Below are 280,433 nucleotides of genomic sequence, written 5' to 3'. Positions count from 1 at the left end.
CATCCTGCCCATTCCAACGCGGGCTCAGACCTGCCGTGTTCCCCAGGAGGGAACAAGCATCGAAGGCGTTTGGAAAGGGAGGGGAGATGAGTGTGTGCATATCAGTGTATATGTATGTGTGTGTGTATCTAGAGTTCAGCTGGGACAGTGTCCTTCGCCCTGCCAGGCTAAGTAAACAGTCTTCCAGCCAACCCAGGTGGCCTTGCACAGAATGGGAAGGAACAGACTAAACACAGTCGTTATCAGGGAGTTTTTGTTCGGCTCCAGCCTTGAGACCGCAGCTGGCGCTGAAAGGGTATCCGCATGAAGTGATGGTGCTTTTTACTTTAGTGCGAACAACTATGAATTTCAAAGCAGTTCTAACAGTCCAACACTGGTCTCTCAATCTCCCGTTGGAGAGCCGTGAGCTTCTCCATGATGCTATCAAACTTGCGCTCTGTGATGTTGTCATTCTTGTGCTCAAAGAGCCGATTCTGAGAACTCACGACTAGGGATGGGCACCGGTGTGTAAATGAGATTACACAACCGAAAAGCAGCGCACATTTCAGTGCTTTATTTCGGTGCTTTTTTTTCCTGAGATGTCACACACTTTGGATTCCAGCCAATCATTTTACCTTTGCAAGCGTAGTAGGCGGGCCCAGGTACGTAAGTTCTTTTAGAGCAGAGCTACAGATTAAAAATGCCCAAGGTGAAGCGGTCAAAAGTCTGGCTGTACTTCACAGCAAAAGATGCAAACTCAGCAGCCTGCAAGAAGTGCTTTAAGGTGATACTGTGCAAAGGAGGCAACACCTCGAATCTGATGAAACACCTGGTGACGTATAGCGTTTTGTTAAAAGCCGAGAAATGCGCTGTATTTGATAGCTTGCTGCGAGACCTCACACCGTGCACATCTACTGCGCTTGGGTTGCCTGTTATCTGACCCGGACTTAGCAACATCCCCCAAAAACCTGAAGAGTAGAGTTCTGGCCCCTAGCCCTGCCAGTGTAGCAGAAATGATGACGGATGATGATGGCAGCAGCAGCAGCCGTTCTTCTCTGCGTGAGTAGCTTAATGTTGTTCGTGTGTAATTTACGTTGAGTAGGCTAACCACGTTATTAAATTAATGCATGTAAGGTGAACTAGCAAACATCATCATAGCTACATGTGTCTGTCTTCTTGTTTGATGGCAGATACTCCCTTCACCCTGGCCAAAAAAGTTAAAATGACCAAAGAAAAAGTGGAAAACAGTTAAACATGAGAGGCTTTTGGACAAAGTTTGTGTTTTCCATTGTTTAAGTACTGCTTCCAGCCAAGAGTGATGCCATAAATCCCCTATAGCTGCAGAAAAGTCTAACATTGTTATCTTTTTACAAAAAAAACAGCTGAACATGAGAGGTTTTTGGACCAATTTTGTGTTCTCCATTCTTTAAGCACCGGTTCGAGCACCGGTTTGAGCACAGTTTAAGCACCGGCACCGTTTCAAAAGTACCGGTTTGGTACTGGTATTGGATAAAACCTAAACGATACCCATCCCTACTCACGACCACAGTGAGCCTCAAAGAGTGAGTAAGGTCAACAATGACTCAAATGAGATTACACAATCCTGATGTATGCCATGACCACCAAGAGAGACTGGACAGTATAGATGTAAAACAAATATGGCAGCAGTTTATCTCAGTTAACGAGTGTTTGGCTCCTTCACACAGTGGACATTGAGTTGTTGTGTGGGACATGTAGTCCATGTCTGTTGCTGTACGGTAGTTCATGTTTAGAATAAAAAAATCCCAGCTCACTGATTTGATAGGAGCAATAGTGCCTAAAATGTTGCATAATTTTGCTGAGAGATCTTTTTCTTTGTGATAATCTTAGATGAGTAGTTAATGGACAAAAACCACCAGGTCATTCAGTGTTCCCTTAGTGTCAAAGTATAACAGATGTTGGTGTACTATAACTGAACTAATGTTGTTAAGTCCCTAAAGTCATATTCTTTTTATTGTCATGACTGTATTTGAAGCTATTTTTATTTTTGTATGATACCTGATTCATATGGAATATGGCTGAAGTAAACTAAAGCCTAACTTAGTCAGTCATTTGTTTAATAGTAATTTAACATGATATAATTCACATATAAAACTATGAATTGTAATTTTAAATAGTTTAAAAGCATGCAGAATAGGATATGTAGGCAATAGGGGTGCAACGATATTCGTATCGATATTGAACCGTTCGATACAGTGCTTTCGGTTCGGTACGCATATGTATCGAACAATACAACATTTGTAATTTATTTTATCAACTTTCCTTCTGACGATGCTGTCTGTGTTGAGCGCTCAGTGAATCTGCGGTCGACTACTCCGCCTAGGCTGCACTGTCGAGCGCAGATCCACTGAGCGCTCAACACAGACAGCATAGTCAGAAGGAAGAGCGCAGGGCAAGCTAGCAAGACAGAAGTTAAGCTCTCCTTGTAACATGGACCTCCCCCACTCTCATTCAGATCTGGCGTTTGGAATTATTTTGGTTTTCATGTGACTATGACCCTGAAGGTAAGCGAGTCATGGACTAAAGTAAAACAGTATGTTGGATGTGCCGTGCAATGCTCAATTACATGGGTGGGAACTAGTGTGTTAGCGCAGTTAGCTCGTTAACGTGTTGGCCGTCTAGCCCCATGCACGGGGCGATTGGCGGTAGCTCGTTAACAGAGATTTGCCGTGTTGTGGCGTTAACGTTATTTCAACGAGATTAACCTGAAAGCACTAGTGGGAACACAACGAATATGACTGCACATTTACGCCGACATCATCCTAGTGCAAAGACAAAAACAACAAGCATGCTACTAACTTTAGCCGAGTCATTTAGACAGCTGTTAGCACATGATTCTCCTTATGCTGCTGAGAATATAGCCCAGAAGAAGCGGATAGTATAGCTTTTATTTTGGAAAGAGACATTTCTCTGTAATAAACTCTCTTTTCCAAAGATGAGTGATTCCTCAATCAGATACAGGGCTTGCAATATCGCTAGCCCGACGTCCTGGGGCTAGCGATTTTTTCAGTCGGGCTACCAAAATCTATCTATTCCCTGCCCGTCGGGCTATTGTAGGAAGGAAAAATATATGTCAATGCTTTTGCATTCTTTCAGAAATGTAGCTGGGTAATTATGTCATTGGCATCGGTGAGCCACTGTCAATATGTGACATATTGAAGTCGCGTTTGAATTTGCGCTTGTTTTTTTGCTTTCACTTTGAAATCGAGCAACTGTGTATAGAGAGCGACAGCACTGATCTGTGAGTGATGACAATTTGTGCACCAATTCCTCTGACATCGTCTTATTAATCGTTAGCTTACTATGCAAACATGACAAGTGAAATCTCCCGCAGCAAGCTTAAACATGTGAGAGGTTGATCGCGCAGAGAATCGCTGAGCTTATGTGAGTGCGTGTGTAAAAGTAGCAGGATATATATTTTAGTTCTGCTGAGCCAAATAAGACAGGTCAGGGTGAAGAAGTGACAGCCAAAGAAAAGCTTACCACAAAACGGAGAAGTTATGACAAATCAGACTATAAGGCAAAATGAAAGTGCAGCTTTATGGTTTCATGGACAAAAGAATTTCTGTGGCTGCAATATGACGAGCTAAATAACCAGGGCTGCACATAAGTGGTCCGCAGGTGCGCATTTGCTGTCAAAATAAAAAACACACACAAGGGTTAGGGTTAAATTTAAAAACTGTACTTTTGAGTTAAAATATATATTTATAATTTTAATAAATGACAAATTAAAAAGGCATGAACATGTTTTTTGTATCGAAAAAATATCGAACCGTGACACCAAAGTATCGAACCGAACCGAACCGTGAATTTTGTGTATCGTTGCACCCCTAGTAGGCAAGTGTATTTCTCCTTTTTTATCAAGAAGCAAAGACAAGAAGGAGGAAAAAAAAGAAAAAAGAAACAGGGCAGGGTTCGGTGGTTGAATCATCTGTCCCCACCAATGCCAAAACCAAATCTACGCCCTTGGTAGGATGCTTAGGTAATTTACATCTGGGAGATCTTAAAATTTAAAAAATATACAAATTATTATATTATTATTTGTTGACATTATTAGAATTTTGCTCCTCAATTTAGATGATGCAGTAAAACCAAGAGATGTGTGATGAAATGTGTGAGCTGATTTCTTGGCACTACCTTATAAGTGATCAGCCAGAGACCATTCATTAAACCCTTCTTTGCTTCTTCTCCAGTTAAGTTCAGACAGGCTGCACAGACCTTAGAGAAAATGGTGTAGAGCGCCAGGGGTGTCTTTCTGTTCAGACATCCAAACATCAGATCATCAGGTCAAAAAAAATTTATTTTACTGACTTAATCTTCCAAATTAATGAGGTACAAGATCAGGACCTTTTGAAAACAAAACAAAACAAAACAAAAGGCTTCTTAGTCCTAATGAACTGTAACATGTCTCCTGTTTTCATTCTTTTTAAATCACTGGAATTAGAATGTAAGTCATCTAGTCTGGCAACTTTCTGAATAAAGAACAATTGTTAGTTGCATGGGCTTTTTTATGGCAGCTCCTTCCTCCTCATTGATCTAACAGTGCCTCTTTGTTTGGATTCCTTAGACAGTTTCCTTTTGTCTAGGATTCTCACTAACAAGCCTCTTTTTATTTCTTATTTAACCTTTATTTATACAGGTAGTCCCACCTAGACTGGGCTTACTACCATCTAATCCTGCAGATGATCTGCAGGGAGTATGCACAACTCCCTAGTGATCAGGGGTGGCAGGGGTGGCATGGGTTGTAATCTCCTACCACCCCTAGTGGCAACCTGATTTTACAAAAGACAGTGTTGTTTATTAAAATAAGATGGCATTAACACCTTGAGCCTAGCTACACTAAACATTGAATAGAAATTCTAAAACCGCATAATGTATTGCATATGATTGCCCCCCCCCCCCCCCCCCCCCCCAAACAAACAAAAACAAACAAACAAACCAGCACACTGTAAACTATTAAAATTTCCACACAGCCTAACTCAGTGATCAGGGTCACCATAAATCCTGGCATAGTTCATAATTTAAATACAAAAATTAACATTTATATTTAAGAGAGCAAAAAGTCATGGCCCCAGTAAATAAACAAAAATGTCAAATGCAGAGATATTTTTTATTTTTTTGCCTTTTATTGTCTTTGTTGCATCTTTATGTGCGATCCAGTAACCTTGGTTTGCAATACAAGAACTACACAGATAATTATGGAAGGTTATTATTCTCTTGATTATTGTTCCAAGTGTGACCAAAGGTCACCCAGTGTGTCCTTTGTCTTATGTTCTCCATAGCAAGCAAGTACTAAAAACAGAGGCTTAGAAAAGAGAATATATCAGCAGTGTTGGGGAGTAACGGAATACATGTACCGCCGTTACGTATTTAAAATACAAAATATGAGTAACTGTATTCCGTTACAGTTACTGTTTAAAAAGGTGGTATTCAGAATACAGTTACTTTGTTGAAATAAATGGATTACACTGCGGTACTTTCCTGTTTCATATTGTCGCGGGTCAGGACTGTTTGGGTTTTGTTTGACAGCTACGTTCTGTTGTTCCAGGCGGCAGCGTTATGGTTGCCATGGTTACAGGGCGACGCTCTCTCTCTCTCTCTCTCTCTCTGCGACTGTGTGTTTCCTGGGTGAGAGAGCGCCTTTTCGTTGTTGTTGTTGTGCTAAGCTAACAGGCAGAATGCTACAAGCATAGCTCTAAAGAATGTAGCATCGTGGGCAGTGTAGTCCGTGTTGCAGGGAGAATGGACTGCCATACACGTTATGGGTCTGTGAGCGCGAGGAGGGAGAAAAAGGGGAGTGGAAAGGTACGAGTTGTCATCGGGGAAAACGGGAGCTGGAAGCATGTAAATATAATAATAACCACTTCAGCCAAGAAGAGTGCCTGACGAGCCCAGTTGTAAGTAAGCTATTAAGACTCGACTGTACACTGTGTTCGTGTTTTCCTCCGAAAACAATAAGTTCCGTTGGAGCAGCCTTTCAACGCCTCTCTCTGTCTCTCGCAAGAAAAGTTGACCCACACAACAAAGTAAAGCTATTTTTCGGCTACGAGCCGACAGGGACCCCGCCGTATTAGTCAGAGGTCCCTTTACTACAGTTCGGAGTCGCGGACCTTCAGTAATAGTAATAAATCACACAGCAATAGTACATTCACGTTGTTGTAAAAAGCATGATAATATATTAAGTAATCCAAAGTATTCAGAATACGTTACTGTCATTGAGTAACGTAACGGAATACGTTACAGAATACATTTTGGGGCATGTATTCTGTAATCTGTAATGGAATACATTTTAAAAGTAACCTTCCCAACACTGCATATCAGTCACAGCATTTTGTGAGAAGTGAGAATGTAATAACAAGTTCCTCTAACCATTTCTCAGAGCTCAACATGATACTAAAAACAACCCAGTTTCTGAATTTCATACAGGTCCCTGCCTGGGGCTCTTGAAAACAGGAACAAAACACAATAGGAGCTGTGGGAAAAAAATATAAGTAGTATTTGATAATACTGGTGGTACAGATGCTGACTTATATTGAGCCCGTTTTTAGGGCGTACCCATGACAGATTAGCTTAATACAAAACAAGTGATCAGCACAACAATATTATCACAGAACATATGAAAAGCATGTGCAACTTAATTTGATCAGGATGCCTCCGGCACATGTCCCACATGTATGCGGTCCCCGAGGCAGGTCCAGGACATGCTGGCAAGTTTACATCACTCAGATGGCTTTATATGATTGAAAAAGGTTAAATAAGTCGCTGGGATGAGGAAGATCTGGGCATGTCTAAGACTGTAGCTCAAATGGATAAGTGGTAGCAAATGATTGGATGGAAGCAAACAGAAATCTAAATGTAATAATATGGAAACAGGATTTTGGAAGAATTTCTGAAAATGTTTCCCCCAGTATATGGATAGGAGTGCAATACTGTGGACAGTTTCCCTTTAGAATACAAAAGATTTTTAGCAATTGTACTGATAGTGCAGATCTATAGTTTCAGATCACCTACAAAGACACAATGAAGCTTATAAAAAGTTTAGTTAGCCAACTCAACCAGTGGAATTACAGTAAAAATCTCTCTCTCCTCACAGCACGTGAGAGACTGAAGTTCTGTCTCATAAGACTTATAATTATCACGTATTTCCTGTTTTTGTGACAGAAGTCAGTTCCCAACCTCATGATCACATGCTGAGTTATGACATTTTGGTCTGTGTATCAAATTTATCCAAAGTATCCAAATGTGATCCTAAAAACTACCTGAAAAGCCTTCAGTTGATTCAACATGCTGCAGAGTACTGACAGTGACTAGAAAAAGAGAGCATATTTCTCCCATACTGGCTTCTCTTCATTGGTTCCCTGTTAAATCCACAATCATATTTAAAATCCTTCTCCTCATATACAAGGTCTTGAATAATCAGGCCCAGTCTTGTCTCAAAGACCTCATAGGTCTGTACCAACCCAGTAAAGCATTTTGCTCTCAGACTGCTGGTTTACTTGTGGTTCATAGGATATTTAAAGGTATTGTGGGAAGCAGAGCCTTCAGCTTTCAGAAGCCACTGCCTTGGGTGCAACCTCATGAACAAAAATATCACTTTGGGCCAGACTGCTTTAATATTGCAAACCATGCCAGTCCTAAAAATATAACACTGTGCAGACATGGATAAATATTCTACTTAGACAAACAGATTTTTTGATTTTGTGCAAGATTGAGATGTGCAAGCCATTTTTTTACATTATGTTTTCAGTTTTAACATTATTTGATATAAAAATAAAATAGACGTTAACTTTTCTGAAGGAAGGAAGTAAATAAGTAAGCTATCTAATGCTAGGAAAGTCGAGCAGTGGCTTCTATGTGGACGTTATGAGTTTAATTTCTCTTTTCTTGTTAATGGACCATCCTACCCTCTTTCCACTTTGCTGAGCCAAGAGTGCTGGCACCTGAACCAAACCAAATCATGAAATAACGAAAGGAGGAGGGAGGCGGGTTCAGAGGCTGACTGGATTTTGCGCTTTGTTGCTGCCAAAAAACAAAACTAATTCTAGGAAGCAAAAAGGTTTATAATTACCCTGCGAAGGAAACATTTTATGGACAATACGAAAAATGATTTAATACGATGGCAGAGTGTTACAGGCATGGCCCTTTAAGACTGTAGCCTCATGGGCGGTGTAGTCCTTGCTGCAGGGAGAACGTGTGGGACCGCCCCTCCCGCTGTGTGTTTGTGAGCGTGAGGGAGGGAGGAAAACATAAGCCGAAAAGTACTAGGTGTTACCGAGCAGAAACGGGAGATGGAAACATGTAAATATAAAAATAACCACTGCAGCCAAAAAGAGTGCCTGACGAGCCCAGTTGTAAGTAAGCTATTAAGACTCGACTGTACACTGTGTTCATGTTCCCTATATAATCACTGTGCTTTCAAATCCTCTGTAACTTAACAGCTTACATTATCAGGAGGAAAATAGAACAGACAGAACAGCTGCAACTGTGCTGAGCTCCAATCAGCACAGACAGACAGACCAGCTGCAACTGCATTCACACATTGACAAGAACACAAAAGACAAGAACCAACAGACTTAAAAACTCCTTTGTCCCACACGCCATCGGACTGTTTAACGCCTCTCTGGAGGGGAGAGGGAGGGGAAACAGGAGGACAAAGGAGGGGGGAACAACTAAGCTGTAGTGCCTCTTCACTTCACTGTGCAATACTTTTGTTAATAGTCAATGGTGCAATAGACCTCAATACTTTAAATGTGCAATTCACTTGTATTTTTATTTTTATTCCTATTTATTCTATTTATCCCCTTCGTATATTTTATTTATATATGTCTCTGTATTTATATATGTGTGTGTATATATATATAATATTCTGCTCACGCTCTGTAACTTCTGTTGGTGGTCTTATCTTATCTTACATTGGCTGTATACTGTCATGGTGCTTTTCAAATGCATAATGTGCAAAAAAGACAAAATGTGAAAGTCTGAGTGATGTGATATTGTATCCTTATGGGAAAGGTTGTACCAAGCAAGTGGGGAAAAAAACAACAATTAGATAAAATCAAGTAACAAATAATTTAAGTAATTTAATTTAAGTATTTCACTGTATTTCTATCATTAACCATGAATCATTTCACATCACTGTAATTTAACACATGGCATACAGGATAAGAAAGGCAGGCTTGTCAAGTCTAAAAATAAACATAAATGAAAACCTACCAAAGTAAAACATTTTTTCTCCTTTCATCTTGAACAGTGTTACTATAAAGCTCCCCACCTGTCTGAATCCATCCTTTACATTACTGCCATCCTGTGGTAGCTGTTGACAGTGGTTCCCGAAACCTGTGTTTTTTGTTTCAATCTTCCAAAAGATTGCAGCTCTCTGTTTTGCTGCTGTGGTGAAAGAGGGCCCAGGATTGCAGACATGGAGGCAAAACAGAGGAGTTTCAGCCAAAGGAGAGCCTTTTAATGAAAAGGAAGCTAAATACAAACTGTCTAACTAACAGGATCACGATTGGAACATAACGGAACAAGGACAAGGGGAGACGGACGCAATATATACACAGGAGGATGGGAACACAGCTAGAGAAACAGACATGGTGAGATGGGGGAAGCAAAGCAGAACACGAGGCACATGAGATGATGACTACCAAAGTAAACAGGAACACACAAACGCTGAGACACGGACACAGAGATGTGAAGAGAGAGAGAGAGCGAGAGACATGACTGAGGAAACAGATTGGCAAATAAACATGGAGACAAGACTGACTTCACAGCGAGACGCAGAGGACAAGACACAAATGACACAAAGACAAACCTAATATCAAACAAGACACCTTGAACTAGAAATACAGATAAACTCAAGACTAAGAGACTAAAGTCAAGCTCTGTGTATGCTCTATAAACAAAATTGAATTGAACTGAATTGAATTGAGTTTGACTTTCATATAATTCAATCTTAAAACATGCATGTGTCATGGTGGGTCTTCAACCAAGTTTTGAATTTATTATGGTCTTGTGATTCATTCCTTTGGATTTAAGAGATTTTTAGTCGTGACTTTTGTTTTCTTTAACAACTGCCTTTATTTTTTCTACTTCCTGGCTGTTAAGTTATATGAGTTTCCTTTTGTGTCTAGTTTCCCTGTTTTGTTACCCTTTGTTTCCACGGTCATGTGCCTGCGTTTGTCTGACATCCCCGTGCTTTTACGTTAATCTGTCTGTGGTCCAGACCCTGTTGCAGGTTCACGTGTCACGTATGGTGTCCTGTTCAGGCAGGGGCATCTGTTCTTCATCTGTTTATTTACCAGCTGACTTTAAAATGACATGTTGGTGGAGCCTTCAGTCCAAATAATGTTCATCTTTGCTGTCAGAGAGATTCCTGAGGGATCATACGGAGCATTTGTTTAGACCTGTATTTAATTTCAATTGAAAATGCAAATACTTTCAGTGTCAGCAGATTTAACAAAGAACATTTAAACTTCTATAACACTTAACACACACATTAATAAAATGATTTTTTTCTTGTAGCTCAGCTCTTTCAAGTAAGATAGATGTAATAAAATGCCTTGTACACAACTAAAACTATAATTGTGTCTCCAGTAACTGCATAACAGTAGTTAACATTAAAATAAATAATTAATGTACTTTTTTCAGAGACTTATTTAACTGTAGGAGAAACAAAAGTGAGCTACGAAGTATATGAACAAGTTAACGGTTACTGACCTCTTGATCTCTCCGTAGGTCTTCTTCCTCTGGTCCGTGATCTTCGTTTCTCACACTCCGGGGAAGTTTTGTGTCATGCTGCTTGCCACCATGTTGGTTTAAAGACCTCCTACCGTACAAAATAGTGACACAGTATTCACAGAGGCTGCAAATTTGTGGACATTAAATCAACTTTTAAAATTTAGCCTCTGTACACTAGAACAGTAGATTTGAAATAAAACAATAAAGGTACAATTTAAATGCAGACTCAGCTGCAACTGAAGGATTTGAACAAAACTTCTGTATTACCTTCAATCATAAATAAAGTCTGAATACTTTGCAGGCAGTGAGTCTTTTTACTGCATCTGTCTTCAGTTACAATATATTTGTCCAGGGATTCACTTTTATAAAGCCAGGAAACGCCATGTAGGATGTGGTTCATTTGGGGTAGACTAACACAATTGCATTCTTATTGGACCAAAGACCGCTTCTTCAAGACCACTGAGGGTACCACACATGACAGTTTCCCCACTAAGAATAGCAACTACAGCCTCTGAGCTACCTACAGTCTGGTAACCTAGACAATGAGGAGAATGTGCTGGACAGGTGGAGAGAACGTTTTGTATTTCTATTGCACCAAGCTAACTAATGCACTTTGCTTTTCACAGAATGTAACAAAAATGTGACTTGGCCCCTTGTAATACTGGAAAAAAAATCATCTGGATATCTATACTGATACGGACTGGGTAATGTGTAAGGAACAAATGGATGCCACATTGTTTAATAGAAATGAAAATGATCTACCTACAGAGGGCTGAATTCAACGCTACCCTGAAAATCAAAGGGGTTTGGGTGATTAGTACCAATTCTTTCATCTGCCTGCATATTCTCGCCTATTAAGGTCAGGCATTATTGTACAAAAGGAGGAAACCAGGATCAACGGAACCAGCGTAGGGCCTGACAATGTGTTCAAGGATTTCATCCTGATTCCTAATGGCAGCCTGTAGAGGTCTCTAGAGGTACATAAGCTTTAAAATGAGAAGTACTACATATTATTCTAGATATTAGATACATGCAAGTTAATATATGAAATACCTTTGAAAACATCCACGTTTATAAAAGTACCATGCTGCAGCACCAACAACATTCAGGAAAAGCAAAACACCAAATAAGACCCAAGCAGCAGGGCATGCTCCTACAGGGACACAATAATGAAGAACATGAGAATGAGATGATTGTTCTTTCCCACTTTTATGACATTTAGTTTTTTATTACAAACTTAATTCATAAGACTGAGACAATAAGGAAACATAATCCACCCAACAGAAGTCAAGCACGTGGCTTACAAAGAATGAGATTTCCACACTGGATCAGTGGGTGGCTGTGTTTATAATGGGGGTTTACAATGACTTTTGGCTTTTTGGCTTTTGGCCAACAGGATGCTGGTAGAAACTGTGATACTGATGGCCAACCATAAAAGAAGTGGCAAAAGTGGCAAGGGTAGGGGTATTTGAAGTCAGCAAGAGAGAAGCAAAGATAGGGGTATGAAGGTGAGACTTTAAATATAGGGACTATATCCAAACGAAGAGAGCAGTTTAATACAATGTAAAGAGAGAGTAAAGGAGAAAATTGGAGGACAGATGATTCTGGATTCAGTGAAAAGGTGTTGAACACTTATTTTTGGAAGACAGAGGAACACAGGCTGACCTATGAGTGGGGGAAGATCCACACAGGGGGATTATATTTTATGTAGGAGACTGTAAAGTAGTGTCAGGGAGGAGCGCAGCTAGGAATAATAATAATAATAATAATAATAATAATAATAATAATAATAATAATAATAATGGATTGGATTTTATTGGATTTTTATTGGATTGGATTTAATTGGATTATTATAATAATAATATAATATTATTATTATTATAATAATATAATATTATTATTATAATAATAATAACAATAATAATAATGGATTGCATTTACATAGCGCTTTTCAAGGAACCCAAAGCGCTTTTACAATTCCACTATTCATTCACTCTCACATTCACACACACTGACTACCAAGCATTGCATGGTAGTCTGCTGGATGACTCTGGAGGTCAAGTAGAGAAAGTGAGTGAAAACAGAGGCAAGGATCACACGGTGGAAGCTGAAGAAGGAAAAAATGTGCAGAATTCAGGGTGGAATTAAGACAGGCTCTGGGCTCAAGATTCAAAATGTTTATTGTACAAAGAAAAGCATTTCTCTGTACAATGAAATTCAGCAAAGAGAAAGGTGGCAAAAGAAAAAGGATTATAGTTGAGCTAAGTGTGAAGCTGGAGACCAAGAACAGCTAGTGAATCTGGAAGTGCATCGGATTATTGTGAAAAGAACTTAAGTCAGCAGAACATGTGCGTGAATGCAGAGTAACAGTGAATATGCAGGGAGCAGAGATACAGAAGGTAAATTCTTTTAAATACCTGGGGTCAACCATCCAAAGCAACAGACAGTGCACAAGAGAGATGAAGCAGAGAGTGCAGGAAGGGAGGGTTCGAGTGTGTGGAGACGAGCGTCACGGGTGATTTGAAATGAGTACATCAGAGTTGCAGCTCAGATGAAGTGGCGTGCAGACAAAGAGAGGCAAGGCTGAGATAGTTTGAACATGTGCAGAGCAGGAATAGTGGATATACTGGACAAAGGATGCTGAAGATGGAGCTGTCAAGTAGGAGGAAAAGCAGAAGACCACAGAGGTGGTGCACGGATGTAGTGAAGGAGGACATGCAGATGGTTGGTATAACACAGGATGATGCTACAGATTAAAGGAAGCACTTCTTTAAGATAGCTTCTTACTAAAGATTAGTGGAATACATACATAGGTAGAGTCCATCATTTCACTTTTAGCTTAGATGTTCAAGTTTCTAATTATTTTCCTCATAGAAGTGCACAGAAAAGAAAACAGAGTAATATCAGAATGACACAACAGCCACAAAAGCACAAATCCAAAAATCAGAAACAGATATCCAAGCTGACCTTACCTGATGCCACACGCACATAAAGCTGACCGTGTTTACTTCCATATGCGTTAGATGCTTCACACTGATAGAGGCCATTTAGATCAGAGGTCAAGCTCAGCAGTTGTAGCTTTGCACCATCTACTTTGACAGCAGACTGCAGCAATGACTGGCCAGATCTGGAAAAACATGAATGAGACTCAACATGAAATGTACAGAAAGAGCAGAAAAGTGTGAGTTGTGCTAAAAGTCAAACACATTTTGGTTATCTCTTTGCAATAGATCTTTTCTTGCCCACAACAAGATTTTGTATTTTTTTTAATTTTCACCTAAATACAAAAATACATCCCACTTAACATGTTCAATTATTTTTGTGTGAAAACAAGCTTAATTTTAGTAAGATTTCAAACCACACTACTCTGGAGAGCGGCCCAGCTAACTCCCTGTTTAGCATCCTGTACGTCAATTTGTAACTCACAAGATTTTGATGTTTTTTATCATCTTTTATGGAGCATTGATATGAGGATTTAACGGGCCACATCTAAACAGCAGGAAATTCTGACGCCAGATGATAAAACTTCTCAATCCACTGTTAATTTACATTACTAACATGAGCAGAATGGGGTTGCTCTCTCAAGAGGCTCAGAATGAATTAATGCATCTTAAGAGCCACTTAAGATAAAACACCACTTAACTGTTTAAATGCATAAACACTGCATTTACCAGGAATTCCTCACATCTATAATAACAGCGCTTTTTGAGAACCTCAAAGCGCTGTACAATACCACTATTCATTCACTCTCACATTCACACACTGGTGGAGGCAAGCTACAGTTGTAGCCACAGCTGCCCTGGGGCAGACTGACAGAATCTAATGGATAAGCAGTGAACTACAGACAGAGAAGCCAAGAAGGACTGCTGAGTCACACTGTATCATTTTAGGACCCATTATTTCATTTCATTTAAATGTGAACTGTTAATACATCCTATAACCTACTCTAAAGAACAAGTATGACTGGATGACTGCTTATTATTAGTCTAATCTCACATCTCTCCAACGGCGCCATCCATATGGGTCACCAACATTATCACCTTTTGTTTTTTGGATCTGAGAGGAACTCAGATTATCTCTCAGGAGTCTTTTCAGTTTCTGTCTGCTGAGCTGAAACAGGTTTACATAATCCTTCTCTAGAGTTCCCAGACAACCATGGTAACACCACTACAAAGGCAGGTAGTGTTCAGGTCTCCATACAACAGTACATATGCTTCGAGACAGGTTATAACTGGCCTGTTACAATTTTATTATACTAAACTCAACCTGCTTATGTATATATATATATATGTAAAAACACCCAGCACGCCCCTGCGGGCGGTTTATCCTTCAAGCTCGGGTCCTCTACCAGAGGCCTGGGAGCTTGAGGGTCCTGCGCAGTATCTTAGCTGTTCCCAGGACTGCGCTCTTCTGGACAGAGATCTCCGATGTTATTCCCGGGATCTGCTGGAGCCACTCGCCTAGCTTGGGAGTCACCGCACCTAGTGCTCCGATTACCACGGGGACCACCGTTACCTTCACCCTCCACATCCTCTCGAGCTCTTCTCTGAGCCCTTGGTATTTCTCCAGCTTCTCGTGTTCCTTCTTCCTGATATTGCTGTCATTCGGAACCGCTACATCGATCACTACGGCCGTCTTCTTCTGTTTGTCTACCACCACTATGTCCGGTTGGTTAGCCACCACCATTTTGTCCGTCTGTATCTGGAAGTCCCACAGGATCTTAGCTCGGTCATTCTCCACCACCCTTGGGGGCATCTCCCATTTTGACCTCGGGACTTCTAGGTTATACTCGGCACAGATGTTCCTGTACACTATGCCGGCCACTTGGTTATGGCGTTCCATGTATGCCTTGCCTGCTAGCATCTTGCACCCTGCTGTTATGTGCTGGATTGTCTCTGGGGCATCTTTACACAGCCTGCACCTGGGGTCTTGCCTGGTGTGATAGACCCCAGCCTCTATGGATCTTGTACTCAGAGCTTGTTCTTGTGCTGCCATGATTAGTGCCTCTGTGCTGTCTTTCAGTCCAGCTTTGTCCAGCCACTGGTAGGATTTCTGGATATCAGCCACCTCCTCTATCTGCCGGTGGTACATACCGTGCAGGGGCCTGTCCTTCCATGATGGTTCCTCGTCTCCCTCCTCTTTCTTGGGTTTCTGCTGCCTGAGGTATTCACTGAGCACTCGGTCAGTTGGGGCCATCTTCCCAATGTATTCTTGGATGTTCCTTGTCTCATCCTGGACTGTGGTGCTGACACTCACCAGTCCCCGGCCCCCTTCCTTCCGCTTAGCGTACAGCCTCAGGGTGCTGGACTTGGGGTGAAACCCTCCATGCATGGTCAGGAGCTTTCTTGTCTTTATGTCAGTGGCTTCTATCTCCTCCTTTGGCCAGCCTATTACCCCAGCAGGGTACCTGATCACGGGCAGGGCGTATGTGTTGATGGCCCGGATCTTGTTCTTACCATTCAGCTGACTCCTCAGGACTTGCCTGACCCTCTGCAGGTACTTGGTGGTTGCAGCCTTTCTAGCGGCCTCTTCATGGTTCCCATTTGCCTGCGGGATCCCCAGGTACTTGTAACTGTCCTCTATGTCTGCAATGTTGCCTTCTGGTAGTTCAATCCCCTCAGTTCTGACTACCTTCCCTCTCTTTGTTACCATCCGACTACACTTCTCCAGTCCGAACGACATTCCAATGTCATTGCTGTATAGCCTGGTAGTGTGGATCAGTGAATCGATGTCTCGTTCGCTCTTGGCATACAGCTTGATGTCATCCATGTACAGGAGGTGGCTGACAACTGCTCCGTTCCGTAGTCGGTATCCGTAGCCAGTCTTGTTAATGATCTCACTGAGGGGGTTCAGGCCTATGCAGAACAGCAGTGGGGACAGAGCATCTCCTTGGTAGATCCCGCACTTGATGGTAACTTGTGCTATGGGCTTGGAGTTGGCCTCTAGTGTTGTACGCCACATCCCCATTGAGTTCCTAATGAAGGCTCTTAGGGTCCCATTGATCTTGTACAATTCTAGGCATTCCAGTATCCAGCTGTGGGGCATTGAGTCATAGGCCTTCTTGTAATCAATCCAGGCAGTGCACAGGTTGGTCAGTCTGGTCTTGCAGTCTCGGCTGATTGTTCTGTCTACCAGTAGCTGGTGTTTTGCACCTCTGGTATTCTTGCCAATTCCTTTCTGTGTCCCGCTCATGTATTGACCCATGTGCCTGTTCATCTTAGCCGATATGATGCCTGACAGGAGCTTCCATGTAGTACTGAGGCAGGTTATTGGTCGGTAGTTGGAGGGGACCGGTCCCTTCTTGGGGATCAGGACCGTCCGGCCTTCAGTTAGCCATTCCGGGTGTCTCTCGTTAACTAGCAGCTGGTTCATTTGTGCTGCCAGACGCTCGTGGAGTGCAGTCAGCTTCTTCAGCCAGTAGGCGTGAACCATGTCGGGCCCTGGTGCTGTATATATATGTATATATATATATATATATATATATATATATATATATATATATATATATATATATATATATATATTGGGGGGGGGGGGGGGGGGTTGTATTGTTATTTTACTTAGTGTGGATCCACACTTTAACGGCTATGTCCTAATCAATAAACATTTCTTCCACTTCACTTTCCAGTCTTCAGCTGGAGTCCTGAGAACTGGTTTTGCGACATTAATTCTCTGACCATCGTGAACCAAAATGTATCTTTTGGAAGGAGCTCAGTCAGTGAAAATATTTACAGTGCTAGGGGAAAAAAACAGGAGCTACTTTTAGCTGCTCTCTTATTCACATGAGGTCAGAAAAGTAAGTAGCTCAGCATGTTTGATGGAGAAGATTTATACAGCAGATAGCCTTCCTGACACAAACACACCCCAAGGCATTTGTGTCCTCCTGGACAACCAACAACCAGATGCGCTTTTGTAGCCCACAGGTCCAAACTACTCGCCAGCAGCAGCAAAATTCAAACTGCTTCCAAAAACCAGAAACTGTCAAAACACTGGGTCTCTCCATTCTTTGGGTTGTGTTTCACACAAGAAAGCAGAGAAAAGATTAAGAGATAAACAATCAACAACTGTTGCAAGTGACCTTCACATTACTTTTACAGTGTGTGAAGGGTAATTACTGAGTGAGCCTTGTCAGCACCTGAGTAAGCAAATATGCTGTTTGGGGAAATCAAGGAGCAGCAGGGAGGGAGAGAAAGTGTAGGGGAAGGAGAGAGAGAAATTAAGTGCTTTCAGTATCCAGGTGACAGGGTTATAAAGGGAAGGCATTCAAATAATGTGCTCAGCGGCTTTTACCAGGCAACTGAAGAACAATCAAACAGAAACCTGCCACTATGCAACCAGCAAAGATTTATCAGAATCAGAATACTTTATTAATCCCGAAGGAAATTAGGGTTACAGCAGGCAGCACGCTAATGGCGCATGCGCACTTACAAAGGAACCTTCTGACCAACTTTACACAAACATCACATTGGGGAGACATGTCAGAAAGGTAGGCTGATAGGAAAAAAAACAATGAAAATACATAACATGAGGTAAGAGGAGGAGAAAAAAAACTCCACTCAGACTGAGCTCCTAGTGGGAGAACAGTTTAATAACAGAAAAAACACCTCAGCACAAAAAGCACATGACTATCAATACACCATAGAAACACAAGACAAGCAACAGGGGCGGGTAAAGGGTAAGAGAGAGCCGGTGTAGACAGCGCATCCGGTCCTGCAGCATGTCTGTGCTAGTCCAGTTGACTGCCATCTTCCCCGGTAGGGCACAAGCGTCGAAGGCGTTTGGAAAGGGAGGGGGGATCAGTGTGTGCACATCAGTGTATGTGTGTCCAGAGTTCAGCTGAGACAGTGTCCTTCGCCCCGACAGGCTAAGTAAACAGTCTTCCAGCCAACCCAGGTGGCCTTGCATGGAATGGGAAGAACAGCCATAACACAGTCGTTATCAGGGAGTGATTGTTCGGCTCCAGCCTTGGGCCTGCAGCTGGCGCCGTGATGGGGGTCCGCAATTTTGATATTGATTTTGTAAATTTCCATGCGAGCAGCCCAGGAGAATTTTCAGGCTGCTCTTTAACACTCTGACGCTGGTCTCTCAATCTCCCGTTGGAGAGCCGCGAGCCTCCCCATGATGGTATCAAACTTCTGTTCCATGGTGTTGTCATTCTTTTGATTCTGAGACCTCACAACTGCAGTGATCCTGATGTATCCCCCCATACGCTCAATGGTGTTATTTTGAGCCTTCACAGCAGCTGTAAGCGTCTCCAAGGTGTTAACCATATTACGTTCGTTGTGAGAGGTCGCGCCTCGTCCCATCGCTTCGATTCCAGCGGGCAGCCTTGGGGGGGTTTGAACAGCCAGTTCCGCTCTCTTATTTCTCCGATAAACCAGGGCTAAGCCAACTCCGATCAGCAAGAACCCTGTTATCACGGTTCCGAATAGATAGACATCTTCAGCGTCCTCGATCGACAGTCCCGCCAGGCACATGACCCTCCAGTTCTGCCACCCGTCCATCGTGTAACCGGCAGGGAAAGTCCCTCCGGGGCACTCGGGCTCTCCCGAGCATACACAGAGCTCGTTGAGAAAAGGGTGTCAATAGCATTCAGAGACCAGTTGATCAAATCCATAATTCTCTTTAGGTTTTAGAGAATGACAGTGAGAGAGTGTTCCAGGGAAAGTAATGCACACGAGACAAGACAAGGACATAGAGGCTAAGCAGGGAAGATAAGGGTAAGGAGGAGAGGAGAAAAGTGCGACCGCCTTCGCTGAGAGCCAGTGGTAACTGTAACAGTTACCACTGTGTAACAGCAAATACCTTAAAATTAAAGCATTTTAAGAACTGCATGACAGCAGTCATTATTGCCTGTGAAGCTAGGAGTGTACATATTTTTGTTTATGTTGAATAAATAAGTAACAAGTGGATGAAGGGACTGTATAAAAAAACATCAAAAACATTATCATCAATAGTCACGGGACACTGAAATCTTTCCAAATAACTGAATTTGATACTTTATTTACTATGTGGGCTTTTCCATTTGAGTAGGCTACAACATTTCTTTCAGTTTTATTCATTGTTATGTGAGGAACCAACCATGATTTATTATAACATCTACTTAACGAGAGTGTCTGTGATGTAGTAGCTCATCTGGATCATTATCCGTTTGTGTAATGCTGAAGTACAGAAACAAAGTGATAAGTTCTGTTGGCTCTGCTTGGCTTTATTGTAAAAATGAATGACTATTAAAATCCACTGAGAACTGAAAAAGAGTCCCAAACCAGTAGTGATTGTTGTGAACCAACATGTTCTCATCCCAAAGCTTAACATTTTATACTATGTGACAAATTGTCAGTATTTTCCACTTTTGGTCACATATGACCCAGTTTGAGTGAGGAACCATTACATAATAATCATGTGCGTATTTCACTAAAATATGACCAATACTCAAGGAGTAAAAATATTTGAAGTTTAGACATATGATCGATGTCTCACCATGAGTCATCAGTCATTCTTTTGACATATGACTGACTTTACTCAACATCCAACTCTGCTATGGTAGTTCAGATAGGACTACTGGGAATGAAATTTGAGAAATTATATATGAACAAAACCTCACAAACTTTGTTAACCATATAAAAACACTCTATACCGCACTTTTTTTTCATGGCTCAGCACAGGTCACTTACGACAAACAAAAAGAACCAATGAAATGAATGTTTCAGCTGAAACTGTTATTCAAGCTACTTTACCTGCTCCATGTAAAATTTGCACTTGGGTTGGCTTCTGTCACACACTCAAATGAGTCCTCAGATTTTGCTCTGATGTTCACTTCTGTGGGAGAGACTGCAAGAGCAGAAAGACAGCTGTGTTAATCCTGAACTGAGGACACAGTAATAACATGAAAATAATGTTTCGCCAATGTTTCCTACATCTTGAATCCAAACTCGACAAACTTTTGGGACTGAGGCTGATGTTGTGTGGTTCAGGCCATGATTCGGTCTTTAGCAATAACAATGGTCTTTTTTTTAATCAGTCTAGATGTTTTTGTCTTTCAGAAAGAATTTTCCCATCTATTGTGACAACATGCTACAATGTGACAAACAGGAGGCAAAGTCATGAGATTTGGGATGTTTCACTCCCATTCATTTAAAAAAACAAAAGAGCACACACTCGAGAATAAAGAGGAAAAACAAAACAAAGTATCTGGATTGGACTTGATCCTCTTTCCAGTAACAAACATTTAGGTCCACTTTCTTAGTTTTAGTCATTTCCTTGAGGGTTTTGTCAAACATCAAAGTAAAACTGCCTCTGTTTTATTTAATTATGTCGAACCAAAGTTTGGTACATGGAATGTTTTGTCTTTACTACACATAAAGCTTTTAGCGTTTTCAGAATTCAGCAACAGATTATATATATTTGGGCGACCGTGGCTCAGGGGGTTGGGAATCGCATCTGTAACCGGAAGGTCGCCGGTTCGATCCCTGGGCTCTCTGTCCTGGTCGTTGTGTCCTTGGGCAAGACACTTTACCCTACTTGCCTACTGGTGTTGGCCAGAGGGGCCGATGGCGCGATATGACAGCCTCGCTTCTGTCAGCCTGCCCCAGGGCAGCTGTGGCTACAACCGTAGCTTGCCTCCACCAGTGTATGAATGTGAGAGTGAATGAATAGTGGTATTGTAAAGCGCTTTGGGTGCCTAGAAAAGCGCTATATAAATCCAATCCATTATCATTATTATTATCTATCAGTCCCTTAGTAGTGTCGTAGGTATTCTGTCTGTTATAAATAAACTGTACAACTGTTTCACTAACAGAGTCCTGCGCTTGAGTCTGTTCATGCATTGCGACTGATGCGTCCACTGGCTAATTTTCAGAGATTTCCAAGAAAAAATATAACAAATACATCAACCATGGATAAAAAAATAAATAAAATAAAATACATTAACAGATGATACTCACAGTAGACCTGTATAGTGAAGGGCAGACTTTCATCTTTAGACAGGGAGTCACCACTGATGACACACTGGACCTGGTGACCGTTAATCTCTCTCATAGGAACACCAAACAGAGAGCTGACTGTGGTAGTCGTGCCGTTGTCATACTGTGTGGAGTTTGTTGTCGTCCTCACTTTCTCTCCCAAAGCACCAGTGAGCCATCTCACCTCTGCAGGAGGCTTCGAGTCAGCAGCCGTGCAGGTAGCAAATAAAACCTCTTCTGTGCCCAAAGTGGGAAGATTGTCCTTGACGCTTGTGAAAGGAGGCACTAGGAGAGTTACAGCACTAATTTAAATGAACATGCAAGACAGGTGGTGACAATAATTGTTTCTCACATACAAACACAAGAGTAATTTAAAATAAAGATTAAAAAAAAGTTTAGTATACCAAGCAAGTTTAGAGGTATTTCTGTCTTCTGATTTCCACTTGGAAACAAGGTGAAGATGCACGTGTAGCTGCCTTCATCCTTCAGGGCAACATTGGATAACTGGAGAGTTCCATTTTTGTCATTAAAATTCCCGATATATTTAAATCGATCATCACGTTCACTGACAAACTGTGGTCCATCTCTGGGTAAGATAGTTAGAAAATTGTCATTTTGAGGTTTTTCTCTTGTCCTCCTCTGCCAGGTAATCTGTGTCAGGTCATCATTGGTATCCATGACATAACATGATAATATAGCGGTACCTCCTTGAACCACGGTCACATTTCCACCAATCACCCGGAGAGCTGTAAAGAGCATTCACACAAAAATTTAATGAATAATGTATGTGTGTGTGTGTTGGGGGGGGGGGGGGGGGGGGGGGGGGGTTAAGGGTGGTGTCTGAGAGGCAGATGTGCAAGATAAGGACAATCATGTTGCAGCACTAATACCTCCCACCCACTCCATGACATACTGGCTAGTCACAGGAGCACGTTCAGTGAGTGACTGAGATTACCAAAAAGCACCTCTGAATGACACAGGAAATCATTCCTGCCTGTGGCCATCTCCCTGTACAACTCCTCCATCTAATACACTGTAAACACTGCAATAGTTACATGCATTTTACACACGCTCTTTTCCACTCTGTAATATTCTTGTCAATTTTCTTTATATTTATTTATAATCACTTCTGTTAATCCTTGATATTTATAATTGAGTGATCTGCATATATTAGTGCTATTTCTTAATTGTGTAAAATCTGTAATATAATGGATTGTTTGGAGTTTAGTCTGTTACTGTTGCTATTTTTACAATTTCTTCTTGGAGCATCTGTAACCCACATAATTTCCTTAGGGATTAATAAAGTATCCTGATTATGATTCTGATTGTTTCAGGATACATGACCTGCCTTTATCCAATGACACATCTGCTTACCTGTATTGTTTCTCTTCCTCTGCTTTTCTCTTTTTTTCTAAACTGAGCACCTGATGGCTTTGAACTTTTCTTGTCCATCTTCCATTGGTTTTAATTTTGCACTCTAGTATGAACATCCATCCCCCAACCCAAGGAGCACCATAACATAACCTACAACTTAGTTCACAGATTCGCTTTGTCTAGGGTTTATTTCTGGGATTTCACACAACCCAGGAATCAAATCATGAATACATGATGGTCTTGGATTTACAACATTATGAATGAAATGTGCTCTATTTGGAAGCAGCCAGCCCCCTCCCCTGTGGACAGGTTGTGTGTGAAACTTTAAATCATCAAACTGTAAATTATAAATTTTAAATTGTTATTGATCCCTTTACCCTTAGTCCTAAAGTGAATATTTATTTTCTTACTCGTCTTATATTTATTGTTTGTTTATTTGCACTGGTGTAACTGAAGCCTCGTCGTCTCGTCTCTCTATATACTGGACTGTATGTAGCGGAGATGACAATAAAGTTTACTTTGACTTCAGCACAGCAGCAAGAAGGCGCACCGAGGGCTCTCGCGCTCACTTTTCGCGTATAGAATTTCGAAAAAAAACATCGGTGCAAATTATAAGTCTGTATCATAATGTCTAGTGTTTTCGTGTTTGTTGTTTTGTTTATATTTTGTTTTATTTTGCGAGTTGGTTATTAGATGCTGCTCCAGTCAGCCAGAGAATCCCCGTCCTCTCCTCCCTGTGTCGCAAGCAGCGGGCGCGCCTCGCAAACGGAGGGCGCCCGTACTCCCAGCAAATGGCCGTAAGAACACCGATCAGTGTCTATGCCATCCTCAAAATGCGCTGGCATGATGTCGGGGCAGAGTACGAGCAACTTTTTTGCCGATGCCCGTGATGCCGCCCTGGGCAACTGCCCGTCTCGCCCATATCAAAAACAGTTACTGATGAGGTGTACTTAGCCAGGAGTGGGTTATAAAAACAAAACACGACTCTCAATCCTACACTTTTACATTTTTTAAAAACATTTTTAAAACATAATAATTTACAATTGATGTTTAGCGTAGAAACTCGAAGTGATCACCTACAGTGAAGAAATTAAATACCAAAACGAAGGTGATCGCGGGCAGCTCACTAAAAAAACGGGTTTTCTTCTTATTTAAAATAAGAGATGTAAGACATTTTCTATTCTACCTTCGACCAAAGCAACAGCAATAAAGGATAATCCACGTACCTTCAGCGTCTGTACTCATCAGAAGCACTATCATCAGAAGCCTACGTGTCATGGAGTCACATCGTAAAGGGAAACGGTGGCAGTAATTGGCACAAAAGAAGGCAGCTTCATCCATCCGCAAATCTTAAAGTTATAAGAAAGACTTTTTTCCAAAGTCTGGAAAAAAAAACCGTTGTTAGGTCTGTAAACGAAATACATATTCGTGTAAACCCCTGAAAATGACCAGTGAGGTCAGTGGACAAAGGTACAAAGCATTGCTCCAATATGTAAACCATGCAAGTAATGGAAAACAAAGGCCTCAAATATTACATTTAAACCAGCCGTCATGCAATTTACCTGGACTTTGGTATAACTGCAATTGAGAGCAACACCATTGACGTGGTATATGAAGTGAAAAGTGCAGCATGTGACTCACAGAATCATGTGCTTGTTATTTTTGACCATTACAAGATATGAAGTTGTTGTTTGTTTTAAATGGTCTTTATTAATCAATTTAACAGAACCACTTTCAACTCCATGCTCTGATCAGACCCTAATAAAACTACAGAATGGTGTCTGTTTAAAAGTGGATTGTACTCCAAAGATTATCCCCAGTCGAAAGAGAATTTTACATCCAGAGACTGAACTGCAGAAGATGTGACTTATTTTATACACAGGGTGATGGTAAATGAAGGTTAGATGTGGTGCGATTTCTGTGAAAATAAACAACATTTTTTAAAAAAATGGAAGGAATAAAGGTGAATAGAACTGGCTTCAACCATTCTACTTGCTGTGTAAGAATAAATTCTCAACAATTCTCAAATGTACCAAAAGGTGGCACTCCAACAAAAGCACTGAAATAATATTGGGTATTTTTAAACACAATAGGCCAAATCCTTGTTCATCAGAATCAGAATCAGAAATACTTTATTAATCCCGAAGGAAATTGTGGGTTACAGCAGGCAGCCCAGTAAATGGGGCATGTGCACTTACAAAGGAACCATCTGACCAAACATACTTTACAAAAACATCACATTGGGGAGACATGTCAGAGAGGTAGGCTGATAGGGAAAAAACAATGAAAATACACAACATGAGGTGAGAGGAGGAGAAAAAAAAACTCCACTGAGAATGAGCTCCTAATGGGAGAACAGTTTGAGAACAGAAAAAAAACACCCAAGCACAAAAAGCACATGACAGTCAATACACCACAGAAACACAACATAAGCAACAGGTGGGTAAAGTGTAAGAGAGAGCCGGTGTAGACAGCGCATCCGGTCCTGCAGCATGTCTGCGCCAATCCAGTCGACCTGCCATCTGGCCCGGGAGGGGACACGCATCGAAGGCGTTTGGAAAGGGAGGGGGATGAGTGTGTATCAGTGTATGTGTATGTGTATGCGTGTGTGTGTGTCCTGAGTTAGAGTATCCTTCGCCCAGCCAGGCTAAGTAAACAGTCTTCCAGCCGACCCAGGTGGACTTGGACTTATAATAGGAAGGAACAGTCTAAACACCGTCTGTTATCAGGGTGAGCCTTGAGACCACAGCTGGCGCAATATGGTAGCAATGAAATGATGGTAGTATTCCTTTAGTGCGAACAACTGCATGTCAGTTTCACAGCCGATCTAGCAGTCCGTCACTGGTCTCTCAATCTCCTGTTGGAGAGATTGTTCTTGGTGACCCACACAAGAAATACAGGTAGTGCTGTTCACTTAGTTCATCTGATCTGAATGCCCTGCTGCGCCAAACGCATTTGCATTGCCAAGAGAAACTCTTTGTAAGTTCCACTTGTTGAAGGGACTTCCGTTACTGATCTAACCTATCTTTAAATGTAACAGCCAATTGTAAATGAATATTCATACATGCCTCTAAAAGGAAAAGTAGAGTTCTGATGAGCATTTTTAACAGCAGATTTATTTATTTTTTTAGATGAAGCATTATTTCATGACAGCGTTGTTGTTGTTTTTGTTACTCACTAATGACAGGGTAAAATTGCAATTTTGTAGCATGCACTGTGTCACATTTAGTCTTTAGGTGTGAGCAAAATAAAAAATAAAACAAAACAATTGTCTACAAAAGTTTTTATAGACACTATACTGATTAAGTATGCAACATGGTCACAACTGTGAAGTGGGTAAAGGGTGTTAATCTATGCCACCACAGTTTTAAGGCATGTTATTTTATTTTCATTTATAACATGAAGAACAGCCCTTTATTTACTTCATTTATTACAATTTGTTGTTACATTGAAACACTGTATGCAACCTAAGTTCATGTTTCATTCCACATAAGATGAACAACACACAAAGCAGCACTGCTCTTCATTCAGCTTTTAGTGATGTGCCATGTCTTTGCAGGTACAGAGCACACTTGTGTTTGTGAATCATCTTTTTATCCAGATTAAATAGATACCTTGTTTTTAATTTATTTTTTCCATTTAAACTTTAGAGAAGCCTGAAGAAGACCACAGGTCTATCTTGGTGTTCAGAGGAGGCTCAGTGACGTTGACTTGCAACATATCCAACATAAATGCAAAACAAATCTCCTGGAGCAACGGCAGATCTGCTTTCCAATATTCCGTTGTGCTGAATCACACCTCTTCAAATTTTTCATTTTACAAACTGAAAATAAATCACGAGTTACCCAGTGAGATAATTATTTTTAGTGCTCAACCTGAGGATGAAGGACTTTATACATGTATCATAAGTGGCCTAGATGGACTACACAGCATTACATAGAATTTGACTGTGTGAGAACCTCAAACTTGGGTAGAATAAAAAAAACAGTTATAATGACTTCCAGTAAACAATAAGCAATTAAAATTAATTGGCTGCTTGTTTATGCAGAATCCATTTCATCAAAGTATTTTTTATATATACTCCCATCTGCAATTGGATTCCTTCTATGTGGGATCATGCTAGTTTTCTTCCTCTGCAGGGGAGTAAAAACTTTTAACTTTCTAATAAACGCATCAATGTGCTTTTTTTCTATCCTGCTGTTGAACTTTTGTCAGTATTTTTTATCAGTGATCATTTTCTATTGTGTCTGCCTGCATATAAAGTGTTGCTTTACTCTAAACTACAATTATTTTATGTACATAAGGAAATATATGTCTAGGTTTTGAAACATCTTAAAATTGCATCAGATAAAAAAGAATAGTTAAATGCAACTTAGTTTGAGGAGCTCATACCATGCTGCTCACAGACCTGGATATTGGATACTGAAAAAAATTGTGTCTATGATGTCTTTAATACACGATTTAAAAAAATAAAATTCAAATTGCAAGATAATGTTAACAAATAAAATGTGTGGTTTTTTTTCAGGTAACAAAATAAAAGAAATCATACAATTTGTTCACTACTTCTGTCAGTACTGCAAACTAATGCTAACCTACAAGGGCTGAACCAGCCCTTTGTGCTTTTGATGAGGTATGTTTCTTCATGCAGTAGAAAAAACAGTTATCATGTTTGCATAATAGTTTCAAACAGCATTGGCATGTTAACGAGTTACAGCAAACACACCATATGCAAAGATTTTACTGTTGTGCTAAAACACCACAAATTCTCAAAATGTTTTGCATTTCATGTGGTCACTGTACGATTTAAAATCTCTTTATGAACCTACACTGATCTTATAATGTCCCTAAAACACCTCCACAGTACTAAGATGAGGGGTTTTATTACTGGTCACTGCATTTTCTCTGAAGAAAAATTATGATGAAGAAACGGACTCAAGGTCCAGTCTGCAGTGAGATGCCTTCTGAGTCAGAGGAGGGCAGAAGATCTCTGTCATCTCTAAAACTCTCTGTAACACTCTCACATGTCTCTGGTCTAATTTCTCTCATGTTTTGTTTTTGCACTTTCTAGCTTTATAGTTGGAGCTCCATCAACCACAGGGTCGCACTGCTCATTGGAAAAATAACAAGCGGAGGAGTCAGTATATGGAGAACCTGAATTCAATCTATGATCACTTCTAAGCTGATGAACCATGCAGTTACACAGAGACATGGACATGCAGGAACTGCATGAGAACACATCAGAGGAAATGAAAGAGAGCTATTATAGCCTCTTTAGCTCAAGCATGCAGCTGTCTGTGAGCACAGCAGCTCCAGCATTTTTGACACTAAACTACAGTACGGAGTTTTTTCTCTCACATCTCTGATTTATCTGCAGCAGAAATTTTACTTGCATCCTGAATCATGTGTGTGAAATGTTCATAACTTTGTAGTATTCTAGTTTACTGTTCATATTTAAAATCCTCCACTCAGCTTCTGGTGCACCGATCAATGTGACTGTGAATCAGATGTTGCCATTGCCACCACTTTCATGTGAGTACCTAGTTAAGGTAAACCTGGGTTTACTTACCAAGCTGATATTTGATGTTGATCAGCTGATTTTTTTTCCATGAAAAAATAAATCACGAGTTACCTACAATTATTTTTAGCACTCAGCACAACTGATAAAAGTGGTCTACACAACGGTGTGTGCAATTTAACAGTGTCTGAATATCTCAAAAGTAGGTAGTGGCAATAAGCCGGATCAATCACTTCCAGTGAAGGTCAAGATAGAAATTTAAATTAATTTACTACTAATTTTATACAGAAACCTCTTCATAAAAGTATTTTCTATATATATTGAGCTATGACCATTTCATCTGTTACACCTGTGTTGTCTTTTGAGGTAGAGTTAAACAACAACATGTTTTGTTGTTGTTGTTGTTTTTCTTGTTATAAAAGAAATTTGATCATACCTGTGGCTCTCAGTAGCACATAATAATTAAGCACATGATTGACTAATTAAGATGAAGCGCAAGTTTAATTTAAAGTTCAAAGAGAACAAAGAGAACAGCATCTTGAGTTGTGTCCAGTATGACATGGGAGGAGATGTTAGAGGAACTTTGTCTTTACCCACGAAAAGTCCTTCAGTCTTATATATTTATAACCTCATATGAGCTTTCTGTACTTTGATTGGTAGGTGACCATATTTCCATTTCAGTTGTGTCTTCCTCCTTGTCTTATTTTGGTAGCTGTTTTTCTGTCTTGTGCTTAATTTTTGTACATATTGTCTAAATCTTTCTTTGATGGATTGCCTGAGTAAGCAGTATGATTCTTCACCTTATTCCCAGTGCTTCCAATCCGGTTGTTCAGTGATGACGCGACGAATCCTACTTCCGGGTCTAAAGTAGTCTGCGTTTAATATGGCTTTTGTGTTGTTAACATGTTTAATGCTATGTATTTTCTTCTATTTGATCTCAAAAAGCTCCTAAAACAGTCAGTGATCCCTGTTGACCTCCCTCGTCTTTTATTACCACTAATCATTTATTTAAGCTCAGTTTTTAAAACCTTAGGATGTAACTACAGCCCAGCCCATGCAACAGTATATGAATGACTAACCTCGTATTGTGGATGGATTATCTCAGTTGTTCTCCTGGCTGAAGTTTGGTCCTTTTACAGCATCCTGCCATGCGATTACATTTGTTTCTGACCACCGAGAACACTCACGTTAACTTTTATCGAGTGGAAAAAAAGTTAGCTTGTTTATATTATGCTAACATAGCTGTGTCGCTAGCGGTCACGTAGCACATCATTATATACCAGCTAGCCCAACTTCAGTAACCCTACAAGCATCACTGCTGTTTAGTTTTCTGTCTTCATTTATGTTGGAAGTGATAACAGAGCTGTACGTTTTAATTTGTTTCCAAAACCCCGCAGTCAGGACATGCTATATTGTATTTAGATAGAAGCTAGCGAGCTAACTCCCTGCTAACTTCTAACTCCGTTAAATGTCATAAATTCCGTTTTCATGGATGCCTGGATGTTAAACTCAATTGTTACACCTGGTAGAGCAGAACGCTGATCATTTTATTAAAGATGAAAGACTTTAGACAGTTTTTCAACTCTCAGTAATGCCATAATGATCGTTTGATATATGGACCTGCAGCGGAGTTTAGACCCAGACACGGCTAGTGACGTCAGACTGAACAACCGGATAGTATTGCTAGAGTTCTGTGATAGAGTTAATGATAATACTAGTTATTGTAAACTTTACAAACCACCCAGCAGTATGTAAAGTCAAATTATAAAATACAAGTAAATAACAATTGCAGAACAGAATGTCAGTGTAATGAACACACACTTCGTTTTGACAAAGCGCACTGCTTAGGTAAATGATCTGAGTAGTTGTTCATCACTGAGCAATTTGTTAATATGTTTCGAGCCAAATAAATGACAGGGAGAGAGAGAGTGACGTCAGAACACGTCATACTATAACCTCCCGGGAGCGGACGGAGGGGGTCAGTCGTTGGGATGCGCATGCGCAGACAGAGCGTGCGAGCGGCGGGCCTTGACCTTTCGGGAAAAAAAACACTTTCTCACGGCCGGTGTTCCAGATCTACTGGCGTTTAGATCAACTGGCGTTGGTCGAACAGATGCGTGGCAGTCTTGCGTTTCAGGAGCTGCTACCGACAAACCAGCAAAAAAACGCCAAATGCTGGGGCGATCGTGGCTCAAGAGTTGGGAGTTCGCCTTGTAATTGGAAGGTTGCCGGTTCGAGCCCCGGCCTGGACAGTCTCGGTCGTTGTGTCCTTGGGCAAGACACTTCACCCGTTGCCTACTGGTGGTGGTCAGAGGGCCCGGTGGCGCCAGTGTCCGGCAGCCTCGCCTCTGTCAGTGCGCCCCAGGGTGGCTGTGGCTACAATGTAGCTTGCCATCACCAGTGTGTGAATGTGTGTGTGAATGGGTGGATGACTGGATATGTAAAGCGCTTTGGGGTCCTTAGGACCAAGTAAAGCGCTATACAAATACAGACCATTTACAAATGAGAAATCAGACCAACCTGGTGTGGCATTTTGAATTCGTTAAAAGAGTAGGTCGTATATGGGCAATTTGAAAATGCTTTTATGTTTGAAAGCAAAATCAGAATGACTTGATATTGATATGGTAACACCGTGAGGTTGTATACTGTTGACCTAAAGTGAAATTATCCTGTGGAAACAGCAATTTTCATTTTTAGAGCATTTTGAAATCTTTAAAAGAGTAGGTCGTATCTTGGCAATTTGAAAAGTCTTTTATTTTGGAAGGCATAATCAGAATGACTTGATATTGATATGGTATCACTATGGGGTTGTATACTGTTGATCTAAGGTGGAATTACCCTGTGGAAACAGGAATTTTCCATTTTAGAGCACTTTGAAATCACTGAAAGGTAGGTCAATTGTGGACAATTTGAAAAGGCTTTTACTTTGGAAGGCATAATCAGAATGACTTGATATTGATATGTTATCACTGTGGGGCTGTATACTGTTGATCTGGAGTGGAATTACCCTGTGGAAACAGGAATTTGCCATTTTAGAGCATTTTGAAATCACTGAAAGGTAGGTCAATTGTGGACAATTTGAAAAGGCTTTTACTTTGGAAGGCAAAATCAGAATGACTTGATATTGATATGGTATCACTGTGGGGCTGTATACTGTTGATCTGGAGTGGAATTACCCTGTGGAAACAGCAATTTTCATTTTTAGAGCATTTTGAAATCACTGAAAGGTAGGTCCATTGTGGACAATTTAAAAAGTCTTTTATTTTGGAAGGCATAATCAGAATGACTTGATATTAATATGGTATCACTGTGGGGCTGTATACTGTTGATCTGGAGTGGAATTACCCTGTGGAAACAGGAAATTTCCATTTTAGAGCATTTTGAAATCACTGAAAGGTAGGTCAATTATGGACAATTTGAAAAGGCTTTTATTTTTGAGAGCAAAATCAGAATGACTTGATATTGATATGGTATCACTGTGGGGCTGTATACTGTTGATCTAAAGTGGACTTACCCTGTGGAAACAAGAATTTTTCATTTTAGAGCATTTTGAATCGTTAGAAGATTAAGTCAAATATCGGCAATTTCAAAGGGCCATTACTATGAAAGGCAAAATCAGACTGACTTGATATTGATATGGTATCACTGTGAAAAAGACTGTGGTTGGAAAGTGTTGATATAAAGTTCAAATAGTATTTGGAAATACGACTTTTGCTTTTAAGAGCATTATTAAGTCATTGAAAGAGTAGTTCAAAAATGAAGATTCACAGGGCTTTTACTTTGAAATCCAAAATAAGATGGCCTTGATAGTGACAGGGCACAATTAGGGTACAAGGCTGTGTCATATAGATCTAACATTAGAGTTTGTAAAAAAAAAAGAAAATAAAAGCCTAAATTATACATTATTATGTTCTTAACATATCTGTTAATTCACTCGAAATTGGCTTTTATTTTGAAATCCGGTTTCCACATCCATTCCCGTAATACTTTGAATACACAGGGAACGTAAAACAAACTGGAGGCTGGCTTGACTGCAAGTCTCGAATTGGAGGCTGGCTTGACACCAGTGGAAAAAGTCAGAATAGCGAAAATAAACTCCACCTAAACTTGGTTCATATCTGACCCAGAGAGACTGCAGGTCATAACTTCTTACCTGAAGTTCAGTTCACACTTGGACCGGCGGCCGCCTCGGGTCTCTTTTCCTTCTGCGTCCCCTTTCCATCCTCCACCTGCTGGCCTCCACCACTTGCTAATGTTACTGAATCTGTGGAAGCTCCGCGATAGCCACCACACGAAGTAACGAGTAACGACCCTATCTAAATCCCAGTAACGACTAACGCATTCCTGATTTTGGAATAATAACTAGTTACCGTGCTTGTTACCACAATAATAACGTAGTTACTGTAACGCGTTACTTAATAACGCGTTAGTCCCAACACTGATCATTCATAACGTCATAACTTATTTTTATATTTATTTGTTTCTTTGTACTAATGTTGTTTTGTCCTGGATTATGGCTTTGTCACTCACTAATCTGTGTCCTACAGCTCTTTCCCTTGCCTCTATGTTTCAGTGTGCTGAACATTGGATGGAAAGATTGCACAGTGAGGAGTTTGTGTTTTGACATTGGCCAGGATGTTAAAGCTAATATTTGATGTATTTAATGACCTGACCAGTAAAACTTGTTTTAATGTTTACAGTTGGCCACATCCTGTTTTGCATCTCTGAAGAGATAAAAGTCAAGGACTTCTGAACAGAGAAGCAGAGCACAAAAGTGCAAAGATGAAGTCATTTGCAGTCCTCATTCTGGCAATCGGCAGCTGTCTTTGTGATTCTCAGATTAAAAGTGATTGTGACAAAATTTGTGATGTCTGCTCTTTCACTCGTATAACTCAAGACCTGGGAGCTGTGGGAGAGAAAGTCACAAACATTGCGGATAAAATAACGCTTCTAGAGATCAAGCTTCAAAAAACTGAAAAAGAAGTCATGGATCTGCAGAAACGTATTGGAGGTAACATGAGTCAACCTGGTTTGATTAATTGTAAGATTGAAATGTAATTTTGTTCTGGAAATTCTTATTAAATTTGTTGCTTTCAGGCATTCCTCAGGTAGCCTTTTCTGTAGCCCTCCTTGATTCTGGCTTTGGAAATACTGGCCCTTTTGACAGTCCTACTCCACTGCGGTACAAGAACATTTTCTCCAACACAGGCAGTGGCTACAATCCTTCAACAGGTATTATCTCTGTAACAGAGAAAGTGTTGCATGGAGTCATGAAAACCTGTGAAATCTCACCAGCTTTAATTTTTTGACAGGGATTTTCACAGCCATGACCAAAGGAATGTACTTCTTTCGATTCTCAATGTTTAACAACCTCAACTCTGTTCCCAACTCCGTTGTAAGCCTCATGAAGAATGGTAAAAGACTGACATCCGTCTGGGATACCAGTGGAAGTGATGCCAATGACATGGGTAGCAATGCTGTGGTCATCCCTCTCGAAGTGGGAGACAATGTGTATGTGGAGCTCCAGGCGAACAGGATTGTCTATGACGACAGCATGAACTATAATACTTTTAGTGGTTTTCTTCTGTTTACACTGTAATGTAAACAACATGGTTATATGCTTGCATGACTTCTTATGAGGTAAGATAAATATATGCATTTTTCCAAATTTTTTCCAAAGGAGTTCAAAGTTTTCAATGTTTATTATTATTATTATTATTATTATTATTATTATTATTATTATTATTATTATTCCTTATTTTGTTTATTGAGTAGTGGAGAGTTCAGAAACCAGTGGTTTCTTAAGGATCTTTTATGAGCTCCTGGATAAGTTATCAGAGCCATCAAAGTTCACAGAAACTCATTAATAGATAAATCCTCATCCATACCTGTAGGCTGTAAACTATTCAAACAAAATATCAGAATGCTTCTTTTTTTCTGATAAAATTAATATTGCCACTTCTTTGACTAGGTTTAATGGCTTTAATGCCGATAAAAAATAAAGGTGAATTATTTAATTAAAATGTCTTGCAACAGGACTGGTTAAATCATTTCTATTAATCAAACTTCTGGGTTCATTAATTCATTCTTTTAGAGGCCAGGATGTTTCTCTTATATGTTTCTTTTGCATGGGCACTGTGTCATCTAGATTACATTTTTAGTTTTGCAAGTCATAAAACCCTTTATGTCAATGAGCTTGCCACTAATAGGGTGTTTAAATCATTTTAGATTTTTTGTGTATTGACAGTTTATGCAAGACCCACATTTGAGATTATCTTGTAGGTTATGATTTATCAAGGTTATTTCTGGAGTTTTAGGGTCCTGGAAAGCTTTGTCAAGCATATCTCTAATGTCTCTCTCTAATCATTAGTGGTTCTTTAAAAATCCCTGGTAAGTTTGGATCACTTTGAAGGATATGCCAATGTTTTAAAATTATTTCTTTAATGTTCCTGGTGTTTGGTGTAAAGGTTGTGCAAAAGACAAGATTTAATTTAAGTTTTGGTTCTACCAGTCTGAGAAATAACCTCAACATCTGGTTTGGGATTTATGAGGAAGATTGTGTGCGAGAATATTTTGTTTTTGGTATTTAATTTTCTTTTAGATTGTACCTATTTATTAGATAAGATTGAAATGGATGAATTAAGAACTAGACACAGTTTTGGTGATTTGCATTGTAAAATGTCTGAATGGTTATTATGAAATAAACTAATTTTGTCTGAATGGTTTTGTCCACTATCTGTCTAGCTTAAGTGTTTATATTTTTTGGTTACATTTTATGTGGAGTGAATAAATAAAAGTATATTTACAAGTGGCCCCTAGAGACAAAGCACATACAAACTTCAAAACACGTAAAAACTCCAAAGCACGTACAAACCCCGAAGCATGTACAAACTCCAAAACACTAAAAACTCAGACGCACGTAAAAACTCAGAAACACGTAAAAAAATCCAAAACACGTACAAAACACAACAGAAGTGAGTGAGATGACCTGATGTGCAAAAATCATTGTTACTGTTAAAATAGGTCAGCTGTTCAAGAGTCTGATAGCAGTGGGGAAGAAGGAGCTGTTGAGTCGAGATGTTCTGGATTTCACACTTCTAAACCTTCGTCCTGAGGGCAGCAGTGTGATCAGTCGGGTGTGTGTGGGGTCTTTGAGGATGGAGGCAGCTCTCCTCTGGACTCGTCACTGGAAGATGCACAATATAATGTGAATGGAACCCGAGTTAGGCAAAAACTGTTATAGCGGCCATGTAGGTGAAACTCCTCCTGATCAGGACAAGGAATCTGATGCCAGTGCAGAAAATATATTGTCATATTATTATCAGTAGTAGTAGTAAACTACAATCATACAAGAACTTTTGGTACATGTCCCAAGTCCTTAGAAAAAGAAACAGAAAGCAATAATAATAATTAATAATAATAATAATAACATAACTTTTACACATAATGTTATGGTCACACACAATGGTCCAGTTAGGTTTAAGAGAAATTAGTAACACTGTTTTTTCATTGCAAGAATTACAGAAAAAACTATGGAAGCTATGAAAAAGGTGAATGCATGACTGAAAACACTGTGAGAAATGAAAATACAACGTTATTCTAACCTTTCCTCCAAGCTGTTTTTGTAAAGGTCCTTGTTCAGGCACCTGGTCTGGCTTTTTCTGCAAAAGTAAAACTGTGACCAGCGCTTTATTTCACATGTTTTATGAATGACACTAAACTTTGTTCTACAAACTAAGTTCTGATGGGATGCTATTTAAATTGTAAATAAAAACAGGATGCAAAAATTTCCACATCTCATAAACTCAGATTTTATTGACAGTAGAAAATTAAAAATGCAGGAGTGTTTAAATGAATATTTTACTTTTTCATTTAAAAAAACAGTTTAAAAAAACTCATTTTGAATTTGATGGTAGCAACGTATTTTAGAACAACTGGGATAGGGCCACAAGATGTGGCATATCTTCACTGTTGTTTATACTGCAGTATACTATATATGGTACTAACAGGGTCTTGTGACAAAATGAATGTCATATGGCCAGATGGGTCAGTGGTTTGTGTTAATGAGTTTAGGTCTCACTTTAAATTACAAGACATTTTAAAACAATTCCAAGCAATCCGTACTTCAATAACATGATCTAAATAAAAGCTGACTAGATAACATGAATACCCTGATGGGATGTAATGAAGTCTTGGAGGACTGTAGCATTAATCAAGAAATTATAACCATCTGATTTTATACACATTTAAAAGCTAACCTAATCGGAATTATCCATTCTGTGATATTCCCTCACAAAACCTTAGTGGACAAAGCTCCAGGTAAACCATTGATTTAAGAATACTTTCTTGAAATGGCAATAACTTTGTTTGACGTCATAGTGCAGCCAAACAAAAAACAAAATAAACAAAAAAAAACATTCAGTCAAATTCAAGCAAGTGGTAAAGGCACCTACTATTGCTAATTTCCTGCTCCATATAATGGATTGGATTTATATAGCGCTTTTCAAGGCACCCAAAGCGCTTTACAATACCACTATTCATTCACTCTCACATTCATACACTGGTGGAGGCAAGCTACAGTTGTAGCTGTGTACTGACAGAAGCGAGGCTGCCATATCGCGCCATCGGCCCCTCTGGCCAACACCAGTAGGCAAGTAGGGTAAAGTGTCTTGCCCAGGGACACAACGACCAGGACAGAGAGCCCAGGGATCGAACCGGCGACCTTCCGGTTACAGATGCCCAACTCCCTGAGCCACGGTCGCCCGTAATAGTTCTATACTTTGGCTCCACTCCACTAAGTCTGATTTACAGTTTCAGAGACTCTGTATTTTATCTAATACTGGGCGTTGCATTTCATCCTGACCCTGAAACAACATGTTTGTCCCTCTTCCCATCCCATATGGAAAAGATATATATAAATCTTATAAAGTTTGTATCTGTCTTGTGTGAAACTTGTATGAAAAGCATATAAGTGTGAAAACAGATATAAGATCCCTTGAAAAATTATATAATGAAACTTGTATGTTTTGGATACTTACTAAAACAATGTATGAAAGTAATGAGAAAGTGGCCACTTTCATGAGTAAATCATGTAAGCCTTATATGTGATTACTCATGAAAGTGGCCACTTTCATGAGTAATCACATATAAGTTTTTACTATTTCTTTTCCGTATGGGATAATGCAAACTTTCTTCTCATTGCCTGCTTCTTCTAAAAACAGGGATGTGAATGATTGAAACTGCCATGCTCGAAGCCAGAGATGTGCCCTTGAGCTGAAGAGGCTACAGTAGCGATGTCCTCCCTCTGATTGTGTTCCCTTGCAGTTCCTGCTTTGAAACAGAAAAATGTCCAAGTCTCGGTGTAACTGTGTATCTGGATGTCTCGTCAGCTTAGAAGTGACCATAGATTGAATTCTGCAACTCTGTATATTGACTCCTCCATGTGTTATTTTTCAAATGAGCAGTGGTACCCTGTGGTTAAGAGAGACCCACATACAAAGACAAAAAATACAAATAAATATTAGGGGAGATTTTAAGATAGGAATTAAGGCAGAGATGTAAGAATGCTAAAGATACTGTAATAAAGATCTTATGACCTCTTCTGACTGAGGAGGAAATTGATCCTCGACTGGATCCTGATTCAGTGTCCTCATCATAAATTTTCTGTTGAGAAAAAGCAGTGACCATATTATTGCTGTCCAGCAGGTGCTTCAGTACTTTATTCTATGAGAGCTGGTTAGTAAAGGCACTGTACTTATTACAGTGTATAAGAAACACAAGACACCAGTCTCTTTGAAAAGTTGCTAATAGTGATAAGGATAATTATTTATAATTGTATTTTGATATTTAAGTAGAGGAATGAATTATAGATGTAATGTATGAAACCATGGTTTTAATTACACGCACCAACATGAAAATGTGAAAAAAAAATATGCGTGTCTATAATGACAGTGGATTTAAATAGTTGCAAATACAGTATGATTACTGTTTGTCAGTTCTTCTAGTTTGTTTTGTATTTTGGTTACTGCAGTAATAGGGTTTAATTTTGTGATATTCTGAAAGGTCTTGATGCATGCTCAATTATCTAGGTAAGGAAATCCCAGAAAGTTGATCCTGTTCTTCTGGATCTAGTGTTTTCATTGGGACAAACATTTCATCACTCATCCAAATGACTTCTTCAGTCTGAACTGACTGCAGGTTTCCCCTTATAAACAGTACATTTGCACGATGACCAATACTAGCATCACTGGTTAACACTGGTCTGTCAAAAAATAAACAAAATAACTGATGTCTCTCAGTCTGGAACAGTTACAAAGTCATTTCTAAGGCTTTGGACTTCAGTGAACCACTGTGAGAGCCATTACATGCAAATGGAGAACACTTGGAACAGTGGTGAAGTTTCCCAGGAATGACCAACTTACCAAAATTACTCCAAGAGAGTTTTTTTGTTGCATTTTTTTGTTTTGTTTTTTGGTATTTTAAAATATGATGGCCAAAAGTAGTTAGGTTTAAGTATGAAAGTGTTAAGCCTTAAAATACCACATTGGTGTACTTTTGTGGTTGTAGAGTGAAAACAAGCAGGTTACCACAAAATAAAAATGGCTTCAGAGTCAGTGTATTAAAACTGCATCTAACTATTTTTATGCTAGTGCCATTTCCTCTTTGCACCTTCGACCCTATAGAGAAAAAAAGCCATGAACATGCTGGGTACACCTGTCAAACTTAGAACTAGTTTGCAGTACTTACAAAAATACCAACCAAACTATGCAATTACATTTTCTTTCTTTAATGGTCAAAAAAAGCATTTAGGTTTACTCAAACCTTTGATTATTTTGTAAACTAATAACTAATGAAACTAATAATTCAACTGGTTATGAAATAAAAGATTAATTTTAGTAATAAAATAACCTTCTGAGCTCAGTGAATTCTCTGGTGTGAGCATTCGGCCTGTGAAAACTAATGTAATGATTTTGTTATTGAACTGAATTGAAAGATATCAGTTCATTTAGACTTTATGAATCTGGATTAATCTGCAATGCAGCATATATTTTCTTTATTAGCATTACCTTGCAATTTAATATATGCAATTAAATTTAAATCTTCACTGTGATATGAGCCACAGAAATCAATGCTAATTTCCCTCTTTTTTTTTCTTATTTGATGCACCCTTTCGATATTTGAACACCTGGACATAAACAAAATAAAGCTAAATGGTATGGTAAACATAAGAATAATCATCCAAGGAGACACAATAGAAAATGGCATGTCAGTTTTATGATCAAATCAGTCTCCCCAGCTGACAATAAATGTACAGCAGCACAAAGAAGAGCTACATTCTTTTAACCGTTATGAAGTTAAAAAGGTTTTACTCACCTGCAGAGGAAAACAGCCAACATGATGCCGCATAGAAGAAATCCAATTGCAGTTGACAGTATGGATAGAAAATACTTTGAAATGGATTCTGTAAAGCAGCATAGATGTAATTTTCATTGGTTATTGAAGATTTACTAAAAGTGATTGGGAGATGTTTTTGTTCTACCCACCTTTGGGCTTCTCAGACACAGTTAAATTCCACGTAATGCTCTGTAGGCCATCTGCGCCAGTTATGCTACATGTATAAAGTCCTTTATCCTCAGATTGAGCACTAAAAATAATTATCTCTGTAGGTAACTCGTGATTTATTTTCAGTTTATAAAATGAGAAATTTGAAAAGGTGCGATTCAGCACAATGGAATAGTGGAAAACAGATCTGTTGTTGGTCCATGAGATTTGCGTTGCATTTGGCTCAGATATGTTGCAAGTCATTGTCACAGAATCTCCTGTGAACACCATCATATTTCTGTGTCCTTTTTCAACAAACTCTATTGTTTAAAGGAAAAAAAAATTAGAAATGTATTTGTATTTGATCTGGATAAAAAGACATAAATATACTCTGTACCTGCAAAGACATGCCACACCACTAATAGCTGAGTGAAGAGCAGTGCTGCTTGGTTTAATTTCAACATCATGATCATCAGACTGAGACAGAAGCAGACTTGAACTTCACTTTGAGCTTCATTTGTATCTGAGGAGGAGCCACCAAAAAGGAAGTGGTCTGCTGCTGTTTTGCTGACTCAAAAGTCGTGAGTGTGTGTGTTTCATCTTTTGCAGAATAAAACAAGATGTTTTGTGGGAATAATGCATTCATTAGGTTAACAAGAAATTGTCACAATTTAAGTGATTCCCCCACTTGAAATTTAGTCACTCATGTTATAAACGGAAATATCAGATGCACACGATTAAAGGAGAAATTTTCTAGTGCAGTAAAACCACATCTGCATGGTTTATCACACTTTACCCACAAGAGAATTCATAGCTGTACAACATGTTGCATTCTTGATCATGTAACTCAGACCTTCCCAAAGTGTGGGGCCCACCCCCTGGAGGGGGGGACACTGCTAGCACTGGGCGCCCACACAAACGCAAAGCAGGAGATGAAGCATCGCTGAATATGTTTCCAAACCAACTTCATTCTAAGCCAAAGACTAGAAAATATGGTGAAGCATATCTTCCCTTTGGTTTCACCTGCACAAGTGCCGAGGTAGGTCTCCCCTGCAGATTTGGTTTTCCCTTCGTGGGGAGCAGCGCTGGGCTGTTCAAATCACAGACAAACAGTATCCCACATTCTTGATTTTTAGTTCACAAACACTTGTTGTAATGACTAACTACTCCTCACATTTTGGAGATGTTAGCTCTTTATACAGTAAAGTTACAGTGGGATACGAATAACATCAGGCTGATCCTGCCACAATTTGTCCCTCGGTTCTATGGTTCCCTTGAGAGGCATTTTTTGAAAAATGCATTGATAACAATGTTGAATATTATTACACAGGGGAAAAAAAACAACTACACTTAAAATAATCACACCTTTACGCCTCTGCTTTTTCAAAATGGAGGGACAGTAACTGCATCTGTATATGTAAACGTGTAAAACCTGAAGATCTGACTATCTGCCATTCTGCAATTCATCTCATGTAAACAATAACGTGGTGCACCGCATGACGTGAAAAAAGGCACATACCTTTAACGTTGCGTGACGAACTCTGTATTCCTTGTCCACACGTAAATGCAAAAATCTCAGTTTTCGGTGATTTGAAACGCCGTTTACGTGTGGACGAAACAGCTGCGTTTTCAAAAATAACCATGTAGGTGCAGACCTAGCATACAAGAGTTAGTAGTTTATTTTATAATTTATTGCAGTTTACTTGTATTTGCTTAAATGTTTGAGGTGTGAAATAATGCAAACATCTGGACAAAGAGAGCAACTGTACTGGAGGAGGTAAACCCAAGATCATATAATGTGAAAACTGAAGTTTACTGTACACTCAAAAGACAATGGGATCATCGGAAGGACAGTGTGATGACAACAACACACCACTTGAACCAACAACACCTGTGATCAGCACGCTCTATCAAGCCACCTGATAGACTAAACCTTTAAGCATATATATATATATATATATATATATATATATATATATATATATATATATATATATATATAACTTTCTGCATTATTGTGTGTTCAGTAGTTTACACTGTCACAAATGTTTGTGATGTAATTCAAGCTATGCAATGTTAGGTATGTTTCCACAGTGTTGTTCAGCAGTTAACATCTAAAGAAAAGGGGATGTGTTGATAGGAGTTATGTGGGTTAGTTCAGCTTCACCACTAGGGGGGTGTCTAAACCAAATTGTGATATATACTGTGTCGATGAAGCAGCGGCGGGTTATGTTTACATGCATGGATGTGAGCCACGTTAAAATAAAGAAGCTTGCTCACTACTACTGATGTTTTATTAAAAACACGACAGGGGGGTCGGAGGGGCGCGAATATTTTTCTTGTAAAACAAAGGGGGGCCTAGCAATAAAAGTTTGGGAACCACTGATGTAACTGAACTTGTTATACCTGCCCTATCCTAATTTGGAATAAACATGGAATGGTGAAATAAAGACTTTCTTTACAAAGTTCTGATGTTTCACTGAAAAGCGTGATAACTTGCCCTCACTTAAGTATGAACAATGACTCAACAGTTTTAAAGAGAGGTTTATTCATTTATCATTCAGAACCTCATTGATAGACTATCCATCCATCCATCCATTTTCATCCGCTTTGTCCGGGGCCGGGTCGCGGGGGCAGCAGCCTAAGCAAAGAGGCCCAGACCTCCCTCTCCCCAGCCACCTCCTCCAGCTTATCCGGGGGAATACCAAGGCGTTCCCAGGCCAGCCGAGAGATATAATCTCTCCAGCGTGTCCTGGGTCTGCCCCGGGGCCTCCTCCCGGTGGGACATGCCTGGAACACCTCACCCAGGAGGCGCCCAGGGGGCATCCTTGTCAGATGCCCGAACCACCTCAGCTGGCTCCTTTCGATGTGGAGCAGCAGCTGCTCTACTCTGAGCCCCTCCCGGATGGCCGAACTTCTCACCCTATCTCTAAGGGAGAGGCCAGCCACCCTTCGGAGGAAGCTCATTTCTGCCGCTTGTATCCGCGATCTCGTTCTTTCGGTCACTACCCACAGCTCGTGGCCATAGGTGAGGGTAGGGACGTAGATCGACCGGTAAATTGAGAGCTTCGCTTTTGCACTCAGCTCCCTCTTCACCACGACGGACCGGTGCAGCGTCCGCATTACTGCAGCTGCAGCCCCAATCCGTCTGTCGATCTCCGGCTCCCTTTTCCCATCACTCGCGAACAAGACCCCGAGATACTTGAACTCCTCCACTTGGGGCAGGAACTCATCCCCGACCCGGAGTGGGCACTCCACCCTTTTCCGGCTGAGAACCATGGCCTCAGATTTGGAGGTGCTGATCCTCATTCCCGCTGCTTCACACTCGGCTGCGAACCGCTCCAGTGCGAGCTGGAGGCCCTCACCTGATGAAGCCAACAGAACCACATCATCTGCAAAAATCAGAGATGAGATTCTGAGGCCACCAAAGCGAAAGCCCTCCGCCACTTGGCTGCGCCTAGAAATCCTGTCCATAAAAATTATGAACAGAACCGGAGACAAAGGGCAGCCCTGGCGGAGCCCATCACCCACCGGGAACGAGTCCGACTTATTGCCGGCAATGCGAACCAAGCTCTTGCAACGGTTGTATAGGGATCGAATGGCCCGTAGCAATGGGCCAGACACCCCATATTCCCGCAACACCTCCCACAGGACACCCCGAGGGACACGGTCGAATGCCTTCTCCAAGTCCACAAAACACATGTAGACTGGTTGGGCAAACTCCCATGCACCCTCAAGTATCCTGGAGAGGATAAAGAGCTGGTCCAGTGTTCCGCGACCAGGACGAAAACCGCATTGTTCCTCCTGTATCCGAGGTTCGACTAACGGACGAACTCTCCTTTCCAGCACCCTGGCATAGACTTTCCCAGGGAGGCTGAGGAGTGTGATCCCCCCGTAGTTGGAACACACCCTCCGGTCCCCTTTCTTGAAGATGGGGACCACCACCCCGGTCTGCCAGTCCACAGGTACTGCCCCTGATCTCCACGCAACATTGCAGAGGCGTGTCAACCAGGACAGCCCTACAACGTCCAGAGCCTTCAGGAACTCGGGGCGGACCTCATCAACACCAGGGGCTCTGCCACCAAGGAGTTGTTTAACTGCCTCAGTGACCTCGCCCCCGGAAATTGGCGGGTCATTCCCCTCATCCCCAGACTCTGCTTCCTCCTCGGAAGACGTGTCAGTGGGATTAAGGAGGTCCTCGAAGTATTCCTTCCACCGCCTGACAATTTTCTCAGTCGACGTCAGCAGCGCTCCGCCAGCACTATACACAGTGCAGGTAGAGCACCGCTTTCCCCTCCTGAGACGTCTGACGGTTTGCCAGAATCTCTTCGAGGCAGCCCGAAAGTCTTTTTCCATGGCCTCTCCGAACTCCTCCCACACCCGAGTTTTTGCTTCAGCCACTGCCCGAGCCGCATTCCGCTTGGCCTGTCGATACCTGTCGGCTGCCTCCGGAGTCCCACAGGCTAACCAAGCCCGATAGGACTCCTTCTTCAGCCTGGTGGCTCCCTTCACCTCTGGTGTCCACCATTTGGTTCGGGGATTACCACCACGGCAGGCACCAACCACCTTGCGGCCGCAGCTCAATGCAGCAGCTTCGGCAATGGAGACGCTGAACATGGTCCATTCGGACTCAATGTCCCCAGTCTCCCTCGGAATGCTGTTGAAGCTCTGCCGGAGGTGTGCGTTGAAGATCTCGCGGACTGGGGCCTCTGCTAGACGTTCCCAGCACACCCTCACTACGCGTTTAGGTGCACCAGGTCTGTCCAGCGTCTTCCCCCGCCACCTGATCCAACTCACCACCAGGTGGTGATCAGTTGACAGCTCAGCCCCTCTCTTTACCCGAGTGTCCAGAACATATGATCGCAGGTCTGCTGATACGATTACAAAATCGATCATCGACCTACGGCCTAGAGCATCCTGGTGCCACGTGCACTTATGGACACTCTTATGTTCGAACAGGGTGTTCGTTATGGCCAAACTGTGATTAGCACAGAAGTCCAATAACAGAGCACCACTCGGGTTCAGATCAGGGAGGCCGTTCCTCCCAATCACGCCCCTCCAGGTCTCGCTGTCGTTACCCACGTGAGCATTGAAGTCTCCCAGCAGGACAACAGAGTCTCCAGGTGGAGCACCCTCCAGCACCCCCCCCCCCCCCCCCCCAGGGACTCTAAGAAGGCTGGGTACTCTGAACTGCCACTCGGCGCATAAGCGCAGATGACAGTCAGGACCCATTCCCCGACCCTAAGGCGCAGGGAACAAACCCTCTCGTCCACTGGGAAAAACCCCAACGTACCGGCAGCAAGCTATTAGATATTAAGATATTAGGATACCCACCCCAGCCCGCCGCCTCTCACCAGGGGCAACTCCAGACTGAGACAGAGTCCAGCCCCTCTCCAGGAGACTGGTTCCAGAGCCCAAGCCATGTGTAGAGGTGAGCCTGACTATATCTAGTCGGTACCTCTCAACCTCACGCACTAACTCAGGCTCCTTCCCCACCAGAGAGGTGACATTCCATGTCCCTATTGCCAGTCTTGGCAGCCGGGGGTCAGTCCGCCAGGGCCTCCGCTCCTGGCCGCCACCCGGCACACAATGCACCCGACCCCTATGGCGCCTCCTGCGGGTGGTGGGCCTGCGGGAGGATGGGCCCATGTCTCCTCTTCGGGCTGTGCCCGGCCGGGCCCCATGGACTAAGGCCTGGCCACCAGACGCTCGCCCTCGGGCACCCTCCCCGGGCCTGGCTCCAGGGCGGGGCCCCGGTAACCCTATCCCGGGCAGGGTAAACTGTTCCCTCGATGTCCTTTTCATAAGGGTCTTATGAATCGCTCTTTGTCTGGTCCCTCACCCAGGGCCAATTTGCCATGGGAGACCCTACCAGGGGGCAAAAGCCCCCAGACAACATAGCCCCTGGGATCCCTGTGACACACAAACCCCTCCACCACGATAAGGTAGCGATTCAAGGAGGGGTGATAGACTATTAAAATAAATAAAATAATAAAAACCACAGTGAAATGCAATATTTCTCATTCTGTTTTTTTTTCTTTTCTTTTTTTTAATAAACTAATGTACTCATGAATGCTTCATCCTGGATTATGTTTGCTTTTTGATCCTCATTGTACTGGACTTGAAATGTTTGCACTTTGAGGAGTTGCATGCAGTATTTTTTTATTTCCATATCAGGGATCAATTACATGGGCAGGTTTTAATGTTTACAGTTGGTGAGTCCTGTTTTGTATCTCTGAGTGCAAAGAGGAAGTCATTTGTGGTCCTCATTCTCACAATAGGCTGTTGCCTTGGCGATTATCAAAGTAAAATTGATTGCGACAAAATCTCATTGCTAAGGATCAGCCTCAGTGCTGTGATGTTTCCTCTCTCTGGGAGCGACAAATCTGGGAGCAGTGGGTGAGAAAGTTACAAACATTATGGTTAAAATAAGACTCGGAGAGACCAAGCTGAAAATATATCTTTTATATCAGTGGCATAGCTCAGAAAGGGACTTCTCTGATACACTCATGATCAAGCTTAATTAATTATATATTGTGAATCAATGGAAAATAAGCTAATTATAGACACAAACATATACACTATGCTTAAGATGCCATACTAATCACCACCAAAATATCTGAATGAATGAATGAATAAAGTGGCCATTTGTATAATATTGATAAAGAAGATTGTAGGACTGTATTATCCATTCATCCATCCATTCCACTTATTCTTATGAGAGTCGTGGGTGTATACTAAATAAGAATGTAGTATCAGGGATGGGACAAAAAATCAGCCCGGGCATTTTGACTAGTGACCGGCCCACCATGGTATTATGGGAAAAGCCATAAAGCCTTTATAATAAACTTAAACCTACACCATCCTTCCTATTCTGGTATTCTAAACAGTACTTAGCAAAAATATAAAACAAACTAATTTATAATTACATATACTAACTAATAGGGTTGCCAAAAAAATAGGGAACCATCCCCCCCCCCCCCCTGCCTCAAGATGCTTAACTGACAAAACCGATTTTAATTTAATGCATGTATAAAACAAATGCACAGAAATCTATTATTTTTCTCCAGTAATTGAATAGATTCAACATCTTTCTTCAACAGAATTGCAGACTGCACAGATACCTTCCCAAAGGAAAGAATACTATAACTTACAATAATGCATTTCTATACATTTTACATCAGATGAAAACTTTGGTTGTAAGATAATTATTTATTAAAAGCTAAAGACTTTAAATGAGAATAAGAAAGAAAAGTATTTCTTTGTGCAGCCATATGGCCTTTGGTTGCCTGCTCATCCCAGCTGGTTAAACCAGTGCCCTACTTTTAAACACCTTTAAACTAATATTTTCTTGGATTTAGTCCAAAAGGGTCCAAAGTTCTGTTGTTTTATTTTATTTCTGTTTTGTTTTCTAAAATAACATAAATTTACTCCAGCAGCATGTACACAGGCAGATGAGTGACAGAGCGGTGGTTGTAAGCAAACTCCCCTGTGGAGGTTATTATTTATTCGGGTGTGTAACTTAGGAGTTAACCCACTGAAAGACAAACTGTCATTGTATGATATGTTGAAACCTCCCTTTGTAAATGAAAGATAATCCTCAGAGTTTACACAAGACAATTTGTTGTGCGTGCTTCGCTTTCTTATTGGCAGGATTTAATCAGGAGCCACTAATGATGCAGTTCTCTTTGAATACATGTCAATGAAGCTAAACAGTTTCTAATACACTTTTTATTATGTTTCTAATTTCTAGCTGTAAATGACCCAGATTATTTGTTTATTTGATATTTTTCAAACAGTTAAATCCCTGAACGAATTATACCTTATAATATAGATTAGACTCTTATTTTGAAATTCGGAACGGGCAACTTCCGGGAAGGAAGATCGTACCGCAACTGCTTGCCGCAGAAAGGATTAATGAGAAGGTTATCGTTTTCCATCCATCTTAAAATTAGCATCTAGCTGGAAGGCGAACAGGTATGTTTGTGTGTTGTACTTGTTGTTTACATTTCGGACAATTTGTAAATGTATTACTTGATTGTTAATAAGTTTATGAGCGATCTAGCAGGCTGATGCTAGCACCTCCTGTGCCTTTTCTGTGAATTGATTAGCATAACAGAAACGTGGTTATATCAAGTGAATGTTTATTTGTTTTATGTTATGATTACAGCTCTTACGATGTGTCTATGGCAATTTGTGAATAAATGGGTTGGAATACCCCACCATGGTCCATCCGTAATGATCATTGAGTGCATCGTCTGAATAAAGTCCGGCTGGAATGCTACAGTAAGAGCTGATCCCCCGCATCATCCTGCTGCCATCCTGCACCACAGAACCACGAGGACGAGTCACGGAGCTGTGTTGCTATTCGTCTGGGATTGACAAGACATTTCACGGAGCAACTCAGTGCCATTCTATGGGTCTTCTAGACAGAGACTTTATAATCATCATGCAGCTGGCTTAATGGTTTGATGTGACGGTCAGAAAAGGTATGGAACATTTCATTCTAATCGACAAGGAAAGGACATTCATTCTCATCAGTGGTGGTTAAAGGGAGAGAGAAGGTCGTCAACTACTGTGGACATCTGCTGCATTAAGACACAATGGACATGAAGTAATTTTGTTTATTGGTATTTACCACCACTACTGTATATTTATCATTCTTTCTACTGACCCAAAAGGGGGTGAAAGAGGGGCATCTAGTTCAATTTGCAACTGTACAATAGTAATGGTGTGTTGATCTGTGTTTAGCATAAGAGGTTTACTTTACCACATCAGTTTGCAACAGCTAGCAGGTTGCATTCATTATTTTATACATTTCTTCTCAATGTTGTGTTGGTTATCTGCTTCTATTTCAACTTGGTTTAAAGTGCAAAGATTCTCCTCCCTTCTGTTAATGCAGCCTGTAAGTTATAGTAACCACAAGCAGCTCATTAACTAAAGCCTGCAAATTAGATAAGTAAATAACATAAACATTAAGGAAATGGAGACTCCCTCCTCACAAACAGAACTAGAGCATCAGATAGTCGACCTGCAGAATAAAATCAAAGGGCTTAAGGCGTCTCTTGAAGACACATCAGAAACTACGGAAATAGAACTTTTGGAGAAGGAAATTCAACGCAGAGAAGAAACGTTGAACAACTTACAAGGTGAGCTTAAGGAAGGCCTCCGACGTTCCACTCGAACAAAAATCCCAACTCCAAAGGCGCTCGAAATGCAACAGGAGGAAGCAAGAAAAAGGGAAAGAAAGTTCATCTCAACGTACGAAAGATGGAAGATTCGAGCCCGAGAGTCAAGAGAGCAGCTCAAGTCAGACATTAGTAAAGGCGAGCTGGCATCTTTGATGGATGCTTTGGCGAAAGAGAAAGAAACTGTGTTAAACACTTACCTTGAAATACGAAGTCACATTACACCTTCTCCAGAATTAAGACGTCACGTTGACAGTTGTGAGGCAGTTACAGCCGAAATTATGAAAGTTACCTACGAGAGAATGTCAGATCTCGATGGTGATTATGATGCAGAACAAGTACATTGCCGTCTCAGGGAGCTGCTTAAGAACAGCTACGCACGCTCCATCTATGGATCCACTGCATCTAGAGTGACAAAGTCAATTCGTAGTCACAAAAGCACTACTCTAACACTCAAACAGGCAGATGCAGCAGCAGAGCTAGCTGCTAAGGAAGTCGAATTTGAAGGGTTGCTGGAAGAAGAGAGACAAATGGAGAAGATAGAGGAACAGCAGAGAAAAATGGAAGTAGAAAAGCGCAGACTTGAACGCCTTCAAGCAGAAAAGAATTTGAGGGCTGCTCGGGCCAAACTGCAAGTCTACAGCCAGGTAGCCTCGCAGGAAGGCAGTCTCCATTCCTCTAATAGTTCAGTGGGAAATCATCATGTTCCCCCTGCTATCAACCCTCCAACTCCCACCGTCACAGCATCGCCACCCGACCTAAACGTGTCATCCCTTGCCCAAGCCCTACAAGACAGTATGGCTCTAAATAGACTTCCAGTCCCAGAGCCGTCTGTATTTAGTGGGGACCCCATTCAGTTCATCGAGTGGAAGACTTCATTCATGTCACTTATTGACAAAAAGGCCATCTCCCCAGCAGACAAACTTTATTACTTGAGGAAGTATGTAGGCGGCCCAGCTCGTAAAACATTAGAAGGAACTTTCTATAGGAATGACAGCGACGCTTATAAGGATGCGTGGAACAAACTGGATAACAGATATGGCCAAACCTTTATTATACAGAAAGCCTTCAGAGATAAGCTCACAGATTGGCCAAAGATCCAACCAAGAGATGCAGAAGGATTAAGAGACTTCTCAGATTTCTTAAACGCTTGCCAAGATGCAATGACACATGTGAAGAGCCTCGAAATACTGAACGACTGTGAAGAGAATAAGAAGCTAATCCTTAAACTACCAGAGTGGATAGCATCTCACTGGAACAGGAAGGTTACTGAAGCCTTAAAGGGCAATAAGGAATTCCCCAGTTTTAAGGACTTCGCCGCATTTATGGCGACAGAGGCAGAGATTGCTTGTAATCCAATCACCTCAGCTTATGCCCTCCGCAGCTCTGAGTCGAGCACTGCAAAACAAGGCAGCAGAGACCCTAAGAGGAACAAGGCAAGCGTTCTAAACACACAGACTGAGGCTGACACCGAGAGGCTCAAGCCAGTTAAAGGAAAGGAAAGGTCTCCTTGTGCCTTCTGTCAAAATAATCAACACAGACTACATGGATGTCCCAAGTTTATTGCTAAAACTCTGGAGGAGCGTCGAGATTTTGTCAGAGAACATAAGCTCTGCTATGGCTGCACCAAACCTGGACATAGTGCAAAAGACTGTCGACATCGACACTCATGCAACACGTGCAAGGGTAAACATCCCACTTGTTTACACGATGACAACTATTTAAAGAAGGAAAGAGTTCTGCCACAGGAAACCACTATCCTGAGCAATGCCGGCCAAACGGAGGCTGCTGCAACTTCAATGTCAGTGATTACTGGACAGCCAACTAACACATCAATGATTGTGCCTGTGTGGGTGTCAAAAAAGGATACAGGAACTGAGAAACTGGTTTACGCCTTGCTGGACACGCAAAGCGACACGACGTTTGTTGACCAGGAACTGAGTGATGTATTAAAGGCAGATTCCTGTCCAGTTAAGCTGAAGTTAACTACTATGATTGGACGCGACGTGATCGTAAAGAGCCAAAGAGTCTCAGGGCTTTGTGTTCGGGGTTATCGCTCTTCCCTCCTCATCGACCTTCCTCCTGCTTATACCAAGGATTGCATACCAGTAAACAGAGCCCATATCCCAACATGCGAGACAGCTAAAAGGTGGAATCATCTCTCCAAGGTCATAGAAGAGATTCCACCTCTACAGGACTGTGAGGTTGGTTTATTGATAGGCTATAACTGCGCACGAGCAATGGCACCAAGAGACGTCATATCAGGAGGAGACGATGAGCCTTATGCAATTCGTACCGACTTAGGATGGAGCATAGTTGGTGGTACGTCGACATGCCCCGACACCTCAAGTACGGCGGGACAGTGCTTCCGAGTTGCAGTCAGGGAGCTCCCACCAGTCACTCCGGCAGATGCCATTCGCATTCTAGAGTCTGACTTTAAGGATGCTAAGGAAGACGGCAAACCAGTGTCTCAGGAGGACATCCTGTTCCTGGACAAACTCAAGAACCACATCGAAAAGAACAGTCTAGGTCACTACGAGATGCCGTTGCCCTTTAAGGAGAGACCTACCTTACCTGACAACAAACAGCTTGCAGTCATACGTCTGAGCCATCTAAAGAGGAAGCTGTTAAAGGATGAAGGGTACAAAGAACAGTATATCAAGTTCATGGAGGAGGTCATAGAAAGGGGTGATGCAGAGGAAGTCCACGATGATGGGAAAGAGGGCGAAAAATGGTACATACCTCATCACGGTGTATTCCACGACAAGAAGCCAGGCAAACTGCGCGTGGTGTTCGACTGCTCTGCCAAGTACCAGGGAACCAGTTTGAATGATCATCTGCTCACTGGTCCTGACCTGATGAACAATCTCAACGGTGTACTTCTTCGCTTCCGGTTGCACTCTACTGCATTGATGTGCGACATAGAGAAAATGTTTCACCAATTTCATGTGAAGAAGTCAGACCAGGATTACCTGCGCTTCCTTTGGTGGAAGAAAGGAGATCTCGGTGCACAGCCCCAAGAATACCGTATGAGGGTGCATATCTTTGGCGCAGCCTCATCGCCTGGCTGTGCGAACTACGGATTGAAGCATTTGGCTACAGAAAATAAAGACCGATACCCATTAGGCTCTCAGTTCATTCTGAGAAATTTCTATGTCGACGATGGAGTCACAAGTACAGACAGCTCAGAGAAGGCTATCAAGTTAGCAGAAGAAGCCAGAAAACTTTGTGCCCTGGGTGGTCTTAGGCTCCACAAGTTTGTGTCCAATGACAAAGCTGTCCTGGTAAGCATACCAGCAACTGAACGTGCATCAGACATTAAAGACCTCAACCTTGCCTTTGATAACTTACCTTCAGAGAGAGCGTTGGGTATCCAATGGCACGTCGAATCAGACTGCCTGAAGATCAGCACCAACCTTAAGGAACAGCCTGCAACACGTCGAGGCATATTGTCCATTGTTGCATCCCTGTACGATCCCTTGGGTTTCATAGCCCCCTTTTTGCTCATTGGAAAGGAAGTGCTGCAGCAGATGTGCTGCCATGGAACAGGTTGGGACGACCCTCTAACCAACGAACTTCGTCCACGGTGGGAGAAATGGAAAAACGACCTCAACAACTTGGAGAGGATAAATATACCCCGAAGTTATGCCCCGGCAGATTTCGGAAGGGTTATTAAACGTGAGTTACATCACTTCTCCGACGCAAGCACTACTGGCTATGGACAGTGTTCATATCTGAGGCTTAGCAATGAAGAAGGAGACATCCACTGTGCTTTAGTCATGGCCAAATCTCGCGTCGCCCCAACAAAGGTCACCACGATCCCAAGATTAGAGTTGACGGCTGCAGTCATCTCTGTGAAAACCAGCAATGTTTTGAAGGAAGAACTTGGATATGCGGACATTGAAGAGCATTTTTGGACCGATTCCAAGGTTGTACTAGGGTACATCAATAATGAGGCTCGACGTTTTCATACATTCGTAGCCAACCGTATCCAGAAGATACATCTCTACACGAATCAAAGGCAATGGAGATACGTCCCTACTGACCAGAATCCTGCGGATCGTGCTTCTAGAGGTTGTTTTGTCCATGAGCTAATATCATCGGACTGGTTTACCGGCCCTGCATTTCTATGGGAAAAGGGAGTTGACCTCTCAGAAGAGGTGGCTCCGGAACTGTCAGTCGGAGATCCAGAAGTTAAGGAAACACGGACTCTAAACACGGAAACTGTAGAACAAGATTCTCTTACTTATCGGCTGGCAAAGTTCTCATCCTGGACTCGCGCCATCTGTGCAGTGGCTCGCATTCTTCGAAGGATCAACAAGGATAAGTCAATCGGCCTCTCTACAGTGCAGGAAAGAGATGGCGCCACGTACAATATTTGGCCGAGCAGTTCTGGAGCCGTTGGCAGAAAGAGTACTTAGCCAACATTGCCTTTAGACAACGCTGGCACACCCCAAAGAGAAACCTGCAGATCGGGGATATAGTCATAATGAAGGATGAAGACTTGCCCAGAAATGAATGGAGGTTGGGAAGAGTCGTAGAGACTACAATGGACAGAGATGGACTGGTTAGGAGAGTGAAGCTCTGTCTAGGTGACAGGAAACTTGGCAAAAATGGTGAACGTCTTACTAAGCGGTCAGTGCTCGAACGGCCAGTTCAAAAACTAGTCTTATTGTTGGAAGGTGACTAGTCCATTCCTTGCATACTATGCTTCTGTTGTTTGGTCATTATTTGTATTATGAAATTATTGTGTTCTTTCTTCCTATGTTTATGGAGTTATGTTTTTGAACACTAATGATTTGGTGGGAGTGTAAATGACCCAGATTATTTGTTTATTTGATATTTTTCAAACAGTTAAATCCCTGAACGAATTATACCTTATAATATAGATTAGACTCTTATTTTGAAATTCGGAACGGGCAACTTCCGGGAAGGAAGATCGTACCGCAACTGCTTGCCGCAGAAAGGATTAATGAGAAGGTTATCGTTTTCCATCCATCTTAAAATTAGCATCTAGCTGGAAGGCGAACAGGTATGTTTGTGTGTTGTACTTGTTGTTTACATTTCGGACAATTTGTAAATGTATTACTTGATTGTTAATAAGTTTATGAGCGATCTAGCAGGCTGATGCTAGCACCTCCTGTGCCTTTTCTGTGAATTGATTAGCATAACAGAAACGTGGTTATATCAAGTGAATGTTTATTTGTTTTATGTTATGATTACAGCTCTTACGATGTGTCTATGGCAATTTGTGAATAAATGGGTTGGAATACCCCACCATGGTCCATCCGTAATGATCATTGAGTGCATCGTCTGAATAAAGTCCGGCTGGAATGCTACACTAGCTATCAGTTGGAAATTACTTACAGTCATGGAGATTATTGTGTAGAATACCATCAGTATTATGTTTATGTTTTAGGAGATAAATCAGCTTTAGTGTAAGAAAAACGAAATACTTTTTTAAAGCTCATTTACATTGTTTAGTGTTTTTTGGTGTTTGTTTTAAACAACAACAACAAAAAGATTTATTCCAAGCAGTTCATGTTAACATCACATTAAAAAGTGTGCTTTTTTGTTTCGAATCAGATAAACATCTGACAAAAATAGCTGGTTTAGTTAAACTGTTTGGTATTAAACGCTAGTAAAGTAATCCAATGAATGTGTCTGAATTTGCAATTTTGAAAAAAGTTAGATCACCCCTCTTACTTTTCAAATTGACGTTCAGCTTTTGTTCAAAATATTTTTAAAGTGCATGAAGATTCCTAAAGTGACTGATAATAAAACATATTTTAAAATGTCTGTTTTGCCTTTTCTTGTATTAGAAAATGTAACTGCAACTGCAACACCTAAGAAAGCATTGAAAATCATTACCTCAAAAGAATGAAGCACCCTCAAGTAAATAACTTTGTTAATTAATAATTGATTTGTTAATTTTTTTGACTTCATGTTTAAGGAAATAATAACCTGTTAAATTAAATACATAAATGAAAATTATTTTTTGTGATCTTTCATTATGCAATCAAAGCAATATCATCAACATCATATGACCACCTTAACCTGAATGTAGGAAATAAACCACGCAAAATTTGTGGGAAAGTGTCTGAATCCTAAAAAAAAGAATACATAAATAAACACATTATAAACAGTAGTTTTAATAATATTTGATGAATGAATGGATTTTGTCCTTTAATAATATTATTATAATCACAGATTTATCTCATTTTAAGATTACTGTTGAAATACCGTTTTGTTTTGTTTTTTTAATTATATCTTATTTGGAATGGACAAGAAAAATCCATCAACCTAGCAATATATGAATAACATGAAAACAGAGTCCCTCCAGGTTTTTAGAGTTAAGTCCAGGACAGCAAATGATATGATATTCAATGACTCATATAACATAAGGATAGAACACATTATATGGAGAAAAGTCTGCAAACTTTGTGTCATCATATTGAAATTATAACATAGTTTAACTTAAAAGTATTCAGAAGTAATTTCAGCTTGGTGGAATGATGTTGTTATGTCCGCTCAGTCATAGAAACAGGTTTCAGCGCAGAGTTGCATTCATGACTGCGACATCAGAATATCTCTCCTTTTATCTTGGGGTGACTGTGTGAGCATGTACTCGTCTCCTTGAAACAAATTGTCAGTTTCAAAAGAAACAACAAAAAATGAAAATCAAGTAGGAAAACCCTACATTTATAAAATTCACACAGTCAGAGGCGGAGCCAGACATTTGAAACACCCGGGGCTTAGCCCTAAAGGGTAGTATGCATGTGGGATTTTTTTTTTTTTGGGGGGGTGGGGTTAGAAATGACTGAAAGATTAATTGGCTCTGTTTTGAGTTTTGTTCAAAAAAGAATGACTTCATATAGGGAAATATATATATCACACATGCAGGACACCTTAAACTAGTTTTTTAATTAAGCAGCAAGACAGAACGAAGTCGGGGCTGTATCAAGACACAGGGACTAAACCCCAATTCAACCAGACCCAGAACTGATCCAGAATTAAAACAGGACTACAACAGTTCAAAATCAGGACTACTGAGGACTTAACCAAGACAGAACCAGAATCAGAACTAGATGATAGTAGCACTAAAAATCATCATAGACCTGCACTACACTTATTTTTTTAAATCTACCAAAGTACAATATTTAGATTGAGAAAAGTTTATATAATTATTTTGGCCTTGTTGTGCAAACAAGCCTGCATAACTTAATAAATATAGAATTTGAAAAATAGCAAACCTAAAAAGAAACACTAGGTACGAGATACATGAGTACCTATGATACGGTGATACTTTTGGCAAACGACCATTTGACTAACATGTGTGTCTCACCTGCTCTTGTTCATCTGTTCTGTCCTCATTCTGCTCTCTCTCTCTGTTCCTCTCTCTCTCTCTTTGTGCTGACAATCATCAAATATACAGTTGAAACCAGATATTTACAAACTCTTCAGATCAAAACAAACACTTTTTTAATTGTAACATCAAATCAGACTAAATGTTTATTTTTTTAGATTGATAAATATAAAAAACATATTTGTTAACTTTAAGAGTAAAGAGAGAAACTATCTGTATTTCTTAATTGCAAATGGCACCAAATTGTATTCAAACTGAGCCACACTTATGGAGCTCCACAGTTCTTTTCCTGGTGTTTTGGTTGACATCTCTTGATTTTCCCATTTCAAAGAAGAAGACTCTGTGTTTTGCCTTATATGCATCCACAGCTGTGCCACCAGTTTACTCACATGGACTCTACTAACCTATCAGAAGCTTCTTCAGCTCAGAATGGAATCGTCTGGAGTTTTCTTATTAATTAACAAACTTAGTGTATATGTACTCCTAAATTTGATGAAAGTGATAATAAATAGACAGATCTCTCTCTCTTTATTCTGACATTTAACTAATTCAAAAGATATTTCAATATTTATCTAAAACAAAAGTTTACTCTAAATTGATGTTGTACAGTAAAAATGTTTTATGTTTTCTCCATAAAGTGTATGTAAATATCTGGTTACAAATGTAAATATCCTGCTGTGTACTGAAATCCCTCTTGTTTTGCATAGAAATATACTGAACAACATACAAAGCACAATATATAAAATAACATTTACCTGAGTTTTTTCTTTGAAAGAACCCTCTAATGTCCATTCTTATATTTCAGTACATAACTGAAACCGATTTAGTCGGGGAGGGTAAGAACTGAAAATATGAAATAAACACACGTAAGCTAAGACTCTAAAAAATAGCATTTGTTCGGCTTTTCATTTCACCATTTGTTGATTCACTTGAAGAGCAAGTAACGTAATATTGGTCAAGTGATCAGTTTCATATCAATCTTTCGTGATGCACCGTCATATTTACATTATTTGTACGGTACGAATGATTTGCTTTGGTACCTGGTCAAACTTAAGCTCTCCTTAGTATGGCTGGCTCTGTTTCTCCAACAGCGCACTAACAGGTAGCAGCTGCCCCGCCCCCTCGCTCAGTCGCTTAGTGCCAGAGCTCGGATCATACCAATATCAGGGGGGGATTCACGCACAGTCGTAAATTCCCACAGTGTGCACTATGTGCTTCGAATATTGTGTGTACTTTTTGTTTTATACAGTTGTCAGCCAGGCATCTAACTATGAAAAAATTACACTCCAAAAGACCCCGGGCTTCTGACAAAACAACCCGGGCTTAAGCCCAGTAAGCCACCCCCACGCTCCGCCCCTGCACACAGTACTCTAGAGGGCATTTTTTGGTAGTGTTCTAATGTCCTATTTTCTGGAAGGGAGCATGAGGTTGCTTCTGTTTCCTCAGTCACATTAACCCCCAAAAAATGCAGCCCAAACAGCTGATAAGTTTACACACTGTTGGGGTTCTTTTTATCTAAGGCAAGAGAGGGTCTCAGTCCCAATCCAAATTTTCACTCATTTACTGCCTCAAGCAGTTAAAAAAAATTATGTATATGGATTTCTTTCCCATTAAAAAAAACACAGTCTGCAGGAGTTTGCTGTAGCCAATTTCCGGAAGACACGTAGCCCTAATTTGGCAGTAAAAAAATATATAAACAAGAATGTGCTTCTCTCTGATTGGTCAAAAAACCATTGGGGAGGGCCATAGTTTAGACTTAAGCCCCCTGTATTGGCGCACAGGTTGATCCTAACCTCTTGGCGCTCTTCTTCTACTCCATTGGGTGCAGCTTCACTGTCTGACTATCTCTTCTTACGCACACACACACACACACACACACACACACACACACACACACACACACACTGGCTTGCCTCTCCTTTACATGTTATCTAGTTTCGTACAGCAGAGGCATATGCCTGAGGCAGCTGTTGAGAGCTATCGAGCTATTGTTTGTGGATTATACAGTGATACATTCACATTATGCCATAACATTGTGATACCTAGACTGTCTGTTAAATGGCTGTTTACAAACTAACATGGAGCAGTGTAATACTTAATGTTGCTCTTAACTACTTAATATAATACTTAGATAAAGGATCTTGTTCCTCGAACCAGTAATCATACAGGTGTGTATTGGTGTTACGCAAGAGCCTTCCAAGCTGGTCAAAAGTTAAATAAATAGACAATTAATGTGAGCACCCTACAGCAACTTTCAGTCAAAAAAGTTGATATTTATATGTATCACAAAATTGGAAATATATTTTTTTTGTACACATGTGTAATTTAGTTACACTCAAGATCAGAAAAGGCAAACAGGTATTCACGAAGCCTTAGGACGGTTAGGAGTCTTTCGCAGGCAAAACAAAGGTGTGGAGAAAAAAAAGGTGTGGCTGCCTCACAGGTAAGAAACGTCACACAATGCCATGGTTACTCGCTCAGCCTTAGAACAGTCATAGGATGGGCTGTTAATCCCTGGAAAGCTTTAACACTGCTTGGTGTCTGCTCTAGTCTGTCCCTGTGAAACAAAATGCCAGCGTTGACATGAATTTTTCAGCGAAACAACATCTCCTCAGTTTTTTCTTTGTATAACTGGACAAGGGGAAAAGCTTACATTTTTAGAAAACTGAATGTTAACATCCAATGAAGGTATGTAACCTTTTTAAATGCATTTTTGTCTCTCAAATAAGGGAGTAGGAAAGCAAACGGTCACTAGTTGAGAGATATTTCTATAGAAAATTTGAATAAATATGAAGCTAAAACATTACTTTAAGGTTTTATCCATTTAATGATTCTGAGGGATCCTGAGGGATCATTAAACTGATAAAACAGCCCGTGTGAGGTAATGGCACTCTAATAACTTGCATTTAATAATTGGATGAATTGATTTGTTTGAAAGCAAAACCACTGACAGAAAGATATCTCAATACCTTATCTCTCCTCTTAGCCAAGAAATGGTGGAAGGTGTGAAACCAGCAGAGGATGGGAGGTGGTGCAAGTTTTCCCGGAACAAGTATTTCATCTTTATTCTGGTATTTGCAGGTCTGTTCCTGATTTACAACAGAAATACAATAATACCAGATGAAAACCCAAAAAAGTGGATGCAAAATCAATCAGCAAATTTGTTGAATTTCTTCAGTGGTCAGAGACTAAACATATCCTCACTAAACACTACAACTAATGACAACTCCACTTCTCAAAATACAACTGTACCACCAACACCTGTTCCTTACGTGTCTCCTGGACCATATTTAGTTGAATACCCCCATGACTACCAGTACATCATAAATGAGCCACAGAAATGTGAACAGGAGAACCCATTTGTGGTTCTGATCGTTCCTGTGGCCCCAAACAATAGGCAACACCGTGACATCATCCGCAAAACCTGGGGGAGTGAAAGTCTTGTCCAGGACAAAGTGGTGAGGCTGTTCTTTTTACTGGGGCTGCACACCGGGGAGGAGGTGGAGCAGGTCCAACAGCAAGTACTTCAGGAGAGCAAAGAGCATCACGACCTGATCCAGAGCAACTTTGTGGACTGCTACAAGAATCTCACCATTAAGACCATGGTGATGCTGGAGTGGCTAACTGCACACTGCTCCAGCCCCTCTTATGCTATGAAGATTGATTCAGACATGTTTCTGAATGTACATAATCTTGTCAGTATGCTCTTGAATGCTCAAAAAGCAAACTATATGACTGGGCTTGTGGCAAGTGGCAGTACAGTACTGCGAGATCCAAGCTCTAAGTGGTACCTACCTCATGACATTTATGCTCCGCCACAGTACCCCCGCTATGTTCTGGGCCTGGGCTACATTTTGTCTTTAGACCTCCCAAAAAAGCTCGTTGAGGCATCCAGACATGTTAAAGCAATTTACATTGAGGATGTGTATTTAGGGTTGTTAATGCAGCACCTGGGCATTCCTCCCACTGACTCCCCAAACTGGGATTACTTCCATTTATTTCCTTTGCCATATAATCGATGTGCCTTCTCCAGGATAGTAGCCACCACAACTGATCCAAACACTAACCGTGAGCAGATTTGGAATGACTTTAAAAACCCAGGCCCATACTGCTAACCATAAACTGAAAAAATAAAATAAAAATGCAACATGAAACAACAGGGCAGACTTTCCATGACTCTTTAAAAAAATATGTATTTTTATATTCACATATAGGCTATTATGATACTCATGTAAAATCCCCTAATCTCAAATTTTATTGAAACTGAACTAATATTGTTCCACTGTATATTTAAACTACACAGTTTATGTAGTTTATTATTTAAAGAGTGACATTTTACATATCTGAGTGTAACGCGGTTAAAGAACCAGGGCGCCTGACTGCAGCCTCATAGACAATGAGCTATCAGATTAAGATTCGACTATGGAGCCTGAGGGTGTGAATAAAACACAGGAAACAAAAGTAGAGCTCAAATATATATATATATTATGTTTGTTATGAGAAGTGTATAGACGGATGTACAAAAGAAATAAAGACATGAGTCTTTGTTAATTAAGTTTAAAAACTGTCAAAGTGAAAACGTGCAGTCACACCCGTTCTTAACACTACAAAACGTGCAGTCACACCCGTTCTTAACACTACAAAACATGATCCCTGACTGTGTTCTCAAGTTACAGTCCTCTCTGTGTTCACAGTTTCTGGGAAATGCAAGGTACACAGAAACAGATATCCTTAAGCATATTGACCTTACAGTGTATTAAATGGATATTTTGCAACAGGTCAGTGTATGATAGAATTTATTTCTCACTGCGATTAAGAAGTTGAGAATTTTCCAAGGTGCATGAATAACATTATAAACAACCTCTACCTTTGACGTCTGTTGCATATGTCCTATCAAACGGTACCCATGCATCAATTATGGGAATATACATAACATAGGGAGTGAAATATATTTATCCCTGTGGCCCTAATTTTTAATTACTTTTTAAACTTTAGTGTAGAAAATTATTTCAAACATGAGATTTCTGTTGATGTGTGTAGAAAATAGTTTAAGGCTTGAAGGATGTTCTTCTTGCTTTACTCCTTCTGTTCATGTTCTAGGCCTCATCTTTACTTACCATACTGTATATATAGAGGAAGTGATGTCTTCCAAAAATCCCCCTTTTTTAACGCCTGTCTGAATGTTTCTTGCACTAAAAGACAGGCTAATATCAACCAGGTCACCACTGACATATCTAGAGTTTTTGTTTTAAAGGTTTTGTTTTATGTTTAATAAATAAACTGTCAGAAATTCCACTTACATTTTTATGAACTTTTGGATATTTAGTGATACGAATAGGATAAAACATTAAAAAACGACTGCTGCCTACACTTACCTTGGATGTTTTGAAATGTTTTTTGCACCTGGGCTAAAGACCGCTTGTGGTTCTGTACAGTAAATACAATTTTTTTTGTCAAAAGTATTTTTATTGAATTATAATATATAATTAGAATATAACTTTAACAGGTACATTATGAATACATTCCATGTGTAAATATGGTTTTATTATTATTATTATTTTTAAAGGTTACAGGGCAATATTAGTTTAAAGTAACTTCTATGAAAACAGGGTTTTTTCTGTTATTACCACTTAGACCAGGGCTGGGCAGTTCCAGGCCTCGAGGGCCGGTGTTCTGCAGGTTTTAGATCTCACCTTGGGTCAACACACCTGAATCACATCATTAGTTCATTACCAGGCCTCTGGAGAACTGCAGGACATGTTGAGGAGCTAATTTAGCCATTTAAATCAGCTGTGTTGGTTCAAGGACACATCTAAAACCTGCAGGAACACCGGCCCTCGAGGCCTGGAGTTGCCCACCCCTGAGTTAGACAAATATTTACAACTGCTGACTATTACATTAGGCTCTTCTGAATATCTGTCTACATTATGCATGCGTGACCAATAACTGCTTAATGTATTTTAAAGTAAAGCTGTACATGAAGGTACTGAATAGATCTTCTTATTTACATTTACAATTCTGACATGTGAAGTGTGTAACAGTGAAAATCTTAGAAAGGTTAAATGCAGACACTTTGTGGCTATTTTGTACGCCACAATTAAACAACGGGATGAAATGGAACGAGTTGAACCTGTATGTCGACTGATTTGTGTGTGCAATAAATAGCTGATACAGCTAAGTTTTAGGAAATGTGTCTGTTATGTGTTTTTTTTTTTTTTTACATGTATGTGTGTACTTTCATGGCTCTTTCATCATCCACTTACCTTTCATCTGGAACTCAGTTATGTTTTTGTAAAATTTGCCAACAGCTGTTAAAAATATCTCTTTTCATTTTAAATAGAACAAGACTTAATTGATTAATATGGCAATGTTATCTACAGACACCCACAGTAAGTTAACCTTGTAACTTAGTTGCAGCAGGTCATACAATATTACAGTTGTGGTTACCTTGTTCTCCTTAGACGTTTCCACAGATGAAATCCAGAAACAGCTGTGAGAATTGGCTCAGAAAAATACACGGAGGTGTATTTTCTCATATGTAGCACACAGCAGGATACAGTTAAGTTAATACAAGTTTTCACAACCACTGACAAGGACCTTGTACTTTTGATTATCAGCTTCCAGCAAACTAAGTTGGGGGAATGGGAATGGTATTCTGTAATGTACATGCATGTTAAATTTAACTTTTAAAATAAAAACAGAAGATTTGCTCCTTCGTAGGGTCTCCCAAGGGAAAATGGGCCTGGCAAAGCGTTTTAGAGATGAGAGAAAGATCAAGGGAACATTTAATCATTGTAGGGGCTCACCATGGAGCCAGGCCTTTTCTCTCTGCTTCATTATGTATCAGTGGTTATTGGGGGACCACGACACTGCTTCGAACTTACAGGTCAACTATGTACAGACAGTTTTCACAGTGTTTCACACTCAGATTTTTCATCCATCTCCTCTGCTCTCCTTCCTTTTTTTGCTCAACGTCACAGGTCCCACCATTCTATTAAGATCAAATTGGGAGTGATGACTTGCAGCTGTGGCAGCCAGACTCTCCTGACTCCAACCCTGAACCCTCTGCTTCACCTCTCCCCTGCTGTTGAGCCACAAGCCACACCCGGTCACCACACTCTGCTTTGTGGACTTTTCTTTCTTTCCCCTCTTTCTGTAAGGCCATTTCTTTGTTTTTGTCTTTGTTAGGGAAGGCATTTTTACAATGAGCCAACACTGCTTCCATGGGGTAAAACCCGAGATTACAACATTGACTTAACTTGATTAGATAACCAGTACTTCTTGTTCTTTCATTTACAAGTTTGCATGCGTAATCAACACAGCACAGATTTCCAGACTTTTCTACTTTCATCCTTTGCCGTGCAACAGATTTGTGGACTTAGAATGATTTAGACCCCACTCCTACAAAACTGCTCAAAAAAGTCCTGCCGTTGATTGATGGTTCAATCTTAAATATGATCAAGCTATCTCTAATAATCAGCTATGTACTGCAGGCCTTCAAGCTGGCAGTAGTTAAACCATTTCTTTAAAAAACCCCATCTCTGGACTATTAAAACCCGATTCTTTGATCACCATGATAGAACAGAGAAAACCCGACTCAGAGTGGTCAAAACATTTATATTTCTTTATTCAATCATCTTCTGGAAGAGAGAGCCCTGCACAGCCCCAAAAACCAGTTGAAGAAACTCTAACATTAGAATTTAAAAATGTGTCTCATATAGGTGTTATTTTGGTCCTAAGAATATATTTATTACATGACAGAACCCAGCTGTCTTAACTAATAATAGGACAATCTCCAACCTTTCTTTCACATCCAAAATTCTTGAAAGAGTAGTTGTCAAACAGCTAACAGATCATCTGCAGGGAAATGGCTTATTTAAAGAGTTTAAGTCAGGTTTCAGAGTTCATCACAGCACAGAAACAGCTTTAGTGAAGGTTAAAAATGATCTTCTTATGGCCTCTGACAGTGGACTCATCTCTGTGCTTGTCCTGCTTGATATAGTGCAGATTAGATTAGAGATATCCTGTCTCAGAGCAGAGGCGGAGCCAGACATTTGAAACACCCGGGGCTTAGCCCAAAGAGTAGTATGCATGTGGGATATTTTTTTTTTTTTTTTGGGGGGGGGGGGGGGGGGTGTAGAAATGACTGAAAGATTAATAGGCTCTGTTCAAAAAAGAATGACTTCATATAGGGAAAATATATATATCACATGTGCAGGACACCTTAAACTAGTTTTTAATTAAGCAGCGAGGCAGAACAAGGTCAGGGCTGCATCAAGACACGAGGACTAAACCCCAATTCAACCAGACCCAGAACTGATCCAGAATTAAAACAGGACTACAACAGTTCAAAATCAGGACTACTGAGGACTTAACCAAGACAGAACCAGAATCAGAACTAGATGATAGTAGCACTAAAAATCATCATAGACCTGCACTACACTTATTTTTTAATTCTACCAAAGTCCACTATTTAGATTGAGAAAAGTTTATATAATTATTTTGGCCTTGTTGTGCAAACAAGCCTGCAGAACTTAATAAATACAGAATTTGAAAAATAACAAACCTAAAAAGAAACACTAGGTACGAGATACATGAGGACCTGTGATACGGTGATACTTTTGGTAAACAACCATTTGACTAACATGTGTGTCTCACCTGCTCTTGTTCATCTCTGTTCTGTCCTCATTCTCCTCTCTCTCCCTCTTTGTGCTGACAATCATCAAATATACAGTTGAAACCAGATATTTACTCTTCAGATAAAAACACTTTTTTAATTGTAACATCAAATCAGACTAAATGTTTATTTTTTTAGATTGATAAATATAAAAACATATTTGTTAACTTTAAGAGTAAAGAGAGAAACTGTCTGTGTTTTTTAATTGCAAATGGCACCAAATTGTATTCAAACTGAGCCACACTTATGGAGCTCCACAGTTCTTTTCCTGGTGTTTTGGTTGACATCTCTTGATTTTCCCATGTCACAGAAACAGGCTTTGTGTTTTGCCTTATATGCATCCACAGCTGTGCCACCAGTTTACTCACATGGACTCTACTAACCTATCAGAAGCTTCTTCAGCTCAGAATGGAATCGTCTGGAGTTTTCTTATTAATTAACAATAAATTTAGTGTACATGTACTCCTAAATTTGATGAAAGTGATAAAAATAGCTCTGTCTCTCTTTATTCTGAAATTTAACTAATTCAAAATATATTTCAATATTTATCTAAAACAAAAATTTACTCTAAATTGATGTTGTACAGTAAAAATGTTTTATGTTTTCTCCCTAAAGTGTATGTAAATATCTGGTTACAAATGTGAATATCCTGCTGTGTACTGAAATCCCTCTTGTTTTGCATAGAAATATACTGAACAACATACAAAGCACAATATATAAAATAACATTTACCTGAGTTTTTTCTTTGAAAGAAGCCTCTAATGTCCATTCTTATATTTCAGTACATAACTGAAACCGAATTAGTCGGGGAGGGTAAGAACTGAAAATATGAAATAAACACACGTAAGCTAAGACTCTCTAAAAAATAGCATTTGTTCGGCTTTTCATTTCGCCATTTGTTGATTCACTTGAAGAGCAAGTAAAATAATATTGGTCAAGTGATCAGTTTCATATCAATCTTTCGTGATGCACCGTCATATTTACATTATTTGTACGGTACGAATGATTTGCTTTGGTACCTGGTCAAACTTAAGCTCTCCTTAGTATGGCTGGCTCCGTCTCTCCAACAGCGCACTCACGGGCAGCAGCTCCCCCCGCCCCCTCGCTCAGTCGCTTAGTGCCTGAGCTTGGATCATACCAATATCAGGGGGGGATTCACGCACAGTCGTAAATTCCCACAGTGTGCACTATGTGCTTCGAATATTGTGTGTACTTTTTGTTTTATACAGTTGTCAGCCAGGCATCTAACTATGAAAAAATTACACTCCAAAATACCCCGGGCTTCTGACAAAACAACCCGGGCTTAAGCCCCGTAAGCCACCCCCACGCTCCGCCCCTGTCTCAGAGTGACGCTGAAAAACTAGTTCATGCATTTATTACTTCCAGGCTGAACTACTGTAATTCATTATTATCAGGATGTCCTTAAAACCCCATGAAAAGCCTTCAGCTAATCCAAAATGCTGCAGCAAGAGTTACTGACAGGGACTAGAAAGAGAGAGCATATTTCTCCTGTATTGTGTTTCCTTCATTGGCTCCCGGCTGAATCCAGAATTGAATTCATAATCATGCTCCTCACATACAAGGTAATAAATAATCAGGCCCCATCTTATCTTAATGATCTTGTAGTACAACATCACCCTATTAAAGCACTTCACTCTCACACTGTGGGCTTACTTGTTGTTCCTAGAACCTTCAGTTCTCAGGCCTTCAGTTAGGAGCCTTCAGTTTGTGTGCCCCTCGTCAATGGAACCAGCTTCCAGTTTGGATTCAGGAGACAGACACTATCTCTACTTTTAAGATTAGGCTTAAAACCATCCTTTTTGCTAAAGCATATTAGTTAGGGCTGGATCAGGTGACTCTGAATCTCCCTTATTTATGCTGCAATAGGGCTGTATCCCAAGTCAGGGTCTGCAGCCTTAACGGTCTACAAGGGCCGCGTACTCAAAGACAACTAAGGCTGGAAGTGGGAGGCTTGTGAAATGGGACAGTCCAGCCTACAAAATTCCGTCACCAGCTGGACACGCCCTTACCACTTCTCCCGATGGATGCGGAAAACACTGGCGTGCACAGATAGAGACGAGGTGGTGCTGAAGCACTTGCCCTTTTGCCCTCAGTCCAAAAAAGTTCCCTTTTGAAAGACGTGATTTTTTTTTTTTTTTAAAGCTGCGTGATTTAAAAAGGTGTGAAAATAATGGCTTGATTTGTGCCCCTTCTTCAAAGACACCCGAACCCTGTCGCTTTTTCACTGTCACCGTGTCACGTGAACACGCTTGCAGTTCATTTGTTGTGAGGCGTGTAGCAGCGGCATGACATAGGACTACTTGGAGTAGGCATAGTAGGCTAACTATAGCGACTGGGAGCCACGGCGGACAACACGGCAGCTCTTTCCCTTCCCAACCAGTCAGGTAACCCATGAATCGAGTGAAATTATTCTGTTTGCCCTCTAAGACCAACCTGCAATTGTTTTGTTGTGAAGTAGCCTGTCAGAAACTGCACATGACAAACTTTGCCAGCTTGCCCCCTCCATCCATCCATATGGATAAACAAAAAAACGACACATTTAAAATGTAACCTAAACCATTTAGGCAACCCCCACTCTCCATCAATTCCGACCTGATTGTGACAGAACAGTGACGTTGTTATTGGTAGTTTGAAGGGTACGGTGTTGGGGGTGGTGCATGTTAAAAGTTTTGAGAAGCACTGGTTAGACATGTTAATTTTTTTTGGTGTAACATATTGGCAACATTAACACATTAATTTGCTAAAGGAAAAATAGGCAGTTCCCAATTGCCTGTGAAAACGACCATTCTGCCCTGTTCTTGTAATGACCACAGTCAGTCTTATTCGTTCTCATACATTTTGGTCTATTTATTTACTAATTTCAGCAAGCATAATGCCTAGGAAAGAGAGGCTGAGAAAGGAGAAAGAAAGGGATCTACAACAGGCAGCCCAGGGAAGCAGTTCTCTGCTCTCCTGGATGAAAGCAAAGGAAAATGAAGATGAAAGGTCAGAGTCAAGGGCAGAGTTGTCACGGTCCTGGGTCTCCTGACCCAGCGTTTTTAGTTCTTTGTGATTTTTGTATTATTGTACTTGTGTGTGATTTATTCTATGGCTTCTAGTTTTGATCCCTTGCCCTTCATGTCTCTCTGTGTCCCCTCTGTTCTGTGTAATTGTGTGTCTTTGCATGTTTGAGTTTCTTGTTTTCTGTCACTCTGCATTGTGCATTATGTTCTCATGGTTGGTTTTTTTTGTTACTCTCTCTAGTCTAGTCTCTTGTGTTCCCAGCTGAGTATTTCCCTGTGTATTTTGGTTCTTAGACCTCTGCCTTATGGTTTATGTCTCTGTATTTCTTAGTTGCTGTCTCCACTGTGTCAAGTTCGCGTCTCTGTGTGATACTTCCTGTTTTACTTTGATGGTCCGTGTCTCATGTGAATGCGTCCTGCTTTGCTTGTCTCGTCAGTCCTGATTTCTCCCAGCTGTGCCCTCCTTCTGTGTCTCATTCCCCTCGTTACTTCCCAGTGTATTTAAACCCTGTGTTTCTCTGAGTCAGTGTCGCGTCGCCCCTCATGCTGTGTGTGGATCTCCCTGTGTCTCCCTGTGAGTTCTTAGTTTATGGTTTCCCAGTTTAGTCTAGTTTTGTATGTTTGTTCTACCAGCAAATAAAGCTGTGTTTTGAGTTCACCTCCCCGAGTCTGTGAGTCCTGCATTTTGGGTCCAACTCCTGCCTGCCGCACAGCGATTCATGACAAGAGTCAGGTTCTATTTTAATGTTTTAATGTAACCTGCTCCTTGCAGTTAATTCTATTGAAAAATCTTAAAAGCTGTTCACACTTAGTTTTTAATGAACTTAATCAGCAGGCATTGAGCTAACTATTATTTTGTACCTACGAAAGTTATTTCTATGTTACAAGACTTGCAGTATGGGTTATTATTAAAACTATCTGTTTAAGCTTATTATTATGATAAATAATAATACTATTATTATTATTATTGTTCCATTGTAGTCAGTCACAGCAGGGAAGCAGCTCTATGCCATCTACCAGCATAGCAGAAGAGGGAGATATAGAAACAGATGAAGCCGCGACCAATGCAGCAACAGGTTCAGTTAGGCCTACAGACACTGATGTAGTGCTCTCTGAAGACCACAATGAGGAAGAACAGATCGATCACATAATGTCAAAGTTAGCAGCTTTACAATACCCAACAGATCCAACACACATCCATACATTTAAAATAAAGCGCAATGACAGATACGTTTCAATGTGCTGCAATGTGGGCCCATGTCAGCCTGATATACCTTACCCAAAAACTGAGGGGAGATCATTCCAGAAACAGTGGTTTTCTGCTAATGTGTGGCTGGAATACTCACCCACTGCTAATTCAATGCATTGTTTTAGTTGTCGGCTTTTCCTCTCGGATGAAAAATATAAAAGCAGAACAGCCTGGACAACTGATGGCATCAGAAAGTGGAGTACTGCTCTTGAAAAAATCAAACAACACTCCAGCGCAGAGATGCACATGACAAGCATGGTTAGATGGATCAATTTCCAGAAAAAGGCCCTTCAGTCTGCATTTGATGTTTCAGACGTAAAAGGGGTGGAAGTTAGAGAGCGAGAGAGGCAGACAAACAAAGAAATCCTGACAAGATTAATTGACCTAACAGTGTATCTTGCACGTCAGGGACAAGCATTCCGAGGTCATGATGAGAGTGAGTCCAGTGATAACCGTGGCAATTTTCGTGAATTAGTCAATGTATTTTCCCGCTACGATAGTGTGCTGAAAATGCATTTGGAAAAAATTGCCACAGTTAAAGCCACCAAGACAAGGCCCCAGGTGTCACTGCTTTCCAACAGAAGTCAAAATGACATCATTGCAGCACTAGAAACTTACATCAGGAAGGAGATACAACGTGAAATAAAAGAGGCTGAAATGTATTCCATTCTACTTGATGAAACCTCTGATGTTTCACACAAAGAGCAAGTGTCATTTGTTGTGCGATATTTTCATCATATGCAAATAAAGGAGAGATTCATCGAAGTGTGCAATGTTGATACAACTACAGGCCAGGAGCTGGAGAATACAGTGTTCTTGCTTCTGCAAAAGAATGGCCTAGAGATGAAGAACATGTATGGTCAAGGCTATGATGGAGCAGCCAACATGAGTGGCATGTATAAAGGTCTCCAAGCTAGAATCCGTGCACACAATGAGAAGGCCCTCTATGTTCACTGCAAAGCCCATTGCCTCAATTTGGTACTAGTGGAGGCATCAAAGTCCAGCAAGCATTTTGTGACATTTTTCAACTTGGTGGAGAAATTGTATGCCTTTTGCTCAGGCTCCCCAAAGCGTCATGCTGCCTTGGTCAAATTTCAGGAGTCTCTCTTTCCTGGACAACGTGTTATGGAGCTCCAGCAGCTGTCAGATACTCGATGGGCTTGCAGGGAAAAAGCACTGAAGGCACTTCAGAGAAATTTGAAAGCCATTTTGATGCTCCTTGATGACATCAGTGACAGTGACCCACCTAACCTGGCCCAAGGTGATGCTCAGATGTACAGAAATGCCATTAATTTTATGTTCATTCTCTGCATGGAAATCACCACACCAGTATTCGAAGTCACTGCTTTGGCATCAGATTCTCTGCAGGAAGAAGGGTTGGACCATTCCACTGCCTACAAGGTAATTGATGGTGTGCTTCACACATTGCAAACCATGAGGTCTGAGGAGAAATTTGGAGAGCTATTTAGATGTGCATCAGAGAAGGCAGAGAGTTTCAACATTCCAGTACCTACCGTGGTGCCTGGTCAGGAGAGAAAGCGGAAAGTTCCAGTGCGTTTCCAACACAGCACCACAGTGTCTCAAGTAGGTGCTCAGTTTGAGTCAGTGGAGGCATATTTCAGGAGTGGTGTATATTTCACCTTTCTGGACATCATGACTGGGGAACTGAACAGGAGGTTCAAAGGGGACAATACTGGAAGCCCAACGGCCAGAATCATTCAGTCCTTCCAGCCCTTAACTGTGCATGCTAACTGGGTAGGCCCACCAAACCCAGAAGCCATTGAAGCTGTCCACATCCTCTGTGAATTCTATGGAGAAGATGAGGACCAGCTCAAAACAGAATTAAAGGTCTTCCACTCCAGCTTTAGTTCAAAAGACCTCAGAGAAATATTTCTGATACTGAGGGAAAATAATGGCCAGCTGATCTTTCCTGCCTTTGTCAAAATGATTCAGATCTACGCAACACTACCAGTGACAACTGCGACAGTTGAAAGATCCTTTTCAAAGCTAAAAATAATCAAAAATAAACTAAGAAGTTTGTGTGGAGAAGAAAGGTTGTCTGATCTCCTCTTGTTGGCCATTGAGAAAGATGTGGAGATCAATTACAACGAGGTCATCAACATCTACAAAGACATGGCACCAAGAAGGATGCTTCTTTAGAGCAGTACACTCCATTTAATGGACACTTGAGAATATGTATGTATATGGTTTAGAGTTGGATACAGATTTTATCTTTTTGTGGTGTGATTTTTGATTTTTAGAGAATGTTTTGAAATAAAAGTCAAATTGCATTTAACCTGTGCGATTTTTTTATTATAAAAAGAAAAGGTTTTCCACATATGCAAAAAGTGCCCTTTTTTCCCCATGGAGCACTTGCCCCCCAAAATGTCTGTGCACGCCACTGGCGGAAAACATACTCGCTACAACAAGTCCCTCGTCACAGACGAGTGATTTTGTTGCGACTAATCCGAAACCACGTTCAGGTAGAGTGGAAAAAAACACATACTGATACTATGGGCAGAAATCTGTGCCATCAGAAACTGAATTTGAATAAGTTCAATTTGAATTTGAATTGCTCAGATTGAATCTGAATTGTAACTTGAATAAATGCTTTTGCTGCCCATACGATACTGCTACTGACATTTGAAGTGTGTGTATTTGAAAACGGTGCACTAGCTTAAAACTCCGATATTCACCACTGTAGACGTGAGTCTCAAATAGGAGTATGTGGACCACCACCCTTTTCAGTGAACCAGTACATTTTAGTACATTTCCCTCAAGTACAATAATGAAAAAAAAAAGTGTAGACACGTAAAGTCAGATTTGTAAACTGCAACAACACCAACATCCATAATGATGATAATTAAAACATAATTAAACATAATAACATAACATAACATAACATAATAACATAATAACATAATAATAATAATAATAATAATAATAATAATAATAATAACATAATAACATAACATAATTAAAACAATTTCTGTCATTTACCATATTTCCCTTCACCAGACATGACCCCTGTACTGCACGATCAACCTGAGTGTCCCAGTCCTGGACAGGTTTTTCAATGATGAGGACACTAGGCCCAATTTCCGCCTGAGCATAGAGTCTCTGAACGTGCTGCTGAATCTCCTTAACCAGGATCGGAGACATATAGTTGGGGTGCCACAATTGAGGTCCTTGTTTTTGCATTCTGGCTGGCAAGTGAAGCATCCTACAGAGTCTTTTCCAGGGTGTTTGCAATACCCCATTCCACTGTCCACCGCATGGGTCACAGAGGAGGTGGTGGCTATTCGCCATCAGGTCATCCACCTCCCTCGGACCCCTGAAGATCTACACATCGTGTCTCATGGGTTTGCAGAGCTGGCAAAACACAGAGCCTTTTTGAAAGCTACTGGTGCAATTGACTCCTGCCATGTCCCCATCAAGCCTCCCAGTGGCCCTGACGGTCAGTGCTACAGGAGCAGGAAATTGGTCCCCTCCATTATCCTGCAGACGGTTTGTGACCATCAGGGCCGCATCATTGATACATATGTGGGCTGGACGGGGTCCGTGCATGGCTCCGCAACAGCCCACTGTATTGGCAGGCCATTTACCCTCCTCCAGGGCATTTCATCCTTGCAGATGGAGGGTACCCATGTCTCCAGCATCCACTCCCCATCATCACTCCCAACAAGAGGCCAGTCCAAGGTTCTCATCATTCCAGGGCAATGATGAAGACAAGGTTCCGGGCCATCTTCCTCCAAGCACCACACCTTTGTGCCACATATAAGTCAGTAGGATACATAGCCATTGCTTCACTAATAATCATCATGATATAATGGGGACTGTATCAGAGGCGGAGCCAGACATTTGAAACACCCGGGGCTTAGCCCTAAAGGGTAGTATGCATGTGGGATTTTTTTTTTTTTGGGGGGGGTGGGGTTAGAAATGACTGAAAGATTAATAGGCTCTGTTTTGAGTTTTGTTCAAAAAAGAATGACTTCATATAGGGAAATATATATATCACACATGCAGGACACCTTAAACTAGTTTTTTAATTAAGCAGCAAGACAGAACGAAGTCGGGGCTGTATCAAGACACAGGGACTAAACCCCAATTCAACCAGACGCAGAACTGATCCAGAATTAAAACAGGACTACAACAGTTCAAAATCAGGACTACTGAGGACTTAACCAAGACAGAACCAGAATCAGAACTAGATGATAGTAGCACTAAAAATCATCATAGACCTGCACTACACTTATTTTTTTAAATCTACCAAAGTACAATATTTAGATTGAGAAAAGTTTATATAATTATTTTGGCCTTGTTGTGCAAACAAGCCTGCAGAACTTAATAAATATAGAATTTGAAAAATAGCAAACCTAAAAAGAAACACTAGGTACGAGATACATGAGTACCTATGATACGGTGATACTTTTGGCAAACGACCATTTGACTAACATGTGTGTCTCACCTGCTCTTGTTCATCTGTTCTGTCCTCATTCTGCTCTCTCTCTCTGTTCCTCTCTCTCCCTCTTTGTGCTGACAATCATAAAATATACAGTTGAAACCAGATATTTACAAACTCTTCAGATCAAAACAAACACTTTTTTAATTGTAACATCAAATCAGACTAAATGTTTATTTTTTTAGATTGATAAATATAAAAAACATATTTGTTAACTTTAAGAGTAAAGAGAGAAACTATCTGTATTTCTTAATTGCAAATGGCACCAAATTGTATTCAAACTGAGCCACACTTATGGAGCTCCACAGTTCTTTTCCTGGTGTTTTGGTTGACATCTCTTGATTTTCCCATTTCAAAGAAGAAGGCTCTGTGTTTTGCCTTATATGCATCCACAGCTGTGCCACCAGTTTACTCACATGGACTCTACTAACCTATCAGAAGCTTCTTCAGCTCAGAATGGAATCGTCTGGAGTTTTCTTATTAATTAACAAACTTAGTGTATATGTACTCCTAAATTTGATGAAAGTGATAATAAATACAGATCTCTCTCTCTTTATTCTGACATTTAACTAATTCAAAAGATATTTCAATATTTATCTAAAACAAAAGTTTACTCTAAATTGATGTTGTACAGTAAAAATGTTTTATGTTTTCTCCATAAAGTGTATGTAAATATCTGGTTACAAATGTAAATATCCTGCTGTGTACTGAAATCCCTCTTGTTTTGCATAGAAATATACTGAACAACATACAAAGCACAATATATAAAATAACATTTACCTGAGTTTTTTCTTTGAAAGAACCCTCTAATGTCCATTCTTATATTTCAGTACATAACTGAAACCGATTTAGTCGGGGAGGGTAAGAACTGAAAATATGAAATAAACACACGTAAGCTAAGACTCTAAAAAATAGCATTTGTTCGGCTTTTCATTTCGCCATTTGTTGATTCACTTGAAGAGCAAGTAACGTAATATTGGTCAAGTGATCAGTTTCATATCAATCTTTCGTGATTCACCGTCATATTTACATTATTTGTACGGTACGAATGATTTGCTTTGGTACCTGGTCAAACTTAAGCTCTCCTTAGTATGGCTGGCTCTGTTTCTCCAACAGCGCACTAACAGGTAGCAGCTGCCCCGCCCCCTCGCTCAGTCGCTTAGTGCCTGAGCTCGGATCATACCAATATCAGGGGGGGATTCACGCACAGTCGTAAATTCCCACAGTGTGCACTATGTGCTTCGAATATTGTGTGTACTTTTTGTTTTATACAATTGTCAGCCAGGCATCTAACTATGAAAAAATTACACTCCAAAAGACCCCGGGCTTCTGACAAAACAACCCGGGCTTAAGCCCAGTAAGCCACCCCCACGCTCCGCCCCTGGACTGTATGCTCATGTATTAGGACGCTATTTACAACACAAAACATCTGTTTCAGGTCATAACAACATCTGCCTCGCTGTTGAGGATGTTGTGGCCCCCGAGGATGACGTGCAAGATGAGGGGGAGGCTGGTTTGGAGGCAGGCAGTGGGGCTCTCTGGCGGGATCGGCTATCTGCTGTTATTGTGTATATATTTATTTATATTTCTTCATACATTCTTATATAGTTCTATATTGTGTATTTTGTTGTACAGTTATTTTATTTTCAACTTTAATTTATATATTTTATCTTATTCTCCCAGTTAAATTTACCCTTCATTCTAATTTGTGTTGTACAGTTATTTCATTTTTAACCTTAATTTATATTTTATTCCTTCCTAGTTAAATTTACCCTTTTTAATTTTTCATATTTATTTCCTATCTTATTCATAGCCTTTTCCTTTTTTGTTTTCTTTAGGTCACGAGCAGTTGTCCAAGCATTTCACTACATATCGTACTGTGTATGACTGTGTACGTGACAAATAAAATTTGAATTTGAATTTGAATTTGAACAATATGTTCTATTTCACCTGCAACCAGTTAGTGCCAATATTTTTTATGTCATGGAAATAACATCACCATCAGATATTACCTGTAGATGTAGAAATTGTCACCAGAGAGCGCTGTTCAGATCTTTATATTCCAAACTGTAGAGCGATTCATCCAGTGTGTCTTTTCTTTTGCACACTTTGTTTCCTGTTCAGTTTTTCTCAGAACTGTTTTCTTGTCAGCTGACAGCTTGAACTGAGCCTCTCAACGTAATGACCACAAAACATCCTCTAAAAAACAGAATGTATTTGGCGCAATGCAGAAAAACACAGAGCTAACTTAAACAGGTATTCCAATTATCACGAACCTCCAATTCTGAACATCCGAAATATTCATCTTAGATACACAAAGGGTTAAGGCCCTTTTTTAAATCACACTTGTTTCAGTTAGTGCTAACCAAAGTATCAATTTAGTTACATATCGTGTCATAACATATAATCAACTGTCACCATCTGCTGGCTTTTTAAAAACATTACATGTGGTTCCACTATGTGTTCTGCATTTATGCATTTAACTTTGTTAAAAAAACAACTTGCTAATCAAATCTTGTTTGGCATTATGCATGTTAATATGCATGTTGGTCAAACTCATTTTAAACTATACTTTTCTAAAAAAGCACAGGCACCACTGCTATCCCTGCTATCCTCAGATCTTACTTTGGTCCAAGAGATTATTGTTTTATTAATATGGTGCAAGTCAACATCAACAAGTCTCTTCTGAACACAGCTCTGTACTTATATATGCCAATCTCTAGAGATTGTTTTTCCTGCACCAGTCCTCTTAGTGTTCCACATCCTTCCTGTAGCCAGTCTCATCAATGTTTGTAATGCAACCAACAACAGCTGTGTTGTCCGCAAACTTTACAATATGACAGCCTGGTTGAGCAGTCATATGTAAGCAGCGTGAACAGGAGGGGACTTAGCACACAGCCCTGAGGGGAGCCAGTGCTGAGGACTAAGGAAGATGAGGAGACATTGTGGATCCTCATAGACATATACATATTCATATACATATTTCATCAACAACAATTAGGCTTTGTTTCTATTCAATAAACCAGCTAAGAAACTAAAAACTAATTTTCACTGATATTCTCCACTGAAAAGATTAAAAGGTTTAAAATCATTTTTCTTAATTCTGAAAACAACCACCTGTTGTTCTCTCAAAGCTCCAAGTGGATTCTGTTCGGTTCATCCATTATTGCCATAACATGGATATTTATTCACTTCACCAGTTGTAGGTTGTATTTTGGTAGCATTTGTGTATGTGCATGTCATTCTGTCTGTAATCACGATAACTTAAAATGTGTTGAATTAATTTGTTAAAACTTGTATTAGTGTAAAGTTGGGTCATGTTAAAAACGCCATTAAATTTTTTCTTACATCCAGCAAGGCCATCAAGTCCACTTAATGTTTTGTTTTTCACAAAGAGACAAAAAGCCCTATAACTTTGATGATTTCTGGTGGTATGCATTGTGAACATATAGAAAGTACCTCTTTCCTGGAAACACTGATCTAAAGGTGAAAGTGATAAAAATGTTTGAGGTATTTTAAACCATGTTCATTGTTGCCATTGTCTGTACTGAAAAATATACTGACATATCATCAAAGATATGTGGGGATTGTAAATATAGTGTATTATTTTATTATGACTTTGTTATGTACCTTTCAGTAACTGTTATAGCCGTTTAAATACATTAATATACAATGTTCCTGCACTGAAAACTTTTTAAAAATGCTCCTTCTGTCTCTGAAACAGCATGTTCATGTCCTTTCTCTAGTCCTTGAATCCAACATTTCTTTGCAACAGTAGCCCTGCTGTCCTCATTCTGGTGGGGTTCCCCTGCAGTTTCAGCTTTCAAGTTGAAAAACGTCCATGTCTCTGTGTAACTGGAAGACTGATCAGCTCAGTAGTGGCCATAGATTAAATTCAGCCTCTCCATATACTGACCACTCTGTTTGTCGTTTTTACAGTGAGCAGTGCCACCCTGTGGTTGAGAGAACGCTGCCTATGAAGACCAAAAAGGTGCAAATAAGAATTGGTGGTGAAACTAGGAAAGAAAATAAGGCAGAGACATGTGAGAGTGTCAAAGATGACAAAGATCTCCTGACCTGGTCTCCTGAATTAGGTGGAAACTGATCCTGGACTGGATCCTGATTCAGTGCCCTCCTCCTCATTTTTCTGCAGAGTAAAAGCAGTGACCAATAATGACCACATTTTAGTTATATCCACCTGTTTCGTGTCCATTATCACAAGTGAGTTGGTTAGTAAATTGTAACAAACTCGAAATCTTATAGTGACCACAGGAAATGCAAAATGTCTATCACTGTGAGAAAACCCAGACAATGAAGGCAGTCACTATTTGTAGCTATATTTTTTTAACATGTTAGATAATGAACTGAATTATATATTGAATTGTATTAAAACATAATTTGGAAACAACACGAACTGAAAATTCATACCAATAGAAAACATGAAAACTGTCCTTGGAAGCCTTCCTTTTTTGTATTGTAACACTTTGTAATACAGCTCACTTTGATATATATAAGTACAATACTGTAACTATATACTGTTACACTCTTGTGCTTGCTAACGCGCTGTAACTTACCACAAGTTAAACATAAAAATACCAGGCTATACCTGGTAAATGTTTGTGTTTAGTTACACCTATGATCCAGTTATCCTCGAGTTATGAATTCAGCATTACAATTTTGTTGTCCTTCTTATTGCTCGATCCTGTGTTGTTGTTGGATTGGTTACCTGTGTACCACACCATGATTACAGTACTGAAACATAAAAACTAATACCCAGACTCATGGATTGTTCTTTTTTCTTTGTTCTCCAAAAGCTTTTAAGTATGATGAGCCTCTGCAGACTGGACTCTGAGAAAATAATTAGCTGGGATACTTTTCTAGTTAAAAAAAAAGGAACATAGAGGTTGTGGTTGGATAGAAAATGGCCCTTGACTCAACTTTGACTCTAACCACAAACACGTCCTCACTACTGACATTTCCTCTTTTCATCCTCTACTGCATAGAAAAATAAGTCAAGCTAAAGCACTCAGGGCTGATTCACCTCTTTTAATTTAGATTAGATTTGTGGTTTTTGCAGAAATAGTGAACACACAAAAATTCACAACACGCTGCATTTAGATGCTTCAAATCCTCAACATGTACGTAAAATTAACTGCTCGGTCAACTAAAAAATAATCATTGGTAATTTGAGATGAACTAACTCTTTCAATGCAGGCATACACAATAAAATTGTTGTTTAATAATGAAATCCGTCTTACAAGCACTTCTGCAACAGTTCTGCATCAGCATAACAAAGAGCAACATTCGTGCATGCATCATGAAGTTATAAAAGTTGTACTCACCTGTAGAGGAAGACAGCTAGTGTGATACCACACAGAAGGAATCCAATTGCAGGTGGAGTATGTATAGAAAATATTGTGATGAAATTGATTCTGTATAAAATCAGCAGAGAATTCATTTAAATGGCTTATTTGACCTTTACTAGAAGTGATTCATCTGCCTTTTTTCACTACCCACCTTTGGGACTATCAGACAAAGTTAAATTCCATGTAATGATATTTACACCACGGTTGCCTGCTATGCTACATTTATAAAGTCCTTCATCTTCGGGCTGAGCACTACAAATAATTAGCTTTGTAGGGAGCTCATGATTTATTTTCAGTCTATGCAATGAGAAATTTGAATAGGTGCGATTCAGCTCAATGGAATAATGAAAAACAGATCTGTTGTTGGTCCAGGAGATTTGCGTTGTATTTGTCTTGGATATGTTGCAAGTCAGCGTCACTGAGTCTCCTCTGGACACCATCATAGCTCTGTTTTCGTCTTGAAGCATTACTGAAGTTTAGAGGGAAAAAATATCTTAATATAAAATGTGGATATCTCTAACAGTGTATGAAGTTTAACGGCGACAATAAGTCAATATAAATATATATCGGTATCTAATCTAGAAAAAAAATAATCTTAAACACAAATGTAGTCTTTACCTGCAGAGACATGCCACATCACTAAAAGCTTGATGAAGAGCAGTGCTGCTTGGTTTAGCTTGAACATCATGATCATCAGACAGAGAGAGAAACAGACCTGAACTTCCTGTCAGCTTTATTTGTGTCTGAGGAGGAGCCACAAAAGGGAAGTGGCAAGTTGCTTTATTTCTGAATTCTGAACTAATGTATGTGACTGTGTAAATAATAATTAAATAATATAACATGTCAATGTTAGACAATGACTTTAAAATTAGAAGGTTGATTCAAAGTTTAAAGGTTGATTTAAAAATATATAATCTCACCACTAGGTGTCAGTAGATTGCCGTTTGCAGTCAAATGAACTGTGTGTTGTTTCGTTCGCTACCGACACATCACTAGTCCATTGCACTAGAAAGTACACTAAAAGCAAAGGAAGCTATTTCACTTACCTGTTATGTTCAGTGTGTGTGTGTGTGTGTGTGTGTGTGTGTGTGTGTGTGTGTGTGTGTGTGTGTGTGTGTGTGTGTGTGTATACACTGGAATTAACGTGTTACTACTTTTAGGAAGAGAAATCTATTTAATTGTTCTCACACAAATAGCCTACTGATCTATGCCACCTGCAGCCAATTAGTAACAATATTGTTTAAATGACCAAGATAACATTGCTTTCAGATATTACCTGCAAATGTAGAAATTGTCAGCAAAGAGCACTGTTGAGATCTATTTTAGTCCGAACTGTAAAACGATTGATCCAATGTGTCTTTTCTCTGGTACACTTTGTTTTCTGTTCAGCTTTTCACAGAATTCTTTTCTTCACAGCTTTACAGTTTTTTACAGACGCTAGGACACATTTCTCAATACTTAGGTCACTTTTGCAAAACTCTTCACACAATCCTCCTAACTGACCGTCAGCTTGGCAAAGCAGTTCATTTCACATTCAAAATGCACTACAACTACCAAAACACTTCATTCAGGTCTCAAATAACCTCATTCTTCCAGAACACTAGCAAAGGTTGACAGCCGACAAACACACTTTGTCACCCACAAAACAATGACCTAAAAAACACTAACAACATGTAGCATTACACAGTGTTTTCTTGTGTAAAACAAGGACACATCTCTGTTTATAATTTCAATATATGTTACTGGAATGAATCAGACATCATGCAGAATTCGTTAATATTTGTTTATGTATTTTTTATTTTTTTGCACTAAGTAATCCCAAAATACAAGAATTTGTATACACACCATCCACTGATACACATACAATAGTAATGCTAATCTACTCGGTCTTCTCCATTTGGCCACAGGTTCTCATCCACATCACATCTTATGTCATCTAGGGCAATACACCTAGGAAAGAATCTTCTGGCATGCCAGAATTGAAGGAGTTGAAAAATTGAAGGAGTAACACCTGTGTAGATGTTCATCTACAATGAGAATAAGCTGTGGCTAGTTGAACTGCATTTTTAGATTTAAAATATGTTTCAATAAAATATTGTTGTTGAATTTTGCTGTCTTTTCAAGTTTTGCATTGTGTTATTGTTTTGGCCATAAGTTTAACAGTTTTGAAAACAGTATGTAAGTACATGCAAAATGTCCTGTCCGTACAAAGATTTTTGGCAGTTGTTGTGTCTGAGTGGGAAGATAATTCATGAAATTTTGAATGCCAAAACAATGATAACTGGTCCTCAGTTTAGCCCACATAGACTTCTGTTGTGCTCACTGTGTGAGGAGCTTTGCAAACGTGACCTAAGTATTGAGAAATGTGTCCTAGCGTCTGTAAAAAACTGTAACTGAGCCTCTCAAAGTGATGACCACAACCCCCCCCCCCCACTTTGTTTTTAAAAGACTTCCTGCCACAATGGGCTCTAAATGGGTTCTATAGAAAAATGGGCCAACACAAAGCATAAATGACTGATTCATCCTTTGAAAAATAGCATTTATTTAGGGTGCTCACAGTAATGCAGAATAAATAAACTATTGTTTATCTTTTATTTAAGCGCAAGGTTTTTTGCTTTACCACTAACCACGTTGTATTTGTTAGCACTTTTTAAAAAAAAGTGTATGTATACAATATTCTTTTCCCACTTTATTTCAAAGTGCTAGTTTCCCATATTTACGGTTCACCTCACAGAGCTAAATTAAATAAGTATACCAAAACAGGAGATGGAGGTGTTTGAGAGTTTGCTTTTAATGTAACGCGCGGCGACACTAAAGCGGTCGCGCCAGAATGTCACGCTAAAAAGAAAGATTCTTTAAAATACAAGGGGGAGCAAGCGAGTCAGATACCACGGGCACAGAGAGGAAGCAGGTCTGATCAGAAACAGTTTATTACTAGGCCAGGGAGCACAAATAAAAACACCCTTAAAATATACGTAATAAATTGTTGCAGCTTGCGTTCTGCACCCGAATCCATCATGCGACCACCGCCACAGCTCCCCTTGCGTCGGTGTCCTGTAAAATAGCAAATAGGGGCCAGAACAATGGTCCCAGAAGCGGCCCTGGCTCATGGCCATGGCGACCCTCTCCCAATCCAGCTGCACCCAGTAAACAACAGTAGAGACCCTACACAAATGCAGGCAGAGGTAAACCTCTGCCCTGCTGCCAGTCACACGCGTTGTCTCTTACTGTTGCCGTTCCATGAGGTCGGGACTGAGCCGCCGCGTCACGCTGACCGGCTCACATTAACCTTCCAGTCTGGGGCCTCTCTCCTTCAGTGCTCAGCTAACCTGTTTTTAAAAGGTCTTTACACAGCTGATAGGCCACCTCCGGACACACCCCTGCCTCAGCAGGTGGTCCCTATCAGCTAATTTGTCCCATGTGCCGCCAGTCCACAGTGGATAAAAACCATGTCACATAAAACACTAAAAACCATGCAATAGAAACAGAATAAAACCATGCAAATAAAACAACACTCATAAATAACCACTAAAAATCAGAATAAAAACAATATACAAGATAAATACAAATTTCCACTGTGTGACATTAACACTGTCACAAAATATTTTCTAAATATATTATACATAAAATGCTTCTAAGTTTGTTTGAACTCAGTCATCACATTTGATGTTATCAGCCAATAATCATGAACCTTTAATTCTCTAAATGTAAATCCCAAGTATTCATCTTATTTTATTCAACCTTTATTTAACCAGGAAGATCCCATTGAGATTAAAAACCTCTTTTTCAAGGGAAACCTGGCCAAGATAGGCAGCAGCAAGTATCTCACGGTTACAGAAATTACACAATTAAACACAGACAACAACAACAACACACTCAAGCAAAAATAAAAAAATAAAAAAATAATAAAATAAAATTTGATAAAATTACAATTATTATATAATTTACAGTGACAAGCAATCCAATTGAAACAGTTTCATGTTATGGAATTGCCTCAAGGATTCTTAGTTTAGTTTTAAAAGCACTTAATGAAATTAATTCTTTCATTTTCCAGTCGCTCTGCAACTCATTCCAAAGCCAAGGATGCTAAATAGACAAAAGCTCTTTTGCTAAGTTCAGTTCGGGCAAATGGAAAAGAATGCAACAAGTAACATTGCAGACGAAGAGAATAACGACCAGCATGTTTCATTGCAAGCAGGAAACATGTATAGGAAGCCAAAAATCCAAGTATTGCCTTATATATAAAACTGTGTAGGTGAGAGTTCCTCCAACAGCAGGCCATCCTACCTGAACAGTATAACTCACATTAGTGAGTCTGAAACTTACGATTAGTGATGAACCTTAGAGAAGCATGAGAGACAGTATCAACCATTCGAAGACATTGAGCAGAAACATTCAAATAGAGAATATCTCCATAATCCAGCACAGGTAAAAATGTTGCAACAACAAGCCACTTCTTTGTATAAAAAGAAAAAGATAGCTTATTTTGAAAATAAAAACTCAGTTTTAACTTCAGACACACAAAAGCTTAAGGCCATCTTTTAAATCATGCTTATCAACATATCAATTTAGTGACATATTGTGTCATAACAGATCCAATTCAGTTTTTTGAGCTGGAACCTGAAGACAGACATTCACACTCCCATTCACACCTATGTGCAATTTAGAATCACCAATTAACCTAATATCACTAACAGCAAGCCTTTGAACTGTAGGAGGAAGTCAGAGTATCTGGAGACAACATTCAAACTCCACATAGAAAGATCACGGCCAGGTGGTGTATTCAAACTCATGACCTTCTTGCTCTGAGACAACAGTGTCAGATAAATAACCAAAAATGTCAAATGTTCAGATATTATTTGCAGATACAGAAAGTGTTAGTTGTAGCAGCACAAATGTCAGTCCAGATCTCTTTGAAAATCACCAGCAAGTTACCTGGAGATCTTTACACAACAGTCATAATTAATGACTGAATGACTTTAGTTTTATGCTTGTTATATACTTACTTATACTACTTGGAAATTGTATATATATGTATATATATCCATTTTCAGCTTTATGAAAATAATCAGGTAATAATAATAATAATAATCAAGAGCCAAAGCCTAACTTAATACCTTTATAATTAACAATGAAAATCAAATGTTTTTACATAAAATTATACACACAAAAAGGGGGAAAAAGAAGTCTATATGAGGTTTCAAAGAAATGTGTAATGTTTTCAAACTCAATGTGACCTTTCTCCTGAGCTCTCCTTCCACTTGTTTCCTTTTCAGCTTTTATCTGGACTTTCTTCTTGTCAGCACACTAAAAGCCACAGATTGAACTGAGTCTCTCAAAGTGATTCCTGTCCTGTACACTGCAAAACTTTGAGGTTGTGGAGGGACCACCTATGGATTGAAATTGTACGTAAACTTAATCTTTAAAAAGAAAAATAGCAAGCATGAAGGTAGGTAAGAGAAGATATGAGTTGAAACACTTGAGAAATGAAAATCTGAGTAATAATAAAGTTCCTCTAACCTTTCCTTCCAGCTGAACATGATACTGTACAAAACTCAAGATCTCGATCTCATGAAGGTCGTGGTTCGGGGTCCTGGAGCAGAATCTAATGAAAAATAAGTCAGAACTTTATATATGACTTATATGTTTTTTGTTTGTTTAGGGGCTTTTTTAGAGATTTGTTTTCTCATGTATTCAGCATTCCGGGTGTCTTTTTGAACTTTGAATTTCCTGTGTACCAAGCCTTGATTTACAGCTGTGAATATCATCAATTTGGGGAGTGCATCTCAGTAGTTTTGTATGTTCCAGTAAAATCTTTTCCCCAAACCGAGACACCATATAAGCTCTGGTACCAAGACTCAGTGCTTCTTCTGTGTTTTTAACTTTTCATGCATGAATTATGACAACCTCGAGGCATGAAAAAAAGAAAAAATGTTCATTTTTTTCAACATGTCCTATTCAAAGAGTTTTTTACATGTCCACTTTGGTGGACAACATACATTTTGAGTTGTGAATTTGACAAATGAATAAATAATATACATAAAAATAAAAATATTTTAAAATACATTTTAAATATATTTTATAACAATATATATAAAAAATATAACCCTGCCACCCACTGGAAGAACTAAAGGTACTGTTCTAGTTTCAGAGTGGAAACATGAACGTTGAATGTGTACCACAAAGAAAATGTCCCCAGAGTCAGTGAATAACTCTGAGCACTTTAACCACTTTTACCACTTCTTCACGACTTTCATTTCCTTTTCTCTCTCTCAATGTATACAAAAAGGGCCAACAAAAAGCACAGAGGGTGATTCAAATCTTTAAATTTAGAAGTTTACAGTTCTTACAGAAATAAAAAAAAAAAATGTAAACTTAAGTTCAGCTCAAACTTGATAATTCTGGTGTTCTTCAAGCCTTGAATAAATTTGAAGGAAAAATAATAAAGTATCTCAATATGAAATGATAAGTTGGTGAGTAATAAAAGAAACTACATACATCCAGACACATTTATTCTGTGTTTTATTTTTTATTGAACACACTCGCTGTCGATGGATGCAGTTTTGGTATTTTGCTCCATCACAGTTTGCCATGTTTACTGGCAGAGCTGGAAGCGATGAGAGATTTTTCAGCTGCGTTCTTCTTCTGGTATGAACATCCAGCCTGTGGCTCCTAATATAGTGATATTATTATTTAGTCTTTTTCTTATTTGGTGCAGCCTCCAAACGTTTCAAAACCTGGTCATAAAAATAAACTAAACTGCATGGTCAACGTGATTTTTTTTTTAAAATTCGGGCAGACACAATAAAAAATGGTCTTTGAGCTTCATGGTTGAATCAGTCTTACAAATACTGACAACGATTCTACAGCCAAACAGAAAAGAGCTACGTTCATGCATTCATCAGGAAGATTTTTCTTACCTGCAGAGGAAGACAGCTAGTGTGATGCCACATAAAAATAATCCAACTGCCGGTGGGAGAATGTGTAGAAGATACTTTGATGAAGTGGATTCTGTATAAAACAAAAAAACCCAGCAGTGAATTCATTTAAATTGGTTATTGAAGTGATTGGCAGTGTTTTTTGTCTACCCACCTTTTAGGTTCTCAGACACAGTTAAGTTCCATGTAATGCTGTATATGCCACTTCTGTCTGTTATCTTACACGTATAAAGTCCTTCATCTTCAGGTTGAGCACTAAAAATAATGAGCTTTGTGGGGAACTCGTGATTTATTTTTTGTCTGTGAAATGAGAAATTTGAATGTGTGCGATTCAGCACAATGGAATAGTGAAAAACAGATCTTTTGCTGGTCCAGGTGATTAGTGTTGCATTTTTCTCAGATATGTTGCAAGTCAGCATCACTGAGTCTCCTCTGAACGCCAGCAAAGCTCTGTGGTCATCTTTAAGAATCTCTAAAGTTAAAGGAAAATAATACATTTAAAATTATACTTGGATGAAGTGGAATCTGCATTAAATCAGAAGTTAATTAATTTAAATTTCTTGGTTGACCTTTACTAAAAGTGATTCATCTGCCTTTTTTTGCTACCTACCTTTGGGGTTTTCAGACACAGTTAAATTCCATGTAATGATATTTACACCACGGTTGCCTGCTATGCTACATGTATAAATTCCTTCATCTTCAGGTTGAGCACTAAAGATAATTAGCTCTGTAGGGAACCCATGGTTTATTTTCAGTCTATAAAATGAGAAATTTGAAAAGTTGCGATTCAGCACAATGGAATAGTGAAAAACAGATCTTTTGTTGGTCCAGGAGATTTGTGTTGCATTTTTCTCAGATACGTTGCAAGTCAGCATCACTGAATCTCCTGTGGACACTAGCAAAGCTCTGTGGTCATCTTTAGCAATTTCTAAAGTTTAAAGGAGACAATCAGTCAATGTAAAATTATATCTGCATTTAATCTACTTAACAGAAAAAAACCCACACAAATGTGCTCTTTACCTGCAAAGACATGCCACATCACTAACAGCTGAATGAAGAGTAGTACCACTCGTTTTAGCTGGAATATCATGACTGCAAGACAGAGAGGGAAACAGACCTGAACTTTACTGTCAGCTTTATTTGTATCTGAGGAAGAGCTGTAAAAAAAAAAGAGGAAGTGGTTTGTTGCAGTTGAAACTCAACACAAATGTATGTGAATGATGTTTTTTGAGAAAATATTTTGAAAGTAATATATACAATATTTCAGGTTCACAACAAATTGTCATTGTTCAAACATGGAAAGTGAAGTGGGAATATAATTATATGACAAATAACTGTCTCCTATACTTTAATCACTCATGTGACTCACTTGTGTAGAGAGGCAACTTTGAACTGCAACACTACATCACCACCTCTGAAAATGACACCTAAACACTGTGGTGTGCTTTATATTGTAAAGTTGGACTGATTGGTTCACTGCAGTAAAGACTGTGTACTTCACACAGTTGTGAAATTTCAGAAAGTTTGATTTTTGAAAGCAAAATGAAAGGACCCAAGGTTTCCCAAAGTTAGATATCATATCAATCACTTCTACCTTACTACAGACATTTCTTCTTTTCAGTGTCTTCCTTGGCTGATTCATTCTTTTAAAAATACAAATAGTTTGGGGTGCTCACTAAATTAATATATTTATTTTATAATTGGAGAATTTCTCGAGTTTGAATATTTTATAAATAAAACGAAAGTTCAATTTACCCATTTTATCTGCAGTTCATCATACATATTATTTATTAGTATTTTTATTTTATTTTACTTGTATTTTTTAACACTGTACCTCAAACTCTTGTTAGTTTCTTATATTTACAAGCACCCCCAAAATTTGCAGACTTGCACAGAGATGGTAAAACTCTGATGACTGATAATGGAGATGAGGACAGGGAGGAACAGGGGTTTAAATGCACCAAGGAGACAGTCAGAGAGAATTCGGGACAACTGGAGACATTTAAGGATGCAGGGACTGACAGAGACAGGGAAGAAGTCTCATCGTGACGAGTAAAGTTTCTTTTGCCTGGCTGGGCAGTTCTCTGGGTGCTCAGCACCCTCAAAGCTCTGATCCTAGAATCGCCCCCGCCTGCCACGGGGTTATAGTGAGCTGCCTGGAAAGCCATTTCCCGGCGGCTTTGCAGCACCAACAACTGGGGTGTGTCTCCTCCATGCGAGTGTCAGGCAGGGGTGGATCTAGAAGGGTGGTGTTGTAACTTTATGCAGCGTTGTACCAACTGCTGGTTTAACGTGGGTTGCGGTCAAAGTCAACTTTAGATCAAGCACAGAGGACTGAGACGAGGCTATGGTGGAGGTCGGGTCTCTTTTACTCAGCTCGCTTTTCAATCACATACAATACCACAGTACCACCTACTGGTGGGAGGTAGTAATAGCTGCTGCTTATTACAATATACCACATCCCTCTTTTCCGAGATAAAGATACTACCTCTTAACTCCAATATTTTGTAACATAAATGCACCTTTTAAATCGTAGGAACATTAACAATATTATATTCTTGAGACATTAAGTAAAGCACACTTTAGATTGCCTATCACTTGAACAATGCAAATACATATCAGTGCAGTGTTTTTGAAACAGATGAACACATGACAAATTGGATGAGACATGTCAAAATGACCATATGAAACATGACATATTTTCTCTCTTTTCCAACAAAACAGTTATCTAACTTGTACAGAACAACTCAGGTACAGGGTAGAGTGACTTTAAGTTTCCCAATCACTTAGTCTCTATACCTGGCAGGGCGTATTATTGCTCGGCCACAGCGTGTGTAGCATGTGGGTGTATTGTCCATACTTGCAGGACGAGAGTGTTGTGGGGTGTCACTTGCTGGTGGCACAACTGGCTCTTGGGCGTGAACAGACAGTTCATCTGGGTCCATGGATGTGTCCTTAAACAGGCTTGGGTGTATTTTCCTCAGATGTCTCCTGTTCCTCTTGAGCACCTCACCCTCTGGTGTTTGCGCAGTGTAGGAGCGTGGTTCCTCTCGCCGATGAGCTACAACAGCTGGCTCCCAACCGCGCCGTGTTTGCATGTGCACAGTATCGCCTGAGGTCAAAACAGGCAGTGGTCTTGCATGCTGATCAAAGTGGTATTTCCGCTTTGACTGCAGTCCACGCACTTTATCGTGAATGTTCTGTGGGGTTGACTGTCTCAACACAGCACTGGCGCATGGCAGCGTGCTGCGGAGAACCCTTCCCATCAACATTTGTGCAGGTGACACATTCAGTCCTGTGACTGGAGTGTTCCTCAGAGATAACAGCACTAGATGTGGATCTGTTCCAGTTCGTATTGCTTTTTTAAGTGCATGTTTAACAGTCTTTATGGCTCGCTCCGCCATTCCATTTGAAGAAGGAAAACCGGGACTGGAAAAAGTTAGCTTTATCTCCCAAGATGCTGCAAACGATCTCATCTCGTAGCTGGCAAATGGAACATGATCGCTCACTATCTCTTTGGGAATCCCGTGTCTTGCAAAGACTGATTTCATCTTCTGAATCACAGAGTGTGCCGTTTTGTCAGGTAAGTTAAGAACTTCCGGGTATTTGGATAAATAGTCAACTAACAAAAGATATGGCTGACCGTTCAGTTCGAAGATGTCTGCTCCGATTTTCATCCATGGCAGCTCTGGAATCTGATGTGGAATAAGTGGCTCAGCCTGGTTCTTTGGCTGCATTTGCTGGCATTGTTCACACTTTTCAAGCATAGTCTCTATATCGTGTGACATGCCAGGCCAGTACAGTACTCTTCTTGCTCTGGCTTTTGTGCGCTGTACACCTTGGTGAGCGAAATGCAACTTCTCCAGGATCACTTGTCTGAAGCTTTGGGGTATTACAATCTTGTCCCCTATCATAATAATGTCATCGTGGATACTGATATTGTGTCTCATAGGCCAGTAGCTGTGGAGTGTTCTGTCTAAACTCTTCCTTTTAGCTGGCCATCCGTTGAAGTGTCTTCTACACACAGCCTGTAGCACGCTGTCTGCTGCAACTGCCGTTCTCAGGTCACTCAGTGTTTTCTCACTCAATGTTGCTGTGGCCTCCAGAGCATACACAACTCTTTCATCATTTGTGCTTTCACTCACATTTTCATTGTCACTGGTGGTTGTGGCACGTGAAAGTGCATCGGCTATGAACATGTCTCTGCCGGGGGTGTATGTGACGGTGAGATCATATCTCTGTAGTTGCAGCAGCATTCCTTGTAACCTTGCTGGTGCCTTGCATAGCGGCTTACGCATTATCGCCTCCAGGGGTTTATGATCAGACTGCACGGTCACTGGTCTTCCATAGACATACTGGTGGAATCGTTTAGTGGCAAACACAATGGCTAGCAACTCTTTTTCTATTTGTGCATACCTTTTTTCTGTGTCTGTGAGTGCTCGTGACGCATAGCACACAGGTTGCCCTTCTTGTAATAGGCATGCACCCAGCCCATCTTTTGAAGAATCGGCCTGCAATGTTAATGGTTTCTTGTGGTCATAAAATCTCAACACTGGTGCTTGTGTGAGCGTCGCCTTGAGCATCTGTAACGCTGCTGTGTGGTGTGGCTGCCACTGCCACGCTGTGTCCTTTTTGAGTAGCTGTCTTAAAGGTGCTGTGAGTGATGCTTCATTTTGAATGTACTGTGCCAAAAACTTCGTCATTCCCAGCAGACGCTGAAGGCTTTGTTTGTCTTCTGGAGTCGGCATGTCGACAATAGCTTTGATCTTTGAAACATCTGCTTTCTGCCCTGCTGCTGTGATGATATGGCCCATGTATTTCACTGTGTCAACTTTGAACTGAATTTTGTCCTTGTTAAACTTCACGTTAGCTGCTCTTGCTTTCTCCATGACCTTCTGCAGGATTTCATTGTGTTCGTGCTCTGATGTAGCTGCAATTATCATATCATCTGCAATGATAAATACACCAGGAATGTTGCCAAAAGTCTCACAATTCTTTTGTTGAAAAACCTCGCTGGCGGATTTGATCCCGAATGGGAGCCGGAGGAAGTGATACCGGCCCCAAGGTGTGTTAAAGGTACAAAGCTTTGATGACGGCTCGTCCAGCTTGATCTGCCAGTATCCATCTTTTTCATCCAATATGGTGAAGATGGATTTTCCTGCTAGCTTGCTGCGAACGTCCTCGTGTGTGGGGATGGAGTAGTGCTGGCGTTTAACTGCTTGGTTCAGATCACAAGGGTCCAAACACACCCTTAGTGTTCCGTTCTTCTTCTGTGTGGCGACAAGACTGTTGACCCAATCTGTAGGCTCATTGACAGGTGTTATGACATCTCTGTTTTGTAAGTCCTGTAGCGTCTTCTTCAGCGGGTCCATTATGGAGAGAGGCACGTTCCTGCATGCATGAATCACAGGTGTTGCATTTGGGTCGGTGTGTATGTGGTGAACTCCAGGGAACTCACCTAAGCCTGTGAACACATCAGCATACATCTCCACAAGCTCTTCCTTGGTAGAAGGTGGTTTGGCTAGTTTCGTTTTAGTGGATGTTATGGCAAGGGTCTCAACTCGTTTCACCAGATGCAGCTCTTCACAAACTTGTCCACCCAGGATCGGTTTATCTGCATGGCCTGATACAAGAAAGTCAAACACAGCCTTGTGCTTCCGTGCTTCACACTCAAGAGACACCACACCATCTGCACGTATGCGGGCTCCACCAAAAGCTATGAGTACAGTCTTTGTGGGCTGTAACCGAGGCATCCCTGGTAACTTGTTGTAAACTGATCTGGGGAGCACATTTGCGTCCGCACCTGTGTCTAGCTTGAAGGTGACTGATACGTCTCCGATTGTTACACTTTCATGCCAACTTTCAGTTTTGTGCTTGTCACTGCACACCACGCCAATGTACAGTGAATCCCCATCAGTCTCAATGTTATTAATAGTTTTTGTTTTCTTGTAGTTTCTACTTTTCTCTGCGCCTGCTCTGCATACTTTTGAGAAGTGGTTATTTTTCCCACACTTGTGGCATGTTGCCCCATAGGCTGGACACTGTCGGAGCGCGTGTTTGTTGCCGCATTTGTAACAAACCATTTGCTTGTCGTTGCTCGTTTTGTTTTTACTGTGTCCTGATTTAATGTGTCCCGTTATTTTTCTTAATGTGTCCACTGACGTATCTTGGGCTGCAGTTGTTGACTGCATAGCCTGAATCTGTGACTTGGCCACTTCTGCTGATCTGCATATTTCTATCGTTTTGCGCAGTGTGAGGTCGTTGCCACGAAGTAATCTCTCTTTTAGTCTTGTGTCATTTATGCTGAACACCAATTTGTCCCTGATCATGTCGTCCTCATTGACCCCAAACTCACAACTTTTACTTTTCTGACGGAGTTCTGTGATATATCTGTCCACTGTTACACCTGTTGACATTGGGTATGACCAGAACTTATGGCGCTCAAAAACAACGTTCTTTTGTGGACTACGGTAGTCTTTAAACGCTTTCAGAATGTCCTCCATTGCTAGCGCGTCTCCGGCCGGGGTTACAGTGAGTGTATTGTACACTTCAAGCGCCTCCTCACCGATAGTGTGGAGAAGAATGGCTGTTTTAACCTTTTCATCTTTCTCCAGCGCACCCGTAGCAGTCATATATAGTCTGAATCTTTGTTCCCACCTGCACCAGGTCTCAGATAAATTGCCGGTGAGCAGTAGCGGCGATGGTGGCCTGAATTGCTCCATACCGTTAGCAACGTCTACCGTTAGCTAATCTACGGCTAGCTTACTCACGTCGCGGTCCCCGTTCACACGGTCTCGCCAACTTCTGACACCATGTTGTAACTTTATGCAGCGTTGTACCAACTGCTAGTTTAACGTGGGTTGCGGTCAAAGTCAACTTTAGATCAAGCACAGAGGACTGAGACGAGGCTATGGTGGAGGTCGGGTCTCTTTTACTCAGCTCGCTTTTCAATCACATACAATACCACAGTACCACCTACTGGTGGGAGGTAGTAATAGCTGCTGCTTATTACAATATACCACAGGTGGCATGTGGTGGCAAGTGCCACCCTAAAATGATCTCTTGCCAACCAAGTGCCACCCCAGTTTTGCATATGACAGTGTTGATTTTTAAAATAAAATAGCATGAACATTTTGAGCGTAGTTACAGTTAACAGTGTATAGAAATGCTAAAACTGAATTTATTGCATAGTGTTACCCCCCTCCACAATTAACAAATGGTTCAGCCCATAGCGACCAGCTCTTTTCTTGTTTTCAGTAGCAACCAATGCTTATGATTGTGCCAGAGCACATTTTGAACAACACCATGGGGATTTCAGATTTCACACAGGTGGTTGGTTGTTACACTCTGGAAATGGAATGAAGGTGAGTGTTATTAACCCTCTGGGGTCCACAGACACGCTGCACCTCCAAATCACTGATTTAAGCATCAAGGTGCAACAAGGTGCAGCCACGCTGAGTCTCTATTTCAACCCGTGTTGAAAATTCGGACTGTAAAGTATACACCGGTTTTTACAATTTAATTACACCACATTTACTCAGGGCCTTCTGAAGGCCCTGAGTAAATGTGGTTATCCCAGCTGGACTTTTGTCAAAGCTGGGAAGGCACCTAAAGAAAGCTCCAGCCGATCCAGGAGAGAAGGACAATCGCTGCCCAAGCGAAAACCTGTAGTGATCTCGTATGTGTCAGGAGTATTGGAGCAGTTGAGACACATTTTTTCTAAACACCGGGTCTCTGTGGCTTTTAAACCCCAAAACACGCTGCGCCAAAAATTGGTCCACCCCAAGGATCGGGTCCCCGACACAAACAGAGTAACATAGTGTAAGCTGTTAAGTGCCAGGAGGATTGCCAGGATTTATACATTGGGGAAACCAAACAACCTCTAGCGAAGTGGATGGCACAACACAGAAGAGCTACCTCATCAGGCCAGGACTCTGCAGTCTATTTACACCTACAGGCCAGTGAACACTATTTCAATGATGAGGATGTACACATCCTGGACAGGGAGGAACGCTGGTTTGAGCGCGGAGTCGAGGAGGCCATTTACGTGAAAAGGGAAAGACCATCTCTGAATCGAGGAGGGGGCCTAAGGGTACATCTTTCGCCATCTTACAATGCTGTGATTGCAGCCATTCCCCAACTCTCTGTGAATGGTACTCATGGCCATTGGTCAGTGGTCTTTGATCAGTGGGTTTTGGTCAGTGGTTGTTGATCAATGGTCATGAGAATTTGCATAATTAAGATTAAGGAACTGACCTCCCAGCCCATTGTTCCTTCAGTGGGCTGGTTTCAGTCATTATGCAGATGCACTGTTTACAAGATTGGGGAAACCTGCAGTTAGCTGAGACTGAAGAAGTCACTTGGATGAGTGACGAAACGTTTCTCCCACAAAACGCTACGACCAGATGAACAGAATTAATTTTTGGAGAATATAATATATCAGTCTTAGAAAGTCACTTTAAAATTGGGAGGTTGATTTAAGGTACAGTGTGTATCTGTAATCTCACCACTAGATGTCAGAAGATTGCAGCTTGAAGTCAAATTAATTCTGTGTTCTTACTCCTCTCATTTCAAGTGCAACTAGAGGGGTAGTGTGAATGCTGTAGCACAAATACTCGACCACTGTTCATCTGCAGTGATTCTACCAGAAGGAAATAAAAAATCCAAATCCAAAAGATTATTGTTTTATCTTTTTTTTTATTGGATATGCTGCAAGTCAACATCATCAAGTGTCTTCTTGACAATGACACAAGTCTGTACTCGTCTATAAAAATATCTAAGATCTAAAGAAAAATAAATAAATATAAAAATCCAAAATGTCAAAAAAAAATAACTAAACTCCAAAAATGTACATTAACATAAAAAACTTTTGTTCATTTTCTATTTATTACTGAATATTTAAAGAAACCTTACTAAGCAAACATGTACTACATCCACATTAATGAACTATATAAAATACAAATAATTATACTCAAGATTATTACAAGTATATTAAAAAGCAAAAGTCTGCACTTTGCACTTTATTTTTTCTGCAGTGAAACTTCTTTAAAAATGCTTAAAAACAACAAAGCAAACAAAATAAATAAATAAAATTACAACAGTGTTGTACAACACTCAGAGAGTGACCTGCCTTGGTGGAGTTCTGAATTTCCTGAGGGCTTATTGTAGGAAAATGGTTTAGGGAGCTTGAAGTCCTGTATAAATAAATATACTTGACACCCTAAAGACATCCACTATGCCCATTCCCTGCTCACATTTTAATACTTAGACTACTGAAACCGGATTCACAGTTTCGAATACTCCTCATTTATCTGACACTGCGCTTTGGTGCAGACCTGCTGTTTATTTAGTTTAGTTCTCTTCATCTTCCTTTGATGCAAACTTTCTCCTAACTGGGTGCTCCTTGTGAACACGCAGATTGGATGGGAGTGGTTGGAACTGCTCTATTTGTGGCCAGAGATGTGTTTCTGAGTTGAAGAGGATATTGTAGCCCTGTTGTCCTCCTGCTTCCCTGAAAAACATCCAAGTCTTTGTGTAACTTGAAGGCTTTTCAGTTCAGAAGTGACCACAGATTAAATCCAGCCTCTCAATATACTGACTGCTCTGCTTGGTATTTTTACAGTGAGCACCGCTGCCTATGAAGACAAAAGGCTAAAAGAAAATTTAGTGCTGACTCTGAGATAGAAAATAAGGTAGAAACATTTGAGAGTATTAAAGATGATGACGATCTTCTGATCTCTTCTCTTGACTTAGGGAGAAACTGATCCTGATTCAGTGTCCTTATCATTATTTTTCTGCAGAGTAAAGCAATAATGACTCTGACACTCACTAGTCTCCTTCATTCTGCTTAGTGCACAATCCCAGGATATGGTGAAACCCTCCATGCATGGTATGGATGGACTTGTAACCGGAGGTGGGACCAAGTCATTGTTTTGCAAGTCTCAAGTAAGTCTCAAGTCTTTATCCTCAAGTCTCAAGTCAAGTCTCAAGTAATGTCAGGCAAGTCAGAGTCGAGTCTCAAGTCACTGGTGTAAAAGTCCGAGTAAAGTCACAAGTCTGAAATTTTGAATTTCAAGTCTTTTTGAGTCTTTAAAAAAAAACAAACGAAAAAAGCATGTTGCAGTTATATGCTAAATGTAAATATTAGACCATGTAATTTTTAAATCTGTGTTTTTCTCAACACATGACAAAATAGTGAACTTAGAAAATATACACAAATTGTGAAATTGCACCTCTTTAAAATGCAGCTCAATTAAACTTAGCTCCAAGAATAATTTTCACCAACAGTTCTGAGATAAGCTGCATGTTATTCTTGGATGCGGTTGTAGGACCGGCTTTAAAATCGCATGACAAAAATATCATACATATTAAAAAAAACTGCATCACCAACGTAGCCTGGACAACATTTGCTAGTTAGATGAAGTCAGCTATCTCATTGTAGCATATTTATATGCATATTTATAATCATACGGTTCTTGGAGTGAGTGCATACACTCATGAAGTTTAGTAACTTCAGGTCACTGCAACAAGTCCAGGTACAGTTTACCGATGGATGGGTACAGGACCTTGAAACGCACCGTGTAGAACGAAAGACCATCATACGTATCATAAGTTTACCAGTCTCACAAATCGTCATCATAAATACACATTCGTTAACAGTTTATTAATAGGACCTTTGAGCTCAACGGTAATTAATTAGTAGTGGAAATAATTTCTGGTAGCATCACAGAAATGTAGCAGTGACAATAATACTGTATGCTGTAATCGTACTGGGCAATTAGTGATACAAAAAACCTGTTTTATCCTGTGAATAAAAGTATATGTTTTTGTCAATGTACCATAATAACAGAAGCGAAACGCAATATTGTGTCAGGACAATTCACTATTTATGCACAATAAATAAAGGAGCATAGCGCGACAATTTCTGTTCAGCGCCAGACTTGCTTGTAACCTATATCACCAATTATGTTAAGAAAAATGACGCATTAACTACAACAGCAGACTGACCTTCGTGTAAATGCTTGGAGCAGACTAACCTGTGAGCTGGAGGGTTCTGGGACGTTATATTTGGTCTTTGAATGGCTGCAATCCAGTCCATCCATCACCTCTTTGTTACTTCGGAAACACGGCTCGAACAATTTCTCTTCAACGACGTAATCCGATAACAACCGATCTCTTTACCCGTCGGCTTTCCGTGGCTGTCATGCGACCGGCTATTGCAGTTAATAATACAACAGCTTCTTGACATTTTTGTGTTTCTTTTTATCGCTGTGTGACTGATTTCAATTGAAAGCCTGCGTGCGCTAGTACCTCTTGCCACGAGTTCCCAGAATCCTTTGCGGTTTTACCCCTGAATGACGTCACATTTTCAATCTCTATATAATATGCATGTTAAATTTTATATTTGGGGTGAAATATCAAGTCTTTTCAAGTAAACCGGTTCAAGTCCAATTCAAGTCCCAGGTCATTGGTGTAAAAGTCCAAGTCAAGTCACAAGTCTTAGAACATTTTTTCAAGTCAAGTCTAAAGTCATAAAATTAATGACTCGAGTCTGACTCGAGTCCAAGTCATGTGACTCGAGTCCACACCTCTGCTTGTAACTGTCCTTGATGTCTACATTGTTGCCTTCTGCTAGTGCAGTTCGCTCAGTTCTGCTTTCCCTCTTCTTGTTACCATCTCACTACACTTCTCCAGTCAGTATGACATCACAGTGTCATTGCTGTATATCCTGGTGATATGGATCAGTGAGTCTATGTCTCGTTCACTCTTGGCATACAGTTTAATGTCATCCATGTAGGTGTGGTGGCTGATGATTGCTTGATTGTGTAGTTGATATCCCTAGCCAGTCTTGTTGATGATCTGGCTAAGGGGATTCAGACCTTCCACACTTGACCACGCACTTGGCTTCAAGTTGGCCTCTAGCATTGTTCACCACATCCCCATTGAATTCCCGATGAAGGATCTTAGGGTCCTGTTGGTCTTGTATAGTTCTAGACATTCCAGAATCCGTGTGAGTCATAGGCTTTCTTATAGTGAATCAATAGGTTGACAGTACATAGGTTCGTGAACCTGGTCTTATAGTCTTAGATAAAGCAAAAAACTTCTGTCAAACTAAGTGCTCTCAAAGTTGTTAAAGCAAAGATCATTGAGATATAAAAGCTCCCTGGATGGTGATGGATGGTTGGAACTGCTGCGCTCACAGGCAGAGTCATTTGTCTGAGCTGAAGAGGCTGTTGTAGCCCGGATGTCCTCCCTCTGATGGCGTTCCCTTTTAGTTTCTGCTCTGACACTGTTCATGTCTGTCAGTAACTGGAAGGTTTTTCAGTTCAGAAGTGATCATAGATTGAATTCAGTCTCTCCATATACTGACTCCTCTGCCTGTTGTTTTCACAATTAGTGCTGCCACCCTGTGGCTGAGGGAGAGATGTCTATAAAGACAAAGTAAAAATAAAAATCAGTGTAGACTGTACTAAGGCAGAGACATGTGACAGTGCTAAAGGTGGCAACAATCTTCTGACCTCTTCTCCTGACTGAGGAAGAATCTGATCCTGGACGGCATCCTGATTTAGTTTCATCACATTTTTTCTGCAAATTAAAAGAAGTGACTGATAATGAAATCTTAGTACTCGCCAGGTGATTCAGAAATAAGACAGGATAGTCTTGATGCATGCTCAATCATCCAGGTAAGTAAATCCCAAAAGTTGATTCTGCTCATCTGGATGTAGCATTTTCAGTGGGAGAAACATTTTTTCACTCATCCAAGTGACTTCTTCAGTCTTAGCTGACTGCAGGTTTTCCCAGCCTTATTAACAGTACATTTGTGCAGTTTATGGCATTCGTGCAGTTTATGGCATTCGGCATTTGTGCATTCTCAACATATTTTGAGAAAAAAATCTATTTATTTTCCTTCAGTTATGTGAGTGATACTTTTCGCTTTTAAAAAAAAATCTATTTTCATATTTCATGAAATGAAAATGCACTATACTATTGTGTAAAGTGCTAATTAGAGTAGCACTAAATATCAAAGCTTAACACTTTAACACTAAACAAAATATATATTAGCACAGACGGGAAAGTAAATGTTGTTTTAGATTTTAAAGTACCTGAGGCTTTTTTCTGATTCAACTGAAAAATGTTTGTAACATTCAGTTTTCTGTTACAGTATTTAAATACTGCAAAGTATTTAAATACTGAAGTCTGATAGACATTACTTGGACACAACACTGAAACAGCCTGATCAGTAGTGTTCACCAAAACACCTGTGACCAGAGCACTTGAGCTTGTTCTGGCACCTCAGTCCTCGATCTGATAAAGATCTGGGCAATTTTGAAGCTAGATGAATATCTGAACATATTTTTTTGAGTTTTTTTCTTTAAATTGAGTTATTTGAAGATTTTCTTCAGAGCTACCGGTGACTTATTACCGAGTTTATTGTTTGACCTTTAGCTCCCTGAGTCCACATGTCAAATTGTCCTTGAGCAAAGGACTGAACCTAAATTGCCGTGTATGTATCGATCAGCAGTCAGTATATTACTGTAGATTTTCAATCATTGTTTTGCATTTTATTTTATTTTTTTCTGGTCCTCTTTTATTTTGTAGTCATCACTGGCTCTCAACTTTGATATTTCACTTCCTGTATTGCTGTGGTCCCGCCTATGTGATTTTCTACCATAATGCGCTTTATACCTGCCTCTGTCTCTCCCCTCCTCTGTATATAAAATACTATAGTATTATAGTTATCCTTGTCCTCTCTCAGATGGACTTTAGTGGTGAGTTGTGTACCAAACCTTGATTTAAAAAGAAAGATAAAGATTGCATTGTTGTCGCTATACATGGGTATTATACAGTGAAATCAGACCAGAGCTTACATTTCAGCAAACTAGCACACATAGATTAATTTGTGCTTTCACTCATCCATTAATTCTACAAAAATTCCAAATTCATCCATTCATTGTGAAGTTATGTGAAGCTTTTACTCACCTATAGAGGAAGACAGCTAGTGTGAGTCACAGTGACTCTTTAAATGCCATCAAACATAATAAAAAATGGTGTTTGAGATTTATGGACAAATCAGTCTTACAAGTGCTGACACCGATTCTACAGCCAAACAGAAAGAAGCAACATTCATGCATTCATCATGAAGATAAAAAGGTTTTACTCACCTATAGAGGAAGACAGCTAGTGTGATGCAACACAGAAGGAATCCAATTGCAGGTGGGAGTATGTATAGAAAATATTTTGATGAAGTGGATTCTGTATCAAATCAGCAGAGAATTAATATAAATTGCTTGTTTGACCTTTACTAGAAGTGATTATTCCTGTTTGTTGTTCTACCTACCTTTGAGGTTCTCAGACACAGTTAAATTCCATGTAATGCTGTTTACGCCACTTCTGTCTGTTATCTTACACGTATAAAGTCCTTCATCTTCAGGCTGAGCACTAAAAATAATTAGCTTTGTAGGAAACTCATGGTTTATTTTCAGTCTATTAAAGTTTGAATGTGTGCGATTCAGCACAATGGAATAGTGAAAAACAGATCTTTTGTTAGTCCAGGTGATAAGTGTTGCATTTTTCTCAGATATGTTGCAAGTCAGTGTCACTGAGTCTCCTGTGGACGCCAACATAGGTCTGTGGTCGTCTTTAAGCAACATGTAAGATTGAAAGAAATAATAAATATATTTCAGTAGAAAATCTGGATAGTTCTGTGGTTTCCTCCAAAAATGTCTAAAGCTTAATGGAGATATTCATTCAATATAAAATTATATCTGCATTTAATCTAGAAAAAAAGGAATCTTAAACACAAATGTGCTCTTTACCTGCAAAGACATGCCACATCACTAACAGCTGAATGAAGAGCAGTGCTGCTTGGTTTAGCCTGATCATCATGATCAACAGAGAGAGGAAGAAACAGACCTGAACTTCACCGTCAGCTTTATGTGTATCTGAGGAGGAGCCACAAAAAGGAAGTGGTTAGCCGCTCTACTGCTGAGCTACGAAACTAATGTATGTAAATGTGTCACCATTTGTTCAAACAATAAGTTGGATGGATGTCATGAATGCAATGATTGAATTTAACTACAAATGTCGCAGTTCAAACACAGTTATTCAAGAAACTGAACACAATTATATTGCCAATAATTTCTTCTTGTAATTTAGTCACTCATTTCATAAATATAAGATGCACTGGAATGAAGGAAAATTTATCAGCTGAATCTTTGCCCCCAAGAGTTAAAGTAGCTCTCTCAGAAAAGGGGCTCCAATCCTATTCTCAGCTCTTTGGGGAATTGAACTAAACTAGATGTAATAATGCCAGTATTACAGATAAAGAACCAACTGAGAACCAAGAACAAGACTAAATTCACTAAGTAGTACAAAACGTCTTGGTCAGTGAGCAGCTAACTGTTAAAATAGCAATTTGTATAAAATGTCTTCAGACTGGCCGTCGAATTTCACATTAAGCATCATGAACATGTTGGACACAACTTCCAGAATCATTTCACTTTTATTTTTGGCTAAATTCTCAGCAGCCACATTCAAAACAAAACTAGTTAAGTTCAAATGGAGGGTGTAAAAAGCATGACACATGTCTGGAGCCTGGAGACAAACTGATTGGCAATTTAGAATTACCAATTAACGTAACGCGACTAACAGCATGTCTTTGAACTGTGGGAGGAAGTCAGAGTACTGGGAGAGAACATGCAAACTCCACATAGAGAAGTCCCAGCCAGATGGTGGATTCAAACCCAGGACACAAATGTTAGTCCAAATCTGTTTGAAAATCACCAGCAAGTTACCTGGAGATATTTACACAACAGACATAATCTGAATGAGCTTAATTTTATGCTTGTTTTATGCTTATTAAAAAAATTACATATATCCAGTTTCAGCTTTATGAAAATAATCAGGTGCAAAAAGCCTAATTTAATACATTTATGACAAAACTAATATATCTGAAACAGAAGAAACATTGGGTTGTATGGAAGCCCCAAACGCAATTTCATTGTTCTTGACAATGACAATAAATAAATAAATACAAATACAATACAAATACAAAGATAAAAAAAAAAAAAACAGTCAAAATTAAGATTGAAAATCAAATGTTTTTACACAAAATTTTACTCGTACAGATAGAAAATTAGGTCTACACTAATATAGTGATTTTGTTATTTAACAGAATTAAATTCAAGAGGTCCAGCTTGGTTTTATGAATCTATATGCATGCTATTTGTTAGCATTGTTGTGTACTTGGAATTTTCATTTTTTATAAAATGCTTTAAAACCATAATAGAAATGTGACAATTTTCATTTTTAAGTGTAATGTAAATAATGTAAATAAATTTACATTTCCTTTAGTTTTTTCTTAATTGGTACAACCTCCAGACGTTTCAAAACCTGGTAATAAAAATAAAACTAAACTGCATGGTCAACATAAAAGCAATCATTTGTTATTTTTGTAAATTGATTCTATAAATCCAGGCAGACGCAATGAAAAATGGTGTTTGAGCTTTGTGGTTGAATTATTCTTACAAGCACTGACAATGAATTAAACAGTCTATACTTTGTTTCCTTTTCATCTTCTTTATCTGGACTTTCTTCTTGTCAGCACACCATAAGTCACAGGTTGGACTGAGTCTCTCAAAGTGCTGCCTGTCCTGTACACTGCAAAACTTTGAGGTTGTGGAGGGACCACCTATGGATCGAAAGTGTAAATAAACTTAATTCTTACGAGAAAAACATTAAATAGCAAGCATGAGGGTAGGTAAGAGAAGATATGAGTTGAAACACTTTGTGTGGAAAAAAAAATAATAATAAAGTTCCTCTAACCTTTCCTTCCAGCTGAGCATGATACTGGACAAAACTCAAGGTCCTGATCTCATGCAAGCCATTTTTCAGGGTCCTGGTGCAGCATCTAATGAAAAATAACACAGAACGTTATTTTTGTTTCATTTTTATATATGGGTTTAGAAATGATTAAGAATTTGCTGATAGTAAAAATAATCATTATTTTTCAGTAGATATTTTGTTTTTTGACAAAGTAGAGGTAAAAATTTTGGTGAAATGAATGAAAACATATTTTGAGTTCATGAAAAATGAATGTAACATTCAGTTTTGTGTTATATTCTTTAAATAATTCAACTTATTTAACACAGTGAAATTCTGATAGATACTGCTCAGGCTCACCATTAAAACTACCTGCCCAATAGTGTTAAGCTCCTCCCCTTGTGTCACTAAAACATCTTTGACTGGAACAATTGAGTTTGTTCTGAAACCTCAGACTTCAGTCTGATGGAGATCTGGAGGATCTTGTGAGGTTTGCTACTACATTAATATCTTAGGTTCTTTCTTGTATTCTAAATATTTTCTTTATAGGTATCTGTGATATAGGGTTGGTGCTATTTAATCACAGGGTTGGTTATCTGAACCTCCAGTCCAGTCCAGTCCAATCCAATTTTATTTATAAAGCACTTTAAAATACCCAGCACAGGACCAAAGTGCTGTACAGAAAATATGTTAAAAACAATAGAATAACAGAAAACAGCAAAAATAAATAAACAAAAGACGTGATACAGGAAAAAAAACAGCCCTATATTAAAAACAAGATAAAACAGCATAGAATCAACTAAAAATAAAACCAACATCTCACACGGGGTCAAAGGAGAGGGGAAAGAGGTGGGTTTTTTGGAGTGATTTAAAAACATTTAGAGAAGAAGCCTGTCTAATCTCTAAATGCAGATCGTTCCACATTTCCACAGAGCTGCTACAGCAAAAGCTCGATCTCCTCTAAGTTTAGGCTGAGTCCTGGGTACCTTCAAGAGCAGCTGATCAGCTGACCTGAGAGAGCGGGTGGGTGTATAAGGCTGTAGCAGCTCAGACACATAAGATGGGGCTAGGCCATTGAGGGCTTTAAAAGCAAATAAAATAATTTAAAAATGAATCCCAAAAGAAATGGACAGCCAGTCAAGTGAAGCTAAAATATGGGTGCCAGTTAAAAGAGGAGCTGTGGCATTTTGCACCCTCTGTAGATGAGTAATGTATGATGCACTGATCCCTATATAAAGTGCATTACAGTAATCCAGCTGAGCGCAAACAAAAGTGTGGATAACTGTCTCAAAGTGTGCTGTGAAAGAATTGGCTTTATTTTAGCCAGCTGCCTGAGCTGAAAGAAGCTTGATTTTGCCTTAATCCGACTGTCAAGCTTCAGTTCAGTCCACTTTGACCCCCAGGTTTGTGACAGTTGGCTTAACATACTGGGCCAAGGTATCTAAATACACATTTGGGGTCTCAGTGGGGCTACCAAAAACCATCACCTCAGTCTTTCTGTCATTGAATTTTAAAAAGTTAAGAGACATCCAAGCCTTGATTTCATCAAGATACTGAAGTAATGGTGTGTGAAATATGTGCCTTTTTTCTTTAGAGGGACATAGATCTGACAGTCCTCAGCATAAAAGTGCAATGCAATGCCGTGTTTTCTCAGTATAGGACCAAGAGGGATCAGATATTAAAAAAAGAGGAGGGGGACCTAGAACTGAGCCCTGTGGGACACCACAAAAGAGAGGAGTGGAGGACGACACATGGTTACAGAGACTGACACAAAAAGTTCGCCCTGCCAAGAAAGAACTGAAACACTCCTAATGCCCACCCAGTGCTCCAAACGAGAGAGTAAAATGGCATGATCCACTGTATCAAACACAGCTGTCAAATCTAAAAGCACAAGAACAACACAGTCCCCAGAGTCATGTCAAATCATCTTTGAGCAAAAAACTGAACCCCGAAATGCCCTGGATGCATCAATCAGCAGTGGTTTTAGTGTTATATGTTATAACTTTATGTAGTACTCATCATGAGTACTACATAAAGTTCTGATTTTTTTACCTCCTGTATTCCTATTTGACCACACCATTTTAAGTTCCTGCTATATTCCACAATATACCTGCCTCTGTCTCCTCCTCTCTGCATGTGAGCTCTTCTCGTCTTCTTTCGGATTATCTTTCTCAAGTATTCAGCATTCCAGCTTTCTTATCCCTCTTGTTGTCTGGCCCTGTTATGTCTCCGAGTGTCTTGTTGAACTTATTTCCTGTGTACCAAACCTTAATTTATGGCAGGGAATATCATCTATTTGGGGAGTGCATTTCAGTTGTTTGTAGCAAAATCTACATGAAGCACGATGACCCTACGCACAGTGAATGCAGACTCTTTGAGAATAACAAAGGTATTTTTCTAGTTGCAGAATGGAAACATGCACGCCGGAGGTTTACCACAAAAAAAGAAAAAAGAAAGAAAAAGTCCCCAGTATCAATGTTAGCTTTGACTCTGACCACCTTTAACCACTTCTTCACGACTCTTATTTCCTCTTTTCACTCTCGTCTGTATAGAAAAATAGGCCAACATAAAGAACAGAGGCTGATTTAAGCCTTTACAGACGTACTGAACAAAAAACTAAACTTGAAAAATAAAAACTATTTCAGCTCAAACTTGATAATTCTGGTGTTCTCCTACCTAAAACAATAAAGCATCTTCATATGAAATAAAAAGGTTGGGTTGAGTAATAAAAGAAACTACTGCCAGATACATTCATTCTGTGTTTTATTTTTTATTGAACACACTCGCTGGATGGATGCAGTTTCAGTATTTTGCTCCATCACAGTTTACCATGTTTACTGACAGAGCTGGATGCAATGAGAGATTTTTCACCTGCATTCTTCGTCTGGTATTAACATTCACCCTGCGTGCATATGAGTGCATATGAGAGCATGAGGGTGGGAATGGATGTTTGTATCTGTGTGTGCCTGTATGTCTGTGTCTATATGTCAGGTTGGGTGTCAGGCGCCACCTCTCTGGGGACATCTCAGGCCCTCCAAGGTTTGGAGGCCTATCTCCCCCTACCACCACTTCCCCTGCCAGTGGCGGACCCCCTCAGACATCGGTGCGTTGGTGGTTCTTTGTGTCCGGGGATGGGCGTCCAGGTACACACCGGCTCACTCCTTGGCGGCCGCTTATCGGGGCCTGGAGCCTGGGGCTCGCTCGGGCCACTTCGGAGGTGGGGTGCCCCCGGCCTCTCGGCCTGGGGCTCGGTCACTCAGGCGCAGCTGGCTGCCGGCGGAGCTCACGGGCGCGTCACTGCAACTCCCCCTGGCTTCTGCTCCGCGGCTGCTGAGTGAGCCCTCATCTGGGACTCTCCTCAGCTCTTTCCGGGACAGTGGCGCGGCTGCCCCTCTGTTGGTCTTCCTTGGTCTCTTGTGTTCTGGGGGCCTCTGGATGTCTGGAGTTTTGATCTCCTCCACACCTGCTTCACGCCCTGGAGGACGGGGCTGTGGCCCCCCCACACCCTCTAGCAGATTATTACATGAAGGAACCTTTTAAAAAACAAAAAACAAGCGCGTCCATGCTCACAGGTGTACACACGGGTGATCACACCCACAAACTACACCCTTTTTGGCTCCTACCTCAAAGCACACTGTGTTCTGTTGATCTTATGTGCTGCACAATAATGTTTAACATTTAGTATTTACTGTCATATTCCCATATATCATTGTGATGTTGTTTATTCTATTACTCTTGTTCTCTTCTGCTTGCTTTCTTTTTTCTTTCTCAGCAGGTGATCCAGGTGATTGATATATGCACTTTTTTTTCTCTGCCCGTTCTGTTGGTTTTTGTCTTTTGCCCTTCTCCCCTGTCCCTCTTCTCAGCTGTTTCTCTTTCCCTCTTTCTTTCTCCCCTTCTTTCCCCCAGTCAAGTCTGTCCCGTATTCAGTAAGTGAAAATAAAATAAACAATAAAAGGTGAATCAAATGGACCATTACGGCAAGGCTGGGATGGTCAGTTTGGTAAAGTAAATCCGTTGGGCATCTTTCTTTGCCTTTAGACAACAATTCTGATGCAAAAGAGCCAAACGGGACAGGCCAAAAAAAAAGAAAAAAAAAAAAAAGAAACGTGGAACACGGGTCGGCAAGCTAACAGGAGCCTAAATACTAAACCTGAGAATATAACATACACAGGAAACAATGAGAACCAAAACCATGAACAACAATGATCAAGGAATATAAATTAAACAAGCACATATTGCTCAAGCCTTTCAATCCAGCTGTAGTTTTTCATTAGATAAATATATTTATTTTCTTTGTAATTAAGATTCAGGCCTGTGTTTCCGAGCTTATTGTCTTTTTAGTATTTGTGTACCTCTCGCATAGCAGTATAACATGATTTCACTGAATATGACTGTACAACAGAATATAAAGCATTTAAAATGAGGTCAGCCTTGAACGTCTGCACCTGTAATACTGACCCACCCAACAGGGGGAAGTTTTGCTGCAGAATAGTTGTTTTTAGTTTTGATCAAATACGTGGTGTGTGGTGAGTGTTACAGCTCACCCACAGCCGGTGCTTTTCTACTCTGAGCACTCAAAGAACACGTTAAAGAGAATATGAGGCATTTAAAATGAGGTCAGCCTTGAACATCTGCACCTGTAATACTGACCCATATAACAGTGGTGGGGAACATTTTTTCACTTACTTTCAGTTTGGATTATTATGTGACATGCAGCGACTTTTACAGAAAGGCAATCTTTTTTGCATCACACGTGTTGGCTGGTTCACATTAGGAAAACTGAAGCTCGTTTAATTGCTCATGCTAGCTTTGTTTCCATACAAAGTGCAAATCACGATGGATCTTCGAGCAGTAAAGGAAGAGTCAGTGGCAGCTTGGCTTGCACTCTATCAGTTTACCCTCAAAGACCTGCAGTTTATCCACACAATGCACAAACCACCAGAAAAAGTGGCTGGCCTCGGTGCTTTTCCAGCTTCAGTCATTGTTAAAGAGACATGACCCTAAAAACTTCAGTCCGTTAGATTGAGGTGAGCTCTAGGTGACAATATCCAACTACAGCACAAATTCACAGAAAAAAGAAAAAAAAAAAAAAACATTCACCCTGCGTCAGTGATTTTGTTATTTAACTGAACTGAACTCAAGAGGCCCAGGTTGGTTTTATGAATCTAAATGCATTTTATTTTTCGATTGTATTGTGTACTTGGAATTTTCATTTATCATAATTTGCTTTGAAACCATCATAGAAATATGACAATTTTAATTTTAAACGAATTACTATCCTATAATATTAGCCATATACATTTATTTCCATTTCACTTTGTCTTTTTCTTATTTGGTGCGGCCAAAGAAAGAAGAAGAACACAAAATAATCACATTCATGCATTCATTATGAAGATAAAAAGGTTTTACTCACCTGTAGAGAAACACAGCCAGTGTGATGCAACACAGAAGGAATCCAATTGCAGGTGGGAGTATGTGTAGAAAATACTTTGATGAAGTGGATTCTGTATCAAATCAGCAGTGAATTAATATAAATTGCTTGTTTGACCTTTACTAGAAGTGATTATTCCTGTTTGTTGTTCTACCTACCTTTGAGGTTCTCAGACACAGTTAAATTCCATGTAATGCTGTTTACGCCACTTCTGTCTGTTATCTTACACGTATAAAGTCCTTCATCTTCAGGCTGAGCACTAAAAATAATTAGCTTTGTAGGAAACTCATGGTTTATTTTCAGTCTATTAAAGTTTGAAAAGGTGCGATTCAGCACAATGGAATAGTGAAAAACAGATCTTTTGTTAGTCCAGGTGATAAGTGTTGCATTTTTCTCAGATATGTTGCAAGTCAGTGTCACTGAGTCTCCTGTGGACGCCAACATAGGTCTGTGGTCGTCTGTAAGCAACATGTAAGATTGAAAGAAATAATAAATATATTTCAGTAGAAAATCTGGATAGCTCTGTGGTTTCCTCCAAAAATGTCTAAAGCTTAATGGAGATATTCATTCAATATATGGATTCTGTATCAAATCAGCAGTGAATTAATTTAAAATGCTTGGTTGACCTTTGCTAGAATTGACTGGATCTGCTTTTTGTCTACCTACCTTTGGGGTTCTCAGACACAGTCAAATTCCATGTAAAGCTGTGTAGGCCACGTTTGCCTGTTATGTTACATGTATAAAGTCCTTCATCTTCAGGTTGAGCGCTAAAAATAACGAGCTTTGTAGGAAACTCGTGATTTATTTTCAGTCTATGCAATGAGAAATTTGAATAGGTGCGATTCAGCTCAATGGAATAATGAAAAACAGATCTTTTGTTAGTCCAGGAGATTTGCGTTGCATTTGTCTTGGATATGTTGCAAGTCAGCGTCACTGAGTCTCCTCGGGACACCAGCACAGCTCTGTGGTCGTTTTTAACAATCTCTATAGTTTAAAGGAGACAATCATTCAATATAAAATTCTATCTGCACTTCATCTGTAAAAAAGTGAATCTCAAACACAAATGTGCTCTTTACCTGCAAAGACATCCCACATCACTAACAGCTGAACAAAGAGCAGTGCTGCTCGATTTATAGTGAACATCGTGATCATCAGACAGAGAGAGAAACAGACCTGAACTTCACCGTCAGCTTTATTTGTATATGAGGAGGAGCCGCAAAAAAAGAGGAAGTGGTTTGTTGCAGTTAAACTCAACACAAATATGTGATTCACCTTTTTTGAGAAAATACATGGAAAAATACATGTTACATGGGAGTAATTTATACAATATTTCAGATTCACAACAAACTGTTCAAACATGGAAAGTGAAGTGGGAATATAATTATATGACAAATAATTGTCTCCTATAATTTAGTCTCTCGTGTGACTCACTTGTGTAGAGAGGCAACTTTGAACTGCAACACTACATCACCACCTCGGAAAATGACACCCAAATACTGTGGTGTGCTTTTACATTGTAAAGTTGGACTGATTGGTTTAATGAAGTAAAAACTGTGTATTTAGGAAATGAATTTCAGAAAGTTGAAGATCTCAAAGCAAAATGAAGGGACCCAAAATTTCCCAAAGTTAGAAATCATATCAGTCACCTCTACCTTACCACTGACATTTCTTCTTTTCAGTGTTTTCTTTGGCTCATTCATTCATTTTAAAAATACAAATAGTTTGGGGTGCTCACTAAATTAATACATTTTATTTTCTAATTGAAGAATTTCTCAAGTTTGAATCTTTTATCAATAAAATGAAAGTTCATTTTACCCATTTTGTCTGCACTCAATCACACATTTTATTTATTAGAATTTTTATTTCATTGTACAGTTGGATTTCTTTTAAATCTTTCACAAAATATTAACTCAATGTACTTCACATAAAATGCTTCTCAGATTGTTTAAACTGAGTCATCACATTTTTGTGATGTTAAAAACCACTAATAATAAACATCTCGTTCTGTAAATCCCAGGTATTCATCTTAGACACACAAAGGTTAAAGGCCACCTTTTAAATCACATTTATCCAGTTATCACTAACCAACTTGTCAACTTAATAATATAAATATAATCAACTGTCACAATCTGCTGGCTATTTAAAAACATTACATGTTCCACTTGTTACATATATTCATATATATTCTACATTTATGCATTCAAATGTCGTTCATAAGAAAGAATCTTACAGATCAAGTTTGAAAATATGCCAGTATGTATGTTAATATACTAATGTGTATGTTTATCAAACTTATTTTAAACTATGGATTGCTTTTCTTAAAAAGCACATTTTACCTGTAGCATAACTTAAGCAGTTAAGTGAGGATCAAGTTCAGTCATATTAATAAAATATAAAGTGCTCAGATTTAGAGAGATTTACTAAAAAAAAGAATAAAATTGGTACTCAGTGAGCAGAAATTTGATCAAATAAAAAGTTGAAAGGCTGGATTAGTATCTATTAAATGTCACAGTGATTAACAGTGTATCTCGGTTGGACACAATTTCAAGAATCATCCTTTTCAATAAGCAATCCAATTGTAGGTGGGAGTCTGTATAGAAAATACTTTGATGAAATGGTTTCTGTATAAAATTAGAAGCGATGAAGAACTGTAGGTCACTTGTAATGTCGCATGTATAAATGTCCATTCCATCCATCCATTCGCTTCTGCTTATCCAGCTGTCATAGGGCGAGAGGCGGGTTACACCCTGGACAGGTCGCCAGTCTGTCGCAGGGCCAACACACAGGGACAGACAACCATTCGCACTCACATTCACACCTAGTAGTAATTTTGGATTATCCAATTAACCTATCCCCACAAGCTGCATGTCTTTGGACAGTGGGAGGAAGCCGGAGTACCCGGAGGGAACCCACGCAAACACGGGGAGAACATGCAAACTCCACACAGAAAGACCCCGGCCTCATGGTGGAGTTGAACTCAGGACCTTTTTGCTGTGCGGCAACAGTGCTAACAACCGTGCCACCGTGCTGCACCATGTATAAATGTCTTCAGTGAATAAAATAAATTTAAGGGTTCATGAAGTTTAATCACATAATATTTCAACATACAAATAATATAATATGTCAGTCTTAAACAGTCACTTAAAAACTGGGAGGTTGATTTAAGGTACAGTGTGTAGCTGTAATCTCACCACTAGATGTCAGTAGATAGCAGATTGCAGTCAAATTAATTCTGTGTTTAATTCTCCTCTCATTTCAAGTACATTTAGGGGGGTAGTGTGAATGCTGCAGGCCAAACAACTATAACCGCTGTTTATGTGCAGTGATTCTAGCAGAAGGAAATATTGAAAATCCAAGAGATTATTGTTTTATCTTTTTTTTATTGGATATGCTGCAAGTCAACATCACCAAGTGTCTTGTTGACAACAACACAGCTCTGTACCACTCTCTGATGTAAAGACAAAATAAAAAAATCAATACAAAAATACAAAATGTAAAAACAGAATAGCTAAACTCCAAAAATGTTCATTAACATAGAAAACATTTGTTCATTTGCTAATTATTACTAAATATTTAAGGACATTTTACTAAACAAACATCCGCTACATCCACATTAATGAACAATAAAAAATTATTATTATTATTATTATTATACTCAAAATTATGGCACACATATTAAAAAGTATTTCTGTGGGGCAAACAGCAAACGTCTGCACTTTACACTTAATTATTTCTGCAGTGAAACTTCTTTAAAATGCTTAAAAGCAACAAAGAAAACAAAATAATGAATATAAATTACAACACTATTCCCTAAAATCCTGCACAGAGAGTGACCTGCCTTGGTGGAGGTCTGAATTTCCTGAGTGTCTTTTGTTGGAAAATGGTTCAGAGAACTTCAAATCATGTATAAATAAATATACTTACCTATACAGACAAAAGGCTAAAATAAAATTTGGTAGACAAAATTTGAGAGTATTAAAGATGATGACGATCTTCTGATCTCTTCTCATGACTGAGGGAGAAACTGATCCTGATTCAGTGTCCTTATCATTATTTTTCTGCAAAGTAAAGCAATAATGACACTGACACTCACTAGTCTCCTTCATTCTGCTTAGTGCACAATCCCAGGATATGGTGAAACCCTCCATGCATGGTATGGATGGACTTGTAGCTGTCCTTGATGTCTGCATTGTTGCCTTCTGCTAGTGCAGTTCGCTCAGTTCTGCTTTCCCTCTCTTTGTTACCATCTCACTACACTTCTCCAGTCAGTATGACATCACAGTGTCATTGCTGTATATCCTAGTGGTATGGATCAGTGAGTCTATGTCTCGTTCACTCTTGGCATACAGCTTGATGTCATCCATATAGTTGTGGTGGCTAATGATTGCTTGATTGTGTAGTTGATATCCCTAGCCAGTCTTGTTGATGATCTGGCTAAGGGGGTTCAGGCCTATGCAGAACAGCAGTGGGGACAGTGCATCTCTCTGGTAAATCCCACACTTGACCACGCACTTGGCTTCAAGTTGGCCTCTAGCATTGTTCACCACATCCCCATTGAATTCCTGATGAAGGCTCTTAGGGTCCTGTTGTTCTTGTATTTCTAGGCATTCCAGGATCTGTGTGAGTCATAGGCTTTCTTATAGTCAGTCAATAGGTTGACAGTACATAGGTTCATGAACCTGGTCTTATACTCACAGATGAAGAAAAGCACTTCTGTCAAACTAAGTGCTCTCAAAGTTGTTACAGCAAAGATCCTTGAGATATAAAAGCTCCCTGGATGGTGATGGATGGTTGGAACTGCTGCGCTCACAGGCAGAGTCTTTTGTCTGAGCTGAAGCTGAGGGTATTATAGCCCGGGTGTCCTGCCTCTGATCGCGTTCCCTTTTAGTTTCTGCTCTGACACTGTTCATGTCTGTCAGGAACTGGAAGGTTTTTCAGTTGATCATAGATTGAAGTGATCATAGATTGAATTCAGTCTCTCCATATACTGACTCCTCTGTCTGTTGTTTTTGCAATTAGTGCTGCCACCCTGTGGTTGAGGGAGAGATGTCTATGAAGACAAAGTACAGACTGTACAAAGGCAGAGGCATGTGACAGTGTTAAAGATGGCAACAATCTTCTGACCTCTTCTCCTGACTGAGGAGGAATCTGATCCTGGACGGCATCCTGATTTAGTTTCATCATCATGCTTTTTCTGCAAAAAAAGAAGTGACCAATAATAAAATCTTAGAACACCGCCCGGTGTTTCAGTAAGATAGGATGAGTAAACACTGCCTCATAATGACTAGAATAAACACAAAACATATTCTTTTTTTTTTGTTTCCTTCCTTTGAAAATTTTCTGATAGTGGATTATTTATAGTGAAAATTATAAATATCTGTTGCTGCTTTTTGATATTTACCAAATTAGAGGTATGAATTATGGGTGATATGTATGACACACACTTTTAATCGCACAATACATAATCTGACAGTTCATAGCAAAGAAAAATGTGAAAATTGTCTTTGAAAGTGAATGTAAACAGTTGCGTATACAGTTATTGTGTTTTTCAGTCCCATTACTGACACATCCCAGTTCTTTAAGTATTGTTATTATTGTGGTTATTGCAGTAATAGGGTTGAATTTTGGAACATCCTGTTATAACAGGATATAATATTCCCAATACAAATGAAAACAGCTGAAGTAATACCACCAGTTCATAAATTACAAGCCTGTTTCTCTACTTTCACAATTTTCAAAAATACTGGAAAAAGTTTTCATTAACAGACTTGACAAATTCATTGATAAACATCAAGTAATAATGGACAGTCAGTATGGTTTCAGACCAAACAGATCAACATCCACGGCATTAACTGAACTAATTGAAAATATCATTAATAATATAGTTCAAAGAAAATGCACAGTTGGAGTTTTTGTTGACCTAAAAAAAAAAAGCTTATTATTTGATAGACAAACAAACAATTTGTGAAGATTGGTGAATATCAATAAGAGTGCCTGGACAGTGTTTGTGGCGTTCCACAGGGGTCAGTATTGGGACCAAAACTGTTTATCCTGTACATCAATGATATATGTAAAACATCTGATATATTACAGTTTGCTTTATTTGCAGATGATACAAATATTTTTTGTGCTGGAGAGAATTCACGGATTTTGGAAATTGTCACACAAGAAATAATTAAACTGAAAATGTGGTTTGATAGCAATAAGTTATTGCTAAACTTGAATAAAACTACATTTGTGTTATTTGGAAATTGTAAAAGAGATGCTGGAGCAAATTGTTGATAAATAATGTTGAAGTGGAGCAAGTTTCTCATACAAAATTTCTGGGTGTGATAATAGATAACAAATAGATAACATTATGTAAAACTCCGAAAAAAGCAGGATTTAGAGACTACACTAACATTATGTTCTTAAAATTGAAAATCCTGAGGCTTATGGATCTTATAAAATAAAAAACAGCAGAGATTATGTACAAAGCCAGATATAATATGTTACCGGGAAATGTACAAAGGATGTTTTTTGACAGAGAAGAGGACTATGATTTGAGGGGAACATTTAATTTGAAGACTCTTAAAGCACAGACAAGAGTTAAAACCTTTTGTATTACCATTTGTGGAGTAAAACTGTGGAACAGTTTTCCTGTGGGTACAGCAATGTTCAAGCATTAGTCCGTTCATAAAGATGTTTTGAAACGTGCTTTTGGAAGAATATGAAACTGATAAAGCTGATGAAGATAGTATATATAACTATGCTAAATTGTATCTGAATTATATCTATCACTGTAGCTATGGTTATACATGTCCTTCAGCCTGTCTTTATTGTGTGGGGCTAGTGATGAGGGGAAGTTGGGGTAACATCGAATATGTTGATTCAATAGAGTGTTGAGCGTGGGGTAGGGATTAATAAGTAAGTACATACGTCTTCCTACTGCATTTTGGACTTACAGTGGTATGCAAAAGTTTGGGCACCCTTGATAATTTTCCTTCGTAAATCACTGGCTATTTGGATCAGCAATTTCATTTAAATATATCATGTAGCAGATGAACACAATGATATTTTATTGTCACTGTTACAAGAACAATGAAAGGCAGTTTGGCATCTCTCCATGTGTGTGAAGTACACAGTAGCTTAAGTATTAAGTAAGTAGATGTTCCTTTTACAGAAATAACAGCCTCTAAACACTTCCTATAGCTTCCAATGAGAGTCTGGATTCTGGTTGAATGGATTTTGGACCTTTCGTCTTTACGAAACATCTCCAGTTCACTCAGGTTTGATGGTTTCTGAGCATGGACAGCCCGCTTTAGGTCACACCATAGATTTTCAATAATATTCAGGTCTGGGGACTGAGATGGCCATTCCAGAATGTTGTACTTGATCCTCTGCCTGAACGTCTTAGTAGATTTTCAAGAACCTGCTGATACTGACTGGAATGCAACCCAACTTTAGCAAGATTCCCAGTACCTGCACTTCAGCCCCACAGCATGATGGAACCGCCACCACATTTTACTGTGGGTAGCAAGTGTTTCTCTAGGAATGCTGTGTTCTGTTTCCACCATGCATACCGCCTCTTGTTATGTCCAAATAACTCAATTTTAGTTTCATCAGTCCACAGCCCCTTATTCCAAAATGAAGCTGGCTTGTGTCACTGGCTTGCACAGTGACACCATCTGAAGCAAGATGATGTTGTAGGTCTTTGGAGCTGGTCTGTGGGTTGACTCTCACGATCCTTCGCCTCTACTTATCTAAGATTTTTCTTGACCTGTCACTTCCAGCCTTAACTAGAACTGTGCCTGTGGTCTTCCATTTCCTCAATATGTTCCTCATAGTGGAAACTGACAGCTGAAATCTCTGAGATAGCTTTTTGTATACTTCCCCTAAACCATGATGTTGAGCAGTCTCTGTTTTCAGGTCATTTGAGAGTTGTTTTAGGCTCCCATGTACCCACTCTTCAGAGAAGACGCAAAGAGGAGAAAAACTTGCAATTGGCCACCTTAAATACGCTTTCTCATGACTGGATTCACCTGTGTATGCAGGTCAAGGGCCAATGAGCTTACCAAACAAATTTTATGTTCCAATAATTAGTGCTAAATGTATTCAAATCAATAAAACATCAAGGGTGGCCAAATTTATGCACCAGACTAATTTAGTTTAAGTAACTGTTGCACACTTTCTATTTATATATATATATATATATATATATATATATATATATATATATATATATATATGTGTGTGTGTGTGTGTGTGTGTGTGTGTGTGTGTGTGTGTGTGTGTGTGTGTGTGTGTGTGTGTTGCAGTATTTGAACGGTGTAATTTATTTAACACAATGAAAGTACGATAGACATTACTCACACACAATATTAAAACCACCTGCTCAGCATTGTTTCGATCCCGTTTGTCCACCAAAACATTCATAAAACAGAATAATTCAGCTTGTTCTGCTACCTCAGTCCTCAATCTGATACAGATCTGAGGAGGTTTTAAGGTTGAATATCTGAGGTTCTTGATTGAGTTCTCAAGATGTTCTTCAGAGCAGCCTGTGAATTAGGAGAGTGGGCAGTCTACTAATTCACAGGTTTATTGTTTGATCTAGAGTTCCCTCAGTCCACATGTGAAGTTGTCTTTGAGCAAAATACTGAACTCCAAATTACTGTGCATGCATCAATAATCACAAATTATATTAGATTTTTAAGCATAGTATACACGAGTGAATGCAGTTTGTTGTATAGGTATGCAGTAAAATTGAGGTCACTGCCACTGAAGTATGAAACCATTGTGCATTTTTAGTGTGTTTATTTTCTGTTCCTGTTTTATTTTGTACTCCTCATTGGCTCTCATTTTTGATCTTTCACTTCCTGTATTCCTGTATTACCCCACCCATGTGAAAATCTACATGAATGGAAGGACTCAAAGATTGTATTCTCCAAACAGAGACAACATACACATGAGACCCCATATAACCTCTGGGATCAAGACCTAACCCTAACCCACTATGCAAAGTGATATTGGAGTCACGTTTTTCATATGTCATTTTTGGACGTCAAATTTTGATACACACTGAAGGGGTTGTTTTGTAATGTCTGATGTTGATGTCCGTAGGCCCGCCATGTACAGGCTATTTATAGTCCAAATGTGGTCGTTGTGGACAGATCTTATTTTTATACTGCTTCTGTAGTCCCATGTTTCCAGAGGGTGGAGGGCATGTTTCCTACAGGCTAGGAAGTTATTGGAAAATGATCTAGAAAAGTATAACACTTTCTGAAATGGGATTGATCATAACAGTTATGTATGAAGGAATGCAGAGCGATTAGCGGACATCTCCAAGATGACGCAAGCTCTTGAGCTAAAACAAAAGTGCACGTCTATAAAACATCCAGTGTTTAGTGGGACGACGTCTTCTTTGTTATTTTAATGGGGTTTTTTCCAAATGTATGATGAATCTGTACAGAATGAGTTCAGCTTGCATTCTTTTGTAGTTGTAGGATGTAAATGTACATGTTGGCGAAGGGTTGCCTCAGAGAAAAGTGAATGACAGCTTTGACTCTAACCACTTTTAGCCAGTTCTTTACTACTGTCATTGTCACTTTTTGCCTTGTTGTATATAACAATAGCCCCCCTGCAAGAAAGCACAGCGGGCTGATTCACAACTTTAAATTCAGAGCAGGTTTGCGGTGCTTACAGAAGTAGTGAAAAAAAAAGTCTGAGCTCTTTCATCCTTGAAGTTTTCAAAGATAGATAATAATACATCATCTTATTAAATAAAAACTTGCATTTAGCAATGAAAAAGATCTGAGCTTTGTGCAATGAGGCACTGAGCCTGTGATCACTAATGTAATGATTTGCTTTAAAAACATCATAGAAATATGACAATATTAATCATCACATCTATGAACGCAATGGTATAAGCCACAATATCACATTTCTATTTCCCTCTTTACTTATTTAAAACAAACTTTAAACACTTTCAATGTAGAAAATAGAAAATAGTGCTTTATAATCCAATCAGTCATACATGTACTGAGAACACTTCTACAGACAAACAAAAAATAATCACATTCATACATTCATTATGAAGATAAAAAGGTTTTACTCACCTGTAGAGAAACACAGCCAGTGTGATGCAACACAGAAGGAATCCAATTGCAGGTGGGAGTATGTATAGAAAATACTTTGATGAAGTGGATTCTGTATCAAAACAGCAGTGAATTAATTTAAAATGCTTGGTTGACCTTTGCTAGAATTGACTGGATCTGCTTTTTGTCTACCTACCTTTGGGGTTCTCAGACACAGTCAAATTCCATGTAATGCTGTATATGCCACGTTTGCCTATTATGTTACATGTATAAAGTCCTTCATCTTCAGGTTGAGCGCTAAAAATAACGAGCTTTGTAGGAAACTCGTGATTTATTTTCAGTCTATGCAATGAGAAATTTGAATAGGTGCGATTCAGCTCAATGGAATAATGAAAAACAGATCTTTTGTTAGTCCAGGAGATTTGCGTTGCATTTGTCTTGGATATGTTGCAAGTCAGCGTCACTGAGTCTCCTCGGGACACCAGCACAGCTCTGTGGTCGTCTTTAGCGATCTCTATAGTTTAAAGGAGACAATCATTCAATATAAAATTCTATCTGCACTTCATCTGTAAAAAAGTGAATCTCAAACACAAATGTGCTCTTTACCTGCAAAGACATCCCACATCACTAACAGCTGAACGAAGAGCAGTGCTGCTCGATTTATAGTGAACATCGTGATCATCAGACAGAGAGAGAAACAGACGTGAACTTCACCGTCAGCTGTATTGATATCTGAGGAGGAGCCGCAAAAAAAGGAAGTGGTTACTTGCTGTAGAGTTGAGCTCTGAACTAATGTATGTGAATGTATCACCATTTGTTGAAGCGATAATTTACATTTAAGTAATGTATGCAATGATTCAGAATTGTCACAACTGAAGTATATTTCTTCCAGAAACTTAACACAATTATATTGCAATTAATTTCCTCTTGTAATTTAGTCACTCATGTCATAAATGGAAAATATAAGCTGCACCTGAGTAAAGGAGCATTTTTCAACTGCTAAAACTGCATCTGCATTGTTAATCAGTCTTTACCCACCAGATAAAAACTGGACCTGCAATGATTTTCTTGCATTGCTCAGTTTGTGACACAACTGTGATTGTTCTGCTTTATGACTGTGAAGTAGAACAATTAACAACAGCAGGTCATTTTTATGGAAGACATTTAGATATGTCATAATCAATAGTTCACTGTTACGTGACTCAATAAAGAATTATTATTAACATTAATGTGTTTTCTATTAACAGACATGTATAAATATTCATTAGCAGCTGACTGATGACATTTCATCTCAGGACTGTGTGATTTTGAACAAACTGTTCTTGTGTAGTGACTTCCTGACTTTCTGCTTTTGCTGTGTTGCACGTGTTCTGGTGAAAATGTGAATGTTTTGAGAGCTAAATAACTAAACGTTATCAGGACCTTTCAGGCTCTAACTGATAATGTCAGCGATAATGTCTAAAAGGATCTGCTTAAACATCATAGATTGAATTCAGCCTGCCACCTCACTGGTGTGTTTGTTATTTTTACAACAAGCAGTGCCACCCTGTGGTTGAGAGAGTTGCTGCCTATAACATGACAAACATCTTCTGTTCTCTTCTCCTGAGGGAAACTGATCCTGCTTCAGTGTCCTCATCATAATTCTTTCTGCAGAGTAAAAGTAGTGACCAATAATAATATCTTAGCACTTTCCAGGTGTTTCAGATACCTAAATATATGAGATAAGATTAGTAACACTGCCTTATAGTGATTAGTATAAACACAAGAGATTTTTTTTTCTGTCCTTCACTGTGAGGATTTGATGATAACGATGATTTTTATGGTGCACGGGTTCTGGTGAGAATGTGAATGTTTTCAGAGCACAATAGCTAAACCTTAGCAACACCTTTCAGGTGTTAAATGTAGAGTGTAAAACCACAGTTGCAAGAGTCAAACACACCTCCTCTTGCTGTGTATAATGCTCCCCTTAAGCTTTGTTTGATAACTGAATTAAAAACTGTTTCATTAGAAACCCTGGTGATGTCAGTGACATAAGTCTCTTTACACAATCACACATATTGTCCCACTATTGACACTCTGGTTACCACCTCAAACTTTTTTGTTTTTATGGTTTTTGTATGTTGTTTGTTTGTTTTTTTGGTAATGCATTTGAAAAACAAAAACAAATTTCATAAACTTAGTGTGTGAAATTAAGAAAGCTGTGTCCCACAGGTCTGAGGTGAATAGCCACATTGCTATAAGCTGATGGGGCGGAAACAGTAACTCAAATAACCGTTGATTACAGCTGAGTTATGCAGAAGAGCATCTCTGAGCACATGATATGTCAAACTTTGAAGTAGATGGGCTACAGATCACACCAGTTTTCACTCCTGTTAACTAAGAACAGGAAACTGAGGCAACAGTTAGTACTGGCTCACCACAGCTGGGCATCCAAAGATTGGTGAAATGTTTCCTGATGAGTCTCTATTGCTGTTATATCCAAATAATAATGGATACTTTATGGTGGTGGCTATAACATGGTGGATCCGTGCTGCCTTTATCAGCAGTTGGCTGAGGAAGGCTGCTGGTGTTGTAATGGTGGGAGGGTCTTTGTAAAAACTGAGCGAAATGTCCACAGCCAAGATGAGTATTTTTTGTCCACCCCTTTATGACCACAGCGTACCCAATTTCTGGTGCTGGCTTCCAGCAGGGTAACGCACCAAGTCCAAATCTTGTCAAACTTTTTTTTTAAACATGAAAATGTGTTCAAGGTACCAAATGCCCTCCACAGCTTCTTGTGGAGCTTCCTGTGAAGGGCATTTGAGACTTCCTGCCATTCAGGACATTTATCTTCAGCGATGCCTCCATAAAGCACACAGCATCATCAAGGACGACAGCCACCCAGCACATCAGCTCTTCTCCTTGTTACCATCTGGCAGACGTTACAGGAGCCTGTCGGCTCGGACTACAAGACTTAAAAACAGTTTCTACCATCAAGCCATACGACACCACAACACTTAAACACACACAACAACTCCACAGGACGCACTCAGAAGCTACCCTGCAGCTTCACAAGTACTCTGTTTAATCTGCACTGGTCACTCCACTTTATTGATATTTATATTTTAAAAAAAGTGCAATACTGTAACAACTGCCATAAAAAACAAAAACTTTTGTACTGTTTAGTTTGTACTGCTGCTTATTTCTGTGCAATATCCCATCTGCCCCCCCCCATTCCTATTTAAGATTTTCTTTAGTTAATCACTAGTGTGTACATATATTTATATATATATACACACATATATATATATTTAGTCAGTTAACTGAAAATCCTTTTCCTTTACTACATTTTATTAATATTTTGCTCTTTACTATTTTTCTATTTATTTTTTATTAATTTATTTTATTTTTTTCTACTGTACCATTCTACTGAGTGACTGTCTTCTGCTCGTCAAATACATTTCATTGCGATGTTGACCCTGTGCTAACTTGCATAACAAATAAAACTGAAACTGAAACTGAACTGAACAGTTAGCATGTCTGTTGACCAGAGCACTTTTAGGATGTGGTGGGATGGTAAAGTCACATCAAGGAGCTTACAAATCCGCACAAATATGCTATCATGTTCAACCAAAAGCCCATCACCCCTGTTGCCATGAAGAATTAGATTAGCTCTGAAACAAAAATTACCATCTAATCTGATACTAACAAGGTGTACCTAATAAAGTGGCCAGCTAATAGTGGTCAGTTAAGTTGTATATTCGCAATAAAACTGAGGTTTTCTAGATTTTCAAAATAATGTTAAACATTGTATATGTGTTTGAATGCAAGTGTGCGTGTGTGCGTGCGTAACACTCTTCAACGTATGATTTCCATCTTTGTGGCCTTGCTGTGGAAAATGACACCTTATCGTGCATTCTGCTCTACTGCAGGTTTAAAGTGAGGAAAGAAAATGTTTTTAAAAACCTTATATGTTCAATGGAAATGGTGTTAGATAATGCAAAACCTAATAAATAACTGAACCCGTTTGAAAAGTCTAATCAGATCCCAAAATGACTCACTAATTAGGAAACTATGTGTTATGAGTAACAGGCTGTTACTCATAAACATGTTGCATGACATACAAAAATGACTTTTGTCTATCCACCACACATGCAGAACAAGGGTCTAGCAGTACAGAAGGTGCTTCTCGTTTCCTTTATTTCTGCCCACACACAGGGTCTCACACTGCAAAGAAAGAGTACAAACAGGAAATTCACACTTTTCAAAGGTGTTGGAGAAAAACACTATCAGTATATTTTAGTTATTATAGCCTCATCGTGAATCACAGGTATGCTAAATATAAACATGTCATTTTTCTTCTACTAGGTGTTGTAATCGATTCCAATTAATGTTCATTTTATCAATAGATCACAGTGTTTGTTATTATTCTCAGAAACAAGTCCACTACAGCATCAGGTACACTAAAGACAGAGGAAGTTCTTTAATCGTATTGTGTGGCTGCAGATCGAGCTCTAATCACCTTTCTCCTACCTCACAGGCAAAGCACAGTGTGCACCGTGTGCTTTCAATGAAAACAAATTCTGTTACTAAACTCGGAAAATGTGCATCAAAAACTTGTGCTGTACCTGTGAGGACATGGCACACAGCTAAGCATGAATTAAAGAGAATGTCTGATTGATCTGGATCAAACATGATTACAGACAGACAAAGTGAAGCTTCACTTCTATGTGTGCTTTTCAAGGTGATGCCAAGAACAGGAAGTGGTTACTTGCAGGGGACAAAAAAGCAGTTCATTTAACGATGCATGAAGTTTAAGCACATGACAAATTAAATCATAATCAATATAATATTTAAACAATAATTCGATATAAACTAGTTATAAACAAAACATTATGTAATATATAACTATTACAACAAGTGTTCCGGGAGCACAAACCTCCACCAAGGGAGCAGTTTTTACATTTAAGGGGATAGTACTTTTATGAAAGTTTGACCCTATTTCACTCATATCCTTTATATGTTGTCAACACAACCAATGGTAGCAATAAACAAAGTTTTAAACAGCTCCGTATTACACTTGTAAGAATCATCATTAAGTTGACCTTGAAGGCCTCAGTGGACATAATCAAAATGTTAAAGGATCGTTAACATGACCCCACTCGTGAAGGTTTTATCAGAATTTCTTTCAAGTTATTTTGTTTACAGATGGAATAACACTCACACACACACACACACACACACACACACACACACACACACACACACACACACACACACACACACACACACGCTATAAAAAAAATATACACAATCACTCTGGAACAAGCTTATAATGAAGACCTAGATGGAAAAAACATTAACGAGCTTGAGCTGAGAATACATTATTGTCATAACGTGAAAACTTTAAGGAAAATTCTTGAACATTTAAGTTACACTTGGAGTCGACTTGTTCTGATTCACAGTTTCATGTCATCCCTATTTATTTGGTAGACCTGCAGTTCATCCTGTCTCTGAAACAACATGTTTAGTTCCCTTCTCGTGTTCTTTAATACAAACCTTCTTCTAATTGGCTGCTTCGTGTAAGCAGAGGGATTTGTTCTATTGGCTATAGTAGCACCGTTGTCCTCCCTCTGATGGTGCCCCCTTAAAATCCCCTTCATTAAAACTTTTTGTGTGGATTGTTAATCTGCTTAGACATTATCATAGATTGTATTCACCCTCTCCATATAGTGATGCCTCTGCTTTTTATTTTCACAACAAACAGCGCCACCCTGTGGTTGAGGAAGAACTGCCTGCAAGGACAAAAAGAGAAAAATAAAAATCAGTGCAGGTTCTAAGATAGAAAATAAAGGCAGAGACATGTGAGTGACCATCTTCTGACCTCTTCTCCTGACTGGGGAGGAAACTGATCCTGGACCAGATCCTGATTCAGTGTCTTCATCACAATTTGCACATCCTACTGTAAGAAACACAAAGCATGCAATAAACACAAAACATTTGCCAATGTGAGAAATTAAGTAATAATTTTTTAACATCATAAATCTGATAAATACTGTTCAATCACAACATTAAAACTATCTGCCCAGTATAGCTCACCCCTTGTGCCACCAAAATGTCTATAAGCAGGACAAATGCGCGTGCTCTAGCACCTCTGTTATGACAACAGATTAATGTCTTTGTGTTCTCAAGATTTTCTTTAGCTGTGGCTCAGGTAGGTGCAGGTAGGTCTATTAATTTCCATGTTATTTGTTTAGTCCCGAGTTCCCTGAATGTCCTCATCAGGTCATCATGCACAAAATACCAAAAGCTAAACGGGCCTACAAGCCTCCCTTGGATGGAGTATATCAGATTTTTAAAAAGCATAAATGTGTCTGAATGCAGTTTGTTGTATGGAAATGCTTTTCTCAGTAAAACTGAAGTCACTGCCACCAAAGAGTACTTGTGAGAACCCTGCAGAAACTTTAGGCTGCATGTTTTGTTCCGTTTTCTTGCATTATTTCTGTTCCTGTTTTATTTTGTACTCATCATTGTCTCTCATTTCTCATCTTTCACTTCGTGCATTCCCTACCTTTGTGGTTTCCTCTCATAATGTGTTCTGTACCTGCCTCTGTCTCCTGTGGACTTATAAACTGTGAGTTCTTGTCCTCGCTGATAATCCTTGCATGTATTCAGCATTCAACAGTGCAGTCTTTCCTGTTGCATGACTCATATTTTGTTGGATTAGTTACCAAACCTTGATTTACAACAATAGATATCAGATATTTGAATATTTGATTCTGAACCTATGGATTCTGAGCTCTTTCGGTCTCTGCTCCATAGAAAGATACATCATCAAAAGGCTCTGATGGCTGATTTAGTTAATGAACACCAAACTACACTCCAGTTCTGTCTTTTATCTAATACGGTGCAACCTTCAAATATATTTCAAAAGCTGAACATATAACTGAGACTAAACGGTCTGGTCAACATAAAAAAAATGATCATTTCTAATTTGGTGTAAAGTGGGAAAAAAAGACAAAATGTTACAAAGCGTGTGAGATTATTGATCGAATCAGTCTAACCAGTCTTAAGCAGTACTGATTATTCAGAACTATCCTCGATTACATTCATGTATTCATTCTTACAATTAAGTAGTTAAAAGGTTTTACTCACCCACAGATAAAGACAGCTAGTGTGATGCCACATAGAATGATTCCAATTGCAGATGGGAGTATGTATAGAAAATACTTCGATGAAGCGGAATCTGTATAAAATCAGCAGTAAATTAATTTCAAGTGCTTGTTTGACCTTTACTAGAAGTGATTAGCTCTGTGTTTTGTTCTACCTACCTTTGGGGTGCTCAGACACAGTTAAACTCCATGTAATGCTGTATATGCCACTTCTGTCTGTTATGCTACATGTATAAAGTCCTGGATCTTCAGGCTGAGCACTAAAAATAATTAGCTTTGTAGGAAACTCACGATTTATTTTCAGTCTATGAAAAGAGAAATTTGAATGGGTGCGATTCAGCACATTGGAATATTGAAAAACACATCTGCTGTTGGTCCAGGAGACTAGGGTCACATTATTATGTCTCATATTGCAAGTCAGCGTCACGGAGTCTCCTCTGGACACCAGCAAAGCTCTGCGGTCGTCTTTAGTGATTCCTATAGTTTAAAGGAGTTAATCAATTAATATAGTCATCGGTAATGACAAATTTCGATAACAGGATGAACATAATTATGTCTGTACCTGCAAAGACATGCCACATCACTAATAGCGGAATGAGAAGTGCTGCTTGGTTCAGTCTAAACATCATGACTGAACTTCACGATCAGCTATATTTGTATCTGAGAAAGAGCAGCAGGGGAAAAGGAAGCGGTTAGTTATTGTATTGCTAAGAACTGCCTGCGTACTTTTTTCACACGAGACGAGGTACGAGGAGGAACCCAGGACCCCTGCACCAACGTCAGGTCTTACAGTGGGTCCAAGGATTTCATCCTTCATACGTAATGGCAGTCAGGGTGTCACTGTCTAGCCTGTATAGGTCTGTGCTTCCCATCCATGGCCATGCCTCCCTAGACCATCACTGACCCACCACCAAACCGGTGATGCTCCACAGCTTCTCCAGACCCTTTCATGTCTGTAACATATCCTTGGGATCATACTGCTCTAATCTGTGGAAAGCACAGGGCACCACTGGTGGATCTGCCAACTCTGGTCTTCTATGGCAAATGTCAGTCAGGCTCCACAATACCAGGCAGTGAGCACAAGGCCCATTAGAGGATGCCAGCCCCTCAGGCCACACTCATGAAGCTTCTGATTGTTCATCCAGAGACATTCACACCAATGGTCTGGAGGTCATTTTGTAGGGATCCTGCAGTGCTTGGTGCTCTTTATGTTTAGTTATGTTATTTTATTTTTTTGAGGAGTCTATATAATGATTCCCTTCAGCAACAAATTGTAACAACTAAATTGAGTATAATTATAATTAAGTGTTCTCACTTAGTTTTCCCTTCACTAAATAAATGTATCTGTGTTGAAGATGCTCCAAATGTTATATTATATAAACCTATCAAGCTAATGGAAGTTTAAACTAAGTACAAGTTTAATATTGGTCTTGAGGTTCTAAACGCACCCATCATGTGTGGCATAATTCTGATGGAAGAAATTATGACAACCGTGTCAAGCATGTGTAATTTCCTTCTTTGCGGCTTTGATGTGTGAAATGAGATATTATAGTAAACTTCGCTCTACTGCAAACTGAAAGTAAGCAAGGGGAAGTTCAGGGCAATCGGGTTTAGATAGATCACATACTGATCCATTGATTAATGATTAATTTTGAGTACTTTTAACTTTTCCATTCCAGCAAATGCAATGTAGATAAAGAGTTTAGCATCACTACCCAAGAAGCTTTTCAATTCCTTTATGTCTGCCCGGTCTTACAACCTTAACTACAAAGAAAGCACATGAACAGGACACAGTGTGTGTGTGTGTGTGTGTGTGTGTGTGTGTGTGTGTGTGTGTGTGTGTGTGTGTGTGTAATTAAAGAAGTATTATTGCTTTGTAGGCAGTACATGACTGATGACATACTCATTGCTTGGTTGCACGCATGCCCTCCAGTTTGTGCTATACTGCGCATGCGCGTTCTTCCCGCATTACTTTATTTGTGTACTTGCTGGGCCTGTTTCTCCAAAATGCTGTGTTAATGATTGCGGCCTATGGTTAACAGCTGTCAACCAGAGCACCCGGTCATATGTGCCAAAGTGAGAGCAGGTTCAGCTTAAAAACAGGAAAATATATATATGCAAATGATTTATTGTCATCTAATTTTGTCTCATTAGGTTAAGCAAACCATCCCCAAACTATTCATCACTGAACCATGATTAGTAGTGATTACCTGTTCTGCATTGTTTATCCCTCCCCCCTTTCTCTCTCGTATTTGCAACTGTGAAAAAAGAACAATATTGTGCATACTTCAGTGAAACACAAGTCCTTAAGAACAATTATCCATTTCTGTAGACCTCTAGCATGCAATCAATCAATCAATCAATCAATCAAGGCTTTATTCGCCACGTGCAGGTTGCCCTGCAGTGAAAATAGGACCCCCCCCGACACATAGATATCTACTACAGGAAGCCTTTAACCCTTAACCACATACTAAAACACACATATAAACATGCACATGCACCAAACACCTTTCTATCACTTCAGAGGACTTCAAAGTGAGGTACATTTATTTTCCGGAAGCATATTTAAATTTTTGTTCCCCACATGTTTCACACACACCCCTGCAAACATAAGAGCTGCCTATGACTCACGCTTACATTTGACTTATACAGGCCTCAGAGAAAGATGTGATAGAAAAACTGTGATTAAACAAAACTCCAGGAGCAAAAAAAAAAAAAAAAAGGAAATAATTAAATGTGTGTATGTGTGTCTGCGAGTGTGTGATTCTCAATGACTGTGACTAGTTTCTGACCCTTTCAGGCATTGATGGATGATCGTGAATATTCGAGATGCCTCTTGGAAAGCCCCTGGCAGAAAACGGGGAGACATCAGAAGAGAAAATACCTCAGTTCTCTGTTCTGAGCGCAGCTTGATCCTCTCACATGTACGTGCACAGTGAATGAATTTAAATCTTCTATGAAGAAGACAGTTTTTATAATAATAGCTTGGAAAGAAAGAGCTGTTGTTGTTGGTTAGCTTCTCTCAGTTGCTTGCAGAACATGCTGTAAAAGTCTTTTGTTTTTCCCACCACACTTATCTGTTTTGGTGTAAATATGTACGTTTGTGCATGTGTGTAGTACAACTGATAACACCTGTATCAGCTTTTGCAGAATTTATCAATCAAACACTTCTGGGAAACTATATTTTTGCATTTTTTCTACTGATAGCTTTTTATGTTGCCGTTTTCACAGTGTTGCCTTCTAGAAAGAGATTGTGAACCTCCAATGCGGTTAGCGCTCAGGTAGATTATGGTTTCAGGTAAATAACTGTACAAACTGCTGTTGCTGTTCAATACCAGAAAGCCATCTTTTGCTTTGTGTAATAGGCTTTGATAGCCTCAACACAAAAGTGCAGTTTCGCATGGAAAAATGTTCCCAGTGAGTGATCTATCTAGCATTGCACTTTTAGAACCTCATTTTATTTATGATGCACAGTTCAATAAGAGTTATGGGTTTTCTATTGTGCTTTGTTCTGTTTTGTCAAACCCATGCATGCTCATGCACTGAAGTAACCACAATGCATGATGACTGATAGCACTGCTGTAGCCACATAACGTCAGAGATGGTGTTCTCATTCCTTACTAACCTCACACACAAAGATTTTTATCTTCACATTTTCAAACTTGCCTTCAGTCCCAGCTGACACTGACTCAGCTGATCACCTGAGGCCCTTTTTGTTATGTTCCCTCTTGCTTTCAGTGCTGGACAGCAAATTCTCTCTTTCCCTCCCTCTATCTGATTTTCTTTCATGCTTTTCTGTTTTCTTCTACCCAGTGTGCATTTTCTTGCAAGGGGATAAGTTCTGCCAGGATTGCCAGCTCTCTTAACAGGCATTCCCACTGGTTCTCCACCTGACATACCTGCTGTTGAGCATCTTGATCAACAGCAGGTGTTGATAATCTCCACTTACCTGAAATTTTTAAGGTCTGGTTTATTCACCCTCTGTTCACCAGATTGCTGCAGCAGTACATGCAGCATCACATTCAGGCACACACCTGTTTCTAGCTCTGTGTTTATCTGGGTATTTACCTTGGTTTTTCCTGTTCCCTAGGGCCCCCTGCTGTATCAGTAAAGTTTGGTTCTGGAAATAAACTTACCTGGAAACCATGCTCATTGTAGGAAAACAAAATGTCCTGCCTTGAAAAATCTATTCCGGGGTCTCCAACTCCAGGCCTCGAGTGCCGGTGTCCTGCAGGTTTCTTATCTTCTTGTTTTTAACATGTTTCCGTGACCAAATGCACTGTGCTTGTGTAGAACAGCTCCACCTAAAGAACAATCGCTGCATGTTATCCGTCTTGTGCTAAATGTTTTGACACAGTAAGCCTAATTACTCATCAAGTCTGTAATCACCCACACAATTTATTACTGCACATGATATGTGTATATGTTAAGTATATCAGTGTGTTGTTGGATGACAGAAAAACCTCTTCATGAGACAGTATGTGTGTGTCTTTTTGATCAACAAAGATTTTAGAACGAGGCAATTTTAACACATACTTGAGACAAAACAGTTTTGCAAAACAGTGCGGTTTGCCTTTCTGCTTTGTGTTTAGCATTTTGACAAAATGAGTCACAACTGGGCCCCTTTTGTTGTTGTTGTTTTTTCTAAACTCAACAACACACCACTTCATGGAAAAAAAAATGGGGCAGCGTTTCTTGTTTTGGAATCGAAACAACAAAAGTCTGCGATGATGGCTTAAAGCCATTTCCTGTTTCACTCACTGGTGTCTCAGCAAGACTGTTGAGCCTAATTTGAAAAGATGTAAGAGGAGATTGAAATCACAAGGGAATGTTTTATCAAAGGACATTCAAAATGAAGACTTTATAAACTATGGACTGCTTTAAAATTCTTAGCACCGCGGAACCCGAGCAACAATATTTAATTGTTTATAAGCCTCTTAAGGATTATTTCCTCTTCAGCTCTGCATGGTCCTTTGAAAGGGCGTGTGCAGCTCTCAGTGTGCATGCAGAACTCTGCATAATGCAGCCCATCTCCTCAGTCCTAATTCAATCTAACATGCTTTCAGGGTTCAAATGGACATTTCAATGTCATTATATCTTAAAAGCATATCCAGAAATATATTATGTGAATGCCCCTTTGCTAAAATGTCCCCTTTATTCTCTCCTTTTTCCATGCTTTCAAACATAGTTTAAATTTCAGGCAAGGACACTGCTGACTACTAGCATAGGCAGAGGAAATGACATCAATCTGCCATGAGGAACTTCAGTTCCATCCATGTTAAATTTAAGTACAAATAGCTGCATTTTTCTGGAAAAGAAGAAAAAAAATATTGTGGGGTTTTTTGTTTGTTTGTTTGTTTGTTTGTTTTTCTGTCGTTGTGTTTTGAGCCTACTGTGGGCAAAGATTCAGGAAATCGGTGTATACAACTGTGCTAAACTGTATTGAGAATAAAATATTCTCTTAGTCTTTGATTCTCCTCTTTTAGCCTCTCGCAGTTGGTAAAATCACCCACAGACACTGAGAGCTGCAGAGCTTTGATGCAGAAAATGAAGAAAATCTTATCTGCAAAGGGAATGTTGCTAGCCGTGTGCACACATACAGCAGGTCCTTTAACATCAGCTACGCGAAACACTTCACAGCATGTTTTTAATTCACTTTTCTGCCCATGAAAAGGAGCTCGGTGCTCTGCATCTGCTCGGTGACACTTTAGCAGGTGAGTCTGGGGACTGAAACACCAAATCTGCATTTAGTGGACGCCCCATTCTCCCACTTAATCCATAGCAGCACGTTTTTATTTCCTGAAGTGTGTTTTGTTGTTTTATGTTATGTTTTATTGCGCGTTGTGTTCTTTGGTTTTGTTGCTGTGGCTTTAGTTTCACATTGCACAGCCCATTCTCATTCCCACGTTTTGCATTGCAATATATTCAATGATGTGCTTTGTACTTCTCTCACTGAAAATGCCATATTAAATTTGTCTGTGCTGCATTGTTGCTTTGTTTAACACATTAAGTTTAGTTAGGCAGCTCCCAATGGGAAGCATGAAGAGAAAAAGTCTTTTTCCTCTTCTCTCACAGCGTCCTGCATGGCAACAAAACAGGGAGACAAACAAAGGTCAGTGTATAAGCGAGACAATATGGAAAAATACAGAATATCTCCCTACAGTGTTAGAAACAGGGTCAATTAGGGGCATGAAACTAACTTTGTAAACACAAGGAAAATATTTTTTCATGAATTTTAACACCAGTGCTAGCCCAAACACAAGGCCCAGTGCATGTGCACGCTTTCACACACAGTAATACAAAACGCCTCGGGGTGTCAAATAAACACAGAATCTGTTTAAATAGGTAGACTCAAAGGAGATGAAGTTATATATAATTGATGGGTTGCAGTTGAAAAACATTCTTCATTCGCTTTTTTGTGTTCAAAATTCAGTGCGCCGCTGTGTTCAGAGCTCAGGCTGTCCTTCTTAATCACTCTTTAATTACTCCTCAGTGGAGCGTGCACACCATTGATGGTTTGTAATCCTGAAATATTGAAATCCTGAAAGAAATAAGAACATTAATCTTTCAGTACGTGAGATACAACAAAGGTCTTTCTGCAGAGGACTTTTATGAACCTAAGCTCTGATCGAAGGACGCGATGCTTAATGATGTAAAAGCCTATTCAAAACTGAAAAATATATATATTTTTTTTTTTAAATTAATACCACTAAAAGCACAAAGTCTGATCTCCTTATGCACTTGTTTATACTATTAATATGTGCATAAATGAATAGGTTCTTATCAAATCAAATCTGAATTCTTTTAAAAGAAGGCCATCCTCTCATTAAAAATGACTACACGTTTCATTGTGTCAGCGCCCTCCAGTGACCATTTGAATGCATGTGGAAAACTGAGACTATTCAATCACAAACAGTATAAGGAGCTTGGAAAGAAAAGTGTCTGGACTTCTTTAAGTTTCCTTGAAGACGTTTCACCTCTCATCCGAGGAGCTTCTTCAGTTGGAGAAGTTCAGGTGGAGAGTCCCAGATTTTAAGCCCTATGGGAATGTCCCCATTGGGGATACAAACACTACTTAAGGAGGAGGCTGGAGGGGATGGATTGGGTGACAAAACATTGAACTTCAAAGCAGGAGACCTCAGTTGGCCCTATACTCATAACTGTAGAAACAAAGCACAGCTGCTTCTCTCATTTTTTTCCCTCCTAAGATCTTGTGTCCTCATTTGGGAACATAACATCTGATACTTCATTATGTTCACTAAGGACCTGTTGCATGCCTAAAAAGTGCTCAGTCTCAGCACATTAAAGTATTTTTAACATGTCAGAGTTTGAGGGGGTTTTTTTTTTTTTTTTTTTGGCTCTGAGCGTTGCTGATGTTACAAACCATCAAGAAATAAATACAGAAGGTTCTGTTGAGTCACTTTTATTTAATAAACATTATTTACATAGACTCTACAATATAATGTATACAAACTGAAGGTGCAGATGTCCGCATATGCATTGTGCACCCATTCAGTGCAGTACACCTCCACATTTGATTGTCTTAGTCTGAAGAGAAACGAGGGAAGTAAATCATCAAAGTGAGACATCAAGAACCAGAAGCATCAAACAGATGGAGAGAGAGGTGAATAATCAAAATATAAGCTTAAAACGACACAAAGAAGCAGCTGTGTGTTTTAAGAGTTCTTCTGCCCCCTGGTGGCAGCAAAGAAAAGCAAGCGAAACCTTGTTAATAATACTGGATGATTTTATGGCTGTTCTTTGAGAGTTTGACTAAAATGGACTGAAACGGCCAAGAGAAATGTTTCCATAAGATCAGTAGGATACAAAAGATTTTATACGAACCGAACACAAAATATGACTGAGCCCCAAACACAGCCATCCACCTTTCTTGAGAGAAAGGCTGCATTTACCGTTTAATTTACACACAATAAATAGCCTACACACTTTCCATCGTTCCTCCCCCGCCTCCTCTTCTCCTCTCCAGACGTTTTCATTGGCCAGGGTGAGACGAGAGGAGGAGGAGAGACTGACGGACTGGCAGGAATTCCTCAGCGCTCCTCAAATTTCTTGAAATCTCGGCAATTCTGCTCGACTGCGTCCCGACAGATATCCGGACCAGCACCCCTTTTCCGAGCAGATTTCCCAAGCCGAATATAAAATGGTAATGTAGAGGACTAAAATTTGGCTTTTCCACAAGTTTGTCTTGACAATATGAATGGTATGAAAACGGATGGACACTGTCGCTGGCTCATTCTTTTCCCATAAAACCATACTTTCTCTCTCTTTTCCCCTCCTTTTTTTTGTCCAGATGTTCCGAAGTGTGGCTGTGCTCCTTCTGCTCTCCGTAGCTTTGTACAACGCGGAGGTAAGTTTGCTCTTTTCTTTTTCTTTTCTTCAAACAGTTGTCTTTGCGAGGCTTCATATTGGAATCAGCCGTTTTACGCCTGTACTGAACACTTTATAACCGCTAAAAAAAACAAGGCAGCCAAACAACAGCTTTGTTGAGCTTCAACACATCTGGAAAACGAGAAGAAGAAAAAAAGTATTTTATTGGAGAAAACTTGGTGCCGTGGTGAAAATGGGCCATTTATAGTTGGGTTTTCAAGGCTGTATTGTGTCTATGTGATGTAGGCTGGGTTGTTTATCTTCCTAAGCGGAACCACACAATTACGGCAATCATGAGCGTCATTACAGACACATTCTGACTAGTTTGCTTTCTTCCACTTGGGGTATTGTTGTTAATGAGGTTGCACCCATGAGGCACTGGAAAAGTGAGCGCACATATTTCTTAAACCTTCACATTTTCCATCTTGTTTGCTGACCGCACAAAGAGAAGTCCTTCACCTATTCTCTGTTTTTGTTTTGCTGAGTTGTGATTTTTGAAGGTAACATCGCAACAAAAGCTGACATGTGCCATGAGAGGACGAGAGGAGTGACAGACAGCTGTGAAGGAGAATGGGTTTAGCTTTCACAAATCTCTGGGGGGGATGACACTCTTCATCAATACTGGAGGGTGTTTTGGTGCCAACTGGCAGCTGCTCTAATGGCATAATGTTTGTTTTGGTGGTTGGTCGGGGAGCATGTGTGTTTGTCTGCAGGGCAGTGAGTGCCTCAAGAGCTGTGAGAATGCTCACCTCATGGGTATCACACTGCAGTGCTAAGTAGTCTCCTCTCTAGGTAAACACCAGGATGTGCTGTTAGTAGGTGGCCCGATTGCACACAAGAATGATTAACTGAAACAGCGTGCAATTATTAAAGTTTAAGCATCTCACAGGGGTGACAGATGGGCTCGTATATGTCAGTGGGTTTGAAGAATGAGTGAAGCTTACTGTCTGGGGTGGATGCTCAGTAAGCCTAAATATGATTAAAAGTAAACCTAGCAGTCAGTTAGCTGAGCTGAGCATGAAGACTGGCAAGTTTCCTGTTCTGAGATGTCTGTTGTGATTGTGCAAGAATAACAAATTTATAGTTATGGAAACAGCTATCAAGATATCCAAGAGTAAAAAAAAAAGAAAAAAGAAAGCAAACTACAAGAATGTCTTTGTGATCCAGCACATGGTCTCTTGTAAAAATGATTCTTTTTCCTTTGTTTCTAGCTTTTGTGGCAATCTATGCCAACCAGCTGCTCATTGTACCTCCCTAATTATTATGCAGACCTGAAAGCAGGATGGATGTTCTCATATAACTTGGCAAAAAGTCATTTGTTCTATGTCCCAAATTATTCCTCGAAGAACGAGCAAGCACACACATGCCAGGTGGCACTTGATGATGGCCTGGACCCTCAGTGGACGCAGCTGTTGAACACCTGGCTTTGTGCTGACTCCTCTGTTGACAACAAAAACAGGAGGATGATATAAACACGGTAATAACTGTAGCCTAATTAGAGGGATTTTTCAGCAGGTTAGAGCAATGCCACATGTGAAAGATAAATCAATTATCTGTGGCCGAGCCTGTCTTTATGGCTTAATGCAGATGGCCATTAGTGTCGGAACTGCAACACTGCTCATAGACTGATGTGCCGGCTACCCCGGCTGACCTTCCCCTGCTCTTCCTATCTTTACCCGCTGGCTGTTAAATGTGGGATTGTGTGCCTCCTAATTGAATCTATGGCCGTGATCTGTGAGGTATGTCCTAGATGGGATAGAACAAACGGCAGTTGTTGTTGGGTGGACCCACAAAGTAATGGGCACCCATTAAAAAAAGAGGCATCTGTTCTCCAAAGGTAATTATCTTGATAATATATGGCCTGTTGACAGGCTGTGAGAAGGGCCTGAACTGGCATACCAGCGTGCTGTCTAATGAAGGTCAACAAGTTGCAGCAAAGAGGTGAATCTGAGCCTATAGGGTATCTATTTAGCTTGTGTATCAACGATAGGATGCATGTTAAATTGACTGTATACTCATCACTAAAAAAGTTGGAAAGATCACTGAAAAGAGGATCGATTGTGTTTTTATTTGCTGCCACGAGTTTAGGCTATTAAAATGTGGAAACGAACTCCTGATCTATTAAGAAGTCGAATGCTTGTGTGCTTCTTGAGGTGAGAATTTGCTGCGTTTGAAGATGTGTGCGCACAGCCGCATATAAACAGAGGGAGGAGAGTGTTTATATTTCCGCTGTTATGGCATGCAGTGTTATTGTGTTATTGTGCATCATCCACGGTGAATGACACATTGGTTAATTTAGTTTATGGCGCTCTGGCATCAACAGGCAGCCAGACTAGTTCGCCAGGACAACATTTCACGTAACAAAGAAAACATGAAAAAATGAAGGAGCTGGATCCCTTTTTCTTTCTGGCCCTGGATTTGTTGCACCCTGATTGAGCTAAATGCTCTCGGGCAACCCGCCATGTTGCCATGTTGATGCTTGTTCTTTCCCATACAAGGTGGGCTAAAAATATCTGCCCAGGTGGAGAGAACATAAGCATGAGGGGACGCCGTGTCCTCTGTCCGTATGAGCCTGCTCTAATTACTGTAGCTCGACATTCAGTCATGGATCCCGTGCAGAGATTGTTCAGGGCGGTGAGATAGTGATGTAAAACAGGAAGGAGATGTCATGCAATTACAGCAGGCAGACTGGGAGTGAGGTAAGACATGGCTGTGTGGTGTAGGGGTAGAGAAAGAAGAGGTGTGTTACGTTTCACGTCCCTGCAGTGTGTTCTCCTCACTCTTGGCTTGGCTTGAAAGGAGTCCTCATTTAGCTTAGCAGCTGTACTGGTGTCTTATCATTACCGGTACTCTGCACTCACACATAAATTAACACAGGCACCCACGCAAATCACAAAGACTGGCACCAAAGGGTTCTCTGAGCATTTTGTAAAGAATGAGGTAATGCATCATTTTCAATCATAAAAATTAAAAAGCAAAAGTAGGTAATTTACTGATGACTGACTGTTTGCTGCTTTTCTGCCCACTTTTGGAAAATGTAATGAACATCACTGTGAGCTTGACATCTTAAAAAACATCTTAAAAAACAAAACTTCTACAAATATTTACTTCCAGCAGAGATTATTCTGTGTCCAGTGACCCGTCAAAGACAGATCACGCCCTGTATATGCAATGCAGTTTTTTTTCTGTTGAACAGGCTTAACTGTAGGAGGAATGATCAACAGGCGAACACTGCTGTTTTCCAACACTGAGCAAAAAACATAGAGGCTAAAGTGGCTGTTTTGAGCTTTTGTAACTCTTCCATTTTCTTGTGATCTATGTGATAAGAGAGCACTCTATAATGTAGCATACCTCTCTTATCACATGCAGAAACCTTGCTCAAGGGCCTGCAAAGGGTGACTGTGCGCACAACCATGATTGATCCACATACAGCCTGTTTGCTACAGAAATCTGTCAATTTTCCTGTTATTCAGTATATTACACCCTAACATAAAAAAATGATGGTTAAAAATATATAGGTTTTTTTTTTTTCCTTTGGGGCAAAACAACTTTGATGGAGCTTGTTTTTCTCTGGTGGTGGTATTGTACCACCACCGGTGCTGAATAAAAGCATTTCATTGATTTGAGTCACTGTACTATGAGTGTGTTGGTGCTGTTTGCTACACCAGGGTGTGTTGCATGCTTTAGGACAGCGGTCCCCGACCTTTTTTGGACCAGTTTATGTCTGACAATATACTGGCCTTTAAGGTGTCGCGGATAAATACAACAAAATAAAACCAGTACCGCTACCATAAAAAGATGTATTCATAACACATGGGAAAAGACCCAGGGAAATCAAGTTAACAATAAAAACGCTTAAAAAAATAACAATAAAAACCCTGAAAACCATACATTTCATACCCGAGCCTCAACCCTCGGTACCAAACAACTCGGGGGTTGGGGACCACTGCTTTAGGACATAATAGTTTTCCCTTTACAACACATCCTACTTCTCTAAAGAGTCAGCTGAGAAAGTAATCTGCAGGATGAACAATTGTAATAAAATAAGTAGTTTAAGCTGGATTTGATGTAGCTCAGCAGAGGTCAAAAAACGTATCAACCGCAGCTCTTCAAGTGATCAAAAATGTGGTTAATATGTGTGGAAGGAAGCCACTTCTTCATAAAAAAAATCCCTTTAATTAGCACCCTTTCAGTCTTCTTCAAGGCATGAACAGGTAGCAAGTGAAAGCTGAAGTACAAAAGGTTAAAAGAACATCCCATGATTAGCCTCACTGCAGTATACTGTGAAGCTCGCTAATTAAAAAGATTTTTGAATAGATTGGAGTGCGCAGATGACTGTTTCATTCAGTTTGATCATTTATAGCTCAAATACCTCAGCCGTGACTGATACATAGTGAGAGGCTCTTTTCTCCGTCTATTTTAGTACGAATGAGACACGATACAAAGCAGGGGGGATGACTTTGATTGTCAAACCCAAAGGAAAAGAAAAAGTACTAAAAATCTGTAATTTAAAATGTCATGAGGAATTTCAAGAACCATGAAAAAGTGTGACTTGCAAGTTCTTAGATTACAACAATGCTAAATTTCATTACTGTTTAATCTGCCAATTAAGTTCTCTGAGCCCAGGTGATTGCTTGGTCTATATAGCACATGATCCAAAATACAACGATGGTCTGCAGAAAAAAGATCTTGTGACTGTGGAGGCCATTAGAGAACAGTGATCTCATTGTTAAGTTCAGGAGATGTGTTTGAGATGATCTGAGGTTTGTGACATAGTGTGTTATCCTGCTGGACATTGTCAGCACCAGTACTCAGGTAGGCTGAAGCCAAGAAACTTTCCCCTCAACACCAGTGCACCACCACCACTAGCCTGAACCGGTATCAAGACATTTTTACCAAGAGAACTGCTGCTCATTGGAGATTTTCTGTTTTCAGACCATTCTCTCTAAACCCTAGAGATGGTTGTGCTGGAAAATCCCAGAAGTTTGGCAGTTTTTGAAATCCCGAGACCAGTCTGGGTCACTTAAATCACCGTTCTCCTCCATTCTAATAATTAGTTGTAGCTTCCGCAGCTTGTCTTGACCACGTCTACCTGCCTAAATATGTCAGTTTGCTTCCATATGATTGGCTGAATGAATATCTGTGCTGACAAGGAACACGTGAACACTAGGGGTGCACTAATATAGATACTCACATATCTATATTATTGCTAATATATATTGTAATATATCTATATCACTAAAGCACTTCTGGATGGATGCAAACTGCATTTCGTTGCCCTGTACCTGTGCATGTGCAATGACAATAAAGTTGAATTCTATTCTATTCTATTCTATATATTTTAACTCAAACGTACAGTTTTTAAATTTAATGTTGCTGAAACAACACAGGGATAAAATAATAATTCTATCTGATTGAGGAATCACTCATCTTTGGAAAAGAGAGTTTATTACAGAGAAATGGCTCTTTCCAAAATAAAAGCTATACTATACGCTTCTTCTGGGCTATATTCTCAGCAGCATATTGGTAAATGGCCTGCATTTGTATAGCGCTTTACTCAGTCCTTAAGGACCCCAAAGCGCTTCACACTACATTCAGTCATTCACCCATTCACACACACATTCACACACTGGTGATGGCAAGCTACATTGTAGGTACAGCTGCCCTGGGGCGCACTGACAGATATTAAACATATCAGGTCCCCATAAGGAGAATCATGTGCTAACGGCTGTCTAAATGACTCGGGTAAAGTTTGTAGCATGCGTGCTTGTTGTTTTTGTCTGCTTCCACTTGTCTTTGCACTAGGATGATGTCGGCGTAAATGTGCAGTCATATTCATTGTGTTCCCACTAGTGCTGTCAGTGTTAATCTGAAATGACGTTAACACCACAACACGGCAAATCTCCGTTAACGAGCTACCGCGGATCGCCCCGTGCGTGGGGCTGGACGACGTCAACACGTTAACGAGCTAACTGCGCTAATGCAGTAGTTCCCACCCACGTAATTGAGCATTGCGTGGCACATCCGACACACTGTCTTACTTTTGTCCATGATGCCCTTACCATCAGGGTCATACTTCACATGAAGATCAAAATAGTTCCAAAGGCCAGATCTGAATGAGGGTGGGGGAGGTTCAATTTGCCATGTTGCAAGGAGCTTAGCTTCTGTCTTGCTAGCTTGTGCTGCGCTCAGTGGATCTGCGCTCAACAGTGCAGCCTAGGCGGAGTAGTCGAACGCAGATCCACTGAGCTCTCAACACAGACAGCATCGTCAGAAGAAAAGTTGATAAAATAAATTACAAATTTTGTATTGTTCGATACATATGCTACCGAACCGAAAGCACTGTATTGAACGGTTCAATATCGATACGAGTATCGTTGCACCCCTAGTGAACACATGCGCCTGATACAGTGGCCACAGTGCCTTAATGAAACAGTTGACTTACTTTCTGTGAATCAGATAACATTTTGATTGTTTCTTCTCTCGCTGTATCCTGACATACTTTGAAAGGTTTTGATTAAAAGGAAGGCAAAATACAGTTGTTTAAATATAATGAAGGTCTGATCTCACAACAGGTTTGAAATGTCTACACACACTAAATACATCTTGCAGTCTCTAATTGGACTTTCCCTTGTACAAAAGCGTTCGACATTAGCCCCTACACTGGCCTCAAAGAGGGAGCAGAGAGGAGGGCAGGGAGTCTCCTCATTCCCCTAGACTGAGTGTGAGCCTGCATTGGCCCACCCTCCCCATCCCCCTCACTTGCCCTTCCTCGTGGTGGAAAAATGCAGAGAACAGAGGGGGGTGGGGGGTGGTTCAGAGGGGAAAGAAAGGTGACAAAGTGAGCAAAGAGAGAAAGTTTAAAAGGATAAGGGGAAATGAGCAAGATTATCTGTAAAGAGTCAAAGAAAGGGATTAAAAAATTAAAGGCAAAATAGATGAGAAATTATTGAAAATGATGATAAGAAAGAAAACTTGACTAGAGGTTAAGATGAAGCAGGTAGTGAGGACAGGGGACGTTTTTGTCCGAGCAGAGTGACAGCGGGGTGAACAGGGGAGGGCGGGCCTGGGGCGGTGCTGCGTTCACAGCATTTTGTGTTCTCTGGTGACGTTTTAACTGCTAGCAGATGTTGCTCTGCCCAGACGGTGACTTATTTCCTGCTTTTCTTTAGTCTTGTACTTCTTGCTTTCTCCATTTTCTCACTCTCTCTGTTTCTCTGCTACACTTATCTTACCGTGTATTTCTGTTATCTCCCTCTTCTATTTCTTCTTTTTTCCCCCATGTCTCTTTTCAGTTTAGTTGCTGCATTTCAGCTTTTGAACAATGAGGCTGCTGGGTGTAAAATAACAGGCTGCAGACTGGGGTGACATCATCCCATCCATTGGTGCATTCCTTTTACACTGAATAAGAAACAGGGACGAGAATAACAGGCAGAACTCTGTAAACTGGTCGTTACTCTGAGCCCTTTTGTTTCTGAAGATTTAATCTCGGACCTGGTCCCTCAGAGAACATTTGAGACCACCCCTAGTGCTCTTATAAACCGCTCAAATTAGTTCTTCTTTGGCCTCATTATTTCAAGGACACATACTGCTCTCAACTGCTGGCGATCACTTGTCATGTAATCCATGAAATACTAAGCAGATATTTGAGCCAAAAGGAAGCATGGCAGTCGATCGTGTCTTTTTGATGGGCTGACTGCCTGTTTCTGAGTGGAGGCTTTACTGTACATCTGATCTCACGAGGCTGTCAAGTACAGAAGAAATGAGACTGAAACTGATTTGATATAAATGAAGACACAGATTCACAGAGGGGGGGAAAGGCAACAGAGTCTGAGAATGGAGCAATGTGAATTATTGAAGGCAAAAGAGACAGCTTTCTGTAATGACTCAAAACCAAAAAAAAATAATATTTCTTCCCATCATCTCGTTAAAATTCCTTAAGGGAGTAAACTGGATCGCAGTTAGCTTGCAGTGTATCGGGTAAGTGGTTTTCTTCTTTGGCTGCACTCCACTTCTCTTCTGATTAGAAGTTAAGGGGAAACAAGTTGCTCAATTTTGAGCCCTCCCTGTTCTGTCTGCTCCTGGCATGGACTCATGTCTGATGGAGCTGAAGAGTGTTAGACAATCTAACGCTGGAGGGACACCATGGGGAAAACGCTGGAGAGGGGAAGAGCAGGGCCACCTTTATGACCCAAATACTGAGGAGATTTTGGCTCAAGGCAAACTGGGTCGGGTTCCAGCTGAGGCACTACATGGCTCGGGAATGAACCCCTCTTACCTTCTCATTCTCCTGATTATGTCTCTTGTCTACATTTCCTGCCTTTCAGTCTTGTGTTTCTTTCATTTTTCACCTCATTGTTACATAGAATCTCTTGTAAAACACTCGGTTGCATTTAGAGGTAATGGGGGGGGGGGGGGGCGTCCATGCATTTGTCTGTCCATCTGTCATGCTGACTGTCTCTATCTGTCACTGTTATTGCCTCGCTCAAAGTAAAATCACGTTTTAGTGCACATCTCCTCCACGTCAGCATTTGTTTAAATAGACTTATGCACCTCCTTGGAGGGAGTTATATGAAAGGAGAAACCACTGTCTCTGAAGCACTTCTGAAGCTGCAGTCAACAGCCTAGCTTTTTGTAGCTTAGGCCTCAGATTCTGACCCCCAGCAATCTCAAGTCACTAGGCAAGAATGTGCATTCCTGACTGTCGCTGGGTGAAATAGGTCACAAAGACGGTGCTGCATTAAAAAGATCCCTGTGATTGCTTTGGTCACTAGCAGATTACTTTGAAGGAAAGACAGCTGGAAACGGAGAATGTTCACCTTCAACATTCACACTGCAGCCAACACATTTCGAACAGCACAATTTTAACTTTGTGTACATTTTGGATTACACTTGTCATATTTTCACTCCTGCTCGGCAAGCAGTTGGTGAGTGCTGGCAGACAAGTGACTGTATTCCATGTAGACTAAGGGCGATTGCAATGTTTTGACTGCCAGAAACCTCCAGTTGGTCTGGGAATAGATATTATTATCTAGTGACCAGAGGACGCTAATTGTTCTGTAGGCCTGTGTGACTGGTACTAGCCTCGCTCTTCTCAGTTTCTCAAAAAAAAAAAATCTACCTTTTCCTCTAAAGTGTAGAACTTTTCCTTCACTCCTATATTCAAATGTAAGACTTTTTATATAACCTTTCTCAACCAACTCTGTGCAAGGACGTGACATGTTTTTGAAAAAGCTAATTTTTTTAATCAAATGAAAATAATTTACTTGTTATTTTTCTCATTTCAGTAGTCTTTCTTTTTTTTGCTTGTGATAGTTTTCATTTTTCTTCAAATTTGCCAGTTTGTTATGTAAATACGGGGAAATAGATGCTTTTTATAAGCAGTAAATTGAACAGACAACTGTGTGCATACTTAGATTAGATTTCAATATCACTGTAAATATTTCCTCTGCTTCCTCACAAACCGAAGCCTTATCAGTGTCTCAGCACGACAGCAGCATGTGTAACAGTGTGCTGTAGTTCCTTCATTGTTATTCAGCATTTCAATATTTCAAGTGGCCCAGCCTGCATCATTTACAGTGAGGTGTCTCTTACACCCGTGCATTAAATCCAAACTTCTTGAAAAGCCTTTTCGAGCCTTTCACATTCAGATATCGATGAAACTCTATGTGTCATACAGATGTTGAAGCAGCTCAAGCTGATCTACCCTGTACCTTTTTATAATGCAGCACGAATGAACAGCACCAGAAAGTACAGCCTACACAGTGAAAGTAGCGCTGAATCAACACCTCTCGAACACAGCAGACAGGCAAAAGAAGCTCTATGTGAAAACAGTCGAACTGCAGGCTCGTTGTATTGGATTCTATTGAATTAGATTTATTGTGTCCAAAACTAATCCAATCAAACAGATGAAACTAATCTTTTAGTATTATTAGAAATGCCACACTCTATATTTATTGCACTTACTGCTTTTTTGCAGTTGCTTCCATTATTCTCTTCACTTTTGTAGGCATATCTATGGCAGGGACTTCAGTGCAATCTCTAGGTTAATGTTTTCTATGCTAATAAGGGGCAGGGTGCAATATGGGAAGTGCTCACGGTGGCTGTAAATGACATCAACAATAGAGAGGCATTGATCGGCTTGTTCGATTAGTGGAACATCTCCAAGATATTTGAAGGTACACACACTAAGCATGCAAATACAGACAAATATGCTGCTGCTTGTACTGTTTTGAGTCTTTGAGGACACAGAGATAAGAAAGGCGTGCAAAGGCAGAGCAGATGTTCTGATGCTTTTTATGTGTTGTGCAAGGTGCCTTTAGGTGCCTTTAGTTAGTGTGCCTTTTCACTGTTGTCTTCATTGGATAAAAGATAAAAGGGCATTTTGTTCTCTAAAGCAAGGATGTGTTCCACTTTAACTCAAGTCCGCCTCATCAACGAGCCATATAACATGCTCGTATGCCCCCCTCCTCTTCTTCACTACCCACCTCTTTCTTAATATTCAGACTGTCCTCACAACTTTCTCCTTTTATTCAGACTCTTACTATTCTCTTATTTTCCTCCTCTGATTTCCATCTAGCTCTTCAAGGCTGGCCTTCGTTCACAGACACGTGTCTTGCATCTGTAAAAGGGCATGGTGCTAGAGATGAGATGACAAGAGAAAGAACTAAAGAATAGCAGAAATGAAAGCAAGACTTGAAATGAGAGTTGCCACGCTGATATAAAAAGATGGAAATGATGCAAAGAGTTTTTGGAGAAAAAAAAGTCTTTTAGAAACCTTTAAGTCGTTTCAGCCTCGTGACTAAAACACTGAAATAGAAAACATGTGAAACGCGGGGCAAGAGATTAGTGTCGTGAGCTGTGAAATGTGTCCGTATTGACTGTAATGAGCTTAGGGAAGCTCTTTGTATGAAGGACTCTGGTATGATTCACCAGTCTCTTATGAGAACACTGATTGGCTTTAAATGGGAAAGAAGGCAGTTGTTGTCAGTAAATTAAAAATAATAATTTATCTGGGACATGCATAATGGGTGTGTTTTTGTTTGTGCTGACTTTGTGTCATGTCTTATTTTATGTCTGCTCTGCTGGTGACTGTGTTAATGAGTGCCTTTTAGTTATGGTGAGGTTGATGCCAAGTCCCTACAATGTGTAAACAGAAAGTGATACCCACTTGAATAAAAACATTGATATCAATCTCAGCGTATGAACTTGGAACTACATAAAGATTCAAAGAGGGGAAACATGGGAAGCTCTTTACCAAATAAAGTAAAATAGTGATAACAACAATGATTAAAAAAAACTTCTCATATTTTCAGGCTACTAACACTCAAGTAAATAAATTAAGCTTTTATGTTGTAACAGCCTGAGATGGGCAGTAACGCATTACTGTAATCCGATTACTTTTTTCAAGTAACGAGTAAAGTAAGGGATTACTATTGCAAAAACAGTAATTAGATTACCGTTACTTTCCCGTAGGAACGCTGCGTTACTGCGTTACTAAAACCGTGATTTTTTTGCGAGAATGTCTCACGACAGTGACGTAAGCAAGTGCGACGTTCATGACAACAGCTGTGTGCAGATCAACAATGGATCGACTGCGGGAGAGAGTATGAGCGTGCAGCGTTTAAAGCGTGGAAGTACTGACCTTACTTTGAGTTTGATTCCATAAAAAGTGACAAAAACATTAGTGTCCATCGTGCGTGGGAAGAAAACTTCTTTTTACAGCGAAAAAAACCCCTAAACTTCCGAGCAAGCACCGAGTGCGCAACGACGTAATGGGAAACTCACAGAGAAACTCGCGGATTCTTCCACTGACCGCTGCGGCACACCTGCACCAGGGTAAACCTCCGCCTACCGCAGTGCTGCTTTACAGGTGAAAATAGAGCAACAGGACCGCTGAGTCTTTGACTTTATTTATTTTCTGCTGTGTTTTACTTGCATCTATTTGAAAGAGTGAGTGTAAACACAAAAAAATATTTTATTTTATGTGCTGGAATGTGCAGAAAATAGGTTTAAATAGGTTTAAAAGAAATTTCTTCCAGTCAGAGAATGTTGCATATAATTAAATTTTTGCTTGATGCATAAAGTTAAAAGATTAAAACTAATAAAACAAGTTTTAAAAAGAGACTTTTCCATTTGATTACATTTTGTATGATGGATTATGCAGAAAAAGTAGAACTGGACTGAAAGATCTATCACTTTATCACCTACTCAGGTTGTAAATCGTGTTTTTAAAAAGTAACTAAGTAATTAATTACTTTTGAAAATAAGTAATCAGTAAAGTAACGGGATTACTTTTTTGGGGAAGTTGTCAGCTTTACTCCTACAGGAAGTTATTTGGAGTATTATTTCTGCATGCTATTCTATATGCTGTTACCAGTGTTGGTCAAGTTACTTGAAAAAAGTAATCAGTAACTAATTACTGATTACAATATTTGGGGATTTAAAAGTCTACTAATTTTTCTCCTCTTAGACGCATGAAATGTGACCATATGTCTCTGACATTTGCTATGTGTAGTTTTTATTTATCCCTCCGCATTGTCCATGCATGTTTTATGCACTGCGTTTGTGGCATCCCAAGAACACACGAAGAGACTATTTCATCTGTTATTTTCTTTTACAGTGCTGTATTTGCCCTGTTCATGATTTCTTATTTTATCGCATATTTGGCATACTTAAATGTTTCAGATAATCAAAGAGATTTTAATATTTGACAAAGATAACCTAAGAAGATACAAGATACCATTTTTAAATGATGATTTACTTTATTAAGGGGAGAAAAAAGGTTATCTGGCCCTGTGTGAAAGAAATGTAAATGCTCCATAAACCTAATAACTGGTTGTGCCACCGCTGGCAGCAAAAACTAGTGGCCTAGTCAGCGTTGGGACTGGAATTAGACTTGAATCAGTTTTCGAGCATGAATTATATGTTTAAAACAGATCTGCAAAGAAGAGTGGACCAAAGTTTTCCACAGTGATGTGAAAGACTCATTGCCAGTTATCACAAACACTTGATTGCAGTTTTTGCTGTGAAGGGTGGCACAACCTGTTATTAGGTTTAAGAGACTATTACTTTTTCACATAGGGTTAGGTAGGTTTGGTTTCCCTTCATAAATGAAATCATCATTTCAAAAACTGCACTTTGTACTGTATATTTGTACTTTGGTTATCTTTGTCTAATGAAAAAAATGGTGTGATGATCTGCAACGTGTAAGAGTGACAAACATGAAAAAAGAACTCAGGAAGGGAGAAATACTTATTTCACAGCACTGTATGTCCAAAGAGCCCTGCTGAGATCTCATTTTGAGGCTTTCTTCCATCTGGCTTACTTGACTGACACTTCTGTAATCAAAAGAAGCCAGTATATGTTCTCACTATGGCAACAAAGCTCATGAATCAGCTGCAAAAAAAGGGACCTTCTACCTCTGTATTCATTAGCTAAATGTCAGATATTCTCAGCTGGTTCTGCTAGGAGGGAGATGGACAGACAGAACTCCGTGTTTGTACCAGATTCATCTTAAGGAGCCCATCTATTATTCATGTTCTCAGAGGAGGTTTCTGCAGGTTTCAACAGGCCTCTTGCCCATCTGTGTCTGAGAAACTGAATTGTCCAACATGTTCAAGGCCGGGGGGGTTGCTTTGAAGATTTTTCCATGACCTCATCTTAGGATAGGAAGTGTGTGTATGTATATGTCTCTGAAGCATGCATAGAACCGAATTCAAAATTGCTACACTGTGATGATTGCATGTGACTGCTCCCCCACTGTCATCCCTTTAGCTCTGAAATCCATCCTGTTACATTTTATCATGAGAGCTCAAGAAGGTTCAGTAACAACATCCCACCTTCATTTTGACCTACATACCAGACCTTGCAGTCATACACAGAGAGACAAAGTTGGAAGCCAGCTCACGTGCAGGCACACAAAGAAGGCCAACTTCTGTCTCGCTGTTACAGGAAACAGCAGCTTAGGGAGCAGGAGTGGAGTCGGGGGTGGGGGGGGGAGAAAAGATTTTGCACTGCATGGGAATGGGCCTAAAGGAAAACACAGCTCAGACTCCAGATGTGGAAACACCCTGTACACACACGAGTACGCACACAAACAAATGCAAGCACACACAATGGCACACATACAAAAACAAACAGATGGGGAAAGGAGGCGGTAATGAGGGTCATAAACCAGCTCTTGGAGCTCCACTTGGCGTCTTCTGATTGGTTGCTAGAGCTCATTTCTTGAGTCTGCTGGCAGTCCCTAAAATGAGCAAACACAAGATGTCAAGACGAGCAAATGAGACGGTGTGTGTGTCCATGAGTGTCAACGAGAGCGAATGAGACACGCTAAATGTGAGAGAAAAGGCTGTTTAACTGAAACAGATTTGCTCGAGACATTTGGATGAAAGAAAAAGAGTATTTTCGAGGAGGCAGCATGGTCCAGCAGGAACTCATCCCACTTACATGTTTTCTGTATTCTGCCTTATTTCATGCCAACTTCTGGATCCAAGTCTAACTGTCACTGACAGGGCAACAATTCAGACAGCTCTGGAGACCTCATTAAAAGTGCAGATACTAACACACACATAAAAAAACAACAAAGATAAGCAATAAACCAGGACACATTTGTTTGAGCACGTAAATATTGCTTTTTTTGCTTATCATGTTGATGAGAAAGGAACAAATAAAATTGAAATGCAGTCAGTTGTTTGAGGATTCCTCAGAGTCTCCAATGAAACATTATGAACCACTACGTGCACAAAGCAACTGAGCTTATTTACCAAAATGATTTAAGTAATTCTTGGTATCTTGCTAAAAAAGATAGGAAACAGATACAAAAATCATCACCTCCTAGACTGAGTGCAGTGCAAGATCGGTGAGCTTTCATCTCGGATGCCATCAGGGGACAGACTCTTGTCAGTTAATTGGGCGAAACGATCTCTTTATCTGTGACATGAGTTTGGTTCCACATGGCTTATTGTGAAAGTTAAATATTTGTGTTTTGGATCCCGTTTGCAGATTCCTGTTTGACTTGATTGGCTATTCTGTTTGAAAAGCACAACAGCGCCGCCCTGTGTTCAACCATCACAAACTTATTTTGCCTTACAGGAGGTGCAGACCAAGAGCAAAGTGTGTGCTAATGTGTTCTGCGGGGCCGGCAGGGAGTGCGCTGTCAATGAGAAGGGGGAGCCCAGCTGTCTGTGCATAGAGGTGAGTGTCGGGTCATTGCTTTTACGCAAGGAAGCAATATATGTCCAAATAATAGATTTGGATTACAAACTCCCTTTGGTTTCACTTCACATTCATTCCCTTTGCACTTTGTTTCTTTGCAGAGCTGTAAGCCCCACAAGAGGTCAGTATGTGGCAGCAATGGTAAGACCTACAGGAATCACTGTGAGCTCCACAGAGATGCTTGTCTGACTGGCCTGAAGATCCAAGTGGCACACGACGGACACTGCAAGGGTACGGATAACAAATGTTGATAAAACAGTTCAAACCGGCATAATTATCACACAATCGTCCTTGGAAATGGAAATGGAAGTTGCATAATTTTCATGTTAGACATTGAAAATGTATTTTTCAAAAATTGTTAAATGATTTTTTGCTAAAAAATGTTTTTTTTTAACATCATCATCTTTCTTGCCTTGAACGGTTTTCGGGGTTTTTTCTTTCTTTTTTTTAATTTTTACAATTTAAAAAATGTACACACAGAAACAACATTTTGATAGGATAGGACATAGCAAATCAGGTTTCTCATTCAACTGACCTATCAAGCACTGATTGGTCCATCCATTGATTTTCTTGCACATATCTAATTCAGGGATGCTGGAGCATATCCCCACTGTAATATGGTGAAAGGTGGGGTACATCATGGATAGGCTGGCAGTCTATTGCAGCTAATTGATACTATTCAGCTCTGTTTTGTTCCAAAAACGAAATACTTGACTGTTTAGAGTGCAGTGGAAGCCAAGATAACACGAGAATGCTATAGAGATGAAAAGATGAAAACACAGTTTGGAACCTGTCATGACTGAATTACTAGAGAGGAATTTAACAACACTGACTAAAAATCTCGTGTTCATAACACCGAATGTCAGAGTCATAGGTTACTGTCAGGTCCTTCCTTCTTCCTTCTTGTCCTTTAGCGGGCGACCAGCGGCGGTGGTCGGCTGCGCAACCAGTGCGCTGCTGTAGGTGCCGCAGGTTCTCTTGCTTGACCAACGATTATCTTCCACGCTTTTCAATCTAAGGCGATGGTTCTTGCCTGCTCGAGGTCAAGTCAAAGGGCCTTCAAATCATCCTGGATTTGTTTCATCCATGTCTTTTTTGGTGCATTTCGATGCACCCTCCAATCGGTGGGGCGGGTCAACCAGAGTAGGCCATGGGGGTAGCGGCTCTGGTCCATTCGACAAATGTGGCCAAACCAACGGAGTCGGCGGCGCTGGATTAGGTCACCGATCGTCGGTTGGCTGCCGCAGCTGGTGAGGATGGTGTCATTCGAATGAGGGTCGCGAAGGGAAACGCCGAGAATGCATCTAAGGCAACGCATTTGGAAAACTTTGAGCTTGCTCAGGTCGTGTTTGAGCATTGTCCACGTCTCCGCGCCATAAAGTAGAATGGGCAGGATCAGGGTTCGGTAAAGGCGGATCTTTGTCAATGAGATGTTGTTCTTCTTCCAAACGCACCAGCGCAGGGAAGCGAACTCCGCCGCCTGCCCAATTCTGGAGCGTATCTCCACTGATGATGCCACTTTCTTCTCCTCGACGAGGGACCCCAGATATTTAAATTGTTGGACTTGTTTGATCTGCACACTGTCGAGGTGGACGATCGCTGGTGAGCCATCGGTGGTCAGGACTTTGGTCTTCTCGGCGTTAATCTTGAGGCCGTAGAAGACCAGAGGATGTGAGTCGCCTCGGTGTCGTCTTCGGCAAAAATGGCGCTATCGTCAGCGAACATTAGATCGGTGATAAATTGATCGGTCAAGGCTTGGACTCCGCGGCGGCCCTTGAATGTTTTGCGCATTATCGCATCGATGACGATGTTGAACAACAGCGGTGACACCACATCGCTCTGCCGGACTGTCAGGTACAGAGTAGAAGCTTAAGTATAAGTGAATCCCTGAGATCTAGTAGATGTGACAATGGGAGGCCTAAAAAGGCCAATTTGGCCCCTTTTCAGTAATGTCATTTAGCTCACCCGACTAATTGTGAAAGCGCTGATAGTAAGCAATTAAACTGATTAGTATGTGATCTCTGAACTAGCATACATTCACTGAACTGATAATGTGAGGTGACTGGGTTGACAGTCATACAATGTCCCCTTCCATGACACTGCACTATCATTTTTATCACACCTCTGCCCTGTAGCCACCTCTTCATATATCTCGTATTAGTATCTTATCTGATCTCGAGTGAACTTTCACTTCCCTGCTGGTCCCTGCTGACATGAAGTTGTTTAGTTAACTGGACCTTAATCTGTGATATATAATCTAAAATGCTTTGGTCAACATAAGTAATGCAAATAATACATATAAATAAATAAATAAGCAAAACTAATTCTGAAACTAATTTCAGCTGAGGTTCAGTTCAGTTGAGGTTTATTTATATAGCCCCAAATCAAAAAAACAGCTTCCCCAAGGCACTTCATACTGTAAAGTAAAGAACCTACAATATTCTGGTGAGAGCCCAACAATAAGGAGATCCCTGAGGAAAAACTCCCTTTTAACAGGAAGAAACCTCCGCCAGAACCGAACTCAGAGAGGGGCAGCCATCTGCTGCAACCAGCTGGGGGATGAGGAGAAAGACAAAGACAAGAAAAGAAAAAGACAGCATAGGGAGGCAGAACAAAAACACAGATTAAAGCAGAGAGAAGACAAAAATTTAGTGGCATACTGCAGTGGTGTATAAACACGTGAGGAGAGAAAAGAAGTACGGGGAGAAGAAGTGCTCAGTGTGTGTCATGAAGTGCAGCAGCAGTCTGAAAAGAAAAGAAATTACATTGATTTTCAGAAAGAAAATCAAACATAAAAATGAAATCACAAAGGAATAACAAAAATGTACAACTAGAAAGAAAGATACAAGAAAGAAAACAAAATGCAGAACTTGAAGAAGGCTAGCCTGGACATTGATCGGTGACAGAAAGGTCAGCGAGGGAAAATCATTATGTTACAGCATGCTCTTTGCAGACCTTTGGCCAATTGTTCAGTGACAGACATGTTTATCTCCAATAATGTTCTCCAGGTTTTGTATCAAATGTTGTTTCTTTCTCTCTCTTTTTTTCAAATCACCTTTAGAAAAGAAAACAGAACAGGCCGCTGCCAGTCCAGGTAAGTTTATGTGTATGTGCGTGCATGCTCTTTTTGCTTATATAAACATCCATTCACCCATCCTTTTTCTTCCACTTATCCTTATCAAGTTTGCGTGTTATATAAACATATAAATTAATTTACAACTGAATGTATTTGTAATTTTTTCACTGGATTGTACTGGCATATTAAGGTCTAGTCCATGGTTACATGGATGGGTTACAGTTTACTAACACACGTGCTATACAGTAGCAGACATTTATGGTCTAACTGAAAGAACATATTGAGCCTGAATACACCGATGCACAGTATACCAGGTGTACTGGGTTATTTATTCATGCTGCTGACTTCTGGAAATATCCCCTCTCCTGCAGTGGTTTGCTATGCTGCTGACCGCAACGAGTTAAGATCTCGTGTGATCCAGTGGCTGCAAACTGAGATTATCCCAGATGGCTGGTTTGTCAAGGGTTCCAACTTCTCTGACATCCTGCTCAAATACTTCAAGGTAGGCAGAATTAACCCTTTTCTGTTTTTATGCTCACCACTGCTCCAAAACCAGTGTTTTCACAGAATACCCCAGTTTATTTGTCCACGCGGGCCTCTTTCAGTCCGCCTGCTTTTTAAAGCTGCTTGGGACTGTGTCTAATTATTCATGTGACAGACCTTTCAAGCGAGTCAGCTGGTGGTGATAATTCAGTTTAATGAGGAACTTTGTTCTGCAGAGGAGGGCCCCTTCCTCTCCATGGTTTGACATGAATGCCATTATAGCAAAAGATGGGGGGTTTTGTGTTGGACGATTTAAAACTTTACTTATGCCCAAGATTTTCTTATTTCATCATCATATATGAAGCCCATGTACAGTAGTCAAACAGTAGTCAGCTTGGATGCTAAATCAGTTTGAACAACAACTAGTCATTTTAAAAAAATGAATAAATGAATAAAAATGTTAATGTAGCGCTACAGCCTACCCAGCCTGTGGATCAGAACCCCAAATGACTTCTTACAGAGTTCTTTGTGTTCAATCCTCATGCACATGAGTCTGTGTGTTTGCAGTCATATGACAGTGGTGATTCTCAGCTGGACTCCTCAGAGCTGCTCAAATTCATCCAGCACAACGAGTCAGTTGTGGAGTTGCAGTCCTATGCAGACCAGGAGAGCAACAACCTGCTCCGGTTAGTGTGTCTGCAAGTTTGCATGTTTACGAAAAAGTGTGGAAGTGGAAGAGAGCCTTCACATATTTATTTTTCCAATGGTACTGCTTGTGCGCAGAAAATCTTATCTTTGTGCTGCAGCACTATTTTAAGACAAGTCATTGAACCTGATCTTGGCCAGAGCAAACATTATTGCAGGCCTCTTGTGGGAAACCATATTGGTAAAAACACCTGCACTCTGTGTAGAAAAAAAGAAAAGCAGCTATCAAAATGATTTTTACAGCATTTGCATTGTTTCTGTAATGGTCCACTGTTACTGTATGTAACAGCTAATATTTATTCTGTGTTTGTGTGCTTCTCGTTCCCCAGGAGCCTGTGTGTTGATGCCCTCATTGAGCTCTCCGATGAGAATGCCGACTGGAAGCTGAGCTTTGATGAGTTTCTTAACTGCCTGAAGCCTGGCTTCAATCCACCAGAGAAGAGTGAGCTTGGAGTGATACTTTGACATAATGTAGCACACCATTAGATCTACTATATAAATTGACCGAAGCACAGAAAGCTCAGTAGTGCAGCTGCTGTTTTCTTAGGATTTTGAGACTCAGCCCTTCAATCTGTTCAGTTGACTGGTGCTGATATATCTGGGATAAAGTTCGCAGGAAGAGGGGGCATTTCTCCAGCAGCCAATCTCTGCGGTTGACTTAACTCTGGAGCTACACCAGATTCAAGGATGCACACGTTTATTTGGTGAACTAACTGTTAGCTGTGTAAACTCTGGGTTTAGTCCACATGCAAAATTTCAAATGCAAATCAAGATTTTCATGCCTGGTTAAGGCATTTGATTTTTTTTCTCTTTTTACATAATAGTTTCTCCAGTTTACACACAAAGGTTTTATGCTTGGCGTTGGCTGTTTTGCTGAGTGTTTGTGACTAAGCAAAAGTAACCAAAAGAATGTGACACTGTGGTTATGCTGGTGGATGAATGATGCAGCATTTTAAAATGCTGGCAACTCGTAAAAGTCATAAAATTGGTACCAATGTAAAACTTTTATTGTTCTACTAGAGTCTTATCTGTGGCTTAATCTAGGTAGCGTGTTCTTTATCTTTGTGCAGAATGTGCCTTGGAGGATGAAACATATGAGGATGGAGCAGAGACCCAGGTGGAGTGCAATCGCTGCGTTTGTGCATGCGGCAACTGGGTCTGCACCGCCATGACGTGCACTGGTAAAAAAAACCTGAAAATGGCATTTATCCTGTTTGTTTACACGCACACATTCCACTTAACCGTTGTGTAATCTGACCAGATAACCAGCCAGCTGTGGATGACTTAGCAGATGCTGGAGTGGAGATGACTGAGGAGGAGTGGAACCTCCGTGTGGCCGAGCTCAACAAGCACCAGGTGTGTATCTGTAAACTAAATCCCATCAAAAAAAAGTACAGTATATCAGTCGAGTTAAAGACAAGATAAATCAAAAAATTATAAGTGTTTTCCCAACCTTAGAACCTAATATTTGATTTTCTCCCCACTTGGTTCTACTGCACTCCAAAGCTCATTCACTGTCCACTGCTTGTAGAATTGGTTATAAGGTCCACTAAATATAATCTTTATGAGCCAATAGCCTCGTGCCTGCTTTTATATTCCTTGATTACCTGTAGTTCCTTTCAATTCAAATTGCTCAATACAACCGACAGAGGAATAGGTCGCTGTAAATATTTGATGCGTTCCAACCTGGCAGAGCTCGGCGAGCCACAGTATCAGCAGCTTTATTGCTTCTGACAGAACAAGTGAAACAATAAATCCAAAGGAGAGCGATGTTTTCAAATTTAGAGCCATAAAATGATGTTGCTGATATGAAATGTAGGGCAGATGGCCTTAAAAAAAAAACCATCAATGCTTGAGTTTCTTTTACCTTTAACAGATTTATGTGTTGACATCTTCCTTTAACGTTTCTTGCTTATTTTGATTCACAGGCAGTGCATTAGGTTTAGTAGGAGTAGACTAATTGGCACATGTATTTAGAACAATCTGCAAAAGTACAAAATCTTTTGCAGATTGCTGTTTTTGTAACTTGTGCGTCTGCTTGTGTGCGTGAATGTAACCGTGATGTCCGCAAGGTAGCTCTAGGAATCTGGCTTGAGGCCATGACAAATTTCCCACGTGTGGGACTAATAAAGGTTATCTTATCTTATCTTATCTTATGACCGAGTCAGCAAAGCCGTGTACTCTGCACCCCAGAAGAATACTTGGTAGTGCCACTGTAAACAAATGTGGTTCATCGTGTGTACAAGTTTCGATAGGTGACACCAAATTCACCTTCAAACAAATGCAGTGCTAATATTAACGGGAAAGGCGTGCGATTTCCAGAAATACTGTTTCAGTCAGCATGTCAAATGAGACACTATAGCTCACGTTTCTTTTCCCTGTTTTAAACATAGGAGACAGTGGAGAAGATGAAGGCCAGCACAAAGGAGGCCTAAGTCGGGATGCAATGAAAGAAGAGGGTGCACGCCATCATCCTTCTTCCATACTTGATTTAACTCACTTTATTATGTTTCTCTGCTCTGTTAATTATTATCCTTTTTTTTTTTTTTTTTACATTTTTAAGTGTTTGTGTTGATGTTTGTTAGTTTCAATCAAAGCGTATCAGTGGATTCCCTTGTGTTGAGTACTGTCATGTTTGATTGTATTACTGCACCCCTACTCTAGCCTCGGGGTTGCTTTTTGTTTTATGTTTTTTTTACTACAATCCTTATATTTTTGCAGTTATTACGAAAAGAAAACTGTCAAGTTATCACTGTTTTGGAATATGGAAGTCACTGTTTGAAAAGGTAGTGAGGTTGAGGGTTGTTTAAATATAGGCGCTGAGTACACAGAAAACTGACTGCTTGGCGCCTCGTACAACCTCTTGTCAGAATGTTGCATAACAAGGTAGAGCTACTAGTGCTTTTCAAAATTTTGTTGCCTGTAGAACTGCCACAGTAGGCCACTACCTGACCATTGCACTTCTCTTTCATTTTCTTTAGCTTTCTTAGGCTTTAGTTCAACCACAACCATGAATTTATTTGTATCTTACGGCTAAAATAATAACATTGCTGCCAAAAAAAAGTTTGCTTCTTTATACATTATGTTATTGGCTTGAGTTGGAGTTCATCTTGTTCCCATGTTATACTTAGTAAAGTCTCTCTGGTGCTTTTTTTCCTTTTTGTGAGGGATTAAACATTTCCCTCTATGTGTGTCTTACTTTTCCGAGATGTAGTGGTCCAGCTTTCGTTGAGACCTGATCTGAATATAGCATGGTGAAACCTGAAACCAAAGTCTAGATGAAGTGTTTGAATGATGTACAAAATTATCCAGGTAAGCCATTACTCTGGACCCAGCAACAACAATATACCTGTGCTTTCAATATCACTCTTAACAGAAGGACTAGCCTCACTGTCAGTGGAAGTAGCTTAGGCGCGTCGATAACCTGGTGCATATGAAATGTGTGCGTGTGTGTCTGTGTGCATGTGTGCGATTTTCAATTATGACGCTGAGAGTAGCTTGGTTTGTTTATTGTGTTCATTTGTTGAAATCCTGCATCTGAATTGGGATGTCTAAACACCAGAAATCAGTGCCTTAGACCTGCAAACTTTACAGGTCGCTACCATTACCTGCACATAGGATTTTTTTTTTTGCCATGTGGCGTTTCAAGAACAAGTGTGCTTTGATGAAGATGGCATCAAACTAGTGCTTTGTGACTCTATTTCCTATGTGTGTGAAATTTGCATTACTACGTTGAAGCTGAATCTTTATATTTCACTAAAAGTGCAGAGACTAAGGAATATGTATGCCAATAAAGCCCATTCACCACAACACAGCTTTGTCACTTTGTTTGTGTCTGTGTGCGCGTACGTTTTTGTGCTTTTATCTGCCAGATTTACTTATGAGATACTGTTAGTGGGGAAAAAGTTTAAATCATTGGCTATTAAGCTATTCCATTGTCTTCCAAAGTGCAGTGAGCCAGTAATCTCACCACTGGACTGGTTGCCAGTACAGATGGGAATCGCATTAAAAAATTGCACTTCCTACTTAAAAAGCACCAATCAGTGAGACCAATGAGCGTATTGCTGTGCCTATAGTTACATGAAGGTGCTCCTCTCAGCAAATCGGTGACTGCTGGTTATTCTAGTCTTCCAGCTTGAAAGGGCAACTCATTTGTTGTCTTTACCTCTAAATGTTAACTGGAGTTTCTCTTGCCTAACGGGCTATTGTAATACATTATTTAAATGAAATAACATTTTCAAGTAAAACTTATCAAGGAACCATCCCATGCTTTATGTTCCATCCATTTACTTGGCTGATTATGTAATGTAGACTTTTGGGGGTTTGTTTTTTAAGGGTGTGTGTGTTTATTCCTACTTTGCACCAACTAAATCTACAGCAAGTGACACTGCAGACATTGACCTACTCCCGAATCTACCTCTGAATAACAGACAAGCGCTTCTGACTTGGTACAGGGGTTGTCAGTGGAGCAAAATGCAAATAGTACAGCGGATGTTGCATGATTTGGACATGTGTGGACTATTTTCTGTGGCACAAAATTGAAGTCTACTAAAGAACATGAAAAATAGCTTTGGGAATTCTTTGGTTAAAATGGCGTCAATATGAATGCAGTTCCAACAGTGATGCAGAAGGTGAAAAGGTCAGAGAAATGCATGAGGCTATAGGAGAGAATAGTTGGCACCATGAATGTATGTGGGTATACCACAATGCTGTTTAACAAGAAGATAGCCAGCTGACCAAGGCTTGTCAGTAGAGGAATATCTCAAAGCAAAAGTAAAAACGGATTACTAAAGAAGAAAACAATCAGCATAACATGGTCAAGTATGTTGCTTGAAGTATGTTACAAGGAGAAGGGTAGAGCAATGCAGCTCTTCCATCAAAGAGTGACTAAAAAAAGATGCTCTTGGAGGAATGGCAGAACATCTATGCAGAAATTGAAAAATGGTATCTTTCATGCTGACAAAAACTGATTTAATAATCAGAAATAGATGTTTGTTTAAAAAAAGAAGAAGAAATAATGTGAAAATTCAACTTATTGTTCCAGTTAGGCAAAATGGATGTACAATACTGTGCAAAAGTTTTGTACCAGCCCTTATTCCTTTATATTTAGTTTATTAAAAAGGATATTAGAGGATTTATTTAAATATGGGCCAACGTAAATGGAAATTCAGTTTATTATGCAAAAACAGAGTTTGTACAATTATAACAAAATGGACACTTGGTATCATCACCTTTATGCTTCAACACAACCTGAACTCTTTCAGTAATGTTGAGGTCTGGGCTCTGGCCCATTGTGTTTTTCTATCCAGATATGCTTTAAGAATGGTTTGCACCTTAGGTAACGGAAACTCTAGGTCTTCTTGCCACAATTACTAAATCTTCTAGAAACCTTGGGGTGAGTTTTGACCCACATTTCCTTTTGGATGATCATGTTAAAGCTGTGGTTCACTATCACTTGTATCACTTAGGAAATCTTTCCAAGTTGAATTCCACTGTGCCATCCTCTGGCTTGCAAACTGTTATTAATGCTTTTATTTCATCATGTCTGGTTTATTGTAATTCATTGTTCGCTTGTCTTAACAAATCTTCCTTGGACCGTCTGCAGATTGTTCAGAACACTGCTCCAAGGCTTCTGACTAAGTCATGTTAGAACTCACATATCTTACAGTTATTAATTCAGTTGCACTGGCTCCCCATTAGTATCAGGATCCACTTTAAGATTCTGCTAATACTTTTAGAGCCCTGTATGGACAAGCACCAGCACAAACTCATACATCCCCTGCAGGTCCCTGAGGTCATGAAATCAGAGCCTGCTGAAAACTGCACGAGTTTTTGCCCCAGTTTCCCCAAGACTCTGGAATTCTCTCCCACTGAGCCTGAGATCTATGGACTCTTTTTACTTTGATGTTCTAGCTTTTTTCATAAAGCATTTATTTTTCTTGAAAGGTTCTCACTTAAATGGCTCACTGCACACCATGCTGAGATATGTCAGTAATCTTTGACAATTACTTATTTATTCACCTAAAGAAATGCAAACAACTTATGTGATTTGTGGCATGATGCTAGAAACAAAGTGCCTAAAGATACAATTTTAAACAGTTTCTTTGGAAAAATTAGGTGTTATGTCAGGACACAACACAGGTTCATCCTTTGAGTTAGGTGCCTTCTTAATCCTTAGCCCCCACTTTTTTCACACACTGGATTCATGATCAGTCAACAACCACCTCAGAAGAGGAAAACCTCCACTATGGTTTAAATACCCATATCTCTCCACTTTCTGTTTTTTGAGCTGCAGAAACCTCTTAGATGACAAAAATATCTTCACAAACTTAAAGAACTGCATTAACCTTTTAAGACTATGTTTGAATGATTCATAGTGTTAAGTGGTTCATCAAACACAAACATATTCCTCCAAAAATAGTCAAGTACAAGAATTGGACTGGCAATGAGTGAAAAAGCTGCCAGAACCTGGAGGACTATTGCTTGAGACCACCAAATGACGAAGGATGGCTCAAGACGTTTTACACAGGACTTTATTTACAGTGTTATTTTGAATTACTTAACTTTTTGATAAGATGACATAGATGCATTAGTTTCTGCTATACTGTGTGTACATGTTACATATCAGCAGTATTTCAACACCTCACAAATGTTACAGTGTTCGTTTAGGTGTTTTAATGACCATGAAAACATGTAACTACGTCTAACCTACACAATAACTCTTCCGAACCGCTTCCAGATAATTCTGCAGGAACAATACCCATGGCCAACTGCTGTGCTTCTCCCGAATAAAGACCGCGGTAAAGTGAGCCGTCATTTGTGAGCCGCGGTTAAGCCAGCCGCCTCCTATCCGCCGCATAAATTTCCTTGCGCTTTTACACCAGTCTTTACGGTAGCGCCTACCCGCGCACACGTGCGCGCGCGCGAACAGGCACACGCGCGCACACAAATTACAACGGAACAGCCCAATACAGCCATCGTGACAGTCTGGTTGCATATTAAAAAATTCATTAAAAATCATTCTTAAAAGTTGATGCCAAGCTTTCAACACAATCCTCTTCTGGGACAGGTTTTACCCAGATTTACTGTAATATTACTCAGAAATCACAGTAAACTCATATTCAGTGCAATACAGTCAATACTCTACAATTATGTCTATTTCAAAAATTCATTAAAGATCATCCTGAATAGTTGAGGTCCAACTTCCAACCCATTCCTTCTCTGGGACACCTACTGTACCTGTGTGCCAAGTTTAATCCAGATTTACTGTAAAATTCCTCAGAAATTAAAGGAAACTTATATTCAATGCAATACAGCCAATACAATAGAATTATGGAAATTTCAAAAATTCATTAAAAATCATCCTTACTAGTTGGGGTCTAACTTTCAACACATTCCTTCTCTGGGACACCTACTGTACCTGTGCGCCAGGTTTCATCCAGATTTACTGTAAAATTCCTCAAAAATTAAAGGAAACTTATATTCAATTCAATACAGTCAATAGAATTATGTCAAATTCAAAAATTCATTAAAAATCATCCTGAATAGTTGAGTTCCGGCTTTCAACACATTCCTTCTCTGGGACACCTACTGTGTGCCAAGTTTCATCTAGATCTACTGTAATATTACTCAGAAATTACAAGAAACTTATATTCAACGCAATACAGCCAATACAATAGAATTATGTCAATTTCAGAAATTCATTAAAAATCATCCTTAGTAGTTAAGGTTTCAACCCTTTTTCTAGTCAGTGGGTGTGTGGGCAGACAACTCTGGCTTGTCACCCAGTTAGATTTCCTGGTATTTGTAAGATGGCACTATCTACAAATCAGGACACATTAACTACACTCAACAAAAATATAAACGCAACACCTTTGTTACTGCTCCCATTCCCCATGGGATGGACGTAGAGACCTAAAATTCATTCCAGATACACAATATAACCATCCCTCCCAAACAGTGGTCACAAATCAGTCCAAATGTGTGGTAGTGGGCACATCTGCTATATTGAGATAATCCATCCCACCTCACAGGTGTGCCACATCAGGATGCTGATCTGACATCATGAGTAGTGCACAGGTGTACCTCAGACTGCCCACAACAAAAGGCCACCCTGGAATGTGCAGTTTTTTGCGCTATTGGGGGTCTGGGGACCCAGAACCGGTCAGTATCTGGTGTGACCACCATTTGCCTCATGCAGTGCAACACATCGTCGCATGGAGTCTATCAGATTGTCAATTGTGGCCTGTGGAATGTTGGTCCACTCCACTTCAATGGCTGTGCGAGGTTGTTGGATATTCGTGGGAACTGGTACACGCTGTCGTATACGCCGGTCAAGCACATCCCGAACATGCTCAATGGGTGACATGTCCGGTGAGTATGCCGGCCATGCAAGAACTGGGACATTCTCAGCTGCCATCTGCCCTGAACAATGTGAACCATGATTCATCCGTGAAGCGCACACCTCTCCAACGTGCCAGACGCCATCGAATGTGAGCATTTGCCCACACAAGTCTGTTACGGCGACGAGCTGGAGTCAGGTCAAGACCCCGATGAGGACGACGGGCATGCAGTTGAGCGTCCCTGAGACGGTTTCTGACAGTTTGTGCAGAAATTGTTTGGTTGTGCAAACCAATTGTTCCAGCAGCTGTCTGGGTGGCTGGTCTCAGACGATCTTGGAGGTGAACCTGCTGGATGTGGAGGTCCTGGGCTGGTGTGGTTACACGAGGTCTGCGGTTGTGAGGCCGGTTGGATGTGCTGCCATATTCTCTGAAACGCCTGTGGAGACGGCTTATGGTTGAGAAATGAACATTCAATGCACGGGCGACAGATCTGGTTGACATTCCTGCTGTCAGCATGCCAATTGCACGCTCCCTCATTGCTTGTGGCATCTGTGGCATTTTGCTGTGAGACAAAACTGCACATTCCAGGGTGGCCTTTTGTTGTGGGCAGTCTGAGGTACACCTGTGCACTACTCATGATGTCAGATCAGCATCCTGATGTGGCACACCTGTGAGGTGGGATGGATTATCTCAATATAGCAGATGTGCCCACTACCACACATTTGGACTGATTTGTGACCACTGTTTGGGAGGGATGGTTATATTGTGTATCTGGAATGAATTTTAGATCTCTACGTCCATCCCATGGGGAATGGGAGCAGTAACAAAGGTGTTGCGTTTATATTTTTGTTGAGTGTATGATATTTAAAAATGACATGATGACATAGTCCTTGGTCAGTTTACCAAGCATTTCTCAGTTTTGTTCTTTATAGTTCTGTTCATCATATCATTGTTTGTGAGTCCTGGATTATTTGATTATATGTTTACATTATGTGTTCTTTTGTTTTCAGTTCCATATTGCTTTTAAGTGTAGTTCTTCTTCAGCGTTCCACAAGTGGATGGAAGACTTGTGAAAACACTCTAGTGTTAAAGCCAGTCTTGTCTTCATGTCTGTTTATGCTTTTGTCTGTGTCAAGCTTGTGTGTCTTAGTCTGTGTTTTAGTTTGGTGGCCTCTTGTCTCTTTCTTGTGTTGAGTCTTACTTCCACTGTCTTCTTATTCCCAATGTATCCCTGCTGTGTTACACAGCTGTCTCCAATTCCCCTAATCGCCATCCTATTTATACATTTTGCCAATCTCCCGGTCTGAAGTACATTATTCTATTCTATTCTATTCTATTCTATTTATACAGTGCCAAATCACAACAACAGTCACCTAAAGACACTTTATGTTGCTGGGTAAAAACGCAACAATAATACAAAGAAAACCCCAACAATTTAAGTACCCCATATGAGCTAACATTTAGTGTGAGTGGGAAGGAAAAACTCCATTTGAAGAGGTAGAAACATCTGGCAGGCTCAAGGAGAGACAGCCATAGGACAACATATACACTGTGCAAGAGATACATACTAACTAATGATTAAATGCAGAGAGGTGTATAAACACAGAACGAGCAAAGAAGGAAAGAATTCATACATGATGGGAAGTCAGCAAGAGCCTAGGCTTATTGCAGCACAAATAAGGGAAGATCCAGGGTCACCTGATCCACTATAACTGTATTATTTGTCAAAACTGAGGGTTTTAATGCTAATCTCAAAAGCAGAGACGGGTGTTTGTCTTCTGAATTAATTTAGAATAGAATAGAGTTCAACTTTATTGTCATTGCACATGTCATAGGTACAAGGCAAGAAAATGCAGTTTGCATCCATCCAGAAGTGCTTTAGCCATGATATAGATATATTAGAATATATATTAGCAATAATATAGGTATGTAAGTATATTACAGAAATGGGTCTATTATGGTATGTTACAATGCACACGGTATGAAGGTATGTTATGAATATGCTATAACTATAAGTATAGTTACAGGCTGTAGTGAGTACAAGCTATGTACAGGCTATGAACAGGATATAAATATGAAAAACTATACAGAATATGAAATTTAAAAAACTATACAGAATATGAGATATACAGCTATACAGAAATGTGAACTATGCAGGTTATAAACAGTTGTAGAATTAAAAATGATCGTATTGTACAGAATGATGTGAGCTGCATCCACAGAAGAGAGGTCTAAGAGATGAAGACTCTGATTACCGTTCAACCTTAAAATTCTATAGGAACCACACCTAATATTCCAAAATTAAAATCTGGATTTCAGAGCGAGTCAGTGAAGACAAGCAAATATGCTGTCTCTTTATAGTCCCTGTCATGACTCTCTCAGCAGCACTTTTGATCCATCAATATTAAACAATTATTGATGCAGCAGATTGAGATGAAACCTGGCCCAGAGGTACAGTAGGTGTCCCAGAGAAGGAATGTGTTGAAAGTTGGACCTCAACTATTCAGGATGATTTTTAATGAATTTTTGAAATAGACAAATTTGTAGTGTATTTACTGTCTTGAACTGAACACAAATTTACTGTGATTTCTGAAGGATATTACAGTAAATCTGGATGAAACTTGGCACACAGGTACAGTAGGTGTCCCAGAGGAGGGATGTGTTGAAAGTTGGACCTCAACTACTAAGGATGATTTTTAATGAATTTTTGAAATTTCCATAATTGTAGTGTATTGGCTGTATTGAATTGCATATAACTGTCCTTTAATTTTTGAGGAATTTTACAGTAAATCTGGATGAAACCTGGCGCACAGGTACAGTAGGTGCAGAGAAGGAATGTGTTGAAAGTTGGACCTCAACTACTAAGGATGATTTTTAATGAATTTTTGAATTTTCCATAATTGTATTGACTCTATTGGGCTGTTCCATTGTAATTTGTGTGTGTGCGCGCGTGTGTGACTGTTCGCGCGCGCGCACGTGTGCACGGGTCTAGGCTTTCAATCAGCAGAGTGAAGCTGACCCCCCACCCACTTGAAACGTAAAGGCAAATAGGCGGAGCGGTTAGTGCTACGTTTGTGCAGATTTGTGCAGGTAAAATTAGCGTTTGTGCTGCTACAGTATCTGAGATATTAAAAGTTATATTTTTTGCTGATGACATCACCATCCCCCCAGACTGCTCCAAAACAAACCAAAATGGTCTACTTTTTTAGTGCTACGTTTGTGCTGGTTTGTACAGGTAAAATTAGCGTTTGTGCTGCTTCTGTTTTAAAGATATTAATGAAAATGTAAAGGTCAAAAGGTCAACCAGCCCCCCCACATTACCCAAATCCAACAAAAGTGGTATCAAACGTTTGTGCTACGTTTGTGCTGGTTTGTGCTGCAGAAATTTTTGTTTGTGCCGTTATTATTTTAAAGATATTAACAAAAATTTCTAGAGGTCAACCAGCCCCCCCCATATTAATGGAATCAAACAAAATGGATGTCAAACGTTTGTGCTGGTTTGTGCTGCAAAAATGTTTGTTTGTGCTGCTAACATTTTAAAATGTTTAATAAAATAACGTCTTGATGCGTGCTTAATCATCCAGGTAAGTAAATCCCAAAAGGTTGATTCTGTTCATCTGGACATTTTCAGTTGGAGAAACGTTTCGTCACTCATCCAAGTGACTTCTTCAGTCTCAGCTGACTGCAGGTTTCCCCAACCTTATAAACACCCGTGAGTGAAGTTGCCCCCCCTACCTTCTTCAAATCGAACAAAATTGATGTCAAACATTTGTCCTGCAAATTATTTTGTTTGTGCAGGTTATGTTTCCCTAATTTTATAAACATTACATGTACAGTGAGAGAGAGATGTTACATCTGTCTTCACTTGCATCCCAGTCATAGAAGCGTTGGAGGTCGTTCATAAGAGATTACAGGATCATCCCAACCTCAGCAACAGGACCACTCTCAGCACTGATCAGTTGTGTTTGCTTTTGGAACTGTCTTAATTCTACCTATTTTGCATAAGGGTCAGTACAGGCAGAAATCTAGGTGTGCCATGGGTTCCCACAGGCCCCTGGTCAAAGTCACCAAACCAGTTCGTAAGCAGGTACAGGTGTGGCCAGAAGGGTCCTCAGAGGCACTGCTTTTCCACCACAGGCCGCCACACACGACAACACCACAGACTTTCAGGAATATACAGAAACTGTCACTGCCTACATCCCAAAATGCATCGATGATGTCACAGAGACCAGGACTATCACTGTCTGGGCCAATCAGAAACCATGGCTCACAGGTCAGGTTTAAATGCTCCTAAAGTTGAAAAATGCAAGCCTTCAGAGCCGGGAATTAGGTGAGTCTAAGAACAGCAAGGGCAAACCTGTCACGTGGCATCAGCTACAGCAAAGCTTCAGCGACAGCAGAGATACTTGGAGGCAGTGGCAAGGAATACAAACCATCACAGACTACAAGCCCACTCTACAGACCGTGGTGACACAATCCCCAGACAGTGTGTGGAGATCCCTCCACCATCATTACTGAACCCAAGAAGTCATCTATCTCCTGCTTTAAGGACTACCGTCCTGTCAAACTCACCTCCATCATTATTAAGTTAAGTGCTTTGAACGGTTAGTCATGCATCAAATCAAATTATTGCTTTCCCCCAACCTGGATCCATTTCAGTTCGCATACCGGTCAAAACGCTCAACCGATGATGGAATTTCAACTGCCCCTCACTCAGCCCTCACACATCTGAACACTAGAGACTATGTCAGAGTGCTGTTCATAGACTTCAGTTCAGCATTCAACACCATCATTCCCCAGCAACTCATTCCCAAACTGGATCTGCTGGGGATCAGCACCTTGCTGTATAACGGGCTGCTAGATTTCTTGACAGGAAGACAGCAGACAGTACGGGTCAACAGCAACACCTCCAGCCCAAGAACACGGAATACGGGGGCTCCCCAAGGATGTGTGTTGAGCTCCCTTCTCTTCACTCTGCTGACCCACGACGAGATCTACTACAGGGGTGAAGTTAACCATCTGCCAGAGTGGTACAGCAACAACAACCTGTCCCTGAATGTGGAGAAGACCAACAGTGACTCTACTTCCTCTGCAAACTGAGAAGCACAAGAGATTCAACCCCCATTATGAGCACCTTTTACAGAGGCACAGTTGAGAGTATCCTCACCAGCTGCATCACTGTGTGGTATGACTCCTGCATTGGGTTCTGCAGGAAAAAATGACAACGGGTAGTGAGAGCAGCCGAGAGCATTGTGGGGACCTCTCTTGCCTCCCTCCCCAGGAGATCTACTGCACCTGCCTCATCTGGAAGCTCGTCTCCATTACAGGTGACTCCACTCATCCCTTCAACAGCGTCTTCAGTTTGCTGCCATCAGGAAGGATACTGAAGAGCCTCCGGGGCAGAACCAGCAGACTGAGAGACAGCTTCGTCCATCGGGCTGTCAGAATGCTGACCATCTCTGGATCGAGAAGGGGGGCCCAAGGGTACATCTTTCGCCATCCTACAATGCTGTGATTGTAGCCATTCCCCACTTTCTGTGAATGGTACTCATGGCCATTGATCAATAGGCTTTGATTAGTTGTCATTGATCAATGGTCATAAGAATTTGCATACTAACAATCATGGAATTAACCCCCCGGCACATTGTTCATTCAGTGGCGCTAGTTTCCTTCACTATGCAAATGTACTGTTTATATGGTTGGGGAAACCTACAGTCAGCTGAGACTGAAGAAGTCACTTGGATGAGTGACGAAACGTTTCTCCAACTGAAAATGTCCAGATGAACAGAATCAACCTTTTGGGATTTACTTACCTGGATGATTAAGCACGCATCAAGACGTTATTTTATTAAACATTTTAAAATGTTAGCAGCACAAACAAACATTTTTGCAGCACAAACCAGCACAAACGTAGCACAAACGTTTGATACCACTTTTGTTGGATTTGGGTAATGTGGGGGGGCTGGTTGACCTTTTGACCTTTACATTTTCATTAATATCTTTAAAACAGAAGCAGCACAAACGAAAATTTTAGCAGCACAAACCAGCACAAACGTAGCACAGTTGATTGACACCCATTTTGTTTGATTTAATTAATGTGGGGGGGCTGGTTGACCTCTGATGACCTCTAGAAATTGTTATTAATATCTTTAAAATGATAGCAGCACAAACGAAAATCTTTGCAGCACAAACCAGCACAAACGTAGCACAAACGTTTGATACCACTTTTGTTGGATTTGGGTAATGTGGGGGGGCTGGTTGACCTTTCCATTTTCATTAATATCTTTAAAACAGAAGCAGCACAAACGCTAATTTTACCTGCACAAACCAGCACAAACGTAGCACTAAAAAAGTAGACCATTTTGGTTTGTTTTGGAGCAGTCTGGGGGGATGGTGATGTCATCAGCAAAAAATATAACTTTTAATATCTCAGATACTGTAGCAGCACAAACGCTAATTTTACCTGCACAAATCTGCACAAACGTAGCACTAACCGCTCCGCCTATTTGCCTTTACGTTTCAAGTGGGTGGGGGGTCAGCTTCACTCTGCTCTTTTTTTTTTTTTTCTTTATTAGTAATATAAACATACAAACAAAATGCACCATATATTACAGATTCAGAGAATAAACATTTCTTACATATTAGCAACTTTCATATATAGTGAAAATAAAATATAAAGATGGGGTCACATAAATTAACAGATTATTAACTCACTAAATACTTCACTCTGCTCTTTCAGCAAGGATATAAAGCGAAAAGGCGCTACCGTAAAGACTGGTGTAAAAGCGCAAGGAAATTTATGCGGCGAAGAAGAAGCAGCTGGCTTGACCGCGGCTCACAAATGACCGCTCACTTTACCGCGGTGAATAAGCTGTGACATTTTTATGCATAGACCTGAATTCAGTGGGAGGAACCCAATTATCCTGTACCTATTTCTCATTCCATGCACATCCAAGTCAGCATTGAACTGCATAACGTAACAGAGGACGCGTGTTGCATAAGGGCAGAGAAAATGGGTAGCTGATTTTATCGATCATCGGCCACCACTGTCCCGTTTTCGTAAGACTTAAAAAAAACACAAAAACAAGAAAAAAATGCAGTCAGAGGTTGTACATGGCAACTTGTGCCAGGAAACTGTTAATAAACTCCAAAAATCAGTTACAACTCCCTTAATCAATGCCATGTAATATGACAGATCGGGAGCGAACCCAATGGGCGCGTGGGTGGGCGGGATTTATATGGAGAATCAGCCAATCTGAACCAGGAAGCCACAGGCCATCCCAACAGCTGCGAGTAGAAGAGCCTCACAGCGTTCGGTGTAGCTATTGTGGCTTATTTCAGCCTGTTGTAAGCAATACATTAGTCATTTAGACGTGATTAGAAATGCTGTTAAATGTTACTGGTAGATGCTCGTGCTTTATGTTAAAAATAGGCAACTTGTGGAGCTAAGTCACGCGTTGACGTTAAACGTTCTCTGCGAAACTTTTGCAGAGTTGAAAAAAAGGAAACAAAATTGCCAAAATGGAGAGTCACGAACGGGCAGCGGCAGTGGGCGACGGCGTGCTCGACTTCTCACGCTTGGGTTTGAACACTCTGAGCGTTGACAGTATCACCGACAGGAGGAAAAGAGACACCAAACAACTCTACCTGAACTACAACCGACTAGGCTCGCTGCCGTCGTCGGTCACCCTGTTCTTCAACCTCGAGTTTCTGGACATTAGCAACAACGGACTTTCGTTCATCTGTGAGGACATTATACGCCTGACCAAGCTGAAAACACTTATAGCCAAGAACAACCGCTTGGACGAGTTCTCGCTGCCCAAGGAGTTCGGCTCTCTGCAGCTGGAGGTGCTGAACTTTAGCGGGAACCGATTCGAGGAGATCCCGCTTCAGTGTACCAAACTGCTGCGCTTGCAGTCGCTTTCACTCGGAGGAAACAGATTGAAAAGTATACCTGCAGAGATAGAAAACTTAACCAGGTAAGGTAACAACACAAAACGGCCGAAAAGTCAATATATGAGTGACGTTTCAGTCCAGCGCTGAGGTAATGGATTACGTATAGTGTCCAATCTGCATATCTTTGCTTGAGGCAATCGACTATATTGCATACGATATAATCTGACCAACTGATAATTGAGGGGGTGGAGAGGAATCAATCTTTTATTTCTCTCCAGTAAAGCCCTCTGAATATTACCTGTATTGGTCACTACATAGGTTTTTTTACGACTTCCCTTTTGGTTAAATTTAACAATGTAATTAGCTATGGTCGTTGCTATGGTTATCTGCTGCAGAGACGGGCCAGCCTTTGGGCCCCTCGGCCCGAGCTAAACCCACCACCAACGACACACTTCAACGCTGCTAATTAGTGTGAATGCTTGAAAAGCATTCACAGTATTGTTCTTCGAATCTTTATTATTATTCCATATTCCGTACGTTTTTTGGCATCTAACTCCTTCAAAACCGTTCAACTTAGAAAAACCATTCAAACATCGTTAGATTCCTATTATTTTGGACATGACTGCTTCTATTTTTCTCATTTTTAACATTTATATTTTTAATTTTATTCAACTTTATTCAACAAAAATTTCCCATGTATTTCAATGGGGAGACCCTTCAAATTCTCATTCAACTTACTCATTTTTAAACTCTTACTACTTCCACATACATTGACATAGAGCCACCATTCAAACTTTAAAACGAAGACAAGACATTCAACTATTCAACTTGTATTTATCTTTTCAATATCTATTATACTTTTTCTTCAGTTCCAGTTTAAGTTTCATGATGTTTTTTCACCCGTTTCAAAATTTATAATGGGTGTGTATGGGACGGAATGTTGGGGCTAGAGTGAGACAGCTCAACTGCTAGAGTGAGAGGAGCAAAAAAATTAATCTTAAAATCTTTTTTAAAACTGCTGCTGTGTCCGCAGCGTTTGCTCTACAGGTATGATTTTACCCTCAAAACGTAGCCATCGCTGTCCTCTTTCATCCAATGTGTTTACTATTGTCCTAGGTGTTATGGTTCTTTCATAAATGTCACCAATGCACAGCCTCCTCCCTCCAACTCTTCCATAGACTCTAATGTTAAAATGGCTCAGAAGGTTCGTTTGAAAATCAGAAGAGCATGGTGTCTTTCCACTGTCACCACGTCCATATAATAAGCTCCACAGGCATGAAAACTGAGAATTAGGTAGACTAGACATTGCTGTCGCTCACGGTGAAAGAATTTTGTCAATACGACTTTTACTTTTCATTTGGGAGCGATTTGTTTCGGCCTGACTTTTCTGTTCATTTTAAGCAGCAAAAGTGAGGCGCATGTCTGTGTACGTGTGTATGGAGCCATTGGGTGCGGTCACTATAGCAACCAGGCTCACACCTGCCTGCTTAACAAGCTCTGCCTGCCACTGTACCAAGATTCATCTTAAGCACTTCTCTTTCAACTGCTGCTGTGTCCACAGTGTTACAGCCATCATTTTACCCTCAAATTGTCGCCATTATTGTTCTCTTTCCAACACCGTATCTTTCAAAGCTCAGGCATTTAAACTTTTTAAACTGTGTGGATCAAAGTGGAGGGATCACATTTGAGTCATTCAGTGATTCAAAGAATATGACCTTTTAATATTCATTCAGATGTTTTCTGACTCTAAATGTTCTTTTCTCATTTCTTAGGGTTTTCTAATTTACATTTAAAACATTTTCAGTTTTTTTCCAACTCCTTCTTCTGTGTAACCTTCAGCTTTTAGCAGTTCAGCACCTTTGTTTTCAGGTTAAATTCGTTTTTTTTTTTTGTTTTGTTTTTTATCTCATTCAATATTTTTAACTCAAAATTCAGCAATTAATTCATTTCAGTGCATACATTCAGATTCAAGCATTCACACTGCAGTTTCTTCAGAAAATGCACTTTCTAGTACTAACTATATATTGTCCACGCTTCGTCTCGGCATAATACATCTGGCACAACTGTTATAATGGGTAACTATTGTGCTTGTAAAAAAAATAAATAAATAAATAAAAGAAACCAGCAGACAATAAGTTTCTAAAACTAGTTAGCTGTTATTTAGGCATAGACTTTTCTTTTTTTTTAAATTTATTTGCATAGCAATGCAATTGTTAAAACAGACAATATTAACTAACTTAAATAGAAACTTGTTAACTTAGTAGTTGGTTACCAGTGATAATGCCTATGGTTTTAATGCAAAGTCGCATCTAGTCAAGTCTAGGCTTTCATCTGTTTGAATCACTGTTAGTGAATCATAATGATAAATAACTAAGATAAAGGAAGCATACCATTATCTTGCTTTTTTTTTTGTCTTTTGTTTGTTTTTGTTTTTTCCTGTTTTGTTCATACATCCTTTTTTGTTTTTTGTTTTTTTAAAATCTCAGATATACTTATTGCAATCTGTTTGCAGTTACTTAGTGTGGATAAACACTGTCCTAACTCTGACAATGAAAATTATTATCCCAGTAGCATTAAGTTGTCAAACATTCACTTTCTCTTGTATGATTACACAATAAAAATATACATTCATCAACCTGTCTTATGTGACATTTTCAGGGCTTAGACTGTTTATGACTTGGCCTGGCTCTGCTCAGCCAGTCAGCAACAATATCTGAATATAGCCAACTAAATCTCACCTGTCAGGCGACTAAAATATTACTGCTAAGATCTGCAATTTGTTTCCTGATGTTTCTGAACTTATTGGACGCTAAACATGTTAAAATGCATAAATCCATAAGTTGGTGATTAATGAAATATCTTAGTAAAAATTACTTTTTCCTGCTGTTCTTTATGTTATGGAATTTCACATACATTTTAAAATTAAAATGTATGTGAAATTCCATATTAATTTCATATATAAATTGTTGAAATAATATATCATTTTTAATTTTTCTGCAAGTATTTTGAACTTATTATTATTATTATTATTATTATTATTATTATTATTTATTTTATTTTTTATTTTTTTTTTAAAGAAGAAAAGTAGATGCTGTTTCTGGGGAATATATTAGGATATGTGAGTATTGGGCCCAGCAGTACTCGCAGTACTCCTTGTGCCATATCGAATGGGATCTTTCGACTGGTTGCTAGGGAAATGTATTTCTCTACTGGTTGGTTGTGGTTGCTGGCTCTCGCTGGGTGAAATCCGATTGTAAGAAGGTTCTTCACTAGAAATATCCTACTAATTGCTTTGGTTGCTTGCATATTGCAACAGTTGCTTGTAGATTTTCATGTTTGTCTGCAAACATTTGTTAATTACTAGCCGAGCAACGGAACAACTTGAAAAGGTATGACAAAAACTGGAAATGGAAGAGGTTTGTCTTTTACAGTAAAAGTTTTGCTCCAGCTGTGCAGCCAAAAATTTCAGAAAAAGTTTTTGGAGAAAAGTCTTTCACTTCCATTCAAACTGTGACTGCAGTAGCAACCAAAGAAACTATGAGGGTTTTGCCAACAGGGGGAATACACTTTTCCCAGTGACAGGTGATTGCACGGGGTCGCAGGCTTGCTTTCCTATTTTCACAGCAACTGCCATCAACCTCCTGCAACCACTTGAAGCTGCTGGTTGCCAAATGGTGTTTAGGGCTGTCTGACTGTGGCTGTATTCGATTGGAGTGTATGGGAAAATGTCCCTTAACCCTGACAAATTTGCTGGTGAATTTATTGACTCAGTCGCTCATTTTGGTTTCATGTTGAATAAGACACTAACTCTATTTTGTAAGTTTTGATTATTCAATTTCAGAAAGGTTTGCGGCACTGTTGAAGACATTGTTGGCAGAAAATGCAGAAAGTGAGCAGTTGAATAAATTCACGAGCAAGAACGTGGTTTTATAACCAAGCTCAAAAGTTCACTGAGATCAGAGGAGCTCATTTCAAAATAAAAGCGAACAGCTCAAGTCTGTTCAAAACTTTTTCAGCCCTGTTTTCTGTTAAATGGGGCAAAGCAGGGTAAGGACTTCTTATCTTGAACTGCTGACAGGTACAAGTGTCACAGTGACTGAATGCTGGGCCAAAGATCAAACCTAATCGTTTTATCAACGCGTACAAAATACTGCAGCTCAGAGGCAACAGATTTAATTATTGAAATTTAATTATGACACATACTGGCAGGCAGGGCCGTTGCTAGCCATTTGGGTGCCCTAAGCACAAATGCTTTATGGTGCCCCCCCCCCCCCCCGCCACTGAAAAAAAAAAAAAAAAACATTAATACTTTTGAATTTCTCAGTGGAATTTGTTTAATTAAATAACAACAAACATGACAGTTAAACAAATAAATAAGGTTAAAGGAGGTTAAAAATACTGTTACAAATAAATACTGAAACAAAAATTGAACATTGGAACAAGAACAAAGAGCCTGGCAATAATGTGTAATTTTTTTTATAAAAAAATAATATATATAATATAATAGTATTATTATTAATATATTTACAAATAGTTTCACAATAGAATTTAAATAAGAAACTTAAATAAGAAAAATAAGAATTTGAACACAAAAGCCACATTCCTTAAGTAACTATGTTAAACATTTTTACAATTTGTTGTCAGAGTATGCCCTAGACTCTAGGGCATACTCTGACAACCAGAAAATGCAGGCGTGGTGTGCCTCTCTAGGGCCTAGAGAGGCACACGCCTGCATTTTCTGGTTGCAAAATCAGCTATAAGGTCATCATATGATAGCTTCTGAGCCACGTCACCATTGATGCTGATAACAGCCAGACCACTTAAACGTTCCTGCCCCATTGATGAACGCAGGTACGTTTTAATGAGTTTGAGCTTTGAAAAGCTTCGCTCAGCAGAGGCAACTGTGACAGGCAGGGTCAGTGCAATACGCAGAGCAATCCACAGATTGGGATATACCTCTTGAAGCTGATTGTCATGTAAAAATGACAGCATTTCCAAAGCAGACGTCTGTGGTGGCAGCTGAGGAAGGTTGATGATTTCCTGCATCATCTCAGGTCCATCAATGTCAGCTACTCCCTTATCTGTCAGTGTCTTCTGTACTTCAGTGCAGTGTTTTTTTTAAATCCTCCTTGGACATCCCATTCACTTTGCTGAAATCAAGCAGCACTCCATATTTCTCCTTCACTTGATTCATGGTCTCAAACCTCTCCTGTAGGGAGATTAAAGCAGAGTCCACAACACAATTGAAAAATGTGACCTCAAGCTTTTTAAGGGCATCATGGAGGGGCTCATCAACAGCTTCATATGCAAACTGCCTTTTTGTGCTCCTGAGCCTTTTCTCCTTCAACTGTGGTTCTATGTTCAGGGCCTCACAGAGTTCTTTGGCAGCTGACACAGCCTCATCAAACCCAGACTGTCTGTATTTAGAGAGGTTACTTTTGGCAGTGTCAATGAGCCTGACAGCAACATCGAGCTGCATGGAGCTGGACTGTAGTAACTTGTTCACCTGGTTTGTGATTGTAAGAAGTTCACACCACACGATGGAGCAAATCAAAAATCGAAATGAGGCTACTTCCTCAGCAAGCACTTGAGCCTCCACCTTTGCGACTGCATCACTTACAGCTTCTCTGGCCTCCAGGAGAGCATCCCTCACTTCTTTTGTCTGACTCCGGACAGCAGTTACACTTTGAAGCCTGCTTTCCCATCTAACGTCACTCCAAGATTTAAGTGTCAATTTCACATGTTTTGTTAAAATGGCCCATCGCTGGGTGGCACTGGAAAAGAAATTGAACAACTTCTGCAAATACCCAAAGTAGCCAGTTGCATCTGGAGAGGACTTGGCAGCATCAGCTATGACCAGATTCATCGTGTGAGCTCCACAAGGCACAAACAATGCTCTCGGGTTTAATTGTAGCAGTCTGGCCTGAACACCTTGCTTCTTCCCCTTCATGTTGGCCCCATTGTCATAGGCCTGTCCTCGACAGTTTTCAAATGGAATGCCAAGCTCCTTCAACTTGTCAAGGACAACATTGGACAGGTTAAGGCCAGTTGTTTGCTCCACATTTATATAGCCAAGAAAGTATTCTTTAATATCTGGTTGTGCTTGGAAACAAACAATGCGTACTATGACTGACATTTGTTCAGTGTGACTCACATCTGGAGTACAGTCAAGAATGATGGAGAAGTATTTTGCCAACTGGATTTGCTTCACAATGGCGTGGAATGTTTCTGAAGAGATAATCTGAATTAGTTCGTTCTGTGTCTCAGGGCTGAGGTAATGTGTGTGGGAACCTTCATCTTTTATGTTGGCCAAGTGATTTGCCATTACAAGGTCATATGTTGCCATAAGCTCTACTTCCTTCAAGAAGTTGCCATTGTCCGGCTCATAAAGACAGTCAGAAGAGCCCCTAAAAGACAAATTTCTGGAAGCCAGTGAGAGAGTTATTGAGAGTAATCGTTTGAGAATCTCTCGCCACTTTTTCCTTTCTGCCTCTAGTAAGGTCAACTCCTGTTGATCTATTGCCATGCTTTTCTTTAGCCGTGTGTCCAGTTCTCTCCACTTAAGCATGCACTGTATGTGGTCTTGGCTACACTCATGACCCCTCAAACGGATGTTGATGTTCGACCAGTCACTGAAGCCCTCTGTACTCAGCTTTATATCCTTCACACTGAAAAGCTTACATGCAAAGCAGAACACAGCATTGTTCTGCGGTGAGTACACTAACCAGCTCCGGTGAACCTTTTCTCCATTGGGAAGAATTTTGAACTTAAGGCTAGTGTGAAATGCTCTTCCATCAGGCCCCTTTGGAAAATTAAAATCAGAGCTGACATTAAAAGGACCTCTCCGCACAATTTCAACACGATCAGCATCTACAATGTGAGCTGGCCAAAGAGCAGGATCGGTTGAAGGGGGCACACATGTCTCCACAGTGTCACTTTCTGATAGTCTCTCAGTGACAGGACTCTCAGTGGTACTTGTGTATGGAACTGTACCTGAACTGGTGGTTGATGGTTCTTGTTCTTCTTGGCTAGGGATTGTTGCAGGGTCTACAATGGCTGGTGGTTGATGTCCAGGGATGGCACTACTACTGGATGGTTCATCCTATCCTTGAGATCCTCCTTGAACATATTTAAGCATTGACCCTGCATACAAGAGAAAATATTCAGGGATTTTACAGAAATACAATTTTGAATCTACAGTAGGCCTACGAAAGATTGCATTATAAGACTAATAAATTAAGTAAGTCACTGGTACATTTAAAAATTACTAACTATATTTTACATGTATAGATTTTCATAATGGCAAATGGCAATATAAACATGCTGTACATAATTTGATATAAATGCGCAAGTAGGAAATCTATATTACTGGAAGATATAGGTTTCATATTACAGTTTCACCAACAGATGTCGCCCTTGATCTATGAACCTAAAGAAAGACGAGAACTATTTATGTGTTCAGACGTCAATGGCATAAATAAGATATGCGTCTTTATAGATATCCTGAAATGCAGCAACATACAAAGTAATCTTGTCTAATCTGATAATAATACTTGACTGCATCACTGACCTATCCCAAAGTTAAGGTTAATCAGTAGCATGCATGACGTTAGCCAGCTAGCAACCTGAGGAGGGAAATGCTAGTCTCACGAATCACGATAACGTTAGCAATCGTGACTCACGATTGCTAACGTTATCTGAAAACCGTCAATTGAGTGACCATGATGAGTTGCTTTTAGTAGTCCATTCTATATTCATATCCACAACGTAAACAAACTACCCAACATCAATCATTTGCAACATTTGTTAACACAGTATGAACACTGCTAACAGGAGCTATCACAGAGTTGACGGACATGAGCGTGCAAGCAAGGGCTACAATAATGAACTTTTTTTATTATTATTATTTAAACATTGCCTTACCAGCAAGCGACGCCTGAGTTTCATCACGCTTCCTCTTCTTCTTTCTTTTCTCCGCTCCCGACTCCTGTTGCCGTTTCGAGGCCATGTTCAAACAGGTGTTTACCAATTATAGAACAGACCACTGGGAGTGGGGAGGCACCAGGAGGAGACTGGAGACAGGGCACAAAGCAGATTCACCCCTTTTCTCGGGAAAATTGTTTTATGTTGCTTTTGTATTGTTTAACCATATTAATGCATATGATATTTATAGTATTAATATGGTTTACTTTTTTTTTTTTTTTTTTTACGACCCTGATTTTTTTGGTGCCCTACCGGCCATTTGGTGCCCTACGCAGTGTGCGTTATGTGCGTTTGCGGAGCTACGGCACTGCTGGCAGGAAGTATTTAGACTTTTTTTTTTTTTTTTTTACAGTAAGCCTTTTATATGTGGACAGTACAGTATTGTATTCACCATTTTTCCTTGAAAACTGCTCAACATTGAATTGCATTTTCCAAATTCAACTACACATTCTCACATGGATCGAAGTCTGGGCTCTGACTGTGGCTGTTCCTGGAGGTGCTTATTGAGCAGAATGGATATGGTGGGCTTAATTGTTAATATTCTTGCATACTCACTTAAAATAACTTAATGACACAATAAAAGAAACTCCACACTGCTAAGCTTCCCTCAGTTTGTTGCACGGCTGTCTTTCGAAACTCATTACTTCGATGATGTGGAAGTAGGATCGTTACAATGTTACAAAGCCCTTTTCAGGTGATGCCAGTTAAATGGAAAGTAGTAGATGTCTGAAAATGTGTTCAGATCAAATGAGAGTTCAAAATATTTCATCTTCAGATGACAACCAGAAATGGTGGACAAACATACTTAAACTGTTTCTGGGCAGCCTGAGACCTATGATTCAACTTCTCTTTTATGTAGAAAAAAAAAGGGGGGGGGGGGGGGGGTCTTGGAGAATATTGAACAAATATAAGTGAATATTTGAGGACTTTGAAAAAACCCAAACAGTTGACTCTGTTTGCACAAAGGGGAAACTTGGCTTCACATTTGATGTGAACATATCATAAAAGGGATATTTTATAGACGAGCCACCTAATTGCTGCAAAAAGACAGTATATACTTTTTTTCTTTATTATCAGGACTAATAAAGTGTGTGTGTGTGTGTGTGTGTGGACATTTACGTTCTTGTCTCAGCTTTAATGCTGCATCAGCTGAAGCACCCTGGCAACAGTTGTGCACGCAAAGAGATTCCTTTTGGTTATGTGTCCTATAGCACCTGATAAGGGTTCATTAAGTCTCTTTGCAATGTAGGAAAGTTACTGTCCACTTGCTATCATAATCATTGATAAGCACACTTTGATTACACACTGGTGATCTTTGTTTCCAAAAAGCTCAGTGACTTGTTACAGCACAGGTTTAAAGGCCGTCTCCTGATCTAATTGATTACGTCATACAAACTCATCTGTGTTCACTATCACTGTATGTTAAGTTTTTCTTGTTCTTCAAAAATAATCCCTCATGCAGCAAAATGACTTGTAACTCTACACATTTTTCTGCCTGAGTAATTTTCAGTTTGTCCTTGTTGACCTAGTTGCCTGTAGTCCGTCCTCGCTGACCCTGTGAGTTTGTGAGCCTCATTCACACAGAGCTGGTTCGCACTGTGTTTTATTGAACATGAAAGGACAATCCAGTGCCCAGTATATGAACCAGGAGGTCCTGGATCACAGAGACAACACTGATTGGTCAGGGATGAGAAAGATGGAATGCATCTGAAAAAATCCTGAAGCACACTGGATGGTGCTTGTATGCGAAAACTGTCACTGCAGCCAAATCTGTTATCCTAATAAAGGTTTCAACTACATTAATATGTTTTTTTTAAATTTTAAATCTAAACTTATGCTGCATTTCTGTCTTTTAAAGTCAAAGCATCTACTGTGAATTAAGACTGTTTGATTGATCCTCTGGACATTGTTTTTGAATTGAAATGCAAGAAGTGACTTCCATTAAAATGTGTGTACAAGATTAGAGCCTGCCTGATATGGGATTTTTAAGGCAATACTAATGGTTAATATTGGCTAACCAATAAATCAGTCAGGCTTTATATAATATCTCTAATATATATTATAGACTATATAAAGGGGAAAAAAGTCAAGCTAGTATTCTTTGACTATATTTCCCAAAAATGGTTAATCTAAAGGGGGGGACTTGAGTCACTTTTCATTCCAAGCTCCTTAGATTACTGCGATGTGGATGACTGAGAACCTACAAAGACAATTGACCTGATACAACTCCATAAGATTTGTGACAGACTTTGGGGGGGGGGGGGGGGGGATTAATTGTAGAGTCTACAAAATAGACATTTAGTCATATTGCCAATAAACTAATACAAAAAAATAACTGGTGAATTATCTAGGCAAGCAGTGAATGAATGTGTCGTGCTGTGGTGTTTCAGGGGTGCAAACAGAAGAAGAAGACAAAGTACATGTAACCACATGAACCAGCTTTATAACCTTTAAGGACGCGCTGAACTTGATTAGCTGATAAACCTTGCATATCAGCTAGATACCTGTAAGACGGAGAGAGGTGCTATACTAACAAGTTTCTTTAGGTTTATCCTTCCCATGACCCAAACATTAGTCTCAGCAAGCGATCTTGTAGGATGGCTGGTCATTGTGCAAGTTATCACTAACACTGCTGTGATCAAATGACAGTTTATAAAATACAGCAGCGGGCTATAACAAAACTATGCATGGATGATGATGTACCATGAGTCAGTTCATGATATGTCTTTGAAATTGTCAGTAGTTTTGTTTCACGGTGTTGGTGTGGGCAGTGAGCAGACCCTGAATGTCTCCGTTCTTTTCAAAGAGAGGCTCAGCCACCAAGGACAGGATAATGGCTTCATGTCTCGCAGTCGCTGTGTCATCAGTTCCTGCAGGCAGATGGCCTGACAGCTTACTTTCGCTGACCAGCCACCCATAGCTCTCTCATGTCTCTCTTTGATGCCATCCCCTCACCCCCACCCACTCGTGTTCTTGATACCTATAATAACTCAGCATGGTGGGGGTTTTTTTTGTTTGTTTTTTTTGGGGGGGGTTATTTAATTTTTTTGCCTAGCAACAAGCATGTATGTCTGTTTTCCTCAATGTAAATGTCGTCATCATCATCTCAGAATTTATTTCATGTCCTTGTTTTGTTTTTTATTTAAATCAACATATTTTGTAAGCAAAGTTTCATATTTGGTGACAAACCTGAACTCTGACCATGAAAAGGTGAAGCTTCAGCGCCGCCTTGTGGCATACTTTAATGTAACACTTTATTTGTTTATTTAATGAGATGAAATCATCATTGGTGGCTAATACAGTGCTCTTTGTGGTATCTGTGGCCCTCAGCCATCAGCAGGGTTGACAGGAGTCTGAAGCTATGGCTATAAACTCCTATTGTCTATAGGAACAATAGACAATAGGAGTTTAATTGGGGGAAGAAAAAAAATACCTGCACAGCAGCAATTGTGATGGAAAGTGTAATTTTATTGCATTTAGACTTATTTATTTAAATTTGTCATGGTAAAAATCACAAAGGAGAGAAATGGATGCTCTACAACAGAGCACCATATGAAAGATGGTGCTCTGTGTGATGCACGGAGGAAAAAAATCTTGAAATTGCAAATCAATACCTGTTTTCTTTTGTCATCTGTCAGTTTGGAGATGTTGTACCTGGGCGGAAACCTTATTTCAGCCATTCCTCCTGAAGTAGCGAATCTGCCCTACCTCACCTACTTGGTCCTGTGTGACAACCGCATCCAAAGTGTCCCACCGCAGCTCACCAGGTAATATCAGCACTCTCCAACTATCCTAGCAATCGCCACACACCAGTCTACCTACAGCTTGACTATATGGTCTCCTCAGAGATGCTATCTGAGTTAGAACTGTAATTTATCCTGCATTGATCTGGTAGCTGAACTTTCAAGTAGTCATGATTTTTATCAAAGTGCAAACAAAACTGACAGAGTGCTTATGCATCCGATTCTAGGCTCCACTCTCTGCGATCTTTAAGCCTACACAACAACTTGCTCACTTACCTGCCGAGAGAGATCCTGAGCCTGGTGCACCTGCAGGAGCTCAGTCTTAGAGGCAACCCGCTGGTTGTGCGCTTTGTCAAGGAGATGACCTACGATCCACCCTCATTGCTAGAGCTGGCAGGGCGCACCGTTAAGAGTCGAAATCTTCTGTACTCCCCTTTTGACCTGCCTGCAAACCTGGTGCGTTATCTGGACTTGGCCAGCAAGTGTCCCAACCCCAAGTGTGCCGGTGAGTTGTGCCTAATGATTACATGCCATGTCACCAGTTTCAGTGAACAATAGGTGGGTGAGGCTGCTGTGCTCCAAGCCGGAGCTGTGTGCCTCAGATAATCAGATTGAGGATATCCTCTCTTTGATATACAGATTTAAATGTAGCAAAAGAAATCTCACATGGATTAATTGTACATATGGTGACCTCCTTATTTGAAACTTATTTTATGAGCATCTATCCATTGTATCAGTATATATGACAGGATAAGGATAAGCGTCATAGCTCCTTTAATTTTATCTTGTGACCTTCCTATGGAAATTCCATATCCCAGGTTGGGAACCACAGTTATGTCACCATGCTCACCACACTTGTGAGCTGCTCACTACAACTGTTGTTCCTCATATTGTATATTATCCATCCATTTTCTTCTGCTTATCTGGGGCTGGGTCACGGGGGCAGCAGCCCAGGCAGAGAAGCCCAGACCTCCCTCTCCCCAGCCACCACCTCCAGCTTATCCGGGGGAACACCAAGGCGTTCCCAGGCCAGCTGAGAGAGAGAATCTCTCCAGCGTGCCCTGGGTCTGCCCCGGGGCCTCCTCCCAGTGGGACATGCCCGTAAAACTGCGCCCAGGGGGCATCCTTGTCAGATGCCCGAACCACTTCAACTGGCTCCTTTCGATGTGGAGGAGCAGCGGCTCTACTCTGAGCCCTTTCCGAATGGCCGAACTTCTCACCCTATCTCTAAGGGAGAGGCCAGCCACCCTTCGGAGGAAACCCATTTCCGCCGCTTGTATTTGCGATCTCGTTCTTTTGGTCACTACCCACAGCTCGTGACCATAGGGTGAGGGTAGGGACGTAAATCGACCGGTAAATTGAGAGCTTCGCTTTTACACTCAGCTCTCTCTTCTCTCCGCATCACCAATCTGTCTGTCGATCTTTTGCTCCCTTCTCCCATCACTCGTGAACAAGATCCCGAGATGCTTAAACTCCTCCACTTGGGGCAGGAACTTGTCCCTGACCCGGAGTAGGCACTCCACCCTTTTCCGGCTGTGGACTATGGCCTCAGATTTGGAGGTGCTGATTCTCATTCCCACCGCTTCACACTCGGCTGCGAACCGTTCCAAGGCGAGCTGGAGGCCATCGCCTGATGAAGCCGACAGGACCACATCATCTGCAAAAAGCAGAGATGAGATCCTGAGACCACCGAAGTGAAAGCCTTCCACCACTTGGCTACGCCTAGAAATTCTGAACAGAACCTATGACAAAGGGCAGCCCTGGCGGAGCCCATCACCCACCAGAATATTGAATTGTGTGTGTGTGTGTGTGTGTGAAGAACAGCACAAGTTACTGTTACTTAAGCCTGACTGTGCATTTCCTGTCACTCTTCTTGTTCCAGGTGTGTACTTTGATTCGTGCGTGCGCCAGATCAAATTTGTAGACTTCTGTGGAAAGTACCGGCTACCCCTCATGCACTACCTGTGCTCCCCTGAGTGCACCTCTCCCTGTAGCTCCAACCCGCAGAGCGACGCAGAGTCTGAGGAAGAGAACAGTGTGCCTGCTGACCGCCTTCAGAGAGTGCTTCTGGGATAGTACGACCAAGAGGAACATCTGATCCTCTGTCCAGACAAATCCTTGACAGTTTGCCATTGTTTTTATAACACTAACAAGGACCCTGATTAAGACTTTATTGGACATATTAGTGCTCATACACATTTTTATTTCCCCCCTCCCCCCCGTTTCAGCCACTGAAACGCACAAAAAAAGTGAGACAACTTACTAATGTGAAATCTATTCTATGAATGTTTTCGGTTGGTTTTTTCTTTTTTTAATCTTTTTTTTCTTTTGTTTCATGAAGCGTGTTGTCTCACCATACATCAGTCTATCTAGAGCACATGAAGGAAGGTCCTTCCACACCTGCTTGCCTCATGGTTGAGCACAGGAGGGCAGTAAAACTCTTGTTTGACTGAAGGAGTGAAAGGATTCTTTTTTGTTTTCAGGGCAACATGTTTAGTTGTAATTACAACATTTCATTCTGTGCAGATGCTACAGTGTATTAGTCTGCATTTTCACTTTGAGTATGAGCTCTTTGTCAGCCTTCATCTGACTTTATTTGACCATCAAGCCTGATGTGCCAACCAAGAAAAAGTCTTTGAACACTGTTTCAAACTGCGGTACTATAAATATTTTTTGTGGTTTGAGATGGGCTTATGCGCACTTTGCTGTGGCCAGTCCCCCAAAATACTAAAGGACCAGTATGTAGGATTTTGATGGGGAGGGTTCACTTTCAGTCATGTGATCAACCCTGGAGGACCAAAAGAAAATTAAACATTGCTGGCCAAAGCTAGATATGCCACATAACTGAGGAAAAGTGCACACCTGTCAATTTTCCAGCTATTTCAAACCACATGTTTAGATCACCCAAATATGAAAAGCAAAGATTTGTGAACCATAAGTTAGATATGTGGCTGTCTAGTCAGCATACTCAATGACAAGGAAGAACTAAACTGTGGTCAAGTTTAAACCATTGTGTGTCATTTCAAATAAATCATCACTGACAACCTGGGTATCTGTGAAGGAGATGACTGAGGACCGAGTCCTCACAGATGGAAAGTAACTGTTAACTATGCCAATAGAATATGTCTTTGCTTTTGAAAGACTGGGGTGTGTCATAGACAATGGTTCACATGGAGTCCTGCACTCTGCGCTTTGTTAGCAGTTGTGAAACAGTTGAGTGTCTGATTATGGGTTGTAATGGCTGTGCAGCATTTTGGCTAAACACAAACCAGATGAACAAAACCTGGTTTTGGCTTTCAACACAGGAGCGGGTCCTCATCCACCAAGCTCCAGTGTTTCTACTTTAGCCCAGAAGAGATGAGCCAAACATTGTCTCTACAGAGGACCTTTCATTAGCAGCCGCTCCAGGTTCCTCAGAGGTGTTGACTTGGTTGTCATGTTGCTAGATCCCACTTAATCCTGCATACTGCCTTCCGAATAGCAAGGTGGCGATCTTTTATCAGTGCTTTTGTCTCAACTGCATGCCACCTTTGGGGGGGGAAGGCTGCGATGGCTTAGTAGTTTTAAATTAACTCATAGTGGTTATGTGGAAGAATGCTTATCCAGGCTGACTCACAGGAAGTGGATGTGGGTTGGGCCAGGGAAACCCATTCACTGTGTTCGCACAAAAACAATAGCTATTGAGCGCAACCCAGTACCAGCCTTTGTGTTTATGTTCAGGGCTGTTAGTTTTCTGTGGGCATAAACATATGAAGATGTATCTGAATAAAACCCACAGTCAGTGATATATGTATGGTTACATATCTGCTGCAACTTTCTGCTTGTGTGGAAAGCTGGGTCATTTTATAATGTCCCAGACAGTTTGTGTCCATTAGTCAGGAGAAGAAATCCAATTTGGCTTCACATTAGACCTTAATGTTAAGAAAACAGAAGAACGTTCTTCTATGTTACAGAAGTTACAGTAGTTACAATTCCTAAGTGCCTTACTAATCAAGACTTCTAACAGCAAAGCAAGTATGAAGAAACTGATATATGCACCCTGAAATGTGAATAATTTAGCTTTATAAAAGTCACTTATCTGATTTCCATACTCATCTGTTTAACAGCAAATATACAAAATAGCCCTTTAAAACAAAATGGATTTATATAAATGTATAAATCCATTTTTAAAAAAATGTTAAAGTGCTACATTTGTAACAAGCTTTGGAATAGACAATGCTTTAACCTCAGATATTGTAAGTAGATGTACAGTAAATAATGACATTAATAAAGACTGATTGTTATATCTTTAAATTGTGTTTGTATTGTGATCTTTTCTGATTGAATTAAAGCAAATGGGAGCAACAACTTGGAATTCTTCAGTTGCATTTATGTTATACGATTTGAATACAGAGGCTGCTTTTTAAATATCTGGTATCTGTAATATGCATGTGTGCAAATGATTCGCACAACTATTAGCTGAAACTATAACTAATGTCAATTTAAAAAGTTACATGTTCACCGTTTTAGTCCTGAAAAGGACTGAATTGCATTCCTTTTACATATATTTTTTTGTATGTGTTGGTCTGAGCAGCAGAATCTCCTCAGATCCACACAGCCTGTGATTACAACTACATTGATTGCTGTTTAACCCTAATAGAATCAGAGTACTTTTTAATGCTGGTAAAAAAATAAATATATATACACACACACACACACACTCTTACTTTATTAGGTACACCTTATCAATATTGGATTACCTTTTGTTTTCAGAACTGCCTCATTCTTCGTGGCCTATTCTCAACAAGGCACTGGAAACTGTTTCTGCAGATTTATTGACTGAAATTTCCTCCAAAACCAATCTGATTTTAGCTTTGTGATATGGTGCTCTATCCTGCTGGGAGTGGCCATCAGAAGATAAGTACACTGCGGTCATAAAGAAATTAATTTGGGATGGATCAATGCCTTCATGTTATTTACACCAAGTTCTGAACAAGCATGAGAATATTGCAAACGAAATCAAGACTCATTAAATATAATATTTTTCTAATCTTGTATTGTCAAGTTTTAGTAAGCCTGTGCAAGTTGTAGCCTCTGTTTGCTGATCTTAGCCAACCTGTTGTGGTCTGCGGCCGTACTCCATCTGCTTTAATGTTTGATATTCAACCACTCATTGCATTAGTTGCAATAAGTCTGTTGCCTTCCAAAGAGCTTGAAGCAGTCGAGCTCTGTCATAAACAAGGTATTTTTCCCCAGAGAACTGCTGCTTACTGGGTATTTCTCTTTTTTTGGACCATTCTCTGTAGAGATGTCTGTGGAGGAAAATCCCAGGACACCAACAGTTTCTATGCAGTTTCTGGCACCAATAACCATGGCAAAGGCAAAGTCCCTTAAATCTCCTTTCTTCCCTCATGCTGAAGCTCAGTTTGACTGGTCATCTTGAATTGTCTACATGCCTACACTTGCAATGAGCATGTGTACTTATTAAAGTGATCACAGATGAAAAGTAACACTCAGTTCTTCTGATCAGTTACTTGCAGATATTTCCTAATACTGGCCACATGCCTAAATTAAATAAGAACAGGGTTGGATTGGCTTTTGTAGAATCACTGGTTGCTGCTATTATCTGACTAGTAGTAGTGAAACCAAGAAGCTGCATTGTTTTTTTATGTTGCACCAAATGCTGTACAGGCACCTCACAGCACCTGTTCATGCTCATGCTGTTTTTTAGTTGCAAACTGAACTTGTTTGGGTCAGCGTTCACAGAAATACTCTTTTTAAAATGTATTCATGCGCAACACTGGCTCCTAAAGACTTTGTGTTTGTTGTTTGCACGAACCGTTCCATTTTGTAGCTTGAATATGTCCAGGTTTCATTTGCATATGAAGGTGAATTCATTCTTGCATTTGAATACCAAGAGCCCTTTTCTGATACAGCTAGTGAATTCCGCCTCTCACAATCTGCAAATCCTTTAACATCAGCAGCCAAAGGCAGCTAAACTACTAGTTTGTTTTCCTTTCTCTCGCCTCTTTTCACAGTTTCTGTTCTTACCTCGGCATCTAATTCCACTTCTTTTCACCTCACTGTTTCATTAAGCCTGGTTGGCAAAGAGGGTAGCACATATTTTGTTTATTTTCAATGGTCTTTGAGCAAGTCACAGCTGGGTTCCCCTGTTTTTGCAGCGTGTCTCTTGTTCCTCATTTCTGCTCTCAGCACTTGCACATGAACCCTTCTACCAACAGCAAACACCAAGGAAACACTCTGGCATCACTGTGCTGAGTTACATCTATGGTTTGCACGCACACAGTGGTATACCTTGTCTGTTAAATAAGGGGATGCTGTCAAATGCAACCTGAGACGCAAGCAGTGATGAAGCACAGTTAGCTGTGACTGGTAGCTGTCACCAAAACCAAAGAATCAAATCAGTCCTGCAGAGTCACAGAAAGTAAAATACTGCTTGAACATAGACTTTGAAACCTCGGATCACTCCTGAAGCAGAATGGGCCTGCAGCAAGGAGGATGTTTTAGACTTCTCGAAAGGTAGCGTCTGTGTAGTCCTTGTCACATCTGAGGATTAATGCAAACATATATAATTTTTGTTTGTTTGCTGAATTCCATGCAGCACAGCTCTCTTTGGTGGTTACAGTACAGCATTGCAGGTGATCCAAAAATCAAAGCACTTCTACGTGTTTTTTTTAAATATACTTTAATCCTCTTAATGCCCCACAGTCTGAGGCATACCAGACCATATCAGCTCGTAGTAAAGCCAGTATGTTTTACACATGCGTGCCAGACCTCACACGATCGCTTTCAAATTTACACTTATTACTTATGACAGCCGCACACTGCAGACACCCTGTCAATAAGGAAGCCTTGTCTTCAAAGTCATACCGCTAATCCCGCCGACAGTGAAAATCAGGCTGGAGTTCGGAGAAGCAAGAAGGGCGTAAGAAGAAGTGGCAGGTAAATAACCATCCAGAGCTGAGCAACTGTGTTTTTGTTTTTTTGGTTTATAGCTTCTTCCCTTCCTTTGTTTTCCTTAAGCCATTCAGTCTTCTTTTATCACTTATCTCTTATTCATTCATCTCAGGCAAATGTTTGCAGCAGCCAACACTGTCACATAAATGCTCGGGAACTTTGAAAGAAACCATGTGCAGCAGCTAATCACACACAATAAGGAACATGTGACTGCAGCTTTTGGATATATTTGCCTTTCATTGATGATGTGTAGTAGAAAAGAATGGCTGCAAAAAAAGCATCACTTTTTCAGTCTTTCCAAAGCATTTAACAGCAGTCTGCTTCAGCATTTGCTAAAACTGTTGCATGTCTTTGCTTGAGTGTCAGAAGTGTATACGACAGATCAAATAGCTTAAGACTGTGACACGGCAAACTCCTTTTTTGGATCTACAGTTTCACAATGTTGACAAATTTTTACATCAATGTAAACAATGTAATCAATCACATTATATAATAGAAAGCAATAAATCCAATTAAATATAGCTAACGATGAAAATGAGAATGATTCGATTGAGACCATAAATGGAGCTAAAATGAGAATTTGATTAAATAACAGTTATTTGAGTAAACAAACCCCTAATGCGTCAGGACTCTTTAAAACTGTTTAACTTTAGCTGTCAGTTATTGCATAATCACTTGTTACCTGTTTATTTTTTTTAACAAGTGTGTAGGCTGATGCTTTACAGCTACCACATTAATCATTATCATAATCCGCTGCTTTAGAAACACCATGATTGGAACCTGCTTGGGAGCTTTGATTCAAAGTTTCTAATCCAGGTCCATAGCAACACTGCAGGAGGATCTGCGGTGTTCCAGAGAGGGCTTTGTCTCCCGGTATGTCAGTGGGCAAACCTGGGCATGTCACGGAGGAGCGTCCGGGCTCAGGCAAGGACAGCTTGGAACTGGAAAAAAAAAAAAAAGATTGTGATGCTTCAAACGTAGAACAATGTGCTTCCACCCACACAGTACACTGTTGGTGCTGCGGTCACATGTTGGACCACAAATGCAGATGCTTCCATGTCAGGAAACAGCGGTGCATTCAGGAGTGGTTCAACAGGAAATGGTGTGTCAGGAGCTTATAAGCTTTGCTTGTTTTTTGTTTGGTTTGGTGGACTTCCAGCTGCTCCATGTGCACAACACGGCAGAGAAAGATAGAGGCTCTCACTGATACCTTAATTTGGTAATTATAACATCTCAATGTTAAGCTCAGTGGAACAACATGTGTCCTGTTTCATCCAGTTCGCCTTCCCATTCAGCCTCGTCTGTTTGACTCCTGCTTTATGGGTGACAGCCCCCTCCCTGTCCTCACATCAATTATTCAAGCTCCTAGTAACCTGAGCATCATTGCAGTCCACCTGCTGCTGCAGTTATTTTGAACCTGATCTTGAAGGAAACCCGAGAGTGATCGACACACTTTGGGTGTAACTGAGCTGGTGACAGCATTTCAGCCTTTCAGTGGAGTACTGACATCATGTCATTTGAGCTTAGCTCACAAGAAAAATTATGAGCTTAAAAACACTCGTCCCATATTCCACTCCAGCTCTTTGTGCATTCTTTTAAAACTTTCTTACACTGATGAGTGATTAGTACTGTAGTCAGTGCATTTTTCAGAAGGTCCTATTGCCAGCCTCCAATGAAGACCTAATTATCCTTAATGAAATACATGATGTTGAATTACATATTTTAACATGCTTCATAATAATCTGTTCTCCCGGCACTTTATCATATTTAAAACCAACAGTTTGGCCACAGCCACTGACATGAAAACCATCTTCCAAATAATGCATATTGCAATGTAATATAGGTCCAAAAAAGACACAAATAAACAATGGGTCATTTGCATTGACGCAGCTGGATGTCAAGTGCCTACATCGTGTTTTATGTCTTTTTACTCAACAAATTAGAGAATTTCTTGTATTTTTTAAGTGCAATTTTAAAAATAACAAATAAAAACAACTACTATCTTTTTCTTCTTCTCGTGACTACAAGCCTGCACTGAATTTAATTCCGCTTTGAAATATTTACTTGTTGAAAGTAACAAACAATGCTGTTACTGAAGAATACACTCAATGAAGCTGTTTGGGCGTTCATTAACCACAACGCAGTCATTCCATCCTGTTTACGTAAATATGTTTGCGTCTGCGTTTCACCTGGTTCCCACCTGAGAAGTCTGAAAAATGAAACCCAACTTTTGGGATAACTGCTGCAGGGCCCCTGTTGTAAGCTTTCCGGTTTTGGAAAATCTGGTTTGTCATAGTTTCGATGCCAGAATAATTTATATGTTTAATTCCGGGGAAAGGCCACAGGAGCACAAAGCTTTTTCAAACATGAAACAATGGTGCACTGTAAACACGTACTGTGGCCTATTTGAAATAACAGGGAGCTATATGCGTCTGTTCAGAGTTTTAATATAGATTAAGTGACTTTAAAATTTAAAAGCAGTGAACCTATAGATTAATACAGCCATGGGAGAAAATTTTATATCGTGTGAATGGGACTAATGGGGGCAGATGGACGCACGAGTGGATATCCGCATATTCTTCTTTTCTGATAATCTGTGTTTGTCTCTGTTTCCCCACTTACAGCTCTCAGTGGTGGCACTCCCTTATCAGGAATGACCCGCCGTGTAGGCTCACACTGTAAGCCTACAGTGACGTCTTAATAACACCTTTATGTCTCATATAGCCGGCTGAATAAATGCTGACATACCTCTGCAGAGGCTCGCTGAGCAATCTGAGAAACTCAATCTGTCCTCATCAGGCTGCACGGCGACCTCATGTCCATCCGTCATAAACGTCTGCTTTGGAAGAAAAATAACGATAATATAAACAGTGATGATGTGTGTTTCTCTTTCCATTAAAACGAGCGCTGTTTTCACTCTATTTATTTGTACTGGTGATAGTTAGAGCGCCGCCCTGTCCCATCTGCCACACGCAGGTCCCCGAGGGGCCCCCTGTACCGTACTGGACCCACATTGTCACAATCGTGCACCGCATCACGCTTTGAATTCTCTTTTTTGGAGAGAGAAACAGAGAGAGAGAGAGACAGTATCTCCCACACACACTCGCTCACACTCGCGCCCTCCCCTTCCTCCGTGCGCAAAGGAGGACTCCAGAGTTCTGCTGAACTTCTCCAGAGTGACGGGCTCTTTCCGGAGTGACGGGCGGGAATCGTTCCAAGTGTGCGGCCGCGAAAGCCATGTAGCAATGTTAGATAAGGAACTATATTTTAATTTATTTTCAGTTTTTATTATCATAAGGTTTCTGAGTCTGGCGACATGGAGTCCGAGACGGGACGAAGCAATGGGATCCTGCGTGCGGTTTGAAGATCGAGGTTTGTTCTTTTGAAGTCATTATTTTCTTCTTCTTCTTCTTCTTCTCAGCGGGTTTAGCTGACAAATTGGCTGCTTTACTGTACAGCCTACTAATTACAGCCATGAGCGGTCGCCTCTTTTACCGGATAGGATCGCACTTCACAGCTGATTATGCTACCGAACCCGGAGGAAGGCTTATTTTCTTTAAGCGATCTCGTACAGGTGTTTTATCCAATATTCAAATTTTTATAGCTCATAAATCATTGCTTTCTTCTTCACTTTATTTTAATGTTATCTGTTTCTCTTTTTATTGGTGCTTCATTACAAAGCAGTGATGACACGCACGTTTCATTCAGTTTATGCTCTTTGCAAAGTCTGGACGGTATGGCTAAAATCAGATGAAATTTATCTGGACCCATACTAATGACATAATATTTTAATATGATGCTTGCATGGATCCACATGCAATCCTTGTATGTTATATCTACAGTATCTACTCTCATGATAATGATTAAATAATTAGGCTAATAACATAAGGTTTCTCTATAGTTTTTTCTTGGTAAACTTTAAACTGATACGCTGAGAACTCATCAGATTTTCTGCTTGTATAGTCAAATTGCTTCCGTTCTCAGAGAAAATATACATTTTGATGAATTGATGTCTCTATAAAATATATAATCCAGAACCTACAAAAAAAATGGATGATGTGCCCAGAAATGGCCTGAGGTGGGATTTTAGTGCCAGTAATTGCGTTCTAAATCAGCTTAGGGAATAAACTTATAAACGGATTACTGGCTATGAAGGAATGTTTCAATAATGGCCCCTGAACCAGGCTTTACATCTGATGGTTACAACACTCTAATCTTAAAAGATGAACAGAGTGATTGACAGAACAATGAATGGGCTTTACTCCAATTTTTAATAAGAATTAAGAATGTAAGAAAATGTGTCCCAAAGGGAGGCACAGTGGTACACCCCTGTTACCAACATTTAAAGACACTCACTTTATTTTATTTGTTTATTTATTTTAAGGCAGCGAAACTGCGATGATTCTTAAATTATTTAACCTACGGCTCTATAGTGTCATTTACAGATTAAGCTTACAAATTAAACATTCCCGAGTCGATCCAGGAAGGAGATATAAATCCCTTTGGGGTTGTATCAGGAAGGGAATCTGGTGTAAAAAGAAATCTGCCAAATTAAACATGTGGAACTACTGGCTGTGGTTTTCTATTTAGTTTAAAATGCAAGAAGAATAAATATAATTGTAATAAATATAATTTTCAAACTTGTTGCTTTTTTTAAATGGAGATGTCATAAAATACATTTAAAAAGGATTATCCTGTAACAACAAAAAACTTAGAAATAGTCCTCAACATAAAGTGAGGAATAATTTTTGAATTTCATTTTCTGTGGTGCATAAAACTATGAAAAAATTCAGAGAATAGAGAGAAATCTTTTCACATAAAGGAAAAAGCCAAAAGTGATGATTGGGCTTTTGGACATTTGCATTAAACAAGAAAACGAAATATGGTGGAAATCACTTCACAGCTCAGAAACACTGCTAACAACCACTGAGAGTGAGCACAGTTTTTGCTGCATTCAGAAATACAAGTGAAAGTTTTATTATGCAAAGACAATACCATAAACACTATATGCCTCTCTGGGTCTGAGTCATCTAAAACAGGCAGGTGCAGAGACTATCATTGCACAGATACAAGCCACAGTCTGTGAAACTTGCCATGAAGGAACCATTAATACTAAACAGCATATACAGTTTTTAGGTTCTGAGCAATATTTTCCAGCTAAACCCTTTCAACCACAGACCCTGTAAGAATCTGGGTGCTGAACTGGCCTGCCTGGAGTCCAGTGCTGTCAATCTCTGAAAACATTTTTGTCATGAAATTGGCTCTGAAATTTCAATCTGCTGGCATATCAAGCACACCTGGGGGGGAAATGCCATTCACAAGAGCAATTTGTCTCTGTAGTTCCCAAAGGTGAGAATGTTATGAAAAGAAGAGCTGACACAACACAGTGGGAAACATATCCCTGTTCCAACGTCTTTGAAATGTGTTTTTGGCATCCGTTTCAAACTGTCACGTCCCAAAATGTGCTGTTATTTTCCACAAAGCAATGTTTCTCAATATCTGATACGTTGTCTATGAAGCGAGTCAAACGCAGGGTTCAAATGATTTGCAAATCACTGCATACAGTTTTTTATTTTTATTTTTTTTTTTTAAGACAAACTTATAAGTACAAAAGTGAAAGCCCCGCTGCAGGCACATTAAGCCCATTAGGCCCATCCCATGTTTAAAGTAAGACAATCAAGGCTACAGGTAGCTCAGGTATTACTTGCGGTTTAGCCTTCAGGACTTCAAAAGACACTCCTCATGATTATTCTGAACTGTCAAAACATGTCCATAAAACCAAGCTCAGCTTGGAGTCTAGCACTGCTCTCCCTGCTTACACGGTGACCCCCTCACAGTTGGATGTTGACCTCTGCAGGGGGGTGGGTTTTGGCCTAAGCTGAAAGCTACAGAGGCAGGATTCTGAGAAAAAACTTGCGGAAATGCCTCTCTCTGACGGCTTTTCCTGCAGGAAGCAGAAGAACTGTGATCTAAACTTGGAAAGTGACAAAAGGATATGAACAGGAACTCCAGACATTTCCTAGATATATTGAAAAGATGGCTTCTTTGTTCTGAAAACAGCCTTAATATTTGGAAATGCCTTATACTTTACATTACTGTCAGCCCTGCTTAATCATTTTCACTCAGGAGCTTGCAAATGGGATGTTTTTATGCCACACTGCTACACTGCACTATTTCTGCACAATTCCCCCTTTCATTTTGATTGATCCCATAACTGAACAGCCCCAGAGCCTTTCAGGTTACCTTAGTCATTCTACAAAGGCGAGACGTGTGATGCCTAATAGCACTCTACTCACATAAACACCCACCGGTCTGCCAATTTGTATCGATACAAGTAGTCTTACATCGTCTTAGCAACATGTGGCTGAGTCACAGCAGCGATTACAACGATCAGACTCTCGTCTGTCCTAGTTACAGCTCACAGTATCATGTGAGACCATGCCGCATAATTAAACGTGCAACATGTCAGTGCAGCCCAGAGCAGCCTCATAAAAATTCCTGCGGCAAGAGTGACAAACTGTTGTTTGGCATTAAAGTTTACCTCTTCAGTTGCAGATGCTTTAAATTAAAGGTATAATTGTGGATTGTTTGGCTGTCGGGGAAATCTTAACCCTGAAATGTTAACTTTGATATGCTAAATTAGCTCTGCTGTTCCTTTTTCTTTTGCCTGGTCAATGTGAAAATGTGTGTTGTCACAGGCTGTGGTCCACTGTTTGCTAGTTTACCTCTGGGATCACAAGGTGATGGTAAAAATTGAGGATAAGCAGAAACAGAGTTCCTGTTGTACATGTTTATTGTTTTAAAGTTGGAAATACCACTAATGCCTAATAACTTCTCTTATTTATATTCTAGTAATTCTAATATTCTTGTCTGTTTAAAATGCCTGTTTCTGTTTGGGCTGCTATCTATGCAATGCACAATCACTGTCTCTGTCCCTGTCACTCCTCGTCTCAGAGGTTTCTGTCAGAGCACCACACTGTGGTGGCTTCAGGTCCTACAACTGTCAGGTGAATCATAAACCTGGAAACAGAAACAAAATGCCACTACATGTGTTTTCTTGGTCTCTAGTATCTTGTGGAATTTAGTACATTGGTCCATTAGTAAGATAAATAATTATACAGTAAAAATGTTATCGCAAAACAGGAATAAGTGATTTTAGTGTTTTCGTTGTTGTTTTTTTCACAAAGAGCAGTGTGTTTCTTCTGTCCATTTCATCACATCTGTGAAATCTATTGATTGCTTAACAGGATGTTTTTGTGATGGTGGACGGACTGGTGCCAATCATGGAGCCTGAGCTGAACTGCAGCTCCCAGTGTGAGTCCCCATTTTGCTTCATCCAATCTGGAGTCAGCAGGCAGGACAGCCTCGACGTTCTGCAGAGGCTATGCAGTCTCAGCACGGTAACCTCTCTCTGTCACTCTCTCATGTTAATATATATACTTATAATGAAAAATATAACAATGCCAAGCACATACTGTATACTCATGGGTGAGAAATTAAAGGAAAAGAAACTCAGAACCCTATACTTCCAAAAGATATCCCTTCATTCTTGGTTTTGATGATAGATGATTGAGTCTAAAATCTCCCATAGGTGTTCAGCTGGTTGAGAGCTCTTGACAGGAAGGCCATAGAATATGATTCATGTTGTTTTAATATACATGCAGCCACTCAGCAAACCCTCAATGTTTCACCAGAGTATAAAGGTGAGGGTGAACAACTTTGTCCAGATTTACAATTACTCTTACAATGCCAGTACATTTCTCTTACAGCATAATAAATCAACAGGATTTTTCTTATGGTCAGCTCAGCTGGCCAAGTTAGTTTTTCCTTTAATTTGTCACACATTTGTGTATCTAGACTATCCAGATGTCACATGCACATGTTCCTGCATTTACACAGTAAACAGATTCTTTTTACATCACAAAGTGCTGGCACACTGGCGTGTCTTGTGCAGTTGACCTTGTAAAAGGGTGAAACTACTTCTGATTAATTCGATTAGCAAATTACTTTTAATCGAGAGACGTTCACTCAAAGCCTAAAAAAACCCCCTGTTTTTTCAAATTACTTTTAAATGCAGATTTTAAATGTTGGTCGGTTGGTCAGTGGAACAAGTGAGCCGTGTAAATAAACACACCAAGCAAGCTAGGAGTGTGCTACTATCCTACTCGAGAAGCAATTTGAATGGTACATATCCCGAAAGGTAATAGGGGTGGACTACCGAAGCTATGTTTAGTATCGTCTCAGTCACTGGTGCCCTTAAGAGACGAGTCAGCGGAGATCAGCACCGTGAGGCAGGCAAAGAAAGTCTAATAAGACTTTCCAAATAGACGCTAAAGTAGCCGAGACGCTGTGTCAAAGGAACACAAACAAGCTTTTCTCTTCGTGCCGTGCCACAACGAGTTGAGGTGAGTTATCGCTTTGATTTCTTTCACTTTCTGATGTTAATTTATGCATGGGTGTGTCTCAGAGTGTATAGCATCCTCACCCAGGGGAGGGAAGAACAGCATACTGCGGTTTTCTTTGTTATGGTAATTTTTAACATGACAAAATAGTATTGAAACATAGTATTATCCTTTAGTTCAGTGTCTTTATGGGCTCTCTTTATTATTTTCTAATGACCTCAACTGACATAAAAACTGCTCAGCTAAAGTGAAATACTCTTTGATGAAATCTAACACCATGCATTTGTTGCTATTTGTGGATGTGGACAGCCCACCAGGCACCACGTGTTCCTATCCCTAACGCTATAGTGGAAAGACAAAAATACAAGAAGCTGAGCCAACTTATTGCATAAAACACCACCTGTTTTCTCTCTCTCTGTGCTTCTAGATATGGCCACAGTTGGCAGTGTGCTGTCCAAGGAGCAGCTCCTTTGCCCCATTTGTCTGGATTTGTTCAACCAGCCAGTGTCCACTCCTTGTGGGCACAACTTCTGCAGGGAGTGTTTACAAAGATATTGGCAGACCTCTAACATGCCTCAGTGTCCCATGTGCAAGCACAAGCTGTACATGCGGCCTGACCTCAAAGTTAACACCTTCATATCGGAGGTGGCTTCTCATTTCAAGGAGTTGGTGGAAAAGAAAAATGAAAATGAGAGCAGTGCTATGGATCAGTCACAGGGCCACAAAGGAGAGGTTTCATGTGATGTATGCATTGGAAAAACAGTCAAGGCTTTTAAATCCTGTCTGGACTGTTTGGCCTCATTTTGTGAGACTCATCTAGAGCCCCATCACGTTCTAGGCACCTTCAAGAAACACCGCTTGATTAAGCCCATGATAAACATGCAAGACAGGGTTTGTAAGCAGCACGAAAAGCTGCTCGACCTGTTCTGTAACACTGACCAGGTGTACGTGTGCCAGATCTGCATTACGAAAGACCACACGGCTCATCAGACTGTTCGTATAGAGGATGAGAGCCGGAACAGAAGGGCTCAGATCGGGAGCACAAAAAAAGAGGTGGGAGAAATGATCCATCGCCGACTGCAGAAAATCTGTGATATCAATAAAATCATTCAAATCAGCAGGAGAAACACAGAAAGGGAGACTGAAGAGAGTCTGCGCGTCTTCAGCAAGCTGTTCCAGCTTGTCCAGAGAGGCCAGGCTGAAGTGGCCGAGGTGATTGGCGCAAAGCAGAAGCAAGTAGAAAGCATGGCCAGCAGGCTTATCTTGGAGCTGGAGCAGGAGATTGATCAGCTGAGCTGCAGGAGAGATGAACTGGAGCAGCTCTTGTTCACCGACGATGATCTCTATCTTCTCCAATACTTTCCAGCTTTTGCCACAGTGCCAGCCACCAAAGACTGGTCCGACACCTGCTTAGAGAGTACTGAATATGTGGGCATAGTGAGGAGAGCGGTGAGGAGAGTAATGTGTCAGCTGGAGGAGACGGTAAAAGCTGAGGTGAAGAGGCTCTGCGAATCCGAATTTCAGAAAGCTCAGCGATATGCTGTGGATGTGCATTTGGATCCTGATACCGCTCATCCCAAGCTGGTGCTGTCTGAAAACAAGAAGCAGGTCTATCACGGTGACGTATCCCTCGGCCTTCCTGACAACCCAGAGCGATTTTACCCTTGTGTGAGCGTTTTGGGAAAGGAGGGCTTCTCTGCTGGAAGGTTCTACTATGAAGTCGAGGTGAAAGAAAAGACAGAATGGGATATTGGAGTTGCGCTTGAAACGGTGACCAGAAAAGGAGGGAATGTGCTAAACCCCGACAGGGGCTACTGGTCGCTGGGGATGCGAAAGGATGAGAGCTACTGGGCTCTCAGCAACAGCCCTGTGTGTGTCCCGCTGATTGAGAAGCCCCAGAGAATTGGGGTGTATGTGGATATGGGCTGGGGACAGGTTTCATTTTACAACGTGGACTCTCATTCTCACATCTACTCCTTCACTGGGTGCACCTTCAGTGGCAGACTTCTCCCCTACTTTAACCCACGGAGGAATCACAGCGGGGTTAACTCAGCACCTCTCATCATCGTGCCTGTTAACTAAAACTTCGTAACGTGCGATCTCTACTTGAATGCTTCGTTTAGTTTTCAATTTAACGTTTCAACTGTGCCAAAAAAAGTTCCAAGTCTGTAGGGTAATTCTTGCTGTTTAATAAAATCGTGTTTGTCCAAATGAATTGTGTTTCTTTTTTTATTATTATTGTTTTGTGTCCGTGATTTCAAAAAATGAGAGTTTCAGATGCACAAGAGCAGCATCTGAAATAATTTGGATGCATGTTTGCATGTTGCATGTATGCGTTTGCAGATGGCAGCAGAGCTCCCGAGGCGCTCTCTCTCATCGGTGCTAATTGCTGTGGTGTGGACGCTCCTCTCCTGTGGAATCCTGTTGGCATTTTGCTTCCTCCTTTTCACCCTGCGCTTCAAAAACAACAGGTACAGTGAAACATACGCAGTATATAAACACAAAGAGAGGCTTACAGAAGTCATTTAACATAATGTGTGTCATGTCATTAGGATAGTAAAGATGTCCAGCCCCAACCTCAATGCCCTGACTCTCTGTGGAAGTGTCCTCTCCTATAGCAGCGGTTTCCTGTTTGCCGTCGAGGAAAGTGGAGCATCTATAGCTGTTCTACAAGTGAGTCCAACTTCCCTTCACCGCTCTGTATTAGCGTTGACATTGTTAGATTGAAGTAATCATACCATGCTCTCTACCGTAGACTCGCATGTGGATGCTTTGTGTAGGCAGTACCCTGGTGTTTGGCCCAATTTTGGGGAAGACATGGAGACTGTACAGGGTGTTCACGCAGCGCGTGCCGGACAAGAGAGTGGTAGGCATGCTCTTCAGTTTTCCTGGTGGTTTCCTAGGAAACCTACATAGTCTACAGTCCATATATATATATATATATATATATATATATATATATATATATATATAATTTTTTTTTTTTTTTTTTTTTTTGCCTGTAGGTTTGGTGATAAATTTGATCCTCCTGGACTTGGAGGAAGTGCTTTTCACAGATGATTCTTTTCAGAGCTGCTCCTTGCTGGAGGAATTTTGTTGCTTGACCTTCTACTTTAAAACACTCCAGATGTAGTCTCTTTGAATTAGGGGACATAGATTTCACTCTTTCCTCCTGTGTCCACTTTGTTAAGACCTCAGGGCAACCTTCCTTCAGTTTCTGAGCACAAACTTGCTATCTCCCCAACATTGTTTGCACTCGTGTTTCACAGCCAGCACTGTTGACCTCCTCTTACTTGAAGTATTATTCTTGCTTTTATTTGGTTGTAACTCTAACTAAAAGTGCTTTCACTAATGGTCACAATGCTTCTTTTCATGATCTTTGGCGAATCGTGCAGCACTGTGCTGTTTTTAAGCTGCTGTTTCCTTCTTTTCTTTCTTTCTGCAGAGGCTTAATTCATTCAGGGTTTTTTTATTGATGCATTAGTTTCTGCTGATACTCTGTCCACCATCAAACACGCCATCTGCTTTTCAGTCAAATTATATGTAGCAAAAAATAGCAAATTGTGTATTTGTGCTGTATTTAAGGCCGTCCACTGTGCCTGTTTGTGTTAACATGGATCTTCATTTACCTTTTTTACTTTTTAATCACTCCTGGCTCTTTGTTTTAACTTATGCCAAGTAGCCTACTTACACTCTTGGACCCTCTCTATCTTTATGACATCTCACAATCTGGTTTCTTACGTGCTGAGGCAATTGAGCCATGCCATATTAGACACAGCCAAGGCCAACATATAACAATATAACCACTGTAATATGTTGGTATAGTAGTTTATGTTCAGATAACAGTTTGATTCTGGGATAAGATACAAAATTTGGGGGCTGGTCTGGGATTTGGACTCAGGGCCTCTCATGTTATGGTCCCTAAACCCATGGCTCAAAGAAACCTAACATATGAGATGCCACAACACTGCTGCAGTTCAACAAATGTTTAATATTGCAAAAATAGTTCTTTTAAAAAATAAAACAAATAGATATAACAAGGAATAGGAGCCCAACCATAAACAAACAAGAGAGAAAGAACATGAACAACTACACAATGAGCAATCAGATTCCAGCTTAAGCTAATAGTCGTAAACTAAACTAATAAAACCAAGACTGAAAACATGATTGTCAATAACTCCCAACTCAACTATTGAATTGAATTGAACTAGGAATAAATTAAAAACAAACAAACAAACAAAAACAGCAAAAAAGAACAACTGAGCAATAATACTGGTGCTGGTGAGGAAGAGCAGAGAGAACATCTTTAATAGGTGTGCAGCACTAGGGATAAAGAATAGATCAAGAAAGGGGGGGAACAGGTTAATAAAGGATGACAGAAAAAACAATAACGGCCTGGCACATGTGCTGGTGCACAGAGAAGCATGTAACACCCTCAGTGGTCTTTACCACCGGTTTGTGGGATTATCGCCTTTCATCTTTAGTCGCCATGGCCACCTCTTGGCTTCATCTCACTTTCGAACCTTGTTGATAAAAATTTCTTTAATAAAAATTTCATGTCCAATTACATTTGTTGCAGAAAGCAACAATATAAGTGATTTTATTTTTGCGCTTTGCTGCTTTTTACATAGTCAGTATGTATTATGTATTTTTCTTTCTTCCTCCTCTATTTACCAGATTCATCAAGCATGTTCTGCCCCAGGTATTTATATTGCTTAGGAGATATTCAGAGATGTTTCTGAAGCAATAACTAGCAGGTTAGGTCATGGATAAGAGACAAAGCTTGTTTTGCTTAATATAAATTTCTTTACTGTGCATATCCAATCTGGTATCTGATAACTGTGCCACTTAATCAAGGTGTCGCTACATGAATGAAAATGCTCTACTGGTGAAATAATAACTGGGGACTATGCTCTATGTGTCAGATAATCAGGGACATCCAGTTGATGGGTATGGTGGCTCTGTTGATCCTGGTGGACATGCTGATTCTCACCGCTTGGAACCTCACCGACCCCATCAGGTGTTCACGATCTGTGGGAGCTGTTGTCAAGGTAGGATTATTGGTGATTTCCTGAAGCTGAGCAAAAAGTTGTAAAATGACTTGGTTTCATTAAGAATGATGAAAACCGAAATGCATGGGACTTAAATGTTCACCTGAATGCTTTTTGCTGTCAAATTATGGAAAGTGAAATTGAATGAGATTGCAGGAAAAATTGAATTTGTGACTGGAAAATCACAAACTCATACATAATGATGACAGCTAAATAAATCAACTCTCTGATGGTGTATTGTTTTCTTTGATGATGTAGGTGATGGAAAGAGATGTTTCCTACTCGTTGTCGCAGCTGGTTTCTTGTTCTTCTTTGTACTCAAATCTGTGGATCATTATTGTTGCTGTCCAAAAGGTAACTAGTCTCTATTCAAACTTTATTATACATTTGTATCAGTGTTTAAATGCACATTTTAAAGTTTTGCATTATTTTGATGGCATCATTTATCTTTCACGTGGTGTTTTCTGTGTATTCTGTATGCTGTACTGTTTTCTCCAGTTTGCCTTATGTAAACACACCATTGCAAGTGCTTTACTTAAGTGAATACATGTGAATAAAACTGCTGAATTTGAGAAATCAAATCAAAATGATAGTTTCAGACGTCAAGTATTAAATAACCTAACATCTGAAAGACTTTGGTCATTCATTTTTGTATAATATGAATAATTTTTAAACAATAATAATGGTTATTTATCCACCATGTTTCTTTTTTTTTCCTTTTTTTTTTCTTTTAATGCCCTTTGTCTTTACTTTGTTTCTCTTTAGGGTTGTCTTCTCCTCTATGGCACTTATCTAGCTGGACTGACAAGTAATGTCAGCCATCCCCCAGTCAACCAGTCTCCTACAATCATTACATGCGTCACTTTGGTCACCTGCTCCTCCGCCGTTGCCACCCCCGTGTCCATCTTCCTGCAGACTTGGCCCAACGTGGTCTACAGTACTGTGGCTGGAGCCATCTTCATCTGCACGCTGGCTACAAACTGCATGCTGTTTGTGCCTCAGGTCAGACACTGATGTCATTTTCCATTTTTTAGCATCTGCGTAACAGAAAACTACTTGGAAAATAAACTTTATCGTGTCTAGAAGTATTATGTTTACTGATTGTCCATTTCACTTTTGCGAACACAATGATGCTTCAGTGTACAGAGGGACTTTTTTTTTCAAATATGGCAAACGTATTTACTTAAAGTGAAGGATAAACTGATTGTATAATAATAGAATACTATGTTTAGAAACCAGCAGTAAATAAACCGACTCAATCAGACAGACAGAAACTAAATACAGACAGATGACAAATAGACACGCGAATGGTAGCTTTGGTTATGACTTTTTCTTTTTCATTTGAATAAAGTAGTAAATCTGTGAGTGATTGCGGTGCTCACACATGCAGTTTTATGTGTGCCAGGTTTCCATGTCTGTAGTGGAGGGTGACTCACACACAAGGTGTTTATGAGTCAAAACTACGTAGGCTGTCGCAAACAGGTTTACTCTCTAAGAGTCTAGCAGAGGACTTTTGTTATGGTAAAGGAATGCATCTCCTCTGGAACGGAAGGAAATAGCTGAACAGTGAGCAGTTTGTGCAAATACACCTGGTGAATATTCCAGATCAAATGACCCTGATAATATATCTTCTTTTTTTGTTAAAAAAAAACTACATTTTTTTCATATCTCTAAAATATCTCACTTGCCCCATACAGCTGACCCAGTGGCGACAGTTTGAAGAAGATCAGAACAACCCGAGTCAGATGGCCAAGTATTTCAGCAGCCCCAGTAAGAGTCAGCCATCTGTGTACAGTCAGGATGAAATCTTCTACCTGCTGGGGGAAAACAGCTCAATGAAGAAACTCCTTAATGAGGTAACGTTACTGTTTTCTTCTCAGAATTAGCCACTCGGTAAGAAATCATCTTTGTTTCATGTTAGAATTTCATATAAAGCTGCAGTAGAACTTTCTCATTTAATTATAAGACACATAATCTTTATTTTTTTGCAGATGATTTAAGTTTTCCACTCCTCTCCTGTAGACGAAATGTGCTTTCTTTATAAAGGCCAGTAGGGGGTGACTCCTCTGGTTGCAAGAATATGGAGAACTGACACCACTTCTCTTATTTATGATTTCAGTAGAAACTTCCTTGATTAGTTTATGGTAACAATCACTGTCTTTTTTTAAATAGAGCATAAGGTTTGTGTAGTAAAGAATTGTAACATTTAGAGTAAAATCAACACCAAAGTAGAGTATGCTTCGGGGCGTGGCTGCAAATATTTCACGTCGCTAAACTCAATTAGGATTTTAAACAATTTGTCATTTTTTGAGTATTGCGGTAGCACATATTGCAATTTAGTGGCCTTTTTTAAAGCGTTGCAAACTGATGCAGACACTTTGCTGTACTCAAATTGTCCTCGACTATATGCTTCACATCTCTCTATATTGTGGGTATGGATGTGAAAAAACATGACATATCAGGGTTCCAGGCTGTTTAACACGTAACAAAAATTTCAATTTCGGCCAATTTTATTTATACAGCATCAATAGTCCACTCAGTGTGCTTTATACAGTAAGGTAAAGACTCGGGTATTAGAAAGAAACCCTAACAATCATATGATCCCCTATGAGCAAACGCAGGAGGACAGGGAAAAAGGCAAAGTGTGGGAGAGAGAGTCAGATTTTAATAAAGGCTCTTGTTATCTGAGACAAAGGTTTTTGTAAATAAAGTAGGTAATGGGTTGTGTTATTTCAAACTAAGTGTGTCTAGTCTTTTTTATTTTATTTTAGTTTCTATTTTATACCTAATAAACCTACATGGAAATGGAGCAGCAGAGCACAGTTCTGATAGCGTACAAGGCACTTATAATGTCCCACCAGCTTCTGTGTTGGACACATCTTTGTTCCTCATCTATAATAATGTGTGTGATGCACTGTCCAAGTACTGGTCTCTATATTAAACACAAAAACAAATTTCAAGAGTTTACATCCTGAAGCTGCAGGTAGTCCTCTTAACAGACTAGTTTACTGTCAAAATTAGGTGACAAACACATTCAGTACAACATATAAAACTGACACCTTCATATTACTTCATTAGTGGTGTAGATGAAACAGGGCTGAGTCAGTGCTGAATCAAAGTGGCACCAGCTGCTTAACCATATGTTTACGACTTTCTGTCACTGCTTGACTGTTCTGTTTATATTGATTCAAAAGGCAGGAAACTGATGCGTGCCAAGTTTTCATAGTGGCAGATTTTTCTAGCAACATTTTCTCAGTATGTGTCAAAATGTTTTCACTTCTCTGTATCACCACAATTTTCAGAAGAACGCCGTGATCGACAGTCTCCAGGAGCAGGTGAACAACGCCAAGGATAAACTCCTGAGACTCATGTCAGCGAGCCAGCACCCTGAGGACCAAGACATGGACTCCTCTGCCACTAACCTCAACTCGTCCTCCACTCAGACGACCGAGCTCCAGTCGGAAGGCCCCTCTACTTGTTCTCAATCTCAGAAAGACACTAAATCAACACTCTCGCCCTCTGCTCTCTCGCCTCACCTCACTGCTGCTCATGGTTCATTATCTGCTGTTACACCGTCCTCTGCTCCTTCCTCTATTTCAAACTACTCTGCTCCCATTTCTGTTTCCTCCCCTCTTCCCACCAAAATCCCTGCTTGTGAAACTCAAAACAATGCATCTGCTCTCAAACGGGACGCATCCCTCCCGTTTATGGGTTTACTCAGGACACCAGAGGAGACAGTTCAGTTTGTGACCTCTCTGCAGTACCGACGAGGGTTGAACCCCTCTATGGCTGAAACCTTTGGTAGTTATAGTGGCCTAAATCTTCAGGTGGGACCAAATACTAAACCAGCTGGTTTTGTTAGTAGCGAACAGTTGCAGGAGATCCTACAGGAACTCAGCGTGGATGCAATCACGGAAACCACGCTTCGATCTCCCGATCAGGCGCCCAGGATACCTTCTCAGCAAAAACTGACCAGAGACTCTACACTCTCCCCTCTCTCCCCACGGACACCCTGCTCCCTTCCCTCTCCTGCACTCTTTCGCTACCCTAGCATCTCGCCTTATACCATGAGAAAAAGGCGGCGGCCCTTTCACTCCTCCAGAGGAGGTTTAGCTCCTCCCTGCTTCTACACAGGCTCTGAGGTTCCTGGCTGTGCAAGAGCAAGAGACACATGTGCGCTCCCAAGTCCAGAAGATATTACTGTGGATGATAACTGTATCTCACATCACAACAGTGACCTTGAAGAGGGAAAGGAGGAAGACACGAAAGTGCGTGAAGTAGTGAGAACATGTCAGAGGTGTGTTTCAAGGCTCCCGAGATGTTCGGTCGTGCATTGTGAAGAACAAAACCATAAAGCTCCAGAGGATGTGGGAGCAGGCGGTGATAACGAGCAGCACCGCAGACACATTCGAGACTCATGTGGGTACTCGGACTCAGACTCCAGCAGCTCAACCGATTACTGCTACTACCACCGTCCTTACTGTGACTCCTGCCTGCAGCGAGGCTCCCTCCTGTACTCAGACAGCTCCTCAGACTCCTCTGACAGCGAGTATGATGACTACTTGAGCCTCTACCGCTCACCACGCCCTGTGGTATTCAAAGAAGACCTCAAACCCACCTTCGTATGAACACGTTTACTGCACTTTACACATTTATCCAGTTCCAAAACTTGAATGAATATTCTCAGAAAGGTTGCTAAAACGGATGTACTTCTGTGATGGGGGACATTCGACAGTAGCTTACAGTATAGGAACTTTACATCCCAGAGATTGTTGTTTTTCTGTGTTGCACCATAGGTCACAGTGACTGATTTATGAGACTAAAACTTTTGTAGCTTAAAAACACATAATGCTGTTTACTTTTTATAGTTACTTGTGGCATTATTTGGATTATTTGGATTACTATTTCTACTGTCTGATGAAAACCTTTGACACTTACAGTACTGTGCAAAAGCCTTGAGTTACTCATTTATTTATATTTAGTTTCTTTTAATTCTTTGAGTGGTTCTGAAGGACATTTGTCTTTGGACATTGGCTGCTTTTTCTTTCTTTTTCACATGAGACGCATGTTTTTTTCTGTGTTTGTTTTTTGTTAATCTTTTTAACACTTACCTTTGAATAATTCAAACATAAAAAGTGTTTGATGACAATGATAACAGACAACTTATCAAAAAAATTTTTAAATTGTATGTTTAGGCACTTTGTTACTAGCAGCCGTTCCAAAATGCATAATTTGTTTCCATTTCTTTAATCCATAAAAATAAATGCCGAAGATAACACATTTTCACAGATATAAAACACAGTTTTTGCACCACGAATTGATTCTCAAGGTGCTATCAGCCCACGATATTTCTTATGAATTATAGTTTCAGTTTTCCTCAACATATATGTGGGAGACCAGGAGAGAGGTGCAACAATGAGTGCCTACAGCCATCTGTAAAACACCGCGGAGGCTCTGTCATGGTTTGGGATTTCCTTTCAAGTAGTGGTTTTGGAGATCTTGTCAAAATTGATGGAATTATAAATGCAGAGCCCCGGCTCGGACAGTCTTGGTTGTTGTGTCCTTGTTGTGTCCTTGGGCAAGACACTTCACCTACCGCCTACTGGTGATGGCCAGAGGGGCCGATGGCGCAATATGGCAGCCTCGCTTCTGTCAGTCTGTCCCAGGGCAGCTGTGGCTACAACTGTAGCTGCCTCCACCAGTGTGTGAGAGTGAATGAATAGTGGAATTGTAAAGCGCTTTGAGGGCCCCAAAAAGCGCTATATAAATGCACTCTATTATTATTATTAAAAAACATCCAAAGAAGAGTTTTTTTGTCCTTCAAGAAGCCCAAACTATTACTGAAGACTACTTAAAGAAATTACAAGAAAGCTTGCCTAAGAGAGTTCAGCATGTGTTAAAGAATAAAGGTGGTCATACTTGTGCAAACTCTGTTTCTTTCCTTATATACTGTATTTCTATTTCTATTTATGCATCTATTTCATATTTTCCTGGCAAAATATTGTGAACTGAGGAAATCAGGACTTTTGCACAGCACTGTAGACAGGTGCTTTGTTAGTTAACTCATGTAAGTTCTCAAAATATACTGACAGAAGAGACACAATAATGAAAAATGACATAAACAGATGCAACATAAAAGGTTTTCACAGAACAAATGTGCGCTCTATTATCAATTGTGCAATTCTGTATTTATTTCTGTATTTATTTGTTGATGTTTTGGTGCCCAGAATTACTTTATGTTTCTTTTATTATAAACATTCCTTAAAATGTTGTTATGTTCCTTTGCTGACTCTGAGTTTGAATTTACAATGTGCATTCTGTGAATGTGAGTGCTGACTTGATGTTAAATACTAAACCTCACCTTTATATGATTTCCATGTTAAATGCAACATTTTCCCTGAGTTAAAATATTTGCCAGGCTTCCCATCACTTAAATCTCCACCATGATTTCACCACATTTTCATGGGTTTTCCTGAAACACAGACAAAAGCCTTTTCTCCCTCGTATCTTTCATGTCTCTTTTATAGCTTGCCCTTCACTTCCACTCCCTTCTGCTATCTACTCTCTGTCTTTCTCGTATTTTATCCCTCCACTAATGGGAAAATGTATGTTTGCCGGGGGAGGTGTTGCTGTGAAGGCAAAACAGTGTCTTGCGTTACTTCTGCTCAGCTGCCTGCTTTTAAGATGCTGCTGCTCTCTGTTCAGCATATGAACCATTGAAGGCCAGCCTGGGAGAAACTCCCTTTGATACGGAGAATAAAACCCACACGCATACACACCTGCATAAAAGATACACTAGCAACTGTATCACTGTGAACAGGGAAAGACTTTCCTGCCCTTTCTGGATTCTGCATACGATAGACTTTATTGCCATTTCATGAAATGCAGCACACATATAATTAGAGTTCAGTACAGTTAGTGACACTCACATGCATTTGCAGAAAAGAACAAGATACACCTTCAGCGATTTTAGATCACCAGACAAACATAAACTGCACAAATTCCAACCTTTTTGGTGGTTTGTTAACAATAACTGCTTTATAGATCAGTAATAAATCACAGTTCTAGATTATTTAGAATATTTTTGACTCAGTGATACAACATTCAATTATTAACACCTCATTTAAAATTTATATTAATGGTTTCTTCTTCTTCTTTTGCATGCTCCCTTTAGGGGTCACCGCGATGGATCATCTGCCTCATTCTCACACTATCCCTAAATCCTCCTCTGTCACATCAGTCATCTGCATGTCCTCTGTCACCACAGCCATGAACCTTCTCTGTGATCTTCCTCTTTTTCCTCCAGCCTCGCAGCTCCATTTTTAAAATATATCTATTATCCCTCCTCTGCAAGTCCTCTCATCCTTGTCTCTCTGACTTTGTCTCCAAACCTACCATCAGCTATCATCTTGTAAACCTTCCCTTTCACTCATGCTGCTTTTGTCACAAATCACCCCTGACACTCGTCTCCACCCAGTCCACCCTGCCTGCACTCTCTTCTTCACTGTCCGTTGCTTTGGATTTTCGACTCAGTGTAGTTAAACTCATCCACCTTCATTACCTCTGCTCCTTGCAGCTTCACTATTATTAATTAAAATCGTTCATAAATATTATGTCAGTGGAAATCAACAGCCCTCTCAAGGGTAAGAGGAAAGAGAACAGACAAAGAAGATCATGGAGAGACAAGGACAAAACACAATGGCAGAGAGAAGAAAAAAGTTAATGCCATGCTGGAGTGGTATGTAAATGCAGCTGTAGCATAAAGCCATAAGAGGAGAAGAAATGCTCATTGCATCTTAGCAAGTCCCCCAGCAATATTGCATCATAATCAAGACATGGTTCGGGGTCACCTGATCTAGCCCTACCTATAAGCTTAAAAGAAAAAAGGAGAGTTTTAAGCCAAGAGTAAAGAGGGTATCTGTCTCCTCAAACTGGGAGCTGAGTCCACAGGGGAGATTGCTAGCTGAAGGTTTTGCCTGTTATTCTCCTTTTAGAAACTATATACATCAAAATATCACCAAAAATTAAGCGAAAAAGAAAAAAAACATCAGTCAAAGGAATCTTCAGAACCAACTCATCCATTAGGTACCTTTATTAAATAAATAATAGCAAAAGCTTTGTTTATCTTGCATCTTTAAAACACACAAAGAGACAGCAGTTTAAATGTGAAATCAGGACGTACGATGCTAAACATGTAAGATAAGGTTATAATAGAAGGGTGAGACGCGTGCACGCGCTCATTATTACATTACTAAGCAGGATGACACTAATTAAAAGGATGTGCCCGAGGGCCGCGTGTGGTAAAAAGTGTTGGGGAGCGATAAAGGAGAGGCTTTTGTAACTAACATAGCAACAGTGCTGCATGACCACCGGTGCTCCGTGTCCGTGACAGCTGGGTCCATTGAACTGACAGCCCGGCTTCGGCTCTCCATTGGTGGAAGAAGTCATCCATCCCGGGAACGGGCCCGCCCCTTGTCCCCGACGCGGCACATGAAAAAAGCCTTTGAAGTCGCGAGGGCGGTGCCGAGCAAATTATGCCATGTGGTGCTCGAGAGCGGGGTTTTCATTGGACGGCGGTGAAATGGTCGCCGCCCATTTTTGAAGGATACCCTCTCTGATTGGCTCAATCGGCCACCCCAGATTCGCCGTGCGCGCGTTCACAGTTTTCCTATTCTCCCTCGCGAGTTACGTCAGCAGCGTGAACGTCTTTCCGTGACGCCGGAGCAATCCCTCGAACAATTTGCGGAAACGGCGTACCTACCATGCGCAGCGACAAAGACTGCGAGCGTGAAACCTATGGGGAAGGAATAAAAAAAAGAAATTTCGTATCGTCGCACTCTGTGCTTAAAGACCAGTATTTTCTGAGGAGCTCGCCGGCCTGGGGTCTCGGTAAAGACACCGAAATTTAACCGAGGCAAGGCTGGATTTAGAGTCGGCGTACGGCTAGTGAATTCGCTGAAGAAGACTGTAGCAGCTGGCAGATTTTCCGTTGGACCGTCTGTAGGCTAGGGTAGCGAGGGAGCCGCCATGGCAGTCGGATCATTGAGCCTCCACATCGGGATATGAAGTGGAACTGCATGTGTCCCGAATCGTTAAGAAAACGCCGCATTTGTCACCGATCCGCACCGGATCAGCATCTGAACTAACCCTTCTTCATCTCCGTGAAATCGATTCCGCACCCCGAAAGAAATTACCGCTGGTTTTTAACCGTGGGGCCACAGGGAGAGGCCAGATTCATGACTATTTTAGTCGGATACGTGTCTTCAAAGGCCCGCTGAAAGAAATCCTGGAGCACAAGGAGGAAACGATGCTCTGATAGACCGTCGGTGGAAAAGAAAAGGGTCATTTAGTGGCGATACGAAGTAGTGTGAAGGATTCCTGGGATAAGGGGATCTCTTTCTGGCTGACCTCCCCGTGAATTACAGTGATATTAATTTACTGTCATCCCCCCCCTCCTTTTTGGATTTTTTTTATTATTTTTTATTTTTGATGAGAAGGTTCGGCGAATCGATTAGCTCCGCCGTTTAAGCAAGTCACAGTCGAGAGAATCAAGGGGATCGTCGGATCATGTCGGGTCGGCCCAGGACCACATCTTTCGCCGAGAGCTGCAAGCCAGTGCCGCAGCCTTCAGCTTTCGGCAGCATGAAAGTCAGCAGTAAGTACACCCGTGTAATTCTAGAGTGGCAGACTTTTCCTGCACGCACCAGGCCCACCGTGGGCTGCATATGCTCGCTTAAGTGTCCTCTCACTAACTAGACTGGAAATGTGTCAAGTTAGCATACGGTTAGCTCCGGGAAGCTTATCTCTGTCATATATGTGTGTCACAGAGCGAGACAGTGGATGGTGCTGAGCGGCACACACTGCTGCTGCTCGCCCCGATGTTGGCACACAGCGTTACGCGCTCTGTCGCGCCGCCCCGGGGCCGGTCAGCCGGAGCGGGGTTAGCAGGCCGCGCCGGGAAGGGCCGGGCCATAGGAAGGTAGTGTTGGCACAGGCCCAGGTCAAAACCAAGCCTCCTTCTTCCACCGCAGATCCGGCCTGATTATTGTCCATTTGAATGTAGATTAGATCGCGTAGAGATATTGCCACACAGCACCAATCACATGCGTAATGGAGTTAAAGCGATAGGTCCGGTCTATTACGCAACTGTCAGAACGGAAGGTGCGCCCGTAGTTGAGTCGGGCAAAACTGACGCGATCCTACGGGGGGTGGTTTATTAGCCCTGTTTCCACTACTTCCACGGGCCGTGTCGCGACGACCGGAGGGAGTGTGACATCAAGTATCCTGTTCATGAAGCCACGGTGGCACGGTGCCGGAGACCGCTTATAGACTGGCTGCAGAGAGGAAGCCATGCGACTGACTAGGCCTGTCAGCTGAGCAAGTGGCGGGGTGGGGGGCTGGCAATGTGGGTGCTAGACGCCTCTCTTTCGTCTAGTCTATCCATCACCACGGCGATCTCAAGGCAAGGCGCACTCGCTCCCATGCTGAAGATACTACTGCTGTGTTGGTTATATTTAATGGCCCAGTTAGAGCTCAGTCAGTTTAAATAACATCAAATTAATACTTTACATATCTAAAAGTCTTTTCATTGAAATTAATTTATAAGTATAGCATCTTTATTATTAATGAGTATCGACTGTCATAGATGGACACTTGCACAGTTCCTAGTTACACCCCTGTCTTATCTGACACACAGATGGGTGGGGTGGAGTGGAGTGGAGTGGGGTGTGAGGGCACGTACCTGTTAAGGAATGCTGATGGAGCCTTAAGGCTGTGATGTGAGCATGATGTATGTCAGGCGGGTGAGGCCTGAGCTCAGGCTCATGTCTGGGCCTTGGTGCTGGAAACCGATTAGTGCACTGTGACACACACACACACACACACACACACACACACACACTCTCCAAACCCAAGCCTAATTCTTGTCTCGCCCCAGGTGCATGTATGGGTCAGGTCTGCTAAATGTGAGAATTAATTTTTTCAGACAAAAGTTTTGGAGACTCATCTGGTGACTCAGTACTTTTTTATCAACTAAAATAATAAGCTGAACCTCTAGTTGCTCAATTAAATAGGTGTTTGATAATCTGATGTCTAACAGCAGGTGGTGTTCATCTCCATGGAGGAAAGTAGAGTGGCTGATTGCTCAGATGTCCCCTGTTGTAAAATTTTTCAGTATTTTGTCTAGTGTCAGTTATATCGTTATCGCAAATTTTCAAATGTATGACGTGATAAATAGTTTTGGTCATATCGCCCTGCTCTAGTTCCCAATCTTTAACGATCAAGGATGACAGCAAATCTAAATCACTGAGTTTTATTTTTTCTTGTAATAAGCAGCTACATATAATTTAACTTTCTTTTTAGTTATAGTTTTAATCTAAGGTAGGCTCTGTCACACAGAGGTATGTGGTACGCAGTTTCAGTTGTATAAAAACTGTACTTTGGACTGTGTCACTTAGCTGGAATCTACCTAGACTTGTTTTTTCATCCGGTCCAGGATATTAGTATTTTAGTATTTATTTATTTATTGTCATTGTCAAGAACAATGAAATTGCGTTTGGGGCTTCCATACAACCCAAAAAAAAGAAGAAAATAATAAATACCCCTTAAAACCCAAGTGTACATATTTAACCCAGTGTGACTCCAATGCAATAAGACAATCCTTAGCAATAATGTTCGTAGAAATTCAGACAAAGACCTGAGAAACATGACAAAATACAACAATGCAACCCATTCAATATTATTGTACTGTGAGATATGATATCAGATATGATAGTTATCTATTTAAGAAAGAGGGGGGGGGGGCAGGAGGGGGAAGAGAATAAAGATATGATGCACCAATGCAGACCAGTTCATTGCTATTAAGAAGTTGGATATGGTTATTGTCCGTGAGAGGGGGGCAGAGAGTTCAGGAGCCTCACAGCCTGTGGATACAGGCTGTTGGCCAGTCTGGATGTTCTGGCCTGTATAGACCTGTACCTTCTCCCTGAGGGCAGCAGATGGAAAAGGTGGCGCGCAGAATGTCATCCACTATTATCCTTTCCTCCACCATCCTATAACACACACACACTTGGATAGATATATGCACTCAAATGTGTGTGTAATAACTTGGCTGATGGTCCTAAACAGCTGTAGCCACTGCGTATGATCCTGGAGAGAATGCTCTTACCCCTCCTACACAGGCAGACGGAAACACACATGCATATACATACATACAGTACATTCACACACCCACTCGAGCACCCTCAGGTTTTGTTTTTTGGGGGGTGAGGCAGCTGGCCAGGAACAATGAGCAGCTTGTTTAGCATCTCAAAGCAGCAGCTCTCTCTTCCTCTTTTCTCCTTTTTCCTGTCTGTCCCCCTCTCACGTTTTACAAGTGATGACGAGAACAAAATGAACTAATTATACTCTTTGATTCCAAACGAAACAGCAGGGCTTACAGACGAGACGAGGACCACCGGAATCGCTCAGGGTTTAGAAGAAAGATGAGATCTATTTTTTTTTTTTTTTGTGAGTGAGAGAAAGAGAGAGCGAGAAAGCTAAATAAGATGAGTGTAGTAGTGCAGCAATGGCTCTGCAGGCTGCACGCTACCCTGACATCTACAATCCATGCACCAATATTATGTCTCCATCTCAGTGATTCTTGGCCAAGTTTGCTTTGCATTAGCTGTAACACTCGTTCCAGTAATGCAGTAAATTATCGTGTCAGCTTTACAACGGGGGGGATTCTGCAAAATTGTTTGTACCTGTGTCTGCATTACAGGAGCTGAGGACTGCGAAGCAGCAGATGCGCGTCTGTCATGAAAGACACGTGAATGCAGCATCAGTGGGGAAAAAAATAAAGAGAAATCTATTAATATTAATAAAAAAATGAAGCATAGCAAGGGAAAAATGACAGTGAAATATATACGGTATATACCGGAACTGAGCCAGAATGCCAAAATTTTGTATCTTAATTGCTTTCAACTTGCTTCTAGGCAGCCACTACACTTTAAAGCAATGTAGACTGAAAAAGAGGAGGCTGGAGAGGTGTGGAAGAAAATGCAAGAGCTGTCACTGCCACTTCCTGTTACCTGTGTGAATGCAAACAAAAAAGGTATTGAAAAGTAGTAGCGACTCCTTAGAACTGTTTGATCCAATGCGTGGATGCTTCTGCTTGCCAGGTTCAGGCATGACGAGGCCTAAATGTTCTCCTGACTCGGCAGCGTAAAATATGGCACACATATCTTGAGCTAGGTTTAAAATCTAAGCTTAGTGATAAGCCCGTCAGGTTTTAGTTACCCTAAAGGTTATAAAAATATCTCTGCGTGCACTCTTCAGGGCTTGCACCTATGTTTAGTTGGGTGTTGATGCTTGGACCTAAGGTTTCCCAGCAGAACACTGCCTTGTAACGAGTCGTCCACAAATCCCCTGTCAGTAGTTCCCTTGCGTAGCTGATTGGTGTGTGAGCAAGTTATTGTGTGCAATTCTTTGCCAAAATTCAGAAAGCGATGGACACATGGGCTGTTTGGCAGGCTTTGCATTCTTTGACATTCACTTGTAGTGATGCAACATGAATGGTGTGAAAATTATTATTCGCACTGCAGTAAATACATGACTAATTTTATGACTGCAGCTTGATTACTGCTGCATATTTATACCCCTGTAGTACTTGGAAAGAGTGTGGCTGATCATGCTGTGGGAGTCGAGTGTAAAACTACAAAGAAAATTTCTTTGTTTAGACTTCTGTGTCAGACAAAATACTAATGCATTAACTTTAGAAGGGGTAAAACTGCTATTGCATTAATAAAAAGAAGCATCTTGTCCAGAACTTGGACCATGGAATAGTGAGCGTGGAGGATTTGTCTTTAGAATTATGCCATGTTATTCTGTTCATCATCAGTGCCAAGGCACTGCTGTATATTAATAGCTAATAACTTATTGAATTATCGTGTACATGCCACAATGTGAGTGTGGTCATTTTGTGGCTATTTTGTGGCTAATCTTCTGTTTTGAGGAGGGACTGACAGATAATTTCAGTGGCAATATAATCTTCTTTTTTAGGGGTAAAATTCTGTTGGGCCGTGATTAAAAGAGAGTTTAACGAAACAATAAAGATGTGATTAATATTTGCCAGCCACAGGAAGACTTGAGAGTCAGAACTCAAAGTTCCTTTACTGACTGTGACTGTGGGGAGACGTCCACACAGGGAGCAATTTGTTGTCACGAGGCGTTTAGAGGCCGTAGAAAGTCAGTGACACTCAATGTGACTACGGGCAAAAAAGATCCCACTGGTGACGCGTTGAAGCGACTGCCAGTGAGAGGACAGGATACAGGTGGTTGACATGACCTGGTAGGAAATGCCTTAAAGGGTAACCTCGGCAACTGGAACCTAGAATATCTTCTGTCGACCAACTGTCAGCATCAGACCAGTGATCGCTTCCCTGTGCGGATGCAACCTAACCTGAAAGGGACACGTCCTTCCCTCTCATTGGTAGCTGCTTCATTTTCTCATCTGGGGTTGATGAAAGTTTAACTCAGGATCCGCCCACCTTGCATTGCTAGCAGTTATTTTGCTCCACATCACCTGAAGTTGCTGAATATTGTTGACTATTTATGGTCTCTTGTTGCCAAGATGCTGCTGGTTGCTTCCTTTGTGGATGCCCCTTAAAAGTACTTCATTGCCCTCCACTAGAGAAAAATAAATGACAAAAAGAGAATAAAAGTGTTGCTTTTAGGCAACACTTTACAAACTTAATCACGTTACTTATCCCATAATAAGCTTCAAATAACTGCAAGTCCTTATTTAATATTCATGTCAGGAAAATTAAGATGATCCACAAGTCTGTAAGTTAAAAAGTTGTTTTTTCCCCTTGACTTGATTTGATTTAGATGAACACAGATGAATTTATGACATTTGCTCAGGTAGTTTTTCAGCAGCTTTGATAGAAATACAGGGTTACACGTTTTTAACAGCAGCAGCCGCACACGTGTCCTGTGACTGCTCAGCAGCAGTGTTGTTGTGCGCACGCTTTAGCCATATTCAGCCGTGGCCTGAACTAGTCTGCTGACCTGAATCGAATATTGATGCCGCTGGCTAAACGTCGCATTGCAACAACCGTCTCTGCTCTGTCACTTTGTAGATATGTAATACAGCATACGTACATGGAGTGATGCACTGCGATTTATGTATTAACTAGTGTACTTGTCGCAGGCTGACTGATAAGTTAACAATTCCCGCGCATGCTTGAAGATGTTTGTTGTTGCACTGATTTCTCTGTTATTGGTGCAAAATTCATGTTTGGTTATATTTAAAGAACTCTTTACATGTAATAGAAGTTTTTACCAGATGCTTTTGTTTGTTGGGGATAGTTTATTATAGGGATGGACAGATTATTGGTTAAACCAATATTGGCCTTTTTTACTGTAGAAATATTGGTAGAAATGATTGTTTATCAATGCCTGGATCCATTTTTTTGTCTCCCCAATGTTTTTTAGTTTTCTAAAAATTAAATGACAAAGTGATTAAGAACTAAACTGCAGTTAAAGCTTTTAGGATTTTTTTTAATTTATTGTAGTAAAGATTTGCTTGTTTTCCTGGTTTATTGTTTACTTATTAGAATAAATAGGTGCCATAGGAAGTTACATTTCTTCTCAGATGTGAACTGAAGGTAATTCCTAATTGTGTGCAATTGTAATCGTTTCTCTAGTCTGTGTGAAAAGTCCTGCTTCATGCGTGTCCAGTTAGTCACTCAAATGACATTTGATCGCTTGGTCATTCCTTCCTTACGGCAGTGTGGGTTCCCAGTATGTGTTTGTGAGCAGGCACAGACTTTTCTCACGGTTTGAGGAAGTGCAGAGGCGTCATAGAAATGGCCCTGTTGGAATATATGTAGGCAGAGTCATATTCCTCTCTCTGTCCACAGTCCTGGAAAGTCTATTTCTGTTGGTACAGAATCCATCTTTAGTTTCCCTTTCTAGACTTGGTCCTGGAGAGAGAAGCTGTCTCTTTTTCCTTTTTTTTTGGTTTCTCAGACCCCTCCACTGTTTTCTCCCATTCCTTCCCTATTCTTTGATTGTAATTGCATCTTTGGTAATGGAGCCTCTCGCTGGCCACACAGCAGCAGAATAAGGCTTGCAAACACACATTAATAATTTTATGTCTGGATTGAGCCCGTGTGTGCGCCGGCGTCCGTGGGGGGACTATTTGCATCGAAATCAATGGTGGTGTTGGAAAATAAAATCAGCAAACCAGTGAAAGTAAGAAATAGGACTGGTTAACCTCCACACCCTCGGTTATAGTTTGAGGTCAAATGTTGATTTGTGGATTAGCAGTGCGGGGTTAATCAGTCCGAGGAAATTGTTGATTCAAAACACACATGCAAACAACCCATGACCTGGTACTTTACTAGAAATCAGCATGACATGCACACCCACTCAATATGGGTGGACGCAGCGGCCTTCCAGAGTCCATCCAACCAGTTGTGTTTGCTGCCTACCGCTGTGAGAAATTCAAAGAAGAATGCATTTGATATTTTTGACTTGTTTAGGCTCCTCCTCTGAAGTCTGGGTTAAGTTCAGACCTGCCCAGTCATCCTTTTTACTGCCAGCTAATGTAGAGTTTCCTCAATTTTACAGCTCTTTCCACTTGTGCTTTTTTTTTTTTTTGTCTGTCTGAGGCTAAAGCTGATAGGCATGACAGTAACACGGTTCAAATGTTCATCAGTAATACACGGTCCTTGCCTGCGTTGTATGACTTGTGAATCGAGGACCAATTTGACGCTTTGATGACCAAAGACAGCCTGCAGCAGAATTCAGAAACGGTGTCAGAGAACGAGTTCTCACAGTGTGACCCACATTTAAAAGCCAGTCCATCACACATGAATCAATACACCAGTCAACTGTCGTTCTGAATAAAGTTCAGTTTGAAGATTTTTTTTAAAAATTCTTTTATTTTTTAAATGCTTGGAAGCACTGCTGCAGTGGTCACACAGTGGTCTGGTTTTCTGTGAAATATCTTTGGATTTTCAGACAGGGAGCTCTGAGACTCACCTGAAACTCTCAGGATCATGAGCATTTTTACTCTTCTTTCATGTATTTCAGACAAAATGATTCGGAAAGAATATAATAAATGGGAAAATCAATGTTTTGATCTAATCTACACGGATCTGAACACTTGTGTGTTGCTTGTGTCTTTGTCTGTATCTGCAGGGGACAAAGATGGCAGCAAGGTAACGACAGTTGTGGCCACCCCAGGCCAAGGCCCCGACCGGCCACAGGAAGTCAGCTACACGGACACCAAGGTCATCGGCAATGGCTCTTTTGGCGTCGTCTACCAAGCTAAACTCTGCGACTCTGGAGAGCTGGTGGCCATCAAGAAGGTCCTGCAAGACAAGAGGTTTAAGGTAAAACTTGTTATATCTGAGAACAGCTGCAGGCGTAATTGACGAGTGTGCATATAAACACAAACTCAATGTTTACCCTCCAAATCACCCTTTTTTTTCTTTTCTTTCTTTTTTTTTTTTTTAAAACAAAAAATCCATGCTATCAGAGTCGAGATGTGTGGCATTAATGAATGTTCCGGGGTAACCGTGAAAGAGACATGAATGGAGAGATCTTTCACACGAACGGGGAGATCAGAGAAGCTGTGAAACAAAAGAAAACAAAAGAAGAGCGGGAAAGTTTGTCATTCAACACATTCCTACTTTAAAGCGTGTCTTTTCTTCTTCTTGCAGAGAATGTGCGTGTTTGTGTAGTAGTGGAGCGGAGGTCTTTTCTCACACCGACAAACTCAAACACATAAATACTCCGTCATCCGTCAGCTTGCAAATGTCATGTTTCTTTCCAAGTAGAGCTCTGCTGGAAATCTCCTCCTGTTCTTTGAATAGATTTGGCTGATGGCTCGTTGTTCCTTCATTTGGGCAACATTGTCTTTGCTCCACTGGTTCATGGCCTCCGCTGAGTGTATATGGGTGGAAATAAGTGTCCCGAGGATCATGCGGATAGGATGTTTACATGAAACACACAAACTTGATAATAAGATGTATATAAGCAACATTAGCTGGGATTATTTTTGAGTGCTTAGGATAGCATATTTGGGTCTCTCTGACTGGTTAAGGGTTTGTCCTTGTTTCAGAAATCAGGATATGATGTTTATGTGGCAAAGACAAAATGGGATGCTTCAAAAACTCATGTTCATATAAACAAACTCATTGTCCCTGCCACTAGACCTCAGAAAGCAACGCTTGCAGAAGAGCTGTTTAGAGTTTCATCAAGTTTAAAGGCTTTAAAAAATGAGCTTCCACAGTATTTTAAGTGTGTGATCAGGCTGGGGGTAAACTGGGTAACAGCTCAAAGTGTTAATCTTGCAGTTGGTTATTTTATACATATGTATAATGTTTGTTAAATGGTTTAAATTCAAACCAGCGCTTCTTAACCTATTTCTGGGATGCTTCACTTAAAAAGCAGCCATAAACTCTAACACTGGGATCAAAGTTTTATTTATTAAAATACCAGGATACCATCAGTCAACTCGTGTTTGTTTCACTTTCACCAGAAAAATGATATCTGTTAACTTAGCTGGACTCCACATTTTTACCCAGGTCACCTACACTGGTTCTCTTCCTCACCGCTGAAGCCAGTGCAGTCTAATTAGGGATGTTATTGGATTTAGTGATACCAATACTATTATTGAGTCTGCTTAAAGGGCTTATTCTTTATCGATTCTCTTATTGATTGTTGATCAATTTTCTGAAAAATGGAGGCCCATTCTTGTTTTCAGCGGCCAGTATAGCAACAAAATATAAAAATAGCTTATGTTAGACTCAGGTACTCAACATGCTAAAGGAAGTTATTAAGCTTGCAGGTGTGTGATTATGGTGTACTGGACAGTTTAGTAGTGGTTCTTAACTGGAACTTGGTTCTTGAAATGTAAATCTATAGTAGTCACATGTTTCAGTTTCTTTAGGCTCCAGTCACACAGAATAGAAATCGGTCGGCAACCAAATGCAAACTTCAATTCAATTCCATTTTATTTATATCGTGCCAAATCACAACAACAGTGGCCTCAAGGCGCTTTATTTTGTAAGGTAGACCCTACAATAATACATACAGAGAAAAACGCAACAATTATATGACCCCCTATGAGCAAGCACTTTGACAGTGGCAGTGGGAAGGAAAAACTCTTTTAACAGGAAGAAACAGCCAGCAGAACCAGGCTCAGGGAGGGGCGGCCATCTACCGTGATCGGTTGGGGTAAGAGAAGGAAAACAGGATAAAAGACATACTGTGGAAGAAAGCCAGAGATTAATAACAAGTATGATTCAGTGCAGAGAGGTCTATTAACACATAGTGAGTGAGAAAGGTGACTGAAGAAGAACTACTCAATGCATCATGGGAATCCCCCAGCAGTCTACACCTATTGCAGCATAACTAAAGGAAGAATCAAGGTCACCTGGTCCAGCCCTAACTATATGCTTTAGCAAAAAGGAAAGTTTTAAGCCTAATCTTAAAAGTAGAGATAGTGTCTGTCTCCCGAATCCAAACTGCAAGCTGGTTCCACAGAAGAGGGGCCTGAAAACTGAAGGCTCTGCCTCCCATTCTACTTTTAAATACAGTGCGAGAGCAAAGTGCTCTAATAGGGTGATATGGTACTATAAGGTCATTAAAATAAGATGGGGCCTAATTATTTAAGACCTTGTATGTGAGGAGCATGGTTTTGAATTCAATTCTGGATTTAGCAGGGAGCCAGTGAAGGGAAGCCAATATGGGAGAAATATGCTCTCTCTTTCTAGCCTTTTTTTGATTAACTGAAACCACTGTAAGCTACGGGAAATGCTGGTGAGTGGTTGCTACCTCCTTGGAATTGTCTTGGTTACAATAAGACAGCTTGTAGTTTGCAAGGGAGACGCAAACGTGTCCACAAACAGTGCCGCTGTGCACAGACTGGTGGTGAAACAGTGAAAAGTACAATACAAATGGAAACAAAGACGCTTAGCCTTGAAAGTAGAAGCTACACCTTTATGAAACATGTCAGCAGTAAAGCTTAATTTAGGCTTCTGCAGGAAATTTACATCTTAACTTACATAGTAACTCCTTTTATCTCCACACTGCAACCTTTCACACCACTCGAGTGGTTGTGGTCGTCGACCCAACGTGTAGTTACGTTTCTCAGGAGGTGCCTGTCTGGCGTAGAGTTGAAATAGGATTCCGGTTATTGCGTACGTTACAATGTAGATCTGACGCAGGAGTATAATTTACATGTTAGGCTTAAACTTGAACTTTGTGTTTGTGTCAATGCAAACTAAGGGTGACCATGGCTGCCTGCTAGCCACGCAAGGAGGATTTTTTTTGTTTTGTTTTTTGGTGCAGCGCTGTCTTCGCAATCGACAACCCCTAGCGACAGCCAGCAACCTCCAACAACTTGTCAGCCAGGTAGGGAATACACATTTTTCCCGGCAACTGAAGGTTACCAGGGGCTCACCAGCCGACCTCTAGAGTTGCTGCCATTCCAACCACAACTGAAAGTCACACCTTAAAAAAAACGAGTGCACTATTGTCGTGTGAGACTATATATTTGTCATACACACAGACACTCAATACAGTAACAACTACCAGCTGAGTTGGGGTTGGTTTGACTGGGCTCTTCCAGCCTAAGCACAGCAATTACTTTGCAGCTCTGAATGGACTCACACTTAATTTCTAACCTCACAGGCAAAAATAAGAAGTTTTTGCAATGATTAAAGGAGATACATTTCAACTGTAAAATTACTGCAAAAAACAATTTATACCTTACATCTCTGACCTTGTGATGCTGTAAAGTTTGTGTACGTTCTACCCATAAGCTTTTATTTCACTGTGTGACAAGAGATGCTTTAATTGTAGACATTTGACTAGAGGAAAGGGGGGAAAAAAGCACAGACGTTACTAAAAATAGCAGGGGCTATGTCGTCAGACTATGGTTCCAGTAAACAATGGCTGCAAACCAGGAGAAGCAGTTCACATTTACATGCATTTAAAGTAAAACTGAAAATACAAAATGAAATGCTGGCATGAAGAAAAGAGGAAAAAAACGAACTAAAACTGTATTGACAATGATAAATGGGTAGGTTATGTGTCATACTACATACATGCCCCTGTTATAAATAAATAAATGAGTAGTATGTCTAATGGGAATTAAGTCTGTTAATATTTGATTTAAGCTTGGAAGGCAGAGCTATTCCCTTCTCGCTCATCATTTTATGTCCGTTATTCCCAGGAGGAGAACGCTCACTGTTGTCTTGTAGACTCCCATCCCGCTGCTCTTTTTCTTTTTACCCATAACTGTGAGAACTGCTCACAAAGTTCAGTCAAATCTATTTGCCTGTAGCGTTTTCACCCAACTGGTTCAGCTAAATGCTTGAGCTACTCAAAACCCTGGGTTTAACCTGTTGGAGATTCAGCACAGTTTTTCTTTTCCTCAGGATGTGCTAGTCCTTTGCTCTGTGAAGCCAGACAAGATGAATGATGTCACTTAATGGTGTAGGGGGTCGGACATCTGCCACCAAATTCGCGGTGCTCGTTGCGGACGCTCACACTGTCTTTTTGTGGCTCTGCGTGCCGGCCCCGGTGAAGTCACATCCTGCTCTTCCTGTTAGCCTGTGGTTAGCATGACGTGCTAGCAGGCCGCCTCCTCTTTTAAACAGCTCAGTGAAGCTCACGCTGGTTTAATTGTTCAGTTTCCTCTTTAGAGAAGACCCTCTGCCTCAGCTGGCTGTCGCTCTTTCCGCCTCGTCTTTCTCGCTGCTTCATCTGCACGTCCTCCTCATGAACAGCTTGTTAGGAAAAATGAAGCAAATGAGGGCTAAGACTCTTCACATGACTGTCAAGCATGCAGCGCGCGCGCACACACACACACACACACACACACACACAAACACCTGCGTTCTATTTTCTTCTCCCCCACTTCAAAAGCCTTTTGTCCACACTTCTGCTTTTTTCCTGTCTGATTTAGTGCTCATCTGTGAAGTGAGCGTGGGTTGAGTAAACCATGCCAGTCAACATGTGTGAATGTTTTATTTTCTCTCACTGGCGCGCGCGCGCGCGCACACACACACACACACACACACACACACACACACACACAACCAATTCAAGTCAAACAGGGTAATCATGTGAATAGGCTTCTGGTTTAACTGTGAGGCTGCTTTGGTGGGCTCACAGTGTTCTTGTTGTCCATTATGGGATGGGTCCTTCTCCCATCCCAACTGAGGGATCACATATCAGTCTATCGGAAAATGGATGCTCGCATTAGACCTCGCTGTCACACAGACCGAGAGCACGCCTGATGGCAGATACTTGTAAATATTATTAACGAATAAAGAAAAATAACAAATCCTGTAAATACTCTGTAGCTGAAACCTGATCAATTTAACCCCGTAGGTTTTTTTTAAATTCATAAGTGTGTGTTTGACAGTTTTGAGTAATACACTTAGAGAAACCCCTTTGTTCTTTTATTTTGGATGATTTACAGTTTGAGTGGGCTTGAGAGGGACCGCAGGTCTATTTTAATTGCATTTAACTTATACATAAACAACATTTCTTCTCATTATTTATATTTAAACCACATCAGATTGATCATTTTTTCATTTGTTTGATTGTACAAGTGCATTACAGTATTTATAATCAACTTATGTTCTCCCACAATGACAGCTCCGTATAATTCCCAAACACAATCCAAAATCTACATTGGTGCTGTAGGAAGCCATTTAAAACGACAAAACCAAGGAACTGGTTGACTCATCTGGAAGTATGAGATGGGAATAACTATAGTAGGACAGGGCTCGTGTTTGCGAAGGTTGTATTGTTCTGTGGCTTTGGCGTTCTTAATCTTTTTGGGATGCGGTTTGGTTTTGGCAGCATCAGCTGCGCGAGGCTCTCAGGTGTAGTCCTTGCAGCCGCCGCAAATCAAGTCATTTTTCTCTTTCCTCTCGGTCTCTGCTGTCTGTGCCGCTCACACTCTGGGGGATGATAGGTCAGCAGGATGGACTGCAGTATAACTGGAGCTGGGTTGGGCTTTACTCGACAGCCTTCCCACTCCTCCTCCATATGCTACTGTCTCTCTCTCTGTCTCTCACACAGAGACACACCCTCGGACACTCCAGCACAAAAAAGACGAGGGCGTTGCCTGCGGCCGGTCTTTGACCCCGTGTGCAGTGATGTCACTCGGTGATGTGGGGGGTTGTGTGTGTGTGTGTGTGTGTGTGTTTGGTTGTCGTGGCTGCGTAAAGGGTAAAAAAGCAGGGGGAAGACTGTGGGGATGATTTGCATCAGCTTAAGTGAATTAGACTGGGGGGTTGTCTGCAGGAGGCTATTGAGCTACCAGATGCTCTGTTGTGCTGCTGTTGTTTAGGTGGAGAGGACCTAACCCTGCTAACATGGGTTTAAAGCCTTATAAAGACAAGGACAGCTGCAAGCATCATCCCGACCCACGTAAGGGACTTTTCATGAGTCACAGCTTCAGACAGACAGTTCAAACCACGCAGTGTTTTGTCAACCATGTTTATCCATATTTCTTTTTACGAAAACCACTGATTTACAGGCAAAACTATGAGCTTAAAATCTTTTGGTTTGAGGAATTGGCATTTTTTTGTGTGTTGTTGCATATAATGAACAAACTTACCCATTCTGCTATCTTACACTGAGCTGCAAAACCAGTTGATGCCAGTCTGGAGGCTTTTAGAGGCTTTTGTAATGATCGTCTTGACTTGGACTTAAGAAGTTAAACAGTTATCAAAGCCACTGTTAAATAATACTATAAATTTTAGTTAATCATTAGATTAGTCAAAGAGGAAGATTAAATCTCTAGCTGCTGTGTTATATACTAAATAGTAGCACTTATGTTAAGCCTCTTTATTACAGAAGAGCAAAGAGAAGAACCTTCAATAAGTAGTTGTGTATTCCTACATAATGTGTTTTTACTCACAATGATACTAGACAATTTGTGGATGGATAAGTTGCTTAAAAGCACAACAGTCTCTTAACTTCGTAGTTTCAACTGATCACTCTCTGTTTAAAGTCCAAAGCTCACAAAGTAGTTTCTTTTGCCATCACATGTGCATCCAATTTAAACAACACAAAGATGATTTGCATGCGGTGCTTCTAAGCCAATCGTGAAACCTGTCTTTAGACAAGTTCAGACATGATGTTGAGTGGTTGACACTTGCTCTGGTAGCTTGTTAGTCAGCTGGACAGTCATGCAATTCTGTGCTTCCTTAATAACTTCGTCTGTGAATTAACTCTGTAACCAGTCTGGTTACAGGGGAATTAGACAGGAAGCTGCTGAGTTTCTTTGAGTGGAAATGTACATCTGATTTTTTTTTTTCCATTAAAAGCATGCTGCATACTGATCATTGTGGCTATATTTGCCATCTTTATGTCACCAAAGTCACAGCGCTTGGTTTCTGAATGTAATCATATTTTTCCCAGAAGCTGCTAGCCTTCATCAAATACAAAAAGAAAGTAAATGTGGGCGGCAGTTCTTTTGTACATCTACAAGTGGACAGCTTCACTGAAAACCCACATCACAGCTATAGAATATGCTGCTCTAATATGTTTCTAATTGAAAATATTAAAATGTACTCATTCAAATTGCAGGACTTCTAACCAAAAGTCAGAATATTACGTAAGGAGTCCGCTTCACTGCTGCACACTGATGGTGCGTTTCTTTTCCACTTTGTCCCTGTACTGAGCTTTCTTCTCTGATCTCTGTGTTAGTTCTCCATATGCTTGTTACCCTCCATTTCTTTCTCGACACCGGGGCCACACAATGTTACACAAGCACTTTAGTCAACACTGAGCACTGTGGAAAAGAGGAGGAAGGAAAATGGAGAATGGGAGCAAATGTGGACTATAATGGAGCTGTTAAAGCTTTTTGTAATGCTTGAATTCCTGCCCAACCTTTGAGAAAATCCATACGCCCAACCTTTTTATGTATGGAAACACTGTATATGAATACAGATGGAGTGGTCTGACATTTTTTTTCTCGGCCTCTGGATTGTCTGACTACAGGGCCCAGAGCTTTACTCGAACCTTTCTGAACATCTTTTTTTTTTTTGGACAACTCTTTTTCTGGGGCCATTTTCTGTAGGTGCTGGTGCTTTAAATGGGAATCGATGGCATGCAACCTTTTTTTTGTTTGCTCTCGTCCCCTCCCTGTGGAAGTGTTTGTCTTGGTAACACACTGACCTGCCACAGTGATGCTATTGTGAAACCAGTTGACTAACGGAATGCGTTTTCTGTCCTAAGACAGTCATAAGCAATATAAGGTTGATGGTTTATGTTAAACGTTTGGCTTGTCCAAACTGCACTCGTTGCTGTTGAACCCACTGAGGCTGACACGTAACGCTTCTGACATCTAGTTGTTTAAAAAAAGCTCAAAAGGAACTCTCCACAGTGTGCTAAAGGTTCAGTGGAAAGCTTTCATGATCTCCTGACCCTCTTTAGACCAACTGTGTTATGAAAGCTGTCTGAAGCATAAACATGAAGTATCTCTCACGCTTTTTCTGTTTTGTTTTCTTCTTTTGTTCAGAATCGTGAGCTGCAGATCATGAGGAAACTGGACCACTGCAACATAGTCCGCCTGCGCTACTTCTTCTATTCCAGTGGAGACAAGGTGAGTCGGCTCGGTGTGCTTCTTCTAATTCTTCATCTGACCGTGGGAGGATGCATATTTAATTCTGCACAAATATACAGGAAAAAATATTAACAGCCATCTGTTTAAATTGACTGTTCAGCATAATCTATTTTTTCCATCCTTGGAAAAGTATCGCACCTTGTGGCTGAGGAAGCGTATTCAAGGACGAGCCTTGCTTAGATTCCTCTTTTATGGGCCTTTTTAAGGTATCTTGGGGTCTTCTAAACAAAATAAAAGAAGATCTAAAATTCAATTTATTGACTCTGATTGCAGTAGCATAACACCAGCCTCTTCTACAGAGTATACACTAAATGTGCTCTGTGGACGCTGTACTTTCAGAAGCAGTTGAGCATTTTCTAGCTCAATCAACTTGTTCTGTGTTTAAAGGGACTGGACTCATAGCTTATTTCACTGAGTCCCATTCACAGGTCATTTTGTTGTATTTTGGAATCTGTTGTTTTCCTGTTTTTTTTATTTTTATTTTTTAATGTTTTCTCCTGGCCAGCTTAGCTGTAATAAATACAATAGTACATATCTTGCCTGGAAAGTCCCTCTCTGTGCCCTGCTGTCGGTCTTCGCCGAACATCAGAGGTCCCCTGGAGACTACACGGCTGTGCTATGTCATTCAGCTAGCTTACAACGGGCAAAGGTCTGTGTGTCAAATATAGAACCACGTGGACTTGGCTCACATGCTGTCGGGACTATACCCATGACACGGCAGTTAGGAATGCTTTCCTGTTGCTCACCTAGCGACACCAAGGAAAGCTGTTAAGGTTTGAAGGGAGGGGAGTGGACGGTGAGATGGTCAGAGGGCATCGGCTAATTATAGATCCACTCGAGCTCTCCCTTCCGCGCCGTGCAAGCTCCAAGCCTGTCCCAGGCTCTCGTCACACACCCACTGACCTCTGGGAATCACCTCTAATTCTTGGTATACTGACACAACGCCCGAGGCGACATGTTACACAAATCACCTAACACGCTGCCAACTTTTTTTTATATTGCACAAGTTTCATGTGACTGTACCATTGCATCCACCTTTACATCACTTTCTTGTATAAGTCCCCCCCACCACCCCTTCTCTTCGCCCTCTCCTCACCATGTCTAATTATGGAGACCGGCACCATGTTTTTGGTATGGGATTTTACCACCCATAGAGCTGCTGAGAGGTAGTGAAGTAGCCAAAAGGCAATGTGAAAGGGATGGAGAGTTTCAGGCATGTTGATGGATTGATGGCAGATGGGTTTAAAATAAGTACGGGAAGAAAAAAGACATAGACAAAGAGATGACATGAGAAGAGGTCAGGTGTGTAGGTGCCACTGGTGTCCTGAAATGAGGGTTCATGTTGGGTGCAGCTGTGAGACAGGCAGGGACTGTTGCTACAGTAGCTGTCAGTGTGTGCACAGGTAGTCTTATATAAGTGCTGGCATGTGGCGTGCCTGATGCACACAGTGTGCTTTTGCTTTTACCCTTTAACCACTTGTATAATGCTGTGTTTAAACAGAAGGCCACCGGTCCAAACAGCGTAGGCAGGGAAGCAAATAGTCGCTTGACTTTTAACTATGAAATCGCTCAGAGGGTGCTTGGAACGTACTCTGCTGACATGTAGCTGCCCTGTGCTGCATTTCTTCTTAAAATCACATATATTTACACACTGATTGCTTTCAGTAACATGAAAAAAATTAAGATAACATTCTTGGCAGCAGATTGACACTACAGTTTTTTTTTCTGTTGTAACAGACTTGAAGACAAAGTTCAGTTCATTTTCAGGTTACTGACTGAACGGTGATTAGAAATATGAGAGGCAGAGTTCAAAAACCAGCTAATTAATTGTTCATAGGTGACGAATCTGCATTAAAATTAACTTGCACTCTCACTTGCAACTTCCACTGGCACATCTAGCACTAGGACCACCTTTGGTCTTCAGAACTACCCTAATTCTCTGTGTCTTAGAATAAATAAGCCACTTGAAACATTCCTCATTGACTTTGGTCCATGTTGACATGCTGTGGTGTTTTAACAATGCTCAGCTGGTACTAAGGGACCCAAAGTGTGCCAAGAAAACACCCCCCTCATCTTTACACCATCATCAAGCCAAAACCACTGATAGCAAGCAGGATGGATCCACAGAAGAATCCACTGAGACCTCTCAACAGAAAGTGAGGAATCTTAGACCATCCGGTATTTTTCCCCCCCAATCTTCTGTTGTCCAGTTTTGTTGAGCCTTTGTCAGCTGTAGCTTTAGTTTTCTGTTCTCAGCTGACACGAGCAGCTCCCAGCGTGCTCTTTTGCTGCTGTAGCCCATTTCCTTCCAGATTTAATGTGTTGTGCATTCAGAGATGCTCTTCTGCTTTTGTTATTTGAGTTACTGTTGCCTTCCTATGAACTCGAAGAAATCTGGCCATTCTCCTCTGGCGAGGATCAGGATATTTTCGCCCAGAGAACTGCCGCTCACAGAATATTCTCTTTTTTTTTTTTTTCTTCAGACCATTTTCTATAAACCCTAGAGATGGCTGTGCGGGAATATCCCAGGAGATCAGCAGTTTCTGAAAAACTCAGCCTGTCTGGCACCAACAACAACGCCACATTGAAAGACACTTTAATCAGTGTTCTCCCCATTCTGATACTCAGTTTAAGTTGGTGCCATATCATTGACTGATTAGATATTTGCATTAATAAGCAGTTGAAAAGGTGTAACTCTAAAAAGTGTAGGAGTTTATTGAGGACTATGAAATGCATACAATTTGGTCTAGGCGTATGATTCTCGCTTGGGGTGCGAGAGGTCCTGGGTTCAAATCCCGGACGAGCCCCCAATTACGCCCCCAATTAAACATAAGAATAGACTTGTACATTACAATGGTGTAAAGAAATGGTAACTTAATGATAGAGCTGTGACTTTGGTTAATGTCATACATTAGTGTTGGAAATCACTTTGATCATGTCCAGTTAATTTAACGATGTGCAACAGATGCACTTTTCTAACGTGGGCATTGTAACTTTCCTGACTTCAACAGTGTCTTAAAACTGACATCATTATGTGATTCAGACAGGATTCAGGAGGGATGTGTAACGATGATGAGTTTTGTTAACATGGAATTCTCTTTAGACTTTAGTTAATACATCTTTTTTTATACTGCAGCTTACAAAGTGAGCAAATCAAAGTACGCTGTGTCACATCCTATTAGATTTTGATTCCTGTCGGAAAAACGTTTCCATGTTGGGGAAAATATATTGTACGTAATTAATAAAGCTATTGTTGTGCCACGTGCATAAGTGACGCTGATGGATGAATCCTGCTGCTCTGTGATGTTGCAGATATATAATAAACTCAGAGGAACGACTCCAGCACACACAAAGCTTAAAACTAAATTTCACCCCCTGTTATTGTTTTGTCAAAAACCCAAATCATATTTATTGCTCCCACTGAGTTTTGTTAATCTGTTATACTGAATGATACTGAATTGGAGGCCCTAATCTTTGGTGTCCACTATTTCTTCTCCACATTTATAATCAGTCTGGGTGATTAAGAATGTAACCCTGACTAGTTGTTGGAGGCATACATTCTTCTTCTTCTTCTTGTTATTGTGATTCTTGTTGAGGGCATTCCTCACATCAGTCTTTCCTTTTTCTTTTTTTTTGTGGGCTCAGAAACTGGCGACAAGAGAAACCACAGTCTAGTGCGTGCCTCTCCATTAATACTGCAACGAGTTACTTCAGATATGAAGCAGACGCTTTCAGATGCTGTCTGATAAGCAGAAAGACGTGCACGTCACAAACAGATTTAAGTGACGTGAATGACTCAACAACCTTGCGTGCTTGGTGAATTAGCTGGAAAGGAAAAGGGAACTGCTCTGGTTTTTTGTGGTATTTGTTGCTGGTGCCTTTAAAGGACTTTTAACAACTGATTTTTAAAAGACAAAATAAAAAAATGTGTATTTTCTGTATGAGAAATAAATCTACATCAAGTTTTCAGTTATTTATTATGTTAGATTATGTTGCACTTGGATGGTGCATATTTTTAAATGAAGTGCAGTGAACTTATGAACTGATGGGTTGACAATGAGCCTGTGTGGCTATTTATGAGTTCAGCTGAAGGATGGTTGTGTAAACATACAAAACGAATAGGCCCAGGGGCACCTCTTCTGCCTCCGGTCCTCCTGACTGGTTGATCCGGCTGTGGATAACATACCAGTGTAGCTTTCTGTTTCTTTCTGGCTTTTTTTTTTAGCTATTAAATCAGTGATTCCAGATTTTAATAGAGACACTGTGGTTGAATAGCCTTGCATCTAGATAATGAATCTGGTAGAGCTGCCACTGGATTTCCCAGGAGCCAGTGAGAGACAGGTGAGAGTTTATGGCTGTGGCTGACATATCTGGCATTGCTCCTGCACATATTAAAGACTTATTCTTAGATTCGTAGTGCCATGTTGCAGCCTTCATTAGCGTGGGCCAAAATAAGGACTCAGTTAACGTCCCTCACATCTTGCTCGAGCTCCATCTGTGCCGCTGTCTGCCTTCCTTGATTTCACAGACTCATTTGCGCTCACAGTTGTGTAATTTCCTCCCATAATATGCATTTAAATATGCTTCATAATGTCAACACAGAAGCGCAAACACACATGCTAATAAAAGCTTTGCTTGTGAAGACTGACATGCAAACTGTGCGTTACATACTGAAGACTGCTAAGCTTACTGACAGATAGCATAGCCAGGTTTTCTCACCAAATTAGAGGCTGGGTTGCTTAGCTGGGAGTGAACAAGGAGCCAATCGGATCCTGCCTGGCTAACCTCCGGGAACAAGCCAAGGAAGTGGCTTTGTAGTGAGGCAGGAAGTGAGTCATCGCTGTTGCTAGGCTAAATATAGCTTTAGTGGCACCAGAAGGAGGTGTAATGGGCTCTCCAGACGTCACAATTCTTATCAATGGGAGTTTTGCTGGTGAACGAGGGATGGCTGTGTGCTATGATTGGTAGAAGAGAAAGGCACGCAGAGATCGCGTGCTAAGGAGTGAACGCGATGCAAGTGATGGATCAGTTTGTAAATGAAGCTATACTCACCAGTATCGGAAACCCTGTGCGTGCCTGTCCATCTGTCTTCCAGGAGTCAAGGCCCTGTACTTCGCTCGCTGTCTGTGTATGTGTCCAGTCATCTGAGTGTGAACAGGAGAGAGCTGTCAGGACAAAGCAGGACACTGAGCTGACAGAAGTGTACCGCACAGTCTGTCTGGAGGCTCTTCACAGGCCCAGCTCACTCATTTTGCTTTGCAGACCTGCAGGGAGCCAGCGCCTAAGCTGCATGTTGGGCAGCGTTGCTAACAGATGGGGAAAAGGAGGCAAAAGGAATCCAGACACTCAGTCCCAGACTAGATAGGAGGGAGAGAAGAAAGCAAGGAATAATTTAATTAAAGTGTAATTTAAAAGCTCAGATTTATTTATTTATTTTTTTTACTCAAAGAGGGATGTCTCATGGGTGTCTGTGCAGATACTGTTCAATACCAGTCAGTGCTACATGATTACATGTAGCAGTATGCGCTCACCGCCCACTGATCCTCTCAAAGATGTCATGATGAGGGAACACATGAGGTATATAGCTTTGCAGATGCAGTTACAGTGTGGGCGATGGGCCGCTGTTATCAAAAATGCAGTTTATCACAGTATTACATGCGCCTACACAGAAGACACACCCATGTGAAGTCCATTTACACTTTATCTTACATTTATGTTTGAAACGAGTGAAGGAGCCTTCTGCCAGTGATAAACGGTGAACGCACACAACTTATATTTTGAAGGCGAGTCAGTTGTGTTGCAAAGATTAAATACTGCATCAGCAAATCCCTTGAAAGAAAAGCAACACCATCAATAAAGCGATGGCCAGGTTTAGCTTCTCGCTCTGCTTCATATACCTCAGCTGTATTTAAAACACATCAGTGGCCCGCAGTGTTGCATGGCTGCCATGTTTCTTCACTACAACATGGCCTGTGTAGTTTATTTTGGGTTAGTCCCGCCTCACCATTTTGGTGCTATGAATACTTACTAGAGCATCAAATGTGTACCAATACCCTGGTGAGAAAAGTCCCCTCCACTAAAGCTCAGCTTGCTCTAGTTTGAGCAATATTAGATCAAATTTGCTCTGTCCAGTGGTTTGGGCATTTTTCATAAGACCACAATTTGTGATTAAGTGGCTGTTGAATGATTTATGCAGATGGGAGGGAAGTCAAAGTATTAAGAGAGACAGCAGGACTGTGGTTGTGCTAATATTTTGTAGAGAATGCATGAAAAATATATAAATTCCAGGTTTGTCTTCTAGAAAAGTGCTCAGTTTGTTACATTGTTACTACTACTGGTATTCTGTTACTGGTTTTATTGTTAGCATTAAATGCTTAGAAGAAGACACTTCTTCTGATGATGGACATTTTCCAAAAAACACCACTGATCACTCAGTGCTGATTTATTCACATCACCCTCAACATGGGCATAGTGTTTTATGCAGAGGCCTCTGCTGTTCCTCCTAGCATGCAATCAGAGCCTGAGCAGGCTAGTTGTCAATGCGTCACGTATGCGTTTGTGAGTAACCTTCCTCCTGAATTTTTAAAGTATTTCTTAACTCTTGCATTTTAGCCTTATACGATTTACAGCCTCCCAAGCTTGAGTTCCTCAAGACACTCTAATGGCTTACTTTGGGCTCATTCTGGCCATATTTAAAGGAAATGGGAAGTCTAAGAATAATTGGGTGGAGAACCCCCCAGATACAGCATCCTTTCATGGTCAGTGCGCTCCAGAGTTCAATGTACACAACCCCGCCCTCCAGCACTGGTCTCGTCCAACCAGGAAACAAGGAAATGATATCACTGTCTGCGGCCACTGTCGGGGCAACGGCCGTTATGACGCACGGTTGTGTGCTTCCTGCCCACAGGGAGAGATACAATGGATTCCCAGTTAGGCTGCAAGAAAGCATCAATTACATCAGCATGAATACGGCTTCTTTCTTAGGAAAAGATGCATCACAGCTAAGAGGAGAGAGACAGGGTAATAGGATGGGGATACATATTTAGATCACAAGTTTTGAGTTAAATTCATGCATTTTCCAAGATTGTGTTGTTTTTCTTAACATGTTTAGATTACAAGTGTCTTTTCTATACAGTTTACATGATTTCTGTCAGTGTAACCATGTTTTTTTCTTTTCTATTGTTGCTTCTCACCGACAGAAAGATGAAGTGTATCTGAATTTGGTTCTGGATTACGTGCCTGAGACCGTCTACAGAGTGGCCAGACACTACAGCCGAGCCAAACAGACTCTGCCTATGGTTTATGTGAAGGTAAAAGCTCTGTCTGTTTAACAAGGCTGAAAAACACAGTTTAAAGTGAACTTGACGGACATGTTTCCAATCTCATATTTTTTATTCTTGGAGTCTACTATAGTAACTTTCAAAACAATCCTCATTGGTGGAGCTCCTTGGTTTATCCACTGACTGAAACAGTTCGCTTTAGCAAGCCTTCCTTTAATCCTGCTTACTTCTGATTGGTATCTCTTTGTAAACAGAAGGTTAAAACGGAGCATGGGCGGATGTACTATGAGATGACCATGTAACAATTCTGAAATACATAATAGTTAATCGAATATCTCTGGTAATTCTTACCGGTAGTTACAGCAACTTAGTTAAATCTGAGTTAGTCTGGTGAAAGCTGCAAGTATAAAGACTGTAGATATATCAGTAAAATGGGGTGTGGGCTTTTTGTGTGTGAATCAGTCGTGATAAATTTGGGCTTGGAGAATTGTTATACTTTTAATATGAGACAAGCTGCTTGTAGGTCCACTTTAACCACACTACCCCACTATGTGTCCTTTATCTTCACATTTCTTAAAGTACGTATTTTTCTTTTTTCTACAGAAAGAATATTATCAAATCAAAACATTTTTTTATTAAACAGCTGTGTTGGTATAAAATGTGGCTTAACTCTTCTAGTTGATTATGGGGCTCAGTTTTCATCCAGCATCATAAGATCCAGATTTCACTGAGGTGTGTTATCAGCTTGTTTTTGATAAAAGCTAATTTATCATATTTTGAGAGCTTCACTGCTAAACACTAAATATAAACAGCTCAACAAATGAAAATTTTTGTCCTTGCATATCCCATCTATTTTTGCCCGTAGACGACTTTTACTAACTTTTTAACGTTGTGTTTTGTACAGATCTTAGATTTAGCTAAAAATCATAAAAAATCTCAGAAACAATCTCTGTCTTCAGATTTCTTTTACACAATGTGAAACTTTACTGCTTTGTTGGTTTGCATCGTGTGTGCACACATGAGATGCTACTTTTTAGGACTTACTTAGATGACAGATGTGCGAAACAAATTGGGAATAATTAGCAGAGGCACAAAAAAACCTCCATCTGAAGGACTTTTCTGTATCAATGAAGCAATTAAAAATAAAGCACACCTACTGTTTACTACACCTGCTGTTCCACTGAGCAAATTCTCTGCTCAGTTCTCTTTGAAAGTAAATCCACCATTGTAATATTAATTAGGATTAAACAACTAGTTCACTGTGTTAACAAGTAAAACATTTTTTGATCTTATTTGTAAGAATAGATTGACCTGAGGCGGCAAATTTGAAACAAGAAATGAGTTTGGATTTAAAAATTTGCTTTCATTTTAAAACGTGTGTGTCTATAAAAACACTTCATATACTTAATTTTATCTCTACAAAAGCTGAGTGACAATGTTTAGGAGTTAAAAGAAACAGTGTGTGAAACTGGAGTCTAAACATTTGCTGTAAAACTCATTCTCTGGAGCTGAAATACAGCCCAGAGTTTCTATATTTTAGTGCTGTAATGGAAGTTTGCTGTTTCTCTAACCTCTGTGTGTGTATTTGTGTGTGTGTTTTCCTGTGTAGTTGTATATGTACCAGCTCTTCAGGAGCCTGGCCTACATTCACTCGTTTGGTATCTGCCATCGGGACATCAAACCCCAGAATCTGCTGCTGGATCCAGAGACGGCTGTTCTCAAGCTCTGTGACTTTGGCAGGTGAGGGACAGTCATGTTTTACACTGATCTGAGTTTTTTCTTTTCTTGGCATTTACAAAAGATGTTCACATTGGTACCGCTGTGATGTCCGATAACATAAAAAGTGAGCGCCAGCAACCAGTTAGCTTGGCTTAGCATGGACAGTGGAAATAAAGGAATGGGTCTTCTGGATCTGTGTGAAGGTTTCAGAAGGCTTCTAAGTAACATTGCTGCTCATCCTCAGTATTTAGCAGTGTCCTGAAGACAGCAAATCACACACTGTAACTATGCACAACTAGAGCTGGGCGATATGAGATTTTTTCATATCACGATATGTTTTTTTCATTTCAGGCGATAACGATATCTATCACGATATGAGCCAAATAACTATTTGTAAGATTTAAATGTGCCGTTGCTCACAAGTAAAATGTGAAATAATCAGCAGCTTGTTTTTATTTAAATATTTATTTCCCATAATAAGTTCAACAGGGTAGATGTACTTAAGGAACATGAGACTTTTTCAGATAAATAAAGGCAAATATTGCAAACTACACACAAGGCAGCCGCTAAAGCGTTTAAGTTTCAAAATAGAACAAACGAAACAGACTAAATTGTCAATTCCACTTAGAAACAAAATATTAATTCTAAAAATAAATCTTAGTTTGTTTTACAGAAGAACAGACAAAACTGACTAACTTTTGTCAATATCAAATAAACTGAGAACTAAAAGGAAAATCTCAATCTCTCCTTGTTGTATAGCTTAGCTTTTCAAACAGTTTTAACAGTTACTTTAGTCTGACAAAAGCCGAATGACGAATTAGCGCTTCCAGGCAGAGACTGAGGCTACGTCCACACGTACACGGGTATTTTTGAAAACGGAGATTTTCCGTTTTCGTTTTAAAAAATAATCCCGTCCACACATAAAGGCAGAAATGAAGGAAAACGCTGCTATGAACATGCCAAAGCAGCAGGTGGCGCTAGATTCCTAACCGTGCAGAAATGTTGGCTAATCAGAAGTCTAGAAGCCTCGGTGGGAAAAAGTAAACAAAGCTGGGGCATAGAAGCAGAACCGAGTCGTATGTGTGGACGGACAGTAACTGTGTGTATATGTAAGCATCTAAACACTGCAGAGAGTAGAATTAACAGTATTGTAGAAATTCATTTCACCGAAACAATAACGTGGCGCACAGTGTGACGCATGCACCAGTTTATTGTATTTCCAGACTTGTTTTCGGCACAATTTACAGTGCACGCTACTCTGTTTTTTGTCAGACTTGAAATAGCCGAAATACCTTCACACTACGGAACTTCTATGGCTCTTCCGTTTGACAATCTCTCCGGCACTGGAACCATCATCTGTTTTCTCTTCGGTCATGCTCGGTTGATTTTTCTAGTCGGCACACTCATTTCCTCCATTACCCGCTGGCTGCTTCCCAAACAAACACACGTGTGGCTTGGCACTTGTGCTGTACGTAACAAGTCACGCTACGTGACGCTGCGGCTGTGATTGGTTCGGCTCTGTGCTACTTAATTTGGATTGGCTGACCTTTTTTTTTTTTTTGAGGACAAGAGCGGCGAGGTCTATCGCGATAGCTTAATTTCTCTATCGAGTAAAAGTTATATCGCGATACATATCGTTATCGTTCTATCGCCCAGCTCTATGCACAACCAAGAAAAAGGCCCTGTAACACTGCTGTACATCATTCTTACACCAGATCATGTTGGAATTAAGCAAACGAGACTGACCCCTGTTTACATCTCTTCTCATATGACTTTATATTTATGAGCATGAGAATGAAATCAGTCTCCATACCTAGTCAGTCTGTTTCCCCAAATGTTACTCTCTTCCTTTTGAAGAGTTTCACCCTTAAGCTGATGCACACTGTGTGGCTGCCTGGTTGAACTGAGAAAATAGGTGAGGCCATAGTTAAAGTCATGTGGTGCCATGAGTCTAGGTTTACTCTGTTCCTGGGAGATGAGCACACTGTACCCTGAAGAGAGGTAGATAAAAGTGATGCAGCCACCATCATTGTCATCATACCTGTACCTGCCCTACAAGCCTGTGGAAGCAGTGTTATGATCTGGGGTTGCTTCAGTGTCTCAGGTCTAGGTTCAGCAACATTATCTGCCCAAACATGAGGACAGCGGCTACCTGAACGTGCCGAATAATCAGGTTTTTTCCTTGTTCAATGGAACGGGCACATTCCAAGATGACAATGTCAGGATTCACTGGGTTTAAATTGTGAAAAGAGTAGTTGAGAGAGCACGAGACATCATTTTCACACAGAGTCCAGACTGTATCTCCACTGAGAAGCTTTGGGATGTGCTGTAGAAGACTTTCAACCAACTGTCCAATTTGTTCAGTTTGTTAGTGGAAAAACGTGAACCACCTCTGGAGTGAAAATGTCGTAATAAATGTTGCTTAAACGTATCAAAACAATGCCATGGAGAATGCAACGCCTAAATCCAGCAACATAATAATGTGGGAGCTGTTTTCAGGCGCATTATACAGGCTCTAGAAAGTGTGCAAAAGTCAAACTGAGATCAGCGTGCGTTGTCGAAAACAGATGATTTATTTACTTTTCATTCGTTAGCATAAATGCTGATTATATTTGTAGCAGAAATGTAGAAATCTTCCTTTTAGCTGTGTGTTTGATTGGATATGAAGTCCACTGAGGTTTTATCACACGTGTAAATCCTCAGTACTGGGTGTTTCTTCAGGTTCATTTTTTCCCTTTTTTTTGAAGTATGCAGATGGTGGTGATGATGATTATTTGCTGTGATTTTGTGTGCAGCGCTAAGCAGCTGGTCCGTGGAGAGCCTAACGTGTCCTACATCTGCTCTCGCTACTATCGAGCCCCTGAGCTGATCTTTGGTGCCACTGACTACACTTCCAGCATAGGTAGGCTAACTCGAGCAACAACTCTCGCTGCCTGACACATGCACATTCATCAGGAAATTATGAGATCGTGTGTTACTTATGATAAATGGACTGGTTCTTATATAGTGCTTTTCTACTCTGGTTCAGCACTCAAAGGAGTTTATAAGCTTTACAGCAAGTCGTCATTGCTCCTCTTCTGCTTTTACAATCGGACTCCTGCCTTGTCCTTTAGATGTGTGGTCAGCCGGCTGTGTACTGGCAGAGCTGCTCCTGGGACAGCCGATCTTCCCTGGTGACAGCGGAGTGGACCAGTTGGTGGAAATCATCAAGGTAATGACCGTACTAACCGAGAGTATTCCAATATTCCCAAACAAATACAGCTTCAAGTTGGATGTAATATTACTCGGGCTAATGGTTCCACCCGTGTGTTTCAGGTTCTCGGCACCCCGACCCGAGAGCAGATCCGTGAGATGAACCCCAACTACACTGAATTCAAATTCCCCCAGATCAAGGCACATCCATGGACTAAGGTGAGTCAACAGGTACAGGAGCCCTTTTACTTCTTTAAGATCCACCGCAAAAGCATTCTGCCATTCCTGTTTTGCCTGCATGCTTCGCAACCATCCAACATCATCATCTTCATCTAACAGACCTGCATGTGAAATAGTTAATGCCATAAATGCACAGAGTTCTAAAAAATAAAAGATGCAAAGAATTTGCATTTACTGAAAATTTACTGAACTCAGCTCACACTTATCTCCCTCAGATCGAGATTATGGAATCAGCAGCACTCGTGCTCAGAGCAGATGTGCTGACTGGTAGCTAGCAGCAATGTGCGGATGTGCAAATCAAATATTGAGCACCAGGCAACGAATCTGAGGCGCCGTGTACTTTTTTGCATCAACTGTTTCAAACTCGGGGGGGGGCGATGGATGAAGGCCTTGAAATCCTTCTCAGTGTTCCCGAACGTGCCATGCAGTTGTGTGATTTCTTGGTGTTGATGCTGCCAAAGATGCTTTTGTTTAAATGTTTAGTGAGAGTCTTGACCAAATCACATCAGCCAGACAACTGGCATCCTTAACTGAGAGTAAGGGTTTTTTTATTTCTCCAATTTTGAATAAGTCAGTCCTGAATTTTATATTAAATTTATACAGTGGGGCAAAAAAGTATTTAGTCAGCCACCGATTGTGCAAGTTCCCCCACCTAAAATGATGACAGAGGTCAGTAATTTGCACCAGAGGTACACTTCAACTGTGAGAGACAGAATGTGAAAAAAAAAATCCATGAATCCACATGGTAGGATTTGTAAAGAATTTATTCGTAAATCAGGCTGGAAAATTAGTATTTGGTCAATAACAAAAATACAACTCAATACTTTGTAACATAACCTTTGTTGGCAATAACACAGGTCAAACGTTTACTATAGGTCTTTACCAGGTTTGCACACACAGTAGCTGGTATTTTGGCCCATTCCTCCATGCAGATCTTCTCGAGAGCAGTGATGTTTTGGGGCTGTCGCCGAGCAACACGGACTTTCAACTCCCGCCACAGATTTTCTATGGGGTTGAGGTCTGGAGACTGGCTAGGCCACTCCAGGACTTTCAAATGCTTCCTACGGAGCCACTCCTTTGTTGCCCGGGCGGTGTGTTTTGGATCATTGTCATGTTGGAAGACCCAGCCTCGTTTCATCTTCAAAGTTCTCACTGATGGAAGGAGGTTTTGGCTCAAAATCTCACGATACATGGCCCCATTCATTCTGTCCTTAACACGGATCAGTCGTCCTGTCCCCTTGGCAGAAAAACAGCCCCATAGCATGATGTTTCCACCCCCATGCTTCACAGTAGGTATGGTGTTCTTGGGATGCAACTCAGTATTCTTCTTCCTCCAAACACGACGAGTTGAGTTTATACCAAAAAGTTCTACTTTGGTTTCATCTGACCACATGACATTCTCCCAATCCTCTGCTGTATCATCCATGTGCTCTCTGGCAAACTTCGGACGGGCCTGGACATGCACTGGCTTCAGCAGCGGAACACGTCTGGCACTGCGGGATTTGATTCCCTGCCGTTGTAGTGTGTTACTGATGGTGACCTTTGTTACTTTGGTCCCAGCTCTCTGCAGGTCATTCACCAGGTCCCCCCGTGTGGTTCTGGGATCTTTGCTCACCGTTCTCATGATCATTTTGACCCCACGGGATGAGATCTTGTGTGGAGCCCCAGATCGAGGGAGATTATCAGTGGTCTTGTATGTCTTCCATTTTCTGATGATTGCTCCCACAGTTGATTTTTTCACACCAAGCTGCTTGCCTATTGTAGATTCACTCTTCCCAGTCTGGTGCAGGTCTACAATACTTTTCCTGGTGTCCTTCGAAAGCTCTTTGGTCTTGGCCATGGCGGAGTTTGGAGTCTGACTGTTTGAGGCTGTGGACAGGTGTCTTTTATACAGATGATGAGTTCAAACAGGTGCCATTCATACAGGTAACGAGTGGGGGACAGAAAAGCTTCTTACAGAAGACGTTACAGGTCTGTGAGAGCCAGAGATTTTCCTTGTTTGAGGTGACCAAATACTTATTTTCCACCCTGATTTACGAATAAATTCTTTACAAATCCTACCATGTGGATTCATGGATTTTTTTTTCACATTCTTTCTCTCACAGTTGAAGTGTACCTCTGGTGCAAATTACTGACCTCTGTCATCATTTTAGGTGGGGGAACTTGCACAATCGGTGGCTGACTAAATACTTTTTTGCCCCACTGTAAGTCACTGTAGGTGCACCCATCAGTTTCTATATTTTATTGGTTTTTAAGTTTTTTCAGTCCCAATAATTATTTGAACAAAGAAAAAAATATCAGACTTTATAAGAGCAAGAAGGGAGAAGGATGCAACACCATCGCTGGTAGAACTCTACATTTTAAACACTTGTTACCGGATCTGACTGGTGATTCAGAACATGCCGTTTTAAAGTAGCAGTTAACCCTGAAATGAAAGTTGACTTACCCGATGCTTCAAAACAACTGAAGCATTTAACCACGACTTCCGAGTTGCAAGACTTGCTTCAGGGAGGAGTTTGATAATGACGCACTGGTTCATCGAGCTGAAAACAACCACTTTCTTTGTTCTTGACCACCTGTAGCACAATGTCTGGGCCTATTATCAGCAGCATCAGAGCTTTGGCACAGGCTCAAAGCAAATATAAGATCTGCCTGATGTTTTAGAGTGGACTGATGTTAAACCTGTGCTATCCTGCTTCAGTCAGTTACTTCATCAACTGCCACCCTACCTCCCAACATCACGATGTTGCCTCGTTGCTTGTTTTAACTCCTCTTGAGAACTAAACAGGTTTTAAAATCTAAAGGACAGTCTCTCTTTCTTAGCTAAGCACAGCTCTTCTATTTGAAAAAGCAATTAGCCAATCAGGAGGGAGCAGGGCTATCAGGCCCTCCTGTTCACCTCCGACGTGCCTCGCTGTGGTCGCTCTCTGCAGCTGCATTTCATTTGCTACTCACTGCTACAGCAGTCATATGCTTCCACTGATTCATTCATAGCACGCCTTAAAAAATGCATTGGTCAAAGTGCATTAGCTTTCATAGGATATTAGTAAAGATTCATTTTTCATCCAGTCATATGCTCTGTGTGTGTGTGTGTGTGTGTGTTGTATATGCGTTTGTGCTAAAAATACTGAAATGTCTCTTTTCTTTGGAAACTCGTGATGTTCTCATTGTTGATTCGAATTGACGTTCAGGTGTTCCGACCACGTACGCCTCCGGAGGCCATCGCCTTGTGCTCCCGCCTGCTGGAGTACACGCCCACGGCCCGCCTAACACCCCTAGAGGCATGCGCACACTCATTCTTTGACGAGCTGCGCGACCCCAGCATCAAACTGCCCAACGGGCGAGAGAAGCCCTCGCTCTTCAACTTCACTACCCAGGGTAGGCGCACTCACAAAGCATTCCTCGGAAGAGAAACCATTCATTTAAAAAAATAACACCTCTCCCAAAGTCCCATTTGCATTGTAAATACGGTTTAAACACGAATATTAAAATAACAAATTCAGGGGGATCCAAAGCCCTGAGGGTTTAAAGTTTTTCTGTTTTGAATAATTCACTTTACTTTATTTAGATACTCCAATCTAACAGATTTTTTAGAAGAATATAAAGTACATTTAAAATTTTTTTTTTTTCTGGGACATATCGGTTATCTCGTATTCACAGTAGCATTTATCCGTAAGGAAATCTAAGCACATCTTAAAACGCCACTTTTATGTTATCGCTGGTCTGCAGGTAACTTTGTAACAGCATAATGTGGTAATGCATTGTGTGTTCTTCTTCTTTTAGAACTATCTAGTAATCCTTCTTTGGCCTCCATACTCATCCCTGCCCACGCCCGCAGCCAGGCTGCCGCCTCTACCCCAACCAATGCATCTGCCACCACAGGTTAGAGCCACGCTACCTCCGTCAGACCCTTGTTTTATGTGGTTAGCTGCTCTATATTTATTACTTTGAAGTACTGGTTGTGGCTTTGTTTTTCAAATTAGCAGTAAGCAATTTCATCCCCTAAAGGTCAGCCTCTTTAGTTCAATTTAAGTTCAATTTAACTTAAGCCAGAAGTTGTTTTGCACTCATGTCTCCGAGCACTAAACGCTGCAAACAACAACACATGCTGTTTTCGTCGAAGGGTTGACTTTACTTAACATGCCACCTCAGTTTGGCAGTATCTTAGGTGTTTTCAGCTGTGAGTTTGGCTTTTAATTATTAATAAAACAAGATAATTGAGTTTTTGTTTTTTTTAAATTGTGACACCCTTGCTTTGTTTTTTGCTATAAATTCTTCGCACTGTGCTCTATTACAGCAGCGGCTTTTGCCCGACACCATAGGCCCAAACTCACTCCCAGTCATGTGACATGCTTAGCTTACTTCACATTCATTAATTATTGCGTTTCCACTTCAAAGAACTGCTAAAAAAAGTTTAGTGTTTTTTCCCATCAATCCATGGGGTTTCTAATTGTTTTTAAATTGTGTGTTTTTCCAGAATTTAAAATTCCTTTCTTCTCATGTATGCTTATGTTTAACCTGCGTAGCATTATCGATTCACATTTGCTGCTTATATTGTTCAGTGTGGTTTGTATACACAGATTTGTATCCTTCGCTCTCATTGTGTCTCTGTAACTCTTTTTCTACCTTTATCTCTAAACCAGCTGTTCAACTGAGCACTTCCTCTTCCTGTTCATAGATGGCAGCAGCACAGAGCGAGGTCCCACCACCACCACCGCCTCTGCCTCAGCTTCCAACTCCACCTCCTGAGCCCACAGAGCACCTGCCCCGCCCCGGTCTCAGCCCCGGCCCTCAGCCTCTCCATTGCCCTGGCCAGGGGGTGAGCTCTGCTCAGCTCAGCTCTGCCCTGCTCCTCTTCCCCGGCAGCAGCGGAGCGATGCTGAAGCAGGCCGGGTTCGACAGCTAACTGACCACAAACCTAGCATCCCCAGTCTGCCTCTCTTATCCCCAAACCCGGCCTCAACATAAAGCTGTTTGAACTCTTCTCCATCCTCCGTCAAAGATGCCTCTCCGTGCCCTCTCGACAGGGAAGTGAAGCGCAGGGCCGAAGATGTTATCGACTGTACTGTTGATTTAAAAAGTACACTGTACACGTATACACAATGCTAGCCTGCTAAGAGGACAATCTGTAGAAAAGTCCTGAGCTCTCCCCCTTTTTTGCCCTTTCTCTATCTGGCCTCCCTCTCCATTGTTCCATTTTTCTGCATCCTTTGACCTCTGACCCCTCCGTCCCCTGGCCAACCCCTCCTCCTCGAAAAAAACAAAAACGAGCCCCACCCCCCTTTTGGTTCTTTCTGTAGTGCATGGCCTGAGTATGGTAGGATCACCTGGGGGCCACCAAGCCCTCTCACATCCACTTCCGCAGACAAGGCATGAGGCTCACGCACGCGTATACACACACACAGACACACACCTACACCCTCAAACACACACATCCTCACACACATGGATGCATGATGATCCTGGTGTATGTGGGAAGAAACAGTCCTCTTTGGGAGGACATGTTTGGACAGTGTTGTTTTTTTGTTTTTTTTCTTTGCCCGGGGTTATTTTTAAAAATGGTTGGCGATCTGTTTTATTCAACTTTGTTTTTAATTATTTTCTTTTTTGTTGTTTTTTTTTTGTACTCCTGGGCAGACGTCTTTTGGATTGCCACGTGTGATGGATGTGACATGTATCTGGTCCTGTGTGCTTGTATAATATATACATACAATACAAAACAGACATGCATACACACACAGTTTATATATTACTTTTCCTTATGTATAAAAAGTATATATAGATATATGTATATTAACTACAATGGTTCAGAAATCATTTATGGTGAGCTCATATGTGGCAGAGCAGTGGCAATATTTGCCGCTGCCTAAAGACAATAGATTTAGATAAGGTGGTGTTTTGTTATTATTTTATTTCTGTTTTTGTTGTTGTTCTCTTCTTTGCTGGAGTGTGGTTAGATTCCAGCAGCCACTTCCCTGTGTCGTCTGTATTAAGGCTGTAGATGGATTTAGGGCATCGCTCTATTCCCCGTCTTTGTACTGGCTCTGTCTGTAACAGTGTTTCTGCGACAGTGCAGCGTCTAGACAAACGTGTCCCCCACCCTTTTCCCTCTCTCCCTCTCTCTTTCTCTCGCCGTTTCTGTGAAGAATTCGAGGTTGGTTTTCACGCTCGACTCTCGGCCCGCGGTCTTCGGCGCACCACCGGCTGCCTCGTGCGCTGCGACCACCGACCGGAGCGCCCCTTTCTTTTTGTCCCCCTCCACCCCCGCAGCACATAGAGCCACTCGGTACAGTCTGACGAATCGTCTTATTTACGGAGAATACTCACTACATTTAAACAAAAAAATTAAAAAGATAAAACCAACAAAAAAAAAAATTCAGAAAACAAAAAAAAAATCACACACACACAAGAAAGAAAAACTGAATTTGTACATACAGTATAAATGCTCCTCACCAAAATTCTGACTTGTATGACTTGTATGTTGTTTTTTTTTATGTTGTTATGTTGATTTTTTTTTTTCTTCCATGTTGTGTTCAAGGTATGTATATATGCAGACCCATGTACTGTTTATGAGCAAAAACAAAGATGACAAAGGGTGAGGGAACGGATGAAAAAGATTCAAAAACAAACAAAAAAATGAAACAAAAAACAAAAAAAAACAGAATCAGGGCAAAACTGATGTTGTGTATGGATATTGTAGATGACGACGACGATGATCAGCTTTATCCAGCCATATGTTCAATCTTACCTGTACAGTACAGTAGATTACAGCTGTATTATTGTAACAAGAACTAGTCATGTATAGTGTAACTATAGTTTGGAGTGCCTTTGCTTTCATACACCTTCGCCTTGTTTCCACCCTCACCCAGCCCACGCCATCAACCCCCCCACCCCCACTGTCACCGCCCCCCTCTGATATTGTGACTCTCCCTTTTGGTGCTGTTGAATGTCCTGCTGTCCGCGTGCTCACTCACGCGCCCCCTCTTCCACCCGATGCACATCCTCTCCCTCCTGCTCTTTTCATTGCACACTAAATGTAATATACAGACATTGTTAATTGTAAGGATATTTTTTTCTTTAACTGAAGATATAGTAGACAGGTGTTTATTTTAATAGATGTTTTATCTTGGGGGGCACACACACACACACACACGCATACATACACGTGTACTGCAGTCCTGGCACAGATTTGGGGTATGAAGTGGGTGGGTGGTGTGCTGTGGACGGCAGCAGGGTTTTAAACAAAAAAAAAAATCAAACAAAAAAAAAAGGCCTCATATATTATATTCGATACAGTGCAGTTTCTGTATTACTCGCAGTGTTGGTTCTGTTACCAAAGCCAAACCATCATGTTGTGATGAGCCATCCTCAGAGGCAATAACTCTTCTTCTTCTCTTCTCTTTGGATGTTTCGTTGTTTCTCCTCCTGCTCTTGAGTATTCAGGGGGGTGAAATTCAGTAGCACCTAAGGGGTCAAGTCATGTAGCCTTTCTCCTGTCTCTCCCGCTTGCTGTAATTTTGCATTCATGAACGTGTTGCTACCCTCCACCAGAAGGTTGGACCACTTCACCCCTGCCCTCTTACTCCAGTTCAATTAAAGCACCACAATGGCTACCAAAAAAAGAATAAAAGTGTATAAGCTAGTATAATATCTTATACTGACATATACACTAGTGTCATGCTGACTGGGTTAAACTGGGGTAATAGAAAAGAAGAATCTTAAGAAAATACTACAAAAACATCCTGTATAACAGTACTACTACTTGAATGCCTCTGTTTGTGACTGAAATTTCGATTTCTTTTTTTGTTTGTTTGTTTGTTTTTGTTTGTTTGTTTTTTCCTTTTGTTCTGTGAAGGTATGCTAAATGTGCGCCTCTGTAAATATTCCCTCTGCGTGCTCCGAGGAATAGTTCCCTGGTACTGTAATTTGCATTAAATAAAGAGTAGGATAGCCTGGAAATGATCATGAAATTTGTCTGTTTGAGATTCTTTTACTGTGTTTGTTCCCGTCACTTTGTAGACATCGGATCGATTTTGTTAAAGAAAATTCAAACCAAAGTAGTGGCAGCTTAAATATATCTGACATGTATGTACATTGCTGAAGTGGCAGGGACACATATTATATATTGTAAATGGCAATTTATTAGGTAGACCTGCTCAACTAATCATTAATGCAAATATGTATTCGGTTGATCACATGGCTCTAGCTCAGTGCATTTAGGTGTGTAGACATGGTCGAGAGACCTGATGAACTTCAAACAGAGCATCAGAATGGGGCAAAATGGGGACTCTGAATGTGGTGTGGTTGTTGGTGCCAGACTGGATTATCTGACTATTACAGAAACTGATTTCTACCACCCAACCATCTCTAGAGTTCACAGAGATTTATCTTAGAATTATTAAGAGAGAGAGAAAACATCCAGTGGATATAACCAGGATACATAAGACCATCTCTGAATGCACGCGCATCGAACCTTGCAACAGAAGACCACACTGGATGTCACTCCTTTCAGCTAAGAACAGAAAACTGAGGCTACAGTTTACACAGGCTTATCAAAAATGGACTGGAAAAACACATCTGCCCTGACGTCTCAAGTTCTGCTGCTGTGTTCGGACTGTAGGGTTAAAAAATTTTGTGAACAACTTAAAAGCGTGGATCCCTCCTGCGTTGTATCAACAGTTCAGGTTGTTGGGATATTTTCTTTGCGAACTGGTTTTTTGAACATGACAATGAAGTCACTGTAGCTAATTGGCCTCCGCAGTCACCAGATGTGTAATGCTGTCATGTCAATCAAGTCTCCAGCACTTCAGCCTGTGCCACAAAGAATTAGGTCAACTCTGAAGAACAAACCATGACCAGCCTGATACTTTCACAACATATCTGTTAAAGTGTTTAGTGAGTGTCTTTTTGTGTATATTACAAAACCAGCATGGCAAAACTCATATGATCATATAGATTCACACAGATTTATGTTTACATATTAAGAGTCTGAAACCTTGCTAATGGTTCAATGATGCACTGGCTTAAAATAAATGTGTTTGAAAAAAGAATATCTTTATTACAACATGATGCACAGAGATAACAGAAGCATCAACAGTGAATCACAAAGTCTATAGTAAATAAAAGTAAACAAATGTGGAGGTATTCTGTGCCAGGTAAATCCAAGGATTTCAGTTAGAGTGCCAGTTTCAAGTTCAACCCAAACCCATTAAAAGTTGCCCTTTAATGATGATCTGAAGGCAATAGCTGAAAAATCGCTTTGGATGTTCTTAGTTCTTGAAAGAAAAATAGTAAAAAACTGTGTCCTTTTGCTTAATCTGAATCAAATGGAACAACTGCCGGGTACTGTACACAGAAATCTTGAAGAACAAAACTCTCAACTCTCAAAGTCACATAATGAAAAAAGTTCTCCTTAGTGCAAAGAGAAGACTCGAGTCTGCCATCACAAATTAAGGTGGACAAAGAACTGACAAAATAAAAAGTTCCTCCCTTGGGGCGTGTTTATTTAATCCATTAGATCAAAAGTGATCAACAAAACTTCAGGACAGTCCAGATGTTTGCAGTGCAGATCAGCCTCACAGACAATCTGTTTTTCTGTGTGTGGCCAGAGGGGGGCAGTGTTTGTCTTTATATGCCATCAGAAACGCTCATGTCAAGCATTTTTCATTCATCACGGTTTACAATAAATGAACATTAAGGCACCAAAAGCACAAAACTAGACCAACAACAAAATTCTACATTTAAAAAGCAGCTTTTTCGGAGTCACAACACTGACAACACTCGTTCACTCCCTCTCACCTATATATTTTTGTCCTGTCAATATTTAAGACAATTCAATTCCATTCAATTTTATTTATATAATCACAACAAAAATCGCCTCGAGGCACTTTATATTGTACAGTAGATCGCACAATAATAGATACGGAGAAAAACCCAACAATCATATGACCCCCTATGAGCAAGCACTTTGGCGACAGTGGGAAGGAAAAACTCCCTTTTAACAGGAAGAAACCTCCGGCAGAACCAGGCTCAGGGAGGGGCGGCCATCTGCTGCGACCGGTTGGGGTGAGAGAAGGAAGACAGGATAAAATATGATTCGATGCAGAGAGGTCTGTTAACCAGAGATGGGCAGTTACTATAATCTGATTACTTTTTTCAAGTAACGAGTAAAGTAAGGGATTACTATTGCAAAATCGGTAATTAGATTACCTTTACTTTCCCGTAGGAACGCTGCGTTACTGCGTTACTAAAACCGTGATTTTTTGCGAGAATGTCTCACGACAGTGACGTAAGCGAGTGCGCCGTTAGTGACAACAGCTGTGTGCAGATCAACAATGGATCACATATCGATTGTGGGAGAGAGTATGAGCGTGCAGCGTTTAAAGCGTGGAAGTACTGACCTTACTTTGAGTTTGATTCCATAAAAAGTGACAAAAATATTAGCGTCCATCGTGCGTGGGAAGAAAACTTTTTACAGCGAAAAAAAACCCCTAAACTTCCAAGCAAGCACCGAGTGCGCTATGACGTAATGGGAAACTCACAGAGAAACTCGCGGATTCTTCAACTGACCGCGGCACACCTGCACCAGGGTAAACCTCCGCCTACCCCCAGTCCTGCTTTACAGGTGAAAATAGAGCAACAGGACCGCTGAGTCTTTGACTTTATTTATTTTCTGCTGTGTTTTACTTGCATCTATTTGAAAGAGTGAGTGTAAACACAAAAAATATTTTATTTTATGTGCTGGAATGTGCAGATAATAGGTTTAAATGTTAAACTAATTTATTCAAGTCAGAGAATGTTGCATATAATTAAATCTTTGCTTGATGCATAAAGTTAAAAGATTAAAACTAATAAAACAAGTTAAAAAAAAGAGACTTTTCCATTTGATTACATTTTGTATGATGGATTATGTAGAAAAAGTAGAATTGGGCTGAAAGATCTATTGCTTTATCACCTATTCAGGTTGTAAATCGTGTTTTTAAAAAGTAACTAAGTAATTAATTACTTTTGAAAATAAGTAATCAGTAAAGTAACGGGATTACTTTTTTGGGGAAGTAATCAGTAATTAGTTACTGATTACTTTTTTCAAGTAACTTGACCAACACTGCTGTTAACACATAGTGAGTGAGAAAGGTGACTGGAAAGGAAAAATTCAATGCATCATGGGAATCCCCGGCAGCCTACGTCTATTGCAGCATAATTAAGGGAGGATTCAGGGTCACCTGGTCCAGCCCTAACTATATGCTTTAGCAAAAAGGAAAGTTTTAAGCCTAATCTTAAAAGTAGAGATAGTGTCTGTCTCCCGAGTCCAGTCTTCACTCTTTCGACACATGTAAAATAACAATAGGATACTTTCATTTAAGCGTCCCCATTAACAGTGCTTGTGCTGCTCATGTACAGCACACTCTTCATAAGTCATTACAGGAGCCTTTACTGACCATCTCCATTATGAGAGGACTGATGGTGTCAGGCTGGATGTCCTGGATCTGTAGAATCTGTTTGCTGTATTCCTCAGTCATTGTTCTCATCTCTGTAAAGCAGGCTATCACTTTGGGATACAGCAGGCTGAAATACAATAGAAAAGTCAATAACTGCAGTATGTAAAAACATTTCACACTGACTGGAAAGGGGCGAGAATTTGACATTTCACTCACTGTTTCTCTGGACCTGTTCTCCTGCAGTCAATCCAGGTTTTTAGCGTCAGCGCCAAGTTTTCATGAACTTTGTCAATCAAGCTGTGCTGCTGCACGCCTGGACGGTCTGGCAAATCAAGTAAAAAACAAATTTCTTTTAATTTGAAGCCACTTCGCCCTGAGGAAAATCTGAGAATGCATTTTTATTTTGGGCTGGGTACAAATGCACACTGTTTGTAGGGTTTAAATATTTACAGGGTTGGTTAATTATTGATTTGGTCCTAGCAAGGACTGGGATGAACTGCTGAAGAACGACCATCACCTGGAGAAAACAGAGACATGGCTTGCATGAGAACGTATTCTTCCTCCTGTAGGCCCAGTGTGCGCAGGGTGTGGTGAAATCTGAACAGAGGCTCCAGCAGACATGGCTGAAATCCCGCTGGAAAACACAGGAAAACGGGTCAGGAGCAGGACAGATACGGAAGGACAGTCTGAGGGCCACTGAGGTCTGATCTGTTCCCACTTTTCTCCACACTCCAAGAAACGGATTCAAATGGATATGTTTAGTTCCCACTTTCGAGTAAGCTACCATCAAGGTGATTCTGGCAGGGATTTATGTGTGAAAATGTGCAACACATGTACAGGCAAACCACAATCTAAAAGCTCATTCATGCAGAATTATCCACAATTAGGAAGGAAAAAAAAATCAGGGAGAACGATGAGCTCAAAACTACCAGCTACACAGTAAATATTCACCAAATACACAAAACACGTATGCCAGTCAGATATGCGCTCCAAGAACATGCTGCAGGATTTTCCAGACATTCTTGCAAAACTATTTTTGCACAAGTTCTAAAAAAACCAGGGGTGGTGATTTGCCACAACTTCCCTACAGTTTTTCCAACACACAAGGCTTATAAATGTAACTGACATGCTGTTAGCCTAGGAGCACTGAAACGGTGAAAGGAATTTGCACCAATAAAGACAACTAAAAGCCAGCGGAATAGTCGGGATATCCTTGGTGTGTTGACTGGAATCAGTCAGACATCATTTTATACTGATTTCTGTTGTTGTGGATGAAATAAAGGTACAGTTATTCCACTTGGCTTTGCCAGACAGATTGCACCAGTCCCAAAAAAATAATATCTAACAGATTATAAACAAAATACAAAGTATTTATAAAAGCATTTATACCAAAGACCCCTGTAGTTCAAATGTCATTTATGGTTTATGTGTATTTTCATTCCTTTAAAAAAAACAAAACAAGGAAGTGCTATTTTTAGTGTTTGTTCTCTGTGTGACCTACTTATAGGTCAGTCTGAGCAGTTAACTCGCAAGTAAAGTAGCATGAAGAGCAAACACCTTTGTGATGGATATTTGTAGCTGCACACCTTATCCAGTGTGAAAACTGCAGGTCAGCACCTTGAAAATTAAACAGAGCTATAGTCCCTGTAATCTCAACTTTCACCTAGTGCTCAGTGTGAATTCCTTATTCCTAAGAGCTGTTTGTCTAATAGTAAAAGGAAACCTTCAGACAGCGCGTTTGTGAAGCACTTTGGATCGAAAGAAGTAAAAACCAGTTTGACAGCATTGCAGTGAGTGTTTCTTAAGGAGTCATATTACACCACCGTGTGAGAACATGTGACAAGAGTGATAACAGACTGGACATGTTACTGACTGACTGTTGTCTGACTGCTTCAAAAATAAAAGTGCAACATGTGCATGCATGTTAGGAGCGTCAAATTTCTCTTTGTTCATTTTACTCCTGTTTAATAACAGTTTGCAACGTTACATATAGTTTAAAAGCAAAAAACTAGCGAGATCAGAGAATAACGACTCAACGTGTTCATCAAGTGAAAAAACATTTTGCGGGGGCAAAGGTCATTCAGTACACGTTACATGTTATTTAATCAGGTGTACAGAATTTGTGATCAGGGACGTTACTTTGAGTCCTCAGACAACACACACCTCAGAGTTACTCCAATTCAATCAACAACAGACCATAATTGTCTCCATTACTGAATGCATTTTGTATTTTTGTATATTGACTTGGTTATAAGCACTAAGTCCATCTTTATGAACAGTGAAACACAGTGAAACACCTACATTTGCAGTTTCTCACACTCTTTGGAGTACGTCAGCATTTTAAACTGCACAGCCACTCATTGTCACACTTTTTTCAGCAAAAGCTTTCATACACCGCTGCAGTCTTTGCCAGCACCAAAAAGCACCTCGAGATTGCTAACACAGCAGATGATTAGGGAGCTAATTAGGCCTAATCCTCCACTATCCTCTGGTAAGCAGCGTCAAATGTAGAGACAAATGAAGAAAACAAGTGTCAAAAACTAAACTGCAGTTCCTCTAATGACCACTTGAGGCTTCATTCATTCATCATGCTTATCCAACTCAGGCTCACCCCGGGGCTGCAGCCTATTCCAGGTGCCAATGAAATAGTGGACGGTTACACCAAACATCGCAAGGCTAACAGACAGAGAGCAACAACCATTCACACCTATTTAGATTCAGCAATAAGCCTAACATTGGATTTTCCTGAGTGTGTAGAGTCAGTTGCTCATTTTAGGCCATATTGTATAAAACATGAAGTTCAACTTTTCTAATTTACATGTCAGAAAGGAGGATTATCCAGGACATGCTCTTCTCTTCTGGGATGGTTTGAAACACACAGCAAGCCATAATAATTGTCAGATAAACTATTAAAAATGCTCCAGATGATACAACATCACAATTAGCTACTGCAAGTAGTATCAAGCCTACCAGACACCTATCACTGCCAGGACAGGTATCAATCAACTCAACAAACTCAACTATTAAGGTGAGTGAGTGGTTAAAACCTCTCACCTCAGAACACATGAAGCAGGAAACTATCCACAGAAGCCAAAACTTTTTTTTTGTACCAGGTTGTAAACTTGCTAAACTGGTTGGCAGTTTTAACGTGGGAGTCTGGGAACTGACTTGCTTTTTGAGCCAGCCTCAAGTGGCACCTAGAGGAACTGCAGTTTTTGCCACTTGTGCATAGGTCTCATTTTTCAGGTCTGGAGGTCAAGTCCCACTGACTGACTTTGTTCAGAATTTTTTTTAAAATCTCTCTTTAAATGATGCTTTGTCACAAGTGTTCAGGAAAGTGGCCACTCTAAGTGACAGTCTGACTTCACCTAATCTAATCTAATCTAATCTAATCTAATCTAATCTAATCTAATCCATCCAACTGTAAGAAGTCTTACCTCGTACAGCGTCATCTATGCAGTATGTAATATGGCCACATTCCCATGTGCTCGTTTTTGAGTTGAACACCATGTTGAAGCGGATCTGCATTATTTCAAACGTGGCTCCCTTCAGCAGAGATATTTGGTCTCCCATGGTAAGAGACCTGTAAGACACCAGTTTGACATCAAGTGTCGAAAACGTGCCGACTGAATATAAATATCCGTTGATGTACACATTTACCGGAAGTCTTGGAGACTTTTGGAAAAGCTAATGACGTTCTGGATCATGTAAGTCGTGAGGTCGGCCACATGCGGAAGAGCAGTGAAAACACATCTGTTTTCGACGTCATTCCGTATGTGGTGTTCTTGTTTTTTAATGGAACTGTGGAAACAGGAGGAGGATGAAGAGCATGAGGTGGCAGATGGCGATGATGTGGGCTCGGTGGTAGATTTACTCGCAGTGCTGCAGCCGTTTCTAGGGCACTCGGTCAGAGGGTTAAAGAGCTTGCTTGCCGTCTGCTTGTGCGTATTCACAGGAAGGATGTTTCGGTCCATAGGCTGAAAAAAATCAAAGATCAATTACACAAGTTAAAACAAAGATGATGATTGGGCGTACCCCCACCCATCCTGGGTGGGGGTACGCTTCAGAGTTTGGTAGGAGACTATATCTCTGGTCTGCTGCCTGCTCTCGAGTTCGCGTTTAAAGTTGCCTCGAGCCTGGTACACCACTGAAGACTAGGGTAGGAAAAGTAAGGGTTTTGTTGTTTTTAGTGTTTTAGGCTGGGAGTTGCACATAGTAAATCAGTGGCACCAAACTTGGTAGGAGGTTTGAGACCATTCTTGATTATGGTCTGTAGCTGAGGCAGGTAGGCTGTTTTTAAGTTGGCATTGTGTGCACACCCTGTGTGTGCATATGTCAGTGTGGATGGATGCTAATGAGATCCTTGTGAGGTGAGTGTTTTGTGCTGTGACTTTTAGTGTTGTGGGGAATATGGCTATTTTGTTGGATCACTTGTGAGTGTTGTTGGCCAGGTGATGGCAATAACACTGTGGGGTGCTGAGCCACCCTTGATGTGATCATTGTGTGGCCATAGCTCTCCATTTTGTGGTTGGTCACTAGTACGCTTGATTTACTGAACTTTTTGGATTAAAGTAACTTGTTGTGGTATAGGGCCACTTGTATGTGACTGTTTGTGTGGTGGAGACAACAGATCACTTAGTTGTGATTATTTGTTGCTACTTTTGGTTTTGTGTTGTAGCAGATCAGGTAATCATTTTGGGTTTGTGACTGTTGTGCTCCTTTGTGTTGGTCACATGTTACTTTTTGTCTGTTCAGTGTGGCAACTTCAAATCCTCATGCCCATCCATGCTTAGAGATGCCAACTATAACGTGAACACTGTGCTTCTGTTAGCTTTAACTTTTATTTATTTAATTATAAGGAACTGAAGGCTTCAGAGGGGCTTTTAATAAATTTAAGGGTCCTAGAGGAACCCTTTTAAGGGAGGAGGTGTTACGTCCCTCTGCAGCTTCTAATCGTCTCAGTGTTTTCAGCTGGTGCTAATTGGCCACACCTAGTCAGGTGTGGATAAAAGCATACCTGAGGCAAGCTTTCCGGCAGTGCACTAGTCTTTGCCTTGGTGGCACCAGCCATTTTAGCCAACCTGGTTTTCCATTTTAGGATGAAACCTCTTCTCACCCACACTCTGTTATTCGTCTCCTTTTTTTATGTTGCGGCTTTTGAGCCGGGTCGTAACAATGATGAAGAGCTGAAACTGCATGCATTCACTCACACACCCTGAAGCTGCTGAAGCGGGAAAATGCTGAGTCGAATGTGCTGCGGTGACCAAAGAGCAGTTCCTGAATACGTTTTTCTTGTTGGAATGAAAGCTCCACTGGGGAGTTAAGCATCTTATTCTTCTTGATTTGGACCCTCCTCTCCTGCACCTTTTCATCAGACATGACCACTGAACAAGCACAAAAATACAAGCATTTACTATGTCAAGCATGTCAGCATAAAACAACCTGATCTGATTCATAATTTCTTCTCAAGGCATGAAAATTATGTGTATCAATTTATTGTATGACATGATGTAAACATGCAAAATGATAACAAGCATTCTAGAAACTGATGGGTGCACCTTTTATAATACCACACACTTCCTACAGTGACTTAAACATTAAGTATAAAAGCCTTTAGATGTTACTTACTGTCTTTGCACATGCCAATGGCCTGACATTTGCGCATGCGGCAGGCTTGACAAGACCGGCGGCTGTTTTTCGTTATAACACATTTATTCAGGAATGGACAACGGAGCTGGTTTGACCTCTTTATGTTACGTCTGAAATGAAAAACATCCACTCACAAAATAACAGCTTCATGCCTTAGGTTTAACTGCTTGTTAATGCAAATATCTAATGAGTCACAATTTGCACAAGTTTACTGAAATTGCACAACAAATGTGCAGTCTCAAGTTCTGCCGCAACATTTGTTTGATAGGGTCAGAATTTGGTGTAAACAACATGAATGCATGGATCTCCACTCCATTTAGGCTGGTAGTGGTGGTGTAATGGGGTGGAAGATATATTCTTGGCACACTTTGGGGCCCTTAGTACCAACTGAGCATCATTTAAACATGACAGCCTACCTGAGTAATGTGCCTGACCATGTCCACAGTGCACCCATCTTCTGATGGCTGCTTCCAACAGGACAATGCACCATATCATAAAACTCAAATCATCTCAACCTGGTTTCCTAAACATGACAACAAGTTCCCTGTAATCAAATGCCCTCAATAAAAAGCTCTCAGTAAAATAGAGCACCTTTGGGATGAGGTGGTCTGGGAGATCATGGATGTGCAGTAACTGTGTGATGCTATCATGTCAAAATTGACCAAAATCTCTGGGGAATGTTTCCGGCACCTTGTTAAATCTATACCACCAAGAAATAAATCAGTTCTGAAGGCAAAAGGAGACCACCCTGGTACTAGCAACCTGTACCTAATGAACTGTCTGTACTGTGTGCACTGTGTGGATTTAATTTGTGAAGGTGTTGAAATGAGAGAAGGTCAAATTAAGAACCAAAGTAGATGAGAATATCACACTGACACCACCTTTTATGCCAGAAATTGAATGTTATCTGACCACTCAGCTCACCGACAGCAGCCCATCTGAATAACAGGGACAGAGAGAGCTTTGGTGGCAGCAAAGTGAGGTTTATATAAAGAATACTTTGGCCTAAAGAAGTCAAATAATAAACAAAACTGAGCACACTTCTAAATGAGACAGTTCAGAGAGCATATATGGTGAACAGTATAATAATGTTCAATTAAAAATCAAAATAAAAGCCATTAAAATAAATGGTTAACTTCAATACTACAAAACTCTAGTATTTGGGCTCGCAGTGATTGATGATGATGATAACACATTGATGACACACAGCTTCCTATCTGACAGACATCTTGAGCTTCTCGTTGTATAAACTCTTTAAAAAAAGGTCAGATAATTTTAAACGTTTTACAGCTGAATGTGAGGAAAACTGAAAATGTGATTAGTGTTAAAGTTAATATATCTGTTACGTAGTTACAACACATTTCAAACATAACAAGCTTCTGACTCAGAGTAAATCATGTTTTCATTTATCACGAGCAGACTAGACCACTGTCATTTCCTGTTTGTGAGCCGTCCTAGTAAAAGAGTTCAACTTATTCATAACACAACTACACCAGTCCTAACTAGGTCAACAAGTCACAATCTAGTCTTCTGAAACCTGCATGTGCCACAGAAAGAATACAATTCAACATCCTACAACCTCCTACAACTTCATGGTTACTCAGGTCACAGTGAACTGAGGTGGCCTTCAGATTGCAGAGCAGACGGTGTCGAGCTTATTTCACATTTTGAGCCTATGAAAGCAAGATAGTCACTGTATCTATGTATATATCTATGTATATAGATACTATGCAAGATGTTGTATATGTATAAATGTAGTATAGAGAATGTGCTTGTGTGTATGTGTGTATATCCGGTCCTCACGATCGCGTGTCTGTTTATTTGGTTGACAGGGTGCTAAAAGTACAGAGGTGCTGAATTCAGGTGAACTGAATTCAAATTAACTTATAAATACTACTTAAAAAGTACTTTTTGGGCATGAAAAAAAAAAGATCCGAAATGTGGTTTCACTTTATATGATATTAAAAATTTACAATATAAGCAGCCAATTAAATGCCATGAACATCCCCCACACCACCAAAAAAAAAAAGTATTAATGACTGCCTGTACTCTTGATTACATTACAGTGTGTTTGGCATCACTGTGTTGAAAAATGAAGCGGATGCCAATCAGATGCTTTCCAGATGGTAAAAGCAATCTGATGGTATTTTTCTGTGTTCATAATTATATTAATTTTGACAAGATTCCCAACACCACTGGATGTTTTACTAATGACTGTGGTATGAAGCTAAATATGTTGCACTTGCTGTGTACCTCTCTCCTGACCTATTAACAGAGATTTGAGCCACAAATTTCAAGACCAGTTGCCACTGATGTTTAGTCCAGTTCTTGTGTAATTTGGAATACCTCCACCTTTTCTGCATGTTTTCTTCCCTTAAGAGCAGATGGATGAACTGAAGGGCCAGATGCATCTCTCTGTGTCTCTCTGTGTCAGGTCTTTGCTGGATTTTTTTCCTCTTTCTCAAGGACATGACTTTTAGAAACTGTTCATCTGCTGGAGATGATGGAGTTTTTCTAACCCTGCCACTTCTTCTTTTGTCTTCTACTTCTACTGAAAATTCTTAAGGACACACTGCTGAGATATGCCAAATTTTCATCTAATATTTCTTATTAGATGAACTAAGTTATTAGTTATGTATGGACAAAACACTGGTTTGAGTTCAACCAGGAGCCTTTTATGCTCATCAGGTACAAAAACTGAGTGAGTGAAAATGACTGAGAAAGCAGCAAATGTCAAAAGAAAATTTTTGGAAGACCTTCTGGAAGACTGGAGAACTATTGCTCAAGACCACTTTAAAAGATTACAAGAAAGTCTGGCTCCTCGGAAGGAAGATCACTAATTTGTCATTTCACATTCACAAGGGATTCTTTTCATGACAAAAATTTTTCTAAATATAATTAAAAACATGAGAGAAACTCTAGATACAGCAAACATAAAAGCTGGACTATTTGTTTTCTAAAAGCCCTTAAACAGCCATTTATTGCTTGATTCATGATGTTATTAAATGTTGAAGAGCTTTACCTGAAGAAGCCCTTGCAGCCTTCACAGGTCAAGGCATTGAAGTGGTAACCATTAGCCAGATCTCCACAGACACCACACACTCTGGACTCCTCATCATCTGTCAGCTTCTCCTCCTCATCCTCTTTATTCAGCCTTGCGAGCACTTCACTGATGATCTGCACTCCAGCGGCCTTCTCGCTCATTCTCACCCGAGAGATAATCAGATTAGTCTGGCGTCACTGCCTTCACATCTGTTCTGGGCAAGATTGATTCAGTAAGAAATGGAAAGGTTCCCTGTGAGATCAGGCTTAGGTTTAACTACTATCAGCACTACTACGTCACAGTTAATGTACAGGATACACACTGTATATCCTACGTTATTGTGCTATGATACTCTTAAATGAAAGGATATGACCATAATACTGTGGCTGAACCATTTGCTTCCAGCAGTGACGCATACCTGGATATGACTAAAGGCTCCTTGTGGAGTCATTTACGTCTATTACAACCCCCTATTCATTGTGGCTAAATGGTCACAGTAGGAGATCACCTTGATTTTCATCAAAGAGCAAGAGCAATTTTCTGAAGTGCACAGAACAGCTCACAATGTTCAAGTGCAAAGAACAATGTGGACTCTTCAATTTTTTATTTTTTTTTAATACTTTCCAGTGGAAAAACGGTAAGTTGCACAAAAAACAAGCACAGGCTACTGTTGATTAATGATTTAGCAACATACATTTCAGGTATTTTCTGCCAGTAAACAATGCTTAATGCAACCTTTTTAATTTTAACACTCAAATCCCTCCGAATTACTGACACACTGAAATCACAACTTTAACGTAAGTCGTTGTGTTTCTTTAAAGCATACACAACTCCACACACTCCACTGAAGCAGCGTGTAAAACATGCTTGTTTGGGAGTGCTCCTACTTTACTCCCACCCTGCAGGCAGGCAGGTTTGTGAAGCCTGACCTGTCTAACAGGTCTGCACAGGTCCACACAGGTTGTCATAAAGTAAACTCTTTTCCTTCCTTTACCTGGTTAAATGTCTGGCTTAGGTCATTCAAATCACTCACCTGATGATTCCAGATGTCAAAACAGCTGTACGTGGTCCACAGGTGCCCGCCTCACTTCGCTTAATCAGGGGGAATTTTGAGCATGACCAACAGGGGAGAGAATCGTTAACAGGTCGTCGTGCAAGCTTTCGACCAGCTTAATGTTTAATACTGGCAGTTTGCCACAACTACAACCGGCTGCAGCCGAAGAAACTGTGTAAAATCCAGCACCGCCTACTGATGTCGTACTTCGTAGACGCGGATCACGGACGCAGGGGCGTTTCCAGGATGGAGCGACACAGGACGAATCCAAATATTTAATCGGAAATGGAATCAGCACAGAAAAAAAAAGGACACGATTTTCTTGCAAAAGTGATGAAACATAATTTTTCGTTGAATAATTGTGGAAACGTGAAAAAAAAGAACTTTTAATGTAAGTTATAATCCTGTTTAAGAGTCTTCATGCTGCACGTTGTAAAATCAAAATATATAATAAGTACCAAAAGTCATTATGGAAAATGGCACCATTTAATGTTGAGCTGCGATTATTTTAATTGCTTGTGTGTTGCTGGGTATCTGTAATAATCCAATCAATCAAAAACAAACAAAAAACAAACACTGGATTATCACGTTTGAATTAGTTTTTGAGGCTTCATCATCATCAGAGTGATTTTCCCCTCAAAAACTGAAATAAATTGCACAATGCATTTTAAAGAAATACATAGCTAAATATAAATAAATTTAAAAAACAGATGTAGCAAATATGACATAAATTAAAACACCTACAATAATAAAGATTTTTTCTAAATTCATCACAAGGTTCAATAATCCCCTTTTTCAAAATAAATAAATAAAATATATAATTTCTGGCAATTAATTCATGCCTATGCTTCAAAGGGTTCAAATACATCATCTACCGCATAAAACACAACATTTGTTCCCAAAACGTGGTGGAGTAAAAGCAGAAAGACTTCTTCAAACATTTCATGTCAAATTAAATTAAATTAATTACTGCTTAGAGTAAAAAAAAAACAACAACCCAGAATGATTATTAAACCATCACTTTAATAATATCACAACAACTTTTAGACATTATAGATTGCAATGCAGAACACTTTTAATATTCTAGTCCTCTCTTTTACTCAGTTTGAGCATCGTGCTGCTCTGCTTCCTTCCCCTGCAGCGGCTGGCTCATTGTCTCTTCCAGGACTTGACAGGACGCTTTTATACCAGGACAAGTAAATTTTGACGCTTCCAGAGTACTGTTCAGGAGCTCAGGAGCATTTGAAGTCCCTTGAATGATGTTCCGAGCTGCCTGTAAGTGTCTATGCTGCTTCTGGTGCACTGAAAATGCAAGGTCAGAAAAAATTAGGAAAGGATTTACCTTTAACTTAATCACTCCATCAACACTCCAATAAGTCATTTTAATTTCTATTTTAAAAACAAGGGCATTTATCTTTTACTAGTAAGTCATTTAATGCATTTTCGTGTGTTTCTAATTCTTGCTACAAACCTCTTTCCCTGACACCGATCTTCTTTACCTCCGGGATAAGGAAGCTGTACACCAGCTCAGACACAATCTCCTCCGACTGAAGATTATCCCGGCTACTCGCACACAAAAGTGATGTTTGTTAGTGTTACAATTCCTTAACACCAAGCAGCGACAGATATTCGAAGGTGCTTGTTACCTTTCCTCAATGGCATATGCGATGTCGTTGACCTCCTTTGCTCTCTTGTGGATCTCCTCCCGCGCCTGCTGGTCGGCTATGTGCTCAATGGTCCCCAAGATGATGTCTTCTAAATACATGTCCACAGTCTCCTGATGTACCTGTACCACCTGTGACAAGAAGTGAAGGGAACCCACAAACTCACACACCTTAAAATGGTAATAATAAGTACAATAATTGACAAAAAAAATAGAAAAATAAGTACGTTTTAATAAGCGATTTAGAGCTCAGTGACTCAGCTTGTTCCAAAGAGTTAGTGCTCTGACTGCAAATGCTTTGTTACCTCATTGTTACTGATCTCTGTTACCCTTTTACAACAGAACAATGACATGTGCACATACTTCTCTGAAGATCTCGTCTTCCTCTTTGCGTCTTCGCTCCTCTACCTGCCTCCTTCCGCTCTCCTCGGCCTCTTGCATCCGACGGTCTCTCTCAGCCAGCAGTGTAAAGGCGTGGATCCTTCGCTCATCCTGGAGACGAATCAGCTCCTTGGACAATGTGTCAAACACTTGTTCTAGTTCCGCTCCTACTACTCCGGCTTGATGCGCTTCCTGTTGAAAAATCTGAAAAGATGGAGAGAACGGGTATAAAGGTTGTTTGGATTTAGTACATTTTTGTCCACGTGGTCAGGTCCGTGTGTTTCACCTCAAGTCTGCGTTTGTCTCTTTGTTTATTCAGCATCATGACGTGCTCTTTGTCTGCCTTCTGTAGCTCCTGCTCTTCCCTCTTCAGGGCATGGACAGTCCTCAGTTCCTGGATGAGATCCTGATGTTTCTCCTTGCCCTTAAACATCTTTAGAACAGCAGAGATAAAAGTAAAAAGATAAGTGCTCAAAAACTGAGCAAGACTGAAACATTTATGTAGGAATGAAACACAGGTGGACCTCATACTGGATCCTTCGTCCTCGCAATAGTTTCTGCAAGAAGATTACAGCAAGTTCTTTCTCTTCTTCCCCCTAAAAAATAGAGAAATATTAATACAATAAATGTAATATTTACAAAGGAAGTCTCAGTAACAGTCAGAATAATTAACTGACCTCAGGTGGTGTTTCCACTGTGGGAGTGACAGGATGAGGAACAGGCGTCTCCTTTCTGAGAAGAAAACGTAAAGTCCTCAAAGATGCGTGGTCATCCTGCTTCTGCTTCAGATTCTGTGGAGCCAGAAGTGCCAGTATGTATGTATCTAAAACTTCAAAGATATACTTCAAGTGGATCTTGCATCAAACAAAATGGCTAAAATGTCAAATAATGACGTTGCTGTATATACATGAGCCAAAAGCTCAGGCTTCAGATTCCTGCCTGGTCTCTCACAATTTCTTCTGCTCTTGGCTCTGCCTGATGTTAATGAGAGCAGAGATCTTTACTGTGGTCATAACAGGTGCACAGAAGTACCATTGACCTGCAGTTCAAACCTTGTGTCTCCATGAGATAGCCAATCAGAAGTGTTGACTTCAGCTTGTTTCAGTGGGTGAATCGCCAGAGCCCAGCTTATGATAAGTAAGAGTTATTTTAAACTGTCAATTATTCAAAACTACTCCAGTAGTAATAAATATTGCATTGGACCTGAGCAACGTAGATCCACTTTAATGAACATCTATATTTTCTGTTCTGCCTTACCTTGTATTTCTTCAGCAACTGCACAGCTCTGCTCTCAGGAGGCTTCATCACATCCTCGGAGACTTTGGGTTTTGTTCTTTCTCTCTTTGACTTCAGTACTGAAGCACTGAGTTGCGCCTCTAGTTCTTCTAAACCTAACAAAGAATTAAAAATGATCTTAACAATGAATTTATGAAATTATCTGTGTGTGTTATACTGGAAATTACATACAAAATTTTTACTTCTGCAACAGCATTCAGATTCAAACCTTCATATGTGTCTAAGTAGCGTCTTGTTGACAGCATGCTGTTGATGTTCCTGTTGGGAAAAATGCCAATGCGGATCCTGGGGACATACGTCTGAGAGGCTATGACGCACCGTTCTAGCTTCCCCTCCACATTTTTCCTCTTAGCTTCTAATTTTCTCAGTGCTGCAGACAAAAATAAGAAAAGAAAAACAGAGGCAGTTGCCAAGGAGTGAGACTAGATATTAAATAATATACTTAACATTAGAGGGCTGGACGTCTTACACCTGTTGTAGTCAGCGTGTATTTTGTTTAGCTTGGTCTCCCTGTCTTCCTGGTGCTTAGAATATATCTGGTTCAGTCTGTCATTTGTGACATCTTTCTGAGCCTCATCTCTCTGCCTCAGAAGGTCCTTTAGCACCTCTAAACGAGCCTCTTGCAACCTAGCAGAGAAAATGTACGATAAAAACACAAAACACAACTGCTCCTTATCAGAGTGACAGGAGTGAACTGAAACAATGAAGGTGTGAAGCAATCAATACATGATGAAGTTTAAATCTGTGCCAAACAGTGCATCACCATCACTTTAAGCAGTAGGTTGCATCCCTATTAGTGTGTTTTCCAGTTAGATTAGCATTTCAGGTGCACTATCACTCACTTCTCGATTTCGCCTTCTCTGAAAGCCCACTCTTTGGCCTCCATCTCTTCCATTAAACACCTCCTCTTGTCGAGCTGGCTCAGGTCACTCAGTGGAGGAAGACTGGCCTCCCAAGCTCGCTTGGCACGGGCACGCTGTATCATTTCCACTTCTGCAAGGCCTGCAGGCAGACCGTGACCTGAGGAATTTTCATTCAGAAAAAAAACTAATTACCGTATGCAACCCTGTCACAAAAAAGCAACACAGCTTAAAATGTAAATATATACAGATTGCAATCATAGCCCATATTTGCCTAAAAATAAACTTGACGCAAAAGTAAGGAAAATTTGCATTTTTTGTAACAAAGAAGAATCTTCTCCAAGCATGACATCCCAGTGAACTGCAAACCCAGACACACCCTCAGACAAAAACTGGTTCATCCCAAGGACAAAACTCGTAAACACAAGCTAAGCAAAGTGTATGCTGTGCAATGCAGTGAGGAACAGGTGGACCTCTAGTCTCCTGAGACCCACCCTATTCATTTATGTTCTCTGTCACGACATTTGTTTGTGGTCTGTGTCTTTTGACTAATTTGGGGCGATCGTGGCTCAAGAGTTGGGAGTTCGCCTTGTAATCGGAAGGTTGCCGGTTCGAGCCCCAGCTTGGACAGCCTCGGTCGTTGTGTCCTTGGGCAAGACACTTCACCCGTTGCCTACTGGTGGTGGTCAGAGGGCCTGGTGGCGCCAGTGTCCGGCAGCCTCGCCTCTGTCAGTGCGCCCCAGGGTGGCTGTGGCTACAATGTAGCTTACCATCACCAGTGTGTGAATGTGTGCGTGAATGGGTGGATGACTGGATATGTAAAGCGCTTTGGGGTCCTTAGGGACTAGAAAAGCGCTATATAAATACAGGCCATTTACCATTTACCATTTAATTTGAGCTACCCTACGAAGTCCTCATGTGCTCAGTAGAGGAAATCCTGGTCTTTCCAATGATATCTCATGATATCTCATGTGTTTGGGCGGCTTCTTCTAGTGCCAAAGATGCAGGAAATGACAAAAAAAAGTTAAAGCTGTTCTTAGGAAGCTACTCAATAAATAAAAGCAAGAAACAACATAGAAGAGCCACCTCGAAAGGACAACACTGGGCTGTACATCTGCACCTAAAAGGTAAAGGTCACTCTTTCAAGGATGCCAATATTCACATTTTGGACTGAGAACATAGATTGTTTGAAAGAGGAGTAAAAGAGGCCATCTACTGTGAACAACCATCATTGAACAGAGGGAGTGGCTTCCCAGACGCCTCAACCCCCACTCATATATTGCGTCAGCTGACCTCAATAGGTCACATGATAGGGTGAGACAAGTTCTTACGGTGTTTTCATCAGAAACCTCTGGGGGTAACATCACATGCCTTTTATCACACCTCGGGCTCATGTGATGACACACATTATGCTCTTAAGGGACAATCCCCACTAGGCTTTCAGTACCTGTGACCAGGGGCACCTCAAGAATTTTTTCATAAGGGTGGCCATACGGGGGCCATTAAAAACAGAACAGTGCAGGGGTGCAGCGAAGGGGAGGGGGTAATGATGGGAAATTGTGAGGAACGTACAAAGCGACACAATACGAAACCTTTTAGTTTTAGAACTGAAGAAGCCTCTTGGATGAGAGGTGAAACGTCTTCATGAAAGATGTCTAGTCGCTTTCCTTTCAAGCTCCTTGGAGTACCATGACCTGAGAGCCCACACAGACACATTTTCTCATGTGCTACTGAGTCAGTAGCAGAATAAGCTGCTCGCCATAGGCAGAGTCAATTTGGAAAGTTTTTCAAGCGAGCAACCCACATAGTCAAATCTGCTACTTAACCTAGAAATCCATTTTCCTTACAAACGTGGCAACATTTAAGGGAAATAAACAGGCTTTAACTGTGTAAGAGGTATTGCCATGAAGCACTGCCACAACTAAGAAATAATCAACCAAACTACTTGTACTATTTGTGCTAAGTGTAGTAAAAGATAAAATATCAAGCATTGACACTGAGACACTTCATACTTAAAAAAGTATCTTACTTTATAACTTGATACTAGAAAAACATTTTAAAATAGCTGGGACAACTAACACACTTAAAAAAGATTTAAATTATTTAAAAAATCCCTTTAGTACCATCACACAACTGAGCTAATCAGTAACGTGACAGGTTATATAAACAGTCCGAGCAACAATTTAAGAATAAGAGGAGTCAGGGGAGCCGCAAATACTTTTTGAAATCTAAAATGAAGATAACACTGTATATATTGCTCCCTCTTCACCGTCGTGGTGAAGAGGGAGCTGAGTGTAAAAGCGAAGCTCTCAATTTACCGGTCGATCTACGTCCCTACCCTCACCTATGGCCACGAGCTGTGGGTAGTGACCGAAAGAACGAGATCGCGGATACAAGCGGCAGAAATGAGCTTCCTCCGAAGGGTGGCTGGCCTCTCCCTTAGAGATAGGGTGAGAAGTTCGGCCATCCGGGAGGGGCTCAGAGTAGAGCAGCTGCTGCTCCACATCGAAAGGAGCCAGCTGAGGTGGTTCGGGCATCTGACAAGGATGCCCCCTGGGCGCCTCCTGGGTGAGGTGTTCCAGGCATGTCCCACCGGGAGGAGGCCCCGGGGCAGACCCAGGACACGCTGGAGAGATTATATCTCTCGGCTGGCCTGGGAACGCCTTGGTATTCCCCCGGATAAGCTGGAGGAGGTGGCTGGGGAGAGGGAGGTCTGGGCCTCTTTGCTTAGGCTGCTGCCCCCGCGACCCGGCCTCGGATAAAGCGGATGAAGATGGATGGATGGATGGATGGATATTGGTTTTTTTACCTTTATGCTTTGTGTGAACAACTAAAGTAAGTAAGTAAAGTTTATTTATTAAGCGCTTTTCATAGACAGGCAGTCACAAAGTGCTGTACACAAATATTAAAATAAACAATACAATCAATAGACATTATACACAATGTAAAAGATCAAATGTAAAGAATGTAAAGAATATAAAATACGTAGATCAACAAAAGGCTTGTTTGAACAGAAAAGTTTTTAACTGCTTTTTAAAAGAATCCACAGAGCAACTAAGGTGTGTTGCTTATGAAATCCATGAAGTGCTACAGAGAAAATTACATTTTATTTATGTAATTAACACATTTTGAACTCTTAAAGAAATATAACAAAAGGAAAAACACCCAACTGAACTAAAATGATCCATGTAGCAAACAAAAACTGTTGTGATCCGCCACCCTTATATCACCTTTGGGCTTTTGAAGCCTTGGCCTGACTTTTAAAAAGTAATTGGAAAAAAAGCACTATGCTGCTAAAAAAAAAAAAAAATGATATTTGCAAAATTCTGCCTAAATATGTATTTTACCAGGTTAATGTGTGTGGCGGGGCGTGGTCTGCAGCGCCGCTGCAGGGGAGTCGGACACACCTGAGCGGCACCCGCAATCACGCCTCGCCGCCTTAAAGTCTGTGCTCTCTCTGCTGTTGTGTTGTCGGGCTGTGAGCTGAAAAGCTACAGCCGGCTGTATGCGTACAGCGACCGTGTATGAAAAGTGGTCAATAAAGAGATGCTGAAAAGCGTGTTCATGGAAACATCGTCGGGTCTGCTGTGATATGTTTACAATAAGACTTATGGTCCCGAACCTCTGCGCACAGCGTCTGCAAATCGGGGCTTTCATCTTTACGCAGGACTGTAAGCTTTCATCTGTGAGGCGTGAGCGGTGTTTGTTTTTAACATAGTTCACGGTGGAGAACAGCTGCCGACATAATGTGGATCCGAAGATCCATAATTGGCCTACCTGGGTTTGAAAGTCTCGATAAATGCACGGCGTTTCGGCGGGTATACCGGCTTCCGCGAGTGTGACGCTTATTTTGAGCGATGAAAAAATAATAAGATATAATTTTATTTTCATATTTCAAAATCACAATAATCTTCCAATTTAGAACTACAAGTTAAAAAAAGAACTAAACACAAATAAAATGCACTTCAGCTAAATACTTCTAATTTATTTTCCCAAACCACCCGGAGCCGCAGTATAAGGACAAAAGAGCCGCATGCGGCTCCGGAGCCACAGGTTGCCGACCCCTGGGCTATACTAACACTGATACTTTATGCTGATGTCAATATTGTTAATATGGAAATCTAGTGTAGGACGTTCATCTTTTTGTGACATTGGGAAGTCATATAATGTAATGAAAAAATAATGTTTTAAAGAGCATGTTTATGACCCAATTTATGTGACCCTGACCTTTGACCTTGAAGCATTATATGCAAAACTTGTGTATTTTATTATCTTTACCCATATGATTGTAGCAGAAATGTCTTAAGATTTAAGATATATTCATGCAGTGTGAGATCTTGTGAAACTAGTTGTGATGTCGTAGGCCATCGTATTGAAAAATGAAGAAGTGCATTGTACAGTTCTCTCCAAACCCTTTTACATGATATATTACTAGATACGGCTTCTTTAATTTTTTTCCAAGCTCAGCTTTGACCTTGGGCACTAGCAGTGATGAACTGTGGATGCTTGATAACAAACATTTACAGCAGACAGACAAACAAACTGCACCAATTACATTTGTCGGGGGAATTTGTGGGGATAAGGCACTCTGGACCCAAGGCACAAACTTGAGAACTGAGACAATAAAAATTTCTCAGTTTAAAAATATGATATAGTCACTTATAGGCATATTGATCAATTGTGCAGTGACAAATGTTAGCAGTGTTATGGTAAAGCAGACAGACTGCAAAAGGTTCCACGAATATGTTTAAGGCATGGTTCTATCTTGTGAAGCAAAGCTCAACTTTATTTATGCATTTGCCTTATGATAGGGGTGTCAAATATAAGGCCCGGGGGCCGATATTGGCCTGGCAAAGATCCAATCCAGCCCGCTTTGGAAAATATGAAGGAGTGCATCAATTTTGGGACTTTTAAGGGTATTTTCATTCATGTACACCTAAGTAATCAAGTAACCAAGTAATCTATCAAATTAACAATTAAATGACAGAAATGTTTCTTTTTTTTACTGTCCACTATATAAATTTTAGTTTAAAAATAGATTTTAATCAATGAACAAAATCTTTATCTTGTTTTATAAATACAGGGCAGTGTGGGAAGTGAGCTTCCAGAATTTTTCTTTCTGTAATTTCCACATTTATCATTTAGAAAAACTGAGACATGCTGTTGAAATTGAACTTCTTCATCTTATATTAAGATATTTCAGTGATCTAATGTGCAGTTAAACGTCTTTACACTAATAGAAAGTGGAGTTTCAGTTATCCCTCCCACTCAAGATAAGCGTGGGTTGTATGTATTTTACTTGTACTTTCTTCCTGTACTAACTGTGACTTGTGGATGATGAACCTGTTGATGTTAACTATTTGTTTTTGCAACAATTTGTTTCTCAGTGAGTTTCTTATGCACAGGTTAGCCAGCACAGATGCATTATAAATTATGTTTAGTAAGTAAAAAAAAAAAAAAAAAAAATAGGATGGAGAGAAGAGAGCAAGATAATTATACTGCCAAGATCTAATAAAGTTGCTTATGAGTGTACCATCACGGTTCATATAACAGATAAAGAACACAATAAACATGCCTATACCCCAAGTCAAAGCTGCCATCTGCAGGAGCTCTGAGGGAGTAGTCCCGGGCTGAATCACATACTCGGGGCTGTATGGGTCTGTCTGTGTTTCACTTTCCCTGTAGTCTGTCTGGACCCCAACAGTGAAGTGGGTGGGTTTTTGCTCAGCATCAGACGTTATAAAGTCTTCTCTAAGGTGACACAAAAAACAGACATACTTCCAGAAAAAATAGCACAGCAGAAACAGCTGCACAACAAAGTAATGCAAAGAACCTCACCTCGGCAAAGCATAAATCACACTAGGAGGTATCTGCTGCCCAAAGGGAATGAGAGGGCTAAAGGGAACAAAGTGAAATACTATGTCATAGACTATACTGACATCTACATAAGTGGGGCAGTATGGCAGTTATCTTTAGTTTGTTGTGTTAGGAAAAACAGAACAAACAATCAGATTCTCAACTGGCTAGTCAAACCGTTTAAAGTATTTGCAGAAATCTGCTCCGGTTACACGGCACTCCTTGGTTTTCAGCCATGTTTGAGTGTTTGGAGAAATCCTGTCAAGAAGATAATCAAGATGTAATATATACATATTTTATCATTTATAATATATAATAGAGACATTAAAACATTACTTTATTTATTTTATTTATTTTGTCTGTAATGAGAGAAAGACTACATCTTAAAATGAAGCAACTTAGTAACTAAGGCTTCATGTGCATGTTGTGTTACCCAGCCAGCTGCTGCAGGGCCTCTTTGCGCTGTTCTGTGTGGCCTCGCCACTGAAGATCAGTAAAGGCCGGCTGCGGGACTGCAGGGTCTACTTTAACAGTATAGCGTGGGTTGTCACTAAACATGGATGCAAACTCTGGTATTCTCCTCTGAGCGAAGAAGACGGAAACAATGTTAAAGAGTGCATTTCACATTTAATTTTTAGTTAAACAAAAGAGACAAAAAAAGCCCCTCTATATTATATTCAAAAGGTGGAAGAAAATATACATTATTACAATACAAGATAAATGCTCTGTATACTACAGGTTTAAATAAAAATAAAAATAAACTATAATATAATATAATAATGACAGCATTTTAAATCAACTTATCTTTTATTTAAAATGTAATAAATTTGAAATAAAGTATAGATACGACTTACTATTCGAGACCTGGACGCAAAGGCCTTGAAACTGGCCTTGGTGTGGTCTGCCTCCGATGACACTGTGTGAACCGGATCTGTGGAGGAACAGTTCAGGTGATGGCAACCGAAGCAGCTAAGTTCAGCTATTAGCCGTGCTCATTGGTGTGTTCGTTAGCTGTGCTAGTTAGTTCAAAGCTTACTCACCGTACAAGTAGTCATAAGCCCGTTCATGCAAAACAGCTGTACCAGCATCATTCTGCTTGGTAAACGTGTTAGTCACAGATGCGCACATTTTCTGTATTTAGTCAAACAATTGAGTATTTTTACAGCTAATTTTACATGCGGACGGCCCCTTCAACGACGTCGTTTTGACACTGTAGTCATGGAGACAATAAACTGACCGTCCGGAAGTGGGAGGATTAATCTCGAGCTTTCTGTTTACTCTCACCGGGTGAAAGTTGGAAGTAATTCTTGGACAGCATACTTTGGGTTTTTATCAAAATTTGTTAGTGTAATATTAATTTAACTCCACATGTCATCATTTAAGATTTAAAGGACGTTTCTTCCTTCGTGATTTCATCTAGGAGAGGATTCAGGGTCTACTTTTCCGCGGTGATCGTTTTTTTATGTCTCTTCTTTTTCATCCCTAGTAATAATAAATAATGAAGGGTTATATTATTAATTTTAATTAGCAGGATAGTTGAATAACTTTCAAAATTGCTACAATGAATTTTTGTACTTTTTACCAGCCTACAGTACCACAAACGTCACAACCTACATATAAACTACCTACATACAAAATCTGCTGTATCTGCTAAAATGATTATGCCTTAGGCCGTGGGCACATCACAGAAGTTAAACTCCTTAAGTAGGTCAGGATTTTTTTTCCTAGTATCAGTTCATATAAGACAGCAAAGACTTTAAGACTTTAAGAATCAACTTTATCAACAAATTCAAGTAAGTGTGCACATTAATAATTGTATTTTATTTTTTTAAAAAGAAAGAAACAAAGTAAAAAAAATGCTACAAAATGCAGTAATATAATCAAAATATACAATAAAGCAAAAATACATATACACAAACAGTACATCAATATACAAACAATGCAGGATATAAAAGGATACGAATTTGACCTCTTTTTATTAAAAAAAAAAAAAAAACCTAAGTGACAGCAACAACTGTAAAATTTAGGACAGCAGTCTTTAAGAATTAGTAGAAGGAAGGAGTGAAAACGTAGTTCCTAAAAATGTAACTACCACAAAAGCCTAGTAATCTAATCAAAATATATCTACGATATAGAGAAAAATATATATGTATGGCGCCAGAGTTACATCAATGTGAAAGGAATATAGAATATAACTGGTCATGAAATGTAACTGGTTTTATTCCATAACGGCAAAAATGCAAGAATTCAAAAGTAACGTGTCAGCTTGTTACTTAGGACATTTTAACATCTACATGCACAAACGACCTGACGTATGAGTCAGAGATGATAAAAGTTTCCATTTAGACTAGGGTGGAGTTGTCTGACAGTGTGAAGACTGAAAAAGGTGACCCTACAAGAAGTGGAAATAATATAGCTAAAATAAACCCAAAGAAAAACACCCTCTATGTTCTGTCAGATAAACAACATAGTTAATACTTAGCTGATTTAATAGCTGTGTTTGTAGCAAGAAGTAGTAGCACACAAGAAAATGAAAAACAAGAGTGATCTGATCCCCATCTACATATACCGGATGACCAGAAAATTATTTCCATGCTGATGAAAATTCTCTGTATGACTACACAGTCACAGCAAATCGAAAAAGCTCTATGATACCACATGTACTGTATCAGCGATCAAGAGGATTCACTTCATGTAAAAAGAAGAAAAAAACAATTAAAAAATGCTGGAATTTGAAGCATGTTGCCTTTCTTTTTAAATATGAACGAGGCACTGGCACACTGGCCTTCACCCAGGATTTTACTGGACCATTCAGTGAACACAGAGGTATCAGCAGCATGCCGTACTCTTCTATTAAATTTAATGTTTCAAATCTCTTTACTTTGTGTCATACTGAACTGAAAAATGTAATAAAAGCAACCAGCAGCTTTTCAGCTGACCAAACTAAAGGCAGGGGGACTTCACAACAAGCAAGTGGCACATGTTACTGCACTAAGGTTTCGTTATTAGGGTAGATACAAGGCTTCAGGCTCTCAGGGATGACACAGCATGGCATTGTATATAAAATTATTTTTTTCTGAACCCCTAAACTTTCCAGGCAATTTTGCTAATACTGACGTAAACTTCTTAAACTGAAAACTCAGAAAAATAACTGAAGAAGAAGAAAAAAACAAAAAGAATTACGTGGAGCAGACCAAAATTGTCTGACAACTTCTGTTTTTTTTCTTACCCTCCGAGTTATATTTTTGGGTAGCCAAAAAGCATGATTTTGACATCAACAGGAAGTCACTTATCAAAGGGAAGCAGTGTATGCACGCATGCATAGACACATGCACAGTCTGTGCTTCTTATCGTTAAAGCCCAAAACATAAGCTCTTGTTGTTTTTTTCGCTCCTTTTTTGGGATATGTGTGCAATACTGCTGACTGAAGCAACAATAGTTCACAGATGAAGAAATTGCTATTTTTTGGAAGAACTAGTTCCTTGTCCCATGTGTGCCAACTCATAGTCAGCTGAATTTCTGTCTATACATGAAATAAACATGGTCTAATATTAGATCCAAGAAAAAGGAGAACGGCAGTTATTCATTTAAATACCCCTCTTTTTTCAAGGTCCCAGCCCAAGACGAAATTAGGAAAGGATGAATCAAACTCTGGCTGGTTAAGGTATGTGATGTACGAGTTTATACTAGGACATTTTTTTCACCGTTTTTGCCTTTTGTTTCAGCTTTCACAGTTGGTCACACTTAGAATACCCACAAGAGAAGGATAAGCCGAGCTATCGTTGCTCATCTGCCCTATCTGAACTTATATGGGACAGCTAATATCAAGATTTCTCATTGCAAGATGTATTTGTGAACCACAAACTCTGCATACGGCTTGGAGACCTTAACTGCATACAAGCAGAATGATTGCACCATTTGTTTTCAGTTAATGTGTGCAATGTGCAAACTGGAGATGGAGTCAGTAATAACACCTGCACCCACATTAATGCTGCATGTAGGCAAGCATGCATAGCACGAGTCTTATACAGCAAAATGTTCTTACACCAGCAAATATGAGACCACAGCAAGACTAACATTTGTCCTACTCAGCAGAAATCATTTCTCTCATCAAATCTTTCGAAATACTGATTAAACTAAGCTGAACTAAGCAGAAATACATAGAATGCTTCATTTATGTCACAAGAAAGGATAAACGTGAGTGTACCATACAAAGTACCAGTAAGCTCGTGATGAATCATCACCTGTGATTACGAACGTGGAGACGAACGTTGAAAGAATTTCATAACGTTGCTCTATTTTTTATGTGTGTGTTCACGCACACTGCTTTACTACATACTACTTTAGAGAGCACAGCTATGTGTCTGGCAAGAGAGGAAATGGGTGTCTTGACTTATCAAACGTCATCCTGTGTGGGAGAAAAAGGCAAGATGTCTCAGTGGAAAGCGGTTTGGAGAGAGGGGATGAGAAAGAAGAAGGGAGGGATTTGTTAGTCACACGATGTATATATTACTGTGTCACAAAAGACTTCAGGTTTGTCTGAAGTCTTTGTTGGAGGACATGCTTCACTTAAATCCAGAGCTTGTTGGGAATAGTAAGGAAATGAAATGGCAAGATAACGGAGGAGAAAGAAAATGCATCTTGGTTTGATGTTACTTTAGAGAGTCTAGCACTGACGGTTTATGTCAGGCCATACTTGAGGTTTTACAGTGTGAGCAGCAAGTTTACAGAGGAGCACTCGAAGACACGCAACGATGAGAGAGACTATGTGGATTTATGTCGTGATCCTGTTCTTGTCTGAAACACAGAGCGTGGAATCAGGTTTGACATGTTAACTCATTTTTCTTGCATTTGTTTTTCAGCTTTCACTACTTACATTTTCTTAAGAGTGAGCAACCTTCACAAATGTAATACATAATGACAAACTCCATGCGGATTCATGTGGTTTACGACACAAGTGAGACATTTTTAAACCTTGAAAATGTTTTTTTTTTACCTTTTTTGTGTCATTATACTCTGCGAATGTATTTTAGTGTCAAATATGTGTAGCATGCATAATAACAGAGGTAATTAGTGTTAGATTTGTGGCTCATTTCTATGAAGTGGGTGAGTTGTAAACTGTAAGTGGTTGTGGGCCTCCTGAGATTTCAGTGAAATGGTTGTATTCTGATTCACAGCGTAGACAGTGTGTGGAAAGACTATGCATGACAGTGGGCCAGAGCAGAAACTGGCAGGGGGAAAAGGTGTTCCATAACAGAAGTCAGCCCCGTCTTTTCTGAATGATCAAACTGCCTGGTACTACCCTGGAAATCTTGATTTCACATCTGGGTAAAACTATGATGCAGCTCTTTCTGCATTGTAAGGGGGTCTCTGTTTTAGAGTTGTGGTTTTGTTCACTCACTTTCTGCGTGGTCTTGGTTTTACACCTGTCAGATGTAAACAACTCACTGAACACATCCACCTTGAATTTTCCGTTTCACTTATATGAAATACCGACTGTGTCTCTGGCTTCTGGGTAACGTGGAAGATTGTGATTAACCTTTGTCGGCTTTATAAGGAGCTGAACTTTAACTGTGACATTTTATCGCCCCACATTCGGTGACTGTCATGTTTGTTTGTTTTTTTCAAAAGCTTAAAAAAGTGCAGTTTGTCTCACAGCTCTTTGTTGTTTAACTCTCCTGCATGGCCATTCAATTCATGTTACATCTTAACCGATTAAACTTCAACTAACAGACGACCATCGCTGCTGCTCTGCTGACTGAGCACTTCAAAATGAATATTTTGTTGCTACTTTAATTACTGAAACATTCTACTAACTTTTTCCTTAATTCACCTTCGTCTCTCTCAGGAACTACTGAAAGGGCCCCTGTGAACACCACTTTTCCTCCTATCACTGGTAACAGTCTTTCCCCGTGTTTCTATACTGCTACTGTTCACTATGAGTAAAATATGAAGTGAGAAAGTGTGACTAGCAAAATGTGAAAATGTCAGTACATTATGTTTAATTCCTTTTCTACTGCTTATTGTGTTTCAACCATTGCACAACCTTCTTTACTTAAAATGTATTAAAGCGAAAGAAAAAGTGCTTTAAAGCACTTCAATACTTGTTGAATAAGAAAGGTGCTATTTATTAGTCTTTGTCTGATTCATTACCGCTTTTCGTTCTTTTTCCCCTCTTCCTTTTTTATTTTCCTTTTTTTAAAAAAATTTTTTTTGTAATATATAAAACATTTTTTTGTAGTGCTAATTAGACAAATCTTAAAAATTATTACAAAAAATAAACAATGTTATGATTTATTTTCTATCTGTGTTTGATGCTGCAGCTTTATTCTTTAAGTAAATATATTTAACATATGCATAACATAAACAAATACTTTCTATTTTTTCTTTGCTTGTCTGCCTTTTTTGTATATACTAGCAAATCTATTATTCACACTTCCTTTTTTTTTCCAGAACGCAGAAATGAACTTTTCAGTAATGGGAGTGATGCTAATCTGACATGCACCGATAAGATGTGGAATGAGACATTTTATGTTATCTGGAAAATTAAATTGATTAACAAAACCCGTTGTGAGATCAACTTTGACAGTTATGGTCGAAACTCAGACACCTGCAATGATGGAAAGTCACTCCGAAACACATCCAATTCTCAGCCATATCTACACATCCCAAAGTTCTCAGAAGATGATGTGGGAATCTACACGTGTGAGTTTGCTTACAGAGGAGGAGCTACCAATCGTGAAATCCACGTGAATATCACAGGTAGGACTTCTGTTATAACATTAGTCACACACCTTGGTACCTCTATTGATATATAAGAATACAGATAGTTGAAATATCAGCCTTCTACCATTCAGCTTATACCTCATAAAGGAGTAAAATGGATATGCATTTATGTTGCTCTGCAAAGTCTTTTCGGTGGCACATTTTTAAAAAGTGATCTTCAGTTTGCCTTTTTTGGACACAAACACATTGTCCTCTAGAGCTGGGATGTGGAACTCATTTAACATCGCGGGCCACATGCAGCACTTTGATCTGAAGTCCTCTGAATCAGGAAAATGCCTCTCTCTGTGAGCGTAAAGAATTTTAACTGCACATTTAATCTAAGAAACAGAAGTGCGGTTTCAGCAGCATGTCATGAAACATTCAAATGCTGCTGCAGCAGATAAAAGACATCTGAAATTTATATAATAGATCGTGAAAAACAGGCTTTTCCTCCAATTTAATTGTTATTGTTTACCTGTTACTTAATTATGTTGGTGTAGTATGAAATACAATAGGGGAGGTCCCTTATCACTTGGAAAAAATCTAAACCTTGAATGAATATACACTTATTTTCATTCAATTATCCAATGGGAGCGATTGGCCAATTCTGGCTCCCGGGCCTCATTTTTGACAACTCTGCTCTCAATGGATCACTGACTTCATTGTTAACATTCTTCATTTAGCACATTTAGATATTTGATCTGAAAATGAAAAACAAAGAAAAATGAAAATAGAGCACACCATGCCATGCAAATCCTATTTTGTGGTGTGGTTAAACTTCTAATATAGGAAGCTTAAACGATTTGTTTTTGTCGTTGTTTCTTTTTTTTGTCTGTTTTGATTTAGTGACTCCTGAAATAAAAGCCTGGATAGAGTACAAAGACAACACAATGGTAGCAGTATGTAGAGCTGAAAATGGAAATCCTGCAGCCAACATCAGCTGGAATCATGCACGAAATTCTTCTGTGCAACAACTGCCTGGGATAAATGGACTTTTTACAGTAGAAAGTCGTTTGGAGCTTCCTGAAGGCATAGATCCAGAAAACCTGAGCTGCACCATCAGTCACCAGAACCTGAACAAGATTGTATTTTTGGAATATCAAAAAGTTAAAGGTCAGGCTTCTACAAACGGAGGCACAAAAGTTACACAACCATGTGCATTTAAGGTATTAACAAACATTTCATTTGTCTCCCTACAGTTTATTCTCTCTGGCTGTATGCACTCATAGCTGGGATAATAATTGCATTTTTAGCGGGACTCTTATTTTTTTTGGTCATGAAGCTGAGGTAACAGGTTTAATTTAACAGAAATTGAATCAAAATAATAACTTGTGTTCTGAGAGTGTCCAGGTTACTGAACATGTTTGTGTAACTTTTGCCAGGCAACACCAACAGTCAGATACCTCCTCCTCCAAATCCCCACCGGTAGGTAAAACTGCCTGTATTTTATAGTTCTGGTTGTTGACTGCACTTTGTCATGTTTTGTTAAAGACACCTCCCTCTGTTCTATCTCTTTTGTCTTCTCTTTTTTTTTCTTTTTTTTGTAGATAGAGGATGTGGAGGAAGTGGAGCCCTATGCTAGCTATGTTCAACGTGTGAACTCTATCTATAACTGATCTGCAGATATGTTCACAATGACAAAAGAAAAAGAAAAAAGAGCGTGCACATGCATCACAGCCTAAATGCAACAAGTCTTTGTGAGAAACTGAGGGCTGTGAAACTGAGAAAGGGTGAAATAGTAAAGAGAGGGAAGGATCAAAGATTTTCTCTGAAAGAGGAAAGTTTCTCGCTTTAAATGTATCCTAATAAACACTTAACTAATGGAACGGGGGATGTACCTGATGTCTGCCCACCACTTTGTGTGGGTCTCAAGGAGAACATTAACTAAAAAATGCACTGAACTGCTGAAATGAGGAGGCTCTTGAGCCACATGCAGCATGTAAGACTACAGAACTACAGACTTTTGATAATGCTGATGAAATATATTAGCTACAATTATGTACAAATACACTTATTTAAACATTAACAGTTAAATAGATGATCATTTCTTACATAGAATCATGCTGGAGTGGCTACAGTAAAAGCACCAAGCAACGAAAACATGCATTTTAATCACATAGCTGTCTCAAGGTAATGTGGACAATGCCATGTGAAGTATTTATGTTATGTATGAATGTGAGATGATATGATTCTTTGTATTAAAGTGCATG

At 40.3% G+C, this 280,433-nt stretch overlaps 14 protein-coding genes and 1 pseudogene across 16 annotated transcripts; 10 read left to right on the top strand and 5 right to left on the bottom strand.

Moving 5' to 3' along the window:
* Positions 1 to 10,719: 10,719 nt before the first annotated feature.
* LOC146616094 (poliovirus receptor-like) lies at positions 10,720 to 24,431 on the bottom strand. The gene is made up of 7 exons (XM_085374281.1): positions 24,317 to 24,431; positions 22,121 to 22,462; positions 21,699 to 22,001; positions 20,493 to 20,586; positions 13,728 to 13,882; positions 11,809 to 11,908; positions 10,720 to 10,843 (listed from the first exon to the last, which is right to left on the bottom strand). Exons 1-7 carry the CDS (start codon positions 24,429 to 24,431, stop codon positions 10,720 to 10,722), a joined length of 1,233 nt encoding a protein of 410 aa, XP_085230407.1.
* An 8,956-nt stretch (positions 24,432 to 33,387) lies between these two features.
* On the top strand, positions 33,388 to 34,204 carry LOC146616093 (complement C1q-like protein 2). Its single transcript, XM_085375074.1, has 3 exons — positions 33,388 to 33,616; positions 33,703 to 33,837; positions 33,918 to 34,204. The coding sequence occupies exons 1-3, from the start codon at positions 33,388 to 33,390 to the stop codon at positions 34,202 to 34,204; spliced, it is 651 nt and encodes a 216-aa protein (XP_085231200.1).
* Positions 34,205 to 59,693: 25,489 nt separating this feature from the next.
* LOC146616092 (beta-1,3-galactosyltransferase 1-like) lies at positions 59,694 to 60,815 on the top strand. Its single transcript, XM_085373947.1, has one exon. It carries the CDS (start codon positions 59,694 to 59,696, stop codon positions 60,813 to 60,815), a length of 1,122 nt encoding a protein of 373 aa, XP_085230073.1.
* Positions 60,816 to 69,393: 8,578 nt separating this feature from the next.
* LOC146616091 (uncharacterized) lies at positions 69,394 to 71,809 on the top strand. Its single transcript, XM_085373948.1, has 3 exons — positions 69,394 to 69,830; positions 71,160 to 71,174; positions 71,424 to 71,809. Exons 1-3 carry the CDS (start codon positions 69,407 to 69,409, stop codon positions 71,807 to 71,809), a joined length of 825 nt encoding a protein of 274 aa, XP_085230074.1. The 5' UTR covers positions 69,394 to 69,406.
* Positions 71,810 to 72,673: 864 nt separating this feature from the next.
* LOC146616090 (uncharacterized) lies at positions 72,674 to 78,216 on the top strand (annotated as a pseudogene).
* A 24,778-nt stretch (positions 78,217 to 102,994) lies between these two features.
* Positions 102,995 to 109,813, bottom strand: LOC146616089 (uncharacterized). The gene is made up of 6 exons (XM_085374280.1): positions 109,747 to 109,813; positions 109,394 to 109,654; positions 108,829 to 108,885; positions 108,653 to 108,743; positions 103,240 to 103,324; positions 102,995 to 103,105 (listed from the first exon to the last, which is right to left on the bottom strand). The coding sequence occupies exons 1-6, from the start codon at positions 109,811 to 109,813 to the stop codon at positions 102,995 to 102,997; spliced, it is 672 nt and encodes a 223-aa protein (XP_085230406.1).
* Positions 109,814 to 113,612: 3,799 nt separating this feature from the next.
* On the bottom strand, positions 113,613 to 119,416 carry LOC146616088 (uncharacterized). Its single transcript, XM_085374279.1, has 5 exons — positions 119,350 to 119,416; positions 118,940 to 119,257; positions 118,765 to 118,855; positions 113,795 to 113,864; positions 113,613 to 113,720 (listed from the first exon to the last, which is right to left on the bottom strand). The coding sequence occupies exons 1-5, from the start codon at positions 119,414 to 119,416 to the stop codon at positions 113,613 to 113,615; spliced, it is 654 nt and encodes a 217-aa protein (XP_085230405.1).
* A 14,561-nt stretch (positions 119,417 to 133,977) lies between these two features.
* Positions 133,978 to 157,570, top strand: fstl1b (follistatin-like 1b). The gene is made up of 11 exons (XM_085373811.1): positions 133,978 to 134,058; positions 134,206 to 134,262; positions 149,379 to 149,480; positions 149,603 to 149,732; positions 152,563 to 152,595; positions 152,949 to 153,079; positions 153,628 to 153,746; positions 154,095 to 154,207; positions 154,836 to 154,946; positions 155,027 to 155,121; positions 156,159 to 157,570. The coding sequence occupies exons 1-11, from the start codon at positions 134,056 to 134,058 to the stop codon at positions 156,198 to 156,200; spliced, it is 936 nt and encodes a 311-aa protein (XP_085229937.1). The 5' UTR covers positions 133,978 to 134,055; the 3' UTR covers positions 156,201 to 157,570.
* An 11,823-nt stretch (positions 157,571 to 169,393) lies between these two features.
* lrrc58b (leucine rich repeat containing 58b) lies at positions 169,394 to 185,848 on the top strand. The gene is made up of 4 exons (XM_085374240.1): positions 169,394 to 170,086; positions 181,625 to 181,753; positions 181,957 to 182,234; positions 183,612 to 185,848. Exons 1-4 carry the CDS (start codon positions 169,629 to 169,631, stop codon positions 183,803 to 183,805), a joined length of 1,059 nt encoding a protein of 352 aa, XP_085230366.1. The 5' UTR covers positions 169,394 to 169,628; the 3' UTR covers positions 183,806 to 185,848.
* Positions 185,849 to 192,013: 6,165 nt separating this feature from the next.
* On the top strand, positions 192,014 to 206,948 carry gpr156 (G protein-coupled receptor 156). Its single transcript, XM_085374750.1, has 10 exons — positions 192,014 to 192,058; positions 195,934 to 196,086; positions 199,432 to 199,559; positions 199,641 to 199,761; positions 199,844 to 199,954; positions 202,014 to 202,139; positions 202,398 to 202,493; positions 202,905 to 203,141; positions 203,837 to 203,995; positions 205,442 to 206,948. The coding sequence occupies exons 2-10, from the start codon at positions 195,946 to 195,948 to the stop codon at positions 206,765 to 206,767; spliced, it is 2,445 nt and encodes an 814-aa protein (XP_085230876.1). The 5' UTR covers positions 192,014 to 192,058; positions 195,934 to 195,945; the 3' UTR covers positions 206,768 to 206,948.
* Positions 196,806 to 199,383, top strand: LOC146616085 (zinc finger protein RFP-like). The gene is made up of 2 exons (XM_085374749.1): positions 196,806 to 197,091; positions 197,516 to 199,383. The coding sequence occupies exon 2, from the start codon at positions 197,518 to 197,520 to the stop codon at positions 199,168 to 199,170; it is 1,653 nt and encodes a 550-aa protein (XP_085230875.1). The 5' UTR covers positions 196,806 to 197,091; positions 197,516 to 197,517; the 3' UTR covers positions 199,171 to 199,383.
* A 3,946-nt stretch (positions 206,949 to 210,894) lies between the features above and the next one.
* On the top strand, positions 210,895 to 248,175 carry gsk3ba (glycogen synthase kinase 3 beta, genome duplicate a). Of its 3 annotated transcripts, none has more exons than XM_085374975.1 (11): positions 210,895 to 211,794; positions 219,327 to 219,520; positions 227,683 to 227,766; positions 234,987 to 235,097; positions 236,677 to 236,807; positions 239,582 to 239,688; positions 239,900 to 239,997; positions 240,102 to 240,197; positions 243,410 to 243,596; positions 244,002 to 244,100; positions 244,897 to 248,175. In XM_085374975.1, the coding sequence occupies exons 1-11, from the start codon at positions 211,707 to 211,709 to the stop codon at positions 244,965 to 244,967; spliced, it is 1,266 nt and encodes a 421-aa protein (XP_085231101.1). In that variant the 5' UTR covers positions 210,895 to 211,706; the 3' UTR covers positions 244,968 to 248,175. The 3 variants fall into 3 exon arrangements, with proteins under 3 accessions (XP_085231101.1, XP_085231100.1, XP_085231102.1); XM_085374974.1 differs by having other exon boundaries at positions 240,102 to 240,209; XM_085374976.1 differs by having other exon boundaries at positions 240,102 to 240,209; positions 244,862 to 244,933.
* Positions 248,176 to 251,626: 3,451 nt separating this feature from the next.
* Positions 251,627 to 260,512, bottom strand: nr1i2 (nuclear receptor subfamily 1, group I, member 2). The gene is made up of 8 exons (XM_085374143.1): positions 260,328 to 260,512; positions 257,285 to 257,415; positions 256,871 to 257,040; positions 255,317 to 255,633; positions 255,094 to 255,239; positions 252,174 to 252,290; positions 251,873 to 251,978; positions 251,627 to 251,783 (listed from the first exon to the last, which is right to left on the bottom strand). Exons 1-8 carry the CDS (start codon positions 260,507 to 260,509, stop codon positions 251,627 to 251,629), a joined length of 1,326 nt encoding a protein of 441 aa, XP_085230269.1. The 5' UTR covers positions 260,510 to 260,512.
* A 1,986-nt stretch (positions 260,513 to 262,498) lies between these two features.
* On the bottom strand, positions 262,499 to 272,586 carry cfap91 (cilia and flagella associated protein 91). The gene is made up of 17 exons (XM_085374744.1): positions 272,499 to 272,586; positions 272,313 to 272,389; positions 271,892 to 272,040; positions 271,636 to 271,716; positions 271,441 to 271,497; positions 271,184 to 271,353; positions 265,585 to 265,762; positions 265,212 to 265,369; positions 264,951 to 265,112; positions 264,704 to 264,837; positions 264,124 to 264,237; positions 263,971 to 264,042; positions 263,733 to 263,879; positions 263,429 to 263,650; positions 263,049 to 263,197; positions 262,874 to 262,965; positions 262,499 to 262,704 (listed from the first exon to the last, which is right to left on the bottom strand). Exons 1-17 carry the CDS (start codon positions 272,584 to 272,586, stop codon positions 262,499 to 262,501), a joined length of 2,256 nt encoding a protein of 751 aa, XP_085230870.1.
* Positions 272,587 to 276,021: 3,435 nt separating this feature from the next.
* LOC146616080 (cell surface glycoprotein CD200 receptor 1) lies at positions 276,022 to 280,208 on the top strand. The gene is made up of 7 exons (XM_085374743.1): positions 276,022 to 276,279; positions 277,307 to 277,354; positions 277,912 to 278,220; positions 279,070 to 279,336; positions 279,423 to 279,510; positions 279,606 to 279,648; positions 279,771 to 280,208. Exons 1-7 carry the CDS (start codon positions 276,213 to 276,215, stop codon positions 279,837 to 279,839), a joined length of 891 nt encoding a protein of 296 aa, XP_085230869.1. The 5' UTR covers positions 276,022 to 276,212; the 3' UTR covers positions 279,840 to 280,208.
* The last annotated feature ends 225 nt before the right edge of the window (positions 280,209 to 280,433 follow it).

Source organism: Diplotaxodon limnothrissa, linkage group LG16 (assembly GCF_057381915.1).
Source record: "Diplotaxodon limnothrissa isolate DT_005_m linkage group LG16, D_limnothrissa_male_GT1.1, whole genome shotgun sequence".
Taxonomy (NCBI): domain Eukaryota; kingdom Metazoa; phylum Chordata; class Actinopteri; order Cichliformes; family Cichlidae; genus Diplotaxodon; species Diplotaxodon limnothrissa.
This window is presented reverse-complemented; position numbering and strand designations above follow the sequence as displayed.

Bases quoted from the DNA above. Each gene is read 5' to 3' on its own strand.
- LOC146616094 (XM_085374281.1), bottom strand. From the start codon at position 24,431: ATGGATGAAGCTGCCTTCTTTTGTGCCAATTACTGCCACCGTTTCCCT. The intron at 22,002-22,120 runs GTATACTAAACT...TAACTCTCCTAG, and splicing joins AATACCTCTAAACTTGCTTG to TGCCTCCTTTCACAAGCGTC. The intron at 11,909-13,727 runs GTAAGGTCAGCT...GTGTCCCTGTAG, and splicing joins TTATGTGCGTGTGGCATCAG to GAGCATGCCCTGCTGCTTGG.
- LOC146616093 (XM_085375074.1), top strand. From the start codon at position 33,388: ATGAAGTCATTTGCAGTCCTCATTCTGGCAATCGGCAGCTGTCTTTGT. The intron at 33,617-33,702 runs GTAACATGAGTC...TGTTGCTTTCAG, and splicing joins TCTGCAGAAACGTATTGGAG to GCATTCCTCAGGTAGCCTTT. The intron at 33,838-33,917 runs GTATTATCTCTG...ATTTTTTGACAG, and splicing joins TGGCTACAATCCTTCAACAG to GGATTTTCACAGCCATGACC.
- LOC146616092 (XM_085373947.1), top strand. From the start codon at position 59,694: ATGGTGGAAGGTGTGAAACCAGCAGAGGATGGGAGGTGGTGCAAGTTT.
- LOC146616091 (XM_085373948.1), top strand. From the start codon at position 69,407: ATGCCATCTACCAGCATAGCAGAAGAGGGAGATATAGAAACAGATGAA.
- LOC146616089 (XM_085374280.1), bottom strand. From the start codon at position 109,813: ATGTTCACTATAAATCGAGCAGCACTGCTCTTTGTTCAGCTGTTAGTG. The intron at 109,655-109,746 runs GTAAAGAGCACA...TTTAAACTATAG, and splicing joins GATGTGGGATGTCTTTGCAG to AGATTGTTAAAAACGACCAC. The intron at 108,744-108,828 runs GTAGGTAGAACA...GATTTGATACAG, and splicing joins TGTGTCTGAGAACCTCAAAG to AATCCACTTCATCAAAGTAT.
- LOC146616088 (XM_085374279.1), bottom strand. From the start codon at position 119,416: ATGTTCACTATAAATCGAGCAGCACTGCTCTTCGTTCAGCTGTTAGTG. The intron at 113,865-118,764 runs GTGAGTAAAACC...CTTTTTTTGCAG, and splicing joins CTGGCTGTGTTTCTCTACAG to AAAAAGCATGATGATGAAAC. The intron at 113,721-113,794 runs GTCAGAAGATTG...TTGTCTTCATAG, and splicing joins CTCCTCAGTCAGGAGAAGAG to ACATCTCTCCCTCAACCACA.
- fstl1b (XM_085373811.1), top strand. The intron at 153,080-153,627 runs GTAGGCAGAATT...GTGTGTTTGCAG, and splicing joins TCCTGCTCAAATACTTCAAG to TCATATGACAGTGGTGATTC. The intron at 154,208-154,835 runs GTGAGCTTGGAG...ATCTTTGTGCAG, and splicing joins CTTCAATCCACCAGAGAAGA to AATGTGCCTTGGAGGATGAA.
- lrrc58b (XM_085374240.1), top strand. From the start codon at position 169,629: ATGGAGAGTCACGAACGGGCAGCGGCAGTGGGCGACGGCGTGCTCGAC. The intron at 181,754-181,956 runs GTAATATCAGCA...ATCCGATTCTAG, and splicing joins GTCCCACCGCAGCTCACCAG to GCTCCACTCTCTGCGATCTT. The intron at 182,235-183,611 runs GTGAGTTGTGCC...TTCTTGTTCCAG, and splicing joins TCCCAACCCCAAGTGTGCCG to GTGTGTACTTTGATTCGTGC.
- gpr156 (XM_085374750.1), top strand. From the start codon at position 195,946: ATGGTGGACGGACTGGTGCCAATCATGGAGCCTGAGCTGAACTGCAGC. The intron at 199,560-199,640 runs GTACAGTGAAAC...TCATGTCATTAG, and splicing joins CTGCGCTTCAAAAACAACAG to GATAGTAAAGATGTCCAGCC. The intron at 202,140-202,397 runs GTAGGATTATTG...TTGATGATGTAG, and splicing joins CTGTGGGAGCTGTTGTCAAG to GTGATGGAAAGAGATGTTTC.
- LOC146616085 (XM_085374749.1), top strand. From the start codon at position 197,518: ATGGCCACAGTTGGCAGTGTGCTGTCCAAGGAGCAGCTCCTTTGCCCC.
- gsk3ba (XM_085374974.1), top strand. From the start codon at position 211,707: ATGTCGGGTCGGCCCAGGACCACATCTTTCGCCGAGAGCTGCAAGCCA. The intron at 227,767-234,986 runs GTGAGTCGGCTC...TCTCACCGACAG, and splicing joins TCTATTCCAGTGGAGACAAG to AAAGATGAAGTGTATCTGAA. The intron at 235,098-236,676 runs GTAAAAGCTCTG...TTTCCTGTGTAG, and splicing joins TGCCTATGGTTTATGTGAAG to TTGTATATGTACCAGCTCTT.
- nr1i2 (XM_085374143.1), bottom strand. From the start codon at position 260,509: ATGAGCGAGAAGGCCGCTGGAGTGCAGATCATCAGTGAAGTGCTCGCA. The intron at 257,416-260,327 runs GTAAAGCTCTTC...TTTTCATTTCAG, and splicing joins GGCTGCAAGGGCTTCTTCAG to ACGTAACATAAAGAGGTCAA. The intron at 252,291-255,093 runs GTAAGACTTCTT...TGTGTTTTCCAG, and splicing joins CATAGATGACGCTGTACGAG to CGGGATTTCAGCCATGTCTG.
- cfap91 (XM_085374744.1), bottom strand. From the start codon at position 272,586: ATGTGCGCATCTGTGACTAACACGTTTACCAAGCAGAATGATGCTGGT. The intron at 272,390-272,498 runs GTGAGTAAGCTT...GTTCCTCCACAG, and splicing joins GGCTTATGACTACTTGTACG to ATCCGGTTCACACAGTGTCA. The intron at 265,763-271,183 runs GTATAGGCATGT...AAAATTCCTCAG, and splicing joins GATGGCAGCTTTGACTTGGG to GTCACGGTCTGCCTGCAGGC.
- LOC146616080 (XM_085374743.1), top strand. From the start codon at position 276,213: ATGAGAGAGACTATGTGGATTTATGTCGTGATCCTGTTCTTGTCTGAA. The intron at 278,221-279,069 runs GTAGGACTTCTG...GTTTTGATTTAG, and splicing joins AATCCACGTGAATATCACAG to TGACTCCTGAAATAAAAGCC. The intron at 279,511-279,605 runs GTAACAGGTTTA...AACTTTTGCCAG, and splicing joins TTTTTGGTCATGAAGCTGAG to GCAACACCAACAGTCAGATA.